At 57.9% G+C, this 232,561-nt stretch overlaps 22 protein-coding genes and 2 long non-coding RNA genes across 76 annotated transcripts; 11 read left to right on the forward strand and 13 right to left on the reverse strand.

Moving 5' to 3' along the window:
• Window positions 1-2,089: 2,089 nt before the first annotated feature.
• On the reverse strand, window positions 2,090-6,130 carry LOC116577677 (asialoglycoprotein receptor 1-like). The gene is made up of 10 exons (XM_032321251.1): window positions 5,774-6,130; window positions 5,015-5,164; window positions 4,292-4,408; window positions 3,889-3,984; window positions 3,726-3,797; window positions 3,556-3,627; window positions 3,264-3,350; window positions 3,006-3,160; window positions 2,635-2,738; window positions 2,090-2,484 (listed from the first exon to the last, which is right to left on the reverse strand). The coding sequence occupies exons 2-10, from the start codon at window positions 5,079-5,081 to the stop codon at window positions 2,325-2,327; spliced, it is 930 nt and encodes a 309-aa protein (XP_032177142.1). The 5' UTR covers window positions 5,082-5,164; window positions 5,774-6,130; the 3' UTR covers window positions 2,090-2,324.
• Window positions 6,131-6,857: 727 nt separating this feature from the next.
• LOC116577676 (asialoglycoprotein receptor 2-like) lies at window positions 6,858-34,582 on the reverse strand. 5 transcript variants are annotated; one of them, XM_032321246.1, is made up of 12 exons: window positions 33,811-34,582; window positions 33,486-33,665; window positions 32,998-33,248; window positions 28,857-28,973; window positions 28,558-28,653; window positions 27,921-27,992; window positions 27,697-27,783; window positions 27,464-27,609; window positions 23,944-24,050; window positions 23,617-23,728; window positions 21,375-21,457; window positions 20,283-20,835 (listed from the first exon to the last, which is right to left on the reverse strand). In XM_032321246.1, the coding sequence occupies exons 3-12, from the start codon at window positions 33,101-33,103 to the stop codon at window positions 20,670-20,672; spliced, it is 1,092 nt and encodes a 363-aa protein (XP_032177137.1). In that variant the 5' UTR covers window positions 33,104-33,248; window positions 33,486-33,665; window positions 33,811-34,582; the 3' UTR covers window positions 20,283-20,669. The 5 variants fall into 5 exon arrangements, 4 of the variants coding, with proteins under 4 accessions (XP_032177141.1, XP_032177137.1, XP_032177138.1 ...); XR_004280574.1 differs by lacking the exons at window positions 20,283-20,835; window positions 21,375-21,457 and adding exons at window positions 6,859-9,693; window positions 9,861-9,931 and having other exon boundaries at window positions 33,486-34,575; XM_032321250.1 differs by lacking the exons at window positions 20,283-20,835; window positions 21,375-21,457 and adding an exon at window positions 6,858-9,931 and having other exon boundaries at window positions 33,486-34,575.
• A 23,457-nt stretch (window positions 34,583-58,039) lies between these two features.
• On the reverse strand, window positions 58,040-61,426 carry LOC116578233 (asialoglycoprotein receptor 1-like). Of its 2 annotated transcripts, XM_032322312.1 has the most exons (10): window positions 61,205-61,426; window positions 60,878-60,992; window positions 60,508-60,602; window positions 59,550-59,666; window positions 59,340-59,435; window positions 59,188-59,259; window positions 58,998-59,084; window positions 58,757-58,908; window positions 58,570-58,676; window positions 58,040-58,444 (listed from the first exon to the last, which is right to left on the reverse strand). In XM_032322312.1, exons 2-10 carry the CDS (start codon window positions 60,973-60,975, stop codon window positions 58,288-58,290), a joined length of 981 nt encoding a protein of 326 aa, XP_032178203.1. In that variant the 5' UTR covers window positions 60,976-60,992; window positions 61,205-61,426; the 3' UTR covers window positions 58,040-58,287. The 2 variants fall into 2 exon arrangements, with proteins under 2 accessions (XP_032178203.1, XP_032178205.1); XM_032322314.1 differs by lacking the exon at window positions 60,508-60,602 and having other exon boundaries at window positions 60,909-60,992; window positions 61,205-61,421.
• Window positions 61,427-69,229: 7,803 nt separating this feature from the next.
• Window positions 69,230-91,329, reverse strand: DLG4 (discs large MAGUK scaffold protein 4). Of its 12 annotated transcripts, none has more exons than XM_032322429.1 (22): window positions 91,296-91,329; window positions 90,991-91,089; window positions 90,672-90,712; window positions 81,749-81,814; window positions 78,227-78,280; window positions 78,031-78,081; window positions 77,696-77,820; window positions 77,429-77,598; window positions 77,180-77,316; window positions 76,889-77,033; window positions 74,303-74,598; window positions 74,098-74,200; window positions 73,859-73,973; window positions 72,813-72,989; window positions 72,564-72,600; window positions 72,444-72,471; window positions 72,271-72,318; window positions 72,065-72,166; window positions 71,545-71,717; window positions 70,498-70,607; window positions 69,889-69,980; window positions 69,230-69,780 (listed from the first exon to the last, which is right to left on the reverse strand). In XM_032322429.1, exons 1-22 carry the CDS (start codon window positions 91,312-91,314, stop codon window positions 69,674-69,676), a joined length of 2,295 nt encoding a protein of 764 aa, XP_032178320.1. In that variant the 5' UTR covers window positions 91,315-91,329; the 3' UTR covers window positions 69,230-69,673. The 12 variants fall into 12 exon arrangements, 11 of the variants coding, with proteins under 11 accessions (XP_032178320.1, XP_032178319.1, XP_032178318.1 ...); XM_032322428.1 differs by having other exon boundaries at window positions 78,031-78,090; XM_032322427.1 differs by having other exon boundaries at window positions 81,650-81,814.
• Window positions 91,330-92,429: 1,100 nt separating this feature from the next.
• On the forward strand, window positions 92,430-97,652 carry ACADVL (acyl-CoA dehydrogenase very long chain). Its single transcript, XM_032322443.1, has 20 exons — window positions 92,430-92,491; window positions 92,578-92,653; window positions 92,922-92,987; window positions 93,075-93,147; window positions 93,235-93,299; window positions 93,406-93,540; window positions 93,979-94,123; window positions 94,376-94,505; window positions 94,622-94,747; window positions 95,115-95,313; window positions 95,450-95,554; window positions 95,990-96,076; window positions 96,160-96,222; window positions 96,319-96,420; window positions 96,513-96,610; window positions 96,687-96,759; window positions 96,850-96,922; window positions 97,021-97,093; window positions 97,188-97,263; window positions 97,358-97,652. The coding sequence occupies exons 1-20, from the start codon at window positions 92,430-92,432 to the stop codon at window positions 97,496-97,498; spliced, it is 1,968 nt and encodes a 655-aa protein (XP_032178334.1). The 3' UTR covers window positions 97,499-97,652.
• A 72-nt stretch (window positions 97,653-97,724) lies between these two features.
• DVL2 (dishevelled segment polarity protein 2) lies at window positions 97,725-105,136 on the reverse strand. 3 transcript variants are annotated; one of them, XM_032322441.1, is made up of 15 exons: window positions 104,667-105,136; window positions 102,476-102,545; window positions 102,039-102,184; window positions 101,820-101,917; window positions 101,548-101,683; window positions 101,349-101,439; window positions 101,138-101,207; window positions 100,921-101,060; window positions 100,756-100,832; window positions 100,224-100,291; window positions 99,952-100,080; window positions 99,698-99,829; window positions 99,405-99,584; window positions 98,826-99,044; window positions 97,725-98,683 (listed from the first exon to the last, which is right to left on the reverse strand). In XM_032322441.1, the coding sequence occupies exons 1-15, from the start codon at window positions 104,855-104,857 to the stop codon at window positions 98,238-98,240; spliced, it is 2,193 nt and encodes a 730-aa protein (XP_032178332.1). In that variant the 5' UTR covers window positions 104,858-105,136; the 3' UTR covers window positions 97,725-98,237. The 3 variants fall into 3 exon arrangements, with proteins under 3 accessions (XP_032178332.1, XP_032178330.1, XP_032178331.1); XM_032322439.1 differs by having other exon boundaries at window positions 101,548-101,701; XM_032322440.1 differs by having other exon boundaries at window positions 101,808-101,917.
• A 492-nt stretch (window positions 105,137-105,628) lies between these two features.
• Window positions 105,629-110,019, reverse strand: PHF23 (PHD finger protein 23). Of its 2 annotated transcripts, none has more exons than XM_032322445.1 (5): window positions 109,757-110,019; window positions 108,156-108,187; window positions 107,897-107,989; window positions 106,540-107,377; window positions 105,629-106,439 (listed from the first exon to the last, which is right to left on the reverse strand). In XM_032322445.1, exons 1-5 carry the CDS (start codon window positions 109,788-109,790, stop codon window positions 106,225-106,227), a joined length of 1,212 nt encoding a protein of 403 aa, XP_032178336.1. In that variant the 5' UTR covers window positions 109,791-110,019; the 3' UTR covers window positions 105,629-106,224. The 2 variants fall into 2 exon arrangements, with proteins under 2 accessions (XP_032178336.1, XP_032178335.1); XM_032322444.1 differs by lacking the exon at window positions 109,757-110,019 and adding an exon at window positions 108,735-109,067.
• An 862-nt stretch (window positions 110,020-110,881) lies between these two features.
• GABARAP (GABA type A receptor-associated protein) lies at window positions 110,882-112,946 on the reverse strand. The gene is made up of 4 exons (XM_032322450.1): window positions 112,731-112,946; window positions 112,077-112,155; window positions 111,818-111,936; window positions 110,882-111,373 (listed from the first exon to the last, which is right to left on the reverse strand). The coding sequence occupies exons 1-4, from the start codon at window positions 112,818-112,820 to the stop codon at window positions 111,293-111,295; spliced, it is 369 nt and encodes a 122-aa protein (XP_032178341.1). The 5' UTR covers window positions 112,821-112,946; the 3' UTR covers window positions 110,882-111,292.
• Window positions 112,947-114,069: 1,123 nt separating this feature from the next.
• Window positions 114,070-120,261, reverse strand: CTDNEP1 (CTD nuclear envelope phosphatase 1). The gene is made up of 8 exons (XM_032322447.1): window positions 119,446-120,261; window positions 116,795-116,861; window positions 116,589-116,707; window positions 116,301-116,372; window positions 115,805-115,921; window positions 115,518-115,629; window positions 115,022-115,106; window positions 114,070-114,717 (listed from the first exon to the last, which is right to left on the reverse strand). Exons 1-8 carry the CDS (start codon window positions 119,545-119,547, stop codon window positions 114,657-114,659), a joined length of 735 nt encoding a protein of 244 aa, XP_032178338.1. The 5' UTR covers window positions 119,548-120,261; the 3' UTR covers window positions 114,070-114,656.
• A 200-nt stretch (window positions 120,262-120,461) lies between these two features.
• On the forward strand, window positions 120,462-126,832 carry ELP5 (elongator acetyltransferase complex subunit 5). The gene is given in 9 exon segments (XM_032322446.1): window positions 120,462-120,777; window positions 120,780-120,836; window positions 120,992-121,052; window positions 121,142-121,222; window positions 123,166-123,386; window positions 124,724-124,905; window positions 125,577-125,672; window positions 125,766-125,866; window positions 126,471-126,832. Coding segments are annotated over 9 exon segments (1,050 nt in total). The 5' UTR covers window positions 120,462-120,644; the 3' UTR covers window positions 126,589-126,832.
• A 259-nt stretch (window positions 126,833-127,091) lies between these two features.
• CLDN7 (claudin 7) lies at window positions 127,092-129,763 on the reverse strand. 2 transcript variants are annotated; one of them, XM_032322449.1, is made up of 5 exons: window positions 129,459-129,763; window positions 128,700-128,953; window positions 127,759-127,923; window positions 127,587-127,671; window positions 127,092-127,490 (listed from the first exon to the last, which is right to left on the reverse strand). In XM_032322449.1, exons 2-5 carry the CDS (start codon window positions 128,920-128,922, stop codon window positions 127,328-127,330), a joined length of 636 nt encoding a protein of 211 aa, XP_032178340.1. In that variant the 5' UTR covers window positions 128,923-128,953; window positions 129,459-129,763; the 3' UTR covers window positions 127,092-127,327. The 2 variants fall into 2 exon arrangements, with proteins under 2 accessions (XP_032178340.1, XP_032178339.1); XM_032322448.1 differs by lacking the exon at window positions 129,459-129,763 and having other exon boundaries at window positions 128,700-129,438.
• An 8,065-nt stretch (window positions 129,764-137,828) lies between these two features.
• On the forward strand, window positions 137,829-143,704 carry SLC2A4 (solute carrier family 2 member 4). Its single transcript, XM_032322068.1, has 11 exons — window positions 137,829-138,136; window positions 139,464-139,580; window positions 139,704-139,876; window positions 139,966-140,090; window positions 140,203-140,318; window positions 140,421-140,583; window positions 140,684-140,871; window positions 141,051-141,155; window positions 141,296-141,397; window positions 141,873-142,076; window positions 142,553-143,704. Exons 1-11 carry the CDS (start codon window positions 138,104-138,106, stop codon window positions 142,754-142,756), a joined length of 1,530 nt encoding a protein of 509 aa, XP_032177959.1. The 5' UTR covers window positions 137,829-138,103; the 3' UTR covers window positions 142,757-143,704.
• Window positions 143,705-144,094: 390 nt separating this feature from the next.
• YBX2 (Y-box binding protein 2) lies at window positions 144,095-149,828 on the reverse strand. Its single transcript, XM_032321973.1, has 9 exons — window positions 149,486-149,828; window positions 148,849-148,912; window positions 147,377-147,410; window positions 146,373-146,462; window positions 145,634-145,918; window positions 145,384-145,484; window positions 144,950-145,127; window positions 144,570-144,655; window positions 144,095-144,472 (listed from the first exon to the last, which is right to left on the reverse strand). Exons 1-9 carry the CDS (start codon window positions 149,760-149,762, stop codon window positions 144,370-144,372), a joined length of 1,218 nt encoding a protein of 405 aa, XP_032177864.1. The 5' UTR covers window positions 149,763-149,828; the 3' UTR covers window positions 144,095-144,369.
• Window positions 149,829-150,784: 956 nt separating this feature from the next.
• On the forward strand, window positions 150,785-162,328 carry LOC116578075. The gene is made up of 3 exons (XR_004280726.1): window positions 150,785-151,352; window positions 153,190-153,492; window positions 162,061-162,328. It is a non-coding gene; the product is annotated as an uncharacterized LOC116578075 (long non-coding RNA).
• Window positions 162,329-165,501: 3,173 nt separating this feature from the next.
• Window positions 165,502-170,205, forward strand: EIF5A (eukaryotic translation initiation factor 5A). Of its 3 annotated transcripts, none has more exons than XM_032322586.1 (6): window positions 165,896-166,102; window positions 167,970-168,155; window positions 169,393-169,497; window positions 169,695-169,826; window positions 169,926-169,999; window positions 170,159-170,205. In XM_032322586.1, exons 2-5 carry the CDS (start codon window positions 167,991-167,993, stop codon window positions 169,986-169,988), a joined length of 465 nt encoding a protein of 154 aa, XP_032178477.1. In that variant the 5' UTR covers window positions 165,896-166,102; window positions 167,970-167,990; the 3' UTR covers window positions 169,989-169,999; window positions 170,159-170,205. The 3 variants fall into 3 exon arrangements, with proteins under 3 accessions (XP_032178476.1, XP_032178477.1, XP_032178478.1); XM_032322587.1 differs by lacking the exon at window positions 165,896-166,102 and adding an exon at window positions 166,347-166,468; XM_032322585.1 differs by lacking the exons at window positions 169,926-169,999; window positions 170,159-170,205 and adding an exon at window positions 165,502-165,588 and having other exon boundaries at window positions 165,942-166,102; window positions 169,695-169,810.
• Window positions 170,206-170,519: 314 nt separating this feature from the next.
• On the reverse strand, window positions 170,520-173,784 carry GPS2 (G protein pathway suppressor 2). The gene is made up of 11 exons (XM_032322575.1): window positions 173,648-173,784; window positions 173,283-173,445; window positions 172,828-172,937; window positions 172,636-172,748; window positions 172,422-172,501; window positions 172,248-172,330; window positions 171,894-172,047; window positions 171,723-171,812; window positions 171,546-171,625; window positions 171,362-171,457; window positions 170,520-171,219 (listed from the first exon to the last, which is right to left on the reverse strand). The coding sequence occupies exons 2-11, from the start codon at window positions 173,374-173,376 to the stop codon at window positions 171,136-171,138; spliced, it is 984 nt and encodes a 327-aa protein (XP_032178466.1). The 5' UTR covers window positions 173,377-173,445; window positions 173,648-173,784; the 3' UTR covers window positions 170,520-171,135.
• A 104-nt stretch (window positions 173,785-173,888) lies between these two features.
• On the reverse strand, window positions 173,889-185,517 carry NEURL4 (neuralized E3 ubiquitin protein ligase 4). 10 transcript variants are annotated; one of them, XM_032322556.1, is made up of 29 exons: window positions 185,427-185,517; window positions 184,504-185,265; window positions 183,311-183,755; window positions 183,010-183,075; window positions 182,562-182,860; window positions 182,286-182,397; window positions 182,114-182,202; window positions 181,535-181,607; window positions 180,706-181,422; window positions 180,325-180,410; window positions 180,060-180,234; window positions 179,768-179,966; window positions 179,598-179,674; window positions 179,429-179,507; window positions 178,960-179,135; window positions 178,741-178,872; window positions 178,227-178,372; window positions 177,914-178,138; window positions 177,723-177,821; window positions 177,474-177,635; window positions 177,135-177,299; window positions 176,485-176,643; window positions 175,992-176,171; window positions 175,826-175,913; window positions 175,636-175,743; window positions 175,346-175,490; window positions 175,102-175,214; window positions 174,860-175,025; window positions 173,889-174,540 (listed from the first exon to the last, which is right to left on the reverse strand). In XM_032322556.1, exons 2-29 carry the CDS (start codon window positions 184,783-184,785, stop codon window positions 174,336-174,338), a joined length of 4,968 nt encoding a protein of 1,655 aa, XP_032178447.1. In that variant the 5' UTR covers window positions 184,786-185,265; window positions 185,427-185,517; the 3' UTR covers window positions 173,889-174,335. The 10 variants fall into 10 exon arrangements, with proteins under 10 accessions (XP_032178447.1, XP_032178452.1, XP_032178449.1 ...); XM_032322561.1 differs by lacking the exon at window positions 185,427-185,517 and having other exon boundaries at window positions 180,706-180,887; window positions 181,158-181,422; window positions 184,504-185,356; XM_032322563.1 differs by lacking the exon at window positions 185,427-185,517 and having other exon boundaries at window positions 174,336-174,540; window positions 178,966-179,135; window positions 180,056-180,218; ... (1 more) ...; window positions 181,158-181,422; window positions 184,504-184,785.
• Window positions 185,498-189,338, forward strand: LOC116578352. Of its 6 annotated transcripts, none has more exons than XM_032322572.1 (10): window positions 185,498-185,638; window positions 186,244-186,424; window positions 186,788-186,895; window positions 187,032-187,103; window positions 187,329-187,417; window positions 187,514-187,753; window positions 188,195-188,440; window positions 188,532-188,660; window positions 188,909-189,052; window positions 189,202-189,338. In XM_032322572.1, the coding sequence occupies exons 1-10, from the start codon at window positions 185,518-185,520 to the stop codon at window positions 189,249-189,251; spliced, it is 1,380 nt and encodes a 459-aa protein (XP_032178463.1). In that variant the 5' UTR covers window positions 185,498-185,517; the 3' UTR covers window positions 189,252-189,338. The 6 variants fall into 6 exon arrangements, with proteins under 6 accessions (XP_032178463.1, XP_032178465.1, XP_032178461.1 ...); XM_032322574.1 differs by lacking the exon at window positions 185,498-185,638 and adding an exon at window positions 185,733-185,846 and having other exon boundaries at window positions 186,248-186,424; XM_032322569.1 differs by lacking the exon at window positions 185,498-185,638 and having other exon boundaries at window positions 185,857-186,424.
• A 682-nt stretch (window positions 189,339-190,020) lies between these two features.
• ACAP1 (ArfGAP with coiled-coil, ankyrin repeat and PH domains 1) lies at window positions 190,021-201,309 on the forward strand. Of its 4 annotated transcripts, XM_032322568.1 has the most exons (23): window positions 190,043-190,073; window positions 190,627-190,684; window positions 193,392-193,604; window positions 194,493-194,612; window positions 194,796-194,849; window positions 194,944-195,002; window positions 195,236-195,419; window positions 195,559-195,603; window positions 195,725-195,820; window positions 195,969-196,043; window positions 196,125-196,234; window positions 197,179-197,230; window positions 197,326-197,426; window positions 197,708-197,831; window positions 197,935-198,146; window positions 198,603-198,672; window positions 198,797-198,891; window positions 198,991-199,160; window positions 199,686-199,858; window positions 200,263-200,372; window positions 200,459-200,569; window positions 200,884-200,933; window positions 201,125-201,309. In XM_032322568.1, the coding sequence occupies exons 4-23, from the start codon at window positions 194,604-194,606 to the stop codon at window positions 201,223-201,225; spliced, it is 2,001 nt and encodes a 666-aa protein (XP_032178459.1). In that variant the 5' UTR covers window positions 190,043-190,073; window positions 190,627-190,684; window positions 193,392-193,604; window positions 194,493-194,603; the 3' UTR covers window positions 201,226-201,309. The 4 variants fall into 4 exon arrangements, 3 of the variants coding, with proteins under 3 accessions (XP_032178458.1, XP_032178457.1, XP_032178459.1); XR_004280835.1 differs by lacking the exon at window positions 193,392-193,604 and having other exon boundaries at window positions 190,021-190,073; window positions 200,459-200,795; window positions 201,125-201,145; XM_032322567.1 differs by lacking the exon at window positions 193,392-193,604 and having other exon boundaries at window positions 190,021-190,073.
• A 101-nt stretch (window positions 201,310-201,410) lies between these two features.
• Window positions 201,411-204,703, forward strand: KCTD11 (potassium channel tetramerization domain containing 11). Its single transcript, XM_032322584.1, has one exon. The coding sequence runs from the start codon at window positions 202,739-202,741 to the stop codon at window positions 203,435-203,437; it is 699 nt and encodes a 232-aa protein (XP_032178475.1). The 5' UTR covers window positions 201,411-202,738; the 3' UTR covers window positions 203,438-204,703.
• TMEM95 (transmembrane protein 95) lies at window positions 203,733-207,497 on the forward strand. 8 transcript variants are annotated; one of them, XM_032322578.1, is made up of 8 exons: window positions 203,736-203,822; window positions 205,003-205,152; window positions 205,316-205,372; window positions 205,564-205,644; window positions 205,746-205,766; window positions 205,924-206,038; window positions 206,140-206,243; window positions 206,362-207,497. In XM_032322578.1, the coding sequence occupies exons 3-8, from the start codon at window positions 205,327-205,329 to the stop codon at window positions 206,757-206,759; spliced, it is 765 nt and encodes a 254-aa protein (XP_032178469.1). In that variant the 5' UTR covers window positions 203,736-203,822; window positions 205,003-205,152; window positions 205,316-205,326; the 3' UTR covers window positions 206,760-207,497. The 8 variants fall into 8 exon arrangements, with proteins under 8 accessions (XP_032178470.1, XP_032178469.1, XP_032178467.1 ...); XM_032322579.1 differs by lacking the exon at window positions 205,003-205,152 and having other exon boundaries at window positions 203,733-203,822; XM_032322576.1 differs by lacking the exon at window positions 203,736-203,822 and having other exon boundaries at window positions 204,801-205,152.
• Window positions 207,498-215,545: 8,048 nt separating this feature from the next.
• On the forward strand, window positions 215,546-222,426 carry TNK1 (tyrosine kinase non receptor 1). 3 transcript variants are annotated; one of them, XM_032321069.1, is made up of 13 exons: window positions 215,546-215,619; window positions 216,851-217,051; window positions 217,179-217,249; window positions 217,376-217,567; window positions 217,768-217,923; window positions 218,049-218,332; window positions 218,520-218,793; window positions 219,946-220,040; window positions 220,345-220,509; window positions 220,775-220,860; window positions 221,181-221,479; window positions 221,562-221,657; window positions 221,794-221,999. In XM_032321069.1, exons 2-13 carry the CDS (start codon window positions 216,874-216,876, stop codon window positions 221,905-221,907), a joined length of 2,010 nt encoding a protein of 669 aa, XP_032176960.1. In that variant the 5' UTR covers window positions 215,546-215,619; window positions 216,851-216,873; the 3' UTR covers window positions 221,908-221,999. The 3 variants fall into 3 exon arrangements, with proteins under 3 accessions (XP_032176960.1, XP_032176961.1, XP_032176962.1); XM_032321070.1 differs by lacking the exon at window positions 221,181-221,479 and having other exon boundaries at window positions 221,794-222,426; XM_032321071.1 differs by lacking the exon at window positions 217,376-217,567.
• An 85-nt stretch (window positions 222,427-222,511) lies between these two features.
• PLSCR3 (phospholipid scramblase 3) lies at window positions 222,512-226,890 on the reverse strand. 5 transcript variants are annotated; one of them, XM_032321073.1, is made up of 8 exons: window positions 226,398-226,887; window positions 225,900-226,135; window positions 225,762-225,804; window positions 225,429-225,649; window positions 225,007-225,168; window positions 223,304-223,465; window positions 223,151-223,220; window positions 222,512-222,862 (listed from the first exon to the last, which is right to left on the reverse strand). In XM_032321073.1, the coding sequence occupies exons 1-7, from the start codon at window positions 226,633-226,635 to the stop codon at window positions 223,164-223,166; spliced, it is 1,119 nt and encodes a 372-aa protein (XP_032176964.1). In that variant the 5' UTR covers window positions 226,636-226,887; the 3' UTR covers window positions 222,512-222,862; window positions 223,151-223,163. The 5 variants fall into 5 exon arrangements, with proteins under 5 accessions (XP_032176964.1, XP_032176966.1, XP_032176967.1 ...); XM_032321075.1 differs by having other exon boundaries at window positions 222,512-223,220; window positions 226,398-226,575; window positions 226,787-226,879; XM_032321076.1 differs by having other exon boundaries at window positions 222,512-223,220; window positions 226,398-226,579; window positions 226,787-226,872.
• Window positions 226,891-226,937: 47 nt separating this feature from the next.
• On the forward strand, window positions 226,938-230,023 carry LOC116577591. Its single transcript, XR_004280543.1, has 2 exons — window positions 226,938-227,508; window positions 229,481-230,023. It is a non-coding gene; the product is annotated as an uncharacterized LOC116577591 (long non-coding RNA).
• The last annotated feature ends 2,538 nt before the right edge of the window (window positions 230,024-232,561 follow it).

Raw genomic sequence — 232,561 nt, forward strand, 5'->3', positions numbered from 1 at the left:
ACTGAGTCTTCCCACTCCAATGGCAGGCGTGACTGTCCATGCGTTTGGGTCTTGTTTTCTGTCCTTCAGTCAGTGTCAAGGTTTTCTTCAAAGACATCCAATGCCTATATTTCAGATTTTGAAACTATTGTGGGTAAAATAGATTCCCATTTTCATGTTAATAGGTTCATGTCATGGGACTGTTTTTTTCTGTACATTTGTTTTTCTGTTTTTCTTCTCAAAAACCATCACCCCAACGTGGTCCCTCCAGTCCAAAAACCAGATCTTCCTTCCACCTCCCTCTTATCCACGCTAATTTCCTGCCTGTCCCTTTGCATTCCGCTCTCCCCGAAGTCCATACTCCCTACCTCAGCCATACTTTATGTTTATGGTATTTATTTCTGTTTTTAAAGATTTTATTTGTTTATTTGACAGAGATCACAAGTAGGCAGAGAGACAGGTAGTGACAGACAGAAGCAGGCTCCTCGCTGAGCAGAGAGCCCGATGGGGGGCTCGATCCCAGGACCCTGAGATCATGATCTGAGCCAAAGGCAGAGGCTTAACCCACTGAGCCACCTGGGTGCCCTTGAAGTTAGACTTCTTTCAAATGTAACTTGGGCCTCTAGTTTTCCATCAGTTCCACGGTGGTTTTTGCCTCAAGCCCCTGCTAGTCGGAGTGGTTGGTTATAGAGTAATCGCTAACCAACACACCTTACCAGCTTTTCACGACAGCTCTGGGCTCTGCCTTTCCTTATCAGCCTAAGTGTACACAGCTCTTAACTGACAGAAAAGAATTGAACTCAAATGCTTGTAAAAAGGAAATGCTCCTTTCACAGTCACAGAGGACTGTCCAAGGCCTCACCCAGCCTTCTCCATTCTGCTGTGTTAAGATTGCTGAAAATCAGGCCATCTGAGCTACATAAGGTTTTGCAAAAGAGCATATAGTGTGAAAACCTAGAACAGGCAAAACCAATCAATAGCGAAAGAAAGCAGGTCATTCACTGGCTGCCTGGGGACAGGAAGCAGTAGACAACGAAGGGACATAAGGCAACTTTGGGCAGATGGAAACGTTCTGTATCTAGATTGGGCGGGAGTTATTCACATTTGTCAAAAGTCATCTCTACTCTTTAAATGGGTATATTTGGGGTGCCTGGTGGCTCGGTTGGTTAAGCAGCTGCCTTTGGCTCGGGTCATGATCTTGGGGTCCTGGAATAGAGCCCCGCATCGGGCTCTCTGCTCAGCGAGGAGCCTGCTTCTGTCTGTCACTACCTGCCTCTCTGCCTACTTGTACTCTCTATCTCCGAGTCAAATTAAAAAAAATTTTTTTAATGGCTATATTTATATTTATATTACATATTAATTTCTGTAGGAATTACATTGTAATAAAATTGTTTTTAAGATTTTAAAAAAAAAACCTTACAATCCTCATGCACTGTTGGTAGGAACGCAAACTGGTGTAGCCACTCTGGAAAATAGTAAGAATGTTCCACAAAAAATGAAACAGAACTACCACATGATCTGGCCACGCCATTTTCAGGGCATGCAGGCAAAGGAAATGAAAACAGAGTATCAAAGAGTATTTGCCCTCCCATATCCATTGTAGCACTAATTCACAGCAACCAAGATGTGGAAACAGTTGAAATGTCCCGCAGTGGACACCTGGATAAGGGTGTGTGCTGTGTACACAAAACAGCCGTGTCCAGCCACGAGAAGGAGGGGAATTCTACGCTTTGCAACAATAGGGAGGGACCTTGAGGGCACCGTGCCGAGCGGATGAGCCAGAGAAAGACAAATACTGCACTGTAGGATTTATATGTGAATCGGAAAAAAGAAATAAGTCAAATTCATAGAAAGAGAGAGTAGGTTGGTAGGGCCGGGGAGTGAGGAGATCGGGAGAGGCGGGTGAAGGGATGCCAGCTTGCGGCTGCTGGTTGAATAAGGTCTGATGATGTTACGGTGACGACAGGTGACATATCGTATAACTGGAATTTACCTAGGGAGCAGAACTTACGTGTTCACACGCGCACAAGAGACGAACATGTGAGGTTATTAACTGGATGGGGGACCCCTTCCCAGGGTGTATGTTTACCAAGTCACAATGATGGACACCTCAAATGTCTTACAGTTTTATATGTCATGACACCTCGATGCACCGGGTTAAAAAGGCAAACCCTTGAAGAACTCTAGAGAGTCTTTTGAACGCCAAGGAGAAGAACATTGTGGTGGCAGCAGCCCAACCTCCACAGGCTTGGTCCTCTCCCCACCGCCTGGTAAGGGTCTCAGGGAAGGCCCCTCCCTCTCCCTGCGTCTGGACCGGGAGGTCTGCAGGAGGCACCCCCGCGGCGCTAGCTGGCCCTGCCCAGGCTGGTCTCGCACACCCAGCGGAAGACCCTCTGGCAGGTGTTGTCGTTCCACTTGCCGTCGTCGACTTCCAAGTGCGCGCAGTCCTCGCCCCCGCCCAGCCCGTGCCCATCCCAGTTGTCCGGCTGGTCTGGCTTCCAGTTCCTGCGGGGAGAGGACCGCAACCTGCTGGGATGGTCCGAGGGCACCCCGGGGAGGTGGGGGGGAACCCGGGAATGAGGGGCTGAGAGCCAGACCCTGCAGGAGCAAGCGCTCCAGGCGGGAGAAGGGCACGGGCAGCCAGGGCGTGCTTACTTGAAGTTGGTCTCGTAGTCCGTCCCGTCCACCCATTTCCAGGCTCCGTCAGCGTCAGTGAGGCCCATCCACGTTTGTGAGCTGATGTGCTCCTGCACAAAAGTCTGGGGCGACAGAAGGCCAAGGGTGAGGTCTCCCCAGCCCAGCCAGCTCCTTGTGCTTGACATGTCCCCTCCATATGCTGAGGCTGGGGCTGTTTCCTCCAATAACCTGCGGTGAATCCTCCGAGGGTGGCTCAGCCAACTGTGTGTGTGTGGGGGGGGGGGGGACGCGGATGTCAAGCCCCCCAGGTGATTCCGCCCTGCATCGAGGTTGAGAACCGCTTCCTTAAATGGGACACGTCCTGGGACCCTCGGCCCTGCGGCGCTCACCTGCTCGGCTCTGGAGTTGACGACCACCAGGTGTGCGCTCTCCTGCCGGCAGTACAGGTTCGCATCTGCCCACGTCTTCTCGGAGGAGCCGGAGAACCAGTAGCAGCTGCCCTCGTGCTCCAGCCAGTTAGGGGGGCAGCAGGTATTTTGAGAGCCTGCAGGGCCAGGGGAAGGGAGGATCTGAGACACGGCGCCCGCGCCGGGGGGGAGGAGCAGGAGATGGGGCCCAGCCGACGCGCACCCCCTCACACCCCTCACCGTTGCTCTTGAGAGCTACGATCTGGCAAGTCAGGGATCTCAGGTCTCTGGCCAGCCGCTGCACCAGAAGGAGTGTATCGGAATGACCTGGGACACACACAGGTGCACGGTGGGGGCGGTGCCTGGGGCTCAGCTAGTCCCTGGTAGCCTGATGGCCCTGCCCCGTCCGCCCCAGAACCCCCTCCACCCCCCCACCCCCCACCCCGTGCCCTCCCAGCACAACACACCCCGCCCTGGTGGAGGGGAGCTGCCCCCCCACCCCGTAGAGGGGAGCGGTGTTGGGGTTGCTGACCTGCTTTGAGCTCCTGCTGATCTTTCTCGAGCTTGCTCTCCAGGGAAAACACCTTGTCATTCAAGCTACGGGCTGGAGGGGCAGGCACTCAGGACCCTGCAGCTGCCCCCACCCCAGTCTCCACCCCCTGAGCCCCGGGGCTCCTTCCCCAGGGACCTGAAGGAGCTCACCTGCCTGCACCTCCTGTTTCTGATTTTCCACCTCGGCTTTCAGAGATGTTATCACTTCTTGCATTTTGCCTCCTGCAGGACAGGGGGACTTGGTGGGCCTCCGGATTCAGCGCCGCCTCCCCTACAGCCCCCCTGTCCCAAGCCGCTTCTGTGCGGGGCTCACCCTGGGATCTCAGCGCCTGGACCTCGGCCTCAGTGTTTGCAGTGAAGTTGCTGAAAGTTGCTCTCAGGGTCGCCAGGTCCCTCCGAAACCTGGAATCTGAGCAGGGAGGGGACAAGCAGGGCTGAGATTTATGGCCCCTCTGAGAGCTGGCGCTGAGCCCCCCATGTGACATGGCTTGACTCCCTGCGTCCTCACATGACCCAACTGGAGGGGACAGGTGGTATCCTTATCCAGAATCCCAGAGCAGGAAACAAAGTTCAGAGAGGCCAGGTCATTTGGCTAGGTTATCCAGCCCATAAGTGCAGAGCCAGCAGCCACCCGACAGGCCACTGTCCCTCACGGCCACCCACCCGCCCCAGCGCCCCGTGCGTTCTCTCTTCCCTCCCCACCCTGCGACCCTCACTCTGGGATCCCAGCACACAGATGCCGATGAGCAGGAGGAGGCTGAGGCCCAGGGAGCACAGCAGAGGCCGAGGGCCAGGGCACAGGTGCTTCAGGAAGGGCCGAGGCAGAGGCAGCCCTGTGAGAGGAGAGGGCATCAGGGCAGGAGACTGGGGGGAGGAGAGAGCCCCAGGGACCTGTCAGAGAGGTGGGGTGGTACAGGCAAAGCTGGTGGGAGGCTGCCCCAGGGTGCTGTGGGGCAGAGGACACCCAGGCCTCTGGCCCTTCCTGGACCAGCACAAGTCCTCAGTCACACGGGCCCCTCACGCCCGCAGGGACACTCGTACACAAGGACCCACAGATGGGGGATGATGGTGACACTCAAGGTCCCATCACAGTTGGGGGAGGGGACAGAAGGACCCAGACCGAGCTGGGGCAGCCAGGCCTTCAAAGGCTTAACTCACCTGCACGGTCAGGGTCACAGGTGAGGTTTCCTTCCAAACCTGGATGCTCTTCCCCAGAGTATAAGAACCCAGGCCCCCTGTGGCTCTCCCTGTCCCTGTCCCTGTCTTTCTCAGGACCTTGAATCCTCTTCACCCTGGGGCTCCCTAGGCTGGGGCCGGGCCCCCTCCAATAGGAGACCCTCCAACTGCGCACAGTAGCGGCACAGATGAGACATCACAGCAGGAATCCTCTGCACGATGGGGGGCAGTTTAAGGCGGGAACATTTTCCCCTTCCGCTTACCATCTCCAGGCCCCTGGCTCAGCTTCTCACATTCCGAGTGCTGAAATTTTTCATACTGCGTCGACATGCTGGGATTGAGACTGCGGCCCGCGGAGCCGAAAGGCAGGGCCAGGGGCCAGGCAGAGGCAGAGGCCGGACCTGCGGGGGAGGCTGGGATTCGGAGTTGAGGTTCGGACGGAGCCAAAGAGGAGCCCAGGGTGGAGAGAGGCTTGGAGGTGGTTCTGGGTGTACAGGTGAGGTTGGGAGTGGGGTCAGAGCCAGGCGCGGGGCAGGGGGTGCGGGTCGAGCAGGGGATTGAAGGTGCAGGTAAAACCTCCGGTCCTGGCCCTGGGGTGTGCCGGGGGCTCCTGTGGGAGCCGTGGGTGTGCTGGGCAAGGCCTAGCACCGAAACCAGAACCAGAGTCTAGGGTCAACTTCAGGTTTGGGCTGCTGCCAAGATTCAAGCTGACTCTGGGCTCAGAGCTGTGGTTGGGCTTAAGGGGGAACTGCGTGAGTATCAGGGTCAGGGCTCCAGCCGAGCTGGGGCTGGAATGAGGCTGAGTCCACGTCCCGGCTTGTGAGCAAGGCTAAGCCACCCTGTTCCAAGCCCAGTGCAGGGAAGGGAGGGGAGGTTGACATCCGCACTTGGCCATTCAGTCCCCGAGCTGCCCCTCACCTCTCCTCTGATTCGGTCCCACCTGAGACCCACGGTCCCCGCTCTCGGCTCTCCCGACACCCTCCCTGTCCCCTCGGGCTCCCCTAAGCTCCCAGCCCCGTTACCTGTGGAATATCTGAAGCCTGCGATTTGGGGGTTCCTCTTGCAGCAGTGACCCAAGTGGAAAAACACAAAATCCTGGAGAGTGGAGGTGGTGGAGGAGTGAGGGAGGAGTCCTCTAAGGGACCTGAGCCCAGCAGGCTGTAAGCTGTGTTCTGGAGTGTCCCAGTCTTCAGGCAGTGAGTGGAGGAAGGATTGGAGGGGAACTCAGGGAGATTGCGTGAGGTGGGAGGTAGATATGGGGTAGCTTTGGCTCTCCTCCTCCGGGGTGTATCTACTCCCTTTCCGCTCCTCTGGAGCCCCCTGACTTCCTCATTTTTACCATTCGGGAGAAGGGAGCCAGGCGAGAGAGACCAGAGGTGCAGTCGGCCTATCTCCCCTGCCCACACCCCCTTTCACTTCCTGCCTTCCAAGTTCCCAGAACTGTGTCCCCAGCACCACACAGCTGGGTCCGGAGGAGCCCATTTCTCAGCTCTTGCCCAGTCCCACTGAGTCCTGGCTCAGGAGCTTCCCCGGGGGCCTCAGCTGCTGTGCTCTGAGCAGGAGGGAAAAGGAGAGGCCAGAGTGGGGTTTCCTGGCTGGGAAAGGGAGGGGGGACCCAGGAAAGGAAAAAGGTACTGATCAAAAACTGACTAACAGAGATGGGGCCAGACCCTTGCTAGACATTCAGCATTCGGTTCCCAAAAGAATCTTGTGAGGCACAGTGGCCCGGGGTGAGGCTTGGACCCGGGGTGTGGGCTGCTCAAGGTCTTGCTGAGCACAAGGGCTGGAATTCAACCCCGGCGCTCCCTGACACCCTGGGCTGCCGCTCTGTACACGAACCATCTTCAAGAAAGGGGCTCAGTCCACTACCATGACCTGCAAATCTCATGAAGGGGGCTGCCCCGACTTCACACTCACAATCTTCTCCATAGGAAGGAGCTTTAGTGTCTTAAAAGGTAGAGAAGGGGGGGTGCCTTGGTGGCTCGGTGGGTTGAGCCCCTGCTTTCGGCTCAGGTCATGATTTCAGGGTCCTGGGATGGAGCCCCACATCAGGCTCTCTGCTCAGCGGGGAGCCTGCTTCCCCCTCTCTCTCTGCCTGCCTCTCTGCCTACTTGTGATCTCTCTCTCTCTCTCTCTGTCAAATAAATAAATAAAATCTTTTTAAAAAGAAAAAGGTAGAGAAGGGAAGCAAATGCACCTTACACTACATTTTCTATATAAGTGGGATTGTGCTCTACTTGCTTTTTTTTTTAAGATGTTATTTATTTATTTGAGAAAGAGCAGGAGCAGGGGGAGGGGCAGGAGGAGAAGCAGACTCCCCGCCGAGCAGGGAGCCCGACCCAGGACTCCATCTGGGGGAGGCCCCAGGATCGTGACCTGAGCTGATGGCAGACGCTTCACCGACTGAGCTGCCCGCGTGCCCCTACTTGCTTTTTATTATCTGATATCCGGGTCGGTATTTGTCACAGGCTGGGTTTTTGGAAGCTAAGGCTGAGACTGAATTTGGAGGACGAGCCATGTTTTTAGGGACCGACACCTGAGAGAGGAAGGGGGAAGAAGGAGGAGGGACAAAGGGAGAAGGTGCACAGCTCTGCAGCCAACACAGCAGGCACTCTGGGCAATCAATCTGGCCATCTGTCCCAGCTGTCGGCACCGGGCTGAGCCGGGACCTTCACACGCCACCTGGCTCAGGCACCAGGGGCCCAGGTCACCCCAGCAGGGGCCTGACCTCGGGGTAGGCGGTTGTCGGCACAGGTCGCACTCCCTGCAACTGGGCCCCCAGTCCTTCCTGGAAGGAAGCGGAGGCTGGTGGGCAGGAGGATGTAGGGAGCTCATATCTGTGTCCCCGACAGCGGTGCACTGTACCCGTGCACTCATCGGGACAGACTTCACATCCGCACGTTGTTGGATCTGTCCCACAGAGAACATTCGCTCCGGTCTTCACACGTGCGTTTACTCATCCATTCCAAAAGCACTTCCTGAGCGTCTCCAATATGCCAGGCACCCTCCTTCCCAGACGCATACTTCAGAAGGGAACAGACTGACAGAAAAGGCCAGGCCCTCCCAGAATTTACATACTGGCAGGTGACAGATAAAATAAATGAGTGCGATCTGTATAATGCCACACAGTAGACATTGGAAGTGTCACATGGTGACATATGGAAGAAAATACAGCTGGGAAGTGAGGTGGGATCCGTTTTTAACATGGCCATCAAGAGTGAGGTATCAGGGCCAGCCTTACTGGGAAGGTGATGTTCGAGCAAAAGTCACAAGGAGGTGAGGGAGCGAGTCGTGAGGAGCTCCGGGAGGAAGATGATTCGAGACAGAAGGCACAGCCAGTGCAAAGGGCCTGGGGTGGTAGAATGTCTAGCGTGTATAAGGATCATCCCTTTGCCAGAGATGCCAGAGATTTTATTGGAGTAGTGAGCTAGAATGGCAAGGAGAGATGATCATGGGGAAAACATGGAGCACCAGTTCTCCAGGGCCCTCAGACTATTGTTTAGGATCTGTTTTTACTCCGAGTTAGAGGGGCAGACTGTGGAGGGGATCGGGGCAGAGGAGGGAATGAACGAGATGAGGGTGGAAACTGAGAGTTCCAGTAAGGAGCTATTATATCCGGGTGACAGATATGCCCGGGGACAGACGGACACACACACACACACACACAGAGTTCTCTTTCCAGTCCCCCCAAAAAAGTAAACTTGGAGCATTTTCCATAAATTGCTGACTCCTTAGGAAATAAAACAGCTTTATCCCTGACTTTTGCAATGCCAACGCCTAAAGATAAGTCACAGCCTTTTGCGCACATGATCATTGTGAGGACAGTGCTGTTTTGTCATCAGCAGCTGACGGATAAAACACTTGATCACTGCACAGAGTTTTCCTCAGAACACCTCCTGTGCCCCCCCAGCCCCCACCCCGCTAAGCCTGTCCTCCCAAAGGCTGATTACCTTACGGCTACTTTGCCAATAACCTTCTCTGCTCTCCTAAGTGCTTTTGCCTCTGAGACTTCTTTCTCGGTGGACGAGTACGGCTTCCCTGTGGAGCCCTAGTCCTCTCCCAGCCCCTCAGCGGGGCAGGATCCTTTTACCTGGTGCAGGGACCGCGATTTGCTACCCACCATTTCATGATCACACCAGGCTGCTCTGCAGCTCCCCAGACAGCCACCCGGGCTGCAGCCTCCATCCTCTCCCCTCCCCATTGCCAAGCAGCACAACCATGTCCCTCCTTAGCCAGCATCCATCAGTCCCCTCCAAGGCTCACTTACCTCCACCCCCTACCTACTGGTGGTTTTGAGGAGCCCAAAGCAGGCAGGAATCAAGAGGCATCTTCAAATTGCCACAGGACCAAGGCTGCTTTCCCTGGTTGGGGGGGGGGGGGGGCCTTTCCTTGGGCACTAGGACTCCTAAAGTCCAATGATCCCATGGCACAGATGGAGGGCAAACACTCCAACAGTGGACTGTCGGGCATCGGTGAGAGGAGATGCCACCCTCCCCAGTCCCTTGGCTGGGAGGTGGGGAAGACGGAGCCATACTGGCCACAGATTGAAGGGGTCTCACCGCGCCCCCACCCCCCGCGGCCCAGGCAGGAGAGGTCAGGGAAAGGTAAGTAAACCAATACACTTACCCCATTTCCAGCCCCCAGACCCAGAGATGTGATGAGTGGTCTTTTCAGACCAATTTCTCTGCATATTTGTACACCGGTCGGGCTATGCCCACTGATGGGGCAGGTCGCTGTTTTCCTTTTACCGAAATTTTTCTCCACGGCATGAGTCTGCCTAAAAATGGATCTCGAGGGTTTTCCCACGCCACGGCTCATGGCCATCTGTTTAATGGGGCTCCGGAGCGTACAGGTGCCAGACCACCGTGCATTTTGGGGACGCGGCGTCCCTGGCTTTTGTAAGTAATGTTGAAGCGGACAGGCTCCTATTTCCCTGTTTGCACCAAGAACACGTAATTGCTCTTGGTTAGATATCCAGAAGCAAAATGAGCAGAAACATCGACCTTAAAATTTAAAAGTGGACAGACACTGCCACGGCACACTCAAAAGACATTACCAATTCACCTTCTCTCCACCCGATTTCACTTATCCACACCTTTGCCGACCAACCTGTGCATTTTCGCCGACGTGATGTTCAAGAAGTTCCTTCTGTCTTATCTCAGTTAGTACCGACACAACGGCTGGTTTGAAAGAACAAAGTTTTGAATTGTATTTTAAGTTTAGAAACTGTCTGAGGCGCTTTTATTTAATTAAAGTTCATTATGAGCACCCACACCTGGGAGACAAATGTGTTATAGCTCTTCTAAAGCAGGACCCGCGGGGCGCCTGGGGGCCTCAGTATGTTGAGTGTCTGCCTTCGACTCAGGTCGTGATCCCAGTGTCCTGGGATCGAGCCCCTCGTTGGGGTCCCCGCTCAGCAGACAGTCTGCTTCTCCCTCTCCCTCTGCCCTTTCTCCTGCTTGTGCATGCTTTCTCTCTCTCAAATAAAATCTCAAAAAAAACCCAAACAAACCAGTAAGTACACATCAAGAAAATGACGGTTTCCCACATTGTCAACGCACTATGACTTCCCTCCATTACTGAAATATTTCTCACAAACCTTGATGTTCACACAAACAGAAAGATGGACACCTTCTATAGGAGAAGGCGGCCTCTGACCACAATGATTTGACCAGAGGATCCTTATCTTCTCATCCCTTTATGTTAAATGACTAAAAAGCCACAGAAAAGAAGCCCATCACAATAAAATGCAAAGCAGGGCTGATTTTAATCTCACATGGAGACACTTGCTGTGACCTGCATGTCCCCAGATAATTGTTTCTTTAGCGCCATGCGTTGTAAGTACCCAGATTCTCAGAGCACAGCACTGATGACCCAGCACCACTGTTTTGGGTCTGAAGGGATGGGCTTTCTACCCGTCTCTCCCATCTTTGCTTCAAGTGGATTCCCTTTATAAAGGAAGGCTTCTCCTTTCCTCAAAGATGGGAGCTTGCCTTATTCTGTTTCCATAGAAGAGGTGAATTTCTCTTCAATGAATGGTGCTTTGTCAGTTTCCTTCCGTTTCCATAAGCTTTCCAGCCCCGCAGTTTGGATGTACTCCTTTAGCTACACAATCACCCATCACTTATTTCCCTGCATTTCACTATTTCTCCTAGGTGATACCCACTCCACACCCTTCGTGCTTTTTATCTGAAGGTCTCTTCTGTCACGTTTCACTTGCTCTATTTCTATTAGCATTTGTCCAGACTGTAGTTCCCTGTCTTGGTTCAGCACATTTGTGTTGCTTTGTTTTAAACACAGGATCATGAAAAAAAAAATATATATATATATATATATATATGGTCGTGGCTTATAAACAGCATGTCACTGGATTTCTCTAACCCAATGTAAGAGTTTTCATCATTTGTTGGAATTAAACCCGTTCGTATTTATCGTGATGATTGATATGTTTGAATTCTATCCTGCCATTTGATATCACATTTTTCAGTCTACCATATTTTCTTTTTTTTTAAGATTTTATTTATTTATTTGAGATACTGTGTGTGTGGGTGTGTGTGTGTGGGTGTGGGTGTGTGTGTGGGTGTGAACAAGCAGGGGGAGGGGCAGAGAGAGAGACGCATGCTCCCCACTGAGCAGGGAGCCCAGTATAGGACTCGATTGCAGGACTCCGGGATCATGACCTATGCTGAAGGCAGACGCTTAACCCAGTGAGCCACCCAGGCACCCCTACATTCTTTTTTTTTTTTTTTAAGATTTTTATTTATTTATTTGACAGACAGAGATCACAAGTAGGCAGAGAGACAGGCAGAGAGAGAGGGGGAAGCAAGCTCCCCACTGAGCAGAGAGCCCGACATGGGGCTCGATCCCAGGACCCTGGGATCATGACCTGAGACGAAGGCAGAGGCTTTAACCCACTGAGCCACCCAGGTGCCCCCCCTACATTCATTTTTAATAGACATGTTTAATCTCAAGCCTATCTTTTATTTTTTCCTGTCAATTTCTTTTTTTCTCACATTTGCTGTGTGAGATTTCAATTTTTTACATTCTCTTCAATTTTGTTCCAGTATTCTTTTTAAGATTTTATTTTTAAGTAATCTCTTCACCCAACATGGAGCGCTAATTCACGAGGGTGAGATTAAGGGTCGTGTGCTCCCAAGACAGAGCCAGCAGGGTGCCTCTGTTCCAATATTTTTTAATGATTAATGTTTACATTTAAATAATTAATCCATCTGGAGTCTATCATTTCTGGGTAGTGTGAGATGGAACTCTGGCTTGGTTTCATGCCAAACGAAAAACTTATTTATAAACTATATTCTGTTTTGTGTTTTCTCCCAACAGATTGAAATAAGATTTCTGTTAAGTTCCTAACTCTATTCATATGTATTTCTGGGCTGGGAGTCTGTGCCACCGATGCAGTTTCTCTTCTTGTGCTCATACCACACAGATTTGATTTCAGCAGATTTAGAATAAGTTATCTGAAAGGGATCTATCTGCAACCCCCTCCCCAAACCACATTTTCACACAAAGCTCACAGGTGTCTGCTCTTGGCCCTAACTTTGTTTTTCCAGTTCCCAGCGCCCTACATTCTCGGAAAGGAGACCCCAGCTGCAAGAAATACCCTTCTCTAGCCTGACCATGGCCCACATCCTGGCCAAGCATAGACCCCTTTCCCACATCCCCCACCAAGGGCACAGCTGCAACTCTCACGAGTCTTTAGAAACCCCTTAAAACGCCCAGCCAGACCAGATCTCAGAGCTGACATTTCTCTCGACATCTGGCCCCTCTCCTCCCTCGGAAATGGAGTCAACTCATACTACTCCTTGGTCTAATCTTGATGCAATTCCTTGCTGCCCACATCATGGGCCAACCCAACATTATCTCTCACAATTTTTTAACCATAAAATTTTATACACGGTTAGGCTTGTATTCCTCTATGTGAATATTAATGTTATTTTCTTCTGCCCCCTCCATCGTTGGCATTCAGGTCAAAATTGTATTATATTTATCTATCATTTCTCTAATAGACATTTCTAGACCACCCCACCCAGCCACAATGGGTTGGACAGAAGACACGGTGTTTTCAATTGCATATGCAACTCCCACCAGATAGACCTGATCATGTAGCACAAAACAAACCTGAACAGACTTAAGCAAGTTGAAATTTTACCACAAACGTCCTCAGATCGTAATGGAGTTAAGCCAGAAAACAATCAGATAGAAAACCGAAAGATCATTTAAAAATCTCCAACACCGGGATGCCTGGGTGGCTCAGTGGGTTAAAGCCTCTGCCTTCGGCTCAGGTCATGATCCCAGGGTCCTGGGATCGAGCCCCATGTCGGGCTCTCTGCTCCGCAGGGAGCCTGCTTCCTCCCCCCCCTCTCTCTCTGCCTGCCTCTCAGCCTACTTGTGATTTCTCTCTCTCTGTCAAATAAATAAAAATTTTTTAAAAAATCTCCAACACCGAAAAAAATGACACAACGCTTTCCTAAAGAATCCAAGGGTCAAAGACAAAGTCTCCAGAGACATTAGAAACTATTTTAAACTGAATTATGACTAAAATACAACAAATCAGAATTTGTGGGACGCAGCTGAAGAAATGCTTGGAGAGAATTTTGTAACATAAAATGCTTATGTATGAAAAGAAAAACGGTCCTGGGGCGCCCAGCTGGCTCAGCAATACAACTCGTGACTCCTGATCTCAGGTTTGTGAGTTCGAGCTCTGCATCGGGTACAGAGATTACTTAAAAGTCAAATCTTTTTTGGGGAGGGGGGGGCGCCTGGGTGGCTCAGTTGGTTAAGCCGCTGCCTTCGGCTCAGGTCATGATCTCAGGGTCCTGGGATCGAGCCCCGCATCAGGCTCTCTGCTCAGCAGGGAGCCTGCTTCCCTATTTCTTTCTCTCTCTGGCTGCCTCTCCGTCTACTTGTGATTTCTCTCTGTCAAATTAATAAATAAAATCATTTTTTTAAAAAGTCAAATCTTTTCTAAAAAGGAAGAAAGGTTTCCAGTCAACAACTTAACATCCCACTTTAAGAAATTAGGAAAAGGAGAAAACAAACCGAAAGCAAGAAGAAGAAAAGAAATACAGAGAAGAGCAAAAATCAATCAAAATTTTGTTCTGAAAACAGAAAAATAGAGAAAATCAATGAAACCAAAAGTCGGTTCTTTGAAAGGATCAGTATAATTGATAAGCCTCCAGCAGGCCTGACAAAGAAAAAAAAGAAAAAAAAAAAAAACAGGGAAAAACCAGAAATTACTAACACCAGGAATGAAAGAGGGAAAGTCCCTTAGACTCTGAAGAGATTAAAACGATAATAGGGCGCCTGGGTGGCTCAGTGGGTTAAAGCCTCTGCCTTCGGCTCAGGTCATGATCCCAGGGTCCTGGGATCGAGCCCCACATCGGGCTCTCTGCTCAGCAGGGAGCCTGCTTCCTCCTCTCTCTCTCTGCCTGCCTCTCTGCCTACTGGTGATCTCTGTCTGTCAAATAAATAAATAAAATCTTAAAAATATATATTAAAAAATAAAAAATAAAACGATAATAAAGGAACCTTCTGGAAAAGTCTATGCACAAAATTTTAGCGACTTCAGTGAAATGGGCGATTCTCCCAAGACCACAAACTACCCAAACTTACCTAAGATAAAATAAATCAACTGAGAAGTTCTATAACCCTTAATAAAGACACCAGATTCATAGTTCAAAGTCTTCCCAAGAAGAAATCTCTGGCCTAGACAGCTTACCTAGAGGATCCTACCAAACGCTGCAAGAAGAAACAACCACCAATTCTACGAATCCCTTCCAGAAAGTAGAAGAGGGGGAAACACTCCCTAATTCATTTTATCAGGCCCGCGTTTTCCCGGCTGCCGAAACCAAAGATAAGAAAAGCAAACCACAGGTCTGCATCTCTCGGGACCTCAGAGACTCAAAAGAGCAGGACTCAGAAGAGTCATGAGTTGGGGCGCCTGGGTGGCTCAGTGGGTTAAGCCTCTGCCTTTGGCTCAGGTCATGATCTCAGGGTCCTGGGATTGAGCCCTGCATCGGGCTCTCTGCTCAGTGGGGATCCTGCTTCCCCCTCTCTCTCTGCCTGCTTCTCTGCCTACTTGTGATCTCCCTCTGTCAAATAAATAAAAAATCCCTAAAACAAACAAACAACAAAAAAAAAGAAGTGTCATGAGTTACAACCAAGGGAAGCTCTCCCCGGGATTCGAGGCTCAGAATTCAGAACTCGATCGATGCCATCTGCCCCAGCAGCGATCTCAGAAGAAAGTCCACGGCACCGGACCCATCATCCAGAATAGGCACGAGACAAAAAGGAGACCCATTCCCATTTTTTTTTTTAACTCTCTGCAAACAAGGAATAGAAGGGAATTTCCTCGCCCTGGTTAAGGATGACTGATGCATCTTTCCACTGTTATAGGACAAGCTCTCCTGGATGTTTCTGCCCCATACATTTAGCTCTAAGATGGGGCTTAACTCCGGGTCTCCAAGTCCAGGCTGGACTCGAGTGAAGCTTTATGTACGGGCCTCGGGGTCTGCAGGGACGGGGAGGGGGCAGACACCCCCTGGCCTGGGCTCGGATCCTGTCCAGGTCTGTACGCTTGTCCTTCTTGGCTGGCACTTGTGTCCCATGGGAGCCACAGGGACACGCTGCAACAGGACACACAGACAGCAGGAGCTCCTTGGGACTGCCTCACTTGCCCCCCAACGGCCGCTGGGTATAAGACTAGCCATATTCCAGATCCCTTGTTCCTGGCACGTTGTAGGGGCTGGGCTCGTGACCCGACCACCCCCATGGGCGCAGGACCCTGCCCGACGTTACCTGGACACACTTCCTAACGGGTCCCTCTCACGACAGCCTCCCCTCGGGGCCAGCTTTGGCCGCACCCTTGGGTGACTTCCTCCTCTTCCTCCTCCCGCTTCCCCATTCCCCAATCCTATGTTTTCCTAGGAACACTGTCTCAACACACCACATGCGGTCTCGGGGCCACCGCAGACGATCTAGGACAGGAGTCATAGGCGGCCCTGGTCCCCCTTCCTCTTTCTTTCCTCTTCTCCTCTCAGAGCTCAAGAGCTGGGGCGAAGGACAGAGGAGTTCAAGGACAGGGCAGTGATCTGGTGTCGCGGTGGCCTGTGGCCAAGACGCTCTTCACAGCAGCGTCTAACATGGCCTTTCGTGGGGTCTGAGGGTGGTGTCCCTGAGATTCTGAGGGGACCCTCTGCACCAGAGCAGTCCCTCACGAGGAAGATGGGTTATGTGGCTCCAACGGCTGCCATCGGCTCCCGCCCCAGGGAGCAGCTGCCTCCCCAGGGTCTCCTTCGGCCTCCCTCTGCCCCAGCTTCTCCCGGGCGGGGTCCTCCCTGCATGGCTGCTGGAGTCCACCAGGCTCTCAACCTTGCTCCCTCCAATAACCAAGGGCAGCCTGACCCAATCCTGCCCGGGGCAGCTCCAGCTGGTTCTTTGCCTGCAGAGAGCTCCTGGCAGGGGTGAGTCTCTTTCTCCATGATCGCCCTCGAGACTCCTGGAGAGACATCCACAGCCTCCCCGAGAGCTCCTCCCCTCGCAGACGCCCCAGCTCTCCTGTGGTTCCCTTGGGACTCCGGCGTCTGGCTAACGGCATGTGCAGAAGCATTTCCCTGCTCCAGATGCAGGCAGAAAAGACCCCTGGGGCAAGCCCTGCCCAGAGGCATTGGGCTCCTCTCCGCTGGAAAGGCCTGACATGATCAACGATCCCTCTCAGCTTTGGGAATGCCGCCAAATTTCTATAAAAACAGGAAAAGTGTCGCTTAATCTCTCATGTGGCCGTGTCACTTTTCTCACTTCCTTAATCGGGCTTTGCCAAGATTTTATTCTTTTCACATGAGTGTTTTGGTAAACAGATTTTTTTTTTTTTTTTTTTTTTTTTTTTTTTTTTTTTTGCTAAGAGGGTAGAAAAGACAAGCTACAGACTTGGAGAAAATATTTACAGGCCACACACCCAACAAAAGACCAGAATACGTAAAGAATTCTCCGAACCCCACTCAGTGAGGAGATGACGCGTGGAGGCTCTAACGTCCTGTCCCGTCGCATTCACTCACTGATTTGCTCCCAGAAGACGCTCAGATATAGGTATTGAAAGAAATTATTCAAACGGCCCAAAAATACTTTCTAAGCCTTTCGAATAAATTCATGCAACTACAACTATACAATGAGATATATTTTTTAAAAAGAATTCTCAAAATCCGACAGTAGAAAACCCCAAGAATCCAATTAGAAAAATGGGCCAAAAAACCCACAAAGAGACATTTCCCCTAAAGAGGATATGCAGATGGGAAATGAGCATGTGACAGGGCACCCTGTGCCATCAGCCATCCAGGAAACGCAAGAAACCACAGCGATGAACCACCACACACTTACCAGAATTTTAAAAATGAATGGTAGCAGCCAAACGCAGGGGAGGCTCTGGACAAAGGGATCGTTCACGTGCTGGTGGTCGAGTGGGACAGAAAATGGGGTGACCACTCGGGAAAGCAGTTGGGCACTTTCTTCTGGAACTCAACATGCAACCCGCCTGTGACCTTGCATATTCATCCCAGAAAAATGAAAATTTGTGTAGACATAAAAATCTGTGCATGAGGGGCACCGGGAGGGGGGGGCTCAGTCGTTAGGCGCCTACCTTCAGCTCAGGTCATGGTCCCAGGGTCCTGAGATCGAGCCCTGCATCGAGCTCCAGGCTCAATGGGGAGCCTGCTTCCCTCTCTCCCTCTGCCTTCTGCTCTCTGTCTCTCTCTCTCTCTCTCTGTCAAATAGATAGATAAAATCTTTTTTAAAGAAGCTTAATTTTTAAAGTATTTATTTATTTTAGAGAGTGAGCTGGGGGAGGGGCAGAGAGAGGGGGAGAGAAACAGACTCCCCACTGAGCAGGGAGCCCCACTTCCCAAGGCTCAATCCCAAGACCTCAAGATCATGACCAGAGGCAAAATCAAGAGCCAGACGCTTAACCAACTGAGCCACCCAGGCGCCCCAAAAGCTTAATTCTTAAAATGGGTTTTAGCTTTACCCATTCTGCCAGTCTGGGGAATCTTCTAATATTTTATATTAATTCCCTCCCCTTACTATATTTTGGGTTATATTGTAATTGACTTTTTCCGATTTTTTAAGTTGAATATTTGGTTTATTTTCAGTGTTTAGTTTTCAGCTATGAAACATGAGGTTGGGTGCGCCTGGGTGGCTCAATCAGGAAAGCATCTGTCTTTAGCTCCGGTCATGATCCCAGGGTTCTAGGACCCTCGTTGGGTTCCCTGCTGAGCAGGGTGTCTGCTTCTCCTTCTCCCTCTGTCACTGCCCCTGACTCGCGCTCACTCACTAGCTCTCTCTCAAATAAATGAATAAGATCTTTTTTAAAAATGAGGTTGTACATGTTCCTCTGGGCTAGGCTTTTGCTGTGTCCTGTAGGTTTTGACATGTTTCTTTCTTTTCTAGATAATTTTCACTTTGAATCATGGTGATAATAGGATAGCAGCTCTTCATTTACAAACAGCTAAGCTGTCGTGGTTCTCTTTTTGTTATTTATATGCAATTTTAATTTTAATAAGAGAATGCAAACTTAGAAAAAACATCTCTCCTGGGATGCCTGGGTGGCTCAGTGGGTTGGGCCTCTGCCTTCGGCTGAGGTCATGATCCAGGGTCCCGGAATCGAGCCTCACATCAGGCTCTCTGCTCGGCAGGGAGCCTGCTTCCCCCTCTCTGCCTGCCTCTGCCTACTTGTGATCTCTGTCAAATAAATAAATGAAATCTTTTTTTTTTTAAATCTCTCCTTTTGGGGGGGTGCCTGGGGGCTCAGTCAGTGAAGCGTGTGACTCTTGATCTTGGAGTTGTGAGTCTAAGCCCCATGTTGGGCACAGAGATTACTTTTAAAAAATTGACTTTAAAAAAAATTAACTTTAGGGGCGCCTGGGTGGCTCAGAGGGTTAAAGCCTCTGCTCAGGTCATGATCCCAGGGTCCTGGGATCAAGCCCTGCATCAGGCTCTCTCCTTGGTGGGGAGCCTGCATCCTCCTCTCTCTCTCTGCCTGCCTCTCTGCCTACTTGTGATCCCTCTCTGTCGAATAAATAAATAAAATCTTTAAAAAAATTAACTTTAAATTTTAAAAAAAACTTTAAAAAATTAAAAAAAAAAATTATCTCTCCTTTTGGCATGTGTTCAGGTCTTCCTCTGATAGATTGCTGTGGCAAAATTGCCTATAAAAGCACAGTATAAGCAAGTTTTGTTTTTGCTTATTATTATTCTAGGAAGCTGTTGGCGCTGCTACACTTTCATTCCCCACATCTCTCAGACACGGTTCTACTTATGAGAGTTCTGCTCTCAACTGAAACACGCTCGGGTTTACTCTCTCCACGATGAGTCATCCTAATAACTCAAAAGAACAGAATATTCTGTGTGTGGCCGTTTCCGTTTTATTTTTGTCTTCCTTTACTTTCCCGTCTTGCCTTTAATATAAAGGTGACTTTGATAACCCTGATGAGCCAATATTGACTCTTTGTTTTTTATTTTTTGTTTTTTAGATTTTATTTATTTATTTGACAGACGGACATCACAAGCAGGCAGAGAGGCAGAGAGAGAGAGAGAGAGGAGGAAGCAGGCTCCCCACTGAGCAGAGAACCCGATGTGGGACTCGATCCCAGGACCCTGAGATCATGATCTGAGCCGAAGGCAGAGGCCTAACCCATTGAGCCACCCAGGCGCCCCTCTTTTTTTGTTTTAAAGAAATCTTCACCGTCTCGAACTCAAGACCCCGAGATCAAGAGTCACATGCTCTACTGCGTGAGCCAGGGGGAGGCCCCTTGATACCTTGTTATTAACTAAAGTCTGTAGTTCGCTTTATGGGTCACTGTGAGAGAGAGCACAAGCAGGGGGAGCCGCAGAGGGAGAAGCAGGCTCCTGGATGAGTGGGGATTCCCATGTGGGACTCAATCCCAGGACCCCAAGATCATGACCTGAGCTGAAGGCAGATGCTTTACCAACTTAGCCCCCCTGGGACCCCAATCCTGTGGGTTTTGACTCATGTGTAATGACATGTATCCATTAGTAGAGTATCCTATAGGACAGTTTCACTCCCTAAAAATCCTCCGAGTGCCACATACTCTTCCCTCCCTTTCTCGCTCGGAATGTCCTGGACCCACTCATCTGTTTCCCGAGTTGCAACTTTTCCAGAATGTCATAGTGTCGTAATCCTAGAGAACGTAGTAGAATTTTCACATTGGCTTTCCTCACTCAGCAAGACTTAGCACTTACTTCTAATGTGATTCATTTAAAAGTTATATTTTCAGGGCACCTGGGTGGCTCAGTTGGTGAAGGGTCTGGTCTGCCCTCTCCTCAGGTCATGATCCTGGGGTCCTGGGATCAAGCCCCGTATCGGGCTCCCGCTCAGTGGAAAGCCTGCTTTCTCCCTCTCTCCCCACTCCCCCTGCTTGTGTTCCCTCTCTCTCTCTCTGTCTCTGTCAAATAAATACATAAAAATCTATAAATAAATAAATAAATAAATAAATAAATGTTACATTTTCAATTCATAATATGAGGTAGGGCTTAAAAAGATTTCAGTTTGAGCATAAAAGCCTAAAATCCAAGATCGGAGGGAAATACAGAACAGCAATGTGAGGTCAGTGGTGTGACTCAGTCACAGAGTTTTTGAAGGGGAAATTTTCCGGGGGGCGCGGGGGACCGGAGCGGCAGGGAAGGTGGCCCAGCCGGCGCATTTCCAGCAAGCGGGAGCACAACCCTCCCGGCAGCCCAAGGGACCAACCACGTGCCTCTCAGCCACAGTCCTGAACTTTGGTGAATTATGAAAACAAAAGTGATTTTGACTACACTCAGCTCTGGTGACCAGCGTCCCCTCTTTCACACCGCCCCCTGGGTCAGGTGCGCTGTTTGGGTCAGGCTAGCAAGTTAGGCGGGAAATCCGTTTGGTGTGAGTGCGAGGGACATGGGCTGTGGTCTATAATCGCGCCGCGTCCTCTGGGCCCGTCCACCAGCAACGGCTTTCAAGGGACCTTCTCTCGCCGGCCATGCAGACTCCCTGGGCGGCGGGGGGACCCCAAGTGCTCTGAAACACCTGACAGCAGCAAGAAAGGGGAAGCCGCAATGACCCTTCTCTTTTCTCTCTAGAAGGTCCCCCAACATCTCCACCCCATGCAGAAGCGAACAGAAAAAAGTGTAGGGAAAACGCATCTTTGAGGTATGTTGGACGATTGTTACAAACGTTCCATCGTTTTTCAGGACTGTGATGTTCGTGGTAGCGTTCAGCTTTCTGAAGCGGGGGGTTCTGACTTAAGTAAATATTAGCTGTGATGCTTTTGTATTCACAGTGGGTTTTTTTTTTTTTAAGATTTATTCATGTATTTGGGAGAGAGAGAGAAGGCAATGGGGAGGGGCGGAAGGAGAGAGAATGTTAAAGCAGACTCCCCCGCTGAGCACAGAGCCAACCCGGGGCTCGATCCCACGACCTTGAGAGCATGACCTGAGCCAAAACCAAGTGTCACACACTTAACTGACTGCGTCACCCAGACGTCTCCATAATGCTATTTTTCTAAGGCAGGCTCCTCAAAACTATGTATGTTTTGGGCCCCATAAACCTCCTGTTCATTCACTCACAGGTTTTCTCCAGGAAAGAGGAGCAGCTCAGATCCTGGGTAGACGACAGGGTCAAGCCAGCCAGAACAGATACAGATCCTGAACTAGGATTTAAATGAAAATTGTTGCAGACTGAATTAGAAGATCGTGCCCATCAACAGGATAGAAAGTTACTAAGTAATACAATGGCTCCATAAGAGATACCCATTGGCAGGCATTATTTAGAAATTCTGATGTCGGGCGCCTGGGTGGCTCAGTGGGTTAAGCCGCTGCCTTCGGCTTAGGTCATGATCCCAGGGTCCTGGGATCGAGCCCCACATCGGGCTCTCTGCTCAGTAGGGAGCCTGCTACCTCCTCTCTATCTCTGCCTGCCTCTCTGCCTACTTGTAATCTCTCTCTGTCAAATAAATAAATAAAATCTTTAAAAAAAAAAATTCTGATGTCGACACAGGGAGACACAACAAAATGACCAGAGCGGGCTTCTCCGAGCAGCAGGGGCGCAGCATCCAGCCCCCTGAGACTTCCAGCTCTACTTGTGCTCACCCGGACAAGTGTCTGAAGATGTCCTGGAGAACTTTGCAAGTAAATGCCAGGAAGTGTCCTCGCGAGGACAGAAGCAGCAATCGCTGGAAACAGGACGTGTGAAAACAAGCAAGTGGCAGCTTGCCGTGGGCCCCAGCGGGTGTCTGAGTTAAGTGTGGCCATGTCAGGTCCGTACTTGGGAAGTCTCTAGCACTGGGACAAAACTTGCTGAGGACAGCGGAGGTTGGATGGATGCCCGCAGACCCGGGGGGAGTAGGAGGAAAACCCTTCCCAGGGAAATATGTTATGTTGCCTCCACACTGGGAACCCAGGAAATGTCCTGATGGGACACCTGGGAGGGGTGATTTTAATGGATCAACGGACCGGGACCACAGGGCACGTCGGTAGTTGGTCAGACAGGATTCTGGGGTGGGGGGTGTTCGGGGAGGAGATGAGCGTTGGAACTAGCAGAGCAGATTGGCCGGGCCGGCTCCGTTGGCTAAAGCCCGGACAGGAGCAAGAAGACTGACCCTCCCGGGAGTAAGAGAGAGTCCTTCCCGCCTGACCCCTTCACGCTGGGACATGGGTTGTCTTCCTGGCTTGGGCTGCCGCGGAAACACCCGCTCTTCCTGGGTCTGGCTTGCTGCCTTCACAGGAGCTACACCTGTACTCTCCTGGGTCTCAGGCTTTGGACTCAGACTGGAACTGGGGTCACCAGCTCTCGGAGGTGTCCCGCTTGCCCGCGCCCCTGCAGAACCTGGGACTTGCCACCCTCCATAACCGCGGAGCCCACTCCTTGTTAAAGATCTCTTTAATAATCGCACATACACAGACAGATCGTGCTGGTTCTTTGGAGGGCCCTGACTAAGCCAATGGCCATGAAATAGTTAAGTCTGGGAGAAGCGGGGGGTGAGGAGCGTCCTGTGTGAGAGAGAAGCATTTTTTAACTAATAAGATCTATTACTTTTGCAGCAAAAATAAAACAACACTAATTGTTTAAAGAACCTCTTAGTATCGGCTTCAGAATGATTTTGGGAAGTGACGTTTAGAGGTGGAAGCGGCATGACAACCTGTGCTGGAGAAAGGTCTAGATCTCTTAGGGGTCCAGAAGAGGTGATCCCACCACAGACAGGATACAGCATCTCACCAACCCCCGTTCCCTTAGTGAGCATCTTCTGCAGCCTCCTGTCAGCCAGGCCACAGCCCCTGGGGTTAGGGGGAGCCTCACTGTTCCCCAAGACTTCTTCTGTGGGAGACCCCATGGGGCTGGGGGCAGCGGCTTCCCATGGCAGACCCCACCTGCTGGCCCAGACGAGCATCTCTGCTCCAAACTCCCCTCCCCTCCCTGACCCATGTCCCTTGGCATGGGGTCTCGAGGAGCAGCTGTCTAGGACAGAATCTGTCCCCCCTCTTCTTTGCTCCCCACACCTCCCAGTTGCAAACGCCCAGTCCACAAAACCTTAAGTCGGAGCGCCTTCTTTCCCTACTCCATGGAGCGGGCTGAGGATTATAATGATGACGGTGATTTGGCCGAAGGAGGCAGGACCTCAGTGTCTCCAGGGGTCTGGGATGCTTACAGCCCCCCCTCCGATCCGTCTCGACCCCTCCCCTCTATTTTTCCTTTCTTCAAAATCCCCACTCTGGCTGCAGAGAGCTGGGGGCGGGGCAGGGGACGGGGCGGGGGCGGGGCGGACCCCTAGGCGGTGATGTTTCGCCTCATCTCGCACACCCAGCGCTGCACCTGCTTGCAGAAGTTGTCGTTCCAGCGGCCGTTGGCCCGGAGTTCCGCGCAGTCTTCGCCTCCACCCACCTCGTGCCCCTGCCAGTCATCGGGCTGAGTGGCCGCCCAGTTCCTAGGAAGGCAGGACGGAGCTCAAGCTCCCAGCCCTACCCCTGCCACCCCCACCTCAGAAAAGCACAGCAGAGGAGGAGGGGTTCAGGGAGCAGACGCAGCAGCCTAGGAGGGAGAGGGTTGGGGAGCCTCATGGGGGGGGTGGCAGTGTCTTGGGGTGAAAGACCAGGGGGCTGGCCCCAGGCCAAACCAACAAGACAGAAGGAGGCCACTCACTTGTAGCTCTGCTCATAGTCGGTGCCGTCCACCCATTTCCAGGAGCCGTCGCTGTCCGTGAGACCTATCCAGGCATCGAAGGGGTTCGTGTGTTGCATAATGAACTTCTGCAAAACAGGTGGGGAGGAAGGTTCTGGTACACTGAATGTCCATGCAGGCAGCAGATACGGCTGCCTCCGCCTTGTCGAGCTCCCTCTGCCCCCAGCCGAAGAGTCTGCTCCCGACACAACTATTCTTGCTTTTTCTCCTGGAACTGGAGCAACTGCTGAGTGGAACTGGGCGGGGCCACGCCTCGTGCTAAGTGCTTTCGGAAGGTTATCTTTTTCAGTCCTTCGAGAGCTCTCTACATTGGGTGCTCTGGCGATTCGCACTTCACCGAAGCAGTTGGTCAAGCCAAGGAATCCCAGTACCGGGGTTCGTGACCACTGTCCCCTGACCTGGCACCCCACCTCATTCCAGCGCAGAGCTGCTACCCCGGACTCCCATCTTCTGGCATCTTCTGCCCATGACCTCGAACTCTTGGAGTCCTGACTCTGGCCCCTGCTGCTCCCACGGACTCCAGAACCCATTGTAGATCTCAGCTTCGCTCGCCTCTCAAGGGCAGGTGCCCCTGGTCTGGCTTCTCTGGGTAGCTGTGCTCTCTGGAGTTTTGCCGGGCGGGGGCTTCCAAGTTTGGACCCGCTGCCCAGAGCCCCATTATGACTTGGCTACATTGGGGTCCACAGTCTGCTGGCAATGTGCGAGGACAGTGTGGTGGTGGTGGAGGAGATCTCTGAGACAGCCCCCCAGGACTCATGCACACACCCCCAAGGACAACACACCCCCATGTGGCTTTCTCTTACAGAAGGGACTAAAGTCCCAGGGTGTGGGAGGGTAGCAGTGGGAGGGTATAGAGGAAACCAGGCTTGGCTTGACTAACATACACGCCAAGCCCTTCCCTTGGACGGCGTGTACAGGGTCTGCAGTCCCATTTGGGGGGAAATTTCCCAATTCCATTCACTTCCTAGAGATCCGATCATGATCCCGGACAACCTCACCGGAGCACAGGTGTGGCAGCACCCTCGAATTCTAGAAACCTGCCAACAGGACAGTGTTCTGTGCCCAAAGAGCAACCCTCAGAGTCTGGCGGGCCTGGCTCACAAATTCAGAGGACTCAACAGAGCCGGAGGGAGAATGCCAGAGACCAGATATTCTATTTGCTGCCACCTGCTCTGCCCCCACCCCCTCTTCCCATCACCCCTGCAGCTGAAGAGCTGAACAGAGTACAAATCACCAAACTTCCGGGGGCTATCCAGCTCTCTGTGGTGAAGACGGAGGTGGGGGGATCAAATAGTGCCAGGTATCGGAGAAGATGGCCCAGGAGAATTCATCTCCCCCATTCCTGGGTAAGTAACAGGCAAGAAAGAATTGTGCCCATTTATAAAATGGTGGCATGGGGGGGGGCAGAGATGATCAGGAAACTTACACAAAATCAAAGAGGAGACAGATGATAGAAAATATCAAAGAAGACATCCAAGAAGAAAGAGAACACAATGATAAGGGAAGGGAAGCAAAACCCAAGAGAAAGATTTGAGCCACGCGAAAAAGCCCAGGGACTCAGCAGAAAGCAGAGTCTGGGGCGTGCACGACAGGCTGGAGGACAGGACTACAGCACAGAGGGACAGAGAAAGAAGCGCAGGCTGGTGGCTGTGGACAGGACATGGCAGAGCAACGTCTGGATGACCCATTCATCCAAGAGACCGCACAAGAGAAAAATGTTCAAGTATTTAAAATTATATTTGAGGGGCACCTGGGTGGCTCAGTGGGTTAAAGCCTCTGCCTTCGGCTCAGGTCACGATCCCAGGGTCCTGGGATCGAGTCCCGCATCGGGCTCTCTGCTCAGCGGGGAGCCTGCTTCCTCCTCTCTCTCTGCCTGCCTCTCTGCTTGCTTGTGATCTCTCTCTCTGTCAAATAAATAAATAAATTCTTTAAAAAATAAAATAAATAAAATTATATTTGAGAAGTTAGAAAAACCTACATTTACGAATTTAGAGGATGCTTCTGGCCCTGGAGGGAAACCGCAGAGAGAAGGTGCAACACGGAGATATATCTGGGCGAGGCTAATGAGATTCAGAGACAGAAAAGACTCCAACTACTCGGGCAAAATGCTTGCGGAATCTCAGAGAAGAGAAGGAGGCATGATAAACTTCAAAGTTGCTAAGAGACTAAATCTTCATTGCTTTCTGCACTAAAAAAGTAAGAATTCTGAGATGGGCTAAGGGTGTTAGCGGATGGTGCTGGAGTGATTCTTTTGCAACACGAGTATCAAACCAACACACTCTTCCCTTGAACTTCCGTGTTCTATGTCAGTCACATCTACGTTTTTAAAAAAAGAACAGGGCTGACGCCTGGCTGGCTCAGTCACTGGAGCGAGCCACTCTTGATCTCAGGGTCATGAGTTCCAGCCCAGACTGGGCCTGGAGCCACCTTACCAACAAACAAAAAGCAGGAGACCCATGAAGAACACACAAGGACTGGTTTCCTCATCTTTCGTACGGAAAATTGTATGAACTGTTCGATTTTCGGAAGCCGATACATTTCAGCCCATCCTTTAAAATGATCAAAGTAATCGCTAGTATGGCCCAAAACAAGCTACATCTAGTTCAACATACCGTAGGGGAGAAAACAAAAAGAACACATCTCACACAGTAAAGGCGAGAAAAGAAAAGAATATCGACAGGGGAAAAAAAAAAGAAGAAGAAAAAGACAGGCTGGAGATGAAACATGCCTGTTAAAAACGAATGCAAATGAGAGACACATCTATTAAAAGAGGAGAAGAGGCTTCGGTTTTTAAAAAATCAGAAACCAAACGTATTCACAACCCGTAGGAGAAATCACGTGCGTGTGCACACACACACACACACACACACACACAGAGTTTCCTTGGTCCCCTCATGTCTTTCTCCCTCGAAGGGGTAAGAGTGGCCGCCCCCGTGGGGCCATGAGGGTTGCGGGCTATTTTACGAAAGTGCCTGGCACAGAGCAAAGCCTCAGCCACTGTTACCATCACCTCCTCCTTTTCTGAAAAAATGCCCCCTGTTATCCTAACAGCTAGGCTGTCCCCTGTGAACTCTGCTGTTCAGGCTTGTGGCCGGTGGTGGCCTTGGGCAGGGGAGACCTGGAACGCTTTGGAGGGACCCAGTAATCCGAGGCAGGCGTGTCCCTGGGAATCCAGCCCACTTCGTCCCTTGCTTCCAGGGGCCACTCAGCTCACATCCAGCGCGAAGGGACTGAGCTCTCCACCCAAGCCAGCGGCCCTGCAGCTCGTTGCTTCTGGAATTCTGACCCCCCCACCCCCACCCCCGCCTGCCTCAGGTCACCTGCTCACCTGGCTCCTGCCCCTTTGGCCTGAGCTCTTGGCCTTAACAATATCCCATATGCTAGAGTCAGCCGAGGCTTCACCATGAACTCCCCGGGGCTCTGCCTCCCGACTCTCCTTTTGGTTAGAGACCGGGAAGAAAGCAGCCTGAGCCCGGCCCACCTGCTCCTCCCGGGAGTTGATGACCACCAGGTGCGCGCTCTCCAGCTGGCAGTACCGGTCCGCATCGGCCCACGTCTTCCCGGAGCGGGAGAACCAGTAGCAGCTGCCCTCATACTCCAGCCAGTTGACGGGGCAGCACTGTGTGCCTGGCGGACGGGGGGCGGGGACAGGGAGGTGAGACGCAGTGGCAGCGGGCGCAGGCGTGCTGCGGCGTGGGTCCCCTCCATCCCTACCGTTGCTGCGCACGAAGGCCATCTGACAGGTGAGGATGCGGAGGTCCACCGGGAAGTGCTTCACGTGCAGCAGCAGGGCAGCGTGATCTAGGGCACGGCACGGTGGGGGGGCGGGATGCGGGTGCTGCGGAGCCCACCTGCCAGGACCCCACCCCACAGGGCGAGCTGGCCTGGGACTGGGACACGCGGGGTGCACACACCGGTGGGGGGGGGGTGTCTCTGACCTGCTTTCAGATCCTTCTGCTGCTTCTCCAGCTTGGCCTCCAGAGAGGTCAGCTGCTGACCGGCACTGCCCCCTGAGGAGGAGGAAGGCTCAGCCATTCTCCTGCCTCTGCCTCCTTCACTCCCCTGCATCCTGCCCACCCGACCACCTGGGGAGGCCGCCCTTCTCTCAGCCCCCGGCCTCCCCACTCGCCCCCACCCCTCTGTGGCCTCTGCATCAGGTCCCCGTGTTCTCGGTACAGAGACTCGCTTCGTTGCTTAGCGCAGTGCCCGCCTGGGAAACCTGCCCTCACCCGCCTCTCTGCCCAGCCCTCACCCCTTCGCCCCTGCCATGCCACAAGGGGTCACACTCCCAAAATGGAGGGTGGGCTTTCTCACCTCCTGACTTTGCAGATTCTGTTCCCTTTACCTGGCACCAACCCGCATGGTTTTCACCCGCCTAGTCATCCTTTCAACTCCGTCCACCCAGGGGTCAGCATCCCTGGAAGCCTCGCCCCGCTTCTCAGGCTGGGTTCCCGACGGCCCGGGCAGCCCGCACACACCCCTCCTGCAGACCCCACGCAGGCGCCCAGCATGCAGTGCTGCAAAACCACGTGCGTGGACAAGCCGCAGCCGCTGCGGCACGGAAGCCCCACTCACCGTGGAAGAGAAGGGTGCTGATCTCCGACAGGACCCCGTTGGAGAAGTGGGTGAAGTTTTCTTTTAGGACCCGCAGCTCCTCTTGCAGCTGTGCTCCTGGCCAGGAGGCAGGGAACAGGACAAAGAGAGGAGGGCTAGTCCCACTGGACAGCCCCAGCCTGTCCATGGCCACCCCTCCCAGCGCCATCACCCCCAAGGTGTCCCAGCGCTGCCCCTTTCCGCTCCTCTCTGAGCTCTGCGAGCTGTTGGACCCCCCCCCACTGTGCTCCCCCCGCCCCGCTGGCCCCTGCGACCCTCACTTTGGGACCCAATCACGCAGATGGCCACCAGCAGCAGCATGTTGAACCCGAGGACGAGCAGACTGAGTCGGAACATAGAACAGACGCGCTGCAGAAGGGCGGGGCTCCGAGGCCTCCCTGCAAGGGAAGGGGGTCAGAAGAGGGGCCTGGGGAGCCGGGAATCCCAAGAGGGGACATATGGGAGCACCCAGGGGCCAGAAGTCTGAGGAAGCACAGCCCGCGTGGATAGCAGGAAAGTAGACTGGGGAGAGGTGCGACTTGTGGCAGAGTCCCAGGGCTTTGACCCCAAGGGTCAGGCATCGCACACACGTGCATTTGCACACACATAGACATGCACACACACCAACACAGGTGTGCACAACACAAACTTCATGGCCCACGATACTCACATCATCTGTGTGCAAAGCCCGCGCCACACCTGGGGGCCCCAGAGGGCGGCACCATGTTCTTCTTGCGGTCCATGCCAGGGCCCCTCAGACACTCCCAAAGCACAACACACCCCTCATCCCTTCCGTGCGGTTCACTCCGCCGCAGCTGCACACCTCTCCCCAGGATCCGCCTTCCCACCCCTGCCCTGTCTCCCCTCACTTCCCTCTGCCCTGGGGCCTCCAGAACCCCCAGCTCTGTGGCCAGCTCTCGCCTCTAGCCTCAGCCTCCTCACAGAAGCCTCTCCCTGCCCTCGGCCACTGGAACCTCGACCCCCACACACACGTGCACATGCTTCTCTCATCTCGCTGTCACACTCAGTGCCGTGCACACAGTCACTGAGTGGCCACACTCGTGGCCCCCCAAACGGCCTCTGCCACCTTCACTTTGGGACCTGATCACACAGCCGGGCCCCACGTTGACGCAGAGAGACCATGTCTCTGACACGTGCACTGCCTGCTCCCCTCTCTGCGCACAGACTCCCCTGTGCACACCCTTCCCTTCACACCCTCTCCTCCCCGCGCATCTCTCCATGCAGAAGGCCTCCCTGACCACGGTCTTCCCCACCCAGCCAGGGCCCCGTGGCTGAGTCCGACCGTTCTCTCAGCCGTGTCCCGCTGCCGCTGCCCTGCTTCCCAACCTGATCTATGATCTATAAACCCCAATTCCAGGCCGCCCGCACCTCCACTCTGAAGCCAGACCTCCTGTGGTTGAGCCCAGCCGTGCCACCAACTGGCTCTGGGATCATGGGAAAGTCACTCGACCGTTTGGTGCCTCAAATCTTCTCATGTCCACTTCTAGTATCTAAAATAGCCAGACTCGGGACACCTGGGTGGCTCAGTGGGTTAAAGCCTGTGCTTTCGGCTCAGGTCATGATCCCAGGATGCTGGGATCGAGTCCCACATCGGGCTCTCTGCTCGGCAGGGAGCCTGCTTCCTCCTCTCTCTCTGCCTGCCTCTCTGCCTCCTTGTGTTCACTGTCTGTCAAATAAATAAATAAAATCTTTAAAAAAATAAAAATTAAATAAAAGTTAAAAATAATAAAATAGCCAGACTCACAGACAGAGTCTGGGAAAACAGAAGTCGCTGTTCTATGGGTATGAAGTTTTGGTTATGCAAAATGGGGAAGGTCCAGACATCCACCGTTCCATCCTTACACCCACATTGTCTCTAACCAAGTTCTATGGCACACGGAGACGCTGGTGAAGGCGGCAGGACTCATGCTGGGTATTCTTACCACAGCTTTTTTTTTTCAAAATGGGGGTAAAAGAGTAGCGACCTGATTGGACTGTCCGGAGAACAAAATGAGGTCACACATAAAAAGCGCTGGCCAGACAAGTTGGAAGGTGAAAGGGTCTGCCAGACATGGAAACATGGAGGCTAGATCACCCTCTCCACCAGAAACAACTGAGACCAAAACAAAAACAAAAACAAAACAAAACAAAAAAACAAGAACAACAAAAAACCCAGACAACTACGAGAAGCCATCTTTTTCAAGACACCTGAACTGCAGGCAACAAAGGGCACGGATCCCTGAGAGATGGGGGACAACCCGATAAGCCTGATGGTCCCCTGGCCACTGCTAGGGGAAAGTTTCCAGCTGGGCAGCGGGGAGGGAAATCCAAGCAGAGCCCTGCAGACTCCCCAAGCTGAGGAAATGGAACTGAGAGTCTGGGGAGACCACAGTGGCAGAGGTCATGGGACAGTGTGTCAGAGAGGAGAGAGCTGCCCATAGAATTGTGGAGGTCTGCAGAGGGCTCCCCCCATCCCAAGGAACTGCTGAGTACTGACCAATACAAGCATGTCAGGAAAACTATCCCAAGCCAGGACAAAACCAACCCAGAAGGGCTGGGGAACAGAGCCTCGCACTCATACAGGTCAGGGAACGGTGCTATGGGGGAGCTTCGGACCACCTAACAAATCATAAAAACAGGGGCACCTGGTTCGCTCAGTCGGAAGAGCGTGCAGCTCTTGATCTTGGGGTTATGAGTTCAAGCCCCAATTTGGGTGTATAGATTACTTAAAAAGTTAAATAAACTTAAAAAAAAGTAACAGCTTTTCTTTAAAAAAAAAAAAAAGTCATAAAAGCAAAACAAAAAGGATCAACCTGATTCCATGTTGCTTGACGGCACCCCAGAACAAAGCTGGAGAGTATCTAGAGGGATACAAACATATCTAGCACACAGAGCAGTAAAATTCACAATGTCTAACCCACAGTCGAAGATTACCAGGCATGCAAAGAAACAGGAAAACCCAGCTGGTACTGGGAAGGTTAATAAATGTATCAAAACACCCAGAATGGACACAGGTGTGAGAATTAGCAGACATGGGACTTTACAACAGACATTGTAACTGTATGTTGTTCAAAAACACATGTACAAGTCAAGGAAGATACTCAAAAGTCCCAGGTTGAACTTCTAGGCTTAAAAACTACAATGTCTGAAATGGAAAATACATGGAGTAGCATTAGTGGACGGTTAGACATCAGCATAGACACAGCAATAGCAACTATCTAAAAAGAAACAATGAAAGAGAAAAGATTTTAAAAAACAACAGAGGGAGCATCCGTGAACTCTGGGGCCATGAATCCCAGCATAATTACATTTCTGGAAGGAGAAGGAGCGGGGGAGGGGGGCAAAAAAAGGGGTTTTGAGGAAACAGTGGCTGAAACATTTCCATACTGGTGGAAAGCCCAGGCTTCTCAAGTGCTGGGAAAAGCAGAAGCATGTCTTGGAAAATCAGGTGCCCCGGTCTCCTGCCTCGCGGCCCATCGGGTCTTTTGGGGTGAACTCCCCCACCCTGTGAAATCCAGAACCTCTTGACTCTGTCCAAGCCTCCTGCTTAAACTGTGAATCCTCTCGCCCTCAGAAGATCCGACAGTATCCAACATCATTCCGAGAGCTAACCACATACCAGGCATCACGCGGGCACTGAGGACACATAGGGAGTGACTCATGTGGCCCCTGGCCACCCCCCAGCTCACTCCCTGGGAAAGGAGAAGCTGTGGGTGAGAATGCCTGGCCCCCCTGCTTCCCTCACCCTAATCAGCACCCACCCACCCCTACAGCAGTACCAACCCTCCTGCTGTGTGCCAGTCTCGGGCATGAGGGCCCCCTTCCCAACCCAGGGTAACCAACCCCCCGCCCTGAGCTCGGATCCCCAGCCCCCTGGTCTCCACGGAGCCTCCATCACCAGACCCCCTCCCAGGCTCCTGGCTCCTGCCCCTCAGCCCAGATCTCTCTTGCCGGAAAACATTTCCTAGATACTTGGAGCCTTTCTTCGGGACTTGGCTAGGAAAGGATCTAGGCAGGGTGCTTAGAGGAGTGGGGGTCTCCTGGGAACTCTCTGTGCCCCTCCCCCATCCACCAACCTTCCCACATACACACTGTCCTGCCTGCACGTGCTTTCCTTGCACACACAGACATGCGCACACACGGCACACACGTGCACACACACGTGCACACATGCTGCTCAGGCCGGGAGGAAGGAGGACAGAGTCATCTCCAGCCTCCAGTGTGCCCTGACCCTCAGGGCAAACACCCTTCCCTTGGATCTCCGAGGGAGAGGAAGGTGAGGTCAGGGGACCAGCAGAGGAGACAGGCCTCCTCTACCTAGAGAAGCCCTGTGCGTTGTCTCACCTGAATGTGACCTCAGAGGGACAGAGAGCGATCCACAGCCAGATGGAGGGGAGCAAAGCCCCAGAAACGGACACTCACCTACGTAGAACTGGTCTCTCCTGGGGTTGTGCGCACGCGGGCCCGGGCCCTCCCCTCCAGGCAGCTGCTGGTCATTGTCCTCGGTGTCCGGCTGCCGGATGGCCATGCCGGTCCCGGGGCTGGAGCTGGGTCAGACTGAGGCTCTCTTGTTGCAGGGGCTGAGCTCGGGGCTGAGTCCTGTGCTAAAAGGCTGCTTCAGGGAGAGGCCGATGATGGGGCTGGAGGTGAGCAGGCCGAGGCCACCACCTGGGCTGGGTCAAAAGGGGGAGGTCAGTTTGGGGCGGAAATACAGCTGGGCCTGATCCTTCTCTGAGCTGGGCCTGATCCAGTCTCTGAGACTGCTCAGGGCTTGACATGGCCAGGAGCCTCCCTTCCATACTCTCACGGACCGAACCACCCCCTCCTCCATCCAGCCCCCGCCGTCCCCGAACTAGGGTCTCCTCATTACCCGATATCCCCAGCCCCACCGGCCGCCCAGCCCAGGTTACCTGTAAGAGGTGCAGAGGGCTGACTCCTGGGTCCCTCAGGTGGCCTGGGCCCCAGGGCGAGGAGGGGCTAGGGCAAGAAGTGGAGCAGGTGGCACCAGGAGGGGCCGTCCCCGTGAGGTCCCTGAGCCCTTGTGTCCTGGCGTCCGAGTGGTTCTAACCTGGCGTTTCCTGCCCCCAGGACTTTGGACAGTAAACAGAAGTGGAAACAGGGTTGGAACTCGGGCAAAGCATGGCGGGGGCGGGGGACACTACGGTCTCTGTTCTTCCCAGAGAAAGGGGTCTCCTGGCCTGCCCCGCCCACCCCCGCAGCCACCTTGCTCCTCACCGCACAGTTCGGAGGGGTCCAGGCCAGGAGGGGCTGGGGTGCACGTCACCTGTCCCCCCTGCCCCTCCCCCGCTCTCCCTCTCTGCGCCCGGATTTCCCATTATTGCTGGTGTCTCCAGATGTCCCCAGCAGGGATCCGAGGGGCCGGTTCTCTGCTCTTGCCCAACGTGAGGGATCTGCAGCTAGGCTCCCCAGCTCTGGGCGGGGTCACCTCGCTCTCCCGGGAATAAAGCTCCTCGAGTGCCCGGAGCTTGCGGGGAGGAGGCAGGAGGCAGCCCTCCCCGGACCTAGGGATCCGACCTCACCAAGCCCCTTCCGTGGCCCTGGCAACATGAACCTTCTGACCCTCGCCCAACGGCTGCTGGCCAAGGGCAGAGTTTCTCCTGTTCAACAAAGCCTTCGTGCTGAAAAAGGAATGAGGGGCCTGTGTGTTCTGGTGGTAACTTTCTGACACACACAGTAACCCTCCGTGAGGGACACAGGCACACGCACTTGTGTGTTTTACTTTCTTCTGAATCCTGGGCTCCTAGTTCATGGTGGACACTCAACGAGTACTTAGGGCAGGAATGAGGGAGAGAACGGAGTCTCACGTTATTGACAGGAGGGTTTCCGTCCAGCAATGTTACCTTTGCTCCTTGCGTCCTAGTTCATGACCAGCTGAAGGGAGTTTCCCAGGCCACTACTCGAAGTCTGCAAAACACTGCTGGGAGTCCCCGGTCTTGGCAGGTTGTGATTTTTGTTCCAAGATTTATTTTATTTTATTTTAAGATTTTATTTATTTACTTGACAGACAGAGATCACAAGTAGGCAGAGAGGGAGACAGAAGAGAGGGGGAAGCAGGCTCCCCACTGAGCAGAGAGCCCGATGTGAGACTCGATCCCAGGACCCCAGGATCAAGACCTGAGCCGAAGGCAGAGGCTTAATCCACCGAGCCACCCATGCACCCCATGTTCCAAGATTTAGGTAAGAGCACACCATGTGGATTTTCTGCTGTAGACCAAGGTTGACTGACGGCCATGTGGGTGTGGAGGGTTCCTCGCTGGCCACACACTTCAATGGAACTGATTCCGAGTTGCAGGGTTCGATCCCCATACCCCCTCCTGGGGAGAGAGAGCAAGGACCATGAGAGACATCCTTTGCCTCCTTCTCTTTCTCCCTGTTTGAAAGTCAGCATCTTAATTTACCAAAAGTCGACATAAACTTTCTGAAGGTTTCATATGGTCTTGTCCTTGGGTTTTTCTAATTTGGGTTATGGAATCCTGTTTTATTACTCCTGAGTTCATGATATGCCATCTTCTCCCATCTCTTGTCCTACTTTCCTTCCTCCATCCAGTTTCCCAAACCAATTCTACTCTCCACAGGCAGCCAAAATGGCGCGCTTGCTTATGTGACAGTGTCCGAAGAGGGTGGCCGTCAGCTTCCTCCCCTGCCGTACATGCAAGTCCCACCACCCATCCATACCTAGAGTCTGCTTTCCCTCCCCTTGCATCTGAGCTAACGGCATGACTTGCCGTGACCAGTAGAAAGTGCTAGAAGGGACACTCTTGCCAGTTCTGGGCCAAGCCTTCAGACACCCAGAAGGTTCAGCTTTCAGTCTTGGACACCAGCCACAGGCTTTAAGAAAGTCCCGCTCTCCTGCTAGACAGAGATAGAGAGACAGAGAGAGACCACACAGAGGAGCCCTGAGGCCCAGGGACTTCTGGGAGCTCCCAGCCCAGCCCCGCCAACCGCTGAGTGCCCCCAAGCATGTAACCCCAGGACAATACAATGTGGGCCACCAGGCCTTGCCCTGCCCAAATTTCTGGCCTCCGAGAATCTTAAGAAATGATGCGTAGTCCTTTATTTTAAGCCACTGACATTGGGGCTGGTGTGTTATGTATCCATAGGTAACACAAAGTGTTTCTATGTCTCAGTAAGAATCATTCTAAAACACGGAGTGGCTTTTGTGTGTCTCTGCTCTAGACGTAATCGGATCTCCCATAAACCTTTTGTTCCTAACCTTCTTCACCCAGCAACAAATGTCTAAGATCTGTCCGTGTTGCTATTTGTACATCTGGCTTGTTCCCAGGAACCCATGCGTGGTAGGCGCTGGCACGGATCCGTCCCGGTTTATTTCCGCGATGCCCCGGTCGTGAACCCTAAGATGTCTCCTACCCCTGGCCACCACGATTAACACTGCGGTCAAGGTTCTCATGATGCTTCAATGAAGACCTACACGAGAAGTTCTCCTGGAACCATATCCAAGAATGAAATCACTGGGTCCCAGACAATTCCTCCACCTCAGTCCAAGCACAGGCACTTTTTTGCATTTATGAGATTGTATCCACAGTATTATTTTTTTTGTAGTAGTAGTCTTTGCTCCCTTTCTTTCTTTGCTTGCCTGGTCCTCTGCCTCCCTTACACACCCCCTCAGAGCACCGTCCATCCCTGCTCCTTCTATGAGAATATTAATAAGCCAGAAATTATCTTTCTGTCTTCTCTCTGCTATAAAGGCTTCATCATGTTCCTGGGTGGCTCTGGAGGAGACCTTCCCTGCAAAGTCCACCCAGGGTCAAGTTAACGAATCACAACTTCCCAGCTGCTGCCAGTATTCTGCTGTCCTCCTGCTTTCTTTTTCCACATTTCTAGAGAAGAGGGGACTTGGACACTTCCTCCTCTCTGCGCTAATCACTTGGGTTTCCCCTTGTGTGTGTCACTTTCTCATATCTATTTTCCTCTTGGGTTCCTCTTGAACCCACATCGTGGATTAACCAGAATTTCCGATACCTTCTATTCCAGATACTTGTTCAGAGAGCAAGAAAGATCTTTCAAAAATAAAAAAAAAAATGATAATAATATTGCTACTAACTAAAAAGTTGTTAGTAGGAACTTTGGGAGATACATTTTCAGAAAGTTCCAGAAAAAGAGAGGGAGAGAGAGAGGGAGCTAGAATGACCGAAAAGACAAAGTCAAAAAGAAAAAAATGAGGAAACAGCTAAACTGGGAGACTTTTTTCCCTGGCCTCATGTTTCTGTGGTTATTTCTCAGCAGGGAAAGTCTCTGCACCTCCCCCAGCCCCTCACTCCCACGCCAGGGAGAAAGCCTGCCTTGGGGAGCTGCTTTCCACCCACTGTGTAATCTGCCCTCTGCCTGGGGCAGCGGGGGTGGGGGCACCTGGCCACAGGGCCGACAGGGCTGCGTAGTTTTTGGATGAAATCTTAAATAGTCCTTTTGATTTAAGGTTTGCTTTGCTTTGTTTTGTTTTGTTGGTTCCTTGGTTTTGATTTTAGGTTTTAAGCCAAATCTACCTTTCACTGCTGATCAGCAATAAAGCGAACATTCTCCGCTGGTTTGAATCTTTGCAGGAGAAACAGGGTCTTCTGTAATTAGCCCCGTAGGACCTCCACAGGTAACATAAAGGACCAGCGTGGGGAGCCAACCTCCCCCTCATGGGAGTTCTAGTAGGAAAAGCAGGAAATCGAAGCAGGAAAGTTACCAAAGAAATAATGCAAGAAAGTTTGTTAGAATTAAAATGTTAAATTAAATGTTTTTTAATTTTTTAATTAACATTAAAAATGTCAAAATTAAAATGCTCCAAATTCAGATAAGCTATGAATGGCTCAGCTTTCCACTGAAGAATGACCCAACACGTACCGTCGTGAAATTTCAGAATCCCGGGGACGGAGAGAAAGTTCCGGAAGCTGCTGGAGAGGGAGAAAAGTCACCTACAAAGAAACAAGGATGAGCAAGGATCGCACTCATCAGCTGTTACATTCAACCCTGGGGGACGCCACTCCAGTGGTGCACGCGCTCCAGCTTCCAGCGGAAATTGCCTTCATCCAAGAACAGCACAGTCAAATGACCATTGGGGTAAGAGAGTAGAATCAGCCACTTCCAGACCTGTCTTTGCCAGAGCATTTACCTCCTACCGCCCCCGTGTTGGGAAATGCTATGGAAAGTGAGGGAAGAATCCAAAAACAAGACATGCAGAGCATGTCCATTTCAGACTTTTCCATTATTCTCAGATAAAGTCTTCCACAACTCTTTCTGACTGTCTGCCTATGGGTGAACACAGACCAGTGAAATTCAAGGGTCTGTCCTTGAACATGCAAGTCGTCCTGAGGAACAATGGGGTCAGCGGTGGCCGAGTCTATCAAGCACTGAGCGGGTTCCTGGCAGGGCTGGGTCTGAAATGAATGAATGGAAGGTAAAGGAATCCGTCTTCAGCCCAGCAATCAAGCCCGAGAAGGTCTTCTCAACCCTTCCATTGCGCGGAATTCCATCTACTCAAATCTGACCACATAAAATGTGCACTGGATGACATGAGATTCAGGGCATGGGAGCTGGAACTCGAATCCTATTTTAGCAGCTAGAGCAGGGGCTCAGAACTTCTCCCTGCGGCTCCAGGCCCCTTCTCCCAGCCTCAGAGCTCCGACCAGTAAGATGCCTCCGCCCTGGGTGACACGGCACAGTGAGGCTCTCCTCCAGGGAAATACATCGGAAGCCCAGGAAGATTTGAAACTCAGGCATAAATGACAGAGTAAACCAAACACGTGCTATTAACGGTTCTGTGTTAAATGTGAGAGCGGTCCACATTTGGTGTTATAGTGTGTGAGGGAATTTTGTACACCAAAGAATTTGAAGTGAGCCTTGGGATATCAAGATAAAATCTAAAACCAAATACTTGAGTTTAGATTTGTGGCTTCAGTCGGAAGGTGTAAAATAATCTGACGGCATCTGTCACAGTCTTGGAATTGTTTAAGAGACCTGGAGACTCATTATGAATATTTAATAATTTAACGTATTGGCTTAGGTCATGTTTGCTAGGTCAGGCACTTTTAAATACAATACATGAAGTTTGAAATATTTAAATTATTATTTAAATTATTTAATGTATTTAAATAAAATACATCGAGTGTTTAAAATGTTTCTGAGGGGGCACCTGGGTGGTTCAGTGGGTTAGACATCTGCCTTTGACTCATTCAGCTGAGGTCATGATCCCAGGGTCCTGAGATCAAGTCCCGCACTGGACTCTCTGCTCAGCACAGTCTGCTTCTCCCTCTGCCTGCTGCACTCTTATGCACACTCGAGCTCTCTCTCTCTTTCTCTCTGACACATTAATAAATAAAATCTTAAAAAAAAATTCACCTTGATGGGCACCCGGGTGGCTCCGTTGGCTGAGCGTCTAGCTCTTGGTTTCAGCTCTAGTCGTAATCTCAGGGTCATGAGATCGAGCCCTGTGTCAGGCTCCTTGCTAATCGCAGTCTGCTGCAGATTCTCTCCCTACCCCTGCTTGCGCTCGCTCGCTCTCTCCCCACTCTCTGTCAAATTAATTAATTAATTAATTAATTCGATTCACGTCGACATTAGGGTGCACAAGCAATGTGATGGGGAAGAACTAGGAGGAGGCAGTGACAGTGGGGAGAAGTGGGCCGCAGGTAGGTCTCAGAGAAAGACCTTGACTGAGGGCAGAACAAGGGGGCCTTGGGCATGGCTGGAAAAGTGGATAGGTTGAGTGAGGCAGGAAGACAGAAGGGGCATGGATTCATCAGCAAGGTGGAAGAAGGAACAGGAAAAAGCCCGAACTGGGACATGGTGTGAGGTGCCTTTTGGGCCCTGAGGTGTAGATGGGGTTCAGGGTGACTCACACTCACCCTGGTCCCCGAGAGCTCCTGTCAAGCCAGCCCCTCCCTGGACACTGGCCCTAAGAGCCCAGGCTGGGTCTCCTTCCCAGGCCCCTGCATTTCAGGGGGTGGGGGCACTGCGACAGGGAGTTCAGATAGGAGTCCGCCCCTACAACCTCCAACAGAGCCCCTCCATGCCAGAAACCCCCAGCAGTTTGGACCATCCCCCAGGATCAGGACACCCCTGTCTGACTCACCACCTCCACCTGAGGACAAGGAGGGGGGTAAGTGTTGCTAAGGGGACACAGACACTCCCACGGGGTCACAAGGGCGCCAGGAGCCGCAAGGGTTGGAATTGCCCACACCCTTGAGGGTATTAAAGACATAAGATGTCCAAGAAGCGGGGAGCATGACCATCCCTGGGAACCTTCCTGGAGTCTTCAAACCATGGTGCTTTCTGTCTTCTCAATGTGGCCACAAGATCCCGTGGGCCGAATGCACCGACAGGGTCCCGGTGATGACGCCGGATGCCCGAGGCGTGCAGCTCAGCGCTCGTGCAGGGAGGACAGGAACAAATGGGGACAGGCCTGTCAGAGACACAGCTCCCTCGCAATGAAGGAGGACGTTCAGGGCAGGTTTTCTGGAGAAGCCAGTGGCTCAGCAGCTCGGCTGCCCTTGGGGACCCCAGTCTGAAACCTCAGCCTCCCGGCTTTCCGCGGACATCAGAGCCGAGCAGACTCTGGATCTCTTGCCACACTGTCTAGTGTCCATTGTCATGCATTTGCGTTTGTTTTAATATAAAAGTCACCGTAAATATTACTGAGTCAGATGGAATCTCCAGGAGGAAAAGAATGCACCTGACGCATTACTACGTAATAACACAGTCGTAATAGCTCAACGTCTGTCGGGAGCTCGTCATGCGCCAGGACATCCCCTGCGCCCATGACTTCAGTAGAGCCTAATAATGGCCTGGGGAGAAGAGCAGACTGAGGTTTAAAGAAGTCGAACGACTTCCCTATAGTCACTCACAAGCCGGCGGTAGAGTCAGGGTGCCGTAGGCGATGCCCTCGGCTTATGCACCCCTGGGGTGTGGGGCTGGGGCGTGGGATGCAGGGGTGCATCCGTCCACCAGCATCCCCATCCTTTGTTAGCTCACTCCACCCCGCCCTGCAGGGACTTGGGCAGAAATCATGGGTGGAGAAGGGGAAGCCGAATTCCAGCCTGAGAGGCCCTGGGGAGACCACGCGAGCCACATCTCCCCCTCCCGGGCTCCCTCTTGTCCCGGGCATCCGCCCTACATGCTGTGTGGACGGGACCCCACAGGACCCTTGAGATCCCAAACCACAGAGACGTAGGACCTTTGGCGGTCTTGTACTGTGCTGGGTTTCCACCACTTGGAGCAGCACCGGGTACACAGGAGGCTTTCAAGAAATGTTAGTTGAGGGCACCTGGGTAGCTCAGTGTGTTAAGCCGCTGCCTTCGGCTCAGGTCATGATCTCAGGGTCCTGGGATCGAGTCCCGCATCGGGCTCTCTGCTCAGCAGGGAGCCTGCTTCCCTCTCTTTCTCTCTCTCTGCCTGCCTCTCTGTCTACTTGTAATCTCTCTCTGTCAAATAAATAAATAAAATATTAAAAAAAAAAAAAAAGAAATGTTAGTTGATCTGAGGACTTCGGTTAGAGGAGACATTCTTGTGTGATCGTGGTAGGAAGAGCCCCTGCGCTCCCCCACCTGGCCGGGGGCACTGGAACGCGGCCATCTGTTCGGCACCTTCTGCTGAATCTGGACACATGAGCCAGGAATGCCAGGCCAAGGGGTAAACCCAACAGAAATGCACCCCTGTTCTCACCAATCACATGTTCAGAGTCCGTGGCAGCACTCTTCCCGGCAGCCAAAAGCAAGAAACCCCCCACACGCCCTCGGGCAGCCCAAGGATAACTATCTGGGGTGTCTTCACACGGTGGGACACTGTGGGCAACACATTTGGGGGACTGACTCCCTGGGCAAAGAACGGGAGAAGCCAGAGTCAAGGAGCATGAACAGGGGTTTCCATTTACTCAGGGACAAAAAGGGGCAACACTAACCTATCCTGCTCGAAGTCCCAGACGGCAGCCCTGATTAAATGGGCTTCCCGGGGCTGGTAATAATCTTCCCAGATCGGGTTTCTTGTTGCACATGTGTTCAGTTTGTGCAATTGGATATGCATGTGTGAGATCATATATATATACACATATATATGTATATGTATATATATCCCTGTTCCCGTTTCCTGACACAGGCTCCTGAAACCCTTGTAAACCCCTGAGTGGCCAGAACACAGGAAGCCTCGTTCGTCCTGTCGAGGTGACTCTGGGTGGACTCCTGGCCGGCTCCCGGCTGGGGCTGACCGGCAGAAGGACGGACAGGACCGGAAGCTTGGAGTTTTCAGCCCTGACCCCCTGTTCCCCAGGGAGGGGAGAGGAGCTGGAAACAGTTAAAATCGATCCTGCCCATGTGGGACGCCTCCATAAAACCATAATAGTCAGGGACTGGGGGCTTCCAGGCCGGGGAACACATCCACCGGGGTGGGGGGTGGGTGACGCACCCCAGCTCCATGGGGACAGAAGCTCCCGTGCTCAGGACCCTGCCAGACCTCGCCCTGTGCACCTCCTCCTCCAGCTGCTCACCCGTGGCCTTCATTGCATCCTTTAATAAGCCGGGAACTGTGAGCAAGTGTTTCCCTGAGTCCCGTGAGCCATGGTCACTCACCAGCCGAACCCAGGCAGGGGGTGGTGGGAACCTCAGATCTCAAGCCCGGGGTCAGAGGCATGGGTGGTCCTGGGCTTGGGCTGGATCTGGAGGAAGGAAGGGGCAGCCTCGAGGGACTGAGCCCCTGACCTGTAGGGTCTGATGCCACCTCCATGTAGACATCCAGCAGGTATCACAGATTTGCTTGCTGTGGGGGGTGGGGGGAACAAGACACCTCCACCCACCTGGGGACCAGGAGTATCAGAAGAACTGGGGTTTCCCCTGCATTTCTGTAAAACTTCTTTCCAACCCCCTTAGAGGCATCTCAGTTCCTTTGCGGGGGAGGGCAGGACTCTCACCGGTGAAGAAACTGGGTCTGTCTTCCCTGTGTCTCTCAGCTCCCAAGACGTGGGATGACAGCGCCACCTCATGGTCACAGCCGCGGGAGGCTGCGGGAGGCTTCTGCCGGAACCCAGACTCTCCTGTCACACACCTACTCTTTTTTTTTTAAAGATTTTATTTATTTATTTGAGAGAGAGACAGTGAGAGAGAACATGAGCGAGGAGAAGGTCAGAGAGAGAAGCAGACTCCCCATGGAGCTGGGAGTCCGATGCGGGACTCGATCCCAGGACTCCAGGATCATGACCTGAGCCGAAGGCAGTCGTCCAACCAACTGAGCCACCCAGGCGTCCCCCACTCACCTACTCTTTAAGAGCATGTCTCCCTCCCAAGAAGAGAAGCCAGACTTCATAAACAGTCCGTGGTCATTCTTAGAGCTACAAGGTTTCAATCATTGGCAACTTTTTCCCTCTGATCATTTCTTCATTTGTGTTCACTTGCTCTAGCTGGAATCCCGCACTTTCTGGTTCCTCTGGGACAGATGGATCACCAATGTGTGAAAAGTTTGCAAAGACCCAAAGATGTTAGGTCACGTGATATCAAAAGGGTTAGGGTTACGGTGATAGTTTCTCTCCCCCGTTCAGTCCCGGGATCTGTGGGCCTTGGGGTCAGAAACCAGGACAGTGGGGTTTCTAAATTCTGAGCTTGTAAAACTTGGTAGAAAGAGGTCCCTTGGGCTTTCCTTCCCACGAAAGGACCCAATGCACCCTGCAACTCCTGCCAGACTTTTGCTTCCTTTCTCTTAGGAAAAGTACTTTTTTTGTATTTGCCTTTCTCCGTCTGGCTTCTTCCACTAAGCGTAATGCCTTCAAGGTCCAGCTGTGTTTTTACAAATGGCAAGACCAAAAGTCTTCATTGTGTGGAGGCTGAGAAAATTAAGGCCATCCCACCTCGAGTTTCGCATTAGCACGAGTAGAGCCATCTCAGCTTTGGCAGCCATCTCAGGCCCAAGGGCTGAATTTTCCCCTACTTTACTTTAGCTCCAGGAACCCCCACCCTGCTTTAGTTCCAAGAAAGTACCCCACCCTTCAGCACCCCAGCAACAGCTAATCAGCTTACTGCAGAAAAGTCTGAAACTTCTCCTCTTCCCCCCCAGGCCTCTTGTAATGACCCACAAAAACCCCTGCCTGAACTAGCCTCGGGGTCCAAGTCCCTACTCCGCTGTGTGGCGTAAACTTGGGCCCAAGCTTAAGCTTGTCAAATAAACCCTCGTGTGACAGCATCGGTGTTGGCTCCTTGGTGGTCTCCCCGACATGAAAACTTGGCCATTACAATTGATTTGAGGAAATGACTTTCTTTTAAACACGCAGCTGCATAACTTACAAAAAATACAAATGTCTGGGACGCCTGGGTGGCTCAGTCGGTTAAGCGTCTGCCTTCAGCTCAGGTCATGGTCCCAGGGTCCTGGGATTGAGCCCCGCCTCGGGCTCTCTACTTGGCAGGAAGCCTGCTTCTCCCTCTGCTGATGCCCCTGCTTGTGCTCTCTCTCTCTCTCAAATAAATAAAATCTTAAAAAAAAAAAAAAAAGAAAGAAAGAAAGAAAGAAAAAGAAAAATGCAAACATCCCCATTGGAAACCACAGTAGGTTTGTTATTCTGATGTGGAATTTGTTTTAAGTGATTCTAACATGTTGTAATAAGCTAATTTAGGTTTAAACGTGTTCCTCGCGGCCCCTCCCCCAAACCAGAAAGTGCTGATAAGGAAGAGTTCGCCTGTTCTTAAAACAAACCTAAGGTTTTATTCTACCAGTGGGAACATGATCCTCCGTTTTTTTGAGGTCCTTCGGTGTTTGCAATCAAAATACAATTAATCAGGCGAACCAAATGGCCTGTTTGTTTAAGGATTTAGCACCTCCCTTGAACAACAAACCATATTGTTTCATCACAACTGTCCTCTTGTGAAGGACATTAGAATGTCTTCATTTCATTCCTGAACAGGATCCAAGACAAAGAATGCCAGTTGCAAGATCAAAAAAAAAAAAAAAAAAAAAAAAAAATCATTGTCAATTGGATTGAATTTGAAAGAACGCATTTGGCGTTTCATGTTTGTGAATTGTTCTCTCCCCCCACCCACCCCGCACAAAAGCAGAAATAGAGGCCCCTGCTGAGGACGCCAGTGGGAGCACCCAGCGGTCACGGTCACCCGGTCACCCGTGGCAGGGAAGCCTTCGGCCCCAGCGGGCAGAAAAAGGCGTGGAAAAGAAGAAAGAGGTGACAAAATCCAAGCGAAAGTTAAAAGCCACTTCTGCTCCTTTCACCCAGGCCTTTCTGGGACAGAGAAACAAACCGCTAAAAATACAACAAAAGCTCTCGTTTGATGGGAAAGGCCCTCCTCCGCCTTCTGGCCGGGGTAGAGTGGTCCCTATGGGATGGGGTCTTCAGCAGCAGGAAAGAAGGAATTTCTCCGCCCAGAAGCTGCAGGGGTGGTCCAGAGGGGTCCCGAGAGGGGCAAGTTCACGGCCATCACTCAATGCGTGTCACTGTTCAAAGCAGTGATCCCGTCACTCCCTGGCCTTGTCTGCCCAAACCGGAATTCGTTACTATGGCTCTTGCGGGAAGCGGTCCTCCCTTGTGGAGTTTTGCGAATTCATCCTAATTTGGGCACACAGGAATGTTTGTTAGTGGGTTTGGTTATTTCGCGGTGTTGCGGTTTTTCCGGGGTGACGGCGTGTTTTATGGGCGTCCACGTCCGAGGAGAGCAATCTCTGTTTGCTAGGGCTGCCCTGAGCGAGTAGCACAGGCTGGGGGGCTTGAACAGCAGAAGTGTAATTCCTGGGCATCTGGGGGCTCAGTCTGTGCAGCATCAGCCTTCGGCTCAGGTCATGATCTCGGGGTCCTGGGATCGAGCCCCGCATGGGGCTCCCTGCTCAGCAGCTCTCTCTGCTGCTTCCCCTGCTCGTGCATGCTCTCTCTCTAACTCAAATAAATAAATAAAATCTTTAAAAAAAAAAAAAAAAAGAAAGAAAGAAAGAAATGTAACTCTTCACAGTCCTAGAAGCTGGAAGTCCAAGGTCAAGGTGTCATGTCATCTGTGGGTCCGAGAAGGCGGTGAGGAAGGCTCTGTCCCAGGCCTGTCTCCCTGGCTCACAGGCGGTCGTCTCCCCTCGTGTCTTCACATCGTTTTTACTCCTGTGCGTCTGTGTCCAAACGTTCCCCCACCCAGCTACAGTTCAGCCAGGTGGGCAACAGACAGGCAATATTTGTGTGATTTTTATCAAGCATTGGAATTGTACTGACTTAATTAAAATAATTTGGAGATTTCTCTTCTTTTTCCATGCCCTGGACCACTATCCCAAAATCTCCTCTGTTAGAATTTTTTGTGAAATTGTCAGAATATGGATCCTTCAGAGGAAGTTAGTGACTTGTTGAAAACTTCTGTGTTTCTTTTATAAAAGCCCCTGTTTCCATTTTTCTCTCTTCTGGGATCTTTCTGACCAGTTTTCCCAGAAAATGATCCACCTTCTCAAAAAAAAATTTTTGATGAAGATGAATGAATTAGCCTATATCTTTACCTTCCCTCCTTCTGTCTCCTGACCCTACCACCAAACTTTCGTGTTAGTTGTGTGATAAATATATTCGCCAATACCTTCCTTTTACTAAAATGCACTCAGTCATTCCATGGTTGACCCGAGTTCATCCTCTAGTGATTTCTTCAAGGAGAGCTCATGAGACTGTTCTCAAATTATGCATGTCCAAAAGTGTCTATGGCTTAGAGAATTAAAAGACAAGCTTCAGACTAGGGGAGAAAATTTGTAAAATATATATCTAATAAATGATTTCTATTCAAAATATACAGAGTTGGGGCACCCAGCTGGATCAGTCAGTGGAGCATGTGACTCTTGATCTTGGGGTTGTAAGTTTGAGCCCCACATTGGGTGTAGAGATTACTTAAAAATAAAATCTTTTTAAAAAAATTTCACGAAGAGCTCTTAAAATTCAACTTAAGAAAACAAACAACCCATGGGGTGCCTGGGTAGCTCAGTGGGTTAAAGCCTCTGCCTTCAGCTCAGGCCATGATCTCAGAGTCCTGGGATCGAGCCCCACATCGGGCTCTCTGCTTAGCGGGGAGTCTGCTTCCTCCTCTCTCTCTGCCTGCCTCTCTGCCTGCTTGTGATCTCTGTCTGTCAAATAAATCAATAAAATCTTAAAAAAAAAAAGAAAGAAAGAAAGAAAGAAAACAACCCAATTGGGAAACGGGTGAAACATCTGAACAGTCACTTCCTGAAAGACAAGCAGATGGCAGGTAAGCGTATGAAAAGATGCTCACATCCTATATCACTAGTGCACTTAAAATTAAAACACCAGTGGGACACTGTAGCACACCTATTAGAATGCCTAAAATCCAGAACACTGACAACAGAAGTTCTCGTTCACTGTTGCTGGGAATGCAACATGGCTCCTCCACTTTGGAAGATAATTTGGCCATTTCTTACAAAACTAAACATAGACTTACCATACAATTCAGCAATCACACTCCTATGTATTTATCCAAATGAGCAGAGAACTGATGTCCACAAAAAAGCCTGCCCATGACTATCTATAGCAGCTTTATTCATAATTTCCCCAAATAGGAAGCAAGCAAAATATCCCTCAAGAGGTGAATGGATAAGCAAAGTGGGGAGTTTTCACACAATGGAATTTTTAAAAAAAGATATTAAGCAACCAAAGGCCATGGAGGAAATTTAAATACATATTGCTAAGAAAAAGAAGGCTCTCTGGAAAACCTACACATCTAGGGCTCCAGCTATATGATATTTTGGAAAAAGCAGAACTATTCTAAGATGGTACAAACATCAGCATTTGCCAGAAGCAGGTGGGGTGAGGAGGACAGAAAACAGTGGCCTTTTTGTAAAATCCTGACTCCCCTTGCTTCCTTAAGAAACTTGTGACAGCTCTGCTAGCGTTGGCTATAGGTCTGTGGATGGGCAGGTCTGGCGTGATCTTTATTCCCTGGTGAGGGGCTTGACCCCCTTTTCTTTCCTCTGGCTGCTCAAACAGTTCTTTATTTTTGAAATTCAACAGTTTCGAATTTCAAAAAACAGTGATCAGTTTTCCCCAGCATAGGGTTTTCTCTTTCGATATATAGCATCACCTGAGGAAGACTTTCTTGAATAATTTATTGAACTGTATATACGTTCTATCAGTCGGTTGGGGTTTCTTTCTCAGAGAGCCCAACTCTGTGTTTATGAGACCTCTTTACATGTCATGTATGGAGTATAGGACATGTGTGTATCATATAGAGATATAGTACACATATTCCATATCTGTGTAATTATATATATATAATTTCTCTCTCATTCCTTTTAGCTCTACCTTCATTTTCACCTCATTTGCTTACTTTTATCCTCTCTGTTTGTCACGTCCTGTGGTATATTCTGCAATGTCTGTCCCCCCTCATGCTTCCTCCACCTGCATTTTTATTCCTTTGCTGTTTGTGACGTTTGTCTCCCATATCTTTCAGCAACTCGGTAGCTCCCAAGGTCCCATAATCTCTTCTCTGAGACCTTGCATTTCGGCCCAGTGACCTCCCCTCGTCAGCCGGCTGGCTTAACTCCTGTTCCTAAATCAGAGCAAAATATCTAGTCATCATCTTCAATGGCTCCAAGCCCACATTTTCTCCGGAAAGCATTCTCCATCTATTCGAGAGTCTTACGGTCGTTTTCCGCATCTGCCTATCCGGGCATCTCTTGGCAAGGCCATGCCAGCTACTTGCTTGTACCGAATGGGTTGGATGGTCCTAGGCCAGCTCATGGCACAGTGGCCTCCAGTGTCATAGCCCAGGGGCGCTCGCTCTCCTTGGCTATTTCCTTCGGATAAGACTCAACAGTGAGATTTTTTTAAATATTTTATTAATTTTGAGAGAGAGAGAAAGTGTGTGTGTGTATGTGTGTGTGTGTGTGCAGGGAGAGGGGCAGAGGGAGAGGAAGAGAAGCCAACTCTGCTGGGTAGGGAGCCTAACCTAGGGCTTGAACTCACGACCCTGAGATCATGACCTGAGCCGGATGCTTAACCGACTGAGTCACCCAGGCACCCCTGGGTGGACTGTGGGATTTTTTCTGGGGCCCCAAACCCCTCCCCTTAGTGAGCTTGCTTCTGCAGCTCTGGCTTCTTGCTTTACCCCAGGGAGATGCCAGAATGACCTGCCACCCCCAACCCCCCGGAGGGGTTTCAGAAGTCCATTTGTTTTGGGGGTTTTTTTTTAAGATTTTTATTTATTTACTTGACAGACAGAGATCACAAGAGGGCAGAGAGGCAGGCAGAGAGAGAGGAAAGGACCAGGACGGGTTTCAGACACCCCGAAAGCCACAGGCCCCATGCCCTCTTGCCATGCCCCCCTTTCTCTTCCTCCTGACCCCAGCTTCTGTCTTGTCCGATTTTGGAGTCTGTGCATATATCTAGTTTCCGATTTTGGAGTCTGTGCATATATCTAGTTTCCAGTTTCACTGAAAATGGAATCTCTTTTCTTTTTTTTTTTTTTTTCCATGCTCTTTACTCCTTTTATATGCTTTTTGGGCATCAAGTTTAAAGCTGTCTTGTGCAGACGTGTTCCCGCTGGAGACATGCAGAGGTTCACAGGGCGCAGTGGCAACGGGCTCGTGGCCAGGCAGGCCTGGGGGACCAATGCCACCATGTGGAGGACAGGGAGGGTCCCAGCCGCCTGCCGTTCCTCCCAGGAGTGGCGAGGATCAGCTCCCACCCTGCCCTGCTGGGCTTTGGTTTTATGAGTCAATAAATTCTTGTTGCTTCTGTCACTCTCCCGCCTCCAGCTAGGAGTTCTGACTAATGCAGGAAATAGCCACACGCTCTGGTAACCGTGTCCTTGTGTGCCTGGCGTCTCCGGGTCCCACTGCCCCAGCCCAGCACCTCACACAAAGTGGCTCTTGTCCCACAACAGGGGCGGAAAAAGTCCTCTGCAAGGGGCTGGCAGCTCATAGGCAGGACATGAGGGCCGGCCGGCCGGCCAGCCGGTGAGCCTGTCTTCCCCACGGCGTCCCCTCTGCCCTGTGCTCCCTCCCTGTCCGCGACATCATTTCCAGGCCCATTTCCAAGCCGTGCCCAAGGCAGCCTCCACGCTCTCAGAGGGACACTGGGCCTGCAGAAAGGCATTCCAGGGAGGGAAGGGGATGGGGTGAGGCCCGACTCAAGGTTGCCTCCGGAGTGACCCACTGCAAAGAAGCATCCACTTCAAAGAGGGCTTTCCCGAATAAACACGTGGCTAGCCCCACCACGAGATAAAGAGCGGGGCACCTCCCCCCACGGAGGCTCCAGTTTTAGAGATCTTGGTAGATTTCCCGAAGAGACCATTGGGTCACTTGCCTTTTGTCCTCCCTGGGCTTTTAATTTCCACGCTGATGTTTCAAGTTCACCAGTAGGGGGCGCCTGGGGTTGCTCAGTCGGAGAAGCATCTGCCTTTGGCTCAGGTCATGACTCCAGGGTGTCAGATGTCCTGCATCCAGCTCCCTGCTCCATGGAAAATCTGCTTCTCTCTCTGACCTCCTCCCCTTTCGTGCTCCCTCTCGCTGTCTCCCTCAAATAAATAAATAAAATCTTTAAAAAAAAAAAAAAGCAAGAAATGTCTCATTTGATCCAGACTTTTTGAGAAGTATCATTCCAGCCATGCAGAATGGAGAAAAATAACATAAAAATAAATGCTGTCCATCATCCAATATTTTTTTAACTTGACGAGGTCAGCGGATGAGGTAATTCCTGTCCCACCAGCATTTGTGGCATCTTTTCTTCTCGGGTTTGAAACTCCTCCTTCATTATTAAAGGGAAACTCTCATTTCCCCTACTCGCAGCACGTCTGACGCCAAATGTTTGGCGAGCGGGAGGGGGGATCGCACGCCAACCGATTCTCCAACTCTGCAGACATCCTACGGTTCCATTATGACTGTAACTACCAGAGGCGGTGCAGACCCACAGGTGAGCGCTGCATCCCTCAAGCTTAGAGGCCTCCTGCCCTTCCAGATTGTCACCTGCACATGGGATCCCGTCAGCTGTAAATCAGGGGTGCCCATGAGCCCTCCCCAGATTTGACATTCGCTCTAATAGCTCACGACCCTCAGGGAAGCCCTTACACGCACTGCTTTGTTATAACGGATATGGCTGAGGACACAGATGAGCAGCGAGAGGAAGAGGTACAGAAGGAAAAGTCCTGGAAGGTTCCAAGCACACGTGCGTGCAGTGGTACCATTCTCCTGGCAGGTGAAGGCGTCCATGGGCCCAGAAGCTCTCCGAACTTGTGGTGGAGGCTTCAGCACGTAGGCATGGTCAGTTATGAACTTGGTCACTGGCCCCTGGCCCCTCCACGGAGGATGGCAGTGAGTTGGAAGCCCTGAGCTTCCAAGGTCTTGGGGGTGACCAGCCCCCACCCTGAAAGTCTCTGGGAGACCACCCAGGTCTTGGGGGTGACCAGCCCACACCCTGAAACTCTCTGGGAGACCACCCAGGTCACCTCACTGAGAACAAAAGATGCTCCTGTCACCCAGGAAATGCCAGAGGATTTAGCAGCCTGGCGTCAGGAACTGGGGACAGAGACCAAAAACGTATTTCTGATTATGTCCCAACGAGCTACTACACTGAATCTGTATTTTGATGTAATAGCTATCTGTTGTATGGTTGGCCCAAGCCCACCTCCACCCACATTCTCCCGAGTCACCATTTCTCTGTGATCTCTCCCTCTCCTTTCCATGCGGTCCCTGTGGCAGCCACCAGGATGTGATCTGGTCCTTGGCTCTCCCGTTTATTGGCCCAGTGTTAGCTGAGCCAGAAAGAGCCAATCTGTGTCTTCCATCCATGAGGGTTTGGAGAAGGGGAGAGGGGGAGAGAGAGAAACAGGGAGAGAAGCTATGAGACCCAGGCAAGTGTTGTAGGACTGGGAACTGAAATACAGAGAAACCGTCTTCAAAGAGAGGGCAGTAAGGCTGGAGCCCCGGACGGAGTAGAGCTGATGCACACAGAGGCCCTCCAACTGGCCTGTAGCCCACCAGCCCCACGTGCGGATTCATGAGGCCCAGCTGATCTCTGCACCGTGCCCAGAGTGCCTGTGAGCTACTCCACCAGCCCGAGATGCTCCTCTCTTTGTTTGTGCTGGTTCCTCCTGGATTTCTGTGGCAAACAAAGCAGCCCCCAGATAACTGCATCCAGTTTCAGTCTGTTCCGTGTCTCTGATCCGTCCGCTCACTCCTGGGCCAGGAATGCTCTCATTACCTGCTTTATATATATTTTTAAGATTTTATTTATTTATTTGACAGAGAGAGACACCGTGAGAGAGGGAGCACAAGCAGGGGGAGTGGGAGAGGGAGAAGCAGGCCTGTCGCTGAGCAAGAACTGGATCCCAGGACCCCAGGATCATGACCTGAGCCCAAGGAAGTCGCTTAAGGATGAGCCCCCCCAGGCGCCCCTACTTTATATTTTAATCTGTGATAGGACAAGCACCTCTCCCCATCCCATTAACGTTCTCCTTAAAATTTTGGCTGGCTATTCCCACACATTCTGTCCTTCCAGATAAATTTGGAATCCAGGTGTCCAATTCCAGAAGAGAAAAGAAAAATTGCATAGGAATTTTGATTCCAATAACCTTGCATTTGTAGATTAACCTGGGGAGAAGGGCCATGGCCACACGATTAGGACTCAGTCGCCAGGAATAAGTCGGCCCCATTCAAGTCCCTGCACAACCTTGGGAAGGTTTTCAGCTGTCTTCATCCACAGTCTCGAGCCTCTCCCAAGGTCGTTTTTCGGTGTCCCGTGTATCGGCCCCTACCGCGTGTTCCCAGCCTCCTTTCTGGAGGTCGGCGCGGGGCCTCTGGCTGGACCCCTCCGGTTGCTCCCCAACCCGTGCCCCTTCCTGCTCCTCGGGTGGGCGGTGTCCGGCCCCAGCCACCCGCTAGTCTTCTGCGCCTTCTGCCCGGACTCGTCCAGCCCAGGGCCCGCGGGGGCCGGGGACCAGCACAGACCAGCCCGGAGCCGCTGCCGGGAAAGCGCGCCCCGTTCCCCTGCTTGCTCGCATCACTGCTTTCCCGCGCCAGGCGCCGGGAGAACCGTTTCCCTCCAGCCTTCTTCCCAGGCTCTGCTTTAGGGACCCTCAAGACAGGTCCCAGGGGGATTCTGACTCATTGCGACCAGTCGACGTTTAGGGAAGCGTCCCTGGGGCCGGCAGTCGCTTTCCCTGCTGCAGGGAGCTGCGCCTCCCGTCCTGCACGCGGCGCGGACCGCAGAGCTGGGCCCGGGGCGGGGGTGCACAGGGGCGCCCCGGCAGGCAGGCGGGAGTGAGCACCGCCCTGGGCCAAGGATGGCGAATGGCCCGAGAGCCTCGCTGGGGAGGTCAAAACTCCGGGTGGCCGTGGGCGCCGGTGTGCGCGCGCTGCAGCCCAGCCGCCCGGTTCTCCAGCCTCTGGCGCCTCGCCCCCTCGGAAATACGCTGATAAGCGCGTAACTCCCCCCTCCAGCACCGCAGCCCTCCCCCGCCCGCCTCCGGCCCCGCGGTCCAGCCCCAGCTCCCCCACTTCCCGAAAACTGTTAGCTTGAGGCAGTAGCGAGCCTCGAGCAGAGGCTGGAGAAGGGCCAGGGGATCAAGCGGGGGTTTTCTGGATGGGAAAGTCTTCGAACACGGAGAAGCTGCAAGGAGGGGAGAGGAGAGGCTGAACACACTGGAGAAAGCAACCATCTCTGCGTGCGAGTTAAGGAAATATATAGCACTCGTGGGAGGTTTTGGGGGGGAAGCGCCATAGATGGGATTACATTGTATATATTATGTTGCGGTGAATGTTTTCAGCTTCGTTCCTTGAAGACCTTAAAAGCATGATGCTCGCCTCGGCGCTCCAGCTGTCATCCCCCACCCCCCTGCAGCCTCCACTCTGCGGTAAGGCTCAGGCCACACCCACCGCCAGCTACAAGGAGGGCGGCGGGGAGGGAGGATGCGGCCCCTCTTGCTACCTGCACCCCAAGTTTGCACGCGATGGACTCCCTAAAACAGAGAGGACAAATGTTTACTATAATATCCTCTTTCACTGTTGCATTGTTGTTTTTTTTTTCTTGTTATTTTGTGGAGTTCTTTATATTCTGGACGTTAATTACTTGTTATAAATGTTGCAAATATTGCATCCAAGTCTTCTGCTTGTTTCTAACTTTAATGAAGTCAAGCTCTTTCTTTTCTTAAGATTTATTTATTTGTTTTAGAGAGAGAGCAAGTGCCAGTGGGGGCAGTGGCAGAGGGAGAGAATCTCAAGCAGGACCCCCTCCCCTCCAAGCCCGGAGGCCAAAGGAGGCTCCGCCCAGCACCCTGAGATCACTACCTGAGCGGACCAACAGTCCCATTGCTCAACCGACTGAGCCACCCAGGGACCCCTGCCCTCTTTTTTTTTTTTTTAATACTTAAATTTTTTTTTAAGATTTTTATTTATTTACTTATTTCACAGAGAGATCACAAGTAGGCAGAGAGGCCAGCAGAGGGGGCGGGGGAAGCAGGCTCCCCATTGAGCAGAGAGCCTGATGCAGGGCTCTGATCCCAGGACCCTGAGATCCTGAGGTCATGACCTGAGAAGAAGGCAGAGGCTTAACCCACTGAGTCACCCAGGCACCCTCAAGACTTTACTTTAGGTCCTCTCTACACCCAACATGGGGCTTGAACTCCCAACCCCCAGATCAAGAGTCACATGCTCCACCCACTGAGTGGAGCACCCCCAAACCTGTCCCTCTTTTCTGTAGAAGCAAAACCTGATGCCCCCCATACGGCCTTTGTAACAAATCTATTATGTCCTCTTTTCCAGGTAAGTCCTATCTTTAGGCCCTGCCATTTTTGATCCCGCTCTAGTGAACAAAGTAGGTCCAAAAGTGGAGAGACTCGTATGACGAACACCCACGTAGGCACCGCTGGCCTCAGCAATCACCAGCGTGTAGCTAGACGTGTCTCCTGTCCCCTCCCCACCTCCCTGCCCGGAACTTGCTCATGTAGCTCAGAGCAAATCCCAGACGCACCATTTTACCTGGAAGGCTTTCGACATAGGGATTTCTAAAATAGAGCCTCCTGTTCTTAATTAACCCTGATATTATTATCAGATATTATTTTCAGACCAGAAATCGTTGACAATAATGCCTTATCTAGTATTAGTAGTGCAAGTTCACCAGACTGTCCCAGAAAGTCTTTACAATTGGCTTGTTCAAATCAGGATTCAAAGTCCCCGCTTTGCATGTACAAAGTATGTCTCTTAAGGTCCTTTTAATCTAGAAAAGTTCTCCCCCACCCCACCTCGTTTGTCTGTTTTCCTGCTCATTTATTTGTTGAAGAAACCAGACATGCGTGTGATAAAATCTTCCACTTTCTGGATTTGAAGGAATGTACACCTGTGTGTGCGTTCCCTGCCCCGCTGAATGTCCCCTAAACCCATAGATGGTGCTAGAAGTTCAATACGCTTCAGGTTCAAGTTTCCCTGAGAAGAGCACTTCACAGATGATGCTGGGTGGCCCCCACAGCCTCACAATGGGAGATGCCTTGTGTCTGCAAAATTTTTTTAAAAGCTGACCTTCTCCTTTCTAATACTTTTATTGTCATTACTCACTCTGGATCCACCTCTGTAAGTAGCCCAAATGGTCTAGGTCCTAGCTCCAGGGGATTGCTCTAATCTGTCTGCGTTAAGGATCCTGGTGGCGTGGAGGGTGCGAGGGACTTGCACACCTTTCCTTCTGGACCAGAGGCAAGGTTGCAGCTTCCAGCCCTCAACTAAGCGCCGCGCTCAGCTCCAATCTGTACACTGTCCCCACTGTCCCCTGTACACTTTCCTTCGCCCTGGTTGCACCTCCTTTTCTCCTCCCTTCCTCAAGCAAACACTCGAATGGGTTTCATATGTCCTTGAAAACGTAAGGATCCTTGAAAATCGTGTAGCGCTGTTGGAACCGTGAGCTGTTGCTTTTTATCCATGTGATTGTGTTCTAGACTGCATTCTGGCTTTTTGCTTTTTCCCATTCAGTGCTGATGTGAGGGCTCTCCACACTGCTGTGCATACGTGTAGTCGCTGTTGGCTTTTTCCATGAAATACACTTTTGTGATTTTTTCCCAGCTTTATTGAGGTATGATCGACAAACAGAAATTACTTATGTTTTGGTGGTACAGTGTGCTTTTTAAGCACGCAGTGGGGTGATTTCATACACATACACATTGAGAAATGATTCCCACTTTCTCTGTGTCAAATTTTTAAAAACTTAATTTACAAAAACAGGTGAGGGCAAGGATTTGTAGACTTCTGCTCCACATCGATAAAATCTCCTTGCTTTTTTTTAGATTTTATTTATTGATTTGACAGACAGAGATCACAAGTAGGCAGAGAAGCAGGCAAATAGAGAGGGGGAAGCAAGGCTCCCTGCTGAGCAGAAAGCCCCGTGTGGGGCTTGATCACAAGACCCTAGGATCATGACCTGAGCTGAAGGCAGAGACCTAACCCACTGGGCCACCCAGGCGCCCCAATCCCCTTGCTTTTACCTGAAAGCAGACACCCTAGAAAGCAGAGCCCATTTGGGGCTGCTGCCCTGGGACCAGTCCCCGTCAAAGAGATATAAGTGGAAGTGCACACAGCTTCCAGAAGTGTCCTCACAGAGAGGTCTTTTTCTCTGCCTCTTTTCTCCCTTCTCTTGCCTAAAAGACATCATGGCTGGAGCGAGGCAGATATCTTGGAAGACTGATGGAAACTATATAGCGAGATTGTAGATCAACAGAAAGTCCTAAAAAAGGTTGCCCAATGCTTTTTCCACATTATGCGACTTTCCCTTTTGTACTCCCTGGGTCTTCTGAACTCCCTAAGTCTATTTTATTAATAGGTTTTTCTGATGTTAAACCATCTTTGAATTCTTTTTTTGCCCCCGCAAGTTTTTATTTAAATTCCAACTGGTTAACATACAGTGCAGTATTGGTCTCAGGGGCAGAATTCCGTGATTTATCGCCTCCACACATCACAAGCGCCCTCCTTAATACCCATCACCCGTTTCACCCACCCCCGTCACCCCCCGTGGGCCTCCGTTTCTTCTCGGACGTTCAGAGTCTGGTTCTCGGTTTGTCTCTCTCTCTTTTTCCCCCTTTGCTCATTTGTCCCATTTCTAAATTCTACATGGGAGTGAAATCATTTGGTATTTGTCTTTCTTTGAGAAACATGTTATTTTTTGTTTTAAGATTTTTTTTGAGATTTTATTTATTTATCTGACTGAGAGAGAGAGAGCACAAGCAGGGAGAGCAGCAGGCAGAGAGAGAGGGAGAAGCAGGCTCTCTGCTGAGCAGGCAGCCTGATGTTGGGCTCGATCCCAGAACCCCGGGATGGAGACCTGAGCGGAAGGCACACACTGAGGGCCTTCGGACCCATGCAGGCGCTCCTAATTATTTATTTGAGAGGGGCAGGAAGGAAGGAGAGAGAATCTCGAGCAGACTCCCCACTGAGCAAAGACCCTGATTCTGGGCTTGATCTCATGACCCCAAGTTCATGATCTGAGCTGAAATCCAGATCAGGATGCTTAACCGACTGAGCCACCCAGGCACCCCAGCATGTTATCTTTTTACCATATCATTTGTTAGGTTTGCTAGTGATATAGATAGGAATTTTACCTTTCTGGTCATTATAGTAGAAATTCTCTATGTGAAATGTGTAAAAGCTCCTTGATGGGCCAATATGGGCTCAATTTTTTTTTTTTTTTAATGTCCCAAGCTCTTGAGTAGAATACATACCCTATGGTTGATGATTTGTTAGTAAATCCCTGCCTTCCATTCTGAGGGGCTTTTCTTTTTCGAGTCCCTCTAGTGGAAACTGAGCTTATTTCCATTCAACCTTGTTTTTTTTCAACAAACGTGCTTCTATCTGTACAGCTTTCCTCCTAAGAACAGCCTTACACCGTCCCATGTATGCAGTGCTCTCCTTGTTCATTTCTCAAGTGCCTGATGGTTTCATTTTTATCTTCTCTTATACACAAAATGATCTGGAAAGATGGTGAGCTGTCTATACACTGATAGATCTTCTTGTCTCTACTTTTGCATCTGTTTCATGTTTGCTGATCACCCGGCCTCTGCCCTTGTGGGTTTTCCGGGAACTCCCATCCTGGGCTGTGGATTCTGTTTATTTGGGGGACCTCTCAGCCACCCTCCTGGTTTTCTGGCTTTCTTCAAAGTTTTGGCGGTTCTTGGTGCTGGACTCATCTTTGCCTGCACTGTATTTGTCGCCTGTATGTGGAGCATGCCTCTGTCCACTGAAATGCATGCAGCAGACAGCAATGAGTTTCATTCAAAGCCCTTGAAGCCACGGACACATGGTGGGGGTGGGCATAGGATTCTGGTCCTGGGGACTGCTGCAAATGCAGCGGTCCCCAGCAACGGGTCACCTTTACAGGGGAGACTCCGAACAGGACCCTACCTCCCACACCCATAAGCACCAAAGCCCAAGGGGTTCCCACCAGACCCCGTGGCCTGCCCCAGGCTTCCCACCCACCAGCCCACTCCCGATTCCCAACACCCAATAACCAAACAACGCAGGGCGCGTTTAGAATATTTCTGTTCTTTTTACTCTAAAAAAGGTTTGGCCACACCCAGCAGGCTGCCGCTGGTGACAGGGTTTCCATCTCCCCGCCCCTCCAAAGGTGACTGCACGGTCCTCGGATGTCGTCTTTCCCCTTCCCTTGCAACCCTAGATCGCCTCCCCACCAGGCGGTGGAGGAGGCCCCGCACGGGAGGGTCACGCGGCCGGCTGAGGCATTGAGGAAATAAATTAGGGGAGGGGAGGCTCCTAGCTGGCCGGCTCGCGAGGCGTCTCGCACACCCAGCGGTAGGGCCTCTGGCACACGTCGTCGTTCCAGCGGCCGTCGTCGGTGAAGTGTGCGCAGTCCTCGCCTCCCCCAAGCCCGTGCCCGTACCAGTCGTCCGGCTGCTCCGGCCTCCAGTTCCTGCCGAGAGGAGCTGCTGTGCGCCCCATCCCCCCGATCCGCCCCCAGCCCCGGCCCCCTCCAGCCAAGCCTCGGGGACGCGCGGCGCCCGGGGACGCGCAGCGCCCGGGGACGCGCACACTCACTTGAAGCCGGTCTCGTAGTCCGTCCCGTCCACCCACTTCCAGAGCCCGCTCTGGTCCGTGAGGCCCATCCAGGTGTTCACCGGCCCCATGTGGTGCTGGACAAACTTCTGCGGAGGGGGAGAGGCGGTGAGCGCTCCCCGGAGCCCCCCCCCTGCGCTCCCCCGCGCGCGAGCCCCGGGCCGCTCACCTGCTCCTCCCGGGAGTTGACGACCACCAGGTGCGCGCTCTCCAACTGGCAGTACCGGTCCGCGTCCGGCCAGGGCTTCCCGGAGCGGGAGAACCAGTAGCAGCTGCCCTCGTACTCCAGCCAGTTGACTGGGCAGCAGGTCCTCGCCGAGCCTGAGGGGCAGGGGAGGGAGGAGGCGCTGAGGCGTGGCCCGCAGGGAGCCGGACGGCCGAGCGCGCCGGCGCCCCCGCGCGCTCCTCACCATTGCCCTGCAGGACCGCCATCTGACAGCTCAGGCTGCGCAGGTCCGACACGAACTGCTTCACGTGGAACAGGAGGCCCGAGTGGTCTGGGGGGGAGCGAGGGCGGGGATCGCGACGTCGCTCACGCGCGCGCCACGAGACCCCAGCGTGGGCCCGAGGGACCCGGAGTCCCACATGCTCGTGTCTGACCTTCGCTCAGATCCTGCTGCTGCTTCTCCAGCTGGGACTCGAGCGATTTCATCTTCCTGCCCACATTTCCTCCTGGGGAGACACCTGCTCAGCGCTCCCCGCGTCCCTAGCGCCCACCGCCCGCCCCCCAGCCCCAGCCCCCGCCCCCTCACCCTGGCTGCTCAAGGCCTTGACCTCGACCTCCGTGGTCGCAGTGAAGTTGCTGAACGTCTCTCTCAGGGCCTGCAGCTCCCCCCGCAACTTGGAGTCTGGGCGGGAGAGGGTGTGCAGAGGCCCAAATGAGGGGCCCGCGCCCCCCAGCACAGAAGCCCGCCCTCTCCCACCCCTGTCCCCCCCCCCCGGTCCCCTGCCCGGGTACCCACTCTGGGATCCGATGACACAGACGACCACCAGCAGCAGGAGGCCGAGGCCCAGGGAGAGCAGGAGGAGGCAGGGTCCCGAGCAGAACCTCCGGAACAGCGGCTGCGGGGGCCGTGGCACTAGCAAGAGAGGACAGCAGGGTCTCGGGGACACACGGGCACCTGGGACGCTCTGGGGTCCCGGGAGGAGAGCGGGCTAAGGCTCCTCTCCAGGGCTTGGAGGAAACATATGGATTAAGAAACCTGGGTCGGGAGGCCTGGGGGGCTCAGTGGGTTAAAACCTCTGCCTTCACCTCAGGTCATGATCTCGGGGTTCTGGGATCGAGCCCCACATCGGGCTCTCTGCTCAGCGGGGAGCCTGCTTCCCCCTCTCTCTCTGCCTGCCTCCCTGCCTACTTGTGATCTCTCTCTGTGTGTCAAATAAATAAAATCTTGAAAGAAAGAAGAAAGAGAGAGAGAAAGAAAGAAAAGAAAAAGAAATAAAGAAAGAAAAGAAAATGAAAAAAAAGAAAAGAAAAGAACTAAATCTGGGTGGTCCGGACCCGAGGGGCCAGAGGCCGCGGGATGCGGGGGCACCCAGCCTGAGCCCTCCCGAGCCTGCCGGGGCCCTGAGCCTTTGCTGACACCTAGTGGCCGGACTGTGTCACTGACGAGAATGAACCCCGTCCCCGCCAACAGGTTCCAGCTGGAGTCGCAGAAGGAGCGCGTGACTGGCTGGGGTCCCTGGGCGCACCCCCTGCCCGAGAAGGCTGGGAATAGGGAGGAGGTTTATTCCTCTCCCCACGAACCCAACTCCTCTGGCTGAGCGCAGAGAGAGAAGACCGGGTAACCAGAGCCCCCCAGGCGGAGGACCCCGGCAGCCTTTCCCCACACCCATCCCCAAGGACCCTCCTGCTCAGCCCAAACGGCATCCCTGCCGGCAGGAGCAAGAAGGGGGTGTCTTTGTGGGCCAGGGCCTCACCACCCTTGGGTACTTGGTCCCGCAGCCTCCTCACAGAAGTCTGACCGCTGGACCCAACGGTCCCAGGGACCCCGGCACTCCTGCTCACACACACTCTCCAGGTGTTAGAAGGAAGAAGGGGGGACCTGAGGTCCGCCGGTTACTCCTGGACCTCCGGATCTGCACACCCCGCCCCCACGCCCCTGGGCTGTGGGTGACACAGCGAGGCTCAGGAGGCCTCTGGAGGCCTAGGAGTCCCATCACTGAGAAAGGGATTCCAGCCCCACAGCTGACACCCCCACCCCAAGAGGGGCGGACCCAGAGACAGGGTCTGGGGTCCCCGAAGGAAGCAGGAGCCGAGGCAAAGGGGCCAAGGCCACCTGATGCTCACCTTTCAGAACTGGAAGGAGGTGTCCCCTTACCTTGTCGGAGCTGATGGTCATTGTCCTCGCTGTCCAGATGCTGAAGATCTTGATAGTCATTTGTCATGGTAGGGCTGGCTGGACCTGGGCCCAGGACAAGGCGGGGGTTAGGGCTAGGGCTGGAGCCGAATGGAGCCGGCCTGGGGCATCCAGTCTGCTTCTAAATGATCGGTAGCTCTAGGAAAACTTTCTCCCATCCCCTCCCAGGCCTGACATCCGAACTTGATCCTCTGAAGTCTTCCCACCCGGCACCCCCCGCCCCACTCTGAGGTCCCCTGGCTTTCTTCCCCTTTTACTTGCTGACAGTCTTGAGGTTGGCTCCTGGTCGTGCAGGTCCTAGGCTAAGAAGGGAGCTAGAGCCTGGAGCCTTGGGGTGCACGGACAGCCCTGGACGATGGGAGGGGACGGAGCAGGGTCCATATGAGGGCCCCGAGCACTGCGTGTCTGCGTGTCTGTGTGTCCCAACACTCAGAACCTGGCATCCCCAGTGCCCGGGACTTTGGACAGTAAACAGAGAGGGAAAGGGATTTGGAACTCTGGAGCTGTGTAGAGTGGGAGTGGGGGATGGGTCACCCCTGCCTTCCTCCCCAGGGAGGGGGACTCTCCTGATCTGTCCCCCTCCCCCTCATGCCCTTGCCAGTCACCTTACTAATTTCTGCAGGGTTTGGGATGGGGAGCCTGGCCAGGGGTGCACTCTGTCATTTCCTTCTGCCCCTCCCTCCTTTCATTTCCTGCTGCTACATTTCCCAGAATTGTCGGTGTTTCCAAATAACCCTGGCCAGGATCAGGGAGCCCCACTCTCTGCTTTTGCCCAATCCAGGCTCTGACCCTGGTATCTGAGCCTGGGCCCCAGCCTCCCGTGGAGGCCCAGCGGCCAGGCTCTGTGGTTTGGAACTCACTGGCTTCACTCTCCCAGGGAGCGAAGTCCTCCAGACAGTATGGGGGCGGGGGTGGGGGGAGGCAGGAGAGCAGGTTTTCCCGCCCCAGCTGGGACTTGTGCCAACACGCTCCCATTGGCTCCCACTGTATGCCCAGGCTTCTCACCCGTGAACTCCTCCGTGAACCCCAGAACGCAGTCCCATTTGCTGATGAGGGAACAGGCCCAGCAGGTCAGAGCTTACCCAGGGTTGTAAAGTGCCAGGAAGGATCAGAGGGAGGTCTGGAAGGTAAGCCTCCCGACTCCGGACCTGTGCTCTAGCCCCAAAGAACCCAGACCCCGTCCATCACCGCGGCTGGGCCCTGGGGTCCCCAGAAAGCTGAAGTACAGACCCTCACAGCCCCACGGGGCATTCGGGGATGAGCGTGCGGGTTCAAATTACGTTAGATTCGAAACTGGGCAATACTAAAGATGTTAATTAGTCTTGCTTTAGGCCAGCAAGGAAGAGGTGTGCAAACCCGATATTATAGTCACTTCGAGGACAGAACTAGACTTTATCACGAGAGTCTTACGTTACATGAGACCCTTGGGAACACGGTCCTTGCATGAAATATGAAAGGCCTGGGTGCACCCTCTTCTGTGTCCTGAAAAGCCCCCTGTGGTTTGCATGCCTGGGGCTGTCGCCAGTCCCCCTGGGGACTACGGGGCATTTGACATTCTCTGATATCATCACTCACATTCTGGTTTATTCAGGCCAACAGACCTCCGATGTTTCAGGCGCTATAGTGGCTTCTCTTGTGGAAGCCGTGACTGGGAGGCTGCTGGAGGGGGCTTCTGCGTAACGGATATGTTCTGCTTCTCGGTCTGGACCCTGGTTGCACGGGTGGGTTCCATTGGTGAAACTGAGGAAAGCTATGCACTTAGGACTTGTGCATCCCTCTGCTTGCAAGTTACCCTGGAATACAATGTTTCCGAAATCTGGTTTTTACCTATAACCACAATCCCCAAATCGACGGATCAGCGAGCCAGACGCACAGATCAGTGCTGGCAAATGCGTTCCAGAGAAATAGTGTTAGAACAGGAGTGCGAGGTGATAACACAGTGTGAAGAAAGCCAGACGAACCAAACCATGCGCTGACTGACCGGGCCCCTGATTTACAAGCCAGCCTCCTGCAAGACACCGGAGATGTAGTCTGCACAAACTACAAAGCAACCAGGAAAGGAAAATTCTGCCACGGTGGTGTTGTGTTTATGCCGAGAATTCACCACCCCTTACATTTATTCCTTTAATAATATCTATTTTGGGGGTTCCTGGCTGGCTCAGTCCGTAGAGCACGCGACTCTTGATCTCGGGGTTCAAGCCCCACGTTGGGTGCAGAGCCTGCTTTGAAAAAAAGAGAGTGGAACTTAAATTACGCAAGGTCTTCAGGGACATAGGGCCTCGCGTGTTAATTCTCTACTGCTGAGTAACTAAGGAGCACAGACTTGGGGGCTTAAAACAGCACTTGTCTATTAGCTCACAGTCCCTCTGTGTCCTCTGCTCCCGTCTCACACAGCTGAGATCAAGGTGCTGGCAGGACTGGCTTCGTTAATGGAAGCAAAGGAAAACATGCCTCTAGAGTGTTCAGGTGGCTGACAGAACCCAGTTCCTTACAGCTGTAGGACTGAGGTCCCCCTTCCTTGCTGGCTGTGAGCCAGGGGCTGGCCTCCTCCCCTGCGGGCCACCCACGCTCCTTGTCACGTGGCCCCTCCATCTTCAAAGTCGCAAACAGCATGTGGAATCGTTCTCTTGCTTCAGGTCTGACTTCCTCTGTGCTTTTATTTATTTATTTATTTTTGGTAAAGATTTTATTTATGTATTTCAGAAAGAGAGAGAGTGAGCACAGGCATGAGTGGGGGAGGGGCAGAAGGAGAAACAGACTCCAGGCTGAGCAGAGAGAACTCAACATGGGGCTCCATCCCAGGACCCTAGGTCGTGACCTGAGCGGAAGGCGGTTGCTTAACCGACTGCGCCTCCAAACGCCCTCCTCTACGCCTAGAGAAGCGGGTCAGATTTCATCAGCGGTTATGAGCAAGCGACCGTGGGGAGAGGGTGACAGCAGCACATAGGGGAGCAGGGGCCGCCCAGAGAGCCTTGGAGGTCGGGCTGCGGATCTGGGAACACCATTCGGGAGCACCGTGGTCTCCCCGTGGGAAAGGTGAAGCCCAGGGGAGTTCCAAGATCCTCCGCTGGGAGTGTGGCAAGCAAACATTAGCACGACATTTATATGCCTTCGTACCCCTAGTCTTCAGACTTCCACTCGGCGATGACACATATCCGTGACTTGTCGCAGCAGGGGGATTTCTTCGCAGGCTAGCAACCGAAGCATCTGGCCCAGAGTCTGGATAGAGCGAAGCCACTGGCTTGGCTCTGGGGCGGGTGACACAGGAGACTGGAGGCCAGAGGTCATCCTTGCCGCGGGGCCCCTCTCCTTCTACAACTTCGACCAGGGCTGCGGAATCTGCTGCCAGATGATTCAGTGGCCCCTTGGTGGAGGCTGTGGGCCAGGGCGGCCGAGCTCGCCATGTGGGCCTCCCGCCTGGGGGCCTGGGCCTCCCGACAACGTGGCGGCTGCCCCCCTACCCCCAGAGCAAGGGATTCAGGAGCCCACGTTGGAAGCCACAGTTCCTTGCCCTTAGAGTTGATGGTCCCTCTGTCATTCTGCTGTATCCCCGCCCAAACCCAGGCCAGTGCGGGGTGGGAAAGCACTGCCCTAGGGCAGGAGTAATGAGAGCTGACAATACTTGGAGGCCATCCTGAAGGCTGGTGATGTGTCTGGAATTGGAAAGCGGGTGAATGTATCTTGGGGTACACGTGCTTGACAACATTTTACAAAGGGACCCCTGAACAATCACGTTCCAGATGCTGGCTCTGGGCTCCGAGCCCCACAAAGTTGCAGGCATGGCAGATCCGTAAGTTCAACGGTGGCCTGGCCTTGGGGTTGGTGGCGGGTCTGAGGTGGGCTGCAGGGAGCTGGCCCCAGGAATCTGGGAGGCTGGAGGCCAGAGAGGGCAGATCCCAGGGGCAGGACTGGAGCAGAGGACGGGATTGGGTCACGTGATTGCTACCTTGCGTGAGGAAGGGAATTGGCATGAGGGGGGCATCGGTGCAGGTAAGGGGGGTCCAGAAGCTTGCTGGAGACAGGTCTGGTGTCCACAGAGGTGTCTAGGCTGGAGACACCAACAGGAGAGCCTTGAAAGTGGCCCAGGTGTGGCCCAGTGATGAGGCATGCCTGTGAGACGTGGTGGGAAGGAAGCAGCCGGGACAGTCCCTGCCATTGGAGGAAGCGGAAGGAAGATCCCAGCACCGCTGGACAGACAGGCTGATGAGTAGGGCTGAGCCCAAGTGCCAAGCTCAGACCGCCAGGGAGATGGGGGGAAGTGCCTCTGGGTGGCTGGGCTGAGTCAGGAGAAGCAAGTGCTTCTGGCAGAGGTGAGGCCCCAGAGAAGAGAAGGAAGGGCCCTGGAGGCTGGGGAAGCCCCAGGAATCAGGGCAGGGAAGCCAAGCAGCAGAATGCGGGCCGCTCTCCGATCTGAGCTCCGTTGCCCTTATCTGAAGAGCGGGTTCAATGCCCGGCTCAGAGGGTTATTGCCAAGGTTAAGTGAGAGGCTGGGTGAAAAGCGCTTAGCACGGGGCCTGGGACGCACTAGGTGCTTGGCACCTGCTAGCACAGCTGACAATCTGGATCCTTCTTCTCATCACTAGAGCACAGCCTACAGAGTTGGGTCAGCCCCCCACCCCCACCCCATCCCGGGGCCTGTGAATGCCAGGAAGGGGTCAGGACAGCAGAGCACGCCTCTCCCCATCTCCCAGAGGGTGGTCAGCATCTCCCCTGGGATAGAACTGGGGGCCTGGCGTGTTGGCTGTGTGAAGGCGGCCCCTCCACTTCTGTGTAGAAGACCTGAGGGGTGAGACCAGTCACCCTTCGCCCACCCCGGCTCAGAACACTTGCAAATTTGGGATCAGCCTGCTTGGCTCTTGCCCCAGGTCCCCTAGGGTCTGGACTGCCACTCACAGCGTCGGAATCCTGGGGGTAGGCCCCGGGGTGGGGGGTCTGCAAAGTCAGGCACCTGGAAAGCATCTTCGGAGGTGACTGAGCTGGGGCGCCTGGGTGGCTCAGTGGGTTGAGCCTCTGTCTTCGACTCAGGTCGTGATCTCAGGGTCCTGGGATTGAGCCCTGCAAGGGGCTCTCTGCTTGGCAGGGAACCTGCTTCCTCCTCTCTCTCTGCCTGCCTCTCTGCCTACTTGTGATCTCTCTCTCTCTGTGAAATAAAATAAAATCTTTAAAAAAAAAAAAAAAGGCGATTGGGCTGATGAACAGAAAGTAGGGTGCTAACTTCTGAAGAGGGCGCCCTGTGGCTCCCCAAATCTAGAAGCTGAGCAGGGCCGGAGGGGAGGTGAAGCAGGAGAGGCTAAGGGAGTGCCTTGGGGTTGGGGGCTCAGTGCTGGGAGCTCCCACAAGGGAAAACGGTGCCCCTCATAGTCCCTGCTGCTGGGCTAGAGAGAACTTTCTCCGTCCTGGCTTCTCAGCATTGGACCAGCCAGGATTTTGGGACCCGGGACCTGCACTTCTCTTTCCCACTTTTATCTAGAGGCGTCCATTTAGAAAAAATTAAAACGCCCCGTTCCCCGGTTTTACTGAGCTGAGGAACAGACCAAGAGGCCAAGGGCAATCATGGGTAGCGCTTCATGGCAGGGGCAGGCTGTGCACCAAGGACCTCACTGCACCAGGGACCGGGATGCCTCGAGGCAGTTACTGCTCCCAATTGAGCTGAGAAGCAGAGCTCCCACAAGGTGCACTCTGACCTCCAGCCACGGGACCCGCCACCGCACTGCCCGCCTGGCTCTCTAGCGCCTCCTGCCACGCCCTCGCCCGGGCGCCCACTTGCCCCACTCCCACGACTTTGCAAGGCTCTGTCCAACCACGAAGGGCTCCCATCTCTGACCCCCTCCTCTCTGCCTCCTTCCCCCCTGCCTGCTCCAGTCCATGACCTCCTTCTGTCCTCCAGCATCCCCTGCTTCCTCCCACCTCACCCTTCCTCGCTCTCCAGCTGGCACACCAGTCGCCCTGGGCTTCCTCACCCTGCAGGCTGCAACTCAAGTGGTGTTCCAAGGAGACGCCTCTTTGAGCACCCCGTCTACACCCACAAAGAGGCGCACCATGCTGCCACTGTCTTTGCTTGCTGCAACCATCGTCATCCTCGTGATCTGCATTCCTTCCCTTCCTGTGGTCCACGGTCCCCACTGCAAGGACCCCAGTGTCCCCGAGGGCCAGGACATCACACTCGCAGCCTTTCCAACGCTGCTTGGCACCCAGGGAGAGCCAGGTAAGTATTTGTTGGAAGAAATCGAGGGGGAGTGAAGAAGGAGTCGGGATTTGAACCTCGGTCCGCTCAGGAATCTAGTGCGCCTATCCACGCAAACATACGGCCTCCTTAGCTGGCCAGGGAAGAGCTCTTTATAGATTTGGAAGAACACAAAACTGCCAAAGTGCTCCCCTCTGAGGAGTATATGGAATGAGATGGGGAGGGAACTTCTTTTTTTTCACCATATGCATTTCTATATTTATTTGAATTTTTATAAGGTACATGTACTCCTTTCATAATCTAAAAAGTGATGCATGCAGAATTAGGAGATTCTACCCCTTCTCAGTGAACTCTCCTTAACCCCTTCGATCCAGATGCGTTACCTGGCACACACCTTCCTCAGCTGATTTCTCCCTCCGGCCGATGGCTGAGAACATCAGCACAGCCTCAAACCATCTGCTCCTACGCAGAACCAAGCTAAAAGAAGGGTTATTTGAGAAACATTCTTGGAAGCAGTGCTTCTGGGCCCAGCAAGACATCAGAGTCACCTGGGAGGTTTCCTGAAGTGCAGCCCCCACCCCTCCAGGGGCCTGCCCCCGGGACTCAGTGGGCTGGGTTCTTTCGTTTAGAGCCCTTCCCAGAAGTTCCTGTGGGGCGATCCCCCGAGAGAACCACCAGATTAAGTGACACCCCGCTAGAGATCTCTACCACACTCCTCGGATCAGCCCAGGCCCCGGGGTGGAATTTCGCATCCAACTCTTAACAGCTTCTGCACTGCTCTGGGCTTAACCATCTTGACTCTAGTACCTGCCACCTCCCCCTTCTCCTCACCCTTCCCTGTTGGGGGCCCTGAGTCAGAGGGAGCCAGCAATGGCTCATCAATACTGCAGCTGAGGTCCTTCTGGCAGCGGCCTCTTGAACATGTGAACATCGGCAGAAGCAAAGCCAAGAACAGATGCCCCACGCAGCTGCCTCTGAGAAGCATCAGTGAGGCTCAGGGTCAGGAAAATCTGACTTCCCCAAAGAACCAGAGCTTTTTGCTCCTTTATAAGAAAGAACTATGTAGCGGGCCATTTCCCTTTTTTGCCCTGTCTACCAGGAAGCTCAGAGATGGTATGTTCCCTCATACCTACTGCATCTGCTCTGGCTTTTTTTTTTTTTTTTTTTTTTTAAATCTTTGGTCTCGTTCCATTCTCCTACCTGATTATTGGCAAAGCTGTTTTGAATCTTTCTACAGAGATGGGACATAAAGAAATCCAATAAATATTTACACTGCATTTCTCATCAACAAATCTGTTAACATCACTGCCAGAGCCAATCTCTGTCCACAACTCTATGAACCTGAACCAAGAAAGTTCCCTCCACATTTTCCTTTCGAGAACCTCACGCTGCCCCAGACGGCCCAGGGGAGTGATCAGGACTGGGCCAAGTTGCTTCAGGGACCCTGTGCCAGTCTTTCCAGGTCTGTCGGGGACTTTGGGCAGTGCCTCCAGCCCTTCCTAGGCCCATACTTCACTACTGACTCGGAGTCCCTGGTTTCGGGGTCCCTCCAAGGCCCCTTTCAGGGCGCTCTCCCCTCTCTGGGCTGACGTGAAGAACGGTCTGACTCCCAGACCCGTCCCTACACTCCCACCCTGACTCCCTCCTCACCCGCGTCCCAAATAACCAGGCCACACACCAGGTTTCAAGTATCTGTCTCTTCCTTTCACTCTCTCAAAAGAAAAAAATAAATAAATTGCAGAAGGCGGCAGCATTTCCAGTCTTCCCCTGGCTCCCAGGCGCCCGACCCCCAACCCTTGCCCCCCACCCTCCCTCCCACGCTCCCACTCCCTAGAACCATCCCTCCCCGTTCCCAAAAAAAATAAAACAGAATAAAATAAAACAAAGTAAAATAAAAAGTAAATCCCAGGGAAAAAAAAAAAAAGCCACAGTTAGACCTTCCACTCATGCAAACCGGCAAAGAAAAAAGGTGGGGGGCACGTGGAAGGCAGGGGGCCCACAGGAGCGTCCCCCCACTTATCCCCCCAAAAAACCACCTTTGAGAAGAAAAAAAATGGGAAAAAATAAATGCTAAACCAAGGGACCTGGGGAGTTCTGATGGGGGCAGGGGGGCCCCAGGCCTTGCCTCAGGAGGGAGAGGAGGCCTGTGGCCCTGCATCCCTGCGTCGGGCTGCTCCTCGAGGGGGCCCTGACTTCTGGAATGTGTGTGGGAGAAGGTGGGGAGGGCAGGCGGCCCCCGCTGGGCTGTGTGTGCGTTGGGGGAGGGCAGGGGCTCCGGTCCTCAGGAGCACAGGCTCGGGACCAGGAGCCTGGCTCCCCCCCCTCAGACCCCAGGTTCCCGGGGTTCCGGAGCCCAGTTCTGGGGTGCGGGGATACATGCAGGGGAGTGTCCCCCCTCCAGGGCTGGATCCAGTTAGAAAGGAAATAAATAAGAAGGGACGGGAGGGAGGCTAGGGGGTGTGAAGGGCTTGGGCAATTCAGTCCAGACCAAAGGGCCCGCGGGAGGGAGGCGGGGCGAGTCCAGGCCACGCCAGGGCCGGAGTCAGAGTCTCTCTCGGGCCGGGACCCAGATGTAGGGGCCTGAGAGGTCCTCGATGACACGCTTCACCTTGTGGTAGATCTCCTCAAAGCTGTCGCCCTCCACGATGGCTGGGGGCGGGGGAGGGGGGCAGGCAGTGAGGCTGGACACCGAGCAAGGGAGCAAGGGTCCCCGCCCACAGGGGTCCCCTTCCCAGCGCCGGGTGGCCGCGGCCTAACCTGAGAAGCACTCTGTGAACTCCTGCTCCAGCTTGGTGGCTCTGTCGAAGGCTTTGCGGGCTTGCTCCTCCGTGATGCGCTTATTGATCTCCCTGCGGACAGCCAGAGGCGGTGCCTGAGCGGCCGCCACCACCTCTTGCCACCGTCCAGGGCCCCACGCGCACGGCTCTTCTCATCCGGAGCCCACAGCCAGAGATGCAGCTCCCGACGGCCCCTAGGGCCACAACGGCCACCCCCGGGGCCCCCCACGGCCCATCCCCGCCTGGTGGGGCCGCTCCCGGGACCTCTCAGAGCCTCTTCCCTCCTGCCTTCGGCCCCGGGGAAGGCTCTCAGACCCCAGCTCCCCGAAGACCCAAAGGCCGGCTCGGCCCACCAGGGGTCTGCCCTGGGGGATGCTGGGAGCTGTAGTCCTGGCCAGGCCCAGGTGGGAGAGGAAAGGAAAGGCCTGGGACTCCCTGCGTGCTCTGGGCTCCAGCTCCCGGGGCAGTCCCCCTGCAGGGCTGCCAGAGCTGCTGTCCCAGGTGTGGAGGGAAGAGCTCAGCAGAGGCCCTCTGAGGCCCAGGGCCTTGGGTTGGGGGCTGAGGGGAGGCCCCCTGGGACCATACTCACAGCACATTCTCCAGGGAGCGGGGGCGGATGAAGATGGCGATAGGGTGCAGGTGGGCCGCCTGCAGCCGCCGCACGGCATTGGCCGAGACGTCGAGGATGCAGTGCTTCCCCTGGGGGCGGGCAGGATGGGCGGAGGGGGGCCGGCAGGGGCGGGCAAGGACAGACAGAGGTGCCGGGACAGGACACAGGACACGGGACGTGGAAAGGTGGGGGATGGGAGGTTGGCCAAAGGGGCAGTGATGTGGATGTGAAAAGATAGGTGAGCAGGGAGTCAGGTGAGAAGGGGTTACGGACAGACAGAGTGAAAGACAGAGAGAAAAAGGAAGGGACAGAGGGAGAGTGAGGGGAGAAGCCAGCACAGGAGGAGGGGGTTGGAGGGAACGAGGGAGGAGTGAGGGACAAGGCACAAGGGGGGGGGGAGCGCCAGAAGATGGGGCAGAGCAAGGCCAGAGGGGTGGCCGGGAGCAGGGTGGCGTGTGGAGGGCAGGGAGAGGAGAAAGTAAGGGGAAAGGAGAGAGGAAGTAGGATGGATGGGCAGACAGGACAGACAGATGGAAGAAACAAGGAGAGACAGGTGGGAGGGAGGAGAGGCAGATGGAGAAAGGAGCCATGGAGGGACAGAGGGCAGGGTGAGGGGCAGTGCGGGGGAAAAGGAGGAGGCAGAGGAGCAGGAGAAGGGGGTGCAGACCCCAGGAACAGGCCAGGGCAAAGGGCCACAGGGGAGCAGGACAGAAGGAGGGACCAAGTTGGGGAGGCCAAGCCACCAAGGGCAAGGCCGGAGGGAGAGAGGCAAAATGGGGCAAGGAGGAGGGAAGGGGAGGAGAGGGGACAGATGGTGGCAAGGAGTTTGGGGTCAGGAAGCAAGCGAGGGAGGGAGGCAGGGGGAGCAGGCAGTCAGACAGAGTTGCCCAAGAGGAGAAGGAGGTGGAGGAGGGAGTGGAGACCCAGCGGGGAAAGAGACAGAGAAAGAGAGTTAGAGAGAGCTGGGGGGAGGCCATGGGGTAGGGAGAGGGGAGAAGGAAGAGGCTGGGTGCCCGCGGGTCCTACCTGCTCGGCCACCTCCCGCACGGACTGGACGCTCGTCCCGTAGAGATGGCTGTTGTACTGGCCGGCCTCGATGAATTTGTGCGCCTGGATGTCCTTCTCCATTTTCTCCCGGGAGGACACAAAGTGGTAGTCCCGGCCATCTATCTCATACTCCCGCTTGGGCCGCGTGGTATCTGCCAGGAAGTCACGCCACCCCCCAAAGATCTAACCATCCCTCCAGCCTCAAGCCTGCCAGCATCCACCACCACAGCGCCAGCTTGGGGGCTGCTGGGGAGACCATGACTGCGGGGTCAGGGAGGGCAGCACCACCGCCCCCAGCCCCCGCCGGCCCCCTGCCCGGGTCCCCGACCTGGAACGCGGCTGAGAAGCACCCCTGCTCTGAGAAACCTGCGTCCTCCTGCACCCCAATCTGTCCTCCTGTACCCCAACCTCCGCTGGCCACTCTGCCAGAGGCCCCGCCCCACAGCCCCTGGGCCCAGCCCTCACCACCCTGCCCCGCCCCAGGGCCCACCGCACTCACGGGGTACACAGGATCCAAACTTGTCGGGGAACTCCGAGAGCAGGTCATCATTGGCTCGGTCCTTGGTGGGCCCAAGGATGATGATGGGGCGAGCGTAGTGCACTGAGGACAGAGAGCCAGCTGAGGCGGACTGCGGGGCAGGGAGCAGCGGGGGGCCAGGGCCGGAGACCGGGGACCAGGGACCGGGGCCGGGGCTGGGGCCTTACCTTCCATCTGCGTCACCGTCTCGTAGCTCAGAACGGAGTCTTCTCGACCTAGTGGGAGGCAGGGTATCTGGGAGGGGCTCTCAGACAGGGCACTTGGGGCCCTGTATCACCTTCCCGAGGATATGGAGAGCTCAGGTCTCCCTCACCCGGCCGGCCCAGCTGACCCTACCTACCCTGTGATCCAGAGCTGGAGCCCCAATCCTGTGAAGAGAGAGCAGACCACGTGGTTGGTGGAATGCCCCCGGCCATGAGGCTCCCCCTCTCCTCCCTCCAAGCTTATTGCCCCCACCTACCTTGGCCTTTAACCTTGACCACTCCCGCCGTTCAACCCTGTGGGGGACATGGAGGATGGGAGGGTAGGGAGATGGCCAGCATGGGGCCCTGCTCCAAAGGCTCGCAGGAGGGACAGTGCCCAGCAGACAGACCTCCAAGGAGTCAGAGGGCAGGCCCAGGCCCTCCCAGCTGCCCCCCAAGCCCCACCCCAGGGGCCGCTGGGACCTGAGCTCCTGCAGCAGGAAGCCTACAGGCCCCAGGAGCCTCACCGCCGTTTGCTGGGGATGAAGCCGATGTCATCGGTCTCGCTGTCGGAGTGGACCCGCCGCGCCTGCCACCACTCCTCGTCGCTGGCGTCAATCACATGCAGCACGTCCCCGAAACGGAAGCTCAGGGCCTGGCTCAGGAAGCCACAGTCCTTGGTTTTGTCGTAGTCAAACAGGGCCCTGGAGGGTGGGCAGCCAGTGGTCAGAGATGGGCGGAGGCCCCGGCGCACCGAGACCCTGCCAGGGCCCCCAGACCAGGGCTCTGCATCAGAGCCCAGTGGCCGACAGCCCTCCCACCAGGGTCGCGGACTGCGGGGAACCCACGGTGTGTGGACCGCGGTCTGCAGCGCCCATGCAGAGGACAGCCACAGGGGTGAGAAAGAAAAAGACCAAATTCCGGCCAGGCCAAGGAAAGGAAGGACCACCAAGGCAGCCGTGGGACTGAAGAGGAGACAGTCTGGCACCCCCGGGAGCCAGTGAGGACCGAGCCAGGGAGCCCCTGAAGTTCAGCAGGGAGAGAATGGCCAAGCCAGACCCGCCTGGAGGCAGGAGCCAAGCGGACAATTAGCGGCACCCATCAGCGAACGAGGAACACGGATTCAGCAAGACCACGGGGAGTCCAGTCCGGGACGTGCTAAATGTGAAGTGCCCGTGGGACATCCCAGGGGACATGTCCAGAAAGCAGATGGCCAGAAATGCAGGTCTGAACCTGCGGGAGAAGGTCAGGCCAGAGTGGACCGTGCTGAGGACAGCTATAGCCTCGGCAGGGAGCGGGGAGGCCGTGCGAGCCGTAGGACAGGAGCCCAGGGCGGGGAGGGCTGGGGGGGCGAGGAGCCACAGTGCCCACGGTAGTCCACACAGCCTCAAGGCCCCTCTCCACCAGCCAGTGACCTCTGCATCGCCGGACTGCGGAGGTTCCAGGCAAAGGGCCAGGGTGTCCAGGCCAGAAGGCACGAGGGGTACTCAGTATGGAGGGAGCCAGAGGCAGGCAGGGGTTGAGGGGGAAGAGCAGAGAACCAGGAGGGGCAGAGTCCAGGGAAACGTCCGACCTGATGTAGAAACCCCGTTTGGGGTTGCTCCGCAAGGAGGCGGTCCCCGAGCCCAGGCTGCTGTTCATGAGCTGCTCCCGAAGATCGTGGATCTTGGCCTCGAATCGGCTGTACTCTGGGGAAGGACAAGAAGGTTCCTGAGCTCCGGCCCCGGCCCACTGCCGCCGAAGCGGCCGAAGAGGGGATGCCGTTCCCAGGACCATCCTTGCCCACACGGTGGGGAGCTGCAGGCCTGGTACCTTCTGGTTTATACTGAGCGATGATGGTGACCGTCTGCCCCGCGTTCTTCAAGGCGATGGCCGCCTGCTCGTGGCTGGCACTGCGGAGGTCGACGCCGTTCACCTAGGGAGAGGGGAGCGGCTGAGCGGCCGCAGCTGGGGGCCCAGCTCCAGCCCGAGGCGGGGAAGGGCACAGGGCCGGCCTTCCCTCACCGCCTTCCCTCACCGAGAGGATCTGGTCCCCCTTCCGCAGCTCCCCGCTGAGGTCCGCGGGACCGCCTGCCAGGATGAAGGAGATGAAGATGCCCTCGCCGTCCTCGCCGCCCACGATGTTGAAACCCAGGCCCGTGGAGCCCCGGTGGATGACGATCCGTCTCGGGTCCCGGGGCACGTCCTCCTCCCCAAGCAGGTCCTTGGCCACTGGGGAGTAGCGCCGAGGGGAAGTTGGGGTCATGGCCGTGGGGTAGTCGGTACCCAGGTAACTGCTGTGACTGATCTCGTTGTCCAGGTGCTGGGAATAGGCTAGAAGAAGACGTGGGAGGAGGCGTGGGACCGAGCTTCGGGATGGGCGGCGCCCACCAGCCCACCTTCTCCCTCAGGAACCAGGGGAGCAGACTCAGAGGGAGGAGACAGGATTTCGCCAGGGCCCAGGTGGGGGGAAAGGGGCGTCCCATCCCAGCAATGCTGGGGGAAAGGAATTCACGGTGGCTGGTTCTCCCAGGGGGTCGTCTGTTTGAGGGTTACATGTCCTGGGTGTGCCCAGGGTGGTCAGGTCAAGGGGACCATGAATACCAGGCCTTGGGGGCTTTCTTTCAGGTTCTGTTTCTCAAATCTCTTAATCTATAAAATCCCTCTCTCTCTCTCTCTCTCCCTTTTTTTCCTTCTCTTGGCCATCATTGGTTGGGAAAACTAGGTCATTTGTCTAATAGAATTTCCCACTTTCTATTAGGCAGATTCTAATGGGGAAATCACGGCTGGCATCTTTGATGGTGTTAACATATGCCTGTTTCTCCTGTAAGCTGGTGATTTGTTCTAGAGACTTCGACAGACTCTAGTTCCATTTTTCCTGGCACAAACACGTCGTAGGCGACGCGGTAGGAAAAAAACAGCTATGCGGCGGGAGGCAAAACTATCTGGTCATCTTAGGTGAGACTAACTGGCAAGTTCAAGGTGTGGCCAGCTGACCCCCTCATTATTATCTCCCCGGCAGCCATCACCTAGGAGCTTGAGTGGCCACTGAGGGCCACTGCCTGGTTCTGGTTTTTTGCTGGGGACAGCAAAATAGGATATTCTACTTTTTTTTTTTCGGAGGAAGGAGCACTTATCAGGAGGAATTACGCTACAAAAAAGAACCTTCCCTGGGCAGCCTGGCTGGCTCAGTCGGCAGAGTGTGCGACTCCTGATCTAGGGGTTGTCAGTTTGAGCCCTACATTGTGTGTAGAGCCTAGTAAAAAATAAATAAATAAAAATTTTAAAAATGGGACGTCTGGTGGCTCAGATGGTGAAGCATCTGCCTTAGGCTCATGTCACGATCTCCAGGGTCCTGGGATGGAGCCCCACACTGGGCTCCCTGCTCAGCAGGGAGCCTGCTTTTCTCTCTCTCCAATAAGTAAAAATCTAAAAAATGATAGCAATAAAAATAAAAAGCATTTTGCCATTATCAACTGTTTGGTAATTCTGAGGTGTGGTTTGTCCAAGAAAGCAAGTAGACACGCTTCCCTCTCTCCCTGCATTTGCCAGGTGTCCTAATGGAGGGGCCCCCAGCACGCTCCAAGGGTGCCCAATTACTCTCAAGCAACATTATAATCTCACAGACTTTCATATAGTGAATGAGTTCTGACTGACTCGCCAGAAGGAGCCCCTCCTGGGTCTTTAACCCAGCAATCTTGGCTCTCTCCATTGCTTTCTAGGCCAAGACTGAGAACTGGCCCCTTCTCCAAGGAGCCTGGGTCCCTCTTGGTAGGATAACTACCATTCATTGCGTTAAGGAAAACATCTGTGTTCCTAGTTTACTACACTTTCACGTGAAAACAGAAGCTGAATTTGCTCCGTCTTTTCCCAGCGTCTAGCTGAAACAATTTTATGATGTTAGTCCTTCGATTATTGAATACAACGAATCGTATTAAAAAGTTTCCCAATACATGGGGTGCCTGGGTGGCTCAGTGGGTTAAAGCCTCTGTCTCCGGCTGGGGTCATGATCCCAGGGTCCTGGGATTGAGCCCTGCAGCATCAAGCTCTCTGCTCCGCGGGGAGCCTGCTTCCCTTCCTCTCTCTCTGCCTGCCTCTCTGCCTACTTGTGATCTCTGTCTGTCAAATAAATAAATAAAATCTTTAAAAAAAAAAAAGTTTCCCAATACAAAACCACCTTTTTGAAAAACCAAGTTTTTCTGGAACAAATCCCACTTTGAGACAATGTTATTCCCCCAACCTGCTGCTGTTTGGTCTATGTCTCTCTTCAGAAGGAACATGGGGCCTATGTTTTCCTTCTCTGATGTTACCTTTGTGACCATCTGAAATGCCCTCATATGATGAAACGTGAACTTTCTTTATCTTTTTTCTTGCTCAGAAGGAACGTAAGAATTATCTATTTCCTGAAAATTTGAAAAAAATGAACCACAAAACTGTCTGGGCCTTGTGCCTCCTGGGCAAGAGACCACGGACGATCTTTTCTAGGTCCTCTGAGGTGACTGATCTTTCCATCTATGCTCCAACCACAGAACAGGAGAGAGAGTTTCTATCTGGTGGTCACCGGGATGTCCCGGGGGTCACTGGGATGGGCCGTGGGGAGCTGTGAGGGGTGGAGGGTGCTCACAGGTCGTGATGTCTGGGGGAGCATAGCTGTCACTCAGGTAGGCGTTGCTGGGCTTGGCCACCTTCAGGTAGACCACATCATACGTGTTCTTCAGGGCTGCCACGGCGTCCTCGTGCATGACATCCTCCAGCCCCACGCTGTTGACCTGGGGCCAAGGACAGAGAGCTCAGACAGAGCCGGAAACAGCCCCGAGAAAGCCGCACCGTGGGAATGGTGGTGCGGAAGGCGGGGCCTGCCCGGGCAGGGAGGCGAGCCATAGGTGCCGGCTGGCAGAGGGATGGAGGTCCTCACCGCTAGAATCTTGTCCCCGATCTGCAGCCTCCCGTCCTTGTGGGCAGCACCCCCTTCAATGATCTTCGTCACGTAGATGCTGTTATCTCCGGGGATATGCTGGTTCCCTACACCCCCTGCGATGCTGAAGCCAAGACCTGGGTGGCGGGCAGGGCAGAGGTGGGCACTCTGGGCCGGGGGCCGGGGAGCAGGCCTGGGGACGGGGATTCCGGCTGGGGTGGGGGCGGGGAGATGAGCCTGGATTACTACCTTTAGGGCCTTTGATGAGCTTGATCTCCACGAGCTTCTCCGCCGGGGGCTTCCGGCGCATGACGTAGAGGCGGACAATGGAGCCTGCCTCCTTGAGGGCCTCCACCGCGGCCGAGTGGGTCACCTCCCGCACATCCACTTCGTTTACGAACAAGATGCTGTCGTTGACCCTGAGGCGGCAAAGTGGGCCTGAGCCAGGGGCTTTGTGCTGCCCCAGCCCTCCCTTTCCAGGGAACCAGCACCCTAACCCCTGTATCCCCTCCCCACCTGAGGCGGCCATCCTGGGCCGCAGCCCCGCCAGGAATGATCTTGGTGATGAAGATGGATGGGTCGTCTCCAATGTGCGGGTTGTCAGTGCCACCTGCGATGCTGAAGCCCAGACCTGAGTTGCCCTGGGCAGGACGAGGGGAGGAGCATCAGCCCTCCGCCCTGCCCGCTCCAGGCAGGGTGACTGGGGGCAGGGGCACACACAGGGGTTGGGGAGCTGTGACCAGAGCAGGAAGGGACAAGGCTAAGACATGGCACCCACTACACACAGGCACAGAGTCAAGCACCGACAGGGAAGCGGGGGGAGGGGACCTCAGAGCGGGGAGCCTGCTCACCCTTTCCAATGTGATCTCCTCGTATTCCATCTCCCCCTCTGTCCCGTTCACCTGCAACTCCAGCACGGACCAGAAACACAACAACAGTGAGACAGACATCCCTGCCTGAGAGCCGGCCCCCACCCTGCGCTGGGACCCAGGCCTTCCCTCTCTCCCTCCTTCCTTCTGCAAGGGCCCCAAAATCTAAACAACTCACATATCCCGGGGCTTCTAGGGTGTCTGTGTTGACAATCACAGGAGGAGAATTGGCCTGTGAGGGGGAAGGAGATGACAAGCTGCCTGAGCCTTGGCTCAAGAGGAAGCCCGTCGTCCTCGGGGTGGGGGTGGGGGGGGGGGTGGGGGGTCCCCACCAGCCTGGCTACCCCTTCAGCCTCTTAACCAAGCCTGCTCTCAAACCCCTCAAGGACCCAGCTCAGTCTCTACCACAGACACACACGCACCTGGGCCAGGCGCTCGCTATGCCCAGCCCAGGCCCCCTGCACGTGGAAGGAGGTGTCTGAGAAAGCGGGAAGGGAGGGAGAGACAGCCAGATGGGGGAGCAGCAGATGGTAAAGAGTTGGGGGGGCAGGCAAAGGGGGGAGCTTCTCACCGGATGTAACACCTCAGGCTGCCACTGCCTTATGTGCTACACACACCCCAGTGCTTCCATGTCCACCGGGTCCTGCCCCCCTCCCCCGCCCCCCCTCCCGCTCCAGCCCCCCACCCAGTCCCTGTCGGCCTAGATACACCCAGAAACCTTGAGAACCCTCCCTCGGATCTGCCCCTCACCTTCACACACATCTGCCCTAAATCCTGGGTGCCCGAAATCCGGGGTTCCCCTATCTGCAGGCCCCTCCCTCCCTCTCCCCCACCCGCCAGCCAATCCGCCCCTTCCTCTGAGGACTCTGTTGCCTAGCAACGGTATCTAAGCCCAGCCAAGGCCTGGGGAGACCCACCTCCAGAAGGCCCTGTCGCCAGGACAACGGGAGGGGGGAGATGGGCGTGGCCTAGGGGCAACCAGAGTCCCCAGGGCAGAAGGGATCCACTAGCCCCGCCTCTCCTGCCCTGGGCCCCGCCCCCCGGGAGCCCGGCCAGAGCAGTCGGGGCTGAGGAGGTTTGTGGGCGCAGCGCATCCTGAACAGCCCCTTCGGCCCTCCGGTACGCCCCTCACCCTACGCAGAGTGCACAGCACGTCAGGAAGGGGGAGTGGTGAGAGACATCCGGGTCCTATCTCTCAGCTACTCCCCCCCCCTTCATTCAGGAAAGGGTTAAAGTGGGGCGTGCCCCGGTCCTGACGTCAGTCGCCTCCACAACGCAGCAGGGTCTCTAGGCTCTGGGGCGGGGCCAGCTTCGGCCGGTCCTAGGGGCTTCCCCAATTGCCAGGGCAACCGCAGCGCCGTCTCCATGGCAATGGGGGAGGCGGCCAAGCGCTTCCTTCCGGGGTCCCCAACCTGTCTCCTCCTTAAACCAATATTTATTTGGAGCCTACCAAGCGCAAGGCGCTAGTCCCGGATTCCCCAGACTCTTCCATCCTCCCCTCCTCTCTCCCACCGCGATTTCTCAACACCACACACTGCTTCTCAAGCTCTGTCACAGATCTCAATTCGTACCCCTCCATCTACTAACGCCACCAACCTCCGACCCTTCCAATCTCAGCAAACACTGTTATCCAACCAATGGCCACTGACTGCCAAATCTCATTCCACACGGTCGTTCTCCATCCCACCGCCCATCCTCAATCCCCCGCCCATCACTAGCCTAGAGCCTCCTTCCCCAGAAGCCTCCTCCTCAGCTACCTTCATCTGCCTCCCACCCCTCTCTCTACAGCATCCCACACCCTCTCTCTGTATCCCTGTCCCACCCTGCAGTTTCCACCTTCCAAAGCAGCCCTTGTCCTCTGCCCACTTTCAGTCCCTATCCCCGCTCCAGCCCCATTCCCCCTCAGTGTCCATCCTAAGTTCTGACTCCCTGGAGAGATAAGCACGACTCTCCCTCATCCCAGCTTCAAACCCTCCAGATTGTCCCCAAATCACGGTCCTTCATTCTCAACTCCCTCTGCAAACCAAGGCTTCTCCTGTCCCCCAGCTCGGGCCTGGATCCCAAAAGATACCCAGCTGGCTCAGGGCCTCCAGTCGCTTCCCTTGCTTCCTGAGTCCTGATCCCAACACCCACTAGCCTGAGCCCACTACCACCTGGCACACCTCCCTCTCCTATGCCCCTCCCCAGGGACGTCATGGTCCCATCCCACAAAGAGCATGTCCGGTTGGCCTTCCTTGACTCCCTGGCTCACAGCACATTCCACGCTGTCTTCTCTCCTCCACGGCCTTCCTTCTGGTCCCTTCCATCAGCTCTTTCTGGGCCCTGACTTCATAGCCTTGCCTGTCCAACCCCTGCCCCCAAGGCCTCTGACCCTTTCATGGTCTCCCCATTCTGCTCCAGGCCACAGAATGGTTTCTCTTCCCTCAGAACTCCTCCTCACCCCAGAACCTTCAGCCGCCCCCTCCCTGCCTCCTCATTCCCAGGCTCAGAAAACCTCCTCTGGGTCTCCTCTGGTGAAATGTCAGCAGCCTCCCCCTCCCCCGGGCATCCCACAGGATTCTGGAATCCCACCTCTGCCCCCATAGCCCGCCTGGTGTCTCCCTTCCTCCCCATCCTGTGCCCCCATGGGAGGAGACTGAAGGGGAAGCAGCAGCAGAGTGGGCTGGAGAAGGGAAGGTCCCAGAAACAGGGTCTCCCCAGGGACCAGAGAGGGAAAACATAATGTGAGTATAGGGGAGGAGGAGATGGGGAAGGAAACAGGTGGTGGCGAGCAATAACGGGGGACAGGAGGGACCCGAAAAGGGAAAGCGCGGTGGGGGGAAGGATGAGAGAGAGGGGTGGCTGGGACGGGGAGAAGGACCAGGGAAGGGCAACTGGGAGAGGGAGAACTGGCAGCCTGAGCAGGAGGACTGAGCAGCTCGGAGGGCCTGAGCTGGGGCTCGGGGAGGGAGCAGGAGAGTGCGTGGGAGGAAGAGAGAGAAAGCATCCAGAAGCAGCAGCCAGCCAGCCAACCAGCCAGCCAGCCAGCGGGAGGGAAAGGCAGGGAGGAGGGGAGCAGAGGCTGGGGCCAGACCAAAGCAGAAAGGCCCCACGACTGGGAGCCTCCGACCAGACAGATGGAAAGGGCTGTAGACTCGGGGACACGGAGAGCTAGGCCCAGAAGCCGGAAGTGGGGGGAGGAGGCGGACGAGGGACTAGAGCAAATGAGGGCAGCAGAAGCTGGGAACAGAGCTCAGGCCGCAGAAAACGGAAATGGAGATGAGAGTGTGAAGGAATGCAGAGGGCCTGGGGTGGGGGGCATCCTGGGGGAGCACCCATCTGGGCACACACGTGCGTGCACACACTCAGGCACACGTACCCTGGCTGTAAGCTCTACGCCCACTACCACTGGTCTGGCCTCTGTTTCTCCTGGGTGGGAACGAGGTGTCTCCGGGGGGGGCCCCCCCAAAGCCCCCCTCCCCAGGCCCCAGGAGCCCAAGCCCCAGGCGCCCCATCCCAGCCTCCTCCCAGCTACAGCTCTCGCCCTACCGGCCCTTGGGGGTGGCTGGCGCTCCGAGGCTCCGAGGGCCGCACTGGGGAGGATGCCGCCTGAGTCTCCTACCTTGAGGGGAGTGAGGTGGGCGTGGCCCACGACCCCGTGGACGGCCTCGAGGTGGGACAAGTTCCTCTCCGCCACGTGCATCAGCTCGGGGGCGTTTACCTGGTTGGGGAGGTGGGCCGGGCTGTGCTCCAGAGGGGGCGTGTCTTCATCTTGGTAGCGGTATTTCTGGGGATGGGGACGGAGGCGTCACGGGGACAGCCCAGGACCTCCGGCTCCAGGCTGTCCGCCAGGCCGCCTCCTCTGCCCCCACCCCCGCCAGTGCAGTGCGGAAGGCCCCAGGGCCTGACCAGTTCCTCCCCCTCCCTCTCCTCCAGCCCCATTGGCTCCCCACTGGCCACCCTCCCCCAGCCCCTCTCCTGCTAGGCCGGCCACTGCTCTCCTCCGTGGGCCCCAAATCCCAGTCCCTCTCCCCAACGCCCCCCTGCACATCCCCCATGTCCCAGGCACTCCCCCACTGCCCGTCCCGCCTTCCACCTGGCACACCCCACTTCCGGCCTCCTTTTCTCCAGCCCCACCCAGGCCTTCAGGTTCAGCAGGGCCTCTGACACTCTGTACCCCCCATTACCACGCCCATCCCCAACTTCTCAGCTTCCCGAGACATCTTCACCCCACTCTTCCCATCTGTAAGCTCCCTCCTCCATACTCAAGCTCCAGCACCCTCCCCCCTGCCCCATCTCACTCCCACCCCACCCTCTGAGCCTCAGTCTCCCCACCTGCAGCCTCTACCCCAGGAGTGACTGGCTCTCCAGCACTGGCGGGCCAGAGGCAGGGACTGCAGTCAGGCCCTTGGACTAGCAGGTACTTGGCATCAGCCCCTCAGGCAGGACAAAGCTAAACTCCTCCAGCTCATCTTCCACTGGCCCCACTGGTTCCCAAGTAGTCCGCAAAGGGGCCCCCAGGCATCTGGCCCCATCCCTACAAAGGCCCACAGTCCAGCCAGCTAATCGGATATACTAGAAGGGGATGGAGAAGGCAGGGGGAGGAACGGAGGTAGTAGGGCTCAGGAGGGGGGCAGGGATGGGTGTCGTTCCACGTTGGCTGACTAGGGAATGGGGTAGAGCACTGAGTCTCAGAATCCATTCCTAGTCTCCCTCTGGCTTTTAGGGGTGCGAGATTCAACATGACCCCTGACTCCCTTCCCAACTAACCACCAGTCATCTCATCTGACTCCCACGCTAGCTTAACAAGGATGCCAGTAAATGAGATTAACTGGGGCCCAGAGAAAGAGGAAAAGGACAGCCGGATACAGCAGCGAAGGGCGGCAACCCTGCCTGGGTCTTCCCATACCGACCTTGGTCCTCACACTATCCCCCTCCTCAAGAGCCAGCCCCCACAGAAGCAGACCCTCCCGAAACTCCAAGCTCAGGGAAGGAGGGGGAGGGTACCACAGGCAGGGCTCCCCCAGAGGCAGGAGAAGACAGAAGACACCCCCCTACACACACACACACACCCCCCACCGGACACACAAGTAAAAGAAGGCAGAAATCCCCTCTCAAGAAAACATCCGAAAAGCTGAGCACCCCAGCCCTGAGAGGGCAACAGTTACAAGATCGAACTAGAGGAAGCTTATCAAGGTCAATGCCTGATGCTCAAGCAAGATTCTGAAAATGAAAATTTGGAGGATGTAACCCAAGTTCAACCATAGCTTGGGTGGGGGGCGCAGCAGAACAGGTTTGGGACTTGGAGCCAGCCACAAGAAGGCTCTCCCACCCAGGACAGAGAGGTGAGAGACGAGAAGTTCCCCTAAGAAGGAAAACAGGGGCTCATCAGGATACACTCCCGTTTTCTGGGCCACAGACTTGGAAAGAGAATCCTGAGCTCCAGATTTCAAGACCAGCCTTTGGGCGCAAAAAGTAGAGAAGAAGGAAAAGTGAAGGGTCAGGGAGAGTAAACTGAAAAGCGCCCCCCACCCACCCAGAGGCTGGGCCATCTTGGATAACAGAACCCCACGACCTGAAGGAGGGTGTTCACTGCACACCCTGAAATGGTGGTCTGCAGCCTGAATAGTGCCCCAGAACTGAGGGTCCAGGGGAAAGGGGAGGAAGCAGCTCCCCTCTGTACTTCCCAGGAGTCCCATAACCTTCCTGGTCCTGGGGGGGGGGCGGGGAGCGCAGCTTCTAGTTTCTCCAAGTCTGGGGAGGGTTCAAACCCCCTGCCCTTCCACTTTCAGCCCACCTCACAGAGAAAAATCCCTGAATCTGATGAAGAAATGTCAGGGTGCACATATGGCATATGGAATGGCAAAAATTCATTGTTTATTCTAGAGAAGAAAATGAAGGTAAAATTTTATCCCAGTGAGACTGCAAACACCTCTCCCTGCCCCCAACCCAATGGGGGTGGGGGACTGTCTAGGACTGGGGAGGAGACTCCCCTGCATTAGAAGACAATGTGAGGGAAATGGGGTACAGGTTCCAGAATGTGGCTGAAGGAGGTTAGGGCCCAAGTTCAGTCCTGGGAAATTTTCAGATAACTGTACATGTAGTAAGGGATGGGAGGGCGGGGAGGAAACGTCTGGAGGGGTGGGGGGAGGGTAATTCCCAAACTGGGAACTGGGGGGGGGGGGGGATCCGGGTCAGCACGCCTCCGTCCCAGATTACAGGACCACTGAAGCAGGACAGGCAGGAAAGGAGGGTCCCCTCTTTTACCCTACTGGGACTCAGCCAGAAGGGCTATAGCTCAGATGCCATTGGGACCAAGTCTGAACCCCCAATACGTTAGGGCATAGGCAAGTAAAAGGCCTGGGGATCGCTGTTGTTCCTTCCCCCTTGGTCCTCTTATCACTGAAGCCCCAGCTGTACAGAATGACCTGGAACCGGGGCTTGCACCCCAAAATAGAGGGGTGTCAGTGAAAGCGGGGATGTGGATAAGAGGGGCAACCCGCTGCGCCTGTCCGCGAGACACTGCAACCCAGAGACCCCGCGCCAAGCAGAAGGAAGAGCGACAGCACTTGAAGCTTGCACCCTGAGATTTGGGGGGTCCGGGAAGAGGGGAGCGGGGCCGGAGCCCGTACCGCGGCACGTACCACGCAGAGACACATGGAGGCGAATCTGTTCCGAGCCGACATGGAGAAGGGGAGGGGGACTTAGGGGAGGGGGCGGGTGGGAGAGCAAGGGTCCCAGGGCTGGGGGAGGGGGAGGGGCAGAGGGGCGGGGGCTGCGGCGGACGCGGCGACAGGAGGCTGCGGCCGGAGGGGGGGGGGACGGCGCCTGCGCAGTGCGGGAGAGCGTCACGATGGGAGCGAGGGGGTGAGGGGAGACCCTCTTAGCCATCAACTTCCCAGGTTCCAGCTGTTTCTCTGTGGACTTCGCCTTACACAGGACACGCCTATTCCGACCCCTCTACGGACTGACCAGTTTACAGATAACAGTTCTCACCTAATTCCTGCCCCGGAAATCACCAGGCCCCTAACGACTCCCAAACCTCCCCGGCCACTCGTCTCCAGCCGACTCCGATGTGCGGGAAAGCAGCAGCACTTCTGCCTCACTGCAGAGGGACCCCCGGATGATCGAAAATGCCTCCCACAAGCCCCTCCCCGCTACTTCCCCAAACAGGGTTATTAATGTGGACAGCATCCCCCCGGATGCCGAGACATCTATTCTAACCTGCAGCCCAGCCCCACCTGCTAGCCAGGCGATGCTCTTCAAACGTTTACGGACCACCGGTGCTGGTCGTCCTCTCGAATGTAACTGCCCTTTAAATCCTCCCTTTCAAAATCATATCCCCTAATCCGCCCACAGAGACCTTGAAATTAGTGCAAATATTACTCCTGCTCTAATGCAAACATCCAAATAAACAGTCTTCAGACGGGTTTGGGGTCCCTGTCCAAATAAATCCCTGCACATAATGAGATACTCCTGATTTTCCAGTATGCCCGCCCAGGGTACCACCGGAGGGGCTCCTGGCTGGCTCAGTGGGAAGAGCTTGTAACTTTTGATCTCTCAGAGTCGTGAGTTCGAGCCCCACGATGGGAGTAGAGAGTACATAAATAAGTAAATAAACTTAAAGAAAAACTTAAAATTATCTATATCTATATGTATCTCACCAACCATCAACTTCTGGGAGTCCTTAATGTATCTTAAAGCTTGACCCTCCACATTCAATTGCACTCTCTTCAATTTATTCCCAAACCTTTAAATTAGGAAATACTTCCCTATCCCTTTCCTTCACTTCCCAAGTTCATACAGTACTCCTCTTCCTTTCTGGCTGCCCTTCCCACATCTCAACATCACCTTCATGATTCTGAATTCCAACTTTGTTAGGAGATTGCTCCCAAATATATCTATCTCCCCCACCTCCAAGCCTCAAAAAACATTCACCCAAAGATTTGGCCTGCAATTGGCAGTGACCCACAAATCTTTCGGAAGACCTCAAAACGACTGCCTCTGAGGTTTGCTTTTTCCCGCAAACGACTAATCCTGAAAGCAACTCTTCCAAATGTTCTTCCATTAAACGCCCACCTTCCCGGCTTTTAGAGCCCAGCGAGCAGTCTCCTCAAATTTGTCCCTCGGGCTTCTTTATAATGCCCACACAGGACAGAGAGGACGGACTCGGAGGCCCCAAAACCTCGCCTATGTCCCTCCCTTCCCGTTGATCGGAATCTGCTGGGTGCGCCCCCAAGATGACCCCCAGCGCCCTAGTTTCATGTCTGGCTGGAATGCTCGCATCCCTCGGAGGTTGCCCAAGCAGAAAGGAGCCAACTTGAAATTCCTTCTAGAATAGAAAATGCACAGGCCCCGGTTCTCCACCAGCGGGCGCTGTGGCCCCTGAGACCCTCCCCCTCCCCCCATTTCCTTTTTCCCTCCATTTTCCGTTTCCCTGTTGCCTGGCAACGCAGCAATCAAGGACTTTGCTGTCGCCTAGCAACCGTCTCCCTGGAACAGAGAGCTGAGGTAGGAGGTTGTGTTCTGATGAAATCTTAACAGGCCTCCATCTTATGAAGACTGAGACGTCAGACGGCCCAGCCCTCGGATTCTCCTTCCCAAAGACCCCCCGCACCCCACAGTTCCTTAGACAACAGGCCCCTCAAACCCCGTCTCCTGTCGGCACATGGGACCACGCCACGCCCCTGCCGGGTCAGCCCCGCCCTCACTTCGGTCAGGTTACCCCGCACTCAGGCCCCGCCCCTTCCCAAGGGTTGCTGCCCGTCTCCCTCGACAGAGTAAGCCAGGCCCCGCCCACCTCCCCCCCCTTCCAGTCGACCACGCCTCCGTCCACTTCCCGCCCATTCGCTCCCCCGGCCTCGCCCACACTGCCCCTCCGCCACGCCCCTGTCCGCCAATGAATGAGGCCGTTGGCCACCCTGCCCCGCCCCCGGCATCCGGGCCGGGCCCAATGAGGACCACCCGGAGGGTTTAACCGCTTCGCCTCCGGGGCTCGGGCCCAAAGCCCCCGGTCTTTCCCCGCTCTCCCCCCTCCACCCCCCCGTTCTGCTCCGCCCTCCGACACCCGCGCCCGGCCCTCAAGTCCGCCACGCAACTTCAGTCGTCGCCGGTTGCCATGGCAACGGCGGCAGCAGCGCGGGGAGAAGGGGGAGGGACGGGGGCGGAGTGGGAGCGAGAGGTTCTCCGAGACCAACGCCGGCAAAGACCCCGGCGCGGAGTAAGACGAGGCGATCGCTAGGCAGGCGGGAGCACGACGCGAGGGACCTGGCGCGGGCCCTCCATAAATGTTCCCTAAATTACTGCGGCAGGAATCTAAATATAGGCGATGAAAGATGGAGGACTCCCAGACGGGGCTGGGAAGCCTGAGACCGCAAAGCCTGGGCACCCCCGACCCCACCCAGCACGTTGGGCGCGGGGGGCGCTGCGGGGCGGGGGGGATGGGGAAGCAAGTGCCTCGTGCCCCCTGCTGGCTCCTCCCGGGCTACCCTCCGCTGCCCTGGATACAGGCGGACCACAACTCCCAACAGCCCCACGGACAGCAGGCCCCTTACACCGAGGGCTCTTGTGCCTCAAGGCCTTATGGGAGTTGGAGTCCTCGTCATCCAGAGACTGACAAGTTTTCCGGCCAAGGAATGTGGCAAGCCTGGGTCTCCTCCACGCCTCTGTAAAACCCCAAAGGCATGATTGATCCTCTCTGTGCAAGGCTCCTTCCCTCGGGGATGCTCGCCGTGGACTCCATCGAAGAAGTAGGAGTCTGGATGGGAGGCGAATAAGCTCCCCCTCCCAGAAGAGCCTGCCAGCCAAGCAAGCCCCTCACCCTCGCTCGCGATCGCGTGTGCGTTCACATGTTGGAAGCAGAGCCCACACATTCCAACTGGCTTTCTGGGTACACCTGAGCAGAGGGGGCCACAGCCAGGGAACCTAAGGCTGAGGGGCAGGCTAAGGGCAGGAGACCGGAGAAGCAGAGGACCAGACAGACATTAAGGAGACCAGGCCCGAGTAAGGGAGGCACGAAAAATCCACTGACACTCCAGGGAACAGGGGAAGCAGGAGCCTGGGGAGAAAGCCTGGAGCCATAGAACTGGGGGGGTTGGGGACAAGCAAGTAGCCCGAGAGGGCATGGGGACTCGGGACCCAAAGGTCCTAGGGCTCCAGTCTCTTGCATCCATTGCTCACACGTGCATGATGCATGTGTACACACATGTGTGAGTTTGTGGCAGGGAACATGTGTGTCCTCAGCTCCCTCCCCTGAGAAGCTGCAGTTCCCACTAAATATAACCCCCTCCCCAGCCTGTGACTCACCCGGACCCCGCCTCCCCGGCCCCCACTTCCTGTCCCACCCCCCAACCCCCAGCTGCCTGCCACCCGCCCAGGCCTCCCTCCACACACCAGGCATCCAGCTTGCCAGTCCCAGAGTCTCACAGCCAAGACCTAGGTATTCTGCACCCCACCAGGAGCTTGCCTGTGCTCCCCATCCAAGATCTGCCCTTTCCAGGCTCCAGGCACAGGGACACCCTCATCCAGTCCTCCGCTGCTTGCTGCTTGCTGCCAGCTCTGCCCTCCTCCAACTCCTTTTCACCCTGGTAACCTGAAATCCAGGTGTCCTCCCCCACCTTGATCCCCTGTGTCAGGGGTAAGAGGAACATTCCCCTCTATCTTTTCCCTCTTCTCCTCTTCCCCTTCTCCTCTTCTCCTATTCCCCCTCTTCTCCCTCTTCCTCAACAAGGGGTGGATACAGTGTGGGAGGAGACGGAGACAGTGAGCACCTGCCTGGGCCACCCCCAAATTCTGCACCACCCACCTGCTCCCCCTCCTCAAATCCCCTGTCTCCCAAAAGCTCTCCTCCTCCTCAGAGTCTGGCAACCAGGGCTGCTTCGAGCTTCTCCCTCCCATGGGAGTATCCCAGACCCTGGCCTCACCTGGTCCATTCCCCCCGAGGATCCTGTTCCAGGCGCTAGCCCTCTGACAACTCCCAACTAAACCCATTCTGTAAGATCAAACCCTAAATGACCAGTTCCCTATAATTGAGCGTAGCCCAAAATGTATCTACCACAAGATGCTTGCTCTGTAGGTTGAAGGCCCACCCCTTCTCTGCCTGCCGACACCCCCAGACCATTCAGGCACAACCAATAACCGTCTACCCCCATGCCAAGAGCCCCCTGAAACTGGACGAGACACCTGGAAGCCAGTTTGTCGCCCAGGAGGGAAGAGGACCCCCTTCACACAGTCCACCTTCTAACGTACAAGAGCAGGGCTCCCTTGTGAGCCAGGCTTCTCCTTAGATAAGTCCCCTCCAACATCGTTGGTGAACCCCAAAACCCATTAGCCCCCCAAACCACAAAACAGCCCAAATTTTCCATTTCTCTACAGGTACAAAGGGATCACTCCAGGGGGCACCTGTGGCCAAACCCAGCATTATCTCAGATATGAACCCCAAAACTAAACCATGACCCCCAAATGCATCTTTTGATGCTGTCGCTCCAGGGCCCCCAGCCTGAAATGAGGCCTGCCTAACCCTTCCCCACAAACTCATACCCTCCTCCCAGGGCAAAGCCCCCCCATCATGCTTACCTTGGTTGTCACTATACAGAGACAGTCCATGTTGGGGGGGCTGGCCGCGGCGGCGGGTAAGGGGCTCTGACTTCATCGGAGTTTCGTGCCTCCCCTCCGTGGGTTCTCACCCCTCCCCCCTCCGCACCCCACTTTTGCAGGGGGGGCCAGGATGGGGGGAGGGGTGAGAGGGGAAAGAAGGGTTGGAGAAGGGGAGGGGAGGGGAGCGTGGGAGGGAGGGGAAGGGGGCCCTAAAAGGGGGTCCCCAATGGAGGGGAGGGGGCTTGGGGAGCACACCCCGATTCTCAGGAGGGGCGGGGGCACCGGGGGCTGGCAGCCCCGGAGTTCGGGGGCTGGGGCATGAGCTGGGGTGGGGGTGGGGAACTGGATTTCGGGGAGCCCCGGGGGAGGGGGGGGTCTTGCCTAACGGCCAGGGGCTAGGGGCCGTGGCGGGGGAGTGGGGTGGGGGGGTTGGAGGCGGCAGCGGCCGAGGGAGCCGTGTAGCCGAGGAGGGAAGGGGAGAGAGGAGGAGAGAGGAAGCAGGGGGAGGGAGGGAGGGAGCGAGGAGCGAGGATGGGGGGGTGCCTTGGCAGAGTTAACTGCTTCAGTGCCGGCAGGAACCCGGATAATGGGAGAGGAGAGGAGAGCAGCAGCAGAGAGGCCCTGAGGCAAAGATGGAGGCCTGGCCAGGCACCAGCGCAGACGACAGAGATCAGGAGGATGACTCCCGTTTCTCAGAGGCGGAAGCACCCCGCAGTGGGGCTGGGAGCACCCATGCTCCCTTCAGTCCTGGGGCCCGGCCCTGGCAGGGGGCAGGGCCTGAGGGAGGGGCTGGCAGGAGGGACTCCCTGGGGGGTGGCGAGCCATCCCTCAGGAGGCCCGAGAAGTGACTGTCCTGGACTCTTCAGTGTCCTCAACTGGGGCCCAGGAAAGGGGGGAAGCAGGAGGCTAGGGAGGGGGGGAGTGGAGAGGACATTCTCTACACCCCAGACTCAGGAGTTTGTCCTCAGGGCCCCCAAGTCGCCCAAGTGAGCTCAGCCATCCCCTGCCTGCCCACTCCCTGAGGACAGGGCCCCACCTCACCCCCTTACCTGGCTCTCCGAGATGCAGGCCTCATAATAGTCCAGGATGTCTGTCACCAGAACAGAGCTGAGTTACCCTCCCCCAGCCCTGCCTCCCAGGCCACCCCTGCCACCAACTCGCCTCCTGGTGTCTGTCCAGGGAGGAGCACCACCAGCCAGGACAGCTGGATCCTGAGGGAGGACAGTCTAGACGCCTGACCCCTGCATAGACCCCCACTTGCCCCATACCACCTACTCGCTCCCGACCAGCCCCCAAGTTCAGTCACTGCCCTGGGAGGCCCAGGCCACCCTTTCCACCACTGCCCCTCAGAGAATTGGGGCTACTCACCCAGCAAGGCCTGGAAGAGGTCACTGTGCAGCACGGCGAGGAGAGGGGGTGCCCATCGCAACAGTGGGGGCGCCAGGAGCCAGAGGGCTGAGCGGGGGGCTGGCGAGATGCAAGCAAGGGACGAGGGAGTGGGACAAGGAAGAGACAGAGGGACCAGGACACTCACTCACCTTCCCCAGCCTGTGCTCTTTCGACCCACATTCTATGGGAAGGTTCAGGAGAAGGGTCCCCGAATCCCAGCCCCCACCCCACCCCACCCCGCTCAACCCCCAGGCCTTTCCTCCACAGGACTCTTGGAGTTTCACCTCTGGGTGTCTCGGACATCTCTCCCCTCTGACTTAATCTCCCTAATCCGCTGGGTTGGAGCTGAGCTGCCTCCCCACCCAGTTCTAGCTGTTAGTTCAAGTGGGCAGTCCCATCCTTCCCCTGGCGCCTCACAAGCCAGCCCCTCTCCCCAAAGCCGGGGGGGGGGGGGGGGGGGGGGTGGGGGTGAGTTTGCTACACTTCCCAGAGGGGCTGATGGACCAGGTTCACCTCCAAGGAGTCTCCTGCAACCCAAAAGGAAAGGCAGGTGAGCCCAGATCTCTCCTCCTGGGTGTGTCCCCAGTGGGTGGCAGAACTGAGGTATAAATCACCTGGGATTCCTTGGCCTAGGGCTAGAGAAGTAGGTGTGTGTGTGAGGAGTGGAGGGAACGAGACCGCCTACAGGTCCTCTGGGGCTGGGAAAAATCCAGTGTCAGAGATCTAGCCTGAACACAGGGTCTCGGGAAGGAACCATGGAAGAGAAAGACGCTGGGGAAGATCTCAGAGGCTCTCAAGGCGAGGCACTGAGTTTGCGGGGTGTGTGTGTGGGGGGGTCCTATTGTGAAAACTCAGCTGTTTCCAAAGTCAGTGACACCTCCCATGTCTCAGGACAATATACTTGGTTCCTCCCGCCCCACCATGTCCTCCTTTTCGTGTTGATGGTGATGGATTCCACAAGGGACCCCCAAAGGATCGCCTTTCCCTCCTCCTCCGCCTCTGGTATCTATCTTAATTTCTTCCTTCCTATCTCTTCCTGCCGACTCCACTTGGAAGTCCTCCTTCTGGTCTAGCCTCCATCCCTCAGGCTGCAGTCGCCCAAGCTCCTCCCTCTTCCGCCCCAGCCTATCCCATCACCCTCTCCGAGGGCTACACTTTGGTTCGGACCCGCGGGATGTAGGCGTTTGGGAGAGAGGGGACGTTTGGAGATCGCCCTAGGTCAACAAGAATGCAGGGGCTGGGGGGCGTTCCGGAACTACGCCTCCCAGCATGCCCGGGCGACCGGAAGCCCCGCCCACCCGCCTCCCGGTGCATTGTGGACGATGAGTCAAGACTGGAGGGAGACTGCCAGACTTTGGCAGACGGGACAACGGCGGTAGGTCAGCGGTTGTGTCAGCGGCGGCGGGAGCGGTTCGGAGATGCACGCGACTCGGATGGCCCCGAGTGTGGGGCGGCTGCTGCGGAGGTTGGGGGCCGCAAGGTGCGTGTCGGACGGGAGGCACGGGGCAGGGGGTGGTGGCAGCGGGGCAGGGGACCGGGCCAGGACTGAGCCCCCTGTCCCCACAGCTCGCGGCCCAGTGTGCTCCTGGGGCAGCCCCCGCTCGGGCCGGCCCGCCGACCCTACGCCAGTGGGGCCGCTCAGGTGAGTGACGGCGGGCTGGGGCGCGCGGCGTGGAGTGGGGGCTCCGCCTCGGCTGCCCCTTCCTCACCGCCGGCAGGGGTCTCCCTCCGCGTCCCGGGCACCTGCCGCCCGGCCTGGCGCCGAAAGTAGGGGAAAGGGCAGGCCAGGGTGCCCTGATGATGGGACTAGGGGAAAGGTCGCCGCACCCTCTCTCCGCCGGCACCCAGCCTTTCCCCCTAGCTCTCCGGAAGCCCTTTCCCCGGCCTCGCTAACTGCAACCTCTCCCCAGGCGGTTCTGGAGAAGTCAGATTCCCTCTCCCCGGAGGCCTCGACCAGGGAGAACCAGGCCAAGGCGGTACGTGGCCTCCAGGCCGGGAGGAGCTAGATCAGGGGCTCACCCGCCTCGAGGGCAGCTGCCTGAAACCCGCTTCTCCCTGCGCAGGAATCGAAGTCATTCGCTGTGGGGATGTTCAAGGGACAGCTCACCACCGACCAGGTGTTCCCTTACCCCTCTGGTAAGGGCTCCGCAGAGCTGGGTGGGGCAGGGCAGCGTCCCTCCGTGACCTGGGTGACCTGACCAGCCTGTTCCCCATCCCCCACAGTGCTCAACGAGGAACAGACACAGTTTCTCAAAGAGCTGGTGGGGCCTGTGTCCCGTTTCTTTGAGGTGAGGAATGACTGCGGTGGGGAAACAGGGCTTTGGTCCGTGATGGCATGGGAGAGGTGTGGAGCAGCTTAAAGAGTCTGGATGTAGCCTCCCTGGCCTTCTCCAGGAGGTGAACGATGCGGCCAAGAATGACATGATGGAGAAGGTAGAGGAGACCACCATGCAGGGCCTCAAGGAGCTGGGGGCCTTTGGTCTGCAAGTGCCCAGTGAGCTGGGTGGTGTGGGCCTTTGCAACACCCAGGTGAGAAAGCTCCCCACCCTCCGCCAGCACCTCCATCTCCAACTTCACGGATTAAAGCTCCTTTCTCACCTAACCCAGGGTTTAGGTTTGTGCGGTAACTGCCCCTGGGGCCTCCGCGATGGTAACTGTGCCAGTCCATACACACTGTTGCAAACAAAAAACAAAATTTTCCAGCACGTACGCTTCCAAAGAAAACTGAACTATATGTAGTCCCTTGGGCTCACGGACCTCATCTAGGTTCACAAGTCCCAGCGCAGAGGGACTGATAGTGGGCTAGAAAGCTTCCCTACTCGTGTCCCTCTCTGCCATGGGGATATTTCCTCTCTGCAGTCACTGTGGGGGGATGTCCAGGTCAGGCCCTGTCCTGTTGTCCACGCTTTCCTGCTAAGGCCCCCACACAGCCAGCAGCAGCCCTGGATGCCTGCTTTACCTCCACAGTACGCCCGCTTGGTGGAGATCGTTGGCACGCACGACCTTGGCGTAGGCATCACCCTGGGGGCCCATCAGAGCATTGGCTTCAAAGGCATCCTGCTCTTTGGCACAAAGGCCCAGAAAGAAAAGTACCTCCCCAAACTGGCATCTGGTAAGGCAGCCCCAGGAGACCAGGGACTGGGGGTGTCCTGAGCTTGATACAAATTAGGCTGGTGGCATGGAGGTCACCACATAGCCTGCGTGTCACCTGGAGGGGATTCTGGGAAGACATCAGTGTACTGGTTGGAACAAGAAGGGGACCTTGGCCAGAAACACTGAGGGAGCTGCCTGTGGGCACGGTGGGGGCAGTGTGGGGCCTCCGATGCCTACAGGACCCAGTTTAAAGGCACGCTCTCTCCGACAGGAGAGACCATAGCGGCTTTCTGTCTAACCGAACCCTCCAGTGGGTCTGACGCGGCTTCCATCCGAACTTCTGCTGTGCCCAGCCCCTGTGGAAAATATTATACCCTCAATGGAAGCAAGATTTGGATCAGGCAATCTCCCCCTTCTCCGCCCCCCCCCCCGTTTGTCTCCTCCTCTCCACCTCTTCCCAGTCTCAGGCCCCACTATTCCGTCCCCCGCACCCTAACTGCCCCTCATCTTTCCATAGTAATGGGGGACTGGCAGATGTGTTCACGGTCTTTGCCAAGACCCCAGTCACAGATGCAGCCACGGGGGCCGTGAAGGAGAAGATCACAGCGTTTGTGGTGGAGCGGGGCTTTGGCGGCGTCACCCAGTGAGTGGGTGTGGGGCGGAGACAGAAGCGAAGCCCGAGGCGGGGCGAGGTGGGGGGGGCGGGCACAGCATTGCAGTCCAGGGTTACAGGTCACCCCAGGGACCCTGGGGACATGCACGAGCCCCAAAGTGGCTGGGCTGGACAGCACGTTCCCTTTGGGATTAAGCTGCACGCAACTAATGTAAGGCTTTGGCTCCTGCAACCAGTGAGCTCAACATCTGGGAGGCTAGAGAACCAGGTGTCCTCGCTGTCGGGCCTGCAGGCACTACTGCCTACACCCACTCCCCAACACCAAAGCCCCACCCCCTACCCGTCCCCCAGCAACCTCTTGAGCCCACGTCTGCTTCTATACCCTGCCCTATCGCAGTGGGCCCCCCGAGAAGAAGATGGGCATCAAGGCCTCCAACACGGCAGAGGTGTACTTTGACGGCGTACGGGTGCCAGCAGAGAACGTGCTGGGTGAGGTGGGGGGTGGCTTCAAGGTCGCCATGCACATCCTCAACAATGGAAGGTTCGGCATGGCCGCAGCCCTTGCGGGCACCATGAGGGGCATCATTGCTAAGGCGGTGAGTGCCCTCCGAGTCAGCCAGCCTGATGCAGAGTCACCCCATTCCCCAGGTCCTCCCTCCCCGCCCCACTGCGCCCCTCTCCCAGCAGAAGGACACTCCAGAGTCACACGGCCACACACGTGCCCTCTTCCAGGTGGACCATGCTACTAATCGTACCCAGTTTGGGGACAAGATTCACAACTTTGGGCTGATCCAGGAGAAGCTGGCCCGGATGGCTATGCTGCAGTATGTGACTGAGGTGAGGGCCCGTCCCCCTACAACCCCCCGAGCCCCTCAGCCTTCCTCCCAGTCGGGTCGGACTACAACCCCCAGCAGCACCTGGGGCAGTGGGTCTCCAACTTTACACCAATGCCCTAGGGGATGCGGGGAGGCATAGTCAGCTCAGCCGCTGCAGGAGGGGGAAAGCCAGGCCCTTCTGCCAGAGGTCCCTCAAGTGGACTCCCCCTGCACCCCACCCGTAACTCTGCACCCCTTCCAAAGAAGTCCAGTGCCTAGAGGCTTCAGCGGAGCCGGCTCGGGGGAACAAGTACTTCCCTATGCCTCCCAGGGGGAGCTAGGAGGTGAAGGCAGGGGCCGCCGTGAGCTAGGGCAGACCTGGTCTAGGGGCCTTTGGTGATCGGGGTGAGCATGACGCTGCCCTTTTCCTTCCCACGTCCCAACCGTGCCACCTCAGTCCATGGCTTACATGGTGAGTGCCAACATGGATCAGGGAGCCACGGATTTCCAGATCGAGGCTGCCATCAGTAAAATCTTCGGCTCGGTGAGGTCCCCGGCCTACAGGGTGGGAGAGCCCAGGTGGGGAGCTCGGCTCCAAGATGATCTCAAGTGGCTCTCGGTCCCCAGGAGGCGGCCTGGAAGGTGACTGATGAGTGCATCCAGATCATGGGCGGTATGGGTTTCATGAAGGTACAGACGCGCGTTCTGCCTGGGGTGGCCATGAGGGACAGGAGGGGTGGACGGGGCCACTCAGTGAGGCCGCGGCTCTGGCTTCCCCCGCGGCAGGAACCTGGGGTGGAGCGCGTTCTCCGTGATCTGCGCATTTTCCGGATCTTCGAGGGGACTAACGACATTCTCCGGCTGTTTGTGGCTCTGCAGGGCTGTATGGTAAAAGGAACTGAGCGGGGGGGTGGGGGGGTGGGGGGATGGAGATTGGAGAGGAGGGCATGTCTTGACTGTTGGAGCCTCTTCCCACACAGGACAAAGGGAAGGAACTTTCTGGACTTGGCAACGCTCTAAAGAACCCCTTTGGGAACGCGGGCCTCCTGCTAGGAGAGGCGGGCAAACAGCTGAGGAGGTAAGCTTGGGCCAGTTGGGGCAGGGGCCAGGATGGGGCGTGGCGACTAACCTGTCACTCTCCCCATTCCTCGAAGGCGGGCGGGGCTGGGCAGTGGCCTGAGTCTCAGTGGCCTCGTCCACCCGGAGCTGAATCGGAGCGGAGAGCTGGTAAGCAGCTGGTGGTGGGACGGCAGTTGGTGGGGGGAGGGCTGATGCAGCTGGGCCCCTTGAGCGCTGGCGCCATCCCTCTCTGTGCAGACAGTGCAGGCCCTGGAGCAGTTCGCCAGCGTGGTAGAGGCCAAGCTGATAAAACACAAGAAGGGGATCGTCAGTGAGTGAGCCCCGCTCCCCCACCACCCCACCCCACCCCATGGTCCCTGCCCCCCACCCCAGCTTTCACCCGCCGACCCTGAGCCCCCTACCTGACAGATGAACAGCTGGTCCTGCAGCGCCTGGCAGACAGCGCAATCGACCTCTATGCCATGGTGGTAGTCCTGTCCAGGTGAGGCAGTGGCCCAGGCCGCGGGGGAGGTGGGGGGAGGCACCCGGGGTGGGCTCACGGCCCAGCGTCGTTTTCCCTTCCTGCTTTGCTCCAGGGCCTCAAGATCCCTGAGCGAGGGCCACTCTACAGCCCAGCACGAGAAGATGCTCTGTGACAGCTGGTGCATCGAGGTGAAATTTGGGTTACCAAGGGCTAGCGGCGGGTGGGGGGGACGGGGGCGGGCGGCGTGCAAGGCCTGGGCCTGAACCCGTCACCTGTCCGCAGGCGGCAGCCCGCGTCCGGGAGAGCATGAGCGCCCTGCAGTCTGACCCACAGCAGCAGGAGCTCTTCCGAAACTTCAAGAGCATCTCCAAGGCCTTGGTGGAGCGAGGCGGCATGGTCACCAGCAACCCCCTTGGCTTCTGACTGCTCCCCACTGGGGCCTGGCCTGGCACGTGCCTTCTCTCACACCCAGCTCCCCGCCCGGAGCACTGGGTCTGCCTTAAAGAGGGCCTGGCCCTGGGGCCCTGCGGCTCAGAGGCCCACACACAGCCTTTCAAGTAAAGCTTCTGACAAGCCACTCTCTGCCGCGGTGTCTCGTCTCTCCCTCGCTACCTGCCTCCCTCCCAAAGAAAGGAGCCAGAGGCAGCGAGAGTTTGCCCCTATTGCTTTATTTGGTTTTATACAAGTGATGACTAAATAAATAGAGTAACAAAAGCAGCTACGTGGGCCCCAGCACCAGCACCCCAGCTTCATCTGACTGCCGGCTGGGGTGCCCGCCCCGTCCTCCCAGGGTACCGCTGCCCAGCCCCCGCCCTGCACAGGACACAGCTGACGGGGTGGGCAGAGTAGGAGGTCACATTCTGGGGTTAGAAGGGGCCCGGGAGACAGGGGTTCTTCATATAAAAAGGGAAACGTCTACTAAAAAAATAGTCCAAAAATATGAAAGTCTATCTCAACCCCCCCCAAGGCTTATAAAAACAATAAAGCTAAAAATAACCAAAGGTCCCTTGTACACCCCGGAGAGCAGGGCAGGGACCAGGCACTGCCGGTGAAAGTCACAGTGGCAAACCCCGTGATGGGCAGGGCACAGGACGGGCAGAAGCACCAAACACAGACCAGATGGGCGGAGGGAGGAAACCTGACATGGCCCCCGCTGTGCACTCTACATGACGTCCACAAAGAACTCACTGGGGTTGCCCATGGCCATGTGGAAGCTTTGGCGGCTCGCTGTCAGTTCGGGGGGCACAGAACCCAGGTCTCTGACCGGAGGGGCCCCCGGGGGCTGCACAGTTGGAGGGATGGGGGGTGGAAGTGGGGGCATCACGACCACCATCATGGGGTTGTAGGGGAGGGCTGTCCCGGGGGGCGGTGCATAAGGATGGAGCCCAGGCTGGGCTCGGAGATTAGGCGCACCCCCTGACGAGCCTCTGGAAGGCGGAGGGCCCCCATCAGCCCCGCTAGGATCCCCGCCCCGCCGGAGGCTGCCCCCGCGGCTGGAGGGCTCGGACTCACTGCCACTGCCAGACTTGGACTCAGGGGCCCGCTCCTCTGGCCTCCCTGTACGTCCTGCCCCCCCGTCGCTTCGCGTTGACCCACTGCTCCGGCTCCCTGTAGGGGTAGAGGGGATGAGGCCACCTGAGCCTGGGCCTAGCATCCCTTGGCTATCCCAGCCCCTACCCCAGCCTCTCCTCCCTGGTCCCCCAGGGCTGTCTCCGGGCTCCAGTGGTGCTGGCATGGGACAGTGACTTACCCTCACTGTGTTGACTGCTGGCACTGCCGCCCCCATAGGTGTAGGAGGAGAGCTCGTGGTAGGGCGGTGGCTGGGGGCTGTATGGGTGCGGGGCCGGGTACTGGTAGGAGAAAGTAGGCAGCAGGGGCCAGGGGGTGGCCCCGGGCAGAGGAGCCAAAGTGTCCTGGTCCGACGCCCCACTGGAGCCATCGTTGTCATTCAGGGACAGGTTGACGAGATCTGAGAAACAACGACAGGAGCCTGGGAGTCACTGCTTTGAGAGAAATGGTTTCCCCAGAACCATCCAATCCACGAGGGGGACAAAGACGAGGGCCACCACGGTCAGGGCAGAGCTCGCCCAGGGCCACCAGTCCCACACGCTCTCGTGAGACTCAGGAAGACACGGCCTGCCCCCAGCCCCAGGCCCAGTGCAAGCTTATCCACAGAACACGGCTTGGTGTCGTCAGCCAGGGCAGAGCCTCATGCAGGACACATGCTACACAACTGTCCACGGCAGCCCTGGCTGGCTTCTCGGCTAGGGGTGCAGCCAGAGGAGCGGGACGAGGCAGGAGGAGCCCCACTCTGGAGGACGGGACTCACAGCTCTCGCAGCCGCCGCTGAGGTCCCCAAAAACGTAATAGCACTGCTCGGAGAAGGTGATCTTGTTCACGGTGTGTCGGATAAGGCCGGCCTTGAGCAGCCCACTGGCGTACTTGCGGGCCTCCCGCCGCTCAGGGAAGCCTTCCACGTGGTGGTAGAGCCAGTCGACCACGTCTGAGCCTGGGGGCACCCAGAGCAGAGAAGGTCAGGCTCTCCTCCCCGCCTCCCACCTCACCCCTGCCAGGCCCGTCCCCAGAGGGGCCCGCCCCAACCTGCCCAGGACCTAGCCATACCAAGAAAGGCGTTAGGGATGGTGATCTTGAGCCACATGCGGTCCCGAACTTCCAGCCCAGATTCTGGGGCTGCCATGGCCTTGGTCACAGACGCCATGTCCGTGTGGACGGAGAGACCCCGGCCCTCGCAGCCTGTCCGAGAGAAGAAACGAGGGCTAAGAAGTAGGGCCCATGGCCGAGGCATGGCAGGCCACAGCACAGGCAGGAAGCCTTTCAGGGCAGTGGGCGGGGGTTGAAGTGGGCTGGGGGCTCACCCTCAGGCAGGGAGGAGCCCGATGTCATGGTGCTCATGGACGAGGAGCCCGGATAGGCTGGGAAGGTGCCCGTCAGCGCAGCGGAGTGGGACACCCAAGCAGCAGGGTCGATGGGCTGGATGGGCTCGTCTGCGACAGAGAAGCCCCCGTGATGACGGTTTCCCCGCTGCTCCCATGCCACCCCTGCCCCATCCCTCCCCACTCCTCCACCCCTTCCTGTTGCCTGGAGGCCTGAACCCAGCTCCCCCGTCTCCTACCCCTGCAGCACTCACTTCGAGGAAGAGTAAAGTAGGCCTGGGGAGAGGGATCCCAGCACTTGGCCACCGTCAGCACGATGGGGCTGTGGGGAAGGGAACAGCAGTCATGCAGGAGTGGTGCTGGGTGGCGGCCACAGAGGGGGCTGGGCTGCAGGGCTGAGGTGGGGAGGCCCCGGTGCAGGGGACCCACTGCCACGGACACCTCTGGAAACACTGCTGACCCACGCGAGAAAGCACATACGGCCCAGGGCCCTGGGGAGCCCGTCCAGCAGGCAGGAGGCTGAACCCTGCCCCTTAAAGACGAGGACAGACACAAACACACGTGTAGGTGCACACAGGGGTGACACCACGCACGCACAGGCCCAGAGCGGACAGACCAAGGCAGGGCAGCATACCCCGCAACAGGGAGAACCAGCGAGGGGCCCTTGGAGGGCTTTGTGGCCCCCGAGCTCCCAATCCGGGTGGGGGTCGTGTAGGCACCCCTTTGCCCCATGGGTGTTCCTCACGGTTCACGGTGCTGCCCCCGCTCTGCGGGCCGGCGGCTCACCCTGGCTTGTGCACGATGTCCCGTAGCACCCGCACCGCGTCGTCATTGCTCATATTCTCGAAGTTCATGTCGTTCACCTGGAAGCCGGGCCGGCGGGCTCAGAAGTGCCCCCGGCAGCCACCCCACCGCCCACAGCTGACACCCTGCAGCTGCTGTGCGCCCCACCTGCAGCAGCATGTCGCCTGGCTCGATGCGCCCGTCAGCCGCCACGGCACCGCCCTTCATGATGGAGCCGATGTAGATGCCGCCGTCGCCCCGCTCGTTGCTCTGGCCCACGATAGAAATGCCCAAGAAGTTGTACTTCTCTGCAGAGGGGGCGGGTGTGATAAGGAGAAGCCCGCCTAGCACGCGCCCCAACCCCCGGCCCCGCGTCCCCGCATACCCATGTTCAAGGTGACCGTGATGATGTTGAGAGACATGGTGGAGTCGGTGACGCTGCTAAAGGAGGAGGCCTGCGGGGGACACGGGGAAGGAGTGGGACTGCGTTCAGCGGCCCACAGACCACCCCAGAGTCTCACTTCCTGTGCCCCGTGCCCCCTAAGCCAGGGCCCCAACTTCTCCAAGCTCCAGTGGCCCCGGGAGCACCCCCTCACCCTCTCCAGGCGAGGTGGCCGCTGTTTCCTCCGCCGCCGGTGGCGCTTGAGGAGGCGGGAGGCACTGCTCTGCTCCGTGGAGCTGCTGAACCTGTCAGGAGGTCGGCAACGGGGGCTCATGGACAGAGGTCGTCGGGGGGCAAAGCAGAGAGATGGGAGGTGCGGCGGGGACGCGGGAAGAGAGGGGGCGGGGGCATACCTGCTCATGGTGTCCTCCTCGTCCGAGTCCCCCAGGCTGGTGCTCTCCAGCTCGCTGGTCATCAGGGTCGAGGAGCTCTCGTACCCAGCCAGGTGGCGCTCCAGCCGTGAGGGGCCACTGGGCCTGTGGCCCCCCGCTGCGTGCGACCAGGAACCTCAGGAACACAGGTCTCATGCCGCTTACCTTCATCACAGCTCTGGCCCAACCCCAGGCCTACCCAGCTCCCTGTGGACCCAACACTTGGGGCCAGACCCCCTCACCGCCATGCTCACTGCTGTCTCTCCTGCGAGGCCGTTCCCGCCGCAGAGACACAACCGACTCTGTTTCTGTCTCAGGCTCCAGGTTTTCCCGGCTGCTGGACACATTGGGGCTGGGTGGGCAGAGATGCATCAGGGGGAGAGGCCTTCAAGTCTTCAACTTCTCCTCATCGAGGGGCGCTTGAGGCACCCCCTCACCTCCTTCCCCCGGACTCAAGAATCCCAAAGACTCACTGGAAGGACGGAGGCCTGGAGTCCCCAATGCCACTGGTCCTCTCTGGGGGCACAGGGGGTAACGGTGCGGGGGGCGGCGCCAGTTCTATCCGGGGCTCATGGGCCGGGGGAGCCATCTCAGGTTGGGGGTTATCTGACGACACTAGCTGGAGAGATGCCGTGACAAAAACGGGCTCAACCAGGAAGGCAGGCCACCAAGACGAGAGAAAGGGAAGAGACTGGGGAATAGGACCAGGTCTGAGTGAGCACAGGGCCAGTGAAAGGCCCAGAAAAGGCAGGAGCAAGCAGTAGAAGCTCCAGAAGGAGGTGAGGAGCTCCAGCTGGCTCTCCAAGCAAGTGAGGCAGCAAGGAGCCAGGGCCTCCAGCTCCGGGGCAGAGGGCAGGGGGCAGGTGAGGCTCAGAGGAGCCTGGCGATGTGGGAGGGACAGGATGCTCACCCAGGACACCACCCTTCCATTGAAGCAGGGAAGGCGGGCATTGTCATCCGAAATCTCCTCCTTCACCACTCTGCCAAGAGACAGCATAGAGGCCAGTGAGAACTGCCTAGGGCCCCCCAAATGCACCCCCATTCAAGGCTCCTCCCGATACCTCATCCAGATCAAGGACATTGACTTTCCCGCAGCCTGACCAAGTCCTCATCCCTGACGCCAAAATGCTTCTTTGCTCTCACACCTGGGGAGTCTCCAGATTCACCCCCATCCTCCTCCCCCTCTCCCCAACCCAACTTCCAGTTTGACGCTGCTCCAAAGATTTCCTTGGGTCTAATTCAAACCTCTCACTTCAATGTCAAAGGCTGGCCCATCCCCTCCGGTGACCGCAGCTGCCCCAAATGTATGTTTAACCTCAGAAGCCCCATGGGCATGTCCCCCAACCGCCAGCCTGCTCCTCACACGCCGTCCGTGAAGCCTTGCCTCTGAGATCTGTAGTCTCCTACTTTCCTTAGTTTCCCCCACCTCACTCCCAGAAGGCCACCCAAACGTGCCTCTACCTTTCCCCACATAAAAATACTCGTTACAGGGAAGACTGGTACTTCCTCAACAGGCTGAGCCCTCCCAAAGACAGGGGAAGCCCGGCTTCTCATTCCCCTGCGACTCATCTGGCACAGAATTCTACACTAAGAAGCCCAGCCTTGGGGTCATCTCTCCCACAGGTTCCCTGGGATGGACAGCACTTGTCCCTTCTTCTCAGCCACCATGGGCAATGCTGGATGCCTGTTCTGTTCAGCACCACATCCCGGTCACACGGCAAGGAACCTGATGCTTGGTGAGCATGGATCTGTTGAGTCAACCTAAGAACAACGCAACTCCCCACCCTAAACAGACTCACTCTCTCATACACACGCATCCTTGCCTCCAAATTAGGACAGCCCGTCTGATTAACCCTTTAGCCTGATATGGATCCAGAAGCCTGAGCATGTGATGACTTAATCCCATTTGTTATCAATCGGGCAACTCAGCCCCATTCACCACCACCGCTCTGTGTCACTACAACCCAGTACTCTTTGCTACGTAAACCAGTCTTGGCGTGACCTAGTCCAGCAAATTATTCCACTCTGGGTGACCTCATTTACAGACTGGTCAGCTCAATACTAGTCACAATTATAACTCACCAAAAAATCACTGCGCATCGCTTACCTGGACTGACCTTTTTCTGCTACCTGTGTCCATTTCCCGGATTATGCCGCTAACAAACAGAAAAACCTCGATCTAACTCCCACGTAATTCCTAAGACCGTCCCACTCTCCCAATGTCCAGCAATCTTTTCAGTAGAGGCCACTCTGTTCTGCTACCCTCAAACCCAGACTGTTCCGGTCTAACTCAGCCTGCCTCCAAGGGCTGAGGCAGGCTACCTGGAGGGGCTCAGCTCAAAAACTGTAAGTGCATTTATTACTTAAAGTCCTAATCTACCCCAAAATGACCCAAATTACCCTAGAACAGAGCAATATGTTTTAGCAACACCCTAGAGTGTCCCCTCATGCAGCCGTCTGCACCAATGCAGACCAGATTATCCCAATAGGGCTGTCTGCTTCTCTACAGACTGTCTCCATAGAAATTAGGCCGCAGCAGAAACTCAGATCAACCAGTCCAACCCGGTAGAGATCAGAACGGCCGAAGTTTTTCCAGGAGAGCCCAGTCTGCTCCAAAGCAGGCTAGACCATCCCATACACCATCCTCTGCGCTAGTAGGGACCAGAGCGTCCCCAAACAATCCCGCCTGCTGTAGTAGATCCCAGAACATCCCAAGTTATCCCGACACGGTTCAATCTACATCAGGGGATTCAGTAACCCTCCCAGAGCCCGTGTGCTACAGCACTGCTCGAAAGACACGGAGCCATCCAGAATATCCCCAAATCAACCAGGGTGCCCCCACCCTATTCCGGTAACGTCTAATCTTCCCCAGTCTGGTTTGGCATAGCCCGGTGCGTCGTCCTACGGCTCCGTGCGCCCCAATCTGTCCAAGCATAACCTTGCCCGTCCTGGGATACTCAATCTACCGCCAGCCTAATGTCCTCTGCTGCACCGGCGCCCCGCAAAAACCAGCAAGGCCCGGAGCAGACCTGGGCCCCACCACGGAGCCCCATCCACCCCAGCAAAGCCCCCGTCGGTGCCAGCCTAGGCCTCGCGCTCACCCGAAATCCTGATCCATAGACTTGAAAAAGTACTTAGCGCCCGCGGGCCGCTGCAGGACGCTCTTGAAATCGCCGAGGGTGATGCGCTCGGCGGGCACGGGGATCTTCACCAGGTAGGGAGTCTCCTCCTCGTCCAGGTGGTAAATCACCTTCGTCTCCCCACCACCGCCCCCCGCGCCGCTGCCCGCCATGGTCTCGCCCGCGCGCTCCCGGGCTCCGCCGCCCACCCAGCGGGTCGAAGCGCCCCCGCCGCGCCTGCGCACACCCGCACCACGCCGCGCGAGCGCCCACAGCACCGGCCGGGCGCAGGAGAGCTGCAAAGGGGAAGGGGGCGGGGGCCCAGCGGGGTGGCGGCCGACGGAATGTGGGGGCGAGCCGTGAGGTTAGACCTGAAGCCGCGGACCGGGCCGCCGCCGCCAGCGCGCGCCACCGCCACCGACGTCGCGGGCGCCCTTCAGTACCCCGCCCACCTCTCCTCATGTCACGTGGTCCGAGTCGGCCCGCCCTAGTCACGTGACTCCTCCCGGGTCACGTGACCGGCCAGGATCCTCCCAGTGCCCCCCGCCACGTGACCGTTGCTTTCAGCAAAGGTCTCCTAACCCTCAACGGCCCCGACCCCAAATGTGTCCCCACCCGCGTCCTCCCGGGTACCCCCGCGAAGCTGGCCCTGGCCCTAAAGGGCTGGCCACCGGCTCCCACCCCAGCTCTGTCCCGCACGGGCGGGGAGCTCCAAGCAATGCGGATTCCCCTGGAGCGTGCGTGTTGGGGGGTACAGGCTGGGGGAGACGGGGTTCCTGGGCCGGGGGGCGCGGTGGGAGCAAGGCAGCTGCGGCCGCGAGGCTGGGGGCGCTCCGGGGGCAGGCGCAGAGCCCGGCCGTTTTCCGCTCGGACTCGAGGTGGGCTTTGCTCTTCCTGCCAGCCTGTCCACCGCCTCCCTCCTAAGCAGGACAGTCAGTGAGGGCTAGAAACACAAAGAGCCCACTCCGCTTTATTTACAACACGCAGGCTGTCTGTACAAACAGCTGGCCGCTATTATTAAAAACACGAGGTGAGCGAGTGGATCGTCACCTTTCTGTTTTCCTTCCTCCCTCGGCTAGACCCTGGTTGGTACTCCACCTCTGAGCTGCCCTGCCCGAAAGGGGAAGTCCAAAATTAAAAATACAACCGGTGTAGAATAAATGGGGAGATAAAAGAAAAGAGGAGGAAGGGGAGTGCTCTATTTACACTAGAGTTTTATAGACAACTGTCCCATTCCACCCCAGCTCCAACCCTGGCCCAGAAAGTGAGGGGCAGCAGGTCTAAGGGACAGAAATTAAGTGTCTAGGGACCCAGACAGCCTCCCACCCCCAGCTGTATATAATGGGTCCATGTTCAAGTCCACAAGGTGGGAAGGAAAGGTTAAGGTTGGAACGTGAGACACTCATTTCCAAACGAGCCTCCCTTGGGAATTCCTGCCTTGAAGTGGGACTACAGCCAAGCTCCAGGGGATAGGCCCAGGACTGAGGCTCAGTTCCCAAGTCATGTTGTCATTTGAAGTCCCAGCCTGGAGATGACGATGTCAGGGCTCTCCGGATTTGGGAGGCCCCCCTACCCGCCGGGCCTCTGGCCGCAGTTCCTTGCATTTCTGGCAGTAAAAGAAGTCGGGGACATTGGTCTTCTTGATCTTAGCACAAGAGAGGTGGATCCAGGTCCCACACAGGCTGCACTCAATCATGGGCCGCCCTGCAAAGGGCTTTCGGCAGTAACATGTGATCAGGTCCCATGAGTCATCACCTGGGGAAAGAAGGTCTGGTTGGTGTTCTGCCCGAGCTCTTGGGTCCACAAGCCCAAGCCCATCCTCCCAGCCTACCCTGGGCCTCTGCAGACCTCTCACCTGATTCTACCATGATGTCCTCATCCATGACCCGCATCTCGCCCTCACTGGAGCTGGCATCTCCATCCTGGCTCGTTTCAGTGCTGCCCACTTCCTTGCTCTCGCTGTCAGTGGGAGGGGCTCCTTCAGGGTGCACTGCGGCGGGGGGCCTAGGAGCCTCGGGGGGTGTTGGCAGCACTGGGGCTGGGGCTTCACCCCCTACCACTGCTGCCATGTCTTCCTCCTCCTCCTCTTCCTCTTCCTCCTCCTCCTCTTCAGAGTCTGTATCACTGGGGGGGGCCCGGGGAGGCCCAGGAGGTGGGAGTCTGTCCCCCCGATCTGCCTTTTTCAACTTCCGTTTCTTGCTTTTCTTAATTCGAGACCTCTTTTCCCCATCCCCAGGAGCGGGCCGGGGCCTCCGAAGCACCCCAAAGCCAGCCCCGCCTCCTGGCCCCAGCTTTCGGTTCTTTCGGTCCTTCTTTCGAGGAGGTTGGGAGAGGTCCCCCTGAGAAAGGGGTACTGGGGTGAGAGCAGCAGGGGGCCGGGAGGCATGTGTCAGGGATGTGGGGGATAGTGGAGATGCCATTTTGGGCCCATCTAGATCAAAGAGAGAGTCCTTGAGCTTCATCTTCTCAAGCAGGGTTGCGCTGTCAGGGGCCTGCAGGCGAGAGAAAGTGGACCTCGGGGGCCCTGGTTGAGTGGGACCTGATTGAGCCGCCCTTCTCTTGGATGATTTTGCTTTCTTAACAAAGGTCTGGATGGTTCGGAGGTCTGAGGGGGCCGAGTCCCAGCCGTCACTGTCTGCCGCACTCTCACCACGCAATGGAGAGCTGGAGCCAGAGGCTGGCCAGTCACTTTCCTTGAAAAAGGGGAGAGACCAGGATCAGCAGTCGGCCCGGTGGCATCTCAGCCCCTCTATGAGCTCAGCTTAAAAGCCAGGGACAAGATCTACCCCAAAATATCCTGGCAAGACCACCCAAAGTCACTACACTCAAAACTGCCCCTCTGCAATTCCCCTGATAATCTCCTCTTGAAAACCTCCCTGTTGTCTCTGCCCTCACCTTCTGGCCATCTCCCCAGTCTCACCTGCCTTACAGCACCGTCCCCCACCCCAGACCAGAACCCGATTTATCTGTTTCCTCAAATGCACTGAAAAGAATCTTCCACGAACACCCCCAGGCCATTCACTGCTGCTCAAGCCACCCCAAGGCACTAGAGTTCCCCCAAGGCTTTCCAATCTCCAGGCTCTTGCCCGTCCCATCTGATAGGCTTCTCCAGTAAAGTAGCGCAGTCCCCTCTGCCCACCCACCCCTCCGCCCTTCTAAGGTCTAGAACCGCCTCCCCCAAGCTAGTCCTCTGTCCTCCACTCACTCCCTACCTCTTTGCTAGGGGGGATATAACCGGCATAGGCCAAGACGAAACTGCAGAATTTGTTGAAATCCTCAATGGTTCTCCGGCGCTTCTCTGGTGGCTGAAAAGAAGGAAACCTGTATCGCAAGGAATTTAGGAGGGGCATTCCGGAAGGCACAGTCCCCACAATGAAGGATCTAGAAAAGGCAGGGGAGCAGGCCAAGGGAGAGGGCAGAGGGAGGGCATCAGGCAGTAACCCCAGGCTGCAAAGGGAAGGGAAGGCTCACCTGAGTTTCTGGCTTCAGGGTCGGAGGTGGATCTGTGGAAGCAGTAAAAGCTGAGTCAAGGCCCCACCTCTCAATCTCGGAGGTCCCAAGCGATCCCCACCCCCACCCCCACCCCCACCCCCCCGCTTTCCTCAGGTCCCCCAGCCAGGCCAGCAGGTCCCCAGCTGTGCGGGACCCGCCCCTGCTCCCCCTTCCGCCCTGCGAGGGGCGGAGCCAGGGCGCGGCGCCCTCTCAGGCCTCGCTATAGCGCTCCCCTTCCCCCCACCGGAGGCCTGGCGCCCCGCCCCCCCAACTCACGGTTTCTCTAGACTCCAGTCTACTCGATCTCTTGGCGCCCCACCCCGCCATACCGCTCCCCGGACCGAGCTCGGGCGGCCGCCTGCCCCTGTCCTTCACACGCGCCCAGTGCCCCGAGTTTCTCCCCAGTCGCGATCTACCGCCCGGGGCCCTCCGAGACCGCGCTCGCAGCCCGCCGCCCTCCGGGGTCCAGGATGACCACGCCGAACCGCTCCCCGCCCTCCGGCCCCTTCTACTCGAGCACGAGGCCCGGCGCGCCCCTCACCCCCACCCTGAACATACACGGGCACACACAGCCAACGCCACTCCGCGGCCGGGACGGACCAGAGAGCGCTAACCCGGACGCGGCCCCACCTGCCCCCCCCATACCGCGCTCCCCACAATTTCGCCGTCCCTCCGCCCCCATCCGGGGCCTTGGCCCCTCCCCGTCTCGAGCTCTTCGGGCTCCCCGCCGGGGCCCCGGGCCCAGTTCCGAGCCCTCTGGCCGCCGCCCCCCCACCCCCCGTACTCACCACCAAGTGACTAGGCTGCGGACCCCTAAACTCTAGCCCCCCCCCCCACCGGCTACTCTCTCCCTCTACGGCAGCCCCCGCTGCTGCCGCCGCTACCCCCCTCACCCTCCACAACTCCCAGGCTCTAGCCCTCGCCGACCAACACCCCCCCCCCCCGCAACTCGCCGGTCTCAACCCCCCCCCACACCCCGCCCCACCGCCCCTACAACTACCCGGCTCGCCTCGCTTCCCTGCGCTTTCTCCCCACAACTGCCCGCCTTGTACAGGTCTCTCCACCACAGACAATACCCAGACCCCCTCTTCTCCCCACAACTATCTGCCCACCCCTCCAACAATCACCGGGCCATCTCCGGCGGCAACTACCCGGAGCTCCGCCGCCACAAACTCCCCCACCCCGGCGAACTACGGGGCTCCTCACTCAGTCCTCTCCTACATCCTCCCTCCTCAACAACTCTCCGGCTTCCAGACTCCCCCAGCCTCCCAGCCTCAGGGCCCCAACGTGCTGGAGGCCCTTTCGGCCCCTAACCCCCCGAGCTCCGGGGCTCCAGCTCCCATTCCCCACCCCCCCCCCAACACATTCACGACGTCTGATCTCCAACTACCCCCAGTCCAGTCTTCCACTCCTCTTTCACCAAGGTCCATCAACTCGTCGCTCTCCCACCTCCGGGGGCAGGCCCCCGACCCCCTCCCCGCGCTCCCCCGCTGGGCTGCGGGGCTCGACCTCCAAGTTTGCCAATTGATTGCTCGCCCGCCCCCCACCGGCTCAGCGCTCAGTGCCGGTCGAGAGCTCACCTTCGGGACTGGGCTCCGCCATGGCTTCCAGCATCGCCCCCTCCCCTCCTCCCGGTCCGGCGCCCCCCTCCCCTGAGCCGGGGGATACCGGTGCCGCCTCCGGTGCTCGGTGCTCCTACTGCCTCGCTCCACAGAGGTGTCTGCCTCGGCCCGGTTATGACTCCAGTCCGCTAGCCGGTGCCGCCACCTCCCTCTACCCCTGCCTCCCGCACTCCCGGACCGGGCCCCCTCCCCCCGCGCCGCCGGCCGCCTGCTCCCTCCTCCTCCTCTCCTCCCTCCTCCCTCCCTCCTCCTCTCTCCCCCCTCCCTTCGCGGGCGCTGGCGCGCAATGCATCAAGGGGCTTGTAGTCCGTCCGGCGACCGCGGAAAGGGGACCTCATAGGCCTCCGGAACTTCAGTTCCCAGCAAGCCGAGGAAGGGCGCAGGCGCACTAAACCGCTCCCCTCCCCCGGGGAGTGGCGGGGAGATTGGGAGCAGAGGGTAGAGCGGAAGAGCGCGCGCAGGCTCCTGGGAAATGTAGGCTGGGCGGGACTAAAACAGAAGGAAAAGAAGGGATTAGAACTCTCGGCCACCATACTGCCTCATTCTGCGGCTTTTCTCCACCCCCCCCCCGGGGGACCGCCCCACTTCCGGCCAGACGAAGAAGTGGTTGCTGGGGGATGAAGTTCTCCGGATGATAATGGCTCCCTCCTCCCCGTCTTCTCCCTCCCCCGAGTTCCACCCACCCGCGCGAAGTCTGGTCAAGTGAGATGCAACCGAGGACAGAGTCCTCTGACCAGTTCCCACGCACGATAACCTCTTCCTTAATCCAAGGGCTGTAACAAACTTGGATGCATTTCTCTGAAGCAGGTACTTTCAAACTTTCTCCCCAGGAACCCAAGGTAAAAAAACCAAACCATGTATTTTTTCACATGGGGACCCATCAGACACGTCTATAAAACTTTAACTTTGACGAAACGACACTCGGAGTATTCCATCGCAACAAAAACGCCTCCCCCCCACCCCAGGAAAAACTCAACATCAACAGAGTAAACCAAATTACTCTCCCTCCAACCTCCACTTTCCACACCAAAGGACAACTAAAAAAGGAAAAGGGGGCGGGAAGCAACACAAAGCAAAATCCAGTTCAGCTTGGTGGTTTCCTCTTTATTGATGTGCCTCCTACCTTTCCCCCACAATTTCAGTCCCTTCCATCTACCCCCAAAAAAGAAGGTAGTGAAAGGAAGGGAATGTTGGGGTTCTGAGCCCCTTGGGCAGTTAGAAAGGGAACAGAAACCAAAACAATCACTGGGTGGGGGTGACAGAGATTGACAACTGAGAAGTCTAAAGCAGAGTGGGAAAGCTGGTAAGAGAAAGGGGAGAGAGGAGATGTCCGAGAGGCCACCTCCCCCGGAGCCCTCCGGCTAAGGAGGGCTGGAGGAGAGCCTCAAACATTAGGAAGTGCAGGTCCTGAAGAAGGGAGGTGTTGGTTGAGCCCAGGGGAGGAGGAGGTCAGGGAAGGGGGGGCCACCTCTTTGTAGAACGAGACCCCCCACCTCAGGGGCAGCAGCTTCGCAGACCGTAGACACTTTCATCACTGTAGGCGATGTACAGAAAGAAGTCTTCTTCGTGGTGCTCCTGGGGCGGAGGAAGAAAAGGCTGGTACTGGGCTGTAGCTACTTGAACCACACACTGCCCAGACCCATTCTTCGCAAGCCCCTTCCTCTGAAAAGCCCCGAAACCCACTCCCTCACTTGCTCCAGGACTGAGCAGCCAAGCCTATTAGCCCTAGCAGCAGTCCTGGGCAAAAAGATCTCAACTGTTCTCTGATGCCCTGGAGGAGGGGGGCTGGAGAAGAGGGAGGGTCAGAACCACAGCTAGGGCTCACTGTTTCCTCCCTCCTCTCTACTCCTACTGCACTTGTCCAAACCTTCAACCCAGAACTACCCCCAAAATCTTGAAGTAAAAGATAAAACTGAGAGCTAAACAAGGTGCTCCTCTAAGAACTGTTGACCTGAAACTCTTTTCCCCGCAAGCTCTTCCCGTGCCTCTCCAAAGTCTCGACCCCTCCCGCCAACATACCTGGTATAGCTGACCCATTGTGGCACTGGTGGGTGGAATGACATTGTTGACAAAGAAAAACAAGGCATCCTCAGCTCGGAGATGAATTCGCTTCCGGATCAAGAAGTAGAACTGACCAACTGCCAAAGAGAGAAGGTATGACAAAGTCCCAGAGGTCCCAAATGGCCTCAAACAACAGTCACCGTGTGGAGCCTCTTCCCGCAGAGACTGCACTCCCACCCGCAGGAAAGCAAACCCAGACCTTGGAGCAGGACCGCACCTGTGAGATCAGAAGGCACCAGGTATTTCTTTTTGTCCAGGTCTCCTATCCGAGCTTTGGGAGCCTTTTCTACTATCACCTGATAAAGAGAAGATGAAAATTAGGAAACACTGGGAAGACACCAGCACAGTTACACCTGTCAGGAACTCAAGTTACAAAATTCCGAGCACCCAAGCCCACCCGACTCGTCTCTCTTTGTCTCGGAACACGCGGAGCAGCCTCGAGTCGAGATCGTGACCCCACTGCGTCGGACTCACCTAAACATCCAGGATCGCCCAGCAGGGCGTCCTAATAAACAACTATCTTAACCAGGCAGGGATGACTCGTCTGGGCGGACTACAGCGTCCACCCCAAGAACCCAGCTAACTGGGGGGTGGGGGGGTGGTGGCCATGTGCAGCTCAAGCTGTCAACCTCCCTGCAGCCTACCACACCGCTCCCCGCGTCTCTCCCAGCCAGCCACGTCCCCTCACCCTCAGCTCGTCCGCTGCCCCGCTCCGTTCAACCTCGGGTCACAGCCACAGGAGCTTCGGGCCCGCTCCCAACCCAGCTACCGCCCAGCAGCCCGATGCCCGCGCTGCGCGGCCGGACCCCAACCCCGGGCTGTGGCGTCAGAGCCAGCGCCCCGCGCCCTCGGCCCTGGCTACGGTCCTCACCGGAACCCGGTCCGGGTATTTCTTTCGGATCTTCTCGCCCTCAGAGCGGCGTTTCTCGAACGGATGCTCCTCTTTATACACGAACTTCATCCTCCCGGGAACCGGGCTGGACCGGGCTGGGCTGCGGGAACCCGGGGGGGGGCCGGGACAGGGGGCGGCGGCGACGGCGGCGACGCGCGGGCGGACTCAGCGGAGCGATCCCGGGACTTGCGCCACTTCCCTATTCACCAACCCCGCCCCCGACCGTGAGGGGCCGCCCCGCCTGCTAGGTTACGCCACTAGCGCAGCAGCCCGGACGCCGCCGGCGTAGCACCGCCTACGGACGGCCCCCTTCACGCCGCCTGCGTAGTCGCTTTGGAACCAACTTGTGGGCTACGCAAGCGACGTAGCGAAGGTGGTTGGCTTGTGCTATGCTCGAAAATAACTGAAAACCCACACTCCGACCTTCCCCCACTGAGCTAGAGACCCAAAGGGTTAGGAGCTGCTAATTATAACCGGAGGCTTGGTTCTCCCGAAGTTCTTTTAGGAAACGAGATGAGGGGAGGGGGCATGGGGGAGACAGAGGTAATTATGAGGCTAGCTATTCACGAAACGCGCTGGTACGCCGAAGGCGGCCGCTGACACCAAAACAAAGTAGTGCCCAAAGCGGGGAGCTAGGTCTCCGGAAGGAAAGGAGGGCAGAAACAAAACACCAGTCCGGGGAAGCGCACACAAAGCTTAGGTCCCAAGGAGAAGTGGAAGTAGGGGCCGAGAAGAGGTCCGAAAGGCAAGGACTACGTCGGCGCGGAGGAACACCGCCAAGGCCAGGCCGGCGAAAAATCATGTGATCTCGGAGAAGGGCGGAGCGTCACGTGGCGGCCGCGGGAAGTAGAGCCGGCCGCGGGAGGGAGGGGCGCCGAGACGGGGGAGGTGGAGGGGGCGGAGCCGGCGAGAGGCTGGCGCGGGCGGAGGGCTGGGGCACCCACCGCCTGTGGGCAGCAGCCGTCAGCCGCCGGCCCTGTCCACGTCGGTTCCCCGGCGTCCCGCCTCTCCGGTTTCTGATCCAATTTTCTCCTCCCTTCGTACCGCTGTGTCCTCCTGCCCCGCCCCTCAAGTTCCCTCGGAACGGGAGGCTGTCCTTTCATTCCCCAGCAGGACACCCATCCTGTGGCCAAGTCCCTTCCGGCCAGACGGCCTGAGGTCAAGGTTCCCTACTCCTTCCCCCAAAGCCAACAGCACTTCTTCCCGAACCGCGTCCCTGCTGCAGTCTTTCTTCCCCCCCACCCCCAGGGGACAGGGTGGATGTGAACAAAGGCTCCTCCCCTCATTTCCCAACCCGGAGAGAAGGACCTAGGGCAGCTTCGGTTTCCAAAGTTATAATGCATGGTTTAAAAGAGAGGAAAGAAAAAAAGAGAGAGAGAGAAAGCGGGTTACAGGTCTGAGGGAATCTAGGAAGAAGGGAAAATAGATGGAAAAGGTGGGGGGGACACGTTGGGGGAAAATCCAGTGGCCCAAAAATCCCAGTTTCCCACCCACAGCCCAGCCCTTGGAGTGAAGAATTAGATCAGTTTTGTACAAGAGTTTTTAAAAAATCAAATCACAACAAAGCTGGCTTGGCTTTTCTTTGAGCCTCGAGGTTACCAAATGTCTGTCATTCAGGCCAGTCCTGTCTCTCCACCAGACATTGGCTCTCCTAGGCCTCCGCTTATGTCCCAGTCTGGGGTTTCCAGGGAGTGCGAACGCGAAGTTAGAGTGAGGCTGCTTCAGAGTCTGGCCCACGTGTCCATCCAGACTCCATGCGGAGTGCAGGGCTCCCGGGGCAGAGAGGGGCGGGAATGGCAGACCCTGCCCACACAGTCCTCACCACTGGACAGGGCGGCAGACGGCATCCCGAGGGCTCACCCTCCCTTCCCCCCCACCCCGACTCAGGTGGAGGGGGAGCAGCTGTCACCAGAGCCTGTGTTGGTGAAGGTTTCGGCTCAGCACAGAACGAACATCCGCGGTGAACCTGAGACGACAATAACTTGAGTTGGCAGCGCCCTCAGAGTGGATACCCTCACAACACTGGTGTCAGGCGGCCTCATGGGAGATGGGGGCCAGAAATGATCACCATTTTCACATGAAACTGAGGTCCAGTTTGCCCAAAAACCCACTGGCTAAAACCGATGAGCTTTACTATAAGGAGGCCTGGGTTCAAATGCTAAGTTCTTAAGGGAAAAGAGGTAAATGAGTCAAACAGGACACATTTTTATTCCCTCTTGGGATTCCCCCACCTCCTTTCCTCAGAGATCTAAGTGTCTGACTTCTCTTACCTGAGCGCATCCAGCATTGGAAGCAAGTTGAGAAGGGCGGTGTCGCTGGGGTCACTGAACCACGATTTGATGGGGATGGCATTGTCTAGGGCGGGTCAGATGGATGCACGTGAGAATAAACAAAGTTCAAGAGACAGGCTGATTTTTCTAGCTGGGGTGGGGATCGTTCCCTTAAAACATGTTCCTCTCCTGACCCACCCAAACCCAGCAACCTAAGTAAAACCTTACTCATTCAGCCTCCAAAAGAAAAATCAACTTTTAATCACCATATCTCATGGGAGCATAAGGCTTCTAGACCACTGTGTTAGGGAAGCAAATGTGGGGGGAACAGCCCGATCTATGAAATGGACGTGTGGGGGACGGGCACCCTCTCAGGAGCAAGGGAAACACCTTGCATCCTGACCCACAGTAAACCAGGAATCCTAGTTCCAGGCTTTCCGAATCCCTCCTCAGAGCCACTTCCCAGTCCTGCCAGCCCCGCCGCCCTGTCCCGTACCTGGGTGGCTCCTGTAAGCCCCTGGGGAGTTATCCAGGATCACGATGCTGGAGAGGTCGCTGTGGACCACAGAGAGGTCCTTGATGTAGCTGCCCAGTTCCAAAGTGCAGTGCTGTAAGGTAGGGCGAGCTGGGCATCAAGGGGAGACTCCATCTCCCCCGTGACCGTCGCCTGGTCCCCACGACACCTGGGGTGGCCAACTCCCACCAAGGGAGTTGGTGGCCTCCCCTGACCTCCCAGAGGGTCCCACTCCAGGACAGAGCCCTGCGTGCGGGGCCACGCCTTACCTGTCTGTAGTATCTGCGCTTGAGAATGCTCCTGCTGTTGTCTAGTTTGTCGGCCACTGCAGAGCCATAGATCTCCATGCTGGCCGTGAACACCACCAGCTCGTACCACTGACTCACCTGAAATTGAGCGGGGGAGAGGGAGGTGTCGGTTCTAGACACTTAGTTTTCTTTCACTAGGACTCCAGCCCAGTACCGCGGGCCTCTCTGAATTCTGAAGGCCCCCACGCTCTGAGTCTTGGGCACCACACGCCAGTAAGACACAAAGTTGCATGAACAGACGATCAGGCAGCCACAGAAGGACAGAATGACATCCGCACAGCACGCGAACCCAAACTCCCAGAAACCATCCAAGCTCTCACTGTCCCACAACCTCCCCTCTCCAAAACCGCCTGCACCTCTTTCTCCTCGGCCCCTACTTCCTGTGAGCCATCTGAATCCCCAGAGCCCTAAAACCATTCCTTCCTCACAGAGCTCCCCTTAGTTTCTGCAAACTCACCACTTCTAAGAAAAAGTCCACATGGGGCCTCTTATGTACAAAAAACCGGACAGGATGTTTGTCTATGACCACCTGTGGAGCAACAGGGAAGGGCGGGGGTATCCTGAGCACCAGAGCACAGGCTGAAAGGACACTCGCACCCTCTCACTGCCCACTCCCCTCCTTCAGGGTGCCACTGGTGCCGGAGGACGGCTGCAGGGACCAGACACTCTGGGACTGGGAAAGGAAGTCTGGGTCGGAGTGGAGCAACAGACAGGACCATCCCATTGCTTCCCATCCCGCACACACCTTGAGGATGAAGTCAGGAGGCGTTCCAGGCCGGACAGTGGGCCTCAGCACCCCATCATGATGGGAGTGGATAAGCGTCTCATCCAGATCCAACACCAGGATCTTCCTCTTGACCTGACCTGAACCACAATGCAAGGGGTCAACCTCCAGCCCACACCTTGAACCCTATCGCACCTTACAGGGGTCTTCCCAGCCAGCATACTCACCTAGCCGATTCCGGGACACAGGAGATAAGGGGAGGATATCATATCGAACAGTCTGATACTGAATGACCTAAAAATAGCGAAGGAGGGGATGGAACCCTTGTCAAGGAGATTATGCCAAGGAACACTTGCTGTATGCTACGCATCGTGGAATTAATGAGGGCTATTTCACTGAACCCTCCAAACCCTCGTAGGAGTAACACAAGACCAACAACATCATCATCTCTATTTAAACATGGAAGAGCCCAAGGCTTAGTCGGGACCACGTATCTTATTTGGTCGTCTGTCCCCCGCGCCCCCCATTAGAGTGGAAACTCGGCGAGAGCAGGCATGTCCTCTCCATCATGCCTGTCCTCCGAGAACTCCGTCACAGGACAGCCGGTTGGTATCAGGGTCAATGTGGTGGTGGTATGAGGATGGCACCCATGCCACCGGACCCCAGCCCCCACTCTCTTGGCCAGGACACTGTCATGCTGTGCCACAACAGAGCAATGCATGGCCCTTCACATATCCACCCCAAGGCTCCTTTGTCACGACTCCCATCACGTCCCTTTGGGACCCGAGAGCGGCAGATTCCTTCGTGGGCTGAGAGGAAGAGTCAGGGGAGGAGGTCCTTGGGTACCTAAGGGGAAGGCAGGATGAGGGAATCCAGGGGTTGTCAGGTCAGCTAAGTTCCCCTGGCTGGCAGCCACCAGGCCTATTTTAACCAGCCACCTGTCCGCTTCTGTCTCTACCAGCCAAGTCACAAGTGGCACAGAACCTCAGGCCTCTGACCTGCCTCCTTATTCCGGTACCCAGGGCAGGGCGCACAGCACTGCAAAGCCCCATCTGCCAGCAGGATGGATGGGGTGTTGGGAAGGCCAGGGTTAAATAAGGGCTGTGAGGGAGGTGAGGAAGGGACAAGGACGTCACCACCTCAACCTTCCAGCTTCTCCAGGCCTCCTCTACAGGCTCCTATTTCCAGCACCCAGATCTCCCTCACGCAAGCCTGGCCATCCCCTCCTCTGCTCTCCTCTGCTCAGCACAGACAGATGCTCTGCTGTCCATCCCCAGGCCCCAGCCTCAAATGAACGAGGCAACCCCCTTGCAAACCACAGGGCCCTCTCCCCCTAATGCCAAGGCATCTGCCCTTCTTTTCTCCCTGGGCCGGGATGAGGGCCGGGATGGGGGCCGCGACAGCTCGGGTGTCCTGCCCTGCTATCTTGGGTTGCACATGCTGGGCATGAAGGGAATGCTCTGCGCATCTGCCAGAAAGGGGGTGGGGTGGGGGGAGACACCAGATTGGAAGGGAAGACAAAAGGCTGCAGGGTCGGCTCTGCCCAGAGAAGAGCAATTTTGCAACTAACTAGCATCTAGATGAGCACCCAGAACAGAAATTTGGAGGGAAGTGGGCTCAGAGCAAGGCCAGGCAGAGAGCACAGCAGTGCTCAGAGAGGCAAGGCCAGCACAGAGAGCACAGCCAAAGCTAGCCCCATACACATCGTAGCATTTCCGACCCCAAGTTCTTCTTGGCTGCTAAGGGGTTTCAGGGAAACAGCCCTGCCTACAACTATGACCACCCAGAAACAATCCTCACCCTCAATCAGGAAGTGGTAGAGGAGACACTGAATTCGAGGCCAGGCCCACTCCCCCAAGTCAGTAAGTCAACCGCCACTGTCACCGCCACCGCCACCACCCAGGGCTCTCTGGAAATTGTCTGGCCGAAGCAGGCAGCTGCTTTTATTCTGCCAAGTTTTATTGAGGGACGCCAAAGAGGACAGAGCAGAGAACTTCTGCCCCTGCTGTACTGAACCCTCCCCAGACTCCTTTCAGAGAACTCTCCCCAGTGGCGAGGAGAACACAGCAGCACATTCACTACATGATAGTGGGCTCTGGCTGGAGCTTTGACCTTGGGGAAAAGCTCAGGGGGAGAAGACCTAGAGATACTGGGGTATTTCACTGCCCACAGTGTCCCTCACCATGCTGGGGTCTCCTGGGGAGGCAAGCGTGCCCTCGGGTGCACGTCCACCACTGACAAGCACCCGTCTTCCCAGAGAGACACCCGAACTTTCACGGGCTCCCTTCCCTCAAGCCCGAGGTGAAAGCATGTCTCTTGGTCCCAGGGTCTTGACAAATCCAGACACCCACACGAGTTTCCAGGGCCTTTCTGAAGGAGTCCCCTTAATGCAACCCGCAGCGGTTTCTCCTCACACCCCAGGTTTCCCGAGTTCCCCGCCTTGTTGGTCACACACGCTCTCCCACCCACCCCTACCCTTGACACATAAATCGGGCTCTTCCCTGGCAGGAGACCTAACGCACGGAGGGTCTTCCACAAGCCCACGTCGGCAGGGCTAGTGCCATCAAACAGGTGTTCCCTCCTTTCGGTTTCTCTAACAACAACTCCGGTTTCCTAAACGGCGCCCCACCCACCACCCTGGCCCCCAAGAGTTGCCAAATCCTGCCCCGACGAGCACCCCCATCTCCGTTCTACTACAAGGGTCTCCCCCCTTCCCATTCCGCCCCAGGCCCAGCGAAGGGTGCCTCAGGTCTCTAACGGGAAGAGCCGCCCCCGGGACTCCGTTCCGAAGCCCAAACAGAGGCCCGACACTTTGCGAAAACCCGTTGAGCACCGCTGACAGAGCTTCCCACCACCACCAGCGCCCACCGCAGCTCACCGTGCGGATCTGCCTCCGCAAAAGGTAAATGAAGAAGCTCCAGAGCTTGGCGGCGAAGGCCACGAACGTGCGCAGCCCCAGCAGACACTGCGTCCGCATCATTCCGATGACCCCGGCACCGCCGGCCCCGGGGCCCCCGCGGCCCAGCTCCGCCAGCCCCCCGGGGGCAGCCCCCCGCCGCCGGGAGGGGGAACGGGGGCCCCGAGTGGCAGGAAAGGCTGCAGAGAGGGGCGCGGAGCGGGCGGCTCAGAAAGCCACCCCCGGCGAGGGGAAAGCCCAGCGGAACCGGGAGCTGGGGGACAGGCGTGGGCAGCCCGCGGGGGCCCACATGGGCGGGGAGTGGCACCGACGGCTTCGCGGAGGTTGCGGGCCCAGACGGGTCAGGCTAGGACGGGGTCCTCCGAGACCGGGAGGGAAGGGGATGGAGAATTGGGGGAGGGGGCAGTGGGGGAGGGGGCCGGGGAGATGGGAGGGAGGGAGAAGGGAGGGGGAGGGGAAGGGGGAAGCGGAGGGTGGCCCGCTGCGCAGGCGCGCTAGGGGGCTGCCCGCGGGAAAGGGCGGGCGGGGGCCGCGGCGTGCGGAGGGCCGCGGCGGCGGAGAACGGGCCGCTGAGCGAAGGAGCGGGGAAGGAGGGGGAGGGGGAGCCGAAGGACGCGGACGGCTAGGCCGGAGCGGCCTCCCCCTCCCCGATGTCGGGGGTGCCTTAGCCGCTGGGGAGCGGGGCTGCAGCCTCTGCAGCTGGATTTCCCACTCTGACAGGCGCCATTTTACCGCCCTACGGGCTCCCTCCTCCTTTCTTCCCCCCTCCTCTTCCCCTCTGACACTGCTTCCGGTGGTGACGTGTATTCGCTTCACCGGGACTAAAGCTCCCCCTCCTCGGTCTAAGGGGGCGGGTGAGGAAAACGGAGTGAGCGCCCCGCGAGGCCGCAGTACCGCGCAAGCGCGGAAGGCGGCGGCGGGGCGGGGCGGGGCGGGGCGGGGCCTGGGAGCGAACAGGCCCGGCTTGGAGCGGCGTGGGCGGGGCGGAGTGACGTTCCTCACGGCAGAGGTTGGACGGTCAGACCGGCTCGTGCGGCCTTTTTCCCCGCCCACGGACAACTGCCCCAACGGCTCTTCCGGCCCTAGTCGTGCAAAAAAATGTGAAATGTCTGTGCTCTGGATCTCGGGAGGGGCCCTTCCGCGTGAGGGGACCCGCCGGGATGTTTAACATAATCGCCTCATTCCAGACGAGGCCGGATGTCTGCGGTGGGAGCATTCATGGTGTCCCGCCCCTTTGCCCTGAGGGGGCGGGTCAGCGGGCAATGACGCCATCAGAGGGCGCCGGAGGAGGGACCGACGCGGATTGGAGATGGAGTCGGTCGTGGCTCAGTGCGGGCTGGTGCTGCTGCGGGGTGAGGGCCAGAGGCGCAGGGGCTTCCGAGCCTGGCTCCCAGGGCGGAAACGGAGAGGAAGAGCCCTGTGTCCCAGGCGAGGGGTGGCCTCCAGGGGCTCGTGAGGACGGAAACCTCCTCTTCTCACGCTGTTTATCGTCCCCCGCTCTCCCCAGACTCCGTGGAGTGGGAGGGGCGCAGTCTCTTGAAGGCGCTGATCAAGAAGTCTGCACTGTGGTGAGTGTCGCCCAGCTTGTCCCCGGGGTCCCCGGGGCGGAGGGGGAGGCCCGGGCCCGACTCGGTGACACGCTCCATTTCTGCCTCAGTGGGGAACGGGTCCACATCCTGGGCTGCGAAGTGAGCGAGGACGAGTTCCGTGAAGGTTTTGACGCCATTGTCAACAGCCGGTACGTTTGGAGCGGGCGCATTCCGTGTTGGGATCTCCTGGGGAGTCCGCGGGCAGCAGCAAGCGCAGAACCCGGTGTGTTTTGGCGGCCGCTCAGATGCGCATTGAGTGAACGGATGTGGGTCTTTCTGGAGGCACAGATTTGTAAGGGACGAGCAGTGTGAGTATCTAAAGAATCCAGAGCATAGACCGGAGAAGTGGAGAGGAATAGAGCGCGATAAGAGGATGATAAGGCACCCCTGACTTTGCGTCAGGGGATAAGAGTAAATAAATTCTGGGGCACCTGGCTGGCTCAGTGGGCAGAGCCTGCTACTGTGGACCTCAGGGTTGAGTTCCCGCGCCACGTTGGGTGTAGAGGCTGCTTACAAATAAAATGTTTAAAAAAAAAAAAAAAAGGGTAAACATTCTGCTTTTTTGTCACTCACAATCTCATGGTGCTTTATCCAGATGTGGATTCCAGAGTTGTGCCAACCCTAGCTGCAAGCTACTGAGCAATTTGTCCTGGAGGCAGAGGGACGAGCCTGTGCACACTTGGGCACGTGGGTGAAAGCGTGCTGTTTGTGGGAGGTGGGAGAGCTGCTTGTGTGGAGACAGATAAAAAGGCACCTCATAGGGGCACCTGGGTGGCTCAGTGGGTTAAGCTGCTGCCTTCGGCTCAGGTCATGATCTCAGCGTCCTGGGATCAAGCCCCACATCGGGCTCTCTGCTCAGCGGGGAATCTGCTTCCCTTCCTCTCTCTCTGCCTGCCTCTCTGCCTACTTGTGATCTCTGTCTGTCAAATAAATAAATAAAATCTTTAAAAAAAAAAAAAGAAGGCACCTCATAGCACAAGGTCTTATGGAGCGGGAAGGGGGGTTTAGACGTTATCCTAAAAGTGGCAAGAGTCATTTCAGAATTTGGGAGAAGCGTCCGGAGTGGAGAAGGAGGTTAGAAAGGGGCAGCCTGGAGACAGACCCGGGAGGGCGAGCTGCTGGCAGTTTTCCAGGTGCGCTCAGGTACATATGTGCTGAGCTCCCGTTATGAAAGGGATGCAGCAGTAGGATTAGGGAATGAGACAGGAGTGGTGCCTGCCCTAATGAATCCCAGAGAGTGGTGTTAGGAGGTGACAGGGATCTGCTGCTTAAGATAGTAGCAATAAGGATAGAGAGTTTAGGACAAACGTGAAAGGACTCTAGTAGGTAGAATTCCCAGGACTTACAGACTGCCATGGGGGAAGAAGTCAGGAGGCTCCTGAACCCACCTGGGTTCCTGGTTGAAAAGACTCCTCTCTGGTCTGGATAGCTCAGTGGGATCATGCCTGTCTGTTTGGCGCTAAGTTTGTATCAGAGATTGTGATGGGTTATGTTAAGGCATTGATAAGAGAAGCAAAACATAGAAAGGAGGGGTCCAAAACAAGTTTGGCCACCATGAATCCTGCCCCAGGACTTCTAAGCCATGCCACGCTCCCTTGCCTGCACTTGCCGTTATTGTTTTATTGGCAGGTGGTGCCATGTCACTTACTTCTCAACCTTCTCGAAGCTGTTCTGCTAGCAGGAACCACAGGTCCTGTCTTCTTCTCTGTTCTTCCAGGGAATGACACTTAAGAAATATTTGATAATGACGATAGCTGACATTTACCGAGTATTTGCCGTGTGTCAAGCGTTATTCTAAAGATCAAGCAGTTGGTATCCCTGTTCCCCAGTTGAAGAAACTGGGCCTTAGCTTAAGTAATTTATGAGTCAGGTGACCTTGGGTCCATAGTAAAGCCAAGCTTGGAGCTCAGGGCTTTCTGACACCAAAGTCTGTGCTTTCAAACGCTATGTTGTATTTCTTGGTATCCTTTTCACTGATATTTAGGATATTAAGTCAGAATAGTAAAGCCCCAAAGATCACAGGGTGAAGTTCAAGATTGAGGGGAAGGGGCAGTGTTAAGTGTTAATGTTGTGTCCTGGTTTCCCTTTGCAGGCTGATTTACCATGACGTCTTCAGAGACCCTCTCAACTGGTCTCAGTCTGGGGAGGCCCTTCCGGGGGGACCCCTGGGAGCCTTGCAAGCCATGTGCAGGAGGACAGATCCTGGTCCTGTCACCATCGCTCTCGATTCCCTGAGCTGGCTGCTGCTGCACCTTCCCTGTCCCGCACTCTGCCAGGCCCTCTGTGCCCTCAGCCAGCAGCACTCCCGCCCTGGTGAGACTCCTTCATTCTTCTCATATACCTCCCCCTGCCAAGGAGCAAGCCCCTTTCCAGCCTAAGAAAAAACATACGAGAGATCTCCGGTTGGGCCTTATAACATCAGTTTGTTGTCTGTCTGCCTTCCCGACTTTACCATAATGCCACTTACCAGTCACTTTACTATTTCTTTTCCAAGTTCTTTCTTACCTATTTCATTCATTTGCGCAACAGATAAGAATTATGCAATGTGGCGGGTACAGTTCTAGATGATGGAAAGGTAAGGACTAGCTATAGTCAGATATTTGTTCAAAGTCCCATAGTGGATACAGACAGGTAACTAAGCAATTATGATAGTCTGATAACAGCCGTGATGATAAAGGAACCAAGCACAGAGTGCCTTCGGGAAAGAGCTGCCTGGAAGAGCAGGTGAACTAGGGCAGACCAGGGGCCCTGGGAGTAGCCCTGAAGTATACTGTGGGTTCTCCAGTGGGCTCTCTGGAGTCAGAAGCCCAGCCTTGTGTTAAGGTGTCTAATCTCCCAGGTTTTCAGTTCACTCTAGAAGCGGGCAGGGGGTGGGGTACGTGCTCAGTGGGCTAAAGCCTCTGCCTTCAGCTTGGGTCATGATCTCAGGGTCCTGGGGTCGAGCCCCGCATTGGGCTCTCTGCTCAGCAGGGAGCCTGCTTCCCCCTGTCTCTGCCTGCCTCTCTGCTCACTTGTGGTTTCTGTCTGTCAAATAACTAAAATCTTAAAAATATTAAAAAAAAAAAAAAAAAAAGGGCAGGAGGGAGGATGAACAGGTGGTATTAGGGTGAACCATTAGGAGTCGGTGTGGGTAGGTCAGATATGCACCGATGTCAAGTAATAGCAGTTTCATGTGGTTCAGCCTAAAAATGCTGGCCTCCGTAGGGACTGAAATGTGACAATATATGGCGCAGTGCCTAACACTTTGTCAGTGTGCCCAGAAAGGGAGAAAGAAAGGGAAGTTGACTGGGATCACAGCGTAAAGTTCCCAGATCTCTGCAAGGAGTTCAGTGTGTAAGAGACTGAAGCTGGGCGGTAGGCAGAGAGCAGGTAAGGAAGGGGCTGACTCCATCCTGAGGAGCTCCCAAGCAAGGAGCTCCCGAGGACTGAAGTCCAAGTGGGCCGTGTTCAGATTCGCAGTAACAAGGTGAGGGCAGGAGTCTCCAGGGCCGATAGGGAGGGAGCCAGCCTCCCACGGCCTCCAGCCAAGGGAGGTCAGCCCTGGCAGAGCCGTGCGGGATGGGGCCTCACCTCCCATGAGTTTCCATCCTATGCCTCCATCCCGAATGTTCCCTCCTGCCCTTCACGCCCCTCCCTCCTCGTCCTTCCAGGTGGCAGCTCCCCAGCAGAGCCCATGCGAGTGCTCGGCCTGCTGCATGAAGAGCTACATGGCCCAGGCCCGCTGGGAGCCCTGAGCAGCTTGGCCCAGGCTGAAGTGATCCTGAGTGGGACCATGGGCCAGGCTTCGGCCCACATCCTCTCTCGGAGGCCCCAACAGCACCCAGCCCGTCAGGTCAGGAGAACCCCAGGGAAACACGGGAGGTCAGGGTCACACAGAAGGGGAGAGAGCTGATGTGTCGTCCCAGTGTGTCGTCGTTTCCTTCATTGAATCTTCACGGCTGCCCCGTGAGGTGGTTTTATTCTCCCCATTGAGTGGCTTGGGGAAGGTTCCCCACAGTTCCAGAGAGGACATGGTAGAGCCAGGATTTGAACTCAAGATGGCCTGACTCTAATCCCATGAGCTTAACCAGGGGAAACGGTCACCTTCTAAGAAAAGGCAAAGGACAGGGGGCAGCTGGGTGGCTCAGTGGATTAAAGCCTCTGCCTTCGGCTCACCTTCGGCTCAGGTCATGATCCCAGAGTTCTGGGATTAAGCCCCACATCAGCAGGGAGCCTGCTTCCTCCTCTCTGCCTGCCTCTGTCTACTTGTGATCTCCGTTTGTCAAATAAATTAAAAAATCTAAAAAAAAAGAAAAAGAAATGGCAAAGGACAAAAGCCTGGGAGTGGTCCCTGGGGGAGAAGGCACGAGTCCCGATGGGAGAGGTCTGAAGGAGGGCTAAGGAGGCACAAGCAGGAGCTGCGGGCCCCTCGTTACACAGATGCTGTTCCGTCTGAGTTCCTTTCCCTGCTTTGCTCCGTAAGATGGAAAACACCTTTCTGTGCCTACTCTGTCTTTTCCGCAGACCCAGTGGTTCTCCATCCTGCCTGACTTCAGCCTGGACCTCCAGGGGGGACCCCCACTAGAGTCCCAGCCCCACCCAGAGCCTCACACACCCCCGGTATCTAAGGCTGCTGGGGCCAGAATGAGGGAATGCGGGGTTGGGGTCAGGGATTCCAGCCATGAGCAGCGGAAGCATCCTCTGTACCTCCAGGTGGACCCCACAGCTCACATGACCTTCAACCTGCACCTGTCCGAGAGCGAGCGAGCAGCCAAAGACAGCCTGACGTTGCCCTTCCAGTTCAGCTCTGAAAAGTAAGGCTAGGAGCTGGGCGCCCTGTTCTTGGGTAGTGCCTGGCCAGGGATGGGATGGGAGGGCCAGCAGGTTATCGGTTAACCTCCCAGACTTTATAGGGGCTGAAGTCCACCTCCCCAGACGAGTCTGGGGAGTGGTTCTCTATCCACTCTTCCTCCCAACCAGGGAAGAAAGCCTTTGTGTGTCTCTTCTCCCCAGGAGAGCCTTGGGTCACTGACCAGCCCAGACCAGACCCTGGGGAAGTTTCCAGGCAACGGTGTTGGGAGGACAGGAAGCTGGATGGGTGTGGCGGGCAGGTTAATAACGGCCTCACTCTGCGCCTCTTCTCTGCCTGCTGTGTGGGTGGGTGAAGCAAGCCGGCCAGGATCCTTGCCCTCAAGCTCTGAGAATGGGAGGCGTCATTAGGAGAGCAGTCCAAGAATGTCTGTCCCAGTCCAGGTGGCGCTTCGGCACCAACCAAACAGGGAGGTCAGAGAAGGAGACTTGGACCAGGGAGCTATGGAGGGACAAAGAAGAGGGGGTTTGTCACCAGAAAGGGAGTGTGCAGACATGAACTCCATCCCCTCCCTCACCAGCCCCCATTCTCCCCTTCTCCTTCCTCAGACAGCAGGCTCTGCTGCGCCCTGGGCCCAGGCAGTCCACCGGCCGCATCTTCTATGAGCCAGATGCATACGACGACGACCTGGACCAGGAAGACCCAGATGATGATCTGGATGTCTGACTGGCCTGGAACTGTAAGAAGGAGAAAGACCTTGGACCCGTAACCATCCTCGCATTGTTTGCATTGGCCTTGCCCTGTCCCTGTCTCCACCTTTGTTCCCCCAGTCGGCAGAGGCCCTGCCCTGTGACCTGTGAGTCAGAGTAGCTTCCCCTCAAGACAAAAGGTGGGAAAGGGGCAGTTGGGGAAGGTGAAGAGAATGGGAACCCCTCCCCTCCCTGCCTAATAAAATATTTTTCTATTGAAAGGAACTTGGGTAGTTATTTAAGCAAGAGTTGGGAGGAGACGGGACTGAGGAACAGAAGAGCAGAGGGAAAGCAAGCACCTGAGTCTTTCAGGGTTAACAGTGTTGGGGCCCAAATGACAGGGAGAGCCGTGCACACCACTGGTGCTCAATATGGGGTCTATTTCAAGCCGAAGCAGGTACATTTAAAGGTTCTGGGTTCCATGCAAAGATTTGGGCTGGAAGAAAGCAGAAGCCCTGAAGCGGAAAAAAAGAAGTCTACTTTCCAAAACATACTTTTTTATTACTGTACAAAAAGCACACCCAACATCCCCCCCTTTGTCTCCTCCCCCCTCCCCTTGCCCCCACCCTGAGGGGAACTGTATGTACACAGTGTGCTGGGCTGGGGTAACGAGGCTTCAGCTCTGCACCCTGCCCATGAGCTGAGATCTGCCCCAGGTTATTTCTGGTACCTGGGCATACCAGAGGCTGCCCAGTTGGGGCAGGGGTGGTCCCAGTTCACACGTACTCCTTGGCAGAGTTAGGCTTAGGGTAGGAGCGGGGTGCACGGTACCCAGTTTTGCCCTCACTCCCAGGACAGGAGCAGGAGAGGAGGGCACCTCCCAGGATGATCAGAGCAGACCCTGCCCAACCAATGAAGATGGCAGGACCGAACTCGTACCTAAGGAGAGAAGGGGCTGGGGTCAGAAAGCCCGCCTTTCCTGACCGGGGAGCCCAGGCCTGGTGTCCCCTTAGGAGGCAGGGCTCCCATACTTACTTAAGATTCATGGGAACCAGTGGGTTATAAAAGTCAGTGACAATCTGGTGGCCGTACCAGGAACACGCTACCAGGGCAGCAAGACCTGGAGAGAGGATGGTTCAGATGTTTTAGCAGACCCCAAACCAGCGCCTTGCACACCCTCGATCCCGGATGCAGGGGCCGAGCTCACCTGCCACGATGAAGATGATCCCTCCGGTCATGGCTATCCGGGCCTTCTTCACTTTGTCGTCTCCCCCGCAGTTGGTGCACTTCATGCCCATGGTGGCCACGAACATGGCCAGGAAGCCCAGCACCAAGGATACCACCATCAGGGCTCGGGTGGCCTGCAGGGCCGCTGCGGGGAAGGGGGAAGGACGCCCTCATTGCTGCACGTGCGGGCGGCTGCAGCCTTCGAGTCCCCGCGGGCCCCGCGGGCCGCGGCCCCTTAGGCGCCCGAGCCCTGGACGGAGCAGGTGGGTCCCGCCCCTCGCGGCTCCGCGGCCTTCCCGCCCCGCCCCGCCCTCTCCCGGCCCTGGGACGCGCCCGGGGCGCAAGGGTTTCGATGAAACTGCCCGGGGTTGGGGGGAGGGGGGACGAGGCCAGCGGAGGCCAGCGGAGGCCAGCGGAGGCCAGCGGAGGCCCGCGGAGGCAGCGAGCAGAGCTCCCCCGCGGCGGAACGGTCCGGCCCGCGGCCCAGCACTGACCCCGCTATCGTGGCCACGGGGTTTGTGGCTTCGGCTAATCGGCCGATAAGATTACAGGCCACAGGCAGCGGCCCACGTCTGTCGGACCCCGCGCCCTCCGCCGCGCGCCGCCTTTTGTCCGGGAGAAAAGGGCGGGAGACGGAGGCCGCCACCTGCGCCGGCCCGCGCGGGAGGAGAGAGCTAGAGGGGGGTTGGGCAGCCGGCCGCCGTGGGGGGGTCCGCTGGGGAGGGAGGGGGCCCGGCCGGCAGGGGCGCAGGCGGACTTGCAGCCGCTGGAACCCGTGCCCGCGACCGCTTCCGCTTCTTCCTTCCAGCCCGCTCCCCGGCAACCCCCGGCGTCGGGCGGTGGGGCCTGGCGCCCCTTCCCTCTCCCAGCCCCGCGCCCACGGCCCCGGGCGCGTCCGCCCCGTCCGCCCCGCGGCCTTACCGGACAAGGCGAGCACCGAGTCGTACGATTTGCAGCTCATGAGGCCGGTGCTCTGCGTGATGCACTCCATCCACAGCCCCTTGTACATGGCCTGGGCCGTGATGATATTGTCGCCCGCGTACGAGCTCATCTGCCACTGAGGGATGGCGGTGCACGCCACCAGGGCCACCCAGCCCAGCAGGGCCATGGCGAAGCCCAGCAGCTGCAGGCCCGAATTGGCCATCTCTGCCCTCAGAAATACGGGGCGGGCGACCCTGCAGTAGAACAGACAAAGCCTGGGGGTCGGCCCCCAAGGAGTCTCGAGCCACCCAAAGAGAAGGGTTTGGGTCCGGTGATTCCAAATCTTTTTATCACCCGAAGAAAACACAAACCGATCCTTCTTCCGGCAGGCGAGGGTCTTCGAGCTCAAGGAACAGGTTCCGCCCGAGGACTGGTGGTCGAAAAAGCGATCGGCGACGGCCAGGCGGTCCCCCACTCCCCGGCGCTCTCGTAGACCCTACCCAAACAAATGGCGGAGGGGCAGTATGCGCGCGTCCCAGGGGCCGGCGGTCCCCAAAGTACCCTGTGCTGTTGGCCCAAGGCTGCCGTGCGAGGTTGAAGTCGCTCAGCCGAGAGCGGGCAGGTGCGGGCGGACAGGTGCGGCGCACCTGAGTATTTGTAGGGCGTCAGGGGCGCGCCCCCGCAGGTACCGGGAGCGCGGGGCGGGCCGGACCACAGGGGCAGCCGAGAGTGACCTGACGTCACCGAAGGGACACTCACCTGAGCCGGAAGTCCTGGCCCCCACCTCTCCTGGCCCAGGTGAAGAGGAAGAAACCTGAGCGCTAGGGTCACGCCCCTTCTCTTGCCGGGCTGGGACTGCCGGTCGGGGGGAGGTGGAGGCTTCTCCGGAGTTCCGAGCTCGGAGTCAGCCCCTCGGGGCTGGACTTCCCTCGGGCACCAGGACGCCTACTCACCTCTCCCCAGCAGTTGCGCCTGGGATACTGCAGAGCTGGGGGGATGCCCCGGGGCCCTGGTCTCCGCCTCCCCCCCCCCCCCCACCGGCAGGGACTCTTGGTTTCTACTCCCCGCGCTCTTTGTCCCGCCCTACTTTCTCCCCCACCCTCTGCTCTTTTTTGTTGTTGTTGTTTTCCTTTCCCTCTCTCTAGGTCGCTACCCTAACCGTCCCCAGCTTTCGGAACCCTGGTCCGAACCCTCAGAACTCACGAGCATCGAGATTCGGCTGCCTCCCTGGAGTCTCTATTCCCAGAGCCACCACCCTGCCGCCCCCGTCCCTTCCCCTCTAACTGACACCTGGCTTCCAGGCACCGTGCCCCAGCACCCCATCTTGGCTCTCCATTCCAATCCCTATCCCTGACATAAAGCAATGCCCGGGCCCCTTGGGCTCCACCTCCCGCCATCACTATATCTGCACCCCCCAGCCTCCTTCCTAGCAAAGGGACAAAAACACTGAGGCCAGAAGTCAGGAGAGGCTGGGGAGCGGGGTAAGGCCTCTGTCAGATACTTGGCCACACCCACCATTCCCCTCCCTTGGAATCTTTCCAGATCAGTCCTTCTAGCCACACGTTTCCCTTTCCTTCCTTCTGAGCCCGGACCTGACTCTGCACACTGGCCTCCCTAAAGTCCAGCTCCCCCGTGGCCTTGGCCTCAGCCTTCAGACTCCCACATGGCCTTCGGGCTTCTGTTCACTCTCCCCAGACTTGTCCTGGCCTCCCTGCGGGCATCTCTTCCAAGCGTCTCCATTCACTCACCTTCCCTCTGAGTCTGACTTTCAGTCCCTTCTCTGCCTGGGAGGCCAGCCGCGCCACATCCCTGTCCCCTCACCCAGAGCCCTCCTGAGCCATTGCTCCTTCACTCTCTGACTCACGTCTCCCATCTTCTTCCTTTCTCTCTCCTTTTGCCCTCAGCTCTCTCCCATTTCCCGTTTTTCTTCCCCCTCTCAACCATTTCTCGATAAGGCTCTCCTTTTCTGCAGTAAAAATATTAAAAGGGACACGGCACTATGCGAATTACCCTGCTCTTCTAATGCGGACTTTAATGAATTATCTGTCATTTGTTTTTAGTTTTCTATTTTTTTGATTAATGGTGAGTTGTGTTTTTTGTGGGGTTTTTTTGTTTTTTTTTTATTTAAAGTTTTTTTTAAAAGATTTTTTTTTAAAGATTTTTATTTATTTATTTGACAGAGATCACAAGTAGGCAGAGAGGCAGGCAGAGAGAGAGGAAGGGAAGCAGGCTCCCTGCCGAGTAGAGAGCCCGATGTGAGGCTCGATTCCAGGACTCTGGGATCATGACCTGAGCTGAAGGCAGAGGCTTTAACCCACTGAGCCACCCAGGCGCCCCTGTTGTTGTTGTTTTAAGGTGCTGTCCGGCTCCAGAATTTCATGCTTCTCGTCCCCGCACTATACCCAGCTCGTCCCCAAGCTCGCGGCTGCCCCCCAGGCCGGCTCACCGTCTCCGCCCGTGCCTGCACACCGCAGCTGCCTCCACAACCACATTCCTGCTTGCTTCCCTGCTTGTCCTTCTAACACCCATTCTCCGGAAGCGAACATTTGTTTGTTTCAAACTTAGGTCTTGTCATTTTCCGTTTAAAATCCTTAAAATCTGGGGCGCCTGGGTGGCTCAGTAGGTTAAGCCTCTGTCTTCAGCTCGGGTTGTGGTCCCAGGGTCCTGGGATCAAGCCCCGCATTGGCTCTCTGCCAGCGGGGGGCCTGCTTCCCCCCCCCCCCAACCGCCTGTCGCTCCCCCTGCTTGTGCTCTCTCACTCTCTCTGGGTCTCAAATAAATAAAATCTCTGTGCCTCTGCCACCCTGGCCTTCTCTCTGCTCCTGACGTGTACGACTTCCCTTCCCACCAAGTATCCTTCACACACTCTGTTCCCTGTGTCTGGATGCTGTCCTGCGTGCACCTCCATGAGCCTCCCTCTACCTGGCTAACTGACCGGTCGCCCGGTGGCAGTGGCAGTGGTGATCAGCTCAAATATCACCTCTGCGGGGAAGCCTGGCCTGACCACCCCGCCCCACACTGAGTCACAGCACCCGCTGAATGCTCTCCCTCGCTGCTATTTAAGCTTTAACTTGCAAAATTCTTATCACAGTTCCAAACTATTTACTCTGCGTGATTATTTATTCAATGTCAGGCTCCCGCTGTAGATGCGTCTGGGTTTATCGCCAATAAATATTTGATGAGTGCATGAAAAAACTACATATGAACAGTATTTTCAACCACTCGTTCAACAGATATTTCCTGCGTGCCTGTGCAATGACCCAGGCCCCACGCTCAGCTCTGGACACAGTGGTAACAGGACCAACGAGGGCACTGCACTTAGATTCTAGAGGGAGGGGGTACCTGGGGGGCTCAGTGAGTCAAGCCTCTGCCTTCGACTCTGGTCATGATCCCGGGGTCCTGGGATCGAGTCCTGCATCAGGCTCTCTGCTCAGCAGGGAGTCTGCTTCCCCCTCTCTCTCGGCCTGCCTCTCTGCCTACTTGTGATCTCTCTCTGTGTGTGTCAAATAAATAAATAAATAAATAAATAAAATCTTAAAAAAAAAAAAAAAAAAAAAAAGGTTCTAGAGAGAGGAAGCAGACCAAAATGGTGCCTGTTGAAAAGGCAATAAAATGGGGCGATGGGATGAACCACCTCTGATGGTTGGGGCCAGATAATCCCTTTTGTAGGTGATTGGCACGGGCATCATAGGACATTTAGGAATATCGATGAGATGCCAGTGGAACCCTCTTCTGAGTGCAGACTGACCATCCAAAATGTCTCCAGACGCCGCCAAATGTCTGGTGAGGGGAGGGGCAAAATGGGTCCTAGTTAAGAGCTACTGATTTCAAGTGTGACCAGTCAACATCACTGTGACGTTTTGCTCTAGTAGCCTGCAAGTCAACAGCTCGGTACAAGGAGCAAGAGGACGGCTGCTTGGACTTAACCAGGGTTGGTTAAAATCTCCTGTACTCCATTCCAGATTTCGCCTTATTTCTTCATTTTATTAATTTCATTTTGAGAGAAAGAGAGCACGTGATGGTGGTGCTGAGTGTGGAGCCCGACACAGGGTTTGATCTCATGACCCTGAGATTATGACCTGAGCCAAAATCAAGAGTCAGACACCTAACTGACTGAATCATCCAGGTGCCCCCATTCCAGAGTTTAAAGGGTCGACCATCTGGGGCACCTGGGTAGCTCTGGGTTAAAGCCTCTGCCTTCAGCTCAGGTCATTATCTCAGGGTCCTGGGATTGAGCCCCGCATCCGGCTCTCTGCTCAGCGGGGAGCCTGCTTCCTCCTCTCTCTCTGCCTGCCTCTCTGCCCACTTGTGATCTTTGTCTGTCAAATAAATAAATAAAATCTTCTTTAAAAATTTTTTTGAAAAGGGTCGACCATCCTAAGTGTTAGGAGGGTATGGAGAAACTAAGCTCTCATACATTGCTGATGAGATGTCAAATGCTACGACCACCTGGGAAAACAGCTGCAAGCCAAGTTACAGACCCAGCTGTAATATAGTCCAGCTGTTCCACTCCTAGGTATTTTCCAAGAGAAGTGAAAGCACAGCGTCCAATCAAAGATTTGTGCGTGAGTGCTCCCAGCGGTGTTACTCATAATAGCCCAGGACTGGAAGTAATCCAAGGGCTCATCAGAAGGTGAAGGGATAATCAAACTGATCGCCATTGATAATCAATTCAATAATTTTCAACAATAAAAAGGAATGAACTCTTGATACACACAACGTAGATGATTGCTGTAAAGTGAAAGAAGACAGACAAAAAGAGCCCACGTGGGGGCTCCTGGGTGGCTCAGTGGGTTGAGCGTCCGACTCTTGGTTCCGGCTTGGGTCATGATCTCAGGGTTGCGGGATTGAGTCCCACGTTGGGCTCTACCCTTGGCAGGGAATTGGCTTGGGTTTCTCTCTTTTCCTCTGCCCTGCCCCGACTTGGACTCACAGGTGCTCTCTCTCTCTAAAATAAATCAAGAAATCTTAAAAAAAAAAAAAAAAAGTACATTCTGTATGTTTCCTTTTGCATAAAATTCCAGAAAATGGAAAGTGCTCTAGGATAACAGATGGCACTGATTGCCTAGGGCGTGGGTGGAAGGGCAGTAGGAGGGTTACAAAGAGGTAGAAGGAAACTTTGAGGGATGGTGGATGTGTCCATTCTCCTGATGACAGGGACGGTTTCGTGGGTGTATACATCTGTCAAAACTTCCCAAATAGGACCTTTGAAATATGCCCAGTTTATTGTTTCTCAATTATACCTCAGTAAAGCTGTTGAAAAAAGCAAAAAATTAAAAATTCAGTTCAATCTCCTCTGAGCCCTGTGTCAGTGTTAATATCATTCACCTTCTCCTTTTACCAAAGAGGCAAAGAAGACACAGAGGGTTTGGGTAACTCTCCCAAGGGCATGGCATTGGTAAGCGTCAGAGCTGGGCTCAGACTCAGGCGGTGTGAGCCCAGAGTCCGTACCCTTCACCATTGCTGGGAGTCCGAATGGCAGGACACAGTGTCACACTGCTGCTGGACGTGGAGACAGGGACAGTCATTCTTCAGAGCAAGCTGGGAGTAGGGACTCAAATTGGGTTTTAACATGCCCCAGGACTCAGAAATCTCACTGTGGGCATAGTTAGAGATAAGTAATAGACGTTCACAGAGGCAGAGACTATCTCCCGAACGACTCCTCCGAGGGGCCCATAACGCAGCTCGTTGGAAATGTGCACCAGTGCATTCTGCGTCACCGCGGGGACTGTGGGTGACGGGGATCCTCACCCAGCGGGACTGTGAGCAAGTAAAATGTGGTGTGAGTGACACTGTGGGGTACTGTGCAATGAACCTGATCATGACAAAGCATGAATGAGGTTAAAACACAGTGCTTACTGACAATAAGTAGGACCAGCATGAAACGTGACACTATTGGGGCACCTGGGGGCTCAGTGGGTGAAGCATCTGCCTTCTGCTCGGGTCATGATCTGGGACCTGGGATCCAGTCCTGCGTTAGGCTCCCAAGCCTGCTTCTCCCTCTCCCTCTGCCCCTCCCTCTGCTAGTGCTTTCTCTCTGTCACATAAATAAATAAAATCTTATTAAAAAAATAAAAATAAGATATAGATTAACAAACACATGCACAATAGACGGTGTCATTGACTCAATCCTCTGCACCCAAGTCCCCGATCTATAGACAAGATGCGGAGAAGGCACAGAGAGGGGCCCCGGCATTGCCAGAGCTCAGGAAGCAAGGCTGCCTTCCAGAAACTGGAGACGGAGTGTGCCTGTGGAGTAGGAGCTGGAGGCAGTGTATCTGCGGGGGTCCCCGGGCTTTCTCAGGCCTCCCCCCAAGCCAATCTCTTACCTATCACGGGCTGAACACAGCCAGAAGGCAATGATCACAGGAGCTTGGAAAACAAGCCTGCGGGGATTAACGACCCGTGGTAGAAGGCAGAGCAGAGGAAGGGCTACAACCGGTTCTATCGAATGGGTCATGATCCCTCAGCAAGGTATACATACACCCTTAGATCCTCCCCTCACCCCCTCATGTCATGTGCCTCTCCTTCCTTTTCCATCTTCTTCTTATTATTTTTTTTTAAGGTTTTATTTATTTATTTGACACAGAGGGACAGGCATGGAGAGAGGGAATCCAAGCAGGGGGAAGTGGGAGAGGGAGAAGTAGGCTCCCTGCTGAGCAGGGACCACCCCCCTCCCTCGCCCCAACTCAGGGCTCAATCCCAGGACCCTAGGATCTTGACCTGAATGGAAGGCAGATGCTTAACCCACTGAGCCACCCAGGTGCCGCCCTTTTCCATCTTCTATCAGCAACCTTGTTCCCACTTCCAGGCGGGTTATCCTACTCTCTTCCAGCTCTCCTGATTTCTCTCGTCTCCTCTCCCACTTCCCCATCCCTCTCTCCAGGCTCTTCTCCATCTTCTCTACCTAGTTCTGACTTGGTTTCTTTGAATGAGCTTTCCCCAGGGGCTTAAAGCCCTAGAAGCATCACTGAGAAGCCCATCAGAAACAAAACATCTGAATGAGCGCAGGCATGCCCGTGGAGAGAACCCAACGGTGAACTTCACCAGCTACACTGACTTTTCATCTGCCCCCCTCCCCTCACCCCTTCACTCCTGCCTGTGCCTCCTGTACCCCCTCCTTGCTCTGAGGCACCTTGCTTGGCTTTTCCCTTCTCCCTGCCCTTCCCCCACCCCTTGTAGGAGTCCAGCAGTTGGTTCTTCCTTTATCTTTAGATTGGTCCTTCCCTGCCTCAGTCCATGGCTTCTGCTCCTTTGGGACTCCACTATGCTCAGCTCTTAGCTCTTCATCAACACCCTCTTAGTGAGACAGGTGTAGCCATTCAGCCAATAGTTCCCTCCTTGGTGACTGTTCCCCAAGCTGCGTTCTTGGCCGGAAGGACCAGACCGTCATGCATTCACTCAACAGGTGATGAGTGCCCGCCACCAGGCTGGGCGCTAGGCACACAGAGCTGGGGACACAAGGTGACGTTCTCTCAAGGTTGAAGTACAGCGAAGAAATGATGCCAGTCGGCTACATCGGGGACACAAGGCTTTCTTTGTTTCTGGCAGAAGCCAGCAAAGGTTTCGGAGAGAGGGTGAGCATTTTTTCTGAAGGGCACCCAGGGGAGAAACGGCAAGGCGTGCCCTGGTACAAGGAGTTAGGGATTGACTAGAACGTGAGGATAGAGTCTAGAAGGTGGGGCAGAAATGGGGCAAGAAAGGAAGGAGGTCTTTTCCGCTCTCAAAAGGGGTTTGAACTTGAGAGTGGGGACAATAAAGAACCACTGGCTTTTGGGGAGGGAGTGATGAACTTGAGCTTTTTTTATATTGAGCTCTGTCCTCCGCATAAAGGAAAGTAAGGAGCGGGAGGTAACGGTGGCGGGACGATGCCTCAGCAGTCCAGGTGGAGAAGAGCAGACGAATGTACGTTTAGGAGGTCAACACACCCTCCCCCACCCCCCACACCCTGTCCAGCTAGTTACCTGGACAGGGCATGGGGGGTGGGGGAGGGGTTGTGGCAGGGAGGAAGGGAACATGACCTCCAGGATGCTCACCCACTGGGAAGAGGAGGTCAGGAGGCAGGGCAGGTGGGGACATGCGGATCATGGGAGCTGCTCCGTGCTGGCCGCAGCTGAATCCCCGCATCCCGAGGTGCAGAACGGGGCCTGCGCTGCACGTAAGGAAGCCTTGGAGAGGTGGCCCGGCGACGGCCAGGGGCCCCCCAGACGGCTCCGCCCGGACGCGCTGCGGATCCTCGCTCTTCCTCCAGGTGGCACCACAGTCCCGCGCGTCCGAGGCCCGTGCGCCGCGCCGTGCGCCGCGCTCCAGTCAGCACGCGCCAGCTCTCAGGTCGCGCCCTCCTCGCGGGGGGTTCACACCCGGAGCGGCCTCCGGAGAGCGCGTCCAAGTAGTCCACGCGGCGGGCACATTCGCGGCAGCTCAGGGACTTCAGGCCGGTGTCGTGGTTGGTGTGACCAGCTGTCCCTCGGGCCGCCTCCGGGAGCCAGTGCGGGGAACCGGGGTAGGGGAAGGGCCGGACAGGCAGTGGCCAGAGCGCGGATGCGCGGAACAAGGACCGCCAAGCCCCGACACCCGACGCGCTGGGGACGGAACTTCCTGTGCCCCGGGGCCATCCCCACGTGGGAAGCACGTCTCGGACCCTTTAAGCCTCCTTCTCCCTGCCCTCCCCCGCCGGGGACTGGCCGGGACACCGGGGACCTGACATTTGGCGTCTCCCAACGCGGGAGCTAAAAATAGCCGCGGTGGGTTACTCCAGGCCATTGCTCCCCAGCCACCCCGCGCGCCCGCTCGCACGCAGTCCCGGGCCGCCCGAGCTCTCTCCGGGGCCAAGCGTGCCTGCCGCATCCCCTCCTCCCCGACCCCGCGGTCCCCACCCGCCGCGCCCACTTTCCGGCGCTACCCAAGCCCCATGCCCGGCTGCTGGGCCGAGTCCCCACGCAAGGTGGGGAGTGGCCTCCTCTGTCCTGGGACCCTTTTCCCCCAAACTTCACCGCGGGAGGCCGGCAGGCACCCACCCCGCGCGTGTTGCCGGGCACGCTGGGGAGGCGGGGCCTCGTCGGCCAACCCGCGCCGCCGGGCCAGACTCTGAGCTGCGGGCCTAGGGAGGGGCGTGGGCTTCTGGGCGGGCTCCTGGCCAATGGGTGATGCGAAGGGCGTGGCCCGTGGAGGGTTGCGGGGGCTCTTCGGGCCGCTCCCCCCAGCCCGGCTCCGCCAGATCCCCGGGAGCCCTGCCGCTCTCTGGGTTCGTGGCTCGCGGCGGTGGGTCCTGCCGGTCTCGCCCTCCGCACGCCGCTCCGTGACGCCCGTCGCCCCCGCGCCCTCTGCCCGCCGGGCCGGGGCCGCCGACCCCCAGTCGTCTCCCTGTTAACTGAAGCTGCTGCGCCCCGGGTTCCTGAGACAAGATGCCGTCGGGCTTCCAACAGATCGGCTCGGAAGTAGGGTTCAGCATGCGGCATGGGCGGGACGGGGGCGCAGAGCCCGCTTTTCTCGGGCTGGGGTCGCGGTTGGGGTCAGCTAGGGGGCGGTCCCTGCGCAGGCGCAGGGGGTGGGGGGAAGTGGGGGCCTGGCTATTTATACCCGAGCCGGACAACCCGTGACTGTGGGATTCCAGTCCTTCCAAGAGGCTGAGTGGGTCTGGGGGGACTGTCCGGGGGCATGGGCCACCCCGCGGTTTCCCGAGCCCAGGGTTCTCCCCCTTCTCCTGGGCGCGGCGGGGCGCGCGGGGATTGGGGGACACCCTACCATAGATCCAGCCCGAGAAAGCAGATCCGGGCTGGTCTTGCCCTCCTGGAGCTGTCCGTGTGTCCCGGCTCGCGGGAAGTTTTTCGAGGAGCAGAGGTTCTCGTGGGGCCCCACCCCCACTCCTGGCCGTCCTCCAGGACGCTGAACTTTCCCTTGGCCCCATGGCTGGTGGAGGGGCTGAGGGGAGTGTCAGCCCCCCCTCCCCCAGCTCAGGTTTCCGCTTGGAGACAGTGTGTGCCGCCAGCGAGCGGCCACCGCCGCCACCGCCCCTCGCACCACCTTCCCGCCCCCATCCCCTGGGCGCGGCTCTCCCAGGCAGAAGCCAGGCACGGCCCCCCGCCCCCTGCGGCGGAGCCTAGAGGGGGAGGGGAGCCCGGGGCGGAGACAGAGACGGCCACCCCAAGGGCCATATGCGGGCAGGAATGACCGCGATGTCCTTTTTGGAATTGTCCTTCTTGGGCGTGTTGGGGGCCCCCAGGAGCCCTCTGAGAGCACCCCCAGAGGGGACAGAAGAGGACAGAGGCCGGTGATAAGGCCCTTGTGGGTTTATAAATCCTGCGCCATCAGGAATCCCCTTAGCATTTGATTTTGATTTTCTCGTTTTCAGGGACAGGTAGGCAGAGCAGGCAACATCACTCCTAGGGCCCCTGACCCAGAGGAAACCTTAGCTTCAGAGTGGGAAAGTGACTTGCACAAGGTCACACAAATCTGAACTCCAGTCTTAAGGCCCAAAGCCTGCCCCAAGGTCACCGAGAAACAGTGAGGCCAAGATCTTCAAACATTTCTCAGCTCGCTGGACTCAGACATCCCGTTTCTCCTTCATGCACCGTGACATGCCCGGTGACTGCTGCTGTTTACACTGAGTTCCTCTTCCGATTCCTAATATGGCCCAGTTTCCCTCAGCCAACATGTTGGATGGAGCCCAGCATCTTCAGGCTCCAACAGGGCCCAGGCCCCTGGGTGAAGGGAAGAAATCATGATTCTGTGTGACCCGCCTCCTCTCTGCTTCTGTCCACCCAGGACGGGGAACCCCCCCAGCAGCGAGTCACTGGGACCCTGGTCCTTGCTGTCTTCTCTGCTGTGCTCGGTTCCCTGCAGTTCGGCTACAATATTGGGGTCATCAATGCCCCACAGAAGGTGAGGGGCCTGCGGCAGGCAGAGTGGGCTGTCCGAACATGGGGGCGGGGGACAGCATGGGAAGCCGAGGGGGAGGTCTCTGCAGGCCATCACTTCTCCGTTGTCTCCCCCCACACACACCAGGTGATTGAGCAGAGCTACAATGAGACGTGGCTGGGGAGGCAGGGGCCTGAGGGACCCGGCTCCATCCCGCCAGGCACCCTCACCACCCTCTGGGCTCTCTCCGTGGCCATTTTCTCCGTGGGCGGCATGATCTCCTCCTTCCTTATTGGCATCATCTCTCAGTGGCTGGGAAGGTATGGGGCTGGTGGGCGAGGGTTGGGGCAGGCAGGAAGGGGGCCTCTGCCTGGCACCCCAACTCTCGGCCCCACTCCTTACCTGTCAGGAAGAGGGCGATGCTGGTCAACAACATCCTGGCGGTGCTGGGGGGCGCCCTCATGGGCCTGGCTAAAGCCGCGGCCTCATACGAGATGCTCATTCTGGGACGTTTCCTCATTGGCGCCTACTCAGGTATCCGCCGCGCCCCGCACCCCACCCGGAGTCCTGCTATCCTCCGCTGGCTCTGAGCTTGGGGGTGGGAACGGCCAGGTGCCCTCACCCCTGTCTTCTTCCCTGTGCCCAGGGCTCACATCCGGGCTGGTGCCCATGTACGTGGGAGAGATCGCACCCACTCACCTGCGCGGTGCCTTGGGGACGCTCAACCAGCTGGCTATCGTCATTGGCATTCTGATCGCCCAGGTGACTGGGCCTGGCCTTACTGGGTAGCTGGGGGTCTGGGGTTGAGTGGGGGCTCTGGGCTGAACAGCCTGCCCCCTTTCCTTCCCACGCGCGGTCCCCCAGGTGCTGGGCTTGGAGTCCATGCTGGGCACCGCCGCCCTCTGGCCCCTGCTCCTGGGCATCACGGTGCTGCCTGCCCTCCTGCAGCTGGTCCTCCTGCCCTTCTGCCCGGAAAGCCCACGCTACCTTTACATCATCCGGAACCTGGAGGGGCCCGCCAGGAAGAGTGAGCTTCCCTTCACTACCCCCACCTTTCTAGCACCTGTCCTGCGGGGGGCAGGGCTCCCCCACCCCATCCACTCATGCCCGACCCTCGTCACCTGTAGGTCTGAAGCGCCTGACAGGCTGGGCTGACGTGTCGGGCGCGCTGGCTGAGCTGAAGGAGGAGAAGCGGAAGCTGGAGCGAGAGCGCCCGCTGTCCCTGCTCCAGCTGCTAGCCAGCCGCACCCACCGGCAGCCCCTGGTCATCGCAGTGGTTTTGCAGCTGAGCCAGCAGCTGTCGGGCATCAATGCCGTAGGTGGTGGGCAGCCTCGGGTGGGGCGGGGGTGGGGGTGCAGCCTGGGAGAAGGGGAGCCCGAAGCCCTCCCCCACCCTGGAGATCCAGTGATCCAGCGCAGGGCCATCCCAGCATGGCATGGCTTAGAGGGATCGAGGGACGCACTGCCAGCCCTCTTCCTTCTCCTCCCTCACAGGTCTTCTATTATTCAACCAGCATCTTTGAGTCGGCGGGGGTGGGGCAGCCAGCCTACGCCACCATAGGGGCCGGGGTGGTCAACACGGTCTTCACCTTGGTCTCGGTAATGGACAGTGCCGCCTCCCTGTTGGCTTCGCGTCCCCCAGAGGCCCCAGCCTTCCTTCCCCCGGGTCCTGCCCACACTTCTTGTGCTCCAGAGACCCCCCACCGAGGCCCCCCACTGAGCCCTGATGCTCTCGGCAGGTATTCCTGGTGGAGCGGGCTGGTCGCCGGACCCTGCACCTCCTGGGCCTGGCAGGAATGTGCGGCTGTGCCATCCTGATGACTTTGGCGCTGCTTCTGCTGGTGAGGCCGGGGGCAACTGGGGCAGGGGTGGGGTGGAGGTGGGGGGCCTCGGTCCATCCCCTGGGAATGGCCCTGAGAGGCTCTGCGCTCAGCCAGGGCCAGCCCTCAACACCTCCCTGTGATCCCCGGGGCAACCGGGTGCTCCTGAGGCACGCAGGCTGCCCTGCCGCCTGCTCTGGGAGGAAGCTCCAGTGCAAGGCTGGAGGCCGGGACGGAGAGCCCCTGTCCAGTCCCAGGAACTGTCACTCCCCAGGGGCTGCTGCAGAACGAGGAGAGGACGGACCACCTTGACCGAGAGGGCGTCTGCATCCCCTGCGTTGGGCAGCAGTGCGACACCCGGCTGGGTGTGGATGCTCGGCAGGGCTCAGAGGCCTGCGCCCACCTGGGGTGGCGGGCTCATCCATCAGCGGCCTGGAGGGGCGGACCTCAGGTCTCCTCAGCAGCCTGAATTCCTTTTCCTCCCCGCCTGCCCCAGGAGCGTGTTCCTGCCATGAGCTACGTCTCCATTGTGGCCATCTTTGGCTTTGTGGCATTCTTTGAGATCGGCCCCGGCCCCATCCCCTGGTTCATCGTGGCCGAACTGTTCAGCCAGGGCCCCCGGCCAGCAGCCATGGCCGTGGCCGGCTTCTCCAACTGGACGTGCAACTTCATCATTGGCATGGGTTTCCAGTATGTGGCGGTAGGTGCCCTAAACCTCGTCCCTATGTCCAGTTCCTTAGGTCGGGGGGGGGGGCACGTCACAACCAGCCCGCTTGCTTTCCCCCCTCCTGGCTGGGAATTACTCGTGTGGACCACGTGGTCCCTGAGAAGCACCCACAGTTCCAGGAAAGAAGGGAACTGAGGGGCATGGGCTAACAGCGAGGGGTCTTCAAAACCAAGTGCGGCCCAACTTAGAGTAAAGCCATTGGCTTCGGGCTCCTACTGCCGGCAGTCGGGAATCCGCTCCCCGAAGCGCTACTGTGCTCCGGGCGGGAAACGGGGACAGGTGTTAGGAGGCAAGGGACGGAGATCCTTTCCTTCACTCATTCCTGGTTTCCCTGGGCCCGCAAGGGAGCCACCTGCATGTCCATCACACCCCCACCGGCCGGGGCCCTGGGCGCTCCCGAGAGCGCGCCCACCCTCCCCTCCGCCAACCCTTTTCTCCACCCATTCCAGGAGGCTATGGGGCCCTACGTCTTCCTTCTTTTCGCCGTCCTCCTGCTTGGCTTCTTCATCTTCACCTTCTTAAAAGTGCCTGAAACCCGAGGCCGGACGTTTGACCAGATCTCCGCTACCTTCCACCGGACGCCGTCCCTCTTAGAGCAGGAGGTGAAACCCAGCACAGAGCTCGAGTACTTGGGGCCCGACGAGAACGACTGAGGGGCCGTGCTCTCGCCCCTCCGGGGCCCCTCCTCTCCTGTGCAGCCCTGCGGCCCGCTCTCCCTCTTTGCTCCCAGGGCGACACCCCTGCAGCCTGGTAGAAGTGGGAAACTGGCGGGGACCGTGGTCTGAGCACCCCCTCGTTCCCCTCGCGTGACTCTTGGATTATTTATGTCGTGGTTAGGCTGTGGCCATCAGGGTGGGCCATTCTCTGGGCTCCCCCGCCTCCTCCGTAGCCCACCCCACCCGGCCACCCTTCCAGAATATTCTTGTCCTTTGCTAGAGAAGGGGGTTGTGGGGAGGAGAGCCCCCGGGTTGGACGGAAGCAGGAGCAGGACTGGAGCAGATAAGGTAGCTTTCTGCTACCTCGGACTCCTCCTCCTCGTGGGCACCTTCTCTGAATTCCTGCCTCATAGACTCTGGGTGAAGGGGGTCCCGCCTTGACCCCTCCCAGACGAGGAAGTGCCCTCCCAAGCTCATCTCTCCTGGCAGGCTCCGCTCTCTCGCTCAACCTTCCAGGGCAAGAGGGCCGTGTGCCCATGTGTGGTGAGAGGGACTGCCCCCGGCTCCCTTCTCCTTGGCCTTCAAGGATGTTCTCCCCACAAGCTTCTGACCAACTAAGGGCAAGAGAAGTTTGAAAGGCTGCCTGTAAACACGGGGTGGGAGGAGCCCTCAGATATTTTTGTATATGTTTGCAGAAGGGGTAGAAAGAAGAAACCAAAGGTCTGTTGTACTAAATGTATATATATACATATATATATAGAGAGAGATCTGTACATAAAGTCACTGTTTGCGACGTGCGTCCTGTCGTGGAGGCACCCGGGACGGGCTGGACAGGGACTGCAGCTCCCTGGTCCCCCTCTGCATCCTGCTGTCCCTCTCCACCCTGCCTTAGCTCGAGGCCCAAGAATCCTGTGGCTGTGCTCACTCTGCCCCTACTTCTGCTTCTAGTCATTGCCTTTTTTTTCCCCCCTTAAAGTAAGCTCTACACCCAACATGGGGCCTGAATGCACGACCCCAAGATCAAGAGTGGCCCATGCTACTGATTGAGCCAGCCGGGTGCCCCTGGTCATTGCATTTACGAACAGTAAATGCTCAGTAAGTTGCAGTCCCGGGTGGCAGCTGCTGCCTTTGGCACTTTCCAGAACATTCCTGCAGGGGAGAGGTCAGCCCCAGGGTAGGGACAGGACAAGTGAATCTCCTGGGATGGGGGGAGGCACCCTCAGACCTGCACCAGGGAGGAGGGCTCACGCCCGCCTGGCCAACCCCCCCACCCTCTGCCGCCCCCATTGGCAGGGAGGTACCGGCGAGTCCGCAGAAAAGAGGCAGACACCAAGACCACGGGGAAAGCCTGGTTTTGTTTTTACTGGAGGCTCGGGTGGCACATGACAGTTCATTAAATGGCTTCAGAGGTAGGGGCTAGAGGAGAGACCAAAAATAAACTGGGGTGGGAGAGAAAAGCAACCAGGAGGAGGTAGAAGCTGGCTGGTTCCTTCACAGCCTGATTTAGGGGAGGGACGTGGTGCCTCTTAACAGTAGGATGGCTCCCTTCCTTCAGCCCTTGGTAGGGACAGAGAAAAAGCAAAAGGCTGTTGCTTCGACCCTCCTGAGTCTCATGGAAAAGGGGAAAGCTGGTGTTTTGATGTCATGGATTCTGGGAAGGGGGCAGGGGGTGCTGGGTGGGGTACAGGACGGTTGGAAAAACTGGCAGATAACCTGCGTGAGAGAGAGACAGCGACAAGTTGTGACCGGGGACCCCTCCTCAGGCCCAGCGTCCCATCTCCGGGCCTGCCCCCCGGGTGCAGCCGCTCACCAGATGGTAGCTCTGGGGGTCCTTCGTGTTGGAGTCACTCCAGTATGGTAGGTGGGGGGGTCCCCACTGTTGATGGGGGCTGAGGTCTGGAGAGAACAGGCTGGTCATTTGAGACCCTCTTACTCTTGAGAGCCCCCAACTTGAACCTTCTTCCACGTTTTTTCTTCCCATTCTTCCCACAAGCAGGGGGGCTGGGGCTCCAAGCAGAGTGAGAGGGGGGTCTGGGGGGACACCTGCCTGAAGGTAGAGGACCCAGCACCAGCAGTCTGGGCTCCCTGGTGTGTGTGGGGGTTTTTGCAGGGGCAGAGAAGGGAAGGGAAATGGGCTGGTGCTGTTTCTCTTACCCCCTTTGCCCCCCACCAAGCAGCCCAGGTCCTCACCTCCGGGGCTGTAGGCTGCCTGGGTCCGGGGGGCTGCTGCCGCCGCCGCTGGAAATAGGGGCGGTTTCGTGGGCGCTGGGGCTCAGGCCGGGAACCATCAGTGGGGCCTTGGTTGGGCTTGGTCTCTCCATCCCCACCTTCTGTGGTAGGCTGCTGGGGTGGCCTGGGGCGGAAAGGCCTGGGGAGACAAGTAGGAGACCCTGGAGCAGGCAGAGAGAGCCGGTGGGTTCCGTCTCCCTCCCTCCCAGGGCTCCCCCAGAAGAGGGGAACCAGCCGGCTTCCCCCTCCCCCACCCCGGGCACCTAAGCAGCCATCTCTCAGCTGCCCTGGCCCCTTGCCGCCAGCCTCAGGCTCCTCTTAGCCTCGCTCACCACCCCCCACACCCACCAATGCCGGAGGGCAAGGGGAAGACAGCCTGGGAAAGGGAGTCTTACCTGCGGTACCGAGGCCGGAATCTGGGAGGGGGCACACGATCATCTCCTTGCTGGTCCCCCTCCAATGGGGCTGTCTCTTTGGACTCTACCCCGTCGGTGCCCTAGGAGCACGCAAAGGCCCGGGGGAGTGGGGGAGGGGCGACAGCATCCAGGGCCCCAAGCATCGGGACCCGTGCCCTGGAGACCCAGAGGTCTGTGTCCACCCCTCCCCCGGGTGCGGCAGCAGCCTCCACACGCCCGGGACCCCCACCTCTATAGGCTGCTGCTGGCTGGGGGGCCGAGGGCCTCGCACAAAGCGCCGTCGGTAGAAGAAGGGAGGTGGGCGCCGCCGCCTGGGCCTCTGCCCTGAGTCCTCAACTCGCTCGCCTTCGCTGCCCGGTTCCGCCCCACCAGACGGAGCCTCTGCCACCATGGGTGGGGGGGCGGCCGGGCGAGGCCGGGGGATGAACCTGCGGAACCTGCGCCGATTGGGGGCGTAGCGGCTGCCCTTCACGGGCACGCCCCCGGGCCCAGTCACGTTGGCAGCTTCGGCACCCTGGGGAGAGGCGGGGAGCACCGCAAAGCTCACCCCAGCTGCACACCCAATGCCCCCAAACCCACTTCCCCTCCTCCCAGGTAAATCCCCCCTCCATCTGCCCTGCAGCACCCCCAGGCTGCGGTCTCCTGCCCTCCTCCAATGGCCTGGGTCTGCCTGTGGACGCTTCAAGGAAGGGCCCCTCTCTAACTTGCCCTTCCCAGGTAGCTGCTATTGGACCCTGCAGTCTGGGGTTGGGGAGGAAGAGGGCAGGCTCCAGACTCCTGTAGAAGCCACTAGAAGTGCTTGGTGCGTGACAAAGAAGCCTGGAAGTCATGAAGGGCTCTGGGACGTCTGGCAAAGGCCCCAGCCATCCTGGGGACAGCACTGTCCCACTCCACTCCACAGCCTGGGCTAACTGGCCCAAGGAAGGGGGCCCTCGGGAGGGTCGCCCCAGCCTCGCCCCAGCCCGAACCTTCTCTCCCTCCACGACATCGAACTCCACGGTCTCCCCGTCTCCAACGCTGCGTAGGAACTTCCTGGGGTTGTTCCTTTTAATGGCCGTCTGGCAGAGGAAAGGCCATGAGAAAGGTGAGGGCAGCAGGCCCGGAGTCTCCCTCACCCCTGCTGGGTCCGCCACCCCATTTCCTTCTGTTCACCATCCATCACGGGTGCAGCTGGGCCGGAGGGCGGAGCGCGGAGGCAGGCCAAGTTCAGTGGGGGAAAAGCCGCAAACCAGAGGCAAACCAGAGGCAAACCAGAGGCAAACCAGAGGCAAACCAGAGGCAAACCAGAGGCAAACCAGAGGCAAACCAGAGGCAAACCAGACGCCTCCCAGCGCCCGCTCCCTCAGCACTGTCCCTGGGACACGCTCCCCCCTCCCTTCAGCCTTCAGGGATTTCCCAAAGGGAGGCCAGAAGCAGGAACTCAAAGCATAACCAGAGGCAGACACCATCCTAAGTTGCAGAGCGGGCAAAGTGCCCTGTGCTTCTTACCCGAGAGCTCCTGCCCCCAGAGAGGTGGTTCTCAAGCTGTGGCCGCACCAGCATCACCTGGAGACCCCTTCAGACGGGCGGCGGCCCCTCCCCCAAGCTTGACCGCTGCAGCAGCCCTGGGTTGGGAGAGGGTTCCCAGGGCCCGTGATGCTGCTGCCTTGGGGACCACAATTTGAGAACCACCGCAAGTAGCTCCAGCCTGTGTCCTTTCCCTCAGAACACGGCCTAGGGTTCATTCTTGAGTAACAGGTCCCAACGTGGGGAGTGAGCATGCCACAGCCGGGGGTCAACAAGCGCATTTCTCACGCAGACCGCGTGACACACGTGGGGCCAATGGCGGTTAATACAGGCACCTGAGGCGAGGGGGAGGAGGGGACCACTTCCTGGCGGGCATGCTGTTTCGAGGGGAAAGCAGGCAGATGATGGCAAAGGCCTTCCGGGAGGGGGTGCGTTCTTCCCCACTCCCCGCCCCCCCAGCTCTTACCTGGTGAACAAAGACATCCTCCTTGGTGTCATTCCTGCAGAACAGGAGGGGTTGTTGGGAGGGGCCTCGGGGAGGCCTCCCCAGGTGGCCAGACCCCAAAGGAGCAGGCCCACGCTCGCCCACCACCCTGGGCTCCCTGAGAGGGGGGAGGGTAGACGGGCCCAGGGAGTGATAAGAGCCAGGAGCTGGTATGAAGGGAAGGATAGCAAAAACCTCAGTGAAAACCCTGAACTTCCTAAGGGTGGAGGGGGAGGCAAAGTCACCTTGAAGACGCTGGGCCAGCTCTTTACCTGTGGAGGACTCACTTCTCTGCCCCAGGGGCACCTTAGAACCTGGCAGTGCCGAGCAACTACCTCTGGCCAACACCCCCGCCCCAGCCCCTATCACAGCTGGAAAATTCCTCTCCAGGTCTTCCCTTCTACAGTCTAGAAGGAGGGAGAAAGTGTGGATGGGGGTGGGGGGTCGAGGTGCAGAACGAATCTGAAAAAAGGACAGTGTTCCCAGGGGCTGCTCTAAACATCCCCGATACTTTATTCTCGCCCTCAGCCCAGGGGTGAACCCCAGATCAGCCACCGCCACCCCAAAATACCGAGGGACCAAGGGTGGGAAAGAAGAGTGTTTTTGACCATTCTCGATCATGACTTGCCTAATACCCCAGCTTATCCTAGCACCCCATGGTGGGGCAGAGGGGAATGGAGAGATTTTTCTCCAGAACTTCCCAGGAGCCCTCGGTTTCCAGAATTAGAGAGGAATCCTTCCCTAGATCAAATGTGCTGGCTTTAAGGCACTTGGATCTGCACAAAGGTCAGCCTGCTAAGAGGGAACTAGGGCCTCCTGGGAGGGCTGGGCTGGGCAGGGTGCCCGGGCTGGGGAAGGGCCCACTGGGGGAGACCTGGCTCAGCTCAGAATCTGCCACTGTAGCCCCTCCCCCAGACGGGAGGGTTAGAGATGCCCAAATGAAGGAAAGCAGCAGCCTGTACCGAGGCTGGCTTCCTTCCCCAGCCAGCCGCCTGCCGGGCCCCTCCCCAGCCTCAGCCCGGTCAGGGTCAGGTGGGGGGATGCAGATGAGCCAGCAGCCCTCTATGGGACATGAGTCAGGGGAGGGCTCCTCCAGCGCCCGAAACAGGAAATGAGTGAGAATTCCAGCCTGGAGCCCTGAGGCGAAGACAGCAGGTACATTCTGCCCCAAAGGCGAGGCAAACTAAACCGCAAGGTGAGCCAGACGCGAGGGAGCCGGCAGCGCAGAGCCAGGTTTGCTAGGTTCCTAAGTCATTAACGCTGCCCTTGGAGGTGCGCAGGCGCCTTCATCTCACCCACGTCTGCACCGCGGCTAAAGACTTTCAATCAGCGTCAGCTGGACTCGGCAACCATGTGCCTCAGCAGCCGGGAGAGAGGAGTCGGGAGGGTGTCCAGTCCCACCGGCCAGTTCAGAAAAACGCCCCTTTCTCCCCCTTGCCGCGTTTCTCAGATACCTGTTGATGAATCCGTAGCCATTCCGGACGTTGAACCATTTCACAGTGCCCAGGACTTGGATTGCTGGCAGGCAGAGATGCAACGGGACAGGAAGGAAGAGACGAGCTGGGCTCAGTTTGGAGATTCCGCAAATCCTGCCTCCCCTTTACCGATTACGGGTAACTTCAAGCCACCGGTTTCTCCCAGGAGCTCCAAGGCTTGCTTTCTGATCCCACATCCACGAAATGGACGTGCCCACACAGCGGGGCCTGGGCTCCCAAGACCCTTCCAACTCGAAGTCAGGCTCCTCGTGGGCTACAAATCACGCCCCGCACCCAGAACCAGGTACCTGCAGGGCCCGACTTGGTGGGCTCCCAGAACACCTGCTTCCCTGGCTGAGATTCGGCTAGGACTAGGCCGAGGGTCCCGCCAAGGGGCCCCAGGGGGACCCGCCCACCACGCCCCCACCAGCGGGGAAGGCACAGCGGGACTTGGCGCCAGCGGAACTCACTCAGCTCAGCTGCCCCCAGCCCAGCGAGTCCTTGGAGCCGCGGGGCCAGGCCGGCCTTGGGCTCTGGGGACCGCGTGGGCTCCGCAATGCCCCTCCCCCAGCCCGTCGACCCCGCAGAGCGGCTCTGGCACGCGCCCGCCCCTCACCCAGCACCGGCTTGTCCGCCTGACTCCGGGCCGGGGGCGCGGGGGTCCCCGACGCTGCCGTCGTCGGGTTGCCAGGGGTGCGGGGACCCGGCGCCGAGGGGGTCCCGGTGGCGGGGCCCGAGGCGGCTCCGACTCCGCCGCCGCCCGCCCCGCCGCCTGCTTTCTGTGGCTCCCCCGCGGGCACCGGTACCACCACCGCTACCACCCCTGCCGCCGTCGCGGGCACCGTCGCCGCGGGGGCCGCTGTCGCCACCGCTGCCGCCTCCGCCTCACTCATCCCGCCGGGTCCGGTACCGGCCCCCGCCGCCGCCACCTCCTCCGCCGCCGCCACCGCCCCGGCCCCTCCCCCCGGCTCGCGAACCCGCCGCCCCGCTCGGTCCTCGCGCCCCGAGCCTCGCCCGCACGCCGGCAGCGGGCCCCGGGCCGAGGCCAATCGCAGCCCGCAGCCGCGGCGCGCGCAGGCCCCGCCTCCCGGCCACAGGCCAATCGGAGAGGAGCAGCGCTCCCCCGGCCCGCACCCCGGCCACGCCTCCCGGACTTCGCGCGGAGGCCGAGGCCCGGGCTCGCAGCCCCGTAAGTACACCTGGGCCCCACCCCGCACCCGTCACATGACCGCCGCCAGCCCAGCCGATTGGCCGTCGGCCCCTTTCCCCTCCCCCTCCGACCCTCTCCACCGGCCGCGGGAAATCAAACGGGCTGGTCGCGCCCCAACGGCCACCTGGCCTCTGCGCGCAGGGCGGGGCGGGGGGGCGCTGCTCCGGGGTTGCCCCTGACGACCCGGGTGGGGGGCTGGGCCCAGCGCCGGCAGCCTCCGCACGGGCTGGGGGCGGCACCGCTCCCCTCCGCCCTCGAGACAGCGGGTGTCCGCACTCCGCCCGTCCCCGGGGGACGCCCCGCACGCCTGGGGCCGGTGCCTGCCCGCGCCATGGAGAGACGACTTTCCGCTCGCAGTCGCGCTCAGTCTCGCTGTCGAGGTAGAAGCCGCAGAGCAGACCGCGGCGCTCCGTTTCCGTGCGGCTCTCACCCTGGCCACTGCTGTGCGACCTCGCCCGAGGGAGCCGGTTCCCGCAAGCCGCCCCTGGGCACCCGCAGGCTCTTCTCCGATTCGGGGTCCCACGCGCCGCGGCCGCCGAACCAGCTCCCGGGCCGCTCCGTCCGCCTTCTTCCTTTCCCTGCGGCCTCGAGGCCTTCGCGCGGGCTCCTCCACCTGCGCGCGTCTGGGACCTTCGGCGCGACCTCACGGGCACACCCTCATGCTTCCCCGGGCGCGCCTGTCTCGGCCCCTTCCCTCGGCCCCGGTCCGGCCAGCTGGCCGTGAACCGCACGGCGCAAGAACTCGGAGTGCTGGACGCCAGCAGCGCCGCTCGCTGCTTCTTGAAAGCTGCGCGGTCCCCGCCCCGCATGTGAAAAGACGGGGGTCCCCGCGCGACGCCCGCCCGGGTTTCAAGGGGGCCCTGGCGCTCGCCGCCAGCTGCAGTATCGCTCCCGGCCTGGTCCGGCTCCAGAAGTCGCTCCCTCCGGGGCCGCCCCACCTCGCGACCTGGGCGCAGCGTATTTTTAGCCGGGACGCTGCGCCCGGGCGGGCCTCGAGCCGGCAGGCGCCGCGGGCCCCACGTGCACGTCCCCTGTCCCCGGGTCCGCGCTCCAGCCGCGGCCAATCCCGGTGCCGGCGCGCCCTCTGCCGGCCGCTCCCGGAGGCGCCGGCTTCCTCGCGGTCCCGGGCACCTGCTCACCCTGCGGCCCTTCCCGAGGCGACGGTTCTCTCTGTCTCAACGCGGACAGAAAAGGGGGGGAGAGTGAGAATCACGAGGCAAGGCCGGGAAGGATGCAGAAATGACCGCCCTCCCTCGGGCTGTTTAGGACCGAGGTACCTGTGTTCAGCCCCTGCCTGGAAGAATGCAGAAGCAGGAGGGCCAGGGCTGGGGCAAGGGAAGCAAGAGACCGCACAGGGTGGCCCCGGGAGCAGAGGGAGCGCAGGGAAGGTGCTGAGGGATTTCTGGTGTGGGCTGGTTCGCTGCACTATGAGACGAGGGGAAGCTCGGAGGAAGGGGGAGCCCTGCCTGCGGTAAGGTTAAGAGAGTGTTAGGGGTTCCCCGGGTGAGGGCAGTTAAGAACTCTTGCTCATAAACACTGACACTCTTTATCTCCGCAGACAGGAATTAGCAGATGCCACAGAGATAAGCAGTTAATTTCCCTGTTCTGTTGAAGGGTTTCCCCGTGCGGTGATTTAAGTATGTTTACCAACCAGAGCTAGGAAGGACTCCAGACATTAGAGCCCAAAGCCTTCCTCCTCTGCCACTCTCTCTCCATTCACTTCTGTCCACCTCAAGTCCAACATCTTGCCTTGTCTTGTTCACTGTGTTATCAAAATGAAAGCAACTCCCCCCACCCCCACACCCATCTCCTTAGCTGTCCTCACCCTTCGCAGCCCCATCAAAGAAACACCAGGCGAAGCAGTCTTCATGGCCTCTGCTTCCTTGTATTTCCTTCCCTCCCTACCAAATCTGGTTTCTCCCTGCCCTCCCCGAGATGTCTTCAGCAACGGTCCCCAAGCCCTTCCTAATCAGTTTTGGCGACCACCTGTCACCTCTGCAGCCTTCGTGTTCATCCCTGAGCCCCTCCCGCCTCCCAGCAGACCCAGCCGGCTCTCTCCAGCCAGTTGCCCCCAGGATCCCAAAACCCGAAGAGCCCGCATATAAGCCCCTTTTTTTCCTCCCCCTCCACCTGCTGCTCCTTGCTGACATGACCACGTACCCACAAACAGTCATTCTGCGGTGTCCACCTCTCACTTGGAGAAGTTTCCTTCAGCCGCCCCGGTGTAGCACGGTGGAGGTGAAGATGCTGGTATCAAACCAAGACACTGAATGAATGATCGAGAAGCTGGTGCCGGCTGTGCCCCTCGTCCCAGATGCTCCCGGCAACTCCCTGCCCCAACACACACAACTTCTTGGGGCCCGCACCTCCTCTCACTTTTCTCAGCTGCTCCAGACCTACAACCTCAAGTGCCTCTGCTCCCAGTCCCCTCTTCCACGCTCAGCAAGCACTGCCAGATCCTTGACCTTTCCTCTGCCTCTGACTTTGCTTACCTCCTCCTTCTGGAAACCTCCTCCTTGTCTTGTTCTGTTCGTAATATGAGTTAATATTGATTCAGTATTTCCTATGCACCACACCCCGAGCTAAGGATTTTAGATACCCTCAATCGTTAATTCTTTATGACAACCTTGGGAAGGGAGTGCCATCCTTATCCCCATTCTCCAGATAAGGAAACAGGCTTAGTGGGGTTAAGCAACCAGCCCAAGACCACACAGCCGCAGAACAAGCCAGTGGGGCTTCAAAGGCAGGGCATAACTTCTGAGTCGCCAGCTTCCTTCTGCTGTGCTATGACCATACTTTTCCATCCTTTCTAGTTCTTTCCATATGTCACACTTTTCCTTCCAAACCAAATTTCTTGAAAACCTGTCTGCATTACCCGGGCTCTGCTTCTTCCCTTGACCTGGCTTCCGGGAAAGACATTGACACCTGCCATCCCACCTAGTTCAACAGACACCTTTTTGCCCTTGTTTCTCTACCTCGGTCTATGGGGCAGGTGCACCTGGAGACCATTTCATTCTCAGATTTCTCAACGGGCTCACCAGCCTTCCTAAAGGTCAGAGCCCCCAGTTCTCTCGCTCTGATGCTATGACCTTTCTTTTGTGTCCCCTTAGGAACCTACGTTGCAGTCTTAATCCCCACACCTGTGAATTGCGACTGTGTTTGGAAATAGGGTCGGCAGGTGTAATCAAGTTCAGGGGGTGTCACTGAGGTGGCCCCTCACCCAGCGTGACTGGAAACTTCCATGTAGAGGCAGCCGCGGAGGGAGGGTGCACCATGAGGACGGGCCGACGCCCCGGTGCCACAAGCTGCAAGGAGCACCTGGGGCCATCAGCAGCTGGAAGACGGAAGTGGCTTCTTCGGAGAGAGGACAGCCTTGCCGACGTCTGGATTTCAGACTTCCCTCCTACAGAACCGTAAGCACAAATTTCTGTCTCTTAAATTTAAAAAATTTAAGATTTTATTTACTTGACACACAGAGAGAGAGAGAGAGCACAAGCAGGGGAGAGTGGCGGGCAGAGGGAGAAGCAGGTTCCCCGCAGAGCAGGGAGCCCGATGTGGGACTTGATCCCAGGACCCTGGGATCATGACCTGAGTGGAAGGCAGTCACTTAACCAACTGAGCCACCCAGGTGCCCAGAAATTTCTCTTTTTAAACACCAAGCTTGTGGTTCTTCAATACGGCAGCCCCAGAACCCAGAGCCAGCTCAAACCCAGATGACTGCCCAGTCTGTGCCTCCATCCTGGGCCACCTGAGCTCCAGACCTGGGATGGCCAGCTGCCAGCCGCAAATCCCCACGGTCCCCTGTCCTGATAAAGGGCTCCACTATATCCAGACCCAGAGATATGGGTCCCACCGTCCCCACTCAGTCCACACCGTCAGCAGCTCCTGCCGACTTGCCCTCCCCTCTTGGGACTGCCCCCTTCCAGTCCATGTTGCAAGAGGTACCCCAGGATTTCGCCCACCAAGTAGCCTACCAGACACCCTGTCCTACCGTCCTGCTTGATTTCTTCTGTAGTAATCACCCGTACCTGCTATTTCCCTATTTATATTTTCTTGGGTTTTTTTGTTGTTGCTTTTTAGAAAAGATTTTATTTTATTTATTTGACAAAAAAAGAGACAGCTAGAGAGGGAACACAAGTAGGGGAAGTGGGAGAGGGAGAAGCAGGCTTCCCACAGAGCAGGGAGCCTGACGCAGGGCTCGATCCCAGAACCCTGGCATCATGACCTGAGCTGAAGGGAGACACCTAATGACTGAGCCCCCGGGCTCCCTTATTTTCTTGTTTATGATTACGAGCTTGAAATCTTATCTGTCTCAGTGCCGAAAGCTGTACCCAAGCTCTAGCAGGGGACCAGTGAAGGTTTGTAAATGAAGTAATGAAGACAGCCAGAAACATCTTTCTGAAATGCAGTTTTTTTTCCTCCCAATACTTAGGCACCTTCAAGGATTAATTTATTTATTTGAGAGAGAGAGAGCAAGTGAGCACGGGTGGGAGAGGCAGACGCAGAGGGAGAGGGAATCTCAAGTAGACTCTGCACCCAGCGCAGAGCCCGGCACAGGGCTCGATCTCATGACCCTGAGAACAGGATCTGGCTGAAACCCAGAGTCAGACACCTCACAGACTGTGCCACCAGTCGCCACGCCCAGCTCATTCCCTATGGCCTGTGGTCCATCCACTGGGCACATGACCCAGAGAGGCTCTTTTATAAAAGGCCTGCAAGGAGCCGGTCATGGGAATGGGGAGGTGGGCAGTTAGAGGCAGTGTCCGGCCTGGGGGTGTGCTGGGGACAGTGGAAGGTGTCCATGTGGCTGGCTCAGCCCATGAACCGTCTGGCTTCAGCTCAGGTCACAATCTCAGCATCTCAGGATGGAGCCCCGCATCGGGCTCCCTGCTCAGTGGGTGCCTGCTCCCCCCTCTGCCTCGTCCCCTCCCTGCTGGCTCATCCTCTGTCTCTCTCAAAGAAAGAACTGACAGGTCCGATGCTCTATGGCCACACAGCACTTAGAGAAAAAGAATAGGAAACCGAAAGAGATGTACCACAGTCTCGCTCACTTAGGAGACCCCATCCCACAGACAACAAATCACTGCCTGCCCTGCGTGTCCATCCTGAGTCCCTCCTGCCTCCCAGCACACCCAGCACACCCAGCATTCCAAGCTCATCAGAATCCATAAAGATGGAAAGATATACAATAGCACAATTGCCTGTACGAGGGAAGGGATAGAAATGGGGTGAGAGATCAACAAACAAGATGAACCAATTAAGCAAATTTAGGATTGAATGAATGAAACACTCTGTTCTGCTTGAAATGTTTCTGTGACTTCCCAGGAAACACTGGTAGGTAAAAGTCAAAGACCCAAGACTGAATTAGCTCTAAAGACCAGAGATCCGGCCGGCCCTGTCTCTTGTCCTGGCTGCCAAGGCCCTGCCCATCCAGCCCCCAAGCACTCCCTCTCGAAGGGTGTTTGGATCCCGGTCCAAATTGCCCGGTAGAGCAGCCACTAGCTACCTGTGGCTACTGAAGTTCAATTAAAATGAAATACAAAACCCAGCCGTGGATAGCGGTTGAGGTTCGAACACAGACATGGGACATTTCTGTCCTCATGGAGAGTTCTAGAAGACGCTGTTGCTGCACAACCATCTCTTGAAAGCTCAGCCTCCATCATGCCCCACCTGCCCTCCAGGTGCAGGGAATCCCCCTTTGAATTAGTTTCCCTGACACTTGCTGGAACCTTCCTCTGGCCATGGAGGGACAAAGACGAGGGCACCTGGAGCCGTGATGACGACCACAGTCCCTGTTGGCACCTCTGCAAGTCTTCTAAGAATATTCCAGGGGCGCCTGGGGGGCTCAATCAGTGAAGTGTCTGCCTTCAGTTCAGGTCGTGATCTCAGGGTCCCGGGGTCAAGCCCCATATCAGGCTCCCTGCTCAGCGGGGAGTCTGCTGACCCCTCTGCTGCTTGCCTTGCTTGTGTGCTCTCTCTCTTTCTCAAATAAATAAATCTTAAAAAAAGAATAAGAATATTTCAGGTTGGGGTGCCTGGATGGCAGAATCGGTTTAGCATCGGACTCGCAGTTTTCAGCTCAGATCCTGATCTCAGGGTCTTGAGATCAAGCTCCTAGTCAGGCTCTGTGCTCAGCACAGAGTCGGTTGGGGACTCCCTCTCCCTCTCCTTCTCCCTCTGCCTCTGCCTCTGCCCCTGCCTCTCCCTCTGCCCCTCCCACTAGTGCTCAGGAAGACAGGGCCGGGAGGGATGTCACAGTTTATGCTTTGACCTGAAGGAGGAAAAGAGGCACTTGAAGTAGCTGCTTGAAGTAGCTGGTGCAAAGGGCCTGAGGCAGAAAAGCCTTGAGCCTATGGGAGAAAAAAGTTTAGTGAACCTGGAGGACGGTGGGGAAGGCAAAGCCCAAGGAACCAACGCCGAGGAGTCTGGATTTTGTTCCGGCAGTGACAGGGATGCTCTGAGAGTTTTTTATTTTTTATTTTTTATTTTTTTAAGATTTTATTTATTTATTTGTCAGAGAGAGAAAGAGAGAGCACAGGCAGACAGAATGGAAGGCAGAGGCAGAGGGAGAAGCAGGCTCCCTGCGGAGCAAGGACCCCGATGTGGGACTCGATCCCAGGACGCTGGGATCATGACCTGAGCTGAAGGCAGCTGCTTAACCAACTGAGCCACCCAGGCGTCCCATGCTCTGAGAGTTTTAAAAGGAGGTGTGAATCCGATGACCTGTTCCATTTATTCATTTTTTTAAGGTTTTATTTATTTATGTGATAGATCACAAGTAGGCAGAGAGGCAGGCAGAGTGGAGGAAGCAGGCTCCGCACTGAGCAGAGAGCCTGATGTGGGACTCGACCCCAGGACCCTGAGATCACGACCTGAGCCAAAGGCCAGAGGCTTAACCCAATGAGCCACCCAGGTGCCCCAACCATTTATTCATTTTAAAGAGGCTTAATTTTTTAAGGATTAGATTTCTGCATAATCTTGACACCCAACGTGGGGCCCAAACTCCTGGGCCCGATATCACCCATCACATGCTCCACTGACCAGGTGAACTGGGCTCCCAGTCATACAAACTTGACTTATCAAAGCACTTGGGTTCACAGCAAAACTGAGTGGAGAATGTAGAGATTCTCCTACACCCTCCCTCCCCCCCCCACAACTTCCCCAGCTCCATCTGCTAGTAACACCTCCCTGGGCGGCCCTGCGGGAGAGAAACCCAAGGCAGGCGGCGCAGATTCGGGTGGGGGCAGTGGGGATGGAGAAAACGGACTGCTTTGAAATATGCTTCGGAAATCGCATCTGCGGGGCTTGGTGGTGGGCTGGACGGGGGCGAGGGGACAAGGATCAAGATGTCTGGGGCTGGGCGGGTGGTGATGCTCCTTATTTTTCTGACAAACCCTAGATGCGGGATCTCGTCGGGTGCTTGGCGTGGGTCTTGCTTGAAACATGGGGGAGGAGAGCTCACGCTGGGGGCTGGAGATGTGTCTGCCTCTGGGGACAAAGCCAGCGCCCGTGCCCCAGAGGGTGGGGTGAGGGCTCTAGGAAGCAGGGAGTGGCTCTCTCTATTCTCCCAGTTTGGGAAGCAGAACCAGAGAGGCTGAGTGATGGGGCCAAAGTCAGGCAGTGAGGGACTCAGGCCTGGGAAAGGCCTGACAGGGTTTTGCAAGAGCTGGAGGCCCGCGGGGGCTCTGGAGACCAACAGGGGGTGGGGAGGCCACGAATCCAGGGGGAAACTTGTGCTGAGCTGAGTTGGCCCCTGAGTGATTGTCCAAAGCCCTTTCCTGGGTTCCTCGGTGGCATCGGATGGCCCCACAGCCCTGACACCAGGGGTGGAACCAGGCTTCCCAGGCAGGCTCCAGGAGGCAGTGAGGGTGGAGAGATGTTTTTCTGGGCGGACTGGCCTTTGGGGCTTTCAGGTCAAACTCTGAGATCACAGCTCAGTCAGAGCCACCAAGGTAGCCCCTGAGACGGCCGGGCCGGCTCACCTGTGCAGAAGGGCGACCTGGGGGATGTCCTCTTCCTCCGGAGAAGGGGATAGGAGGGACCTCCCCTCCCCTCCAAACGGGTAGGAGGCTTGGGCCCAAACAGGGCAACCCTCTTTCTTGTCAAAGTCCCACCTTTGCGGCTGCTTTCCCCTTTGGAAAGTTTAGGATTTGGGGGATCCGGCTCATCTCTGAGCTGCTTACCACCCCCCTTCCTTCTGGATTCCCTCCGGGCTTCGGGAAGTTTATCCTACTTGGCACCCTCTCCCCACCCACCCCATCTGCTCCTTCTGCGAACATCCAGAGCCGGGCACATGCCCCAGCCCCGTGGTGGGCGCTGGGGGAGGCAAAGGCCCGGGAAGAGGTAGAGGGCCACATGGTCTAGAGCTGGGGAGGGAGGGGTGAGTCTGGAGGGGATGAAGCACAGACGATGCCATCTAAGGCAGCCTGGGCAAGACCAGGAGGCCAAGCCAGACCCCTGCCCTGGCCATAGCGGGGTCTACTGGAATGGGGTTAGGATTGGGATCGAGCACCGGTGAGCGGCCCGGGGACTGGAGATGCCGGACCAGAGGCCCTGTCTGCCCTTTACAGACGCCGTCTTCTCCTTACTTCCTCTCTTCCATCTGAGATGCTCTTTTCCTGGGTCTGGACCAGCTCCAAAGGGTTGGCACTGGCTGACGTTTCTTCATGCCCCATACACAGTATTCCTGGACCCTCCACGTCCTATGGAGGGTCCGAGCTTCTGCAGGACCCTCTGCTCTGAGGTCTCCCGCGGCCAGAGAACTGCCAGGCTGCCCGGCTGTGTTGGGCCCTGTCCTGGTGCTCACTGAGCCACCGCTGTCCCTGCACGGGGCCGTATCTCTCTGCTCTGCTGTCACCTGACCCCTTTGAATTCCCTGGCCTGTCCACAGGGCCCGTCACTGAGCAAGACTTCCACTGCCACCCAGAGAAAGAATGAATGAGAACTGGGAAAACTCTGCAGTCATTTGCCTCTGGTTCCTTGAGCTTCCTTTCTCTGCAGCCAGGGTCTATGTTCTGTCCCCAGCCCCAGACCCTACATTCTTGGTCTGGTTTCTACAAACCTTGCTGACTCCGTTCTCGAGCACCAGACTCAGCAAGGCCAGGACTTTTATGTAGGGCTTTTGCTCTAGGCCCGGAACCAAACCTACCTCATTCTCCGGCCCTCCCTCCACCTTCTTTTTCTTAGCCTCCAAGGAGTCCAGGTCGTTGTCACAAAGATCCCCCAGGCATCTTCCCAGAGCTCCTCCTACTCTCACACCGGCTCCCATTCATTAACCCATCACTCACCGGGGATGGACACTAGGTACTCAGCACCCAGGCCCAGGCTGTATGTTTGTTAATTATCTGATAGTGTCCCCCTCCCTGCTGTGCGGAAAGGGCCCATGCCGGGAAGTATGGATGCCACCGTGTTTCAAGTAGCTGATATCCCTAGCAGACTCAGTAGATGTTCATCGCAAGAATGGGTGAGTAAGTCAGTTCAGAGTTTCAGCTGTGACCCCAGCAGCTGGCTGTGACCGCAGCAGCTGGAGGCTGTGAGAGTCCCTGGCCCAAAGGGTTTCCCATTCACCCGTTCTCAAGGTTGTTTGGAGTGTTTGACTTTTATGCAAGCCCTTGAGGGTAGACAGAAGAATTCAATAGTCCTTGCCCAGATCTGCTGACAGGAATAAATTCTCATTGTGAGATATTTATACCCCCAGGGGACCCCACCCCTACCCTCTCCCGTTTTCTTTCAGTCCGGGGGATTACTTCTGTTCATTGACTTAATTTACCCTCTCCTGCAACAGGGAATCCGCTCACGGTAATCTCAGATATATCTTTTAAAAGGCACAGCAAGGGCGCCTGGGTGGGTCAGTGGGTTAAGCCGCTGCCTTCGGCTCAGGTCATGATCTCAGAGTCCTGGGATCGAGTCCTGCATCGGGCTTTCTGCTCAGCAGAGAGCCTGCTTCCCTCTCTCTCTGCCTGCCTCTCCATCTACTTGTGATTTCTCTCTGTCAAATAAATAAATAAAAATCTTTTAAAAATAAATAAATAAATAAATAAATAAAAGGCACAGCAAAAAGTTTGTAGGAAAATATGGTAACACATTAATAGCAGTCGCCTCCGGGCATTGGGTTTATGGCTTATCTGTTTCTTATTTCCAAAATGTTTTAACAAAAGAGTTCTGTTTTCCATAATAAAATTTGACATAATCCTTTGCATCCTTCTCCTGACACACCTGGAGTTCCTTCCCTTTCTGTGAGGGACAAGTCCCACTGAAAACAGAGGGTTTGTCCTCACCCCCAGCCCTGCCCACTTTCCCAAGCTCAACTTGGCTTGAGACTAACATGCACATCCCATCAGAGCTGGCTTCCGAGAACCTCGGGATCCCAGAATCTTTTTTTTCTTAAGATTTTATTTATTTGAGAGGGAGAGAGCGCGCATATGAGCAGGGGGAGCAGTGGAGAGAGAGAGAGAGAGAGAGAGAAGCAGACTCCCTGCTAAGCAGGAAGCCTGAGGCAGGACTCAATCCCAGGACCCCGTGATCATGACTGAAAGCAGACACTTAACGACTGAGCCCCCACCACCCCCGCCGCCAGGCACTCTAGGATCCCAGAATTGTAACAGTATTTCCCAATCCCTGCATTTCCCTGTAGGAATGACTGTGTGTCGATATGGTCTGTCCCCAGACACATTGACTGAAGGCACCATTGACCTACTCCTCGATCTCACCTTCTTCATTCAGTTAACCACTAAATTCTATCAATTAGCTCTCCAAGACGTCTCTGGCGCTCCACTCCTCCTCCCGACCTCACCTCCAGGGTCTTGATTTAGGTCTTCATTCTTGCTTACCTGGTTGAGGATCTCCACTGGTCTCTTGCCCCTAGCCCAGCTCCATTCCCCCCCTCCCCTATAGAAGAAGTTGATTTTTCAGAACAGTTTTGGATGCGTGGCCGAATGGAGCAGGGACCTCGATGTTTCCCGTACACCTCCTGTCCCCACACACACACAGCTCCCGCCTCTATCAACATCCCCCACCAGAGTGGGACATTTGTTGCAGCTGATGGATCTACCTTGACATTGACATGTCGTGATCACCCAGAGCCCACGGTTTACCTTATGGCTCCTCTGACCTGAGCTGAAGGCAGATGAGATGCTTAACCACCTGAGCCACCCAGGCACCCCAGGAATCCTCTTGACTCTTATTTCTGCCTCCCCCCTCCCCCAGATTTCACCCATGCTTTAAGGTCCAGTTACTAAAACGCTGCTTTCTGAGGGAACTCCTAGACCAAACTCTGAACCACATGACAGCTTCGTGAGCTCCTTATCTCTCGTCCCTCACTCCTTCAACCCATCTCTCTATATCCTGGTCTATCTTGACCTAACACTACTCTGTGTACATCAGAACCACCTTCCCTATCCGTCACTGCTGTGCTGCGGAGTCGTTAACAACCAGCTCTGGACAGAGGGACCCCTGGGTCAGCACACAGCACCTGCCAGTTTCTGTGGTTGGAAATACTTGCATCATGGCCAATTTCAAGCTACCAGCAAGACAGTATTAAACATGTAGTTAGGAAGAGATATTAGTCAGGAAGAGCTATGCACGGGGCACTTAGGTGGCTCAGCTGGTTCAGCATCTGTCTTCCGGGGTCCTGGGATTGAGCCCCAAGTTGGGCTCTCTGCTCAGCAGGGTGCTGCTTCTCCCTCTCCCTCCGCCTCCTGCCCTGCCTGCTTGTGCACGCGCTCTCTTTCTCTCTCTGTAAAATAAATATATTAAATCTTTTTTTAAAAAAGGGAGAGATGCATACAATTGGTTCTTAAACCTATACAAGCAGCCTCCCCCACACCATGGGCTCCCATTCAAGACTTCCCCAGTGTTCCTTAAAGTGTTCCTCATACGACTGTTGTGACCCTCCTGTAGATTTAAAATTACTTGGAAATAGAAGGTTTACAAAGTCTCCCAGAGTAGATATAAACTCATCTGGCAAACTTCTTTCTCAGCAGAACACTGGTGCCCTCCGAATGATGACCCTCTGAGAAAGAAATGAGAAAACAATGAGCTGAATCACAGGACAGCCTCCAAAGCCATGGAAAGTCTACAGCAGGGTCTCTGGAGAGTTCTACCCGAATGTCTGAATTTTAATCTTGGGGAGTGGGTGTAATCCCAGAAGGTGGGAAAGAAATGTGACTTGCCATTAAGGTACGATCTGATCAATTGTATTCAAATCAGTTCTCAAGAGAGACACTTTTTTAAAAAAAGATGTTATTTATTTATTTATTCGACAGAGAGACACACAGCGAGAGAGGGATCGCAAGCAGGGGGAGGGGGGGAGGGGGGACGCAGACTCCCCTCTGAGCAAGGATCCCGAGGTGGGACACTATCCCAGGACTCTGGGATCAAGACCGGAGCCGAACGCAGTCGCTTAACCAACTGAGCCATCCAGGTACCCCTGCCAGGTACAATTTTAGGAGCTGCGAACACAGTAATGAACAGAACAGACAGATTCCCAGCCTTATTATACAGGCTCTATTCTAATGGGGACGGCCATCACACAAATAAATGGATGTGAACAGTGTGTGGCAGAGGCTGTCATGTTTGTTATGAGAACACAGAATGTGAGAAGCTGACCAAGTCTTGTAGGTCAGGAAAGGTTTCCCTCGAGAAAGAACTCGTGGACTGGCCACAGAAAATGTGAGGGCTCACAGAGCAGAGGACCGTGCCCTGGATGGTGGGGACTCCACACATGGAAGGCAAGGAAGGTTCTTCCAGGTACGAATCGTCTCATCTCTCTATAATACTGTACGGTATTTTGCCTTTTTATTTCTCTGAATGTGTAGAACTCAGTCTTCTATTAAGATGATTTGTGCCGACAAACCAGAAGTGACTCTTAATCTCACAAAACAAACTGAGGGTTGCTGGGGGGAGGGGGTTTGCGAGAAGGGGGTGGGATTATGGACATTGGGGAGGGTATGTGCTTTGGTGAGTGCTGTGAAGTGTGTAAACCTGGTGATTCACAGACCTGTACCCCTGGGGATAAAAATATATGTTTATAAAAAATAAAAAATTAAAAAAAAAGATGATTTTTTCCTTTTTAATTTGAATGGAAATTTTTAAAAAATTTATTTATTTGACAGTTAGAGATCACAAGTAGGCAGAGAGGCAGGCAGAGACAGAGAGAGGAGGAAGCAGGCTCCCCGATGAGCAGAGAGCCTGATGCAGGGATCGATCCCAGGACCCCAGGATCATGACCTGAGCTGAAGGCAGAGGCTTTAACCCACTGAGCTACCCAGGCGCCCCTTGAATGGAAATTCTTTTTTTTTTTTTTTTAAAGATTTTATTTATTTATTTGACAGAACACAAGTAGGCAGAGAGGCAGGCAGAGAGAGAGGAGGAAGCAGGCTCCCTGCTGAGCAGAGAGCCCGATGCGGGACTCGATCCCAGGACCCTGAGATCATGACCTGAGCCGAAGGCAGCAGCTTAACCCACTGAGCCACCCAGGCGCCCTTGAATGGAAATTCTTAAGGGTTGTCGTCACCCGGTGTCCCCTCAATATCGTAGAACTTGTGCCTTGGGTCAGCTAGGACGCTTTGCCAATGCCTCCCAGAAATGAACCGATGAAGACGGTGCCATTAAGCACAGGAGATGTTCCTGTACGAACCTGACAGTACTTTAAGTAAGAGCTTTATTGAGATATAATTAACATCCCATACAATTCCACTATTTAAGGCACATAATTCACTGTTTTAACATCTGAAGAATGCAGCCATCGCTGCAATCGACATTGGAACATTTTCATCACCCTAAAAGTCACCCTTTGCCTGTAGCCATCAGCAGCCACTCGGTCTCCCCTTTCCCTCCAACTTCTCAACACTAGGCAACTGCTGATCTATGTTGTCTCCACAGATTTGCCTATCCTGGACTTTTCATATAAATGGAATTATATACTGTGGTCTTTTGTGACTTTCACTGAGCATAGTGTTTCGAAGTTTATCCTTTCTGTTGCCGAATAATATTTCATTGTGTGGATACCCCCTATTTTATTTATCCTTTCCTCAGGTGGTGGACATTGGGGTAGCTTCTGTTCTTGGGCTACTATGTATAAAGCTGCTTTGAAGACTCCTGAAGTTTTTTAAATTGAGGGGGAAAATCACATAATGTAAAACCTTTTACACCAACAATTCAGTGCCATTTGGCGCATTCACGACGTTCTGCAGCCATCTTTATTGAATTCCCAAACATCTCCTCACTCTAAAGTAAAACCCCATGTCCGTTAACCCCATTGGCCATTCCCCTCATCCATCCCAGCACCCGGCAGCTCCCATCTACTGCCTGCTTCGACGGATTCACCGATTCTGGACATTTCGTGTCCTTCAGATCGTGGGCTATGACCTTTAGAGTCTGCTGTCTTTCCCTGAGCGAGCTGTTTCTGAAGGTCACTCCGCGGAAGGGAAGATGACGTCCCTTTTTCGTGGTTGAATAATATTCCGCGGCGGGCACACACCGCGCCGGATGCCCCCGCGGACGGGTGTTCGGCGGCCGCGCACAGCGTCGCGGCCCGTGCTCGCCTGCGGAGGTCGGAGCCCCCGTCTGTGACGCGGGGCGCGTGCCCAGGACGGGAACTTCTGGGTCGCCGGGACAATAGCGTCTGGGAGAAGAGCGGGCGTGGGTTTCCGCGATGCGCCCAGGCAGCTGGGGGGTCTCGTGTTCAAGCGAAGGGGAGGTGCTGTGGACCGTGGCGAGGAGGAACTCGGGAGTGACGGCAGCTCCGTGGCCCGCCCTTCACTCAAGCGGGTGTCGCAGAGACACCGACCGGGTCGCGAGCGGCTGGCGGCTCGGGTTCTCCACCGCGCCGCCGGAAGCCTGGAACCGGGCGGGGGAGAATACAAAGTGCCGGGCCAGCGGGCAGCTTCCTTCCCCACGAGGAGGGCCGGGGGGGGGGGCGGGGGGAGTACAGTCCGAGGGACAGGCTGCCTCCCGCTTCACGGTCCTCCGCCGCGACTCCGGAGAGGGCAGTGGAACGGAACGCGCCGCCTTCGGTTTTCTAAGGGCGCTCGCAGACGACGGTTTCGGACACGGCAGGGAGCACCTGGGGCAGAGAAGGGGAGAAAGGCCCCGGGAGCTTCTCCGGGGCCCAGGCGCACGCCGCCCCTCCCGCCGCCCACGGCGGCCAGCCGGACTCCGCTCTCCCACAAGATGGTGGCCGCCAGGCGGCCGCTCTAGCCCGCGGCTGGAACTCTATGGCCGAGCCGAGACCAGCCGTGCAGGGCGGTGAAGCTGAGCTGGGCGGTAACCCGACCACACCAGAGCGCTAGGAAGTGTGTGCAGAAAGAGCCCTCCCGCGCATGTGCGGGAAGGGGGGTTGGGCTTCGAGACGAGGGGCCCACCCCGCAGTGCAAGTTTTCTGAAACGTGTGAGTCGTTTAACTCCAGCGAAAGCCGAGGTGGGGCGTTCCCAGACGCATGCGTCTTCGCCGAGACCAGCAATACAGTGGCGTGGTCTTTTCAACGCCCGGCGTACAGACGACGTCTGAGGTGGAAGGGGCGGTCCGGATTCCCAATACGCATGCGCCTGGAGGCCGAGGCGTTCCCTTCAGAGGGTGTGGAGTGCAGGGCTCCTCTTTGCGCAGGCGCAGGTCCTGTCCGGTAGGGCTAGTGGTCTATCACGGGAAGGGAAGAGGAGGTTGAAGGGCTTGAAAAACCGGGTGCGCCTGCGCACTGCCTACTTGTGGGAAGAGTTCGGGGTTTGTGAGGGGCGGGGTCACGCAAACGCGTCATTGGACGGGTAGGTGGGAGGGAGGGTGGAGCTCGGGGAGGGTCTTTGCGCTTGCGCAGTGCGGGGGTGGAGGGCGGAGGGGATAGATAGCACGCTTGCGCGGCTGTCACAGGGCTGCTTGGTTGGTCAGTGGGGAGTCGGCGCCTGCGTACTAAGACCCGTGTGCAGCAGCGGCGGCGGCGGTAGAGGCGGCGGCGGCGGCGGCAGCGGGCTCGGAGGCAGCGGTTGGGCTCGCGGCGAGCGGACGGGGTCGAGTCAGTGCGTTCGCGCGAGGTGAGAGCGGGCAGGCCGCGCGTGCGCGGAACCCTGGCTTGGGCCTGGGAGTGGAGATGGAACTGCGCGAGGGTCGGGGAGGGGGCAGAGGGGAGCGGCGGCGACCGCCGCGGCACAGGGTTCGGCCCGCGAGCCGCGCGAGGTGCGGAGAGGCGCGGGCGCGCGCCCCGGTTGGCGCGCGGGGTGACGGTTGGGGCCGGCTGGGTGACGTTGGAGCGACGCAGGGCGGGGGACGGCAGCCGCGAGGCCGCCACGCGGGAGAGGCCGCCGGGCGGCCACGCCGGGGCGAGGGTCGGGGACCAGATCGGCCCGCCGGGGCAAGGGGACCTGGGCCGTTGAGAACCGGGCGCCGCGCGGCCACGTGAGGTGGGGGAGGGGGCTATTCGGTGAGAGGGCATGTGGGGGGGGGTTGGCGGCCGGCCGGGGGGAGGGGAGGCGGCGTGGCTCCGGCCTGGTGCGGCCTTTGAGGAGGGGGTGCCGGCGGCACCGGAAGTGTCCCCTACCGGAGGCTGCCCTCGGGGTCGGAGGCCGCATGGCCGAATGTGGACGGGGGCCGCATGGCAGCGCGGGGACCCCTCCCCCCCAGATCCCGGCCACCGGAAGCCCCGGGAGGCCACATGGTGGGCGGGAGCCGGCAACCCCCAGCGCGAGGAGAACGAGTCCTCGCGAGCGCCCGAGGGAGCTTGGAATTTTGGAGAGGGGGGAAGCCTGAGGCCCGGATCCTGATCACCCGGGAGAGCCCGCTGCGGGCATATGTTAGCGCTTCCCCGCCCCATGGGCCCCCGGAGCTCTCCCCCCAACTCCGCTGTGAAGTGAGGCGGTCCGCAGGTGTAAGTAGCGCGCTCCCGTTCCGGGCGGCCGGAGAACCGGGGAGACCCCGGCGATTGGACGGCAGCCCAACTCCTGCGGGCCGAGCCGACAGCGCCGTCGGGTCCCGGGCGCAGAGCTCCGCGCCGCGCCCGGTGCGCTTCACCTTGTCACTGCCCGCGCCGCTGCGTCGGGCCGGGGAACGCCGGCGCAGTCTACCCGGCAGAACTTACACTACTCACTAGCAGCAGCCTTTTGCTTTCATTTTATTGTCATTCACCACTCCCCACTCCTCCGCTCCGCACGGAGCCCGCAGGCCCGGCCCGAAAGCCGACAGCGCCGGTGCATCCTGGGAAAAGTGGGAGGGCCCTCGCGGAGAGGCCGGGTTCCTGGGTTCCCTTTGGGAAACGAGATGGAGGTGTTTGGCAGGGGGAGAAGTTCGAAAACAACTCTGCTTTCCCCCTCTCGGCTGTGTGTGCAAATGTGTGCTGGAGAGGCGGGAATCCCCCAAAGAGGCCTTGTGGTTTCCTGTGCCAGTGACTGGCCTGTGTGGGGATAGGGTGGGGGGTGTAACAGAGCCGGGTGGGGCCCTGTCCTCCGGTCTCCACCCTCCCCTCTCCCTCCGCCCCACGATAGCCCCGCCCTTCTGCTGGCTCATGGCTGCTCACCTAATTATAGCCCTGGTTGTGTGTGGGGAAGAGGGGTGGTTGGTTTCAGTGGCAAGTAACACCTGAGTCTTCCCCCTCCCCGGAGTCAGCCTTGGCCCATCTCCGGGATTGCACATCCTGACTCCCTGCGGCCTGCCTTTCCCCAGCCTCCCCTTTAGTGTACATTTGGGCTTCGGGTCCAGCCTCAGTCCCCCACCATTCCCAGACACGCAGCAGGTCTTAGGTACTTGAGGTTTCAGTCCGTATTTAATCTGGGCCTGGTGACTCTCCTTTAGGTGGTGGTGGAAGGAAAGGGCTTGGGGAGGGCGGTGAAGCCATGTGTCCAGAGAGGAGTGCAGTAGAGCTCTGTTGGCCTCCACCCTGACTGACTTGGGTTCTCTTTCTGACTCTAGTTGGAATCGAAGCCTCTTAAAATGGCAGATGATTTGGACTTCGAGACAGGAGATGCGGGGGCCTCAGCCACCTTTCCGATGCAGTGCTCAGCATTACGTAAGAACGGCTTCGTGGTGCTCAAAGGCCGGCCATGTAAGATCGTGGAGATGTCTACCTCCAAGACGGGCAAGCATGGCCATGCCAAGGTTAGAACTTGACCTCTCCGCATCTTGCCTTCCCCACACTTGCCCGCATCCGTGGGGCTCCCAGCAGCAAGCCGTCCTCAGTCCCAGCCCTCTCCATTCCTTCAGCGTTGGTTTACCATCCTGTTCTTGCGCTCAGCACTCAGCCCTGGATACTTTCCACCTTTACCTTTCTCCACTCTTCGTGGAGTCTCTGGCTTCTGGGTGCTCTGTTCAGCTGCTTGCTTCTTCTTCCAGGCTTTCACTTTCTGCCTCTTTTCCCCTGAGTCTTTGTTCCCAGGGTTTCTCCAGGCCTAATGTTGGAAGCAGCCTTTCCTGGAGAGCACCAGGATACTTCCGAATCTCCAAGTCATCTTGCTGTACCACAGTCCACACCAGCTTTCCCTTTGGATCTCTGATGTCGTGTCTGCGAAGTCTCTGCCTGCCCCCTCCCCTTGAGTCCTCTGAGCCGCCCCCTCGAGTTCTTGGATCCTGACATTCTGGCTAGTGCTTCCATGTCAGTTAAGACTTTTCTACCCTGGGAAACTTTTTTTTTTTTCTTTTTTTTTTTTTTTGACAGATCACAAGTAGGTAGAGAAGCAGGCTCCCCGCTGAGCAGAGAGCCCGATGCGGGTATCGATCCCAGGACCTTGAGATCATGACCCGAGCCGAAGGCAGAGGCTCAGCCTACTGTGCCCTCCCCTCGAAAACTTCACTTGGTCCATCCTTGTTGGATTTCTTAGGATTTTTTTTCCTAGTTGGTCTGTCTTGGCTTGGCCTGGCGTTCATCCTGGGTTTCCTCATTCATGTCTAGATCCTTGTCTGCGTTCTTTCCTGGTTTTCTTACTCTCTGGGGCAGTTTGTTCTCCCTGAATTCATCCTCTCTGCTTTCTTCCTTTCTCATTCCTTTTTGTCGTCCCTAGTTCTGTGCCTTTTATTCCAGTGTCCGGATGCTCTTTCAAAGGTTTTACCTAGTCTCCCATTCCTGGGGCTCCTTAGTCAGTGTTCTTGTAGCTCATGGTAACTGGTGGCCCCAAGTGTGCCCTACGGTTTCCCTTGTCAGTCACTCCCAACCTGAATGGGGTCTGCCTGCCTCTGGTTCTTGCTGAACACCTTATTTCTTGAGTCAGTTTGCTTGGTTCCGCCTCCCCTGATCTTGCCCGACAGCCTAGTCTGACTTCCTGCCTGTCAGGGCACCGTGCCTTCCTCTTTCTGCCCTGGACCCGGCTGGGTTTCTCTTTCATGTGATGCGTACATGCAGGTCCACCTGGTCGGTATTGACATCTTTACTGGCAAGAAATACGAAGATATCTGCCCGTCCACTCATAATATGGATGTCCCCAACATCAAAAGGAATGACTTCCAGGTACACGGGTGGGTTCGTGGTTTCGGGTGGGGGGGTAATATTGGCTAGAGGAGCTCTGTGCTGTGGCGGGGGGTGGGGGGTGGCAGCAGGACAGCGGGGAGTTGGCTGTCAGCAGTTTACAGCCCTTGTTTGTATTCAGACCCTTCATCCTCTGCCTGTTCAGGCTGAGTTCAGCTTGCTCCCCTCTCTGCCCCCAGCTGATCGGCATCCAGGACGGGTATCTATCACTGCTCCAGGACAGCGGGGAGGTGCGAGAGGACCTTCGCCTGCCCGAGGGAGACCTCGGCAAGGAGATTGAGCAGAAGTACGACTGTGGAGAAGAGATCCTGGTAGGGTACACCCCCCCCCCCCCCCCCCCCGCTGTCTGCCTCACTGCATTTTGCCTCTTCCTCTGAGCTCCCTTCTGACTCTCCCCTTTGCACCCCCAGATCACGGTGCTGTCTGCCATGACAGAGGAGGCAGCTGTTGCAATCAAGGCCATGGCAAAATAACCGGCTCCCAGGTGAATGTGACGCACTCCCCCCAGCCCACGTCTTGTCCCCACCGAAAACCTGCGCTCTTGTCCCTCATTGTTCCAGACTTCCTTCCCGGCCCCCTGAGGGATCCTCACCCTTCCTGGGTGTGGTGATCTCCTGCCTCACCTGGTCTCTCTCCTCCCCAGGGTGGCGGTGGTGGCAGCAGTGATCCTCAAGCCTGCAGAGGCCCCCTCCCCCAGCCTGGCCCAGCTCTGGCCTGGCCCTTGGCTGGACGACTCTTCCTACACAATTTATTTGACGTTTTATTTTGGTTTCCCCCACACCCCTCTCAATCTGTCGGGGAGCCCCTGCCCTTCATCCTGCTCCCTCGGCCAGGAGTGAGTGATCCTTGGCCTTGGTGAAGCTGCCCTCCTCTTCTCCCCTCGCACTACAGCCCTGGTCAGGGAGAGGGGGCGGGTGCTGCTTGTGGTTTAGTGGGATTTTTGTTTTGTTTTGTTTTTGTTTGTTTCCTTTTTTTTTTTTTTTTTTTTTTTTTTTTTTTTTTTAAATTCAGTCTGGAATCAGAAAGCTGTGGATTCTGGCAAAAATGATCCTTGTGCCCTCCCCCCACTCAGCCCTGCTCTAGTCCCTTGTTTCCCCATGGCCCTTTACCCCAAGCACCACCCCACAGATGGGGGACCAGCCCCCTTCCCTGCCTTTGTCTCTCCCCAAATCCCGTTAGCTGGGGAGGGAAGAAGAGGAAAGGGGAGGGGACCTGCCCCCTCCTCAGGCATCTGGGAGGGCCCTGCCCCCATGGGCTTCACCCTTTCCTGTGGGCTCTCTCCCCGACACATTTGTTAAAATCAAACCTGAATAAAACTACAAGTTTAATATGAAGGCCCCAACTCGGTTGTTTTGAATTAAATGGGTGTTTACTGATCAGAACATAAAAGTTAGAAACTACAGGCACTGGACACTGAACTTGGCAGCTGAGTTCATTACCCACCCACTGTCCTCCTGTGACCTGCCTGCCACCCCTCCCCATCTGTACAGCCCCGGCCTGGGCAGGGAGGCAACACAGACGGCAGCCAGGGGTGGTGAGGTGGATTTTATTGGGCTGGGACACACCAGGGACCCTCACCCATAGCGGGGGCTAGGGGTCAGCGAGAAGACAGTCTGAAGATCACTTGTGGTAGAATCTCGGGTTCTGGCTGTGCTGGATGAAGGGGAGCCGAGGGCCAGGCTGGCTGGTAGCTGCAAAGCCCGACTGGTGGTGGGGGAAGGGGGGCTTTGTCGGTGTGCGCCCCCCTCCCCAGGGAGAGGGAAAAGGAGGGGTGGGGGCTGCTCTTCCTACCCAGTCCTTTCCCCGGAAGCGCAGGGCTTCGCTCGAGTGGGATTCCCGTCCTTACCTTCCCTGCCGGTTGCATCTGCACAGGGAGCTGGGGAGAGGCAAGGAGTCCCGGGGCTGGATGCAGAGCTTGGGGATGCATGGGGCGCAGGGAGGACTGTGGAGAAGAGAGTCAGGACCTGAGGCAGCCTGGGGGCGCCCCTTGGCAGAGTGCTGCCCCTGACCTCCCAAGACGCCATACTCACAGAGTCTGAGAAACCGGTCTGCTGGTTGGCGTGTTCCATCTGCTTCTGTAAGGACAGGGCACCGCCAGGCTGGAGGAAGCCTAGGAGGGGAAGGGGACATGTGCAGCCTGAGTAGAGCAAGGGAAAGGGAAGCGTGGTGGATGCTCGGGGCCAGGACGGGGGTGGAGGCGGCCTCACCTGTCTGGGTGGGCTGGAAGTGGCCGTGTACAGCGTAGGGCTGGGGCTGCGGCTGAGACAGGTACTGCACTGCCGGGAACGCCGAAGGCGCTGAGGGAGGCAGGGGCACTGGCTGTTGGGCCTCCTTCCCGCAGCTGGGGGAGCCAGCTCCTCCCTCTCCCCACTACTCACCTCTGAGCTGCTGACTGGGGCTGTAGGCTGGCTGTGTGGGTCCGTAGTGCGGTGGGGCCTGAGCGGTCCCGTAAGCCCCACCAGGGCTGCCCTGAAACTGACCGTGCTCTGGGGTCCCCGCGAAAGCTGCTGCCGAGCCCACATAGTGCCGGGTCTGCGGAGGGAGGAGGAGTGCTGACTCCTGCGGGAAACTTCCCCAGATCAGCGCCCCGAGCGCCCTGCATGTGCCCCGCGTCCGCTATGTGGTAAAGTGCCACCCAACGCTCACAACTGGGATGCAAGTAGCACGAAGGCTCCTGGGTCTGCGTGCAAGTAGCCGGGAAACCAGTGCGCGCCACACCCAGTCCTCCTTACTGTCAGCACTTGGGGTCCGAACATCTGTTTGGCCCTGTCGGCTGCCATAAGGGTGCCCGGGCGGCTGTGTCCTCCAGGGCTCCCTAGACAGGGAGAGGGACTTCGTGAGGCTGAAGTGGGTGGCTGCAACCCCCAGGAGGGCGCGTTCTAACACAAGGAATCTTCATTCCTCACCCTGCATGCTGAGGAGGTGCGTGCCTGTGTGAACCGTCAGGCTCTGCGGGTACGCGGCTGACGTCAGAGTAGTCAGGTCGCTGCGGTGAAAGGCGGGCAGGTCAAAATCAAGGACAAGGACGAGTGCCCCCTCTTCTGCCATTAGACACGGATCTGGTGTTACCCGATCTAGTTACACTCAGCTCTGATTTTATTTTTAGCTCTCCAGTCCCACCTCTGCTCCTTTCGCCTCCGTTTTTCCTCCTCATGTAAAACTTTCTTGAGCTGCAGGAAGAGCTGGTGCTTTTCTTCCTGTAGGGCCAACAGCTTCTCCTGCAACTTCAGGATCTGCGGAGGGAGGGGAGAGAGGCTGGAGACAGGAGGACCTGAGGAGGAAAGAGCTGGGACAGATTGAGGGGTCGCTTACTTGTTCCTTGGTCTCCTCTAGTGACATTCGTTCCTCCATCTCTTTCTTCTTCCTTCTCTCCTGCTCTTCCTTCATCTTCTGTTCCATCATCTTGTCCACTTCTTCCTCCTCTGAAGAAGAGGCAGAACGGGAGGATGACAGGGTGGTTAGAGTACCGGCACGTCAGAGACGGAGCTCCTGCAAACGCGGTTATCACAGTGCCCCCTCTGCCCCCTCGGCAATGGCTCCTTCCGTCGGGAGGGGAAGGGGAGGGAGGCTTTGTTCGGTGCTCTCCAAGGTCCTTCCCGACCCAAGGGTTCTGGACCTCAGACCCGGCCTTCAGCTCCCACCACCGGAGGGGCCGTCCCGTCCCATCTCTCCTCCGCGCGGCCCCAGCGCACTGCTCCGCCCGTGGTTGGGGCCGGCCCCAGCGGAGCGCTGCCGCCCTGGGCCGTGTGTCCTCCCGCTCGGCTCACCCTGCCGCTTGCGCTCCCGCTCCATCATGATGTGCCGGTGCAACGCCCGGGCCATGGCGTTGGAAAGCTTGGGGCGCTCCAGGAGCGCCGGCATGGTGCTGCCGGGGGCGCTCGGGCCTTGGGCGCCCGGCTCTGTCACGGACTGCCAGACCTCAGACGGGGCCTGCCGGGACGCGGGCGCTCAGGAGGGTCGCGCCGGGCGGGCCGAGGCGGAAGCCCGCCGCCGCCGCCGCCGCCCCGGGGGATCACGCGCCCGGCGCCCGCTCCCTCTCCCCCGGCCGACCCCGGGTGTCCCGCGTGCGCCGGCGGGCAGGGGTCTCCGGCCTCGGCGCTACCCGCCCCCCGCCCCACCGGCCCCTCCCTACCCGCCTTCGCTGCGCTCTCCCCGCGGCTCCTGCGCGCTTGGGCCGCGCGTCACTTCCGGCCGTCGGGCCGACTCCTTCCGGAGCAGGGCCGGCCAGCGGCCTCGCGGCTCGGGCGCAGGGAAGGGCGGAAGCGGCCGCGACGGGTGCCGGGGGAGGCCAAACCCCGTCGGTGAGTCCGGCGCCCCCAGCTGGGCGGACCCAGGGCTCGGCGCGGGGGGGCGGCGCGAGAGAGAGGCCGAGGCACGCGCACCGGGACGGCGTTTATTGGCTCCTTGGAACTCCGCGTCCGTAACAACTGTACAGAGGCCCACCTTCCCCGCGCCCGCCCTCCCCTCTCCGCCCGGCGGCCTGGGAAGCGGCGGCGGCTCCGGGGCGGGGCACGGGGTCCGGGGGTGGGGTGCTCCTCGGGATTCACAGTAACAGGAACGAAAACGGAAATAAATTAAGTGACACGGGGGAGGGAGTCCAGGGAGTCGTGTTCCCCAAGACAGTGCATGAGGGGCGCTGCCGGCCCCCAGCCCCGCGGGGGGCGTGCGCCCTGCACGCGGAGACGCGCTCCCCTTCCAGCGCGCGGCGGCCAGGCTCCCGGCGCGTCCGCGGGGAATTCGGGCCGGGGTGTGGAGTCGGGCCAGCGGCACTCAAGAGTCCGCGGGCCGGGGCCCCACTGTGCTTGTCGAGAGGCCGGCCCTCACTCCACCCGCACCAGCAGGGCATACAGGAGCGTGGCCCCCTTCTCCTTGGTCACCCACTCGAGTTCGGCGGGGCTGAAGTGCGGGTCGGGAGGATCTCGGAGGGCGGCCGAAGGGGGCCCGGGAGTGTAGGAGCCGGGGCGCACGCACACCTGGAACGCCACCTGGGCCTGGTGCGTACGCTGGGACTTGGGGTCCCGGAATCTGTCGGGCAAGGAGCAGAAAGCCGGCCGTGAGGAACTCGGGCTTCCTCCTCCCCCTGCGACCTGCACTGTGCCTCGGGGTCACACCCGCCTGCCACCAGTGGCCGGGCTCTGGCCGCAGTCTCCCCACCAGCCCGCCCGCTGGCCGCCTTCTCCAGGCCTCTGCTCAAAGCTTCTTCCTGAAGTGGCCCTGACCGTGCTCCAACAGCTGAGGGGGGCCCACTCCCGTAGTGCTAGTCACCGTCAAAGCTAACCATTCTAGAGTGTCCCGGTGGGAAGGCAGAGGGCAAGCCGTGGAGACCCCGCCCCCCTGTACTCACTGCACTTTGGATGCCAGGGTCTCGGCCCCAGCATACTGGAGGGAGGGGGAAAGCAGCACCGGAGGGGGCTGCTCCTCCCGTGGGGGCGCGCAGTTCTCCCCAGGCTCCTCAAACCCTACCCCGGGCTCGCCTTTCAAGGGCCGGCAGCTCAGGATGGAGGCGGTGCCTGTAGGGGAGCCAGGTCAGGAACATGCCTGGGGACCTGGGCCCAGCCCGCCCTGCCTCTGCTAGTCCCCGGATACCTGCTCCCAGCTCCCCTCGGTCCAGCACCCTCCTGACCGCTGCCACGTTGCTCCCATGATATGCCATGTGCCACTTCTTGGTCAGCGTCCCAGCTTCCAAGCGCGGATTCACCCTAGGATGGACCCAGGGAACACTGGACACAAGCAGCTGGCTCACGGACACCATCCTCTGTCCCATGGGAGCCTCCCTCGTCACTGGCGGAGCGAGTGCTAAGGGAGACACGCAATCCTGGCCCGCGAGTACCTGAGGTTGAACCTGCACCAGCCAAAGGGCAGCGCGTACTCCCGGGGGGGCTCCCCACGGCGCCTGTGGGCCTCGTCCCCTCGAAGCTTCCGGCAAGACTCACAGTAGCACAGGCTCCGCTTCGGAGGAGGGATGAAATAATCCTCTGCAGGAAAGGGAGAGGCAGTCAGCTGTGGCTCCCACCCCGGGTCTCCAGCACACAGCATCCCCTCCTCTTCCACTTGGGCTCCTGGCACGGCCCCGCCCTGGCAGCAGGGAATGCGGCGGGTTCTGGGGGACTGGGGACTCACCAGGAAGCACTAGCAGTTCTTGGAAGCGGGAGCAAAGGGCATGGTACTCGCAGCTCTTCAGAGGGCCGGTGGCGGGCAGAGGGCCCCAGCACACACTCTCCTTGATGCCTGAGAGGGCGGAAGGGGGCAGGGTTGCAGGGGTAGCGGGGGCAGCGGGGCCACGCGCCTGGGGATCCGGGGGCTGCCTCACCGTCCACCATGTCTGCTTTCTCCATGTCTCCCTGGGTACCAGCACTCTTCCCACTGGTAGCTCCCGGCTCCGGACTCACGATTGTCACCTGCAGTGGAGGCGTCATGAGGGAGACCCACCCCTGCGCAACCTGGCGCCGCCTCCACCCTGCCGGCAGCCTGCTCACCTGCTCACACTGCCCGTAGAGATCCACAAGCGCGTGGCAGGGCTGGGGCACGTCTGGCACAGCCACGCCCTGGTCTATCCCGTTCACGTGCAGGTGCAGCCCTCCAGAGCCATCCAGCCGCAGGCCCAGGATGGTGCCCTCAGGACACGTGTCCAGATTGGGCCCGAACTTCTCACAGATCTGGGGGGCAGGGAGGGAGACCTACTGTCTTCCCAGAGATCAGACCACAGGTGGTGGCCACCCCTAGGTTCCGCTCCACTTCCGGCTGCCGGTGCCTGGGCCTTGCCTCCACGCTCATCCCCTGCCCAGGCTCTACCCGCCAACCGCCGGCCCCCCACAGCCACGCTCCCAACGGCAAGGACACAGATGGCCCTGACAAGACTGAGTCTAGATGATGACATGCTCTTGCTTACCCACTAGAGGGTTTCCCCACACAGCACCCCCAATAGCTGTGACCCCACCCACCAGGGCCCTCCTGCCACCCCTCAGCCACCTTGAGACCGTTGTGGAAGATGCCACGGCCCCGCAGCAGCCAGGCCGCCCGCTTGAGGCCGCAGGCTGACGCGGGGAAGTTGAGCCTCTCCGGCGGGCACGTGATGACGCCCAGGACCAGCGAAGATGTCCACTGTCGGTTCAGGGAGTCTATCCGCACCTGGGGGACAAGGCGACTACTACTCCCCAGTCACGGCCCCCTGCAAAGAAGCCACCCAGCGGCCCCGGGCAGGGAGGGGTGCTGCCCCTTCTGAGGCCGGAGGAACTGCGAACTGCAGATTCACTGGTTTCCTTCTCTGTGTCAGCCTTGATGCTGTTGCCCGGGCAAGGGTGCCTGTCCCCAGGGGCTGCCTTCAGCGGGCTAAATCTTTTCATCTGTAGCAGAAAAGCCCCCTCCCTGAGCAAAGCCCTCCCGGCATGCATGTGCAGGGCCGTGCGTCTTTCTCGGGACTCTCCCAGTCCCTCACTACTGCTCCCCTCACCAGTCACAGGGAGGGGGACTTCCTGAGAATCGCTCTACAGATCCCACCACGGGGTTCGAACGAAAGCCCAGGAAGCTCCTCTGGGGGGCTTGCCTCCACTGTGTCCTCAAATGGGGGGGCTTTCTCCAGGAGGGCTGGTCCCCAGGGACCCTGGGCAAGAGGAGCCCACCTGGACCAACAGCTGGGGCACCAGGGGCTGGCCGATGACGACAACGCCCTGGTTGTAGCTGGCCACCCGCGTGGCCGTGCGGTTCCCATTGGACAGGAGGATGTTCTTCCCGTGGTTTTCCAAGAACTCAAGGGCCATGGGCATAACGACCACTTGATTCTGGCCCTGGTGCAGAGGAGAGATGGCGCTGCCAGGGCCACCCATGCCAGGCCCGAGCCATCCCGCCACAGGCATTTACACAGGGCTGGTGTCTATGCCTCTGCCCACCGGGGTGGAATCAGAGAACCCCAGAGCACCCTGGTGTCTCCCGGCTCCCTACACCCCGCCGCGGTCTCTCACCTGCAGGCCGTGCTCCTCCCCGTCGCCGTCCTCCTCGCCCTCGCTGCCAGTGTCCGAACTGGGAGAAGGCGGCTGGGTGCCCTCTGGCTCCTCCAGCCGCGTGGAGCTCACAACAGACACGCTCCGTACCGGCCCGTAGAGATCCAGCACGGCCCACACGTTCTGGGGACACGCACACGACAGGGAAGTCAGACCCCCGTGGGGGGCCTCAAGCCTGCTCCGCAAAACCAAGAAACAGCTCAGACTGACCTTAGCGATGCCAGTGGCCGCGGGCCCCATGTCCTCTCCGTCCACCAGGATGTGCATCGTGTCATCGGCACCCCGACGGATGCCCACGCGGCTCCCCACCTGGGACCCAGAGCAGATGAGCCCAGAGGCTCGGCCCACAGCCCCCTCCGACACCCCCGCCCCTGCCCCCGCCTGGGAGCCGGCTGCCTCACCCCCAGCCTCTCGAGGTTCCGGCCATAGTTCATCCTCTGGAGCTGCCCGTCGCGCCTCACTTCACAGCTGGTCACCATCCAGGTGGTCTTTGACCGCAGCTCAGGCAGAGAGGGAGGCAGCCCCGGGCCGCCGGCTGCGCCAGGCCCTGTCTCCCCGGGCGCTAGTGTGGTCAGCCCCAGGCGGAGGGAGCCCGCCCACTTCTCATCCAGCTCCTCCACCTTCACCTGATGGACAGAGAGCACGGGGCTGCCACAGGCGCGGTGACAAGCAGCAGCAGCAGCCTGGCCCTGCGGCAGCGAGCCCACCACCCACCTCGAAGACCTCCTCCGTCTTGAGCTCCTTGGTGCTGAAGACGAGGCCGTGAGCGTAGCCGGCCGCGCGCACCGCCCTCGTGCCGTCCTCCTCCAGAGTGACATTCTTGCCACAAGAGCTGTGGAAGCGGTGAGCCACACCGGCCACTGCGGAAAGACGGGATCCCCGGAAGGGGCAGCATGGGGGCCGCAGGCTCCAGAAAGGACCGGGCACAGGGCTTTCAGGTGAAACAGGAAGTTGCCCTGAAGGCCCCCTTGGCTGTTGCTTCTTGGACGCCTCTCCCTGAAGGGAGACCCGTTTCCAAAGCAGACGGGTCCCATTGTTGGGTGCGGGGTGGGGGGCGGGGGAGGTGCCCAGTCCACGCTCCAGCCCCTCCCTACTTCCTGGGGGCGTCCCACCCTGGCTCCCTCCCTCCCTGCCCTTGTTCCCTGCCCAGTCTGCTGCTGCTGGCCGCCCCCCTCCACCCTCACCGGGGAAGCAGAGTCCACCCGCCTGCCCTCCCCGCCAGCTGAACCTGGGGAGTGCAGGGGGAAGGACTTCTCGGTGGCGGTGTTGCTGGTCGCCAGGCTGTTGTCCATGGGGCCGGTGGCGTTGGTGATGGACACCTGGACACACTGGCCATAGAGATCCACCACTGCGTACACGTCTGGGTGGAGGAGGAAAGGGTCAGGGGCCAGCTGGCCTGGGCGGGGCCGGCAGGAGGCTGGCAGGCCAAGCGCCACAGAGCAGTCACCTTTACCCGGGGGCAAGCCTGAGCAGGCGGCGCCCTGGTCCTGGCCATTGATGAAGTAGTGCAGGTCACCCTTGGCCGTGCGCATCATGCCGATGCGCGCGCCTGTGCCCAGCGCGTCCAAGTCGCAGCCGTAGTTGTTGCGCATGGTGTTCCCGTCCTGCATGATGGCCGTGCCGCTGCGGGGTGAAACGCATGGGCCGCTGAGCGCCCCACTCCGGGCCTCGGACTGGGACCTCAGCTTGGAGTTGGAGACCCAGTCCTGCATCCCAGCCCTCTGGGATCCCCCCGCAGGGGTGCCGCCGGAGCACATGTGCAGAGGCGGGAGGGCTGGCCAGCGGCAAGGGGCGGGGGCAGCCACCCCCACAGGTGTGTCCTCGTCTGTGGCCACCGCAGGCCCCACACCTGGCCCCCTGTGCCCTCGCCGGCACCACCCAGCCTGCCCAGCCGCCCCCGAGCCCAGGAGCCGAACCTCAGCATCCAGGTGTCGTAGTCGATGTCTGTCATGGTGTTGGGAAACTCAAGGTCCTCCGGCCGAATAGCAGTCACCCCTAGGAGGAGGCCGGCAGGGGTCAGAGCCAAGCCCCCGGCAACAGGCAGCCTGCACCACTCTGGCACACACACATGCCCGTGCCTCTCACCAGCCTCAATGGAGCCTGACCAGCGGTCCACCATCTTCTGAATGACAATCTCGAACAGCTCTCCGTCCCGCAGGGCCCTGCCAGGGACACGGTGGCCATCAGACGGGCCCCGCGCGGGTGACCGAGGCCAGGCAGCGGGAGGCGGGGGCTGAGCCAGCACCGACACTGACCGGTTGGAGATGACAATGGCATCGTTGAACTCGCTGCGGCAGTTGTGGCGGAGCGCTGTGCGGCCCCCATTGGTGATGACGGCGTTACTGCCGTGCAGCTGGTGGAAGCGAAGGTCGGAGCCCCCGGCGCCTGATGATGGGGAGCTGGGGGACACCTGGTTGTTCCCTTCAGGGAGCGGCTCAGGCACGGGGGGCACCTCTGGGAGAGGAGATGAAGCACGTGAGGCTGCAGTGGTCTCTGAGGCCCCCCGAGGCCGCCCCCCGCCCAGCCCCGGCCCCGGCCCTCACCCACGTCGTCCACAATGGTGGCCTGGGCCGCCTGGCCATACAGGTCCACGACAGCGTAGACACCCGGGGGCACGTTCCAGGCTGCAGGGCCCTGAGTCATCCCGTTGACAAAGAAGTGCAGAGTCCCATCCTCCCGCCGCACCACGCCCACCGTGTCCCCTGCCTTGGAAGAAGGGGGGCTGGAGTGAGGAGTCAGGCAGAGTTCCCGGGGGGGCTGGTCCGACGGCAGCCCCGCCTGCCCCACCCCGGCGGTGCCCCCACTCTCCCACCTTGAGGCGGTCCAGGTTGTGCCCATATTCGTCTAAGATGGTCGTCCCGTTGTGCATCACCCCGTTCCCGGTCATCATCCACGTCCCTAGGGCGACAAGGAGAACCAGGGCTCCACTCTGCTGCACAGCAGTCCCCATGTCTCTCCCCAAGGCTGCTGGCCCAGCCTGCCCTGTGTGAGGTCAGCTCTCTTCCCAGGGCCAGGCAAGAAAACTGCACGTCCCCATACCCCACAGGCCCAGTCCACATGGCGGCGCTCCGCCCCTAAAACAGTCGTCACCAGCAGGATCAGGAACAACCCAGCTGGGGATCCAATGTCAGGGCTCTGGGGACAGCTCCCTCCCTGGGACCCTCTCCTGGCCCTGCCCTGCCTGGGAGCTCACCAGAGCGCAGGTTGGTCATGGTGGAGGGCAGCTGGAGGTAGGCGGGGTTGTGGGTGGTGACCCCAATCTCAATGGAGCCAGCCCACTTGTCCACCATCTTGTCTATGCGCACCTGGAACACCTCTCCGTCCCGCAGGGCCCGACTGCTCAGCACCACGCCGTGGTTGAAGTCATCGGTGGCACTGAGGACAGCGAACAGGGACTCAGGTATGAACCCGCGCTCTGAGCATGCCCAACTTAGCCCAGCGATGCCTGCCTGAAGCTCACTGCTTGAAGTCAACCAGAGAAACTCCACTCTCCGCAAGGCTCCCTGCTCGCTGGTGCGAGGCTCCCAGCTCGCCCGACCCGAGCTCCCCAGGTCAGAATCCCTCCGCCTCTTGTTTCTCCACCCCCCGCCCCCCAATCCCAACAGAGCCCCTTCTGCAGGCTTCTCCCCACCCCATGGGCCATACTGGGGCCTCAGGGCAGTGCGTCCCTCGTGGGTGATAGCTGCCTTCTGCCCGCAGTTGGGGTGGAAAAGCAGGCGCTCGGGCTCAGCCTGGGCGGTGGGGGCGGCGCGGCGGAGGGCACCCTCTGGAGACAGTGCCCGCAGGATGGCATTGTTCCGGCGGAGGCGGTCGCTGTGGTTGTTGTTATGGACGATGGTCACCTTCACGGCCATCCCGTACAAGTCCACCACACCATACACCACTGGGGGCGTCAGTGGGGTAGCCACGCCTGGGTGGGGGGAAAGAGGGGGGAACAACATCAAAGAGAGGCAGAACGAGGAGGTCTGGAGTCCCTTCCCCCGAAAGCCAGGGCCGGTGGCCGGCTCTGGGCGTCCCCTCACCCTGGTCAATGCCGTTAATGAAGAAGTGTAGGGCAGAGTTGGACTTCCTCGTGAGGCCAATGTGGTCACCTTCCTAGCCAAAGGAGAAAAACAAAGGTCTCGTATGCATTCCCCCTTCAGGCTCCAGGCTTGTCCTGCCCCCCAGGCCGCAGGGGAACGGCTGCAAAGATGCCGCAGTCCCGAGCCCCCAGAACGCTCCTGACTCCCGGCGAAGCCACCTTATAAATAAACGTCACCTCGTCCACCTCTCCAAACAGTTTACAAAACGCTAACAGGCTCAGCTGAGACATTAGAAGAATATAGATAAAAAAAAAATACACCCTACCAACGACAACCCTCGAGCTTCTCACCTCGGGTCACTGCCCCACAGCCACACGGTGAGAGAGTGTGACCCCCCCGACTCCCCAGATCTGCAAACATAACCATCGGACAACCCAACCTTCTCAAAAAGAAACTTCAGGTGAGAGGGCAGAGGCCTTGCTCTAGGCCGCAGCAGAGACCATGCAGCCTGGGCAGGGAAGTGGGGGATGAGGCGGCCCCAGAGAGGGGGCCCCCACGCTGCACCCTGCCCCCCCTCACCTGCAGCTCATCCAGACTGAACTCACAGTACTCCCGGCGAGTGCCCTTGCCGTTGGTCAAGATCCCGCAGCCGCTCATCATGATGGTGCCTAGAGGAAGGGGGGACAGCCCAGCTAGAGCCCCGGCGGCCCTCACCCGAGGAAGGGGCCTCCGCCCTGTGGGGGGCTGGTACCTGACTGCAGGTTGGTCATGGTAGCTGGGTACTCAAGGTTGTTGGGGTTGTGGGTGGTGACACCAATCTCAATGGAGCCCGACCACTTGTCTACGAGCTTGTCGATGCGAATCTTGGGGGGAGTGACAGCAGGATGGGGGAGATGCGGAGGGTAAATGCCGAGAAGAGACCCTCAGACTGTTCTCTGCCCGCCCCCACCCCGCCCCCATCAAGGATCAAGCCCGTCTTTGGGTCCCAGAGGGCGGGGTGCCAGCCAGCACCCAGCAGCTCGCACACCTCGAACATCTCGTTGTCCCGCAGGGGACGGTTGGTCATGACCACCCCATTGTTGAACTCATCCAGGGGCCGGCGACGCTCGGCGGTCTTATTGTTGTTGCTTAGTTTGATGAGCGTCCCGCACTTCTCGTGAAAGAGCAGGGCATCGTTGGAAGTGAGGACGGGCGAGGTGGCGGCACCGCCAGACCCCAGTCCTTCCCCTGCCGGCGGGGAGCTCAGGTTCACATTTAGGAGCCCCCCGTTGTAGGCAGACAGGATGGCGTTGCCCACCACCTCGGAGAGCTCCATGCTGGCAAAGTCTGCGGCAGTGGGATGGGGGGGAAGCTGGAATGAGGCGCTACCTCCTCAGGCTTGCCACTCTCCCCCTAGCCTTCTCCTGAGGCCCCTCCCCTCGCCTCGTCCACCTCACTTCCCGCTCCCCTGCCCGAAGCCTCCCAGAAGCCCTCACCATTATGCGACTCAAGGCTGTTAGGAAACGTCTCCGGCCGGGCCTGCGCTGGGGACACCATGAAGGCTGGGGACCAGGAGGGATGGGAGGGGAATAAGGGTTCAGCCCCTGCTGCAGGGCCCACAGCCAGGAGACCCTCTCCTCTCTCTAGCCCCTGCTTTCCCCTTCAACAGACTGGGGTGGGGGTGGGGGGATTTCTGAGTGACCCTGCTCACACCCAGCCTCATTTGCCACTATGTCTCTCCCGTTCCTTCAGCCATTCCCTCTGCCCCACCCCTCCACCACTGCCCTGTGTTCTCACCTTCATCCCCGGAGGTCCCCTGTTCCGTCAAGGCGGAATCTTCGGGGGGTGTGGAAGGCTCGAGGGGAGGTGCGGGGATGGGAGTAGGGGGGCTGAAACCTGGCTCAGGGGGCAGCACGGTGATCTGGGTGCACTTGCCATAAAGGTCCACGACGGCCCAGACACGAGCGGGAAGGCCCGTGGCGGCCACCCCGCAATCCCGCCCGTTCACCCAGAGCCGCAGCTCCCCAGCAGCTGTGCGCTCCACGCCCACACGGTCCCCTTCCCCAAGCTGGTCCAGGTCCTGCCCATACTCCTCCAGCACAGAACGTCCGTCCCTCAACACAGAGCAGCCTGACACCACCCATGAGCCCCCCTTCAGCCCTGTGGCACTGCTCGGGAAGTCCAGCACGCTGGGGTCCAGTGCCGTCACCCCAATCTCGATGGAGCCACTCCAGGAGTTGACCTGTGATAAGGGCGGTGGACAGAGGCTCAGGATGGGCCCCCATGGGTCTCCCACCACTAGGAACCAACATGTCCCAGACCACTGTGTCCCCCTCTTCCCACATGTCCGGGCAACTAACTGGCTTTTCCCTCTGGAGACGTTAAGCAGTGATCTCCGTGACTCCTCAGCCACCGGATTCCCAGCTCTCCACGCCCACACTCCCTGCTCTGGGGTCCCACTCCCCTCACCCCGCCGAGTCTCTCCTAGGCTCGGGCTGCATTCACAGTCCACCTCCCCATCTCACCTCTGCGCACCTGGCCTCTTCACCAAGTCACACAGCCCGCGCACACCTCCCTCTCCCCGTGTCTCTCTTCACCCATCCTTCCGCGGGAGCGTATCCGCCAGTGGTTGGTCCTTCCCTGCTTCTCTCCTCCCTTCCCATCACATCCCTGACATCCCTCCATCCTCCACCTCCTGGGACGATCCGGGAGATCTGGTCCCTAACCGTTCCTGGGGACGAAGCCCGGCGTCCCTGCCCTGCCCCTGGGTCTTGAGGAAACGCCAGCTGTCCTCGTCCCTTTCCCTGTGAGAGCGAACGTTTCTTCTCCGTGCTCCCCTCCCGCCCGTCGCCTGGTGCCCAGTGCGCCGCAGGTCGGTGCCCTCTCGGCAGCCGTCGATGCGAGCCAGCCTGACTGTCCGACCCCGTGTCTGCCGCTCTCCCCTCCCACCAGCCTCCCCCTATCTCGGTTCCGCCGACCCCGCTCCGCACCTTGCGGTCGATGCGGACGGTGAAGACGCGTCCATCGCGCAAGGGCTCCCGGCTCAACACCAGCCCGTGGTTAAACTCCTGGCCCGGCTGCTGCCGCCGCGCTGTACGCCCACAGGCCGACAGGCTCACCAGGCGCCCAGTGCGCGGGTGCAGCTCCCCGCCGCTGCCCAGACCCCCGCCGGACCCCGGCCCTGCGCCGCTCCCGCCGGGGCCCCCACCCCCACCCGGCCCCGGCCCGGGGCCTCCCCCAGAGCCCCCACTCCCACCCGACCCCGCCGCCATTGCCGCTGACACCGGGGCCGCGCGACAGCCGCGCTTGGCGGCACCGTGGCAACCGCGGTGCACAGACACCCGGAGGGAACAGGACTCGGGGCTGGGGCCGGGAATGCTTTACGGCACTGCCGGGCGACGGCGCATCCCCGGCTGGGGAATTAATGACCGCCGCGGTGGGAACGGAAGGACGACGGGGTCGGGCGGGCTTGCTTTACGGCACGACTAGGTGACGGAGTGGGCCCGACAGCCGTGCAGACGGGGCAGGGAGCTTTTGCGACAGCGGTAGAAACGACGGCCGCAGGCGTCTTTACGACGCAGGGGATGCTGCCCCCCACTTCAGCTTTGCGACAGCGGCCCCGCCGGCCCGCCCTCGCCGAGGCAGGCGATTCCTAGTGATGGTCGTTTGCCGGCGAGGGGGGAGCAAGTGTCCCCTCCGCTGCGCCTACTGCGGGCGGGAGCGTGGCGTCCGTGGGATTCGGAGAAGAGACCCTGTAGTTTACGCATGAAAACCTCGGCCCCCCGCACCTCGAGAGCGCACGTTTCGCGACAGTGTTGCCACGCCTCCACATGGCATCTCCCCTCCCGTGAGAGGCAAAGCGGGCTGGCTTAGGGGGGATACAAGGGCCCGCGGCATTTCTAAGGAAGCCCACCTTGAACTCCCATCCAGCCAAACCCTTAAGTCCTAAGGCCGCGGACAGAGTCCAGCAAAACCCTGGCCGCGGCGGTCTCCTGCGACGGCTGATGGTCTGCCCCCAAACCCCAGCTCTTGAGCTAGCTCCCGGCCGGAACCCGAGCTCGCGCGGAGGTGGGAGGGCTGTGACGTCACAACCAGGCTTCTCGGCCCCGAACAAGGACCCTGATTGTGATTGGATAATGCGGATGAAGGCGGTGATGGGGAAGAAGGGCGGGAACAAATCCCAGAGACAAAGAAAGAAGGCCTTTGGGTGGGACACAAAGGGAGGGGCCCCGGCCCGAGGTCCCTCTATAAAGCTTGATTCCGGGGCCGCGGCTTTAGGGAGCAGAGCGGACTGATACCCGGGCTTCGGCCGGATGGTCCCCAGCCCGCTGCGGTGGGGGCGGGGCCGCGGGGCGGGGCCAAGTTGAACCGGGAGGCGGGGCGGGGCCGCTGACAGCGGTCCCCGGGTGGGGCCATGGAGAGGCGGGAGGCTTCGGGGGCTGCTGGCGGCCTCCGCTGGGAATCCCCGGGAGCGGCACCCAAGGGTGTGCCAGAAGGAGTCGGAGCGGAGGCGGCCGACACCGGGCCGCCGTCCGGGGTGGTCCCGTCTCAGAGTTCTGGGCCCTCCCCGCACTCCGGGGAAATCGTAACTTGCGCTCCTGGTTCTAGCCGGCCCACCGGGGGGGTAGCTGTCCTCGGTTCGGGGCCCCACCGGCCCCCGGGGGAGGTTGCGAGCCTCAGCGCCGGGTCCGGGGCACACCCTGACGGATTACCTGCCCCCTTCCCTGAAGCCAGTGTGTGCGGGACCTGCAGCCCCGGGTCGGGGGGCTCTGGGGTGTACAGCTGGGAATGCAGTCCATCGCGCTCCGGGTCAACCTGCTTGAACCTCCACAAACCTTGTGAGGACTGGCCCCGCAGCATCCTAAAGACCAGCACCACCATCCTGATGCAGAAATCCCTTAGCGCTGACAAGTACGGAATCCAGCTCGGCAGGCTCCCGGCGCCGAGCCCGGAGGGAGGGGTGCCGGACACTGGCGGGGGCGGAGCTCGGGGAGGGGGTGGAGTCCCGACAACCTGGAAGCCGGGACGGCATAGGGCCACTGGGTGGGAAACCCGAGGTCCCGGGCCTTGCGGAGAGCAGCGGGTGCTCCGTCCACGCTGGCCACACAGTGCGTGCAGATCATTGGGTGTAATCCCGATCCCCAGGCTCCTCTGCCTCGGACACGACGAGAGGGTACAAGGAAAAGGTTTTGAATGAAGGAATGAGGGAGGGCTGTAAGGAGGAGGCCGCCGGGAGGTCTCCTCCCCATTTCTTGTGTCTTTCCCCTACTCCAGGAAAAAGGCCCAGCGGTGGGATGAAATGAACATCCTGGCCACCTACCACCCCGCTGACAAGGATTATGGGTTTATGAAGGTGGATGAGCCCAGCACCCCCTACCACAGGTGCGGAGTCCGCAGCCCTAGCCTTCAGCCCAGACCCTTCACTATTCAAAGGGGGTTTGGGGAGGCAGAGAGGTCTCAGGGACTGGATACTGCCTGGTGCCCCCCCTCTCAGCCCTGCTCCCTCCCTCCGCCGCAGGCTGCAGGACATCGATGAGGACATGCCTGGGGCGGTCTCTCACACAGTGACTCCCCAGGCGCTGGCTGAAAGGTGAGAGGCCCACCGGAGATCAGTAGGGATGTGGGGCCTCTTCCTTCCTCCACCCCTGGGGTCAGAGCCCCCTCTGCTTTTTGGCCACCAGAATGGGAAGAACTTCAATTCCTATCAGGACTGACCAAGGCCAAGGTGGGAGAGAGCAAGACAGCGAGGCCTCATCTACCACCTGCCCCCCTTGTCCTCTCCCCTTGGGTGCCAACTAGTCTCCTTCCCCTTCAGGTTTGCAACAATGGACAATTTCTACCCCAAGGTCCTGCGGTACCGTAATAAGAGAAGCTCAGAGTCTTCAGACATCTTTTCCAAGACACGTGAGATGAGGGGTCGGGGCTGAGTGGGAAGGGGAGGCAGAGTGAACCCTCGGCAGGAGCCTGGCAGGAAAGCCCAGCTCTTACCATGGCCCACAGACTCCAGTGATTTTGACAAGCACCGAAAGTCGCACTATGATGAGGGAAAGTTCCTCAAGGCTCAGAAAAGCCTTCCCTTCAGTAAAAACAAGCCCTGCCATGGGGCTCGCTCCAGTCTGGGCAGCAGTAGTCGGGTCATGGAGCCCAGGCCTGTGGAGAGAGGCCGGATGGGAGGACTGACCGGAGAAGTCCAAGATGAGATTTGTCTGGTGACCGGGAACCACGTCCCAGAAGTCAAGGGTTAGCCCTGGGTCTTGAGAGGGAGGTGATGGGAGGTAAGCCCAGGGAAGACAGAAAGCAGCTGGGGGCATCTGGGTGACTCAGTGGGTTAAAACCTCTGCCTTTGGCTCAGGTCATGGTCTCAGGGTTCTGGGATCAAGCCCTACATCGGGCTCTCTGCTCGGCAGGGAGCCTGCTTTCCTTCCTCTCTCTCTGCCTGCCTCTCTGCCTACTTGTGATCTCTGTCTGTCCAATAAATAAATAAAATCTTTTTTTTAATAAATAAAATCTTTAAATAAAAAAAAAGAAAGAAAGAAAGCAACTGGGGTGGGGTCCTCAGCACGACCCTCAGGAAGCCCGAGAAAGGTGTGGGGGATGGAGAGCTCGCTGGGGTTTCCTAACGTGGGAGAAGGGCATAGAATGGAGATGAGAACCCAGGGCCTGAGCTTCTCCCCTGTGCAGGGGGGGCTCTTATGGACACCTGTGGATCCCTGGATGCCCCAGGCAGCTGGAAGACTCCGCATGATTGGGATGACTCCTCAGATACCCCTACCTTCAGAAACCCGTCCCTGCCTTCAGCCACCGTCGTGTGGGACCAGGACGTTGATCAGCAGCGCAAGGAGTATTATAGCAAGGGAAGGTACCTCAGATGCTCTCCCCACCCAGAGCTTGAGGAGGACACAGAAGACGAGCCCGAGCAGCGGGACAGTGAGAGCCGGCGGGGTCAGCCCGGGGCAGGGGGTGCCGACAACCAACAGACTTGAGGGGTGCCCCAACCTTGACCCCCTGATCCTGCCAGGCTCTGCAGATTTTAACTGGGTGATTGAGAGTCCCACAGGCACTGAGGTCCGTCTACTGGAGCACACAGAAAGCCCCGTTCAGGATCCCCAGGCCTCCGAGGAGTCCCTGGCAGGGACATCGCAGCCTGGTGAGGGCACTGGGCCACAAGGCTTGGCTCTTGGCCAGCTCCCATCCCCCCAACCACCCTTCTTTGCATACCAGGGTAGATCGCAACAGATGCCAAGAGCGGCCTCAAGCATCCTGGTGTGCAAGGCCCAAGTTGTACAGAGAGGAACCGGGGAGGCTCAGAAGGGACGGGAACCCCCTCTAGCTTGGGACTACCCGCTGGCCCCATGCCTCCTCCCTGACTCCTCTCTGCCACTCACCACATTGCAGGGGCTGCCCCGTCCTCCAAAGACAGAGCAGAGTCAGGCTGGTGTCAGTGGGTGATATCCAAGGGGCTCGACTGGCAAAGCCCAGAAAGCTTGGAGAAGGAACTTGGAAGCAGCCCACACTCTCCACACCAAAACCAGTGCAGATGTGAGCCCGGGCAGGGGTGAGGGGCTGCCTGCGCTGGCCAGGGAGGGAGAGGGCCTGAGTGGGTAGTTTCTACAGAGTTTCAGGGGGGCAGGGGCCAGATCTCCCACCTGTTACAAGACAGCCAGTGACCCATTCCTTTCTCCGTCCAGACGAAACCCTGCAGATTCAATGGACACAGGAGGAGGAAAGCAGACAATAAAAACTGTAGCCAGCCTGGGGTGAGATGGGGGCCAGCGTCTCCCAGGCCTCACCCCTTCCAGGTGGACAATAAAGAGAAGTGCAGGAGCCTGGGTGCTGTGACTCGTTCACGGAGGATGGGCCTGCTCAGTCACCGAGCACAGGGGAGGAGGGAGGGACCTCCACACACAGGAAACCACAGTGAGCAGAGCAGAGAAGAAAGCTGGGAGCAGCCTGGCGGACTGAACTCAACAAGGGCTTTCGAGCAGGGCTGCAGCAGGGGGCTGGCGCTTGGTGTGGCTCGACCAACCTTATATGTACCATGTTAGCATCTTTAGTTCTTCCAACAAGCCTGGGGGCTGGGGAGGGCCATCATCCCCACCTTCCAGATGAGCTAACCTGAGGAATCAGTGAGCTTGCCCAGGGTCCCTCCGAGAAACAGAATCAGGACTTGAGCCTACATCTGCCAGTCCCCCCAATCCCTGTGTCCCCCAAGGAGAAAGTCAGAGGGCCCAGGGCTCCCAGGAGGAAGGGGACAGCCAAGTCTCAGTGGGCGGGGCTACGGCTTCTCCGCCTGGCCCCGCCTCTGCCCCTCCCTTGCGCAGCCAGCAAGTGTGAAGTGAGAGGTCCTCCTTGGACACCCCTTACCCTTGGAGAAGGAATTGGGCACCCCCCCACAGGCTCTTCCCCAGGAGAGGACCCCCTCCTCCTTCCTCATCAACCCCTCCGGGGGCAGGGAGCATCTCCACCGTGTACCCCTGCCCGTCAGTCCCAAGACAAGACAAGCTGAGATGACTGTCAAGCTGGATTTCGAGGAGTGTCTCAAGGACTCACCCCGTTTCCGGTAAGTGTGCACAGGTCTGGGGGACACAGGGGGGTGAGGTCTAACCCCCCTAAAACACACACACGCAGCCACCATGCACACAGCACACAGCCTTCCCCAGGCCAGATGTCCTTCGAGGGGACAAGTTCACAAAGGGACAAGATCAAACTCGAGGGCTAGAGTAGCACCTCCACTAGGCGACCCCGGGCTCTGATACTCTGCACCCCCTTTCCGGGCAGAGGGGGCCTCTCCAGCCCATCTTCCCCCCAGAGCTGACACTCTCTCCTCCCATCTTGGGGACCCCTGCCCCTCCCCCAGCACCTGCTGGGGCGGTTAGCAACTTCCTGCCTGGGCCACATCCACCCTCCCATTACCCTTCCTGCTCAGCCTGGGCCTCACAAGCTCCCACACTACACAGAGGAAGGGAGCCCAAGAGGGCGGGTGGTCAAGCCCCTTTACCGATCAGTTTTTCTGTCTGTCCCATTACACACTAACCCCAACGCCAACCTTCCTGTGGGGCCCGGACCCAATGCACCCAGACTCTGTTCCGGTGACCCTGTGCCTCTCTTCCCAGAGCCTCCATCGAGCTGGTGGAAGCCGAGGTGTCAGAACTGGAGACCCGGCTGGAAAAGGTGACGGGGGAGAAGCAACCCAGGATGGCATTAAGATGAGAGAGGCGGGCTGGGGAGAAAAGTGGAGAACCTCAAATAGTTCCAAGCGTTGTTGAATGCTAACCGTGTGGGCTAAATACTATGGGGGTCACAGAGAAGGAGGTGGGGGCTCTGTACCCCCAAGGAGCACAGGGTCTTGGAAGACCAGACTCCCTGTGGACTTCCTGGGTCAGCTGCAAGCCCAGCCTTCCCCTGGGCCCTGGGCCTCCAGACACAGGGACAGCAAGATGTTTGCCCCCGGGCAGCCCACAGATGGCCTTGGGGAGATAAACCAGTTGAGTGAGACACTTAAACCTCAGACAGGAAGGCCATCCCGGGCCACTTTTCATAAAATGGGCACATGTGTGCTGACAAGGTGACATCAATTTGGATGGAAATGCAGCCACAGGAGCTGCGGGTGGCTGTCCCCTCCCTCTGCCACATGGCATGATCCGATCATGGGAGCACTGTCTTGTGCCCTTGGCCATATTCCTTTGGGGCAGGATCAAGTTGCGTGTCTCACGCTGGTGGGGGGCTGATGCAAGGGAGGGGACCGTCCAGGGTCATCTGAGAGCATGTCTGTCACACTTGCCAATTTGCATTCTTTTTTTTTTTTTTTTAAGATTTTTTGTATTTATTTGTGTGAGAGAAAGAGTGAGAGTGAGCGAGCATGAAAAGAAGAAGGGTCAGAGGGAGAAGCCGACTCCCCGCCAAGCAGGGAGCCTGATACGGGAGTCAGTCACGGGACCCCAGGATCATGACCTGAGCCAAAGGCAGTTGCTTAACCCACTGAGCTACCCAGGCACCTGCCAATATGTGTTCTTGTTTGTTTTTCCCCACTAGAACGTAAATGCCATGAAGGACTTTTATGTTCTGTGTTTGCTCAGTCCTCAGTGCCTATCCCACAGTCTGAAAGTTAGCCAACCATCAATTAATAGATAACATATTTTTACATATGATTTTTTAATTTTTTTTAAAGATTATTTATTTATTTATTTGTCAGAGAGAGAGCGAGTGAGAGCGAGCACAGGCAGACAGAGTGGAAGGCAGAGTCAGAGGGAGAAGCAGGCTCCCTGCGGAGCAAGGACGCTGGGATCATGACCTGAGCTGAAGGCAGCCGCTTAACCAACTGAGCCACCCAGGCGTCCCAGATTTTTTAATTTTTTTTACAGATTTATTTATTTTAGCAATAGAGTGCCTATGAGCAGGGGAGTGGGAGAGACTCTCAGGCCGACTCCCCGCTGAATGTGGGCCCTCTCCCCTCCCCCTCCCCACCCACATGGGACTCAATCTCTCAACCCTGAGATCATGACCTGAGCCGAAATCAAGAATCACAGGCTTAAGTGACTGAGCCACCCAGGAGCCGCTAAGCCTTTCTCAGTTAATTACAGACTTGCAAGAAGTTGCAAAGATAGCACAGGGAGGTCCCACTTACCCATCACCCAGCTTCCCCCAGTGCTGGCCTCTTGTATAAGGCTAGTATGTTACCAAACCAGGAAAGTGATGAGGGCATGAGCCTAGAGAACTTACTTGGATTCTACCCATTTTGCATGTACAGTTGACCTTTGAACAACCTGAGGGTTAGAGGCGCTGACCGACCATACTGTCAAAAATTTAAAATATAATCATTCCCCAAAAACTTTACTGATAGCCCACATTGATCAATAATGGAAACAGTCTATGAACATGTATTTTGTGTGTATCATACGTAACGTATACTGTTTTTACAATAAAGGGAGCTAGAGGAAAGGGTTAGAAAGTCAGAAGGAAGAGGGGTACCTGGTGGGGTCAGTCCAGAGAGCGTGCAACCCTGGATCTCCGGGTCATGAATTCAAGCCACATGTTGGGTGGGGCGCCTGGGTGGCTCAGTCAGTGAAGCGTCAGGTCATGATCCCAGGTCCCCGGATCGAGTCCCGCATAGGGCACCCTGCTCAGAGGAGAATTTGCTTCTCCCTCTGCCTCTCCTCTCAGCCCCGCTCGTGTTCCTTCCCTCTCTCAAATAAATAAAATCTTTTAAAAAAAAAAAAAACATGTTGGATGTAGAGCTTACTTAAAAAAATAATAAACAAAATTTTCAAAACAATGAGTCATAAGGAAGAAAAATACATGTGCAGGACTGTACTGTGTTTATCCAAAAAAGTTCACTTAGAAGTGGACCAGTGCAGTTCAAACCCATGTTCAAGATCGATTGTGCTCTTTCTTTCAAAAAGTCTTTGTCTGTAATTCAATGGCATTTAATCACATGCATAAGTTCTTATAATCAGAATCACATTCAAAACACAAAAATCGGAGCGCCTGGGTAGCTCGGTAGGTTAAGCGTCTGCCTTCAGCTCAGGTCATGATCTTAGGGTCCTGGGATTGAGCCTCACATCTACCTCTGGGCAGAGTGTGGTGTCTGCTTAGGATCCTCTCCCTCCCTCTGCCTCTGCCCCTCCACCCCTCATGTGCTCTCTCTCTTTCTCTCTCTCTCAAGGAAGGAAGGAAGGCAGGAAGGGAAGGAGGGGGAAAGGGCACAAAACTCTACCACCAGAAGGAACCATTCGGTGCAGCCCTTTGTCCAGCTTCCCTCCCCTGCCTTCTGTCACCCGCAGCAAGCTCTCAACTGTTCTTCTCCAGACTTTTGCCATTTCTAGAATGTTCCATAAGCGCAACCGTCCATTATGTGGCTTCTCTCTTTTTCTTCTCTCAGAGTATGCCCTTGAAGTCCACTCAGGTTGTTACGTTTCAGCACAAGGAGTTCCTGTGTGGATAGTCCGTGCCTTTGTGTTGCTGAGCACTCTTTCGTTGGCACAGATGGACAAGTTTATCCCCAGTTCGGTCTCAGGAAGTCTCATTTTTGGGGAAAGGGTGGGGGGTAGGGAAGAAACAGCCACTCAGGATCCCAGCTGCAGCCAGTGACACTGTGAGCATCTGGGTCCTTGCGCCTGACCACAGACAGCTGGCGGTGGTACCTGATTAGGTCGGGTCGTAGCTGGTCGGATCGTGGCTGGTCTCCTGACCATGACTCACCCTGTCGGCCACTTTCAGGTCCATTCTATTTCCCTGCAGCCTTTGTCAGCCCTCAAAAGTGTCTATCAGTTCAACCAAATTTCACTGATGACCCAGGGCCCCAACTCTCCGAGACCCCGCTGCCCCGGGATTTCCCCGCACAACTTCCCTGGTGGTCTCCTGCCCCTGGGCTGAGCTGAAGGGCTCCTTAGACACTCACTCTATCCCAGCTGTGTTGACTCAGGTCAGGGCCAAGCGGTGTCCCCTCGGGGACCGTGGTTCCCAAACCAGGGCCCGAGATCAGGAGACCTCACTCCAGCGCCTGGCTCTTCCAGAGGGACCCTCCTCAGGCCAGATGCAATGGGCCCCTGGAGCACCCTAAGGTGCCATGTTTGCTCTAGCCCGGTGGCCGGATGGCTAATTCATCTTAATAAGGGGGATGCTCAGTGAGCACGGGGTGGGATGACTCCAGACAGGGAAGGGCTGACGAACCTACCCCCAGCTGGGTGGCCATTTATCCCGCAAGCCGGACACTGACCGAGGCTGGGGTTTCCGGGGAGTGCTGCACCCAGGCAATTGGGGGCAGGATGGGAGACAGGGCAAGGGACAGAGGAAGACGTTTGGGGGTGGGGAGGAGGCGACACTAGCTTTGGTGAGAGGCTGGGAGGGGTTTTTAGCTGGGCACAGAGCCGTGGGAGCCAAGACGCAGACTGAGAAATCTCCCTTCCTGCCAAAGGGAGAGGAGGGGCGCCCAGTATGGGGGCACACAGCATAACTCCCCCTTAACCCCATTGCTTCTTAGCTCCTCAAGCTGGGGAATGGCCTTCTGGAAAGTGGGCGCCATTACCTTGCCGCTGGCCGTACCTTCGTCGCGGGCATTTGTGACCTGGCCCGCCTGGGTCCGCCAGAGCCCATGATGGCGGTATGTCGAGCCGGCTGGGGTCTGCAGTGCAGAGATCCTCTGGAGGGGGAGGGAGGGCCTGGGGTGTCGGGGTGCCAGGCCAGAGCAGGGCTGGGGCTGTGGCCTGAGACAGCCCTGGCAGGCTGGGTGCAGACAGCCTGCCGGCCCACGCCTGGTACTCTGTCTCTGCCTCTCCGTGCCCAGGAGTGTCTGGACAAATTCACCGAGAGCCTTAACCACAAGCTGGACAGCCACGCGGTAAGGGGGGGCACAGGAGGGACTGGTGGTGGGGAGCAGTGCTCTCTGTGGCCTGACCCTCCCCTGCCCATTTCTGTTCCCCGCACCCCGACAGGAGCTTCTAGATGCCACCCAGCACACGCTGCAGCAGCAAATCCAGACCCTGGTCAAGGAGTGAGTTGGGAGGGGAAAACAGTCTTCTGTCCCTCTTCCCGCCACTTTAAGGGCCCCCCTGAATGGAGGAGCTGTGAGGTTGGGGGTTTCTGATGGCCCGACTGCTGTCCCCCATCCCCACACCCCCTTGGAGTCCGGACTGGAAGGCCATACATGGGCCGCCATCTGGGACTTCTCTGCGGGGGCTGGTGGGGGTACCTTGTTCTGTACGTTACCCCTTCCCTCCACCACAGGGGTCTCCGGGGGTTCCGAGAGGCTCGCCGGGATTTCTGGAGGGGGGCCGAGAGCCTGGAGGCTGCTCTCATCCACAACGCTGAGGTCCCCAGGCGCCGGGCCCAGGAGGCAGAAGAGGCAGGAGCTGCCTTGAAGACCGCCAGGGCCGGGTACCAGGGGCGAGCACTGGATTATGCCCTCCAGGTGCCTGCTGCCACCTGTCTCCCTCCCCGTCCCCCAGGATCCCAGGGCCTCTGGCCCCTCAAGGCTGTCAAGGCCCCCGTGCATTGGGAAGGGGCACTGTGTTTTCAAGACTGACCTGAGGTTTTTTGGGGACCCTTAGATCAACGTGATTGAGGACAAGAGGAAGTTTGACATCATGGAGTTTGTGAGTTTCGGCGTCCACGAGGGCAGGGTGGGGAGGAGCCTGCTGATGGGGGCCGGGAGGGGAGAGGGAAAGCCAGAAGGTTCCCCTGTCAGCTCTGCACCCTGCCCACCTTGTCGCCCAGGTGCTGCGTCTGGTGGAGGCCCAGGCTACCCATTTCCAGCAGGGCCACGAGGAGCTGGGCCGGCTGGCTCGGTATCGCAGGGAGCTGGGCGCCCAGGTGAGGCCCTGGTGGGCGGTGGGGCGGGCGGTGGTGGGCACCAGGGTGGGCAGGCTGGTGGTGGAGGGAGGAAGGGGGCTCTGAGAGGCTGTCTGGTCCTGGTTGGGGGAGGTCGGAGGATACCTGAAATGTCCCTCCTTCCGCCCAGTTGCACCAGCTGGTCCTGAATTCGGCGCGCGAGAGGAGGGACATGGAGCAGAGGCACGTGCTGCTGAAGCAGAAGGTGAGGCCTCCGGGTGCGGTGGGGCCTGGCTCAGGACCCTCTGCCCACTTCCGCTGCCCTTTGACCCCCTTGTTCCCCCAGGAGCTCGGAGGGGAGGAGCCAGAGCCAAGCCTCAAGGAAGGGCCCAGTGGGCTCCTCATGGAGGGCCACCTGTTCAAGCGCGCCAGCAACGCCTTCAAGACCTGGAGCAGGTGAGGGGCGGGGGACCCCAATTGCCCAAACCCGCTCCATTCAGTGTTTTTTGAATGGTGACAGGGTACTAAGTGGTGAGAAAACAGGCAAAACCCGCTGCCCCCACAGACCATCCATCCCCAGCAGCAAAAGCCGTCCAGTCAATCCTGTTAGGTTGGAAATGTGAGAAAGTAGGGGTGCAGAGAGCTGGTGAGGGGCTGCCATTCTAGATAATGTGGTTGGGCTGACTTCCGGCTTCATGCGAAGGTGATGGCTTCCCAGTGAAGACCTGAAGGACACCTGGGGGGAGAAGGTTCTAGGCAGGGGGAGGAGCCAGCACTGAACCCGGGAGGGTCAGAGGGACAGAGAGGGGCACAAGGGTGTGGACAGAGAGAGGGAGGAGGGCGCAGGGAGGGGGAGATGTAGCCGGAGCCAACGAGAGGGCTTTGCGGGCTTCCCTGGGGACTTAGGAACCACTGCAGGGGTGTGGGGGGGTCACCTGCTCTGACTTGGCTCCTTCCCATAGAGGATATTTGCGCAAATTGGAAAACCGAACCCCTTCCCTAAGATACTTCCATCTGTCAAAGAAACTGGCAAGCGACTCAGGGCCTCTGGCGGGCTCAGTCGGTGGAGGCTGGGACTCTAGATTTTGGGGCAGTGGGTTCGGGCCCCACGTAGGTGTGGTGAATACTTCAAAAAAAGTATTAGAGCAGGAGCCTAATTTTATTGGGAAAAAGCATTTTACTGCCATCTAGTGGAACGTTGTCTTCACAATTGCTCAAACCTCGGTTGTCTGGGGTGTGAGCAGCTTCTGTGCACAGCCCTGTGTCCTCCCAACGGGATGGGAGGGTCTGCCCGGCTCTCACCGCCACCCTTATGGGGCAGAGGGCACAGCCTGTCCAGTGTCCCTGTCCCGAGCTCGTTCCGATGTCCCCCACGCCGACTCTCTTTCTGCCTCCTCCAGACGCTGGTTCACTATCCAGAGCAACCAACTGGTTTACCAGAAGAAGTACAAGGTAGGCAGGTGGTGTCCCGGACGCCGGGGCCCAGGGACCCTCAGCCCTCGATACAGCTGGCTGGCTGGCTGCCCCTGGTCACCTTCCCCTTCCAGGACCCCGTGACTGTGGTGGTGGACGACCTTCGCCTCTGCACGGTGAAGCTCTGCCCGGACTCGGAGAGGCGGTTCTGCTTTGAGGTCGTGTCCCCCAGCAAGTGAGTGTAGGGCAGAGGCATCTTGGAGGTCCCCATCCAGCAGCAGGCATTAACCCTTCAGTGGCTGGATTGGGGGGAGGCCATCTGGGGGTGTCCTGGAGGGAGGTATGGGGCGATGAGGTATATTTAGAAAGAATGGACCATGTAGTCCCAAATTTCTGTTCGGCTGGTGTTTTGCATGTTGGGACGACTGGGCCCCATCGAGTAGCATGTCAGCCAGCCGACCCTGGCACGTGGCTCCCTGGGCCTCAGACTGCCCCCTCTGCTCCCCACTCCCGCAGGTCCTGCCTCCTGCAGGCAGACTCCGAACGCCTCCTGCACCGGTGGGTCAGCGCTGTGCAGAGCAGCATCGCCTCGGCCTTCAGCCAGGCCCGCCTGGATGACAGCCCCCGGGGGCCTGGCCAGGTGCCTTCCCGTGGACGGTGCAGGGAACGGGGGTCCCCGGGGAGGGGAGGTCCACCCCTTCCCCAGGCCCCAGGGCCAGTCTCTCTTCCTTTGTCTCCCCCAGGGCTCGGGATACCTGGCTGCGGGCTCCTCAGCTACCCTGGGCTGTGGCGGGATGGCCCGGGGCAGGGAGCCCGGTGGAGGGGGGCACGTGGCCGCCCAGGTGCAGGGCGTGGACGGCAATGCCCAGTGCTGCGACTGCCGCGAGCCAGCCCCAGAGTGGGCCAGCATCAACCTGGGCATCACCCTCTGCATCGAGTGCTCTGGCATCCACAGGTCACTCCCTGTCACCCCTGTGGGGGCCCCACTCCTTCCTGATGGGGGAGGGGGAGAGGGCCAGCTGAAGCCCAGCGTGCAGGCTCCACCCTCCCTCCCACCCTGCCCTGGCTCACACAGGGCACCGTGTCCTGGTCCTGCCCGAGGAGTTTATTGGCTTGACTGGAGTGTGGGGTCAGGGCTCTTGAGGGCCGGGGAACCCACGAAGAGCAGAGAGAGAGGAGAGGCCACAAGGCCTCTGCGAGTCTGGCCGAAGCGGGGGTCGGGGGTGCAGGGGGATCCATAGGGTGAGAGAAGGGAGGTGGCTGGAAATGATGAGGCCTGAAAACTGACCTGGAGGAGAAGGGAGAAGAGGAAGCAGTAGGCAGAGCCAGGCCGGGCAGCCCCCAGCCCTGTGTCCTCCTGGTCAGCGCCTGCGGCCCCACAGCAGGCCTGACCCCCACTCTGGCCTTCCAGGAGCCTCGGGGTTCATTTCTCCAAAGTCCGGTCTCTGACCCTTGACTCGTGGGAGCCAGAGCTGGTGAAGGTGACTTGGGGCGCTGCGATGAGAAAGGGGGGGCGGGGTGAGTTCCGAGCTGCATGCCCCCAGGGCTCAGACACTCACCTCCCTCCCACCTGTCTGTCTCTGCCTCTGCCTGCACCTCCGGAAGCTTATGTGTGAGCTGGGGAATGTCGTCATCAACCAGATCTACGAGGCCCGCGTGGAGGCCTTGGCCGTGAAGAAGCCAGGGCCTAGCTGCTCCCGGTGAGGGTGGGGGTGGGGTGGAGCTGCTTACGGGGAGGAAGAGGGTCTGGGACTGGAGGAGGGGAGACGGGCCCCCTCTTCCCCACCATGCTCTGCCAGGCAGGAGAAGGAGGCCTGGATTCATGCCAAGTACGTGGAGAAGAAGTTCCTGACCAAGCTTCCTGAGATTCGGGGGCGAAGAGGTGGCCGGGGGCCCCCCAAGGGGCAGCCTCCTCTGCCCCCCAAGCCTTCCGTCAGGCCCCGGCCAGGGAGCCTCAGATCCAGGCCAGGTATAGCCTTGCTCAGACATTCATGGAGCCCGGCTGTGTGCCCAGCACTCTGCCAGGAGGCACAGAGCATGAGGCCCCGGCCTTCCCCTTGCCAGGGCTGGGGGTTGGGGGGTGGCCCACACCAGCATGGGTTCTTTTCTCACAAGGCAAGAGTTTCAGGGGTTAAGTGAAGGACGGGAGGGAGTGTAGGGCTAGACACAGGTAGCGAGGGTCTCAACTGCATGAGAAAAATCAGGAGTGAGAAGGAGCCCGCTGGGGGTCCCAGAGGTGGGTGGAGGGCGTGCGCTTGGCCAGAGTGCAGGGAACAGGGCGCAGAGGCTGAGTGCTCACTGGAGAGGTCTGGGCTGCCCAGTAGTTGAACAGGAAGAGGTTAAGGAATGATGCTGTCCCTGCCCCATCCCTGGCACACACCCCAACCCTCCCCCTCCCACTGCAGTCCTGGGAGTCCCGCAGGCCTCCCTGTAGAGCATCTGGGGACTGTGCTGAGAATTTTGTACCAGACTCACAGCCGATTCCCTCCACCAGAGCCCCTGTCCGAGGACCTGGGCAGCCTCCACCCTGGGGCCCTGCTGTTTCGAGCTGCGGGGCACCCTCCCTCCCTCCCCACCATGGCTGACGCCCTGGCCCATGGAGCTGATGTGAACTGGGTGAACGCTGGCCAGGAGAATGCCACTCCCTTGATCCAGGCCACAGCTGCTGTGAGTCTCACTGACCTCCCCGTCCCACCCTTAGGCTCCTTCCCTCTGATCCCTCTCTGATTTGGGGCCCACCTCTCACCCTTCCTCCGACCCCGTAAGGAATGATGACCGAGAGACACTGGTTGCTAGGGGTGTGTGTGGTCTGGGAGCAGATCACCTGGGTTTGAATCTGAGCTCCCACCGCTCACAGTTGTGAAGCTCTGTGTGCCTCAGTTCGCTCATCTGTAAAATAAGGTCACACACCTCATGAGATTGTACTGTGGACTTCACGGGTCAGTACAGCTAAAGAGGTAGAGCAGAGCCGGACGCACCATATCCCAGCCCCTGGACAGACCCCATCCTAAAACATCTTGGGTCAGTTTATAAAGATGCTACCTTCTCTCCTTCTCAACCCTTCTGTGCAGAATTCTCTTCTGGCCTGTGAATTTCTCCTCCAGAACGGGGCGAACGTGAACCAAGTGGACAACCACGGCCGGGGGCCGCTGCACCATGCAACCATTCTGGGCCACACGGGGTAAGTGCGGGCAGGGACCCCGGCTGCGGGAAGGAAGGGCGCGCGGATGGGGTGAGTGGCCGGCTGAACCTCGCTATCCTTTCCAGGCTGGCCTGCCTGTTCCTGAAACGGGGGGCCGATCTGGGAGCTCGGGACTCAGAAGGCAAAGACCCTCTGACGATCGCCATGGAAACGGCCAACGCTGACATCGTCACCTTGTAAAGAGATATAGGGGCGGGGCTAGCGCTTTCCCCACCCATCTGGGGCGGAGCTAACGCCGGGAGCGGGCGGGATCCCGGACCCGGCCTGGGAGAGGCTGTAGCGAGTGTAGACTGGGGCGTGGAGCAGGAAGGGGGGCGGGCAGGGTCCACGGATGGTGAGGTCCGCCCGCGTGAGGGGCTTCGTGGCCCCAAGCGTCTGCAAGCACTGGCCTCGGGGGAGCAGGTGACTTTACCACCGGAGCTCCGAGGGTGGGCAGCTGGGAGTGGGGCCGCCACGAGAGAGTCCCTGGGCCGTAATTCCTCCCCTCCAGGCTCCGCTTGGCGAAGATGAGAGAGGTGGAAGCGGCCCAGGGCCAGGCAGGTAAAGAGCCTCCCGCCCCGCCCCACACTGCAGTTCTGGGCTTCTGGGCCCTGAAGGCCCGCCGGGCCGCCCTCGTTACTTCCACGGCCGAGTCCACAGACTCACACCGGGCGCGCGGGAGGGCGCACGGGAGGGCGCGGGTCCCCGCGACGCCGCCTAGCGCCCGCCCAGCCCGGCCTCCCTCCCCTCAGGGGATGAGACGTATCTGGACATCTTCCGCGACTTCTCCCTCATGGCGTCGGACGACCCGGAGAAGCTGAGCCGCCGCAGTCACGACCTCCACACGCTTTGATCCCCGGCCCTCGCGCGCCCGCGCCTCCGACCTTGTCTCCCCCGACCCCGCCGCCCCTGGGCCATTAAAGCCTCGGTGCTGTGCGCCTCGCGTCTTGCTTCCCCCGCAGGGCGCCTCCCTCGGGCCAGGCCGGGCGGCGGGCGCGCAAGAGGTCTGCGAGCTCTAGCCGGCGATGTGGACGCGGCCTGGCGCCGGGCGGGTCTGGGGCGGGGCTCTCGGCCTCTGGCGACGTGGCCAGACGCATCCGGCTGGGGAGAGGCCGCCCGCGTGGGCTGGGGGGCCGGCCTCCCGGAGGGGGCAGCTGGCGTCGGGCCGGGACTAAGAGGCGGGGTGCGGCCACCCCGGCCGACAGGCATCCCCGGAATGCAGCGGCTCAGCACCCGCCCCCTCGGGAATTCCCGATGGGAGCGACCGGGCGGACGCCGCCCCCAGACCCGGGACGGCCGGGCCTCTGGCCACGCGCTGGGCCGCAGACGTGAGGTCGGGCACATCTGGGGGCCCGCTGGGCGGTCGCGGCCACATCCGGAGCGACGTGCCTGAATCACTCTGGGGATCCCACCCCCGCCCCCGTGCGCCCGCCCTGCTCGTCCGCCCAGTCTCTCCGGTTCCTGACTCTCCGCTCCCACCTCCACCCCGGCCGCGCGCGAGCCCCGCGGGGGCGGGGGGCGGGGCGCCAGGGAGGCGGGGCTGTCTCTTAAAGGGCCCCGGTCGCTGCCCTTAGGCCACTTCCTGGGGGCGGAGAGGACTGCGGCGGCAGCGGCGACAGCCGGGGAGGCGACGGAGCCTGGGTCCCGAGACTCCCGGCTGCTCCCATCAGAGTCCTTCGGTGGTCCCGGCTCGCGCTGAACGCGCATCCCCGACCCCCGGCCGCTAGGGAGGCACCTCCGCGCCCGCTCCCGTCAGCCCCGCCTCTGCCTCCCGAGACCCGCGCCGGAGCCGGGCCAGGCCAGGCCTGAGACGGGCTCCCGGGGCCCTGCGTGCACTCGCCCGCGGAGACGGCGATCTGCCCGAGGACTCGGAAGCTGGGTACTTCCGAGGGTCGGCCTGTGCTCGCCACCGTCACCTGCTGGTTGGATTCCGGAAACTCGCTGTCTGAAGCCCTCAGAGCCCAGCTGCTGACTCTCCGCCCAGAGTCGAATGCGTCTGGACCGAAGTCTCCCTTCCCTCTCTGGCTTCCGCGCTTTTCAAGCGTTCTCGCAAGCTTTCCGCCGTGTCTGTGCCCGGAAACCGTCTCCCCCACTACCAAGGTAGCTGGGGTGAACCCCAGATCTTACCGCCTTGTGCTCCAACCTGTGCATCTAACCCTGAGACAGTCTGAACTTTATGACCCAATTCTGCCCACACCCAGGGAGTTCCGCCTTTTCTTCTCTTTCGGTGTCTCCTGTACTCCCCCAAAATTTCGCCGCCTCCTGTGCCCTCTTCGCCCCCCTCTTTTGGGGGCCCTGTGACCCTGAATGTGGGGGGCACACTCTATTCCACCACTTTGGAGACCCTGACTCGCTTCCCAGACTCCATGCTGGGGGCCATGTTTAGGGCGGGCACCCCCATACCCCCCAACCTCAACCCCCAGGGAGGCGGCCACTACTTCATTGACAGAGATGGCAAGGCCTTCCGGCACATCCTCAATTTCCTGCGGCTGGGCCGCCTGGACCTGCCCCACGGGTATGGGGAGACAGCCCTTCTAAGGGCAGAGGCTGACTTCTACCAGATCCAGCCCCTCCTGGATGCCCTGCGGGAACTGGAGGCCTCTCGGGGGGCCCCTGTACCCACAGCTGCCCTGCTCCACGCAGATGTAGATGCCAGCCCCCGCCTGGTGCATTTCTCCGCGCGCCGGGGCCCGCACCACTACGAGCTGAGCTCCGCACAGGTGGATACCTTCCGAGCCAACATTTTCTGCACAGACTCCGAGTGCCTGGGGGCCATGCGGGCCAGATTTGGGGTGGCCAGTGAGGGCAGGGCAGAGGGAGGCCCGCATTTTCGTCTGGAGTGGGCCCCCTGTCCCGCAGAACTCCCCCAGGCAGAGTATAGGAGACTGGGTCTGCAGCCTCTGTGGACTGGGGGGCCAGGAGAGCTACGGGAGGTGGTGGGCGCACCCGGCTTCCTGGAGGAGGTGCTGCGGGTGGCTCTGGAGCACGGTTTCCGTCTAGACTCCGTCTTCCCTGACCCCGAAGACCTGCTCAACTCGCGATCTCTGCGCTTTGTGCGGCACTGAACCCGCCACCTTCCCATCTGGGCCGGGTGGGGGAGAGGGTGGACAGCAAAGGGAACAAAGCCCCCCCTGAAGCCTCTTAGCTCTGCCTCTGGAGCCATGAGAGTCAGGGCTCCCGCTGCACCTGACTGGAGCCCAGGCGTGGGCAGCAGCTCCCAAGTCTAAGCGCGCTGAAGGCTCACAGCCGCGGGAAGGATCTGGACTGGTGCACAATCTGGGATGGGTGGGGAAGGTTCCCAGGCTTGTCCCTGCCGGAGACTGGCGGCCTCTAGCGTCTCCTTGGTGGAGCTCAGTATTCAAGGTTCTAGAAAAGTCGGGATACCTCTCTGCCCAGGCTCAGCCTAGCAGGACCCTGGAGGGACACTGGAGTGTGGGTGAAGGACTTCGGGTAGGTGTGATGTGGTCTCCTGGACCGTGGATTCTCCTGCTGCTGAATGGGCCTGCTCTGGCCTGACCAAAGAGAGGCCGGAACACTCTAGAATATGGGAAGGGGGATTCTTTGCCATGTCCCAGGTCACCTACTAAGGGAGACAGAAAGGCTACACCCTACCCTAGGTCGGCTTAGGGAACTGGAGAGAATGCCCATACTCTAGATACCCAAGTGTTTTCTAGGGCCCCGTATTGCTGGAGCTGGCCACAGGGACGAGGGTGGCATCTACTTGGGTCCTGGGCTTGCTTTGTTCACGTGCTCACATGTGCCAGCCAGTGTGTCTGATCGACGTGTGGGTCTCTGCCGTCCCGACTCCTGTCTGCATTGCCGGAGACGGTATCCGTGGGCGTTGCGTGCCTAGGCCGGTTTGGGGTTGCCCGGTGACTCTTTCAAGTAAATCGAGAGTGAGGAGTTTCATCAGAAAGAGGGGGGCTGTGCACATGCATATAGGACATGTAGGACGCATGTAGACTGTGCACATGTAGGCAGGACAGGCCGGTGGAGGTCTCAGCCACCAGGATCTTCCGGGTGGAAGGTAAGAGAAGTCCCTGGGCCCAGCCAGGCCTAGGAGGCCCGTGCAGAACTCTCCGTTGCTAAGGCAACTATGGGCACGTTGCTAGGAGATGGCTGGGAAGGCCCAGGCTGCCCAGGGCAGAGGGGAGATGAACAGAAGAGGTGGGGAGAGTGGGGGGAGGACAGGGAAAGGGGTGGGATTTCTGGTTCCCCCATGAATGGGAGACTCATGCACAGCTTCTTCACTGGGGGAAGCACTCGCTCATTATTTATCGCTGGTCATGATTTACAAGAAGAAAAATAAAATTGCTTTGTGGAACCTCAAACTTGTCAAGAGTGCTGAGGGCCAGGTTGGGGGGCGCTGTCCCCTTCGTAGCAGAAGCCCTGCTTTCTCTGCCCTGGTCTTCAGGTCCTGAGTTCCTTGGGCCCCACCTTTGCCCCAGCCAGAGATGGAACAGGGGTGCCATTCCATAATGTTCTAGAATCCCCAGCTGTTCTGGAACATGCTCCAATCTCCAGGCAGAGTTGGAACTAGGATTATAGGATTCAGAGGCCTTCTCGGCCTCAGTGGGGCGGGCACCCGTCTGCCACCCACCAGCAGGCCTCATGTGGATGCTGGCCTTAGGTGGAGTTTTCCTGGCGACCGCCCAGGCCTGTGTCCTCTGCCACCTCCCAGACCGTGACTTGGCGGGCCGCCTGGCTAAACTCTGCAGCAGAGTAGAGGCTCGGTGGAAGGACTGTAGGGCCTCCTGGAGCTTCCCTGCCTTTGCCTTAGGTAAGCTCAGACATCCAGGGACCGGGGCCACCACACCCCGAGTGGCGCAGTCTGTGGCTTCCCAGCTGGGCCCCTCAGCTGCCCCCCCAGACCACAGCCCTCTCTAGACACTCTGACCTCTTCCCCCGCGGAGAGAATCACAGGTTCCCGCCTGTCTCCACAGATGAGACGTCCATGAACAATGTCATAGAGAAGACTCACAGAGTCCTGAGGGTCATGGGTGAGGCCAAGGGGCAACGCACGACCCAGGGCCTTGGAGGGGCAGCCGCGAGGGGGCGGGGAGGTAGGGGCAGGGCGGCCAGGTGGAGCCGGGAAGGTGTGATCCGCGATCGGGGAGGTGCTGCTTGGGAAGGGGGGAGGTGAGCCCGCCCTGGCAAGGCACCGGGAGACACTGCTGCCCTCTCTCCCCAGAGATCAAAGGGTCTCTCTCCTCTCTCCCTTTGTATCGACATTGGCTGCAAAACACCAAGCTCCCCGCCTACAGCAGGGAAGGTACTGATGCCGCCAGGGATGGGGGCGGCGGGGCGCTGGGAAAAGGGGGGGCGTGGCCGAGCGGCTCCCCTCCCCCCACCCCTCCTTGTCTTTGCTTTCAGCTCTCTGCGCGCCTGCCTGCCGTGAGTAGAAAAGGAAAGAGTAGTGAGGACGCGGGCATCTGGGGTGCTCGAGGAGAGCCTGGCTGTTGTGGCGGAGACCGGGGCGGGGGCGGGGGGAACTCTGGGAGGCAGAGCCGGGGCCTCCCCCGCCCCAGCTCGTTCCCGCTGTGTCCTGCAGGGGGCAGCACCGTCGTGTACAACTGCTCCACCTGCCAGGAACTCGACGTCTGCTGCTGGCCCCGAAAGCGCTGCCTCCCAGGTTCTACCCCTCCGCCCGGCCTCCCCTGGCTCAGGTCTCCGAGCTCTCGGCCACCAACCCTCCCCCCCACCCCGCCCACACTGCGACGGCTGGAGAGGTCGCCGGGTCCCTTATTGCTTCCTGGGTTCCCTGCAGGAAGTCACGATCTCTGGGAAGCCAGGGTTCTGCTCCTCGCTCTCCTGGTGGCTGCCTTCCTGCTGGGTGTTCTGAGCCTCATGGTGGAGTGAGTCGGGGGCGGGGTAAGGGCGGCAGGGGCCTCGTCACTTCTGAGCCCCCCAGTACCTTCCCCCACCGTCCCTCCCCCAGCTCCACCCTGCCCTGCCCATCCCAGGCCTCCCACTCTCTGTCTGCCCTCAGGTCCAGTTACTTGGAAGAAAAAAGGACGAGTGAAGGTTTCCACAGCCTCCCAGCCTCCAGTTCTAAAGACCATGAACCCACAACTTCCACTTCCCTCCAAGGGGATCAGCCAGCCCCTGAGTTCCACTCCCAGAGGTTCAGCCTTCCAGACCCGGAAGCCCAGAGGTCCCCTTGATCCCAGTGTCAGAGGGCCTCCTGGGACCCAGGCACCCCACTGGAAATCTCCTCCCCTCCAGCCCTCAACTAATCAGACAGGAGCACCAGCTGCTGGTTCCAGGAAATTATCTACAGAAGGAAAGAATCCCCTCCTCGCCACCCCTCCCACGCCCCCTCCCGCCTGTTCTCGGAAAGCAGGGGCCGCCTGCCCCAGAAGCTCCTCCTGGCCCTCTTGTGACTGACTGGGAATCCGGGAATGAGTATTTTGGAAAACTCCCTCCCTTTAGAGCTGAGACCACATCAGTCATCCTGCTGGCAGGCTCTCCCTCCATTTAACATTGTGAAGCCGTGGCCTCCCACAGAGGCGTCCCTCCTGCCAAGGCCAAGTAAACCTGTTGTCAGATGGCCTCCACCCCTGCCTGGCCTCTGTCTGCAACTGGGGAGGGCAGAGGGGGACGGGAGACTCAGGGTGGCACAGTGGTTCTAGTCTGGAAGGACGGTGGCAGTGGGGGTGGGGGGTGGGTTCTGCCTCAAGAGACCTTTGGCAACATCTGGGGACGTTTTCAATCGGGGGATGTGCTCCTGGCATCCAGTGGGTGCAAGCCGGGGGTGCTGGGCTCCACAACGCACAGGGGAGTCTCCAACGATTCTCCTGTCCCAGGACCTCAGTTGTATGTGCTGGAGAAACCCTGGCATTGCCCCCCCAGCTGTCAGAAGGTTTCTGTTGGTGGGTGGAAGATGAAACGTAGAAAAGAGTTAGCCCGTTCCCAGCCACAAGTCTCAGTCCGAGGGCCTGGGCCTGGAAGGGATCCCAGTCTGCACCTAGACCCGTGGTTTTCAAACTGGGTACCTGGAGGCTCCAGGGTAAAAGCCATCATCCAGCCACCCATTGTAGTCATCTGGGCAGCTTCAAAAACTACCTGTCCTGGGGTGCCTGGGGGGATCAGTCATTTGGGCATGACTCCAGCTCAGGTCATGATCTCTGAGTCCTGGGATGGAGCCCCATGTCCGGCTCCCTGCTCAGAGGAAGCCGGCTTCTCCCTCTCCCTCCGCCCCTCCCCATGGTTCATGCTCTCTCTCACTCTCTATCTCTCAAATAAATAAAATAAAATTAAAAAACAACAACAACAACAAAAACAACCCACCACTCAGTGGGTTAAAGCCTCTGCCTTCGGCTCAGGTCATGATCCCAGGGTTCTGGGATTGAGCCCATCGGGCTCTCTGCTCAGCAGGGAGCCTGCTTCCTCCTCTCTCTCTGCCTGCCACTCTGCCTACTTGTGATCTCTCTGTCAAAATCTAAAAAAAAAAAAAATAAAAACAACCCACCAATTATCCATCCCTGGGCTTTATATCCAGGAATACTGGATTTAGTGGTGTTGAATGGGGCCTCGGTTCATCTTACAGCTAGCCAAGGCTAGAACCCCTGTTTCGGGGTGCCCATGTAGCACACCGCATGGAGAGAGGAATGCCTACCTCTTCTAGGAAAGTACCTTCCATTTTATTTCACACATTCTAGTCCAATCTGTTATTTTGCACCCAAAAAAAGACCCAGAGATCATATATAAAATTCCTACAACTTGCTCAAGATCATATAGCTCGTTCATCCATTCCTTTGACAGACGCCTAGTGAGCGCCCCAGCCAGGATGAGAAGCCGAGGCTGCTGGCCACCCTGGCCCCACGGCTTCCTGCTGGTCTGTGCCAGCTGCCTCGTACCCCCCGACACTGTACCCATTTTCCAGGCTCCACATGTGGGAGTTGTCCTTGTTTTCACACTCAGCGCCCAGTGGGTCAACCGATTCTGCCCCTTCTTGAAGGACCTCTACCCTGTCTGTGCCCTCCTCCTGTCCTGTGGCCCCACTCTAGACCCCTCTGACTGCAGATTCCATTCTCCCAAGGGTGCCATCTGACAGCCCACTCCGCTCTCTGCCGCCGCACCCTCCGTGGCCACATGGGTCTTCTCGAAGCGCCACACTGTGGATGGCCTTCTGTCCAGCGTCAAAAGATGGTTCAGAACTCGGGCTTCATAGTTGGGCTGCCACAGTTTCAGATCCTGGCTCTGTGTCTCACCGGACCTCGGGCAAGCTATTGTAACTTCTCCATTCCTTGAAAGGCAAATCACGCAGTTCATTGATTCGATGGCTTTTTCTGTTTTTATTCTGTTTACATTTTATCAGCTCAGCCCTCGAAGACACGTCGTGATCTCTTCACTTCAGGGAACTCTGCCAGCATTTGACCCTCACAGGATTACTGCGAGGTTCAGATAAGTTCAGGGACAATGCTTGGGACGGCGCCCACATGTGCTGGGCCCTCGCTAAGCATTAGCTGTTGCGATCTCTTACTGAAGTCCTTCCCTAGCTCTTTTCTGCCTATGGAATACAGACCTGGACGTTGACCCTGACATTCAAGGTTCCCCACGTCTTAAGGGGTCCTCATCCCGGAGCTGACCAAACCCAGGTCGAAGTGGGATCTCTACCTGAATGCCCCAAAGGCCTTTCGGAGTCTCCCGGTCCAAAACCATTTCCCTCCCAGACCCGCCCCCTCCTCTTTGGCATCTCCCTCAAGGTTAACGGCAGCGCTAAGCGTCTGATGGACTGTCCCTGGCTCTCATGCATGTGTGTACTTCTCAGCTGTGAGTGTCCTCTGCAGTCTGGTCCCCTGGGGTTCTGCATCTCCGCAGCTCTGCCCACCCCAGAGCCACACTGCATCACTGGTAGTTGCCCAAGCCCTTTGTTTGCGCCCGGCTTCTTGCCTTTGCCTGGGCTCGTCTGCATACCCAAATGCCCTTGCCTCCAACATCACCTCTTCCGAGAAGCCTGCTCGGAGCTCCTCAAGCAGAGCGGAGTGTCCCTTCCCTAGACGTGTCTCTCCTGTGGCACCTGTTACATCAGATTGGTGGTGTTTCCTTACAAACCTTCCCTCTAGGGGTGCCTGGGTGGCTCAGTTGGTGAAGCGTCTGCCGTCCGGTCAGGGTCACGATCTCAGGGTCCAGGGGTCAAGTCCTGCATTGGGCTCCTTGCTGGTCGGAGAGCCTGCTGCTCCTTCTCCCTCTGCCTGCTACTCCCCCTGCTTGTGCTATCTTTCTGTGTCAAATAAATAAATAAAACATTTTTTAAAAAAAATCTTCCCTGAGCCCCTCACCTAAGAACAGAGACTGGCCATTTCAAACAATGGCCCCTAAATTCTTTGACACATCTCCTGTGGACAGGCAGGGTCTGTGCATGCCTTCCTCTATCGCTGGCCAGCTGAATGTGCCAGGAGTGACACTGGGCCACTTCCTGGGCCATGTCCTAAAGAAACTGGCGACCTCTGCCTTCTGTCTCCTGGGATATCCGCTCAGAAACCCAGTCACCATGCGGTGAGGAGCCCCGTGGAGGGTCCACACTGAGGAGTTGGGTCAAAAGGCAGCATCTACTATCCCCGTGGGAGGATAAGACAGGCCCCAGCTGTCAACGGCCAGACCCAGTCGAGCAGAGAAAACCCATCCCCACCCTGTCCTGGTGGAACTCCAAATTCTCAGACCCCAGGAGCATGATCGGAGAGTTGACCCGTGCCTCCAGGCCTTACGGCTCGGCAGCAGATCGCTGCAACCGTGGGGGCAGATAAAGGAGCCGAGGACCTGGCACCGATGGGCCCTGTGTTCACGACATAACTCGCCACGCCCTTCCAGCTACGAGTCACTCGCCAGCCCCAGACTCCATCTGGTTCCTGTAAAATGAACGTGAACGCGGGCCACCCCGGAGGGCGACAATGCGTCCGACGTGATTCCAAGCATTTCATGCTCTGTATTAGTCACCTACAGCCGCGTAACAAATTGTTCCAAAGCTTAATGGCCTAAAGCAATAAACCCGATCTCAGAGTTTCTGCGGATCAGAAATTCAGGAGCAGCTTTGCTGTGTGGTTCTGGCTTGCAGCCTCCCAGGACGGCACTGTCCGGATGTCGGTCAGGGTCACGGAAATCCGAGGTTTGACCAGGGCAAGAGGATCATGTTGAAGCTGGCTCACTCGCATGCCTGACAGGTTGGTGTTGGCTGTGGGCAAGAGGCCTCTGTCTCTCGGTGTGGGGAGCCTCTCCCTGGGACCGCTTGTGCCTCTTCATGACCCAGTGACCAGACCTCCCCAGAGGGAGAGGCTTGAGAGAGGAGGGTGGAAGGCACACTGTCTTGGATGGGCCCATCCTTTCTGCACTATCCCTCTGATGCCCCAGATCGGCCCTGCTCCCCCGGGAGGGCGCTGTGTACAACATTAATGCGGATGGGGGGGGTCACTGGCCTCCACTCTGGCTGCTGTACACGTGGACACAGGAGCACAGAAACAGGAAGTAACTTGCTCAGAGTCACCGATGGCGAGCGACAGGGTGGGGACTCCAACGCTGGTGATTAGACCCGGGGTGGGCGGGGGGGCTCTATGCTGTGCTCCTTGGTGACCTTGGAGGAATAGGGTGGATTTAGGGCACTTCCCACTTAGGAAAGCAAACCAGCAGGGACATACAGCGTGGTGGGCTGCCTGGAAACTCTAGCGAGGCAAATTCAAACTGGGAAGCGACAGGCCTCCAGGAGCCGGGGGATGGTGATGGGGTGATGGAATGGAAGGGTTTCACCCCAGGGTATAGGAAGAGCCAAGTACGGGGGGTGGGTGGCAAATGGGGAGAGGGGCAGGGACAAGTTCACCAGGGAATGCTGATGGGGGCGGTTCGGGCTCTCCCATCAGCATCACTCCCAGCAAAGGAGCTCCTGATGTCAAAAAGTCTCCTTGGCTTCTCTCGACCCAGATGACGTCATCTCACCCATTTGTTCATAAAAGTTTACTGAGCACCTACCCTGTGAGCCAGGCCCTGGACTGGGCAGGAGGGACACAGCAAAACTCAGACAAGATCGAGTCTTTTTCTGCCTGGAGCTTGGAATCGAGCAGCGGGAGACAGACAAGTTTACTGGCAAGGTCGGAACAGCAATGAGTGCGATAACGGGAAGCAGGGATGTTGGGGTTCAGGCCTCCTGCCCTTAGCCAGATGGGAACAGCCCAACAAAGGCCCAAAAGAGAGAGAGGGATTTTCCCCTGTTGAGAGGTTGGCATAGGTAAGGTGGCAAGGGACAGGCCCGTGATCTCAGGGAGCAGAGCAGGAAGGGAGGGGCTATGGGGGCGCTGATGCGGCTCCCAGTAGGAGAGGAGAGTTTTCCGCAGAAGGATGGGCCCTACCCCCCACCCAAACCCAAGGCAGTAGGTGGGGAAGATACCAGAGGGCCTCTCTGCTTACCCTTCTTACTAATACAGAGCATGAAATGCTTGGAATCACGTTGGATGCATCTGCCTTCTGGGCAAAGACTTGGCCGGGGTTGTGCGTGTGCTCATCTTTCTCGGATGCAGAGCCCGTGGGGCAGGGCCGGGGTTGGGGAAAGGCAGACTGAGTGGGACTGGTGCCCGACCCAGGCCTCCAAGCTTAGCAGGACGCCCCATCTCAGCTTAGAAGGGGTGCCACCCGAGAGTGGTCAGGCAGCACTTCCCACGCAGGTAGGGACGAGAGAAGCTTAACTCCAGAAGTCAGATGGGAAGAGGGAGAAGGGGAGGAAAAAAGAGGCTTCTCATTCCCTGGGTTTTTTCCAAGCTAAAGGCAAAGGTGGGGCTGAGCCTCCGTGTCCGGTTTCCTGCTGGAAAAATGGTCTGGTTTCCTGCTGGAGCACAGGACCTAGGCCCAGAGTCCAGTCACGGAGGCCCCCTACCTTCACCTCCTCTCCATCCCATTGCCAAGGTCTCAGCAGGGCCAACCTCTCTCCTCTGAACCGGCGAGAACCTCTTCCCGGAGCTCCCTGTCCTTCCTCTCTCTCTTTTTCCCAGTTGCTTACGCAGCCGCCTGGTTCTCTCATTCCTCTCCTAAAAACGTCCAGCTGTTATCAGAGCCCTCAGGTAAGGCCCAAGCTCCTGACTGTGTTCTCCAAGGCCCTGTAGAGTGAACCCCACCAGGCCAGGGATCGTGTCTGCTTGTTCCCTAGAACCTGACACAGCGAGAGCTTGCTGAAGGATGACATAGTGCCTGACTTGGCTCCTGCCGGCCTCTCTGGCAGCAGCTGCTTCCTGTGTCCCCATGTCCTCCACATGTATGTGTTCAACTCCTAGAAGACCTCTGGTGCTCCCAGATCTGTGAAGATGCTGGATATTTGGAGGAAAATCAGTTGTTATGCATTCTTCCCCCCAAAAGCTCAGGGAACCATGTGATCCCCATCAAGAACTCGGACAACACCAAGATGAGTCTCAAAAAACGTGTTGAGTCCAAGAAGCTGAATGCAATTACAGCCTATGACTCCATCGATAAGAAGGGTCGGGAGCAAGAAAAAGTGATCTATGGGGGCGCCTGGGTGGCTCAGTGGGTTAAGCCTCTGCCTTCAGAGGGTCATGATCTCAGGGTCCTGGGATCGAGCCCCACAAGGGACTCTCTGCTTGACAGGAGCCTGCTTCCCTCTCTCTCTGCCTGCCTCTGCCTACTTGTGATCCTCTCTGTCAAATAAATAAATAAAATCTTTGGGGGAAAAAGTGATCTATGGGTTTTAGACATGAGAATGGTCACTGGAATTGACTAACAATGGACACAAGGTAAGTTTCCAAGATCACGGGAATGTTCTGGGTCTTTATCAGCATCAATACACATGTACATTGGTTGAAATGTATTGAGCTGGGGAGCCTGGAGGGCTCAGTTAGTTAGATACCTGACTTCAGCTGAGGTCATGGTCTTGGGTCTTGAGACTTGGCCTTGCTTCAGGGTTACCTTCTCAGCAGAGAGTCTGCTTGTCCCTCTGCTTCTCCCCCTCCCCCTGCTCATGTACTCTCTCTCTCTCTTAAATAAATAAAAATCTTAAAAAAAAAAAAAAAAAAAGAAGAAATGCATTGAGCTACACAGTTAAATCTGGGCATGTTCCTAAATGTGTTATACCTCAATAAAGTACTGTCAGCATACAAAGTTGCCAGTGTTCGTATCAATGACAAAAATCCTTCAGACTATGGATTAAACAGCACATCAGACATAACCAAAGAGAGAATTGGTGAACTGGAAGACAGACCTGGATGGCATCACAGTGACCCAAAGATTGAAAGATATAGAAGAGAGTTTAAACAACATGAGGGATGGAATGAAAAGATCTAGCATAATGCTAATCAGAGTCCCCAAAGGGGAGAGCCAAAGAATGGAGGAAAAATATGGTTGAGGAGATACTAGCTGAGAATTTTCCAAAACCAATGAAAGATATGAATTCATAGATACAGGAAATAGAACACACTGATCAGAATGAGTAAAAAATAATCCATACCTAGATATTTTTAAATGGAACTACAAAATACCAATGATGTCTTTTTTTTTTTTTTAAAGATTTTATTTATTTATTTGACAGACAGAGAGAGATCACAAGTAGGCAGAGAGGCAGGCAGAGAGAGAGGAGGAAGCAGGCTCCCTGCTGAGCAGAGAGCCCGATGCGGGACTCGATCCCAGGACCCTGAGATCATGACCTGAGCCGAAGGCAGCGGCTTAACCCACTGAGCCACCCAGGCGCCCCACCAATGATGTCTTAAAAGCAGGGAGAAAGGACAGAGGAATGACAGACTGAGCAGACTTCTTCGCAAACAATATGCACTGTACCTGTTACATGCCTACCCTGTCCCAGATACTAAGACTAGGAACAAGAGGATGAGGGGCGCCTGGGTGGCTCAGTGGCTGGGCATCTGCCTTTGGCTCAAGTCATGATCCTGTGGCCCTTGGATCAAGCCCTGTGTTAGGCTTCCTGCTGGTGGGGATCCTGCTTCTCTCTCTCCCACCCCCCTGCTTGTGTGTTCTCTCTCTCTCTAATAAATAAATAAAATATAAACAAAACAAAACACAAGGATATACAAGACAGATCCAGCCCCTACCATGCGGATCCCACAGTATAGCCGGGACATCAGATGCAGAGGGAGCTATTACAGTGTGATAAGCTGGCCTCGCTGGAGGTCAAGAGAAGGCAAGGAAACCAAGCAGGTTGAACTATAAACTATAAAAATTTTCCCATCAGTGTTGGAATATCCTGTATGCTTACCAGGATGGGAGGGGTGTTCCCCCCAAGGGACTCTGGGGACAGCTTGCACATCCTTCCTTGGGACAGAAGGAGACACACCAGATGTCCTGAGACTGGTGACTTCCTCCCTGGGACCCCTGAGGGAAAAGGAGAGGAATGCTCCTCCTCAGAGCCTTTTTGGAGGTTCTGGACTTTGACCTGTGGCCCCCATCCCCACAGCCAGTGTACAGAGACTATGTGGGGGAAGGAGGGTTGAGCCAGAACGTGGCCAGTTAAGTGCCAGTTATGGGGAGGGGTGCCCTAAAGCATGGGGTGCTGCCCTTGGCCACCCAGAACAGGTACTAAGCCGGGATGGGGGGCACGAGCCCACTCACACACAAGACCTCCCGCGTGTTCTGTCCTGGGGTGCTCCCAAAAGGTTCCTTTTCGGGGCAGCACATTGGACCAATATTCAGAGCTGGGCCAGGGACAAAGGTCCCAACCTTACTTAGACCACGTGGGCTGAGGGCTGACTTCCTGCACCAGCAACACCTGTCCGCCCTGGTTCCATTTCAGAGCACCCTGCGCTACCCTGCCTCCCCCCATATGGGGGCTAGGACGCCCTCTCCCCTGCTAGGGGGCAGGGACAAGGTCCTGTTTAGCCTCACATTCCCAGGGCCTGGGCAGCATTTCTCCATCTGGTGCTGATCCGCGTAAGGGGTGGGGCTCTGGCCGGGAGAGGTGAAAGATTTGGGGAGAGGGGACACGGGGGACAGGACCCCACGGTCCCGGGAAGCCTGGGAGGGATGAAAAGTTCTTTGGAAGAGGCGGGAAAGAGGATGTAGAGGATGAGAGAGGGAAAAGACGGGAGAAGGGTTTCTCCGGGTCTGGCCCGGAGGAGGAGGCGTCCCCCGCCCCCCGCCTCAGGCCTTCCCGGGTTGGGGGCGAGGAGCGTGGTAGGGCTCCCCAGCGCGACGCCAGGCCCCGCCCCTACGGCCTGCGGCCCCGCCCCCGCGGCTGTGGTCCCGCCCCCCCGGGATTTAGTGCTGGTGGCCAGGGTGGTTCCGCCGCCGCCGCTTCCGCCTTCGCCAGGTGAGGGTCCCGCGGGGCGGGGAGGCGGGGCACAGGGGCCGCAGGAGGGGCCGTCGCTTGGGGTGCGTCCGCGGATACCCTGTTCGCCTCCCCTCCCTTCCGCGGCCGCCTTTCCTCCCGTCCCCCTTCGGGTACTGTCCCCACCTCACCTTGCTGGCGGTCTCCCTGGGTCCCGGCCTCCTCCCTCCTCGCCGCTCCGCGCGCCCTGTCCCTAGTTCAGCCCTTCGTCAGGGTTTAACTAAAGGTGGAGGGGGGCGTCCAGGTGCGTGTAGGGGAGAGCGCGGTGCAGGCAGCGCCCACAGCTCCAGGCCTTGGTTAGCTCAGACTGGGGGAGTTGCCTGGAAGCCCGGTCGGATTGAGTGACTCAGGTGCGCGGGCAGGGCTCCTGCAGCTGAGCGCAGGTGGGTGTGGAAGGGACTGTGCACCCGGCAGCACCTGGCTCGTGGGCAGTGCCCGAGCTTAGCTCAGCCTGCACCTGACCGCCGGTCACAAATACCCAGTGATTTCAGGCGTGGCTGTCTCGGGTGCCGACCAGGCGGTGAGCCTGGGCATCTCGGAGCCGAGGGGCCGTATGCCCGCGTAGTTGAGGAGTGTGTGCGCACGGGCCCTGGTCGTCTCTTGTGCTGTGTGTTTCTGTGGACCTTGATGTCTCCGACATGTGGGGCGGTGTATCTCGGAGGCCGTGAACTTCAGTGTCACCGGTAGGCGTGCAGGCATGGTTCACGGCAGCGTTACTGGAACTCTCGGACTTGAAAGGCCATGTGTCTGGGTGGCTCAGCCCTCTTTTGCAGCATGTCTGTAGGTCTCCGTGTGTGTGTGTGTGTGTGTGTGTGTGTAGCAGTGTTTCGAGTGTGGAGGCAGGTTCCTGTGTGTCTGGGCACGCGCATCGGCAGGGCGGAGGCACTGTGTAGTTAGCATATCTGGGCATCCCCAGCAGGGATGTGGTACCTGGGTGTCCTAGGGGTCCAGGAGTAGGGTGCCGTCCTATCTCAAGAGTGGGAAGAGGAACATATGTCAGGTCTGCAGAGCTCTGGGATCTCAAGTGTGAGGTGGGAACCGTAGGTAGGTGTGGGGAGGGTTTTTCCTGGGGTTTGTGGGAGTGGCCCGATTCCTGCCATTCTTTGATGCATCCCTCCCACTGCACCTGAGTGTGTCTGATGGGGTCGGGGGTGGGGGTGGATCTCGAGGCCCCATTTCTGCTGTCTGGGAGTCCCATTGGCTTTGTGTCTAGAGCTGGATGCATGGACCTCCGGGATGCCTTCTCCAGACATGGTCCCCGAGGCGAGTTCAATGTGGCTGCTGAGGCTGCTCCGGGACATCCAGCTGGCCCAGTTCTACCGACCCATCCTCGAGGAGCTTACTGTGACCCGGCCGGAGCACTTTGACTTTGTCAGGCCCGAGGACCTGGATGGCATTGGAATGGGCCGGCCTGGTAAGGGGCCCCTGGCCTGCCCCCCACCAGCCCTCCTCTGCCCTGTAAATCCTCCTGCGTCCCGACCTAACTAACCCCCACAGCCCATCATGTAACACCCACGTGCCCTGATTCGGACCTTCCCCAGCCCAGCGCAGACTCACTGAGGCTCTGAAGAAGCACCGTTCGGGGCTCAAGTCAAAGAACTGGGTCTACAAGGTGTGTGTTTTGGGGTGGGGGGGTAACAGGCTTAAAGGGCCAGCGTAGGCCCGGAACTGGGGCAGGCCAAGTGTCAGGGAGGAGTGGTACAGGGTTCCACACACTTAATTCCCACCCCTGCTTCAGATCCTTGGGGGCTTAGCACCTGAGCAGAAGGACACCACCTCAGTTCCTGACAGCCCCCTGTCCCTCCCTGAGCCCGAGGGGGGACTCAAGTGTCTGATCCCGGACGGTGCTGTGTGCAGAGGGGAACTGCTGGGCTCTGGCTGCTTTGGCGTGGTGCACCGAGGGCTGTGGACACTGCCTGGTGGCCAGAGTGTGAGTCCAGGGAGCCTCCTTCATTCTGGGTTCTGGGGCCAGCCACCGGTCTGGTCTTTGCCCCTTCCTTCCTTCCTTCCTCCCTCCCTCCCTCCCTTCCTTCCTTCCTTCCTTCCTTTCTTTTTTAATTTTGGCTTCCCCTCTGCCCTGCATGCCCTCTCTGCTCTGGGTGCCAGTGTCCTTTCCCTGTGATGCCCCAGGTCCCAGTAGCTGTCAAGTCCCTCCGGGTGGGTCCTGAAGGCCCCGTGGGCACAGAGCTGGGGGACTTCCTTCGAGAGGTGTCCGTCATGATGAACTTGGAGCACCCACACGTGCTGCGTCTGCACGGCCTCGTACTGGGCCAGCCTCTGCAGATGGTGAGCTGGCCGGACAGCAGCTCCCAGGGCAGGGGCGCGATGGGAGGGAGGGAGGGGGCCAGAGGCCGGGGTGGGCGGCGGGGAGGGGGTCAGACCTCTGCTCACGCGGCGCCGCGCTCCGGCAGGTGATGGAGCTGGCGCCGCTGGGCTCCCTGCACGCGCGCCTGACCACCCCGGCCCCGACACCCCCGCTGCCCGTGGCCCTTCTGTGCCTCTTTCTGCGGCAGCTGGCAGGGGCCATGGCGTACCTGGGGGCCCGCGGGCTGGTGCACCGAGACCTCGCCACGCGCAACCTGCTGCTGGCTTCCCCGCGCACGGTCAAGGTGGCGGACTTCGGGCTGGTGCGGCCGCTGCGCGGCGCCCGGGGCCGCTACGTCATGGGCGGGCCCCGCCCCATCCCCTACGCCTGGTGAGGGGCCGAGGGGGCGCTGATCCGGGCGGCGTGGGCGCGCCAGGCCCCCAGAGTAGGCCGGGACGAGGATTCGGAAGGGTTTGGGAAGGAGATCACAGAGGGTGGTGGTGGCGCGGTGGAGGTCGCTCGTGGGGGAAACGCGCCCCGCCCCCTCGGCGGCCTGGTTCAGCAGAGTTTTCCGCAGGTGCGCGCCGGAGAGCCTGCGCCAGGGGGCCTTCTCTTCTGCGTCCGACGTGTGGATGTTTGGGGTGACATTGTGGGAGATGTTCTCCCGGGGCAAGGAGCCCTGGGCCGGGGTCCCGCCGTACCTCATCCTGCAGCGGCTGGAGCAGGACCGGGCCCGGCTGCCTCGGCCTCCCCTCTGCTCCAGGGCGCTCTACGCCGTCGCCTTGCGCTGCTGGGCCCCCCACCCCGCCGACCGGCCTAGCTTTTCTTACCTGGAGGGGCTGCTCCAAGAGGTGGGAGCCCCTACCTCCCCCCACACACCCCGTCTCACCTCCCCGTTTTCTCCCAGAGTTGCACGCACAAGACTAACAGATAATTCCCGGGCTGGGGTCTGGGACAGACCAGCAGATTCGGGCTCTACCTGCAGGGTGCTCGGAGCCCTGGGGAGGCAGTTTGGCCTACACAGATGCGGGCTCAAGGGCTGGGGGCTGGGCCAGAAAAGGGGGTGCTCAGAGCAGCGGGCTGCTGTGGGTGTCTCCAGGCAGACGTTAAAGCAGTTCAGCCGGCAACCCAGGGAAGACAGCGAGGTGACCTCAGGCTCGCCGTGCAGGGATGAGGAAGGAGCCATAGATAACCAGACCTAATGCAGGGTGCTTGATCTGTGGAAGGTACCACACTAAGACACTTAGACTATCTTCCTGCACCACTACTTCATTCTCACCATCCAGGAAGGCCACTGTTTTGTGGCCTTTACCAATGGGGCAGTTATGGCATTGACATTGAAGGGCTTTGCCTAAATTCACGGAGTAAGCAGAGGAGCAGTCTTAGGTCAGTTAAATCAGTGAAATGACCCAAATCACTGAACTCTGTTGTTGAAGTTCAGTCATTACTCCGATGGCACCTGGGAGCCATGGAAGGGTTTTGAGCAGGAGTGGGTCACAAGCCCACGTTATGTGCTCTGTCGCTCTGGCTTGGTGCAAGAAGGGATAGGAGGCAGGACACTGAACATGGGAAGAGCAGGTAGGTGATGGGCTCCAAAGCAGGAATGAAATGATGCCGATGTCTGGTTCACAGTCAAGGCAGTGGGGCCAGAAAGAAATGGAAAATTCTGGAGGCCCCGAGAGGCAGAACTGTGTGTGGAGTAAAAGCAGGGTAGGGGACATTTGCCTTGGTTCCCCTAGGTAGAGACAGGGCCCCCCTTTTTTGCTCACTGACTCCTGGGCTGTGCCCAGCTTGGCATGGACTCCAGGCCTGCCTCCCCTCCTGGATGACAACCAGGGGACGGGGACAGTCCCACCCTGGGCCCAGGACGGAGGACATAGCTGGAACGGGTTTCATTGTTGGGGGCAAGAACAGAGAGGAGTCTCCTTTCTTCCCTGCTCCCAGGAAATTACCCTTTGGACTCAGGCCACACCCCCTGATACCCTCTCCTCCTGTCTCTGCAGGCCTGGCCTCCTGAGGGACGTTGTGTCCAGGATGTCATGGAGCCAGGCGCCCTAAGGATGCAGACTGGTGACCTCATCACTATCATCGAGGGCAGGTGAGAGCCTCATGCCACCCACATGTCAGCAGGAGGAGGACTCCCAGCCAACCTTCCTGATGCGGGTCCGACCTGCTGCTCCTCAGCTCCTTGAACCCGGCTCCTCTGCCTCCCCTCTACCCCACTGGACCCCGAGAGCTGCACTACCATCGTGGTGGCCTCCGGCTGGAGCCACCAAGCCCATAGAGCCCTTTTGTGTTCCGGAGAAAAAAAGCTTCCCTTCCTCCAGGCAGATGCTTGCGAGCTGAATGTGGGCTCAGGCCCAGCCCCCGCCTGGCGCCTTCACCAGTGCCTCTTCCCACAGCCCCGACTCTGCAACCTGGAAAGGCCAGAATGGCCGGACACTCAAAGTGGGCAGCTTCCCAGCCTCGGCGGTGACGCTGGCAGACGGGGGGGGCCCGCCAGCCACCCGTCTGGTCCCGAGGGTCTCCCCTGCCCAGGGAGAGCGACAGCAGGGAAGCGGAAATGGGTAGGCACCTGAAACAGTGGGGTGGGGTGTGTGGGGGGACACAGCTGGGCTGGGGGAACCACGTCCTGCAACTTCTCTGGAAAGGAAGCTTGGGGAGGGGGCCCGGGTGAGGCTGGAGGGAAGGCTGGGCTCGGCTCCCAGCTGGAGGGTCCCCTCTGAGTCTCCGCCTGCCTGGGAGAGCCCCCCAACATTTCTGGGGTAGGGGACACGGCTAGGTGGGTCAGGGGTGGGGGTGTGGAGTGAATGGGATCCCTGTCTCTCACAGGGACAGAGGGAAGGCAAAGCTTCAGGATTTACCTCCTGCACGGGCCCAGAGAAGGAACAGGAATGTGCCCCTGCAGAGGATGAAAGGTAGGCATGGCTGATGGGGACCTGGCCTCTGGGGTCTCGAGATCAAGAGCGATTCTCTGAGTATCCCCCTGCCTGGAGTCCCGAACTTGGCGCACTTGACTGGACAGCCCGGCTGGACTTGAGGGACCGCCCACCCCACTTTCAGCTCCTGCCAGCTCGGCCTTTTGGGGCCTCCCCTGCCTCAACTTGGGTGTCTGCTGGGCATACCCTACTGCACCCCTAGCCGAGGGTCACCCCAAGAGCAGGGCACAGAGTGGGGAGAAGGCAGGGCCCTGCGCCTGTGCTCCCTCTCAAGCTTTATTTTTTTTCTCAACGTACAGTCCTTTCCAAGAGTTTGGAGTCTGTTCTGTCCCTGGGCCCCCGCCCCACAGGGGGTGGTTCGAGCCCCCCTGAACTTCGTCATGCCAGAGCTGTGCCCCAGGGACCCCCAGGCCTGCCATCCCGGACTCCCTTTGCCTCTAGCCCTTCTCAGCCCAGCCAGCCCCCCAGGGAGCGGCCTCCCTGGCCCAAAAGGGAACCCCCCCACAGCCAGCCCTCAGGAGCACCTGCCGCTGGCAAAGCCACCATCCCCTCTGGAGGCCTCTTGCCAGACCCCGAGCTACAGAGGAGGGTCATGGAGGTGAGCTCTCCCTGATGTGGCTGGTGTCCGGAGGGGGCTCTAGGCTGGGGCAGCGGCCTGAGCGAGGCTTTGTGCCCCGCAGGTGGAGCTGAGCGTGCACGGAGTCACCCACCAGGAGTGCCAGGCGGCACTGAGGGCCACTGGGGGAGACGTGGTTTCTGCCATCCGGAACCTCAAGGTAAAGCCGGATGCTGCTCTCTGGTTCTTGCAGCTCCCGCGGCCCCCACCCATCGCCCAACACTCACTGTCCCCCCTGCCCGGCACTCACTATCCCCCCCCACCTGGCACTCACTGTCCCTCCTGCCACCCCGCAGGTAGAGCAGCTCTACCATCTGAGCAGCCGGTCCAGAGCCGACTGCCGACGCATCCTGGAGCATTACCAGTGGGATCTCTCTGCGGCCAGTCGCTATGTCCTGGCTCGGCCCTGAGCGCTGCCCCCTTGGGCACGGATACCGGCCTGGATGGACGGCCTGGCCGTGTGGGACCAAGCGGAACCAGAACGGATCCCACCAGGGCAGAACTTCCTCCATGGGGAGACTGTGCCAGAGGCAGCTGCAGCAGGAGCTGGGGCCGGGCATGGGCGAGCATCTTTTCCCGTACCCGTTGGCCTCTGAAGGCTCCAGCCTCCTTGGCTGGTTCATAGAAGGATCTAGTCTGGTCTGCCTACCGTATTCCCAACTAAAAGAACTTGGAGAGACAGAGCTGTCCCCCATCACACGCTTGCTCAGGAGGACCTTAGGAACAGCCATCCGGAGTGGCCAGGCCCCACCACGCCAGACTCTGTGTGCACAGCCATCCCAGATGGCAGACGCCTCCCTCTGGATTCGGGGTACGTGGCCCAGACTGCTTGGCTAGGTCCGGGGCCATGATGGAGGATGGCGTTGCCTTCTTGAACTCAAGGACACTGGACCTGGGCAGCCTGGATGGTGAAACGGGCCAGCCCCCCCCACCGCCCGCCAAAGGCCCACCTATTTCCCTGGGTTTCTTCCCACACCCATGCTTCTATTCTCCCATGACATACATCTCCCAGTATCCAAAAAGTTACAAACTTTATATGAATATAACATACAAAGGTGCAGCCTCCTTCCCCGGGTGAGGAAAGGACGGGATGCTTGCGTAAGGCACGGGAGCTGCTAAGCGCCGACTGCGGGCAGGGCCCAAGGGGGAAGGACGTTGGCACCGGAGGGCAGGCCCTACAGCTGTTGACGGGGAGGCGGGGATCCCCCCTCAGAGGCCCACAGTCTCAGGCTGGACTCCCTGGCCAAGCCGGTGCGGGGGGAGAGCGGCCTTCGCCACCGTCTTTGGTGCTGCAGGGCCCCAGCCCCAGCTCTGTCAGAAAACCCCAGGGCTCTGGATTCCACAGACCACACGTGGAGCAGAGGCCTGGTAGGGGGTGAGGGAGAGTCTGAAAGCGAATATGCCTGCGCGCTGGGGGCTCGCCAGAGACGGTGGTGGGAGGTCGCAGGGGCAGGGCTCTCCTATATACTCTTCTTTGGGGACCGAGGCGAAGGAGGCCGGGGAATGAGGGTAGGGGTAGGGCCGCGTGGCCCCTAGACTCTCAGCCATCCCTGTCTGTCCCCTGTCGTGTGCTTTAAGGGAAGGGGCTGCCTCTGAGGAGGGGCTGGGGCAGGCCGCCATCTTGGATCCCCGTTGAGGTGACGGTCTCCTCACCCTGACGTGGCCTCTAACTGGTGATGGCCGAAGGCCCAGTGCCTCCTCGCTTCTCGAAGAACATGTAGTCCTGAGGGGAGGGCACTGTCACCAGAGCTCAAAGCCTGGCGTGAGAGCAGAGGGGCAGGAGGGGAGGCGGGGCGGCCAACTCACGATGAGGAATGTGGCTCCCAGCAGCACAGCCTTCACCCTCACATCCAGATCCAGCGGGAACTGCAGGCCAAAGTCATCTGCATCCGTAAGGGCCTCTCGGAGTAGCCCCCCCCACTGCTTGCTGATGCGGCCCACACTGCGGGACTCATCCGGGGTCTTCACCTGGGGGTGGGGGGCAGAACCCAACTGGGAAGGATGCGACTGACCCCCCACCATCACCCCGCACGAACCATGCAGGCCCTCCACTCCGGGAATCCTTCCGACAGCCCCAGGTTTCCACGTGACATCGGGGGAAACTGAGTCAGCCTAGGTCATGCTGCGTGTGTATAGCAAAAATCAGAATTTGGGGTCTGATGTGTGGCTCTTAAAAGGCCTCACATGAGAACAGAACATCAGCGGTGGCACACGTGTAAGTGTGATGGGCTCATCTCAGCACAGGGCTGCCCGCTGGGTTTGTTCTGGTTACCAAAGTACCTGGCACCCATGGTGGGTGCCCTGGATGCCCTGAACACAGTAGCCTGGTCAAGTGGGGCTGGGCAGGCTGAGCTCTAGGAGCCCCCCAGGCTCCTGGAAGGCTGTGGCTGTCCGAAGGTGTGGTTTTCCTCGAATCTGCAAAGTAGGACAGACCCTGTCCACCATCAGCAGCTTCATCCACCTGCTTCTATGGGGGCAGCAGTATGTGGCCTGTGAGGACCCAGATTTTCACGGGCCTCCCTGGGCCCAGCAGCAAGAGCCCCTGCCGCTGTGGGTGGGAACTCACAGTGATCCCCCGGTCCTTTTCCTAGGCTTAGTCTTCATGACTGGAACAATGCCCATCCCGTCACCTTCCCCCACTGCCTCCCAGAGCTGGGGCACTCCTGCAGACCAGTCTCAAGATGAGGAAGGGCTTCTCCCTGCCAGCCCTGGGGTCCCAACTGCAGCCCCAAATAGGGATCCTTCACAGTTAGGTAAAAGGGAGACTGGCCCTGTGAGGGCCCTGAGGTCTCCCTGTTCCCATCCAGAGCTCACCAGTGATCGTCCCATCATGGAACCTCCACCCACACACCAAGGTGACTCGGTTTTAAAAGCAGGCTTAGGCCAGACACCTCATCAACAGCCTTGGGAAGTCTGTGGGCTTCTAACTGTTATCCCTTCCTTATCTGTACGGGTGATTATCCCTGAGGGAACTCAAGTGTCTGTGAGATACCTGTCTTCTAGAAACCTTCCCCTGAGAGTATCAGCACTTGGGCTCTCCCGGCGGATGACAGAAATGCATGATGACAGGGATATAGATCACCCAGATTCCCGGTTGGAGGGGCTGTTTGGACTTCTAGGTTGGCGGGGCAAGCAGCAGGATCTTAGCAAGTCTGGTGCTTGCTCCTGGGTCAGGGCTCACAGACTCCTGCAAAGGAGCCACGTGGGTCCAGCCCACAGCAGACTTGCCCTAAATCGGGCCTGGCTTTAGACTCTTTCCCCTTCCACACAGGGCTGCCAGCGACCATCAGCACTGGTCCCTAAGAAAACACTTCTTTGCCAAGCTTTCATTTCTCAGGACCACAGGGACATCCCTTCCTGAGTGGAGGAACCCTGGAAGTGTGGTACGAGTCACAGTGGGTTTGGATGTTAGAGCTCAGGGTCTTGACCTTCGTGTTGGCCATCCCACCTCACAGAAGCTGCCATCTGGCTTTACGGAGGTCCCAGGACTCTCCCCTTACTCCCGGTACCTCAAAGTTGGTGTCTGTGCCGCAGCCACAGGTCCAGCAGGGCCCCACCACACGCAGGATGGTACGGCGATCAGCATCCTGGATGGAGAACTTGGGGAGGAAGGGGTGCCAGGTCTGTAGCACGTGGCCAATGGTGGTGCCGGGGGGAGCCTGGACTTCCATCTGGAGTGGGAGGCAGACAGGATCAGCCGAGCCAGGGCACCCCGGCCCAAGCTCTCACAGGTCAGGCTCCGTCATCCGTCTCCCCGCACAAGACCTCCCGCCCCCTTCGCTAGACCACTTGTCACCAACCTCACGGCCGCCCATCTCACCGGCCCGAGCCCACGCCTCGTTTCGAGTGGACCGTGCTCAGTCAGTGGTCCTCCCCACGATGGCCTGGCCCCCCGCCCGAACCCCTCCTCGGCCCGGCCCTCCCCGCCCACCTCCTGGAGGCCGCACGGGCAGCAGCCGCAGCCACAGTGGAGGGGGCGGAGCAGGCGGAGCACCTCGCGGTCACCGGGGTCCACCAGGCGGACACGCAGGGGCCGGCGGGCGCCACAGCACAGACGCGCGCAGCAGTTGCTCTCCTCAGCCGCCTGACCCAGGGGCTGGCCGGCCCCCGAGCGCAGTTCATACCGGTTACAGGTCTCCCAGCCTAGGAACGCTGCCACGGGGGACAGGCCGAAGCTCAGGCACTGGCACCCCTGAGAGCGCACCCTCTCCGCGCCCCCCCCCCTCCGCGCCATGAGGCCCAACCTACTCCCCCTTCCACTCACCTTCCACGCGCTCAGCCTTCTGGTGAATCAAGATCTGATCGATCTGAAAAGAGAGTGGGGTGGGCGGCGATGTCAGCGGGTTGGCCTGGACGCCAGGCTCCCCGCCTCATCCCGCCACTCCTCCTCCCTCGCACTCACCTGCACCAGGAATTCGAGGCCGGAAGGCACCCCCGGCAGTGGCAAGAAGGGGGCGGCAGGCCCTGGGGCTCCGGGGCCGGGCGAGGGGAAGACAGAGAAGCCGGGCGCAGGGGCAGGTACGTGGGCGGGCACTGGCGCCTGCCCGGGCCCAGGGTGCAGGGCCGGCTCCGGGTACCCCGCGGTCACAGGGTAGGGAGGTGGGGGTGAAGGGGCGTGCCCTTTGTGGGGCAAGTAGCCTGTCGAGGGGGACAGGGGTGGATTAGAAGGGGACCCGCGGCCTCACCCACTTCCCCCAGGCGCCGGGCCGCGAGGCTGCGGAGGGGGGAGTGTGATGGGAAGAGGCGGAGAAAGATGCGGCGGGGGAGCAGGGCGGCGGCTCCCGGAGGAAGGGAGGGGCCCACGCAGCCAGTCGGAGCACATTCCGGGAGGATGGGTTCGACGCCCGGCTCCCGAGTCCGTGGGGGGATAACGGAGACCCTCCACCCGGCGCCCACTTACCTGCCATGGGAGAGGGGGTAGTTGGCGGGATACCGGGGTGTCCGGGAGGCTCAGTCTGAGCGGCGGAGGCAAGTTCGGGCACAGCCAAACAGACCCAGAGACAGACACAAAGACGGACAGGCAAACGCGGACAGGCTGCTGCGCCCGCCGCCAGCCCAGGGTCTCTAGGGCGGCGCCTCTGACTCAGGGAGAAATCGAAACTGTCAGCGGGCAGGGCGGGGTACCTGCGACCCTTCATTCCCTCGGGGGCCCCAGAACCGCCCCCTCCTTTGTTCTCCCATTCTCCGCGGAGACCGCTGTTGGCAGACGGCAGGACAGATGGACCCGCGGCCCGACCAACGGCCCGACCTCCGGGGAGGCGTCCTGACCTTTCGGTGCCCCCTGCTCACCTGAAGCCCCTGGAAGAGCTGGGTTGCCCAGCTCCCGGTCGCTCACAGGAGCTCGGGGAGGCGGGCCCGAGATCTGACCCCGCCCCTCGACCCGTCCAGGCCCCGCCCCTCTCGGCCTGGGCGGCGCGCCTGCGCACAAAGGAGGCCGGCTCTCCGCTGGCTGTGGACCACGGGCTGCGCGGGGCGGTCGGCGTCCCCTCCTCCTCCGCTCGGGAGCCCCAGGCCAGAGGACGCTCGCCTGGGGAGGGCTGCCGGCGGAGACCTAGCCCTGCGACCCCGCCAGGTCTGCGGGCGCGGAGGGCTCCGTGTCCCTGGGTGGGAAGCGAGGGCAGCTTGCGCGGCGCTGGACCCCAGGCTCCTCCTCCCAAGGGCGGTTCGGGCCCCGCTGACGCAGCGGAACACCCTCACACTCCCTCATTGGCTTCCAGGGCTGGTCCCCGGCTCCCTTTCGGCCTCCCGGGGGCTGCCTCGCGGGCTCCTCTCCGTGACGCCGCAGTCACCCACTCAGACACCTTGCAACTACAGTAGTGCCTGCAGGAACCCTAGACCACGTGGTGACAGGCCGCCCAGCGGTGTCAGCGTTGACCGTGCGGCGCAGGGAGGGGGGCGGAGGCAGCGCGGTTGGCAGGAAAGCCTCCGGAGAAGAGTGGCCTCTCCTGCGTCCTGAGCAGAGGCGCGCAATTGCGAGGAAGCCCTGGGCCTGGGGCCCCACGGGCCGAGCGGTAAGACAGGAGCTTACACAGCGAGGCCAGCGCACGTGTACGGGCCTGCTGGGACTGGGACTTGGCCCCGGGGACCGCACGGAGCCCACCGCAACACTTTCAGACCCAAGGAGAAGGTCAATTCTGTGTTTTAGAGAAACCACTTACACCGGAAGGTGGACCGTGCAGGCACCCGGGACAGTCGCTGGGGGAGAGGATGCTGTGTTAGTGCGGACAGATAGACGTGGCAGACTTGGGGGACACTTAGACGGTAACATAGAACTTGTTGGAGGGGTGAGATGTGGAGGTGAGGAGTTCAGTCCCTGTCTGGTGACCAGGTCACCCCTTGGGGTCACCCCTCAAGAGGGACACAGGGAGAAGCAGGTTTGTGGGTGACGGTGGGGCTCCTTTGCCCCTATGTCCATGTTTCTCTGGACTGGTCAGCTGCTGCCACAGCTTTCGTCATGGTGAACTTCAGACCCAAGTGCCTGACCTCTCCCTTGGTATCCCTTAGTACCTCAGATTCGACTTGGCGGGAACCATATAAACATACGGAAATTCAGTTACTCAACAAAGACTCTGTGAGCATCTACTCTATGTCAGACAGCATTGATAGGAACACACAGAGGGTTTTTGTTTGTTTTCTTAAGCTTTTTATTTATTAGAGAGAGAGCATGAGCAGGGGGAGGAACAGAGGGAGAGGGGAGAAGCAGGATCCCCACTGAGCAGGGAGAGCCCATGTGGGGCTCGATCCCAGGACCCTGGGATCCTGACCTGAGCCCAAGGCAGACGCTTCACTGACTGAGCCGCCTGGGTGCCCAGGAAACTACAGCAGTTAAATGAGACATTAAAAATTGCTGATGTCCCGTGGCTTGCATTCTAGCAGAGAAGAGACAAAAAATGTAAAATATTCTAGAGGGCAGATGTGACCAGTGCTCTGAAGAAAAACGGGCCAAGGTAAGGAGGATACAGGGTGGTGGGCAGGAGTGGCGCTACCAAAGGGAATGGGCAAGGAAGGTGCCACTAAGGAGGTGGGAGTTGAACAAAAACCTAGAGGTCAAGGATCAAGCTAGGCCGACTTCTGCCGAAGAACGTTTCCGGCAAAGGGAACGCCGAAGGCAAAAGCTCTAAGGGAGAAGCCTGCCTTACCTGTTCAACGGACAGAAAGGAGGCCAGTGCGGCCGGAGTGGAAGGAACTAGGGAGAAGTAAGAGAGGTCACACAAGCCTGAACCACATACAGCCCTGCAGACCACTGGATTGGACTGAATGAGATGGGAAGGGTTGCAGGGTTTGGACAGAGACCGGAAACTGACACTCAATCAGGGGTCCTCAACTCTGGCCACAAGAGAGAATCTTCTGGGAGCTTCACAAAATACCTCTTCGTGGGCCCCGGGTCCTATCAACTCAATTAGAATATCTGGGGTCAATGTAGACAGGAGACCTTTTTGAGAATTTCTTAAGATTTTAATGTGCAGCTAAAGGCTGAGGACCCCGATGTCACAGAGTGTCTCTCTCTCAGGCTGTTCTGTCTGGAATAGGCAGGCAAGGGAACTAGAACTAGAAGTTCTTGGAAGAACTAGGTGGGATGTGATGGGGGCTTGGACCAGGGGCCGGAGTGGTAGGTGAGGAGCAGGTGGTGAGATTCCGGGTTTGCATTTAAGCCAACTAGACTTGATGGCTTGCTTGGGTACAGAATGTGAGAAAACGGGCAAGCAAAGTTGACTGCGGCTGGGCCCAGGAGGCCCTTCCTCACGGGGCTGTGCTCCTCCTGCTTGGTCATTTCCTGCCTGCCTACTCCATCCTGCGCTCCAGAAACTCCAGCTCTCCCTCCTGACTTGTCCCCAGTGTGGTTTGTCCCTTTTCTTCTGGTGAACTATTCATGCTGCTGCCCCGCAGGTGGGCAGAAGCCTTACCAGTCCCCCAAAGCAAAAGGAGCCCGCCTCTGTACCTACATGTAACACCTATCACGCTGGAACAAATTGCTTTTGCTAGGGTCTGTCTACACTGCTGAAGTCTGAATGTCTTGGCATGTATAAGAAGGAAAGGACTTATCACGGGGAGCTGGACAGAAGGGAGTTTGGATCCTGGCTTACACCCGGCTGTGATATGGACAACCTGCTTCCCCTCCGCTAGCTTCACTTCCCGCTGCCTTGTACGACCCGCAAGAACTGGAAACCGCAGTGCTCTGATAACAGGGACCAATTACTAAGCCGGCTTTATTTATCTTGGTTCCTCAAGGGCCCCCCTCCCACACTGGCAGGGTCAAAGCTCAGGTGTTAAAGATCACAGTACAGGGAAGCTTGCCATTCCTGATGTTGGGGTCTCCTCCATGTGGAGGTCCCCCACGGCCCCCGTGCTGCCTGGGGTGAAGGATGGAAATGCAGCAGGAGCCCTGGACTGGGTGCTTGGAGCCTGGGGATCCTGGGATGGCTCCGCCACTGGCACTCTGGGCCTCTCTGGGGGGTCCCTCTGAGGCTGCATTTTCGTCCTCACTAAAATAAAGAAATATTGTGATCTTGTACTAATACACCTCAACTCATGCCTCCTCCCTGGATATAAATGCTTCTGTGGCTCCCCACTGCCCTCAGAAGAGCCTGACTTCTCAGCCCGAGGCTCCCCACCCTTTGGCCCCCGGTATCCACATTTTTCACTATGACCCTCTCCTGGTCTTCAAGCCATTCACCAAAAATTCTTTTTTTTTTTAAAAGATTTTATTTATTTGACAGAGAGAGAGCACAAGCAGGAGGGATTGCAGTCAGATAGAGCGGGGAGCCTGACACGGGGCTCAAACCCAGGACCCAGGGATCATGATCAGAACTGAAGGCAGAGGCTTAACCGACTGAGCCACCCGGGCACCCCTGGTCACCAGGAATTCTTTCAGGTCACAAGTCCACTGGGCTCTTGTCTGCTTCAGGGCTGCCTCAAAAACTCCTACCCCGGTCTGGAACACACCCCCACCCCCTCACTGTGTTCTTCAGGTCCCTACGGAACGTTTTTGCACACTGCAGCTGCTACAGGAGTCCGGAGCTCAGAAGGGACTAGGGCGGAAGACAGAAATCCTAGGTTTAAAAGTATTCCGATTGGGGCACCTGGGTGGGTCAAAGCCTCTGCCTTCGGCTCAGGTTATGATCTCAGGGTCCTGGAATTGAGGCCCACATCGGGCTCTCCACTTGGCAGGGAGCCTGCTTCCCCCTCTCTCTCTGCCTGCCTCTCTGCCTACTTGTGATCTCTCTCTGTCAAATAAATAAAATCTTTAAAAAAAAAAAGTATTCCGATTATAACTGAAGATGGGGGCTCACGGAGATTACCCCAAAATCCTCCATTTAGAGAAACGGCCTGTACTTTTTCTGAATGCACACCACTTTGGAAAAACTAAGCACATGCCTCCAACACACCACACAGATATGCACTCAATGAAACACACAAACATGGAAAGTAACAAAGCTGATGTTAGAATACATACACACAGGTGTTCTAACTCTCCATTGAAATTTGAAAACCATGGATCTAAACTGGGTGGCGAAGGGGAAGCTGGTAGGTCAGCCACAGCGAGAGGGAAAAGCGGGAATAGTGACAGAGAAGCAACAGGTTGTCGGGGCGCCTGAGGGGCTCAGTCGTTAACGTCTGCCTTCAGCTCAGGGCATGATCCCAGGGTCCTGGGATCGAGCCCCGCATTGGGCTCCCTGCTCGGCGGGAAGCCTGCTTCCCCCTCTCTCCCTCACCTGCTTGTGTTCCCTCTCTTGCTGTGTCTCTCTTTGCCAAATAAATAAATAAAATCTTTAAAAAAAAAAAAAAAGATCATGTTCCGAGGACCGTGTGGCCAACTGTGTCCCATGCTACAGAGGGCAAAGATGACAAGATTGAAAGCCATCCGCTGGATCGCGCAACCAGAGGTCCTAACGAGTCACAGGATCCTTCCGAGGGCATTTATGGGGAAGAGATGGGATGGGAGACCAGCCGGGGTCGGCAGGTGATGCGTAAGCCTGAGTCCAGAACTTCCCTGAGCTCCCCAACTACCTGCTTGGATGTGAACCAGGCATTTCAGAAGCAGCCCATCCAACACATGCCAACCTGCCTCCTCCGATCTGCCTGTTTTTCTCATCCGAGTAACAGCACCTCCAGCAGGTGTATAACCCAGAAGTCTCCCACTCATTCAGCCCTTATATCCAGTCCATCAGCGGGTCCCATCGGCACCACCTTCGAAATGCATCTGACCCGGGCCCTTCTGACCATCTCTTCCACCGTAAGACAAGCCACCACCATCATCTCATACCTGGGCCTCCTCTCCCGCCTTCCTCCGATGGGTTCTCCAGGTCTTCTAAATGTAGACATCAGATCCTAGCATTCTCTGACTTCAAACCTTTCAACCAATTACTGCTGCATTACAAATGAATTCCAAGTGCCTTACCACTCCTGGCAAGGCCCGCATGGGCATCTGGGATCTGGGGCCCTCGCCCCATCAGCCACACTGGTTTTGCCCCTTCTCAGTGCACCTGATTTTCTTCTGCCTCAAGGATTTTGAACGGCTTCTTTGCAGTCAGTTCTGAAGGTTACTCTTCCTGTCTAGAATATGCTTCCCCTAGGGGCACCTGGGTGGCTCAGTTGTTGAACAGTTGCCTTGGGCTCAGGTCATGACCCCAGGGTCCTGGGACTGAGCCCTGCAGCACTGTGCTCTCTGCTTAGCGGGAAGCCAGCTTCTCCTTCTCCCACTCCCCCTGCTTGTGTTCCCTCTGTCAAATAAATAAATAAAATCTTAAAAAAAAATACATATATATATGCTTCCCATCCAACTTTGTACTTGATTAGCTCCCGCTTCAGTGGACTTCCTGTGTGACAGTTTCCCACCCCCTACTCCCCTTCCCTACTCCACTACCCCACCGTCCCCCAGCCTCCCTTTTCTTTTCCTTCAAGCACACAGCACAACTCACAATGACCCATTTCTACTCTTAGCCAGGCAACTCCATGGGGAAACGATGGCGTCTATCTTGTTCAGACTTAAATTTCCTTGTAATGTGTGTCTGACACATGATGACTAATTCACAGACCCTGGCTGCCCCCTACATCTCTTCCGGT

The sequence above is a fragment of the Mustela erminea genome, chromosome 18 (genome assembly GCF_009829155.1).
Source record: "Mustela erminea isolate mMusErm1 chromosome 18, mMusErm1.Pri, whole genome shotgun sequence".
In the NCBI taxonomy this organism is placed as follows: domain Eukaryota; kingdom Metazoa; phylum Chordata; class Mammalia; order Carnivora; family Mustelidae; genus Mustela; species Mustela erminea.

Coding starts and splice junctions, on each gene's coding strand:
- CLDN7 (XM_032322449.1), bottom strand. CDS start 128,922: ATGGCCAATTCGGGCCTGCAGCTGCTGGGCTTCGCCATGGCCCTGCTG. Junction 127,924..128,699: donor CTCGGTGCTCGCCTTGTCCG/GTAAGGCCGCGG, acceptor CCTTCCCCGCAG/CGGCCCTGCAGGCCACCCGA. Junction 127,491..127,586: donor CTGGTTCCCATGAATCTTAA/GTAAGTATGGGA, acceptor TTCTCTCCTTAG/GTACGAGTTCGGTCCTGCCA.
- PLSCR3 (XM_032321073.1), bottom strand. CDS start 226,635: ATGAAGGGTCGCAGGTACCCCGCCCTGCCCGCTGACAGTTTCGATTTC. Junction 223,466..225,006: donor GCACAGACACCAACTTTGAG/GTACCGGGAGTA, acceptor CCCCACCCCCAG/GTGAAGACCCCGGATGAGTC. Junction 223,221..223,303: donor TGGGAGCCACATTCCTCATC/GTGAGTTGGCCG, acceptor CCCTCCCCTCAG/GACTACATGTTCTTCGAGAA.
- LOC116577677 (XM_032321251.1), bottom strand. CDS start 5,081: ATGTCGACGCAGTATGAAAAATTTCAGCACTCGGAATGTGAGAAGCTG. Junction 3,985..4,291: donor CTGTGTGCTGGGATCCCAGA/GTGAGGGTCGCA, acceptor CTCCCTGCTCAG/ATTCCAGGTTTCGGAGGGAC. Junction 3,628..3,725: donor GAAACAGGAGGTGCAGGCAG/GTGAGCTCCTTC, acceptor CTGCCCCTCCAG/CCCGTAGCTTGAATGACAAG.
- DLG4 (XM_032322427.1), bottom strand. Junction 78,082..78,226: donor CCCTAGAAGCCCCGGGATAT/GTGAGTTGTTTA, acceptor CTGGAGTTGCAG/GTGAACGGGACAGAGGGGGA. Junction 74,599..76,888: donor TCCCCCAGACATCACGACCT/GTGAGCACCCTC, acceptor GTCTTCTTCTAG/CCTATTCCCAGCACCTGGAC.
- GABARAP (XM_032322450.1), bottom strand. CDS start 112,820: ATGAAGTTCGTGTATAAAGAGGAGCATCCGTTCGAGAAACGCCGCTCT. Junction 111,937..112,076: donor GGTGCCTTCTGATCTCACAG/GTGCGGTCCTGC, acceptor TCTCTTTGGCAG/TTGGTCAGTTCTACTTCTTG. Junction 111,374..111,817: donor CAATGGGTCAGCTATACCAG/GTATGTTGGCGG, acceptor CCTCCGCCCCAG/GAGCACCACGAAGAAGACTT.
- PHF23 (XM_032322444.1), bottom strand. CDS start 108,858: ATGGGGGCGGAGGGACGGCGAAATTGTGGGGAGCGCGGTATGGGGGGG. Junction 108,188..108,734: donor CGTTGGCTGTGTGTGCCCGT/GTATGTTCAGGG, acceptor CTGCTTCCACAG/ATCCACCTCCGACCCTGAAG. Junction 107,378..107,896: donor ATATCCCCCCTAGCAAAGAG/GTAGGGAGTGAG, acceptor CCCTTTTTCAAG/GAAAGTGACTGGCCAGCCTC.
- DVL2 (XM_032322439.1), bottom strand. CDS start 104,857: ATGGCGGGCAGCGGCGCGGGGGGCGGTGGTGGGGAGACGAAGGTGATT. Junction 101,702..101,819: donor GCCTCGCAGGAGAGACAGCA/GTGAGCATGGCG, acceptor TGTGTTCCTGAG/GTTCCTGGTCGCACGCAGCG. Junction 100,081..100,223: donor CTACTTTACTCTTCCTCGAA/GTGAGTGCTGCA, acceptor TCTCTGTCGCAG/ACGAGCCCATCCAGCCCATC.
- CTDNEP1 (XM_032322447.1), bottom strand. CDS start 119,547: ATGATGCGGACGCAGTGTCTGCTGGGGCTGCGCACGTTCGTGGCCTTC. Junction 116,862..119,445: donor TGCGGAGGCAGATCCGCACG/GTGAGCTGCGGT, acceptor CGCTATTTTTAG/GTCATTCAGTATCAGACTGT. Junction 114,718..115,021: donor CCAATGCTGGATGCGCTCAG/GTAAGAGAAGTC, acceptor TTGTCGTCTCAG/GTTCACCGCGGATGTTCGTT.
- ACADVL (XM_032322443.1), top strand. CDS start 92,430: ATGCACGCGACTCGGATGGCCCCGAGTGTGGGGCGGCTGCTGCGGAGG. Junction 92,654..92,921: donor ACGCCAGTGGGGCCGCTCAG/GTGAGTGACGGC, acceptor ACCTCTCCCCAG/GCGGTTCTGGAGAAGTCAGA. Junction 94,124..94,375: donor CCTCCCCAAACTGGCATCTG/GTAAGGCAGCCC, acceptor TCTCTCCGACAG/GAGAGACCATAGCGGCTTTC.
- TNK1 (XM_032321069.1), top strand. CDS start 216,874: ATGCCTTCTCCAGACATGGTCCCCGAGGCGAGTTCAATGTGGCTGCTG. Junction 217,052..217,178: donor CATTGGAATGGGCCGGCCTG/GTAAGGGGCCCC, acceptor GACCTTCCCCAG/CCCAGCGCAGACTCACTGAG. Junction 221,480..221,561: donor TACAGAGGAGGGTCATGGAG/GTGAGCTCTCCC, acceptor TGTGCCCCGCAG/GTGGAGCTGAGCGTGCACGG.
- ACAP1 (XM_032322566.1), top strand. CDS start 190,021: ATGACTGTCAAGCTGGATTTCGAGGAGTGTCTCAAGGACTCACCCCGT. Junction 194,613..194,795: donor CGCCAGAGCCCATGATGGCG/GTATGTCGAGCC, acceptor CTCCGTGCCCAG/GAGTGTCTGGACAAATTCAC. Junction 199,859..200,262: donor TGATCCAGGCCACAGCTGCT/GTGAGTCTCACT, acceptor CCTTCTGTGCAG/AATTCTCTTCTGGCCTGTGA.
- YBX2 (XM_032321973.1), bottom strand. CDS start 149,762: ATGAGTGAGGCGGAGGCGGCAGCGGTGGCGACAGCGGCCCCCGCGGCG. Junction 145,919..146,372: donor ATGTCGTGGAGGGAGAGAAG/GTTCGGGCTGGG, acceptor GCCTCTCCCCAG/GGTGCCGAAGCTGCCAACGT. Junction 144,656..144,949: donor GGCAGCCTACAGCCCCGGAG/GTGAGGACCTGG, acceptor TGTTCTCTCCAG/ACCTCAGCCCCCATCAACAG.
- NEURL4 (XM_032322556.1), bottom strand. CDS start 184,785: ATGGCGGCGGGGTCGGGTGGGAGTGGGGGCTCTGGGGGAGGCCCCGGG. Junction 182,398..182,561: donor GGGACAACGAGATGTTCGAG/GTGTGCGAGCTG, acceptor ACTCCCCCCAAG/ATTCGCATCGACAAGCTCGT. Junction 174,541..174,859: donor ACCCTGGCATCCAAAGTGCA/GTGAGTACAGGG, acceptor CTTGCCCGACAG/ATTCCGGGACCCCAAGTCCC.
- TMEM95 (XM_032322576.1), top strand. CDS start 204,984: ATGTGGATGCTGGCCTTAGGTGGAGTTTTCCTGGCGACCGCCCAGGCC. Junction 205,645..205,745: donor CCCCGCCTACAGCAGGGAAG/GTACTGATGCCG, acceptor CTTTGCTTTCAG/CTCTCTGCGCGCCTGCCTGC. Junction 205,767..205,923: donor TCTCTGCGCGCCTGCCTGCC/GTGAGTAGAAAA, acceptor TGTGTCCTGCAG/GGGGCAGCACCGTCGTGTAC.
- LOC116577676 (XM_032321246.1), bottom strand. CDS start 33,103: ATGGCCATCCGGCAGCCGGACACCGAGGACAATGACCAGCAGCTGCCT. Junction 28,974..32,997: donor GAGAGACCAGTTCTACGTAG/GTGAGTGTCCGT, acceptor CTTCCCTTGCAG/GGAGGCCTCGGAGCCCCGCC. Junction 27,610..27,696: donor GGCCTTCGTGCGCAGCAACG/GTAGGGATGGAG, acceptor CCCGTCCGCCAG/GCACACAGTGCTGCCCCGTC.
- GPS2 (XM_032322575.1), bottom strand. CDS start 173,376: ATGCCGGCGCTCCTGGAGCGCCCCAAGCTTTCCAACGCCATGGCCCGG. Junction 172,502..172,635: donor CGGAGGCGAAAGGAGCAGAG/GTGGGACTGGAG, acceptor CTTTCACCGCAG/CGACCTGACTACTCTGACGT. Junction 171,626..171,722: donor CTTCCAGCCCACCCAGACAG/GTGAGGCCGCCT, acceptor TTCCCCTCCTAG/GCTTCCTCCAGCCTGGCGGT.
- LOC116578233 (XM_032322312.1), bottom strand. CDS start 60,975: ATGACAAATGACTATCAAGATCTTCAGCATCTGGACAGCGAGGACAAT. Junction 59,085..59,187: donor GCAGCAGGATCTGAGCGAAG/GTCAGACACGAG, acceptor GCTCCCCCCCAG/ACCACTCGGGCCTCCTGTTC. Junction 58,445..58,569: donor GACTACGAGACCGGCTTCAA/GTGAGTGTGCGC, acceptor TCCTCTCGGCAG/GAACTGGAGGCCGGAGCAGC.
- KCTD11 (XM_032322584.1), top strand. CDS start 202,739: ATGCTGGGGGCCATGTTTAGGGCGGGCACCCCCATACCCCCCAACCTC.
- SLC2A4 (XM_032322068.1), top strand. CDS start 138,104: ATGCCGTCGGGCTTCCAACAGATCGGCTCGGAA. Junction 138,137..139,463: donor TCCAACAGATCGGCTCGGAA/GTAGGGTTCAGC, acceptor CTGTCCACCCAG/GACGGGGAACCCCCCCAGCA. Junction 139,877..139,965: donor ATCTCTCAGTGGCTGGGAAG/GTATGGGGCTGG, acceptor CTTACCTGTCAG/GAAGAGGGCGATGCTGGTCA.
- LOC116578352 (XM_032322569.1), top strand. CDS start 185,928: ATGGAGAGGCGGGAGGCTTCGGGGGCTGCTGGCGGCCTCCGCTGGGAA. Junction 188,661..188,908: donor GGCAGGGACATCGCAGCCTG/GTGAGGGCACTG, acceptor ACCACATTGCAG/GGGCTGCCCCGTCCTCCAAA. Junction 189,053..189,201: donor ACACCAAAACCAGTGCAGAT/GTGAGCCCGGGC, acceptor TTCTCCGTCCAG/ACGAAACCCTGCAGATTCAA.
- EIF5A (XM_032322585.1), top strand. CDS start 165,517: ATGCGTCTTCGCCGAGACCAGCAATACAGTGGCGTGGTCTTTTCAACG. Junction 165,589..165,941: donor GCGTACAGACGACGTCTGAG/GTGGAAGGGGCG, acceptor CGGCTGTCACAG/GGCTGCTTGGTTGGTCAGTG. Junction 168,156..169,392: donor GCAAGCATGGCCATGCCAAG/GTTAGAACTTGA, acceptor GCGTACATGCAG/GTCCACCTGGTCGGTATTGA.